This window comes from Oryctolagus cuniculus, chromosome 4, assembly GCF_051225735.1.
Source record: "Oryctolagus cuniculus isolate XC-2025 breed Fujian yellow rabbit chromosome 4, ASM5122573v1, whole genome shotgun sequence".
NCBI classification, from domain to species: domain Eukaryota; kingdom Metazoa; phylum Chordata; class Mammalia; order Lagomorpha; family Leporidae; genus Oryctolagus; species Oryctolagus cuniculus.
The window spans coordinates 103311976-103600333 of record NC_142870.1 but is presented as its reverse complement, the minus strand read 5'-3'; the positions used below and the strand labels follow the sequence as shown (position 1 = coordinate 103600333).

The 288358-nt window shown below is 37.3% G+C and overlaps 2 pseudogenes; one reads left to right on the top strand and one right to left on the bottom strand.

The window, feature by feature from the left end:
• The first annotated feature begins 109148 nt into the window (after window positions 1-109148).
• On the top strand, window positions 109149-119393 carry LOC100342723 (autophagy-related protein 16-1 pseudogene; annotated as a pseudogene).
• A 20921-nt stretch (window positions 119394-140314) lies between these two features.
• Window positions 140315-287718, bottom strand: LOC100342976 (phosphatidylinositol N-acetylglucosaminyltransferase subunit C-like; annotated as a pseudogene).
• Between the last annotated feature and the right edge of the window lie 640 nt (window positions 287719-288358).

Genomic DNA, 288358 nt, shown 5'->3' with positions numbered 1-288358 from the left:
AGGTAAGGCTGTGATTATGCCAACAGACATTATTATCTCTCTTCCTTGCTGACAATAGAGATTCACCATGTCTAATTGGGGGTCACCCTGGATTCTTGCCCCAACCGTGAGCACTGACCAGAGCTCCCTGGCAACATCCAGCACATACTTCTGGGTATTCACTAAAAGAGAAGACATTCCACTAAGCCACAGAGACATAGTTCAAAGATAAAATCCCATCAGAGAAAAAAACCAACAAGGATTTCCACAAATGCTTAAAAATAAATGCAGAATTCAAGAAACAAAAATATAGAAGACAACATGATTTCCCCAAAGGAATACAAGAACACTTCAATATTAGAATGTGAAGATGAAGAGATTTATGAAATACCTGAAAAGGATTTTAAAACAATGATCATATGATTACTCAGAAACCATGAGAAACAAATTCATGAGTTAACGAAATCTAGAGCTGACACTGTGGTGTAGTGGGCTAAGCCTCCCCCTGCAGTGCTGGCATCCCATATGGGCACTGGTTTTAGTCCCGGCTATACTTCTGATCCAGCTCTCTGCTATGGCCTGAGAAAGCAGTAGAGGACGGCCCTGGTGCTTGGGCCCCTGCATCACGTGGGAGACCCAGAATAAGCTCCTGACTCCTGGCTTCAGATAGGCCCAGCTCTGTGGCTATCTGGGGAGTGAACCAGTAGATGGAAGACCTTTATTTTTCTCTCTCTATCTGTAACTACCTCTCAAATAGATAAATAAAACATATTGAAAAAAAGAAATGGATTGGGGCCAGTGCAGTGGCACAGTAAGTTAATCCTCTGCCTGCAGTGCCGACATCCCATATAGGTGCTGGTTCTAGTCCTGGCTGCTCCTTGGCAACCCAGCTCTCTGTTGTGGCCTGGGAAAGCAGTGGAGGATGGCCCAAGTCCTTGGGTCCCTGCACCTTCATAGGAGACCGGGAAGAAGCACCTGGCTCCTGGCTTTGGATTGGCACAGCTCCAGCTGTGGCAGCCACCTGGAGAGTGAATGAACCAACGGATGGAAGCACTTTCTCTCCGTCTTTCCCTCTCACTGTCTGTAACTCTAAAATCTTAAAAAAAAAAAAAAAGAAATGGATATATCACTAAACAGAAAAACCAATAAAGACACAGCAGGTAAATTGCATACTCAATCAATTGGACCTAACAGACATCTACAAAACTGCCCATGTAATAGCTTCAGAATAGTCTTTCTTTTCATGAGCACATGGAAAGTTTTCTCGTATTGATCTTTTGGTAGATCATAAAACTAGTCTCACTGAATTTAAATCAAGTTTAAAGGAAAAAAATACACTGAGTATCTTTCCTGGCCACAATACAATAACACAAGAAATCAATAACAAGAAAACTTTTGAAATCACAAAAGTACATGGATCTTAAACAACTTACTCCTTAACAACTAAGAGATTAATAGAAACTCAAAGAAGAAATATTGAATTTCTTGAGACAAATGGAAATGGAAACAGAACATACCAAACCTATGGAATATTAGGAAAAAATTTTATAGCAATCTATGCATGCATAGAAAAAGAAGAAAAAGACAGAAATATTTCAAATAAAGAACTTATATAATAAATAAAAAATAATAGTGAATAAAATCCAAGATTGATGTAAGAAAAAATAATAAAACTTAGAGCAACATTAAATAAAATGAAAACTTAAAAATACAAAAATAGTAATTGGAATAAAGATCTGGTTCTTTTAATAGTTTTAAAAACTTGGCTCGTGCCGTGGCTCAATAGGCTAATCCTCCACCTGCGGCCCCGGCACCCTGGGTTCTAGTCCCGGTCGGGGCACCAGATTCTGTCCCAGTTGCTCCTCTTCCAGTCCAGCTCTCTGCTGTGGCCCGGGAGTGCAGTGGAGGATGGCCTAAGTTCTTGGGCCCTGCACCCGCGTGGGAGACCAGGAGCAAGCACCTGGCTCCTGGCTTCGGATTGGCACAGTGCTATTTTTTGTAGAACAAGTAAAAAACACCACTGACTTTTTTGTGGAACCAAAAATAAAAACCCAACTAGCCAGAGTAGTCTTTAATAAAAAGAACAAAACAGGGTGCATTACATTACTTAACTTTAAAATACATTATAAAGCTAAAGTAAACAAAAGGCATGTATTGACATAAATGCAGATCAATATACCAATAGAGTACAATAAAGACCATAGAAGTTAATATACGCATCTATGACCAACTGATCTTTCACACAGGTGTTAAGAACTTGCAGTGGAAACAGGATAGTCTTTTTAATAAATGGTACTGAGAAAATTGGATATCCACATGCGAAAGAATGAGCTATATCCACATCTCTCACCACATAATAAAAAATCAACTCTACGTGAATTAAAGACCTAAATATGAGAATTGAACCTTTGAAATTAGTAGAAATATAAGAAAAACACAAAAGGGTATTGAAATGTGCGAGGATTTTCCTGGCTAAGATCTCAAAAGCACAGGAGATAAATGCAAAAGTAGACAAATGAGATGTTATAAAGCTAACCAGCTTTTGCATAGCAAAGGAAACAATCAAAGAGTGAATAGACAATCTACAGAAAGGGAGAAAATATTTGCAAGTGATACATCTGACAAAGAGTTAACATCTAGGAAATATAAAAAACTCAAACAAGTCAATAGCAGGAATTAATCCAATCAGAAAATGAGCGATAGATCCAGATATTTCTCAAAAGAAGACACTTAAATGGCCAACAGGTGCATGAAAAAAATGCTATACATTGCTAATCACCAGGGAAACCCAAATCAAAACCACAATGAGCTATTCCTTCATTCCAGTTAAATTGGCTATTATATAAAAGATACGAGATAAAAAATGTTGAAGAAGAAATGGAGAAAAGGGTACACTTGCACACTGTGGTGGAATTATAAATTAGTATAGCTGCTATGGAAGACAGTATTGCAACTTCTCAAAAATTTAGAAGTAGAAATACTAAATAATCTAGCATTTCCACCACTGGGTATATCTCCAAGGGAAAATAAATCCATCTGTAGAAGACATTTGCACTCCCACATTTACTGCAGCACTATTCACAATAGGCAGGAAATAGATACAACTAAGTTTCAATCCACCAATGAAAGGATAAAGAAAATATAGTATATATACACAATGGAGTATTACTTATCCATAAAATAAGATGAAATCTTGTTATTTGTAACAAGATGGGTGGAACTGGAAGTCATTATGTTGACTGAAATGAGCAAAACACATAAAGACAAACATCACATAATCTTGCTTGTACATAGAGAATAAAAACTAAGTGATCTAGGAGTTTAAAATATTATGGCGATTACCAGAGATTGAGGAAGGAGTGATGAGAAAAGATTGATGGGGGACAAGGTTATAGCTAGATAGGTTCTAGTCATAGCAAGATGACTTTAGATAATGTTAGTGCCCTCTACATTTCCCTCTGAAAACAAACCCTGGGAGATATAATTTGAGATATTTTCATCATAAAGAAATGCTAAATGTTTAAAAAGATAAATATATTTATACTAATTGGATATTACACAATGTATACATTTAACAAAACCTGAATGCCTCAGAAATACATATATTTTATGTCTATTATTTTAAGTTAAAAATAATAATGCAATTATATGAAATAAAATAAAGTACTTGCAACTGTAGAGAGGATGCTTGTAGCTCAGGAGTCTACTTCAGTTGCTTCTGTTTTATTGAAGATGTGGAATTGAGGAACATTTAATTTTCTTTATGTTCCATGCTCTCAGTTTCACTAATTAAAAATTCCTTCAATATAGTCTAATACATCATTTAACATTTTATGTAAATATTCTTTGGTATAAGTTGAAAAAATAGAAAAATAATCCTCAAAATATTGAGCAATTAATGATTTCATGGTAAAATGAAACTCCAAGTCAATTCATGAAAATGTAATAAACATAAAAACAGGTGTTTTACTTACATTCTTCCAGGGTATCAATGATATTAAAGTCTACTACTGAGCATTTGGTATTGCCTTATTCCTGAAAGAGAATAGACACAACAGTCATTTGGGACCAATACTGATGATGTCATTTTAGTGGGCAAGGTGCTGGCTTGTCATTCTTGGGACCATAGTGAAAAATGTAAAATGTAAGCCCTTCATTCCATAATCAAAGAGGGAACTGCATTGTGAATATAAGTTAAACCTTCACGTTAAATAAGAGAGAGAGACATACACACATACACACACACACACACACACACACACAGTATCTTGCAATTTAAATAAAGCCAAGAATGGGAAAATAGGAAAAACAAAAACAATCAAGAAATGCCATGAACTATGTCCATGGTTTTCTGCCTATTACCCTGAGCCATCCTAGAGGCAGAAGAGGCATCTGAGTCTTAGTATCTTGTACACTGAAGGCATTGGAGATATTGGAGATGATGTGCACTCACAAATAACATCAAATAAGGTAGGGCATGGGTCAAAATATCATGGCTTGTTATAACTTAGAAGACGAAGCTCTAAAGAAGAAAGACAAATTTGTAAAGCATTTAGCATAAGGGTAATGTATTTACTATAAAATGGAGATTTGGAGACTGCAGTAGTAGGAGAAATGTATGGAAAAGAAGCTAAATATTCTATTCTTGAAACAAGTGCTGCATCCTGCATGGTTATTAATACTGCATACACATCAGGAGTGGAAGAGATTTGTATGCACCCCAGAGGAATTGTCTGAGTTGCTCTATGTTTCTCCAATACAGTTGAGAACCCGGAAGCAGCTCAATGCACTGCATGTTAATGGGTTTTCAGGTATTCTTTGGGAGGGATCAGAAAAGGCCTGGCAATGAGCTGCGATTACTGTAATCTGAGAGTCTCCAGTGAAAACCACAACAATATAAACTAGAAAGTTAATGAATCTCTCAAGATCAACAGAAAGTTGATAGCCCAACATTGGGAAAATAATAACAATATGCTTTGTGATTTACTGTTCTTGTATTATGCTTTTGAGGTCAGATATTTCATAGGGGACTTTTTAAAGCTGAAAAATGAAAATTAGGTAGATATTTTTTAATAAATTCTTATAAAAGATGATCAAAATAGAAATAGTATTAAATAGCTCGCAAATTTTACTAAAACATAATTTAATTATTACTGGACTTCAAAATTAAATGACTCAATATATTGCAAATATTAAGATAGATGTTAGAACCTAATTTAGAAATATAATTTTCATGTAAATTATATTTTAAATCAATTTCAATTGATCTGTGTGTTTTTGCTTTCCAGACTATTTTTAAACAATTGACAGACTGTGGCAGTAAAAATAGTTTGATGTGTTATTTGTCAATATATCATTTGTTCTTATCCAGGGTCTGAAAATTATTCCTTTTGAAGAAATTTCCTATATTATGAGTGTCAGTAGAAAGCAAGCTCCTGATTCTCACCATTTGATCAAGAGTTTCTCTCCCAGTTAGGCTAGGCAAAGACCTTAAACAAACCTCTGTGAAAATTATGCTCCTCCAAGGAATTTACAATATGGCAACAGTGAGGAGGAAACAGCCACATCTCAGAAACAGTGTCAGGAGTCCACGTGTACTGAGAGTGGTAAACACTCACCAATGCTGTCATTGCTCTCAGTTGCCTTTCTACACAAATTGTTTGGTTTCTTCTGTCGGGTATTTGTTGGTTCCTATCACTCTTCCCAGCTGGGATTTTACACCCAGGTCCCACCTAGCTTTTCTTGGATTCACAATATCTTTATCATTTTTAAATTTCTATTAAAAATTACTTTTTTATTATCATGTACTTTATATTTTCCAATATGTAATTCTGCCTTGGCTATCCCCACATATCCCAACACTGGCTCTTCTTGTTCTTTAGTAGATGGTAGTCTCCAGCATGAAAAATAATATATGTATTGTGCTTATATTTTCACTTTTAATAGATTATAGTCATTATGATTTCTCTTGGTCTCACCTAGCATTTGAACTTGTGAAATCTTGCACATCTTCAAGTTCACTCTCCGACTTCATAGAGTGTCTAGTGCTGTGTACAGAGAGAACAGTTAGTGCCAACACTAAGCTGAGATTATGACTGGCAAGTTTGAGGAACAGAAAGGAGTTCAGTGTTCCCAGAGTGCACAGAGGGAAGACAAGCAGAGAAATAGATGAGGCACCTTCTTTTACACAGAACTCTCCTCTGGTCCCATATAATTGGCCAGGGACAAACATCCTGCCTAGAAACAGAATTTTCCTGAATTTTAAAACAGGGCCTTGGAAAGAGCAACAGTCCTTCTATAATATGATGCTGTATGATAAGCCATATAGTAGTTGAAGTCAATCATGTATGTACAATGGGAACCATTGGGAATCTTGTGCAGCTATATGTCATATATTACAATCACATAAAGCGGAAGAAATAGGTGTTTTCCAGAAATGTTCCATCTTTGGTTTAATTCCTAAAAGCCCAGCTACCATCCTGCTTTTCCTAGAGCTTCTTAATGTTAGTAAATTATTTTTCCCTTTAGTTGAAATAGAGTTTCTATTCCTTTTAGCCAAAGAATCCCTCCCCTCCCCACCCCCGTTTACAATAAAGAATCAAAATTAGCAGCTCTGGGTAAAAATGAGTTGCCTGGGGTCCATCCACTTGACCGTAATATTCCCCTGCTCAGGTCTCTGAGCATCTCCAGATATACCCTAGGCTTCCAGTGAGATAAATCAGGCTCTTAAAATAAATTTAAAACACTGCCCCAGGAAGAGTTGAAGGAGTAACCAAAGGTCTTATTAGCAATTCTTTATCAATCCCCATTAGCCTTCCTTCTCCTTTTCCATTTACTCCCTCTCATCTTCCTTTGATCTGTTTTCTTTACCATTTTCTCAACAGTAGCAGCCTCCACCAAATGAATGCAGCAAAGTTCTTATGTCCCTATGTTTTTCATTAATGCCTGACCCCATCAACTGAAAATTCTCCCTCCCTCTCTCCTTTGCCCTCTCCTGGTGCTTATCCATAGCTCCTTCTTTGCACTGATCAATCCTGGTCTGTACTATTTTATTTAATGGCTGTCTGGATTAATACATGAATATTTCAAGAAAAGTAATGCAAAAATAAATTGAACCTAGTCAGCACAGTATGTTACACCTAATATGTATTCTGTAAACATTTGACTGATTGATGAAATATTTATAGAAGATTGTGCAAAGGATATGAAATTAAGTCATTTTAGGTGTAGTTTAGCAGAATTTATCTTTATGTTGAAGCAGACCATATCAGAGAGCTGCATACTTAGATGAGACACACAGAATTTCTTTTGCTATATATCTTGGGGAAATATCAAGTTGTTCAAATAATAGAAAGGCACATTTTGGCACTCTGCCAATTATGCAGCTTGTGAAAGTGATCGCCCCTAAGGTGTAGGAATTGTGGAAGAGGGAAAAAGAGAATGTGGTGGAAGGAAGGAAATGTTCAGTTTCAAGTATTCCTTTTCATTTTAAAGTAACGATTTTTTTTTTAAATTATAAAACAGATTTAGCAAACACACACCGATGGCACTCAGTGCATGTTATTTTAAAACCATCTATTGGTGACATTTCTCTCTGTCACAGATACAGTTTTAACATAAATGGTATTTATCCTGAGGCAGATATTTTTTTTCTTTTAGAAATTGTGAGTTACATAGTTACTACAACATACATGGGCCTGATTTTCTCACAGCATCCACTAACAACTTTGAAAGATTTCTTCCAATTAAAACTCCTCCCACAGTGGGCTGTCTCCCCTCATTTAATTTTCCAAGGGGGCAAAGAATTCTTCCAGAAAACATTAAAATGCAATATGTATGATTCACTTTCCTGATCTCTTTGAGAAATAAATATCTTTTGAAAATGGGATCTTAACTTCAGAACTACTCTTTTTGCATAAATACCTCATCTGGCAGCTTTCTAAGTATTTTCCCGAGTCTCCTGTGGCACCATTATTGAATCTTCTTGGAACACTTGTTGGGGAAACTTTAGTAAGGGTACTTTCTCAATTTTTCTTCTGTTTTTGAAGACATACACATTATGCATAACCCAACTTTGTATTTTGATTGTTGAGAAGAAACAAAATTATCAATTATTAAAAAATTATATTTTCTAAATCTTTCCATCTCTGCAACTGGAATGTTAATTACATACTGTGATAGGACAATAGTTAACCTGAAATTAGGTGATGTACTCTTTTTGGTGTATGGCTCTGAGAGATGCTTCAAAGTCAGAAACCTTCATCATTTTTTTCTTCATTCAAGTGCATATGAGAATAAATTCAAACCCTAAAGTCTCATTCAAGATTCACCTACTGATTTAATCAGTGTTTCCCTTTTGATGTTACTGATAAATTTGCTGCTAAATTTTGACCTTTACTGGGAAGTAGCATTGTCATTGGACATAATCTGACCAGGCTGAACTTCAATGATTTGCTGCATTCCTGACCTGAAGTTTCAGGAAGTTACTCTCATTCGGTACAAAGTCTTTAGGACCTAAAAGTCTGGATTTTACATTGCAAAAGACATCAGACCAATTAGTAACAGTAAGTGAGAAATATAACTATCACATGTACAGGAATACTTTTCATTGCAAAATACATGGAAAGTCAATCAAATTCTGACATTTTAGGGGATCTACAAAAATCAGGAAAACAGGTAATTAGATAAATTGAATTTTAATGGCATAAGATTAACACTGTCAGGTAGATATCTTGCTAACAAGACTGGAACTATTCAGAAGTATGTTTGCTAATGGGTGCCTTTCTCTAGGCAAGTTTTATTCAGGCACTGACAATATTTTCTATATAATTTTCTTTTTGTTCTTTGCATATTTATATTATGAGTCAGTCTCTGAGTGTGCACACATTTTCTTCATTCTCTAATGCATTCATTTAAGATACATTCAAGCCAAAAAGGCCTGGGAGCTGGTGTGGTCTTTAAAGTGAATTCAATTATCTTAGCTCTGGTCTATTATGTCTTGACTTTCTAATTTAATTTTCAGGAGGAAATCTGATTTTTCTAATTTCTAAGTCTTTTATAAGGACTTCAAAGTAGCACTCAATTAATGGCTTAAGCCTACTAAACAAAGAAAGTGACTTCTATATTCCATCAAATATATATATATATAGATATAGATATAGATATCAATATGCTCTTTTTATATTTCCACACAAACAATGACTCGGAGAGTTACAGGATGCTTGAATTTAAAAGAAAACAGATCTTCATTAAGATTGGGAGTCACTGATTAGCCCATGTACTCACACACATATATTGGTCATAGTAGGTTGATAATGAGATGGTAATAGGGAATAATGAAGGCCATCCAGAATGAAAAGAGGTACTGGTGAGGCATGCAGAAGTGTGAAAAGTGAAAAGCCAGGAGCTGTACTGTGCACAGTGCTTATCTCCCATGGGTTTAATAAGTTCTAGCCAGACACCATTGTTTATAGGTGCTGCTGAGGCAAGAGTGGAGGGAAAGCAGTCCTGGTTAAGTTGTTTCTTACTTTTTGTAAAAACCAAATGCAGATTGATTGATAAACCACTGCTTTTTAACATCTAACTTGATTTAGTTCTGGTAAATTGAGGTTTTGTGGCAACAAAATTCTTACATCAGTTTTGAGTGGACATGATCTAACTTAGAAATGCAACAAAATAAGTATTTCACTTCTAAGATTTCTACAACCTCAGACATAGCAACATACATCAATGTCCTTTAATTTCATTATTTCTAAATCTTTATATTCTCAATATCAGAGAGTAAGTGAATAATTCCATTTCATTAAAGTTTTGGAATACCCGAAGATGAATTCTGTCAATGAAATAGTGTTTGATCTTTGATATATTCCCAAATCCCCTTTCTGCCTTTATCTATTTACTCCGGTAATAAAGAAGAAACTGCTCGGCCTCCCATTTTGGAATAGAACATACTAAGCGTTAGAAGAGAATGTGGGAAGCCAGCCCCACTTTCCTTTCTCCCTAGGGGTTAGATATGGCCACAGGATGCTCACATATATATATATATTTGTCACTTCCCAGTCCTCTACTTAAACATGCTTGGTGTAGATTTTCTCTGTCTCTCTGCAAATCATGAGAACTGGGACAACCTAGAGGAGCATGGTGACTCTAGGACAGCCTGTGGTGACTCTGACAGAGCTGCTCCTGCTTTTGTGCCACTTCTCTGACATTCCATGGGAGATCAAGAGTATCTGTCTTACATAAGACACTCTATTAGCTAAGCAACTGCAATGTAGAGACTTCAAATAACTAATCCACTCTCAAATTATCAATACATTAAATGCAAACAAAATCACATTTGGTTTTGTGATTTTATTGATATATTCATTTTATTTATCTCCGAGACCTAATTTCCTAAAACAGCAACAATCCAAAATCTCTATAACGATCTCCCTCGACTCCTTGAAATATATGAGACTTTGTCAGGTCTGCTTAACCAAAAAGAGGCATTTTACTTCCAAATACCAAAGAAAGAGAGATCAACTTTGGTTTAATCTTGCATTTCATCGTTTTGTTGGGCCATATATTGCTAGAGTCCAACTATGTTTGAAGGTCATTAAGGGTAATATATCTGAGGAAAATGAGTCACTTTCACCTATCCAGTGAGAGTATAAATTGGAAAATTTCAAATCTACAAAATTTAAAATATATAGACTTTTTAAACAGAATTTCTGACCTTAAAATTTAGTAAACAAATATAATTGTTGAGCTATGCTAAAAGATATGTTCATTACAGTATTGTTCAGAAAGGGAAAATAACTGAAATCAAAACAAGCTGAAAACAACCCAAATTTCCTTCAGAAAAGTTATTGGTTCTATAAATTATGATACACCTATATAATAATGCCCTATGTAGTTATTTAATAAGTTAAATAGATATCATTGTATTAACCAGAAACTGATAGTTCAAGTTTTAAAGTGTGGAATATAATTATTCTCTATATTGAATAAAAATTTATCAGAACATAATTTTTGAACCACTATACAAATGTCTATTAAGTGTTAGTTCCAAAATATATGAGAACTTTAGGTAAGTGGAAGAAAAGGGAAATAGTCTTGGGAAAAATATATGCAAACTAAGTTGGGGGGAAAAGATTAGCATTTACTTAAACATAATGATCAGTAGTAGATTCATGAGAAAAAAAAAAGAGCCTAAATTTAATTGGATCTTTGTGTCTACCATTTTAAAGGAAATGAGGGGAATAGAGGAGAACATTAACCCCTGAAAAACCGGTCACATCCACAATGCAGCTTTCTATTTTAAGAGTGACAAGGATTGTTAGCAAAGCAATGGTATAAAAATAAACTAAAATGAAAATCAAAGTAATAGGGGACTGCAAAATAAGTGCTTAGCGTCAGAAATAAGGTACACACACTTTGTTTAGTTCCTTACTGAACAGTAAATTGCAATAATATGTTTATAAAATAGTTGAGTACATAAAATGTTCAAAGAAAGAAATGGGGGTGGGGTGGGGAATCCCTTCCGTAGTGATGGTTGGGATTGCACAGAATTTAAAGAAAATGAACTGGTTCCACGGCTCACTAGGCTAATCCTCCGCCTGTGGTGCTGGCACCCTGAGTTCTAGTCCTGGTTGTGGCGCTGGATTCTGTCCCAGTTGCTCCTCTTCCAGTCCAGCTCTCTGCTGTGGCCCGGGAGGGCAGTGGAGGATGGCCCAAGTGCTTGGCCCAGCACCCGTATGGGATACCAGGAGGAAGCACCTGGCTCCTGGCTTTGGATCGGCGCAGTGCGCCGGCTGTAGCGGCCATTTGCGGGTGAACCAATGGAAGGAAGACCTTTCTCTCTGTCTTTCTCTCTCTCTCTCTCTCTCTCACTATCTAACTCTGCCTGTCAAAAAAAAAAAAAAAAAAAAAAAAAGAAAGAAAGAAAGAAAAAAAAAAGAAAAAGAAAAAGAAAGAAAATGAAGGGGCCTGCACTGTGGAATAGAGGATAAGCTTCCACCTGCAATGCTGACATCCTGTATCAGAGTGCTGGCTCCAGCTTCTTCTGCTCTGCTTTGGATCCAGCTCTCTTCTAATAGACCTGGGAAAGCAGGGGAAGATGGTGCAACTACTTGAACCCTGTCTCTCATGTGGGATACTAAGATGTACTGCCTTTCTCCTGGCTTCTGCCTGGCCCAGATCTAGCCATTGGAGCCATTTGGAAAGTGAATTGGTGATTGTAAAATCTCTTTCTCTGTCTTTCTGTCTCTTACTCTACCTTTCAATAAATAAATTTTTTTCTTTAAAAAATTAAAGAATTTTATGAACTAAGAAGTCTTTATTACACCTAGAGCTCCCCAAAAAATTTAGAAAAGAGAATCTATAAAAGGCCTTCTTGCTTGGTTTGAAAGTGAGCAGTATATTAGTCATTAATTCCTCAATTGAAATTGTGGTATTTTAGTTATAGAAGAGAAAATTTTCTTTGTAGAAACACAATATCTGATTCTTTTTATTCTTAAAGTATAATTGGCCTTTGAATAACTCATAGGAATGCAAGTAATGAAAAAACTATGCTGGGGGGGGGGCGGCGGCGCCATGGTTCACTTGGTTAATCCTCCGTCTGTGGTGCCTGCATCCCATATGGGTCTTGGGTTCTAGTCCCAGTTGCTCCTCTTCCAGTCCAGGTCTCTGCTGTGGCCCAGGAAGGCAGTGGAGGATGGCCCAAGTGCTTGGGCTCCTGCACCCACATGGGAGACCCATAAGAAGCTCCTGGCTTCCACTGGGCGCAGCTCTGGCTGTTGCAGCCATCTCATGAGTGGACCAGCGGATGGAAGACCTCTGTCCTACTGCTCTCTGTAACCCTGTCTTTCAAATACGCTAATCCTCCACCTGTGGCACCGGTACGTGGGTTCTAGTCCTGGTTGGGGCACCGGATTCTGTCCTGGTTGCTCCTCTTCCAGTCTAGCTCTCTGCTGTGGCCCGGGAGTGCAGTGGAGGATGTCTCAAGTGCTTGGGCCCTGCACCCGCATGGGAGACTAGGAGGAAGCACCTGGCTCCTGGCTTCAGATGGGTGCAGCACGCCGGCCGTAGCGGCCATTTGGGGGGCAAACCAGCAGAAGGAAGACCTTTCTCTCTGTCTCTCTCTCTCACTGTCTAACTCTGCCTGTTAAAAAAAAAAGTTAAAAAATAAAATAAAATAAATTTATATATTTTTTAAAAATGCTAAGTTTGCATTGGTGCCAAAATTTTGAAATCTATGCAAATTTTTTCTTATTGTGCATTCTGTGTGAACTTCATGAAGACCTCTCATTTATATAATTTCATTTTTTGTACTAAAATAAACCTATTTTAAATTCTGTTTTTCTCAAATTTTTAGAAGTACTATAACTATTTAAGAATTTGAAGGTGTCTAGAATAAAAGAATTTCTTGAAAATTCAAATTTAATGAATGATAATATTTTAATCACTATAAGATTTAGAAGTTGAAGCATTATATGCGCATTTAGTGCTCATATCAGGAATTGTGTCTCTGCCCATCAGGTTATAGCCATGATGTCTTTATTCCCTGTGTTCTTTTTTCAAGTAATGCTAGTCAGTAATGCTAGTGAATCCCTATAGTTTTTGAGAATATCAATGGCATTTATGCCTTTTACAAATTTTAATTAATTTATAATACGCATACAATTTTGATGGGGTAGATGCATGCATACAGCTGAATCAATCAAATTAAGATGTTATCATTTGCCCTTCCATCTTCCCTCCTCCAGTTCTTTGTATCCTGCATGATACGTCACTGTGATGTCACTGCATTGTATTGTTGAATGCTAGAATATATTTTTTGTATCTCATTGTGTGTTGCTACTTGTCACCCAACCTTTTTATCATCCTTACCCTCACCCTTCTCAGTCTGCGGTAATCACTATTCGAAATTTGGATTGGCATTTTCAAAAAGTTCCATGTATGAGAGAAAACATGGGAGTGTTTTTATTTCTGTTTCCTGCTTATTTCATTTGACATAATAACCGTCAATTATATGCATTTTGTTGCAAATGACAGGATTCAATTCATGTTATAGCTGAATAATATTTCATTGTTTATATATACAGCAATTTTTTTTTGACAGGCAGAGTGGACAGTGAGAGAGAGAGAGAGAAAGGTCTTCCTTTTGCCATTGGTTCACCCTCCAATGGCCGCCACAGCTGGCGTGCTGCGGCCGGCACATTGTGCTGATCCGATGGCAGGAGCCAGGTGCTTTTCCTGGTTTCCCATGCGGGTGCAGGGTGCAAGGATTTGGGCCATCCTCCACTGCCCTCCTGGTCCACAGCAGAGAGCTGGCCTGGAAGAGGGGCAACCGGGACAGAATCCGGTGCCCTGACCAGGATTAGAACCCGGTGTGCCGGCGCCACAAGGTGGAGGATTAGCCTGTTGAGCCATGGCGCTGGCCTATATATACAGCATTTTCTTTATCCATTCATTGTTCAATGAACATCCAGGCTGATTCTATATTTTAGCTGTTTTAAATAGTGCTACAGTGAAAATGGGAGTGCAGGTATCAATTCTATATGCTGATGCACAAAAGTCAGGTAGCTGAGTCAAAGAGTTGATCTATCCTTAGCTTTGTAACAAGCCCCCAACAGATTTCCTTAATTATTGTACTAATTTGCATTCCACCAATAGTATATAAGCATTTCTTCACATTCTTATCAGAATAATTATTATGTATCTCTTTGTTAAGAGCTATTCTAATCAGAATGAGGTAATATCTAGCTCTAGTTTTGATTTTCTTTTCCCTGATAGTGATATTGAACATTCTTTAATATGTTTATTGGCCATTTGAATGTCTTCACTTGAGAACTATATATTTAATTCATTTGCCTATTTCTTAAATGAATTACTTATTTTATTGTTGCTGAATTTTCTGAGATCATTCAATATTCTAGATAGTAATTCTTTTTCAGAGGAATGGCTTGCAAATTTTTTTCCACATTCTATCAGTTGGGTTGTCTCTACTATATTGATTGCTTTCTCTTCTGTGCAAAGGCCTCTTAGTTTGATGTAATACCATTTTTTTTAGTTTTATTTTAGCTTCGGGTGCTTTGGGGGATTTATCCAAAATGTCATAGCATGCACCAATGTCTTGAAATGTTTCCCCTGTATGTTTTTTCTAGTAAATTCATTGTTTTGGATCTAACATTTAGGATTTGATATATTTCCATTTTATTTTTTTCCATGTCAAAATACAAGATTATTTTTCTGGCCATATTTTATTTGGTTTCTTAGAGACTTTCAAATCTGCTGACCAAATCCTACTTCTTTTGTTTTTTAATTTTTAAGGATTTTTTTAAAAGGCAGCATAACAGAGAGGGTTAAGGAGAGGGAGAGAGAGAAAGAGGGAGGGGAGAGAGAGTGATCTGATTGTTTAATTCTCAGATGCCCACAGCAACCTGGTCAGATCAGGGCAAGGGCAGAGGCCAGGAATGCTGCAGGGGCCCAACTACTTGATCATCATCTTCTGCCTTTCACGGCAGACATTTGCAGGAATCTGGATGGGAAGAATAGGATGGACTTGACTGCAGAAACTCCAATTTGGGATGTGAGTATCTCATTTGGTGGCTTAACCTGCTGTGCCACGATGCCTGTCCTATTATTTTTTGTGGAAGTATACAAAACAAATAACTCTCTTTCTGTTATTTACTCAAAAAACAGGTCAGTATGCTTGTATAAGATCTTTTTCACATAATGATCATACCATTATCACATTATCATTTCTAAATATTGTCTGTTTGTAATCAAGTTTCTTAGATATCTTGAAATTTCTTTAGGGTTAGCATCTTTGAGACAGAATCCGAGTAAGTAGTAAATACTGCATTTAGTTGTTCCATGCCTGACATTTCTTCTTTCTACAACTATCCCTCACCATTTATTAATGATATTATCTTGTTGGATAAACTGGAAGACTGCTTATTCAGATTTACAAACATATATTTTGACTTATTGCTTCCTAAATGAGTACTTAACTTGTCCCTCTCATTTTTGTACTTTCTGACAACTTTTAATTAAACAAAGGAACTAGGAGAAATTCATAATACTGTTTTTCAGCAAAAATCTTTGGAGGTGTTTTGATGTCTCTCCTATTGCCTCACATTACAAAGTCCATTACATCTACCTAACCCACTGTAAGTTAATATGGATCAACTGGATCAGGAGTGTTCTAACTTTTCTCATTATTCCAAAGTTTCCTGTCAAAGTAGCACTCAATTTTTATTTATCAATATATCTTCAGGTATCTAATGGTAAATGCATAGGCAATTTGGTTAAATTGCTAATTCATCTCTAAAGAGATTATGCCATAAATAATTATGTTAATTTACATTTCCACAACCAAAATGGGATAAGGCATGTTTTCTCACATCTTTCCCATAAAGACTTTATTAGTTAATCAACCAATCTTTGACAAAAGAGCTAAAATAAATCCCTAGAGAAAGAAAATTTTGCAACAAGTGATACTGGAAAATCGGATCTCTGCATACAGAAGTATGAAACAAGACCCCTATCTTACACCTTATACAAAAATCAACCCTAAATTGATAAGGATTCAAATCCATGATCTACTACTATAAAATTACTAGGCAGAACATTGGAGAAACTCTGCAAGACATTGGCAGAGGAAAAGTCTTCTTGGAAAAGACCCCAGAAGCACAGGCAATCAAAGCAAAAATATACAAATGAAATTACATTGAGCTGAGAATCTTCAACATTGCAAAGGAAACATTCAGCAAAGTGAAGAGGCAACCAGCAGAATGGGAGAAAATATTTGCAAACTATTCAACTGATATAGGATGAATATTTATAATCTAAAAACAGCTCAAATATCTCTACAACTACAAAACAAACAATCCAGTTAAGAACTTGGGGAAGGACTTGAACAGGAATTTTTCCAAAGAAATGATTCAAATGGCCAACAGACACATGAAAAAATTGCTCAGGATCACTAGCCATCAGGGAGATGCAAATCAACCACAATGAGATATCACCTCACACCAGTTGGAATGGCTTTCATACAGTAATCAACAAACAATAAATGCTGGTGAGAATGTGGGGAAAAAGGTACCCTAGTCCATTGTTGGTAAGTATATAAACTAGTAAAAGCAGAAGACAGTGTAGCGATACCTTAGAAAACTGAAAACAGATCTATCATACACCCAGCCATCCCACTCCTGGGAATTTACCCAAGGAAAAATGAAATCAACATTTAAAGTTATCTGTACCCCCATGGTTATTGCAGTTCAATTCACAATAGCTTAGGTATGGAATCAACCAAGATACCCATCAACTGAACACTGGATAAAGAAATTATGATATGTATACACTATGGAACACTCACTATTCAGCCACAAAAATAATGAAATTCTGTCTTTTGCAACAAAATGGATGCGACTGGAAATCTCTAAACTAAATCATTAGTGAAATGAGCCAGTCTCAAAAAAACAAACACCATGTGTTTTCCCTGATCTGTGGTAACTAATACAGAACCTAAAATGTAGCATACTGGAGTATAATGGACATTTTGAGATTTGATGATTGTTTACAGCCCTTGTCTGTTGAGGAATAGCGTTTTTATTTTCTTCATACTATCTGTTGAACTCTTCACTTAGGGAAAGGTTAATCTTACTAGTATAAAATAAACTGAAAGTAGATAATTTTAAAAATTAAGAGAGGGAATAAGACAGGATTAAAGAGGAAGGTTGGGAGTATGGGTTAATCATCTGCCTGCAGAGCCAGCATCCCATTTGGGCTCCAGTTCAAGTCGTGGCTACTTCATTTCTGATCCAGCTCCCTGCTGATGGCCTAAGAAAGCAGTAGAATATGGTCCAAGTCTCCCATGTGGGAGATGCACAAGAAGCTCCTGGCTTCATTTGGGCCCAGATCCGGCCATTGTAACCATTTGGGGAATGAACAAGTTTATGGAAGTTCTCTTTGTCTCTCCCTCTTTCTGTCTGTGACTCTGTCTCTCAAGTAAATAAATATCTTTTTTAAAAAATAAATAAATATGGCCTCTTTTTTTTAACATAGTTTCATTGAAGGATTTTTTTGCATCACTGATTAATTTGTTTACTGGTTCCTAATTTGCAATCTACCAAATGAGAACACAAGAAACCTCATTTTCAGTACATCATCACATGTTGTCATTTTACTTACCCCAAAACAATGAACTAGTTAATAATGCACTCATTCTTTACATCAGTCTAGGTATCATAGTATTTAAGAGCTATTTTCTTCTGCATTGTTATTTATGAAATAAAAGTTAAGAAAAAATTAAAATTTCTGTGTGCTCTACTCCATTCCATTGGCGTATGTATTGGTTCTTATGCCACTACCAAGCTGTTTTCAATATTATAGCTTTGTAGTATGCTTTGAAAACATATTGTGATGCCTCTAGTTTGCTTTTTCTTGCTCAGGACTTCTTTGGATATCAGGAGTCCTTTGTGATTCCATATAAAATTTAGCATTGTTTTTTCCTAGCTTTGTAAAGAATGCCACTGGTATTTCTTTTAACTTTAATTTAGCACATATGGATTTCCAAAGTACAGCTTATGGATTACAATGGCTTCCCTCCCTCCCGTAACTTCCCTCCCGCCTGCAACCCTCCCAACTCCCACTCCCTCTCCCATTATTTAGCAAATATAGATTTCCAAGGTACAGTTTATGGATTACAATGGCTTTTCCCCCCATAACTTCCCTCCTGCCTGCAACCCTCCCTACTCCCACTCCCTCTCCCATACCAGCCACTGGTATTTTGATAAGGATTACAATGAATCTGTAGATTGCTTTAGGTTGTGTAGACATTTTAATGGTATTGATTCTTCCAATCCCTGAACAGGGAATAATTCCCTTTGTTTTTGTATCCTTGAAAATTTCTTTCATCCATATTTGCTCATTTTCATTGTAGGGATCTTTTACTTGTTTGGTTAAATTTATTCTTAAATATCTGCATTTTGTTGTGGCTATTGTGAATAAGATTTCTTTCTTGATTTTTATTTCTGTGAGTTCATCATTAGCAAGCAAAAAAACTACTTTTCTTTGTATGTTTATAACCTGCAACTTTACTGAATTGATTTATCAATTCTATTGGCTTTTTGGTGTTATGTTTAGGTATTTTTGGTACAAAATCATGACATATGCAAACATGAATACTTTGAGTTCCTCTGGGCCAGCACTGTGGCTCACTTCGCTAACCCTCCATCTGCGGCACCAGCACCCTGGGTTCTAGTCCCAGTTGGGGTGCCGGGAACTAGTCCTGGTTGCTCCTCTTCCAGTCTAGCTCTCTGCAGTGGCCCGGGAGAGAAGTGGAGGATGGCCCAAGTGCTTGGGTCCCTGCACCCACATGGGAGACTGGGAGGAAGCACCCAGCTCCTGCCTTCAGATCAGTGCACCGCCAGCCGTGGCAGCCAATAGGGGAGTGAATCAACAGAAGAAGACCTTTCTCTCTCTCTCTCTCTCTTACTGTCAGTAACTCTACCTGTCAAACAAAAATTAAAAAAATACTTTGAGTTCCTCTTTTCCAATTTTGATGCCTTTATTTCTTTCTCCTCCCTGATTGCTCTTGTTAAAACTTCCAGTATTATATTGAATAAGAGTGGAGAAAGTGGACATCCTTTTCTTCATCCATATGTGAGTGTAATTGCTTTCAGCATTTTCCCATTCAGTATGGTATTGGCTGTTGCTTTCAGCATTTTCCCATTCAGTATGGTATTGGCTGTTGTTTTGTCACATATAAACTTTGCAATTTTGAGGAATGTTCTTTCTATACCTAAATTGTGGAGGGTTTTTAATCATGAAGAGGTATTGAATCTTAACAGATGCGTTCTCTGGATATATTCAGATGACTAAATGATTTTTGCTTTTCATTCTATTGATGTGATATATGATGTTAATCAATTTGCAAATGTTGAGCCATCCTTGCGTTTCTCAGATAAATCTCACTTGATTTTGTGTATGATCTTTCTGATATGGTTTTGGATTTGATTTGATAGTATTTTTGAGAATCTTTGCATCTGTGTTCATTAAGGATATGGGTCTGAAGATTTCATTTCATGTTGTATCTTGGATTTTGTAGTCAAACGTAATGCTGGCCACAAAAAAAGAGTCTGGCAGAGTTCCATCCTTTTCAAAAATGTGGAGCATTTGAAAAGTATTGGAGTTACTTCCCCTTTGAATGTTTGTAGATTTCATAGTAAAGCCTTCAGATCCTGGATTTTCCTTGATGGAAGGTTAGTGCTTCTATCTCATTGCTTCTTATGGTTCTGCTTAGATTGTCTATATTTTCTTGATTTAATATCCGTAAGTTATACGAATCCAGGAATTTATCAATTTCTTCAAGGTTTTTCAGCTTATTAGCATGTAGTTCTTCATTATAGTTTCTTAGGATCCTTTGTATTTCAGTTGTGTCACTTGTAATGTCTCCCTATTCTTCTCTAATTTTACTTATTTAGATTTTTCTCCTTTTTTCCTTGTTAGTCTCTGGCTAAAGATTTATTTTATCTTCTCAAAAAATAACTTCTTATTTTATTTATTTTTGTATTTTTTTAGTTTAAATTTCATCATTTTTCTTTTATTATTTCTTGATTTAGGGGTTGGTTTGTTTTTATAAGTTTACAAGATGCATCATTAAATCTTTAATTGGAGACATTTATCTTTTTTAATGTAAGCACAATGCTATAAATTTCTCTCAATTCTGCTTTTGCTGTGTCCCACAGGTTTTGATATGTTGTATTTTCATTTTCATTTACTTCAAGAAAGTTTTTTATTTTCTTTTTAATTTCTTCAATGACTCATTGATCAATCAGTAGCATTTTGTTTAATTTTCAAGTATTTATGAGTGTTGTATTGTTCTTGTTGACTTCTAGTTTTATTCCTTTATGGTTTGAGATGATACATGATATAAGTTCAATCTTCTAAAATTGTCTAGATTTGATTTGTAGCCTAATACATGGTCTATCCTAGAAAAAGTTCCATGAGGAGAAGCATATATATTTGATAGCTCTTGGGTAAAATGTCTTGTAAATGTCTGTTAGATTTATTTGTTTGATTGTATGTTTCAACTCCAGTGTATTTTTATTTGTTTCTTTGGTCTGGATTATCTGTCCATTGATGACAATTGGGTGTTGAAGTCACCCAATATTGTATTGGAGTCTATTTCTCCCTTTAGATCTATTAGTATTTTCTGTATATATCTGGGCAATCTTGTGTTTGGTTCATATATATTAATGATTATTATGTCTTCTTGCTGAATTGAATCTTTTATCAAAATATGATATCATTCTTTTATGTGTTTTACTGTTTTATGACTTAAGTTTGTTTCATATGACATCAGGATAGCTATCCCTGATTGATTTTGTTTTCTATTTTCTTGGTATATCTTTATCCAACCCTTCACTTTCATTCTGTGTGTATCTTTGTGAAATGTGTTTCTTGTAGGTAGCATGTAGTGGGGTCCTGCTTTTTTTGTTTTTGTGTTTTGTTTTTATTTTTTTTTATCCTTGAAGCCAATGTAAGTCTTTTGGTTGATGATGTTACCCATTTACATTCAAGGTTATATTGATAGATAAGAACTAAGACCTGTCATTTTGTTGATTGGATATTGCTTCTAACTGCTCTGTTAATGAATTTGGTGGTGTCATGGGTTTTTATGATGCTTCTTTCTAATGCAAGATGGCCTTTAGAATTTCTTGTAAGGCTGCTCTGGTTGTGGAGAATTCTTTCAGTTTTTGCTTATCTGAAAAATATTTGATTTCTCCTTCACTTGCAAAGGATAGTTTTGCTGGATACAATATCTTGGTTGGAAGACTTTTTTTTTTTTTTTTAACCTTGCTCTCTTCTGATCTGCAAGGTTTCAGCTGAGAAATCTTATGTTGATTTAATTGGTTTTATTTTGTAACTATCTTGATTTTTTTTCTGACTGTATTTTGGATTCTCTTATTGGCTTTCACTTTTGACAGTTTGACAATGTGCCTTGGAGAAGACCTTTTTTGGTTGAGTCTCCTTGAGGTTGAGCCTCTTGTATATTGATGCCCAAATCTCTTTCAACACCTGGGAAGTTTTCAACTATTATTTCATTTAGCAGCTCCTCAATTACATTTTTTCTTTCCTTCTCCTTCAAGAATAATTATAATACAAATACTTGGTCATTTAATAGTATCCCATATTTCATGTAGACTTTCATCTTTCTTTTATTTCTTTTCACTTTGTTTTTGACTAATTGGATTATTTCAAAATTCTTGTCCTTGAGGTCAGAAATTCTTTCCTCCACTTGATCTATTCTACTGTTAAAGATTTCAATCATATTTTTGTTTCACTGATTGAAGATTGCACCTCCAAAATGTCTATATGATTCTTAATGTGTTCTATCCCCTCGGTAATATTTTAACTCATGCTACTAATTGATTTCCTCATTTCTTTAATCTGTCTTCCATCTTGTTGTTTCCTTATAATTATTATTTTGAATTCTGTATATGTCATTTCACAGATTTTCTTTACTTCAGGATCTAATTCTGGAGAAGTATTGAATTCTTTTGGAGGCATCATGCTACCTTGCTTCTCCATGTCTTCTGTGTTCCTACCTTGACATCTGCCCATCTGGTGTACTCATCCCTTCTTTATGGAATAGATTTTATTGTAAAATGGTTTATGGTTTAGGTGGTATGCAGGGTATTGCTTGTTATGTTGCTTTGGTTCTAGATGAACACTGGAGTATAGTCTGAGTGATTTGTTTTGACTTAATGTCTGCTGTCTATAAGTGAGACAATGAACTTGTCTGATGCAGTTCATAAGGATAGAAGTATGGTTTTGAGATGAATAAGGGTTTCCTTAGGTTTGTCTCTTTGGTCCACAGAGAGTTCAATGTCAGTCTCCCTGGGAAATGTTATAGCCAGGGTATTGTTCTTGGTGCTGAGGCAGGCGGTGGTTGCTGTCCCCTTGTCCTACTGGAAGGCTGAGTGATGCCAGGGCTTATACCAATACTTGCTGTGGCTCTAGGACTGTGGGATATAGATAGATCATTCTTGACATCCTGCTGGGAGAGTACAATTGGTGCTGTGGTTTATAATACCAACAGCTATAGTCTCAGAACTAGAGGATTTGAACTGGACCAGGTTCTAGTCCTACAGGGTGACTACAAGGTATACAGGAGACTTTACTCTGGAGAGTCTGAGTCCAGAGAGGTAGAATGCAAATGTGTTCTTTCCTATGTCCACTGGGTAAATTCCAGTATTACCAAGAAAGTTAGGATGAATTGTCATAGTCCTGATGCTGCAGGATTTAGTGAGGTCATTTACCTCATCTCCCTGGGTGGGAGTGGATTTTTTTATGGGCTGCTTCTGGTGTTAGTCCCCAGAAGCAAAGGTGAATCCTCCTTGCTCATGTAGAGTGCAAGAGCATAGCTCTGTGGATAATGCCCAAGAAACATCCATAGCTGCAGGTTGCAGGTGATCTGTCCTTTGCCCCACACATTTCCCTGACTCAGACTATGAAGCTGGCGGGAGAACACAGGCATGCTGTGAGACTTCTGGCTGTAGAGTGTGGAGTGCAGTAGGGATGGGGGAGGAGAAGGAAGCAAGGCAGCTTCCCTGCTCCAAGCCCTGCAGTTGCTCAGACCGCACTCAGCTCTCCAGCCTGAATTAAAAGTCAGTGGGTGACTGTGGAATTCCCTCTTAGCTAAAACTGCAAGCAGTGGGATGGGTGGTGATTTCTTTCTACACAGGTGTGGTAAAATGGCAGCTCACAGCCAGCAGCTGGCTATAGCAGTGCTTCTTTCTTCTCTTCTCTTGTCCCACAGAGTCTTCATAACTTTTTTCACTTAAAATTTCCATCAGTCAGACCCCTAGAAATGTAGTCTTTCCTTTATTCTTTTCATATCCCAGAGCAGCTTAAGTTTGTGCCTGGATGCTGAGTATGCAGTTGTTTTTCTTTGACCTTGTGTTGTAGTAATTTCTTTGCACTACTGTCTTCCAATATAAGGTCTAGGTATCCTCTTAAACATTTCTATTCTTTTTCTGGTTTCTACTGGATATGGTTTTTTCTCTTTCTTACATATTTTATGATAAGGTGATATAACCAACAAAACATTTAGTTGGGATCATTCTCAATTCATAAATTATTAAGGAAAATTGACATTTTATGGTATCAATGAAGACTGTTTTATGATTTTTTTCATATTCATTTCTTCATAGATTTTTCCCACAGTTCTTGCTAGGTTTATTGCAGATGTATTTTTATTTTTGCTACTCTATGTGGAGTATTATAGTTCTTTATACCTTTTAACTGGCTTTCAATTAGATGTATGAAAATTATTGATTTTTCTGTGTTAATTTTATGTTAGTTACCTCTGTAAACTTTCTTCATCTTTCAATTTTTATTATATTTTTGTGCTATCCAATTTTATAATATTACTATTTGCAATTATAGTTTTGCCACTCTAATTTCCTTTTTAATTTTTATTTATTTGTTTAAGAGAGAGATGAAGGAGAGGGAGACAGAGAAAGGGATAGAGATAGATAGAGCTTGAGATAGAGCTAGAATGGCACAGTAGATTAAGCCACCACCTGCAACTCCTGCATCCCATATGGGCACCAGTTAGAGTCCTAGCTGCTCCACTTCTGATATAGCTCCTTGTTAATCCACAGGAGAAAGCGGCCCACGATGGCCGAAGAATTAGGCTCATTTGTCAGACATCTGGATGGAATTCCAGCCTCCTGGCTTCAACCTGGACCAGCCCCACCCTTTGGGTTGTTTGAGGAGTGAATCAGTGGAAGGAAAATCCCTGTGTCTCTCCCTCTGTCATTGGCAGGAAGATCTAATTGGAAGCAGAAGTCAGGAATTGAACACAGGAGCTCCAGTAAAGAAGCAGAGCATCTTAACCACTAGACCAAACAGCCATTTCACCATTTTTGTTTTCAAATCTCATCTATTGGGCCGGCGCCGCGGCTCACTAGGCTAATCCTCCGCCTAGCGGCGCCGGCACACCGGGTTCTAGTCCCGGTCAGGGCGCCGGATTCTGTCCCGGTTGCCCCTCTTCCAGGCCAGCCCTCTGCTGTGGCCAGGGAGTGCAGTGGAGGATGGCCCAGGTGCTTGGGCCCTGCACCCCATGGGAGACCAGGAAAAGCACCTGGCTCCTGGCTCCTGCCATCGGATCAGCGCGGTGCGCCGGCCGCAGCGCGCCGACCGCGGCGGCCATTGGAGGGTGAACCAACGGCAAAGGAAGACCTTTCTCTCTGTCTCTCTCTCTCACTGTCCACTCTGCCTGTCCAAAAAAAAAAAAAAAAAAGAAAAAGAAAAAAAAAAATCTCATCTATCTTATTGCTTTTCATGGTCCAATTGCATGGCCCAATATTTGAAAATCAATGTTATAGTATCACTGGCAACAGCAGCTATCCAACTTGTGTTTCTGAGTTTAATAAGAAACCCCTATGTTCTCCTGCTAAAACACTGGCTTAGGACTGATGCATTAATTAATATTAAATCATACTTTTTAAAGATACACTAATTACTTTATTATAGAGCCAGTTTATGTCAAGTGTAAGTGTCCAAAACTGTCAAATGCCACTGTATGTGAAGGTCACCAAATGATTTCCTGATGGTATAAGAAGATTTTCCCATATTGAAACAACCTCAAATTGTCCCAACTTGATTTTGTGCATGATACTCCTTTTTAATATGCAATGTGATTTTATTTGCTAGTATCAGCAGTGAGATAATAATTTTATTTCTATCTGCAACCTTTCTGAGTTTTTGCTTATTTTTGTAGGTATTTCATGAAAATAATTTGGAAGATTTTCTTATTTGAGATGCTCTAAAGAGTTCAAGTAGATTGCAATTTTATGATATATAAATTTTAGATTATTACCTGTGAGATCCTAAGCACTTTCAGTGGCTATAGTGGCTGTTAAGTGGGTGTTTATGAATTTCAGTACATTTAAAATACAGAACTGTCCTTTAAAAACTTCCGTTAGGGCAGGTATTTTGGTGTAGTGCCTAAAAAGTCACTTGCAATGCCCACATTCCTTAGAACACCTAGCTTTGAGTCTTGTCTCCACTCCCAGTTCCAACTTGCTGCTATGTACCCTGCTAACTACAGCAGAAAACTGATGATGGCTCAAGTGCCTGTGTCTCTGTCACCCATTTCAGAGACCCAAATTGAATTTTCGTCTCCCAGTTCTGACCCAGCCTGGCCCAGCCCCAGCTGTTGCAGGCATCTGGGGAGTGAATCAATGAATGGGAAGATCTCGGTCTTCCTCTCGCTCTCCCATTGTTTTTCATCTTTCAAATAAATTAAATACATAAAGAAAATTATAAATGATAAAAATTTATTTTTCTATTTACTCTGATAATGTATATTTTCCTAAAGCATGTTTTCAAGCTTATTTGCATAGAGCTCATCAGAGTAGTTTATGATTTCTTTTAAATATCTGTTTTATTATTGTATTTTACTTACTATTTCAAATTATGTGTATTTATGTTTGCTCCCACAACATAGTCTCATATTAACATATCAAATGCTATCACTCCAAATTGATTGCCTAGCCAGATTAAAACTTTCCATTTGTTCTGTGTGGGATGACTCCCCATTTAACCAGTCTTCCCCTGTATTGACAATTGGCAAATACCCTAAGAGAGAATCTCACGAGAAATATTAATTTATCTCTCTATTTTCCCTTTTCTGGAACATATTGCATGAACTCCTGGTGACTTTCGTTGCTCCTTGATGCTTTAAAATGGTGGTAGTTTTACTTAGAGTTGTTTCTGTTCTTGGGTTTCTTATCAAACTTTTTTTCTTCAACAAAGAAGAGAACAACCCTTGGGTGCCATGCACTCTGGCGTGCAGGTTAAGCAGCCGCATGTGGGGACGGCATCCCATATGGGCGATGGTTTGAGACCCAGTTGCTCCATTTCTGATCAAGCTCCCTTGCTATTTCTGGGAAAGCAGCCAAAGATGGTCCAAGTCCTTGGGTTCCTGCGCCCTTGTGGGAGACCCAGAGTAGCTCCCGGCTCAAGGCTTCAGATGTGCCCAGCTCCAGGCATTGTGGCCATTTGGGGAGTGAACCAGTGGATGGAAGCTCTGTCTCTGATTCTCTCTCTCTTTCTAATCTCCTTTCAAATAAATAAATAAATAAATAAATCTTAAAAAATGTCTTCAGACATGAGAATTTACTTGATATAAAGCTCTGTGCTAGTCCTGTTACTGTTTGCAATCTATTATGTATCTACAAGCAAACAGAGGAATCTCTCCAATAGAAATCAAAGCATATTAGTTTTCTATTTTTAACCCTCTAAGACCTTCCATTTGAACTTGAAATAAAATCCAAGGTTCACCATTTCTGAAAGACTGCTCCAAACTGAGGTTTGGCTAACAATTGGATACCTTGTCATCCCATTTGCTACTCCATCTTATTGACTGCCTACCTGAAACTACTGTGCTTCCTGTTCTTTCTACCTGAAATACATTAGTGCAATATCTTTCAAGATTAACTTTCCCTCATCTTCCAAATCTCAGATCAAAGGCCTACATGGACCACAATAATGTCACGGTCTCCTCAGGTTACTGTTTTGCATGTTTTACTTTCTTCATGGTGATTATAGTTTGCACATTACTTTTTATTTGTTGACCAATTTGTTGTTCATCATTTGAGTGCTTTTTTCTCTAGTGTGTTTTTGTCCTGGTGGACTATTTAGCAATTAAGAAATGCTTAAGAAATAATTGCAAAGTGAATTAATAATAATATTCATAATAGGGATATCTGTAAGACTCTATACTTCTTAAACTATTCTTAGCAAGAAATCAACATTGATTTGTGATGCACCAGGTTAAGACAATGCCTTCAATGACTGCATCTAATCCAAGTCCTAATTGCTCTGCTTCTGATCCAGGTCCCCACTGATGCACTTAAGAAAGCAGTGGAAGATGGCCCAAATGTTTGGCCCCCTGCCACCCACACAGTGGACTCAGTTGGAGTTTCTGGCTTCTGGCTTTCGCCTGGCCCAGCCCTGAGCATTGTGACCATTTAGGGAGTGAACTAGAATTTGGAAGATCTCATTCTCTTTCTCTCCCTCTCTCTCTCTATTACTCTGTCTTCCAAATAAATAAGATAAAATTCATTTAAAAAGAAATAAACAAGGATGGACTCTGTGGCGCAGTAGGTTAATCCTCTGCCGGCGGTGTCGACATCCCATATGGGCACTGGTTCTAGTCCTGGCTGTTCCTCTTCCAATCCAGCTCTCTGCTGTGGCCTGGGAAAGCAGTAGAAGATGGCCCAAGTGCTTGGGTGCCTGTACCCACACGAGAGACTGGGAGGAAGCTCCTGGCTCCTGGCTTCAGATCAGTGTAACTCCACCATTGCGGTCATTTGGGGAATGAATCAACGGAAGGAAGACCATTCTCTCTGTCTCTGTCTCACTGTCTGCAACTCTACCCCTCAAATAAATCAATAAAATCTTTAAAATAAAGATAAAAAGAAATAAACAATGAGTTTAAGGAAATATAACTTTAATCATAACATCTACTGTCTGATCAAGCCTTTACAATTTGTGGGAATTTCAATAAGTGGCTTAATCTTTGGTGAACTCAAAATTTTCTTTTTATGAATTTGTAAATTTTATTTTACATCTTGGAGAGACAGATTGACAGAGTGAGAACTCCCATCTTCTGGTTCATTCCCCAAATGTCTGCAGAAGCTGACTCAGGAGCTCAATTGAGGTTCCCCATATAAATGACAGGGTACTTGCACCATCACCACTGCCTCCTGGGTTTGCATTAACAGGAAGTCAGATGTGAGAAATCAAACCCAGGCAAGTGCCTTAATTCATGGTGTGTTTATTTTTATTTATTTCAAAATTTCAGACTTTTACTTATTTTATTTTCAGTGGAAAGCCAGAGAGAGAGATAGGAGAGAAAAAAATCTCCCTTCAGCTGTTTCCCTCCCCAAATGTCCTCAACAGCCAAGACTGGGCCAGCATAAAACCAGGAGCCAAAAATTCAATCCAGGTCTCCCATGTGTATGGCAGGGACCCAGGTACTTGTGCTTTTATCTGCTGCTGCTCAAAGTGTGCATTTTCAGGAAGCTGGAATCATTAATCAAGCCACAAATCAGACTAAGGCACTCTAATATGGGATGCAGGCATCCCAAATTGCATCTTAACCAAATACCCAACACTTAACTGATGTCTTAATCACTAAGTTAAATGCCTGCCACAAACTCATTAGAGTGAAATATAAAATAATGAAAATTAGAATTTGAAACGTATCTTCCTACATCATAACATACTTTCGAATTTTAACATAAACATTTATAACATAATCTTGTTCATTTAAAAATAATATACATAATCTACATTTGTTCCTTTAGCAATTTATTTTATTTTTTTATTTTTATTTTTTGGACAGGCAGAATTAGAGAGATAGACAGAGAGAAAGGTTTTCCTTTTTCCGTTGGTTCACCCCCCAAATGGCCGCCACGGCCGGCGCTGCACCAATCCAAAGCCAGGATCCAGGTGCTTCCTCCTGGTCTCCCACGTGGGCATAGGGCCCAAGTACTTGGGCCATCCTCTACTGCCTTCCCGGGCCACAGCAGAGAGCTGGACTGGAAGAGGAGCAACCCGGACAGAATCCAGTGCCCCAACCGGGACTAGAACTCGGGGTGCCAGCGCCGCAGGTGGAGGATTAGCCAGGTGAGCTGAGGTACCGGCCCTTCTTTAGCAATTTTATCAACTACATTAATTGTTAGAAGGAAACCACATTATTTTTTCATCTTAGTTGTCTTCAGTATCATTAATATTTTTGTAACATACATTATTATATATATTAAACAGTCTTTTGTACAAAGTTCAAACTCAAATATAATTTTAGTTTCATATCTGCATACTGTACTTGCTATATTTTTATATGAATAATAGAATGTACTAAAATTGATGGCATAATCCTTTTGCTAGAGCAGTTGTAAGATGAAAAAACAACATCTACAAAGAAAAGTTATTAAAAAATACATCTCTAACAACAAAAATTTTGTCTTTCTACTTACATCTATTTCTGGAGTTATGGGTATTAGATAATATTTTTAAATCCATTGAAAGTTTAGTAAGACATCCCATTTTTATAAGCTCTGGCAATGCTGATATAAATGGAAAAAGATTTATGAATTAATTTTCATATTTAAATTGCAAAATTCTCTGATACATCTAAACCTTCAGTTGCACATTTAAAATGATGCTACTTTAGCATTCAAGACACCTACCATGTTTCAGACTAGATTAATGTGATATGTCTTCATTTTTGGAAAGTACATAAAGCCATCTTGACAATAGGACTTCTGGGTATATTATAAAATAATAAACTAATCTTGTTCCTTAACCATTACAAAGTAATAAAATTCAAGCTTGTTTCCAGAAATCTTGTCACTAGTTTATATAATGTAGATTTTTTTCTGGAGTAATATAATTTTAATTAATGGGAAATTTTATATATATAACATAATTAAAATATAAAATTCCATCAAAAGGTAGTATGTTTGTGAAATAATATTAATCAATGTGTAGAAGCCTCATGTTCAAAAATAACAATTAGAAGTTTATGCAAAGATTAAGTGCAAATAATTTATTACTAATTTGTTAGGAAATTACTGCTTTGTCATAATCCTTTCAAACACACTAGGAATGCAAGATAATAGTTTATGTTCAGTAGAACTTATTTTTAATGAAAATAATTTATTGTTTCTTGTGATTATAAAAATTTTCATTAAAAGTCAAGTTAAAAAAATCAGATGTAAATCAGAAAAAGAGTCTTTTATAGTAATTTCCTGAGGCAGGGGGAACCTCTTTTGAATATTTTGATATATTCTTTCAAAACTTGTTCTTAGACTTTGCAGATGTAAGATTCTTCAGCAGAGATGGATGACCATCAGTGGTAACTATATTAAAGCAAAATCACAGAGTGATAAAGAGGAATTTAAGTGCGCAGGATTCTTTTAGGAAGTAGTGGAATAGCAGGTGTCTAGAGCCAGTCTTCATATGTCAGTAAGCAATGGTATTTCTCTGTGGCACCAAACAAAATTCTATGTTGTAAAAGAGAAACAAGGTACGAAGTGAGCCAATAAGTTACAATTTTTCTACAGTAAAATGCATTGTTATAATTTATTATTGAAATCTTAAGAGCATTTCTCTAAATGTCTCAACAAATTGCATAATTTTAAGATATATATGCATATATACACACTTTCAATATTATATATGTAAAATTATATTTTTTGGCCAAAATGAACCAACTGCTCATCTGACTGATTTATTTTCTTTGGATGGAGGTGGGCTTTCGCCAGTAGCCTACTTGTCAGTAAGGAGTTCCACAAGGCTTAAATCTTCTAAAATCAAAATGAAGAGAACAGTACTTCCCAGCTTCCAGAAGGTTATCTGCAGCCATTCCCACACAATTGTGTGTTTTGGAATGTCAGGGCTAGGAGGGAGACATGGCCTGCAGAAATTCAACATCTTTCTTTTTCCTGCCTCATCAAAAATTCAGATGGACTCTCCAATGTTACGTTAATATTTTAGACTAAAGAAAGGAAGTGAACAAATTTAAGAAGCTAATCACGGCATTGGGAGCTAATCACGAACATAGATACAGAACTTTCATTCTTGTTAACGTGCTTACTTACCATCTGGAAAGACTAAATATCTTAGAGAAATTTCCTTCAGTATCTTCTGAATTTCCCTCAATTCTTTCAAAAACCACTGAAGAGATGTTTAACTTCTGTAAATGCACTCTGAAGACATATCCAATGTCTGCTCTCTTGATTCCCCTCTGCATGTATGAAAATGCACATCACATGATATTTAATAATAATGTAACAAAAATAGTAATAAAACTACTTTAATCAAAAAAGTTTTATCCCACCACTAAGAAAAGAAATATATTTGAGCGAGGTGTTGGATCTGCTGCATACCATTCCTCTTCTGTCCAGGTTAACCCCTTCCTGAGTTTGGTGCTTTATTATTCCTAAGTGCTTATTTATGTTTACTTAAGTAATGTACAATATTTTTGCTCTTGAAAATTTATTCATGTTGTAATATATATGTGTATGTATTTATGCACATTTTTGGTTTTGCTGTACATTTTTGTTAATTGCTGTCCAGTTAGTTCATTTTTTTAAAGATTTTTATTTATTTATTTGACAGGTAGTGTTGCAGACAGTGAGAGAGAGAGACAGAGAGAAAGGTCTTCCTTCCGTTGGTTCACTCCCCAAATGGCCGCCACGGCTGGAACTATGCCAATCCGAAGCCAGGAGCCAGGAGCTTCTTTCCTGGTGTCCCCCTTGGGTGCAGGGGCCCAAGCACTTGGGCCATCCTCTGCTGCCTTCCCAGCCACAGCAGAGAGCTGGATTGGAAGAGGAGCAACCAGGACTAGAACCCGGTGCCCATATGGGATGCCAGCACCGCAGGCAGAGGATTAACCTAGTGAGCCACGGCGCCGGCCCCTAGTTAGTTCATTCTTTGGTGCAGTAGTGTATCCCATTACAGTGCAATTACTCCTGCACTTGCAATGGAGTTAAATTCCTAGGAAGCAATTTGAAGTTGAAAATCTTGTAAATTAAATGCATTTAATATACTTTACCTACTGCCCATCATAGTTTAGCAACACAGTACACTGTAGAGTACCATTGTTAACCCTGTGTCCATGTGATTGAAAGAGAACCAAGCTCACTGCCGCTATCAGGCATCAGGAAGGAGGATCCTAGCAAATCACTGTCCTGAAAAATATCAAAATTAAAATTCTAAAGGTGTTTCTATCGAATGCAGGAAGCTTTCGCATTAGAATAAAGTTGAAAATCCTTGTCAAGTCGTGTGGGTGAAGGATGGTATATACCATTGCATAAACGCACTCAGCAAATCATTAATCCTTCTGCTCATGTTAATCTCATTGCCATACCTTTGTATTTATTCAGAAACAATTTTCAAATCAATAAAGGTAATATAAATAATTAAAATTCATTTCTGAACTCTCCTGTCTATTAGTATAGATAAATTTCTTTCTCTGCTCCACATTTGCCTATAAGAGTAGTTTCAAATCAGGGAAGGAATCAAAATTGTCTGGAGATCTTGTTAAAACGAATTTCAGGCAATCAGACCCCTTCTGAGTTGGGGCTTCCCAGGCTGCATATGATCATATGCAGAGATATTTGAAACCCATGTATGGAAAAACAAGGATGTATTTGTTTAACTTCTTAAGTAAAATGTTCATACCAAAAAGGTGCCCATATCATAGGCCTGTCACTGAATGAACAAGGATAAGTTGTTCATGTTGGTATGGTGTGCTTTTAAAAGTCTGCAGAAGGGGCTGGCGCTGTGGCATAGTGGATAAAGCTGCCACCTGTGGCACCAGCATCCCATATGTCCCAGCTGTTCCTTTACAGATCCAGCTTCCTACTAATTCACCTGGAAAACAGCAGAGGATGGCCCAAGTGCTTGGGCTCCTGAACCCAAGTGGGGGAATTGGAGAAAGATCCTGGATCCTGGCTTCAGATCAGCCCAGCTCTGGCTATTGTGGCCACTTGGGCAGTGAAACCATGGATGGGGGATCTCTCTTTCTGTAAACTCTTTCTTTCAAATAAGTAAATCCTTTTAAAAAGTCAACTGAAAACTAGTTTTCCAGCTATTAATTTTAGGTCATAAACAAAGAAAAATATCTTGAGATGTAAGAAAAATAAAATTAAATTGGAAAGTTAGTAAATGATTAGCAATTGTCCAGTTTCTGTGTGACTTATTCACTGCTGCTGAATCCGTGCAAATAAAATCATCCTCCAAGCTTGCATTGTGGTGTGCTGGGTAAAGCCATTGCCTCCAAAGCTGGCATTCCACATTGGGCATAATTTCATGTCCTCGCTGCTCCACTTCTGATCCAGTTTCATGCTAATGGTCTGGGAAAAGCAGCAAAAGATGGCCCAAATTCTTGGGTCCCTGCTATCCATATGAGAGATCTAGAAGAAGCTCCTGGTGCCTGGCTTTGGCCTGGCCCAGCCCTTGCCATTGCAGGTTTCTGGAGAGTGAACCATGAGATGGAAAATCTCTCTCTTGGATCTCTTTCTCTCCCCTTCTCTCTGTAACTCTCCCGAACAAAGAAATCTTTTAAAAAAACTTATCCTTCTAAAAGCATAGCATTATACAATTATTAATTATTCTAGCACAGAAAACAGTAAACAGAACAAAAGAATTGCTAGAACCACAGAAATAGCATTTTAGAACAATAATTTGTCACTTACTGACAAAAATAATAAATGACAACTAAATGAATTATGTAAGAGAAACTAAAGACATTGAATGTTTAAATAGCTCTAGTATGTTAATCATAATTTGTGTCAGCTTCACTCTTTTATCTTCTTACAACTTCCTCCTGCATAATAATAATATGATTATATTAATTTTGTTGACATCATTTGAAAAAGTGAAGACAATGGACTGTATCTGGATTTGAATCTAGATTTTTTTCTCCAATATCATCTTCCTAAAAAAAATTATCTTCAGTGTTCAATGCGCATCAGCTGTCATCATTATCAGAGTAATTATAAAATGTACAAATTTGTTTTAAGTTTGATCATCATATTTTAGATATAGTTTTTATACTCATACATCATCATTTATTGCCTACATTCACTTAATTCTTTTAAACATCTCTTCTACATCTCCTTTTGCTTTATTATCATTTTGGATAATATTTTACCCTTGTTAACATTTTCATCTTTTAAATACAGAAAAAGTTCAAATATATGTAAATACAGTTAAATAAAATATGTATTTTTATGCTCTTACAAATAATGCAGCACTTCACAACTACCTTTTGAGAGAAATAATTTGTCGTCATTATTTAATTTGATAGGGAAAGTGAAGTTGTCTTAGGACATCACAGTAAGATAGTAGTAAGATTCTTTTTTTTTATTTAAAGATTTATTCATTTACTAGAAAGAGTTACACAGAGAGACAAGGAAAGACAGAGAGAGAGAGAGGTTTTCCATTCACTGGTTCACTCCCCAATGGGTCGCAACGGCAAGAGCTGTACCAATCCGAAGCTGGGAGCCAGGAGCTTCCTCCAGGTCTCCCACGCAGGTGCAGGGGCCCAAGCATTTGATCCATCTTCTACTGCTTTCCCAGCCCATAAAGAGAGCTGGATCAGAAGTGGAGCAGCCAGGACTTGAATCGACGCCCATATAGGATGCTGGCACTTCAGGCAGCAGCTTTACCCGCTACACCACAGCATCAACCCCAGATAATAAGAAGATTCTAAATATGTAATATAAGTGAAGTAATTCATAGAAATTAGTCTAAAACTGATACATAAATATGTTTAAATCTTTTAAAAAATAAAAATTAGTTATATGCACTTATCTTCTTTTATACTCTGAACTTAGTTGTCCCAACAAATTTATCTGTCCAAGATCCAGATTTTTGAGTTTTTGTGGAGTTCACCAGTACAAAGTAATATGCAAGGCAACACTGTTTCTTGTGGAGTGTGGCGTTTGGCATGATCTCTCAAAGCGTTCTTTTTACCTAAGCTGCTAAGAGCAAGAAATGTTTTCATCAGGTACTGCCTCATAGAGACATGACTCACAGTACGTGGTCACGAAAAGGTACAATAATAAAAACTAGACACAGATTGGCAATAAACGGGCAAAGATGAAATGTACTCTTTCTAGGTCTCCTTTTATGCTATCCTGGGAATCTGAAATCATTGGCTGGATCAATAAATACTGTACCAATTGTTCCTTGTTTTTTTTTGTTTGTTTTATTTTTTCACTGATTTGAGTCTGTACTCAAGTTATTCTGTCCATCTGTGTAGCTCATTTTGAGAATAGAAAGTGTTATTTTAGTGACAACAACATTCTCTTAAGATTTTCTTCATTAATTTATTATGTAAACTTAAATATAGTAAAGTGAGGGGTAGAATTAAACAATATAAAACTAAAATCGGTCTTTTTCTAAAGCAGATTACTGAAGTAGAGGAGTGTAAATACATACAGAAACAAAGTAAGGACAGTCACTGCCCACACTGGCTTTAGGTAACCAATATATGTCTGAAAATTTATATTGCATATGAAAATTTCACATATCATTTTTATGTCTTCTTCATGCCACATGTCACCAGAAGGGCTCTACTCATTGTAGTCACTCAGGCATCAAGCATAATAGAGTAGTCATTGTTTTGTGATATTGCTGTCTTGTAAGACTTTGGGCTTTGCGGACAAATAATAGAGAACTGGGAATTGGAAATTAAATGCACCACCTGGGAAATGACACATACCAGGCCTGCCTGCATTTCAGGGACCAGAACAAGACATAATCCATCCTTAATCTCCAAGGGGTAAAGAAAAGTCATTCTCCTGGTTCTTGCAAGTAGAAAGGATCAGCTACTACGATTATGGGTGAGTACTAAACTTTTTAATAAAAAGGTTGATTTCAGTAACATTCAGTAAATATTGCACAACTATTACCTTTTGGGTCTTCTATGTTAGTGATGTGTGTATGTGTATACTAACAGGGAGGGCCATGGTGATAAAATATCTTGTGTGTAAGTATACAAGAATGTTTTGACAAATATGTGTTGGAAATAATTGATTATGGGATTTATTGCAACATGATTAGGAATAAATGTCACAACTTAGTAATTTATTTTATAATTCAGTTAAGCAAGTAGTTTTTGTAATTGGAATATCTAGTGCAGGCTTGTATAATATGAAACACCTGATGATAGGTCAGTCAGTATTTGTGATGGTTTACAATGAATGACGTTACCAGAAAGCATATGCAAATTTATCAATCAAGTTACTTCTATGTTTGGGGTGGATTGAAAGTTGCTAAGGAAATTAAATTTTTTCAGACAAAATTTCAGGAGTTCTCAAAAATGTCCATGGTACTTTTTAAATAGTCCCTTCCTATCTCTTCCATCAGCTAAAATTACTTCTACTTACAGAACTGAATTTCAAAAGTTAAAGTAACTATGTTGGTACCACAGATCATGCATGCAAAACTTTCATTTGTCTCATGACTGGGAACGATACTGAAGAAAATGCCAATAAAATGTGATTATTTCATTGTTTGTAAATGTCATTAGAGAATAAATTTGTACCTAGCTTTGTGATGTCGAAAATTCATATGTGGGGCTGGCCCTATCGATTAGTAGGGTAAGCCTCCACCTGCAGAGACAGCATCTCATATGGGCACCAGTTCATGTCCCAGCTGCTCCTCTTCTGACACAGCTCTCTACTACGGTCTGGGAAAGCAGTAGAAGATGACCCAAGTGCTTGGGCCCCTGTACCCACGTGGGAGACCTGGAAGAAGCTTGTGGCTCCTGGCTTCAGATCAGGCCAGTTTTGGCTGCTGTGGCCTTTTGGGAAGTGAACCAGCAGGTGAGAGATCTTTCTCTTTGTCTCTCCCTTTATCTGTAACTCAAATAAATAAATACATAAATAATTTTTAAAAATTCATATACATTGTTTTTCATGTAAAATTGATATTAAAGAGTTTTCTACCAGGGAGCTATGTCTACATGGTGTACACTATACATGATTTAATATTATGAAGCATACATTAATGATAAGTATTATAATATACAGTGCAAGTGGAACATGGAAGGAAAATACATTTATCTAGGACCCTCTAGCATAAATGCATAACTTCTCTGCTTTGAATACTCACTTAACTCTGTTTATGTTATCAGCTTGAACTTATTTTGCATTAATTTTTCCTTCTGAAGGATAAAATTTCTTCTATAGGCTGTTAAATATATTTAATGTTGAGGACCACACTTGAAATACATTTTCACTAATGAAATAGAATTGAATATTAAATTATATTTGCACAAAAGGCATACAAACATCAGTTTTCAGTCTGGTAGTTGAATTGTAGCATTGTCATTGTGGATTTAAACTAGCTAAGAATAGCTTCATAGTCATATCTGCATGACAAGAGAAAGCATTTTATTCTAATCATGACTATTTGGGGAAGATTAATTAAAAATTTTATTTTACACTGAATCCTGAGCTGATTAATAGTACTTATTTATCAGAATCTTGCCACATTTTTTGACTCTGTTTTGTCTTCAGATATTTCTCATTTTTACTTGAAATATTTTTGCCTCAATAACCATTACAACAAACAGCATTCTAGGCCCTATAATAGTTTTATAATTCATGTTCACATGTATTAAAGTGTGGATATTCATACAGAATTGTGTATAAGTATTTAGTAATCATTGAATATGTTTTTCCTATGAATAAGAATCCATAGAATCTTAAAACTGGGAAAAATTCTAGATTCACTAATTGAAATGGTTCATTTGTCAAAAGAGGAAAATAATTTCCCAAAATATTCAGGGTTAGTGGATATAGTGGTAGATATTGAATTTGAAGCAGATGTGTGTGTGATTTTTATTTTATTTTTTTACATTTTTAAAATTTATTTTTTTATTGGAAAGGTAGAGTAACAGAGAATGAGAAAACCACAGAGAGAAAGTAAGAGAGAGAGTCTTCCATCTGTGGGGTCACTCTCCAAATGCCTATAAGAGTTGGGACAGGGCTAGGCTGCATCTAGGGGCCCGGAACTCCATCTGGGTCTTCTAGTGACCCATTACCAGGAAGACAGGAGCAGGGGCAGAGAAGGGATTTAAACTGGCACTCTGATTTGGGATGCTGGCACCCCAGGAAGCAGCTCAAATCCTTGTGCTACAAACCCTGCCAAAGTACCAGGCATTTGGATGGCTGGTTCTGATATCTTCTCATGTAAATTTGTAGCTTCTTGCTTTGTAAGCACAGGCAACAAAAGCAAAACTATATAAACGGGACTCTATCAAACTCAGAAGCTTTTGCATAGCAAAGGAAATGATCAATAGAGTGAAGAGACATCAAAAGAAAGGGAAATAATATTTGCAAACCACATACATGATAAAGGATTAATATCCAGAATATATCAACAACTTAAAAAAACTCAACAACAAAAAAGCAACCAGTTGGTCCGTGCCATGGCTCACTTGGTTAATCCTCCGCTGCTAGCATTCCATATGGGTGCTGGGTTCTAGTCCTGGTTGCTCCTCCTCCAGTCCAGCTCTCCGCTATGGCCTGGGAGGGCAGTGGAGGATGGCCCAGGTGCTTGGGCCCCTGCACCCACATTGGAGACCAGAAGCTCCTGGCTTCGCATTGGCGCAGCACCGTCCATAGTGGCCATTTGGGGAGTGAACCAAAAGAAGGAAGACCTTTCTCTCTGTCTCTCTCTCTCTCACTGTCTATAACTCTACGTGTCAAATAAAAAAAAAAAAAGCAACCAGTCGAGTTGAAAAATGGACAAAGGACACCAATATACACTTCTCCAAAGAAGAAATACAAATGGCCAACAACAAATATAAAGTAACAAATGTTTATGAGGATGTGGAGAAAGGGGAACATGTATCACTCCTGTTGGCAATGTAAATTGGTACAGCCACTGTGAAAAATAGTGGGAATATTTCTTTAAAAACTAGAAAAGACTTGTCATATGATCAAAGAATCCCACTGGTGGGTATATACCCAAAAGACTTGAACATAATTCATCAAAGAGATACGTGTATCGCCATAGTTATAGCAGTATTTTTCACAATAGCCAGAATTTGGAATCAACCAAGGTGTTCATCATCAGATTTATGAATACAGAGAATGTAGTATATTTACACAATGGAATATTATTCAGCTATAAAAGAATGAATGAAATTCTACCAAATGGACATAACTGGATATCATCACATTGAATGAAATGAGCTGGATTCAGAAAGAAAAATATTGCATATCCTCCCTTATCTGTGGAAGCTAAAATTTTAGAAAAAGGAGAAGGAAGTAAAATGAAGGAAGTGTCTGTGTTTGTCAGTATTGCTGCAAATATAGTTTCATAAAACTTTGATTTATACTTTTGTGAAACTGATTGTTGATAATGCTGTACTGCTATAGTTTTAATGATCTGCAATTGCTTTAAAATGTACTGTATATGGGTGAAATGGACATATTTCCATTCAATAATTGTTTATAGCCATTGCCACATTCCCACTGAACCAGGTTCTTTTTTCTTTTTACTTGTTAAACTTCTTACTCAGTAAAGCATAAGTCTTTGTACTGTAATATAAATTTAAAATCTGTTAATTCAAAAACTAAAAACAGACTTAACTTGGGAAGGAAGTAGAGTACAAAGGATAGAGGTAGACAGAGAGAGGGAAGGAGAGAGGGAGTAAAGAAAGATGAGCATATCATTATGTTCTTAGAATTATATCTACAAAGCACATTGAATCTGTTAAAATAAAATTAAAATTAAAAGAATTTAAAAAACAGAAATAAGGCAGTCACAGAAAGACAAATGGTACATGTTTTTATTTTATATGTAGAAGTTTTTTGTGTATACGTATGAGTAATGTATTATGTTTATCCAACCTATCAACTTATCATCCTTTCAACATGTAATCAGTATTAAAATTATTAATGAGAAAAAAAAATGTATACAGAAGTACAAAAGTTTTGATGAAAATGTGGAGAGGAATAAATGTGTTTTTTTAACTTTTATTTAGTAAATATAAATTTCCAAAGTACAGTTTATGGATTAGAATGGCTTCCCCCCCCCATAATTTCCCTCCCACTCGCACCCCTCCCATCTCCCACTCCCTCTCCCATTCCATTCACATCAAGATTCATTTTCAATTATCTTTATATACAGAAGATCAATTTAGTATATATTAAGTAAAGATTTCATCAGTTTGCACCCACACAGAAACACAAAGTGTAAAATACTGTTTCAGTACTAGTTATAGCATTACTTCACATTGGACCACACATTAAGGACAGATCCCACTTGAGAAGTAAGTACACAGTGACTCCTGTTGCTGACTTAACAATTTGACACTCTTGTTTATGGTGTCAGTAATCTCCCTAGGCTCTAGTCATGAGCTGCCAAGGCTATAGAAGCCTTTTGAGTTCGCCGACTTCGATCTTATTCCAACAGGGTCATAGTCAAAGTGGAAGTTCTCTCCTCACTTCACAGAAAGCTACCTCCTTCTTTGATGGCCCCGTTCTTTCCACTGGGATCTCACTCGCAGAGATCTTTCATTTAGGTTTTTTTTTTTTTTTTTTTTTTTTTTTTTTGTCAGAGTGTCTTGGCTTTCCATGCCTAAAATACTCTCATGGGCTCTTCAGCCAGATCCGAATGCCTTAAGGGCTGATTCTGAGGCCAGAGTGCTATTTAGGACATCTGCCATTCTATGAATCTGCTGTGTCTCCTGCTTCCCATGATGGATCGTTCTCTCCCTTTTTTATTCTATCAGTTAGTATTAGCAGACACTAGTCTTGTTTGTGTGATCCCTTTGACTCTTAGACCTATCATTATGATCAATTGTGAACTGAAATTGATCACTTGCACTAGTGAGATGGCATTGGTACATGCCACCTTGATGGGATTGTATTGGAATCCCCTGGCACGTTTCTAACTCCACCATTTTGGGCAAGTCCGATTGAGCATGTCCCAGATTGTATATCTCCTCACTCTCTTATTCCCATTCTTATATTTAACAGGGATCACTTTTCAGTTAAAATTTAAACACCTAAGAATAATTGTGTGTTAATTACAGAGTTCAACCAATAGTACTAGAACAAAAAAAAAATACTAAAAGGGATATAGTATTACATTGTACATCAACAGTCAGGACAAGAGCTGATCAAGTCACTGTTTCTCATAGTGTCCATTTCACTTCAACAGGTTTCCTTTTTGGTGCCCAGTTAGTTGTTGCCGATCAGGGAGAACATAAATCTGGAAAACATTATGCTGAGTAAGTTAAGCCAGTACCAAAGGGACAAATATCAAATGTGTTCTTTTTTAAAAATATTTATTTATTTATTTGAAAGGCACAGAAATTTTTATTTGAAAGTTACAGAGAGGCAGAAGCAGAGAGAGAGAGAGAGAGAGTGAGTTCTTCCATCCACTGGTTCATTCCTCAAATGGCCACAATGGCTGGAACTGGGCTGATTTGAAGCCAGGAGCCGGGAGCTTCTTATGGGTCTCCAACATGGATGTAGGGGCCCAAGGGCTTGGGCCATCTTCTGCTTCTTTCCCAGTCCATAGAGAGAGCTCTCTTCCACCAAGAGAGCTAGATCTGAAGTGGAGCAGCCAGGACCTGAAACTGGCACCCATATGGATGCCAGCACTGCAGGCAGTAGCTTTACCCACTAGACCACAGCACCAGTCCCCCAAATGTGTTCTTATTGATCACTAAATAAAATTTGAAATCCTGCTAAAATAAACAATATGATAAGACCTCAGTATTGGCTGGTATTTTAGACAATACACTGCTGTTATTTAGATGGAGGACAGTTAAAAATGAAAAGTGATATGACATAAAAATCCTTCCTCATTAAAAAAGAAAAATAATTTTTCTAAGATATCATTTTCCTTGTATCCATCATTCATCAAATACCGGGAGACATTTCACTTTAAATTGTAAGTAAAACAATGTGAAAATAATTGTCAATGATGTAATTGTCAGATAAAATCTGTACTACCTGAAGAGTTGAAATTAATTTATACTAAATCATTATATTTTTTATGGTGAGCAGATGTTGGGGTTATGCTATTAGTGAACTTCTGGTTCTTTTCATTCACAGATCAGGATCTGCTTGTTAATAAATGGAGAAGCTAAGGTCTAAACCTTCTGGCAGCAGATTGGCTTTCTAATTATCTTAGTAATAGCTGTAAATTATTATTCAATGTAGGTCTGCATCCCACTGTTATTGGGTCATGGTATCCCTCGGGATCCATACTTTTTTCCTGTTTTAGTAAATGACTTGCCATCTGCAGATAATTCAAGTTCATTGTCTTATTTTTAAAAATAATATTAACAGGAGTATGGAGTGGAAAATACTGATGCATTTCAAAGGGTCTGAAGGTTAACCTGGAAATACATTATCTGCTTTCCTTTTCAGACTCATTTTCTTTACAGAGAAAAACCGACAACATCAGCAATTTCATATCATAGCACATTGTGGTTATTGTTTCTGATTTGCCTTTTCCTCTGATGCACACAATGTTTCTACAAAAAAAATTTTTATTTCATGTAACAATGAAGTTACACCCCAGTAAGAAGGAGCCAAATGATAGGGCATGGTGCATTGAACTGTGCTCAGTGTCAATTGTGAGAGACTAGCTTTTCATTCCCAGCATCACCTGCCCTCCCTAAGCCTCAGTTCAATCATCTTTAAATGGAATTAAAGCTGCTTTATCTTCTTGGGGTGTCAAGTACCTTTAAGATGATATCTGTTTCAACCTGGTTATTCTAATTGTTCAAGACTGCATTGGCGAAACAATCCATGATTTTAACAAAGATGTATAAATACAAGGGAATTTTAAAATGCTTGTGGAAAATGGAATTAAAATCTGCATTTTGGCAATGAAAAATTTTGAAAGCCATGTATAATTTTTTCATAATACATATTTCCTAAGAACTTTTTAAAAGATGTGTCATATATTTTTAAAATATGTATTTATTTACTTGAAAGAGTTCAGAGGAAGGGGAGAGAAAGAGAGTTAAAGAAGGAGAGAGAGAGAGAGAGAGAGAGAGAGAGAGAGAAATCTTCCACCTGGCTGGTTCACTCTTCCAGATGGCAGCAATGACCAGTGCTGGGCCAAGTCAAAGACTGGAGGCAGGAAGTTTATCCAAGTATCCCACATGGGAGGCAGGGTCAAAACACTTGGGCCATCTTCCACTGCATTTCCCAGGCCATCAGCAGGCAGCTGAATCAGAAGTGGAGCAACCAGGCCATGAACAGGCCCCAGAAAGGAGGCTAGCATGGCAGCTGGTGAATTATCAACTATACCACAATGACGGCCCTAAACTTTCACATTTTAATTGGAAAAAACTAAACTAGCTAAAAATAAGAACATTTAAATTTTGATTAATATGAAAACTATTGCATAAATAACACTACTGCAAAATGGAATATAAAGCAAAAAAGCATAATTTAAAAGTATTTAATTGGATGGCATATTCAATAACATAAAAAATAATAGTTTAAAATGTGGAAAATCATTTAGGATCTTAACAGTAATATGATATAGTACTACAGCACATTCACTTTTTTAAAATATATTGCATAATCACACATATGCATATAATTATAACTGAATAGTATTAAAATTCTAAACATACAATATACCTTGGCTGAGAAAATAATACAGTAGCCCACCTTATCTGTTGTTTTGCTTCCCACAGTTTCAGTTATCAGCAGTGCACCACAAAGCAAAAATATTAATAGGAAATATACAGGTTTTAAATTGTGTGTCATTCTGGATAGTGTTATGAAACCTGGCACCATCCCATTCCATACCCTCTGTCCTGCCAGAAAAGGAACATCTCTTTGCCCAAAATATTTGTGCTATATGCGCTATCAACCACCTACTAGCTCTTTGGGTTAGCAAATCAACTATGGCAGCATCATATGCTCAAAGAACACTTATTTTACTAAAGAATGGCCCCAAATTGCAAGAGAAGTGATGCTGAAATTTTAAATATACCAAAGAGAAACCATATGTTTTCCACAAAGTGAAAAGGGGAAAGTTCTTGACCTATCAGGAAAAGGAAAACCGTAGTCTGGTATTCTGAGATTGGTAAAACCTACAGTTGGAACAAATAGTCCATCTGTGAAACTGTGAAGAAGAAAAAGAAATGCGTGCTGGTTTGGTTGAGACACTTCATAACATGTTATAAACGTAGTGTGTCGTAAGCATCATGTGATAACAGAAGAAGCATTAATGTGTATTATTCATGTTGTCGGGTTTCCACTTAGGATCTTGGAAGATATTCACCACAGATTAAAATGGACTATTGAACAATCAAATGTGCTAATAATGGATTTCTACTTCAGACTGTGACAGAAGACCTATGGTAGGTAATACTTCCACCAAGAGTAAGTCCAAAACAGTTAACAATACCAAAATAATTTTTAAAAATTAAATGAAGTCCTTGGGGAAGGCATTTAGCAAATAAGGAACCACTTGGGACATTGATGTCACATATCAGAATACCTGGGCTTGCATTTCAACTGTACTCATGGTTTCAACTTCCTGTTAACATGTCCCCCAGGAGGCAACTTGTACCTGGGTTCCTGTCACCCACAGTGGAGACCTGGATTGAGTTACTAGCTCCTGGCTTCAGCCTGACACAACCCTGGTTGATGCAGGCATTTAAGGAGTTAACTAGCAGAAGTAAGATTTCTGCTTGTCTATCTTTCTCACCATTTCTCTAGGATTTTCAAATGAATTTCTAGAAACTTAAATTAACGAAGTCTTAGAAAAATACAGCTGATTTAAACTGGCAAAAATATTAGTTCTACATTTATCAAAGAAATTAAATCCCTAATCTTAAAACAGCTATAATAAATAAATAAGTAAGTAAATAAATAAATAAATAGCTTTTTAAAAAAAGAATATTTTGCAAGCTTCAAACTATAAGGTCAAATGTTAAGAACATTGCCTTGGATTGAGAACAAGAGAAATGTGCTCCCTACAACAACTTAAGTTCAACATTGTAAATGAAGACATTGGTTAGACAACAAAGTCAGGGAAAAAAAGGTAATGATTAGCAATTAAAAAAACTTTATATGGTTTTCAGATAACATGGTGATATAGGCTGAAACCTAAAACAACCATCAGCAATTATTATATTAATGATAAACATGTAAATGGCACTGGGTATAAGGTCAATAAAAGAAAATCAATTTTATTTATATATTGTAAAAACAAATAGAAAATGAATGTTTAAATAACTTTTTATTTAAAACATAGCAATAATTCTCATAAATCATGTATAAAATCACTATCCTGAAAACATGAAACTGAAGAAGATTACAAAATTAGAGGGATATATCATGTTTTTAGTTTGGAAGTTTCAATATTATAAAGGCATCCAACTTTTCTAAGTTGGTCTATAGGGTAAACATAAATATAACCAAACTCTCAGCAGTTTCATGAGGAAATTAAGAAGCTAATTATTAAATGAAAAAGTCCTGTTAATACTAAAGAAGGAAACTAATTGGAAGACTTTCATTATGAGACAGTATGACTTTATAACAAAGCCAAATAAACAAGGCAATACAGCACTATAACAAAGAGAGTAGCCAATGTTATAGAATAGCAAGTCCAGAAATAGACTCATACCTCAATGATTAGTGAGCTGTGACAAAGGGGATAATGCAATGCATTGGAAACTGCTGTGGGTAAAGCTGCTGCCTGTGATGCTGGCATCAAATATCGAGGCTAGTTTGTGTCCTAGGTGCTCCACATCCTATCCATCTTCCTGCTAATGGCCTGGGAAAATCAGTAGAAGATCACATAAGTGAATGGGCCCCTGTCACCCACTTGGGAAACCTAGTTGAAGCTCCTGGCTGCTGGCTTCAACCTGGCTCAGCCCGGGCTATTGTGGTCCCTGGGGGAGTGAACCAGCAGGTGGAAGACCTCTCTTTCTCTGTTCCTCTCTCTCTCTCTCTCTCTCTCTCTCTCTCTCTCTCCATATATATACATATTTATATATATATATATAAAACTGATTTTCAAATAAATAAATATTTTGTAAAAAGAATTGTTACTTAACAAATCTGGAACTGATATTTGCTAATTAATAACTACAACCCTCTTAAGTAATCAGAAGAATTTATATCATAACCAAAATAAAGCACCATTTAATGAAATGAATAAACTAGAAAGATTGGCAAATGTTGATGTGGATATGCAGCAACTGGGATCTTGTGAGCTGTTGGTATTAGCATATAGTGAATATTCATTCTGGAAACCTATTTTGGCAGTATCTACTAAGTCTGAGTAAGTGTGTGCCCAGGACTGTGTATGTTCCCTGACAGACAGAAGTGATTTTTCAAAACACTAATTATAATCAACATAACTGGAACCATGCATCAAAAATATTTAAAAGTACATTATGTTATGTTTATACAATGGATTACTATATATAACAATTATAGTGAACTATAGCCACCTGCAAGAACATAGATGGATTTTGAGTTGAAAAACTAAGACACAAGAGTGTAAACTTGGTGACTCCACCTATTGAAAATTTAAAATTAAACTCCTCAGAGAGGAGTCATATTTAGGCAAGGAGAATAAAAAAGGACATGATGATGACTCCTGTTGTGTTGTCAGTATTATTTTTCTCAGTCTGAGAGCTACTCACATGAGACTTTTCATGTTGTGAAAATGCATCAAGATTTACATTTCTAATATGCACCTTTGTATATATGTTAAAATCAATAAAATATGTTTCTTTAAAATTCTAATAAAATATGCTTATCTAACACTTTTGTTTGGTAGGCAAATTGAAGTTAAGTATGAGAAAATATTCTGTAGTCTGTAAAGTTGTGACCACATTACTACTGTTGCACAGGAGATGTCATTACCCAACTATGAGTGTGTGGTATTATAAAATGAATTCTGACCCAATAAAATATCACCTTGTATTTCTCTGACCTCTTTTCATTTTTTCTTTCTTGGCTGTGTTTAGGAAACAGCTTGATTCCCACTAAAACTCTGTTCCCAGCTCTCCAAATGCCAAGAAAAGCAATTTAATTTGTGGTCCCCAGATTCACTTTCAGACGAAGTAACTCTGCTTCCCCAATAGAAGGTTTCAGGAGGGAAAATAGGCTAAGTATTCAGTGGTATGTAGGATCACTCTTATCTCCAGTTCCTCTACTCTCAGGGCATATGAAATTCTGAGATAAGTAATAACAGAGGAATAGTCTGAGAATATTAAGAAGAGCTTACAATCGTCAAGAAGGCCCAAAGATCTGCCCTTTGAACTTTTCTTTAGAAAGAAATATAACAGCTTCAAATAGTAGTTAAAAGCTGGACTTTGGAAGTAGAATTCATGAAGCAAAATTCTGGCTTCAGGAGCTACCAGGGGTATACAGTTAAACTACTTTTGTTCTTTAACTTTCTGAGATACCTCTTCAGTAAATTAAAATACCTATTTAACTAATAAGTATATTAGTTGATGATATAATTAATACTTGTGAAATGCTTAGAGAAGTACTTGTAATATAGCAAGTGTTCAGGAATTGTGACTTGGGGCATGGCCTTGTGGGGCTGTGGGTAAAGCTGCTGCCTGTGATGCTGGCATCCAATAGGGGGCCTCGTTCGTGTCCTAGGTGCTCCACTTCCTGTCCATCTTCCTGCTAAAGGCCTGGGAAAATCAGCAGAAGATCATTCAAGTGAATGGGCCCCTGTTACCCACTTGGGAAACCCAGTTAAAGCTCCTGGCTGCTGGCTTCAACCTGGCTCAGCCCGGGCTATTGTGGTCCCTGGGGGAGTGAACCAGCAGATAGAAGACCCCTCTCTCTGTCTGTCCCTCTCTCTCTCTCTATAACTCTTTCAAATAGATAAATAAATAAATAAGTATTTTGTAAAAAGAATTGTTCCTTAACAAATCTGGAACTGAAATCTGCAATTCTGTTTATTGATTTGCAACAGATGTTCCTCATTGCCATGCAGCTTGCCTCCTCAGAGTCAGTGTCTCCTGTTTCTTGAAACTGCCGATTTTAACTCATTGTTTCTAAGACTTTGCTGCTTATCGTTCTTAAATTTGTGAAAAAAAAAAGCATGAAGGATTGCATGTAGGATGCTATGAAGTGGTTTGTAACTCATATTCCATCACTTGAACCCAATCATATCCACTCTCTCCTCTGAAATGGTGGTGGGTAATGTAGTCTAACCAGGTACCCAGGAAGAAAAAAGAAATGGAGCTGGACCCTTAGCTAGTTTCTTCCTTGGTCTCTCTTTTGTTGTTTTGTTCTTTTGTTGCTGTTGTTTATGTTTTTTACTCATCAGTCGTGAAATTGTGTATACCAAAAAATAAACACTGTATGTTAGATGAAGCAAAATTGTGTTCTCGTTACATTGGTAAGATGGGTTAGAATGTCAGAAGGAAAATTGTGCATCAGAATATGTGGAAATTATGACAATAAGAAAGCCAATTCCTTATCTTTCACATTTAGGAGTTGTTAGCAATATCTAAAATTGAAAAACTCAGGAAATATTTATCTAAACGTGTCAGTGTAGTAGTAAAAACTAGGAAGAACAGGTACAAAGTAGAAAGAAACTGTCTCAATGTTGTGAAGAATCTGGAGTAGGAAAGATGAGTCAGCATCCTCCTGTCTTAGAAAGTTATTAATCTTGTTTGATTTTGACTATGCCCATGTTTTATTTTGGCCAAGGTTAAAATAAATAGGATTCAAAGAACCAACAAAATTCAGAAAACATGAAAGTTCATCACATTAACATGTCAAGAAGGAAACTTGGAGACTTATAGGTAATAAAATTTTAATTCTTGTGACTATAAGAAAGAGGTAAAAATCAGTAGAATATGACAGGTGTTCAGAGAGAGAGAGAAATGAAAGACAATAGGGAGAAATTTTATATCTCTAGCGTATGCTCTGGCCATGCAAGATGGGAAGCACTGTGGAAAGAATAATGCCTGCTACTTCTCCCTATAGGATGGTTGTAAAGTGTGATGGTTAATTTTAGGTATCAGCTTGACTGGATTAAAGAAATACCTAGACAGTTGATAAGGCATTATTTTCAGTTCTGCTTGAGAGTATTTCTTGAGGAGTTTGGCTTATGATTGATGGGCGAGTAGAGAGACCCATTCTCAACACAGCAGGGTATCATCTAAATAACAGGGAGCCCTGATAGAATGAACTCACTGGATGTAAACAGAGGCAGTTTTATTCTCTCTTTCTTGGGGGTAGGGTACCCTTCTTCTGCCTCTAGATTGCAGAACTCCAGGGTCTCTGGCTTTGGACTCTATGTCTTACCTATCCAGCAGCCCCCACTCTGACCTTCAGCCTTGGACTGGCTTTCCTGATTCTTGGGCATTAGGACTTGCACAGAAGGCTATTACTGGCATTTCGGGGTGTCCAGCTCAGAGAAGATCTGTCTGTCATGGGCCATAAAGGCATAAGTCAGTTTTCCTGATTAATCTGCCCCCAGTGTAAGTATATATGCATTTGTATGTGTTTATGCATGTACATACGTATTATTTATCATACTATCCATTGGTACATTAAACCTACTGTTTCTGTTTCTCCGGAGTGCACCGACTCATCCACAGAGAATAAATAAAGTTTCAGAATCCAAGTCGTCTCACCTGATCTGTTAATTCATCTGGAATACTAATGTTTACTACTTTTCTGCTTACTTTGGTAATTGGCTCAGGTTGCTGCATCTGTAGCTTCCTTGACTGCATTTCCTAACCTTGGCTGCTTGTAGTACGTTGACTCCAACCAATGGCATAAACAAAGAAAGTCAAAGTTTTGTCAATTTGCTGATTTTATAAATGGGAAAAACGTCTGCTATGTGAGTATTTAGTTGAAAGAGTCTTAGATGTGTACAATGTAACCAGCAATAATATTAAGAAAATATTGAAAAACGAAGATGAAGGAAAGGAAATTTGATATTTGGAAAACAAGCAATTTCTCCAAGGTCATGGTTCTCAGACCAGTTGATCCTAGATCCATTTAATGAAGTTAGACGTTGCAGCACTTAAAAAGGTCAGATAATTACTCACTAGATGCCACAGAGCATACAAATATAAAGTTTTAATAAAGACATGGGAAACAACCCAGTGGGAGAGAAAACTTTAGGCAGGTCTGTGACTTCCAGGCATAGCTTCCAGAGTTCCCGTACCACCATATAGGGTAAGTTTCATCTCTGGATCACAAACCACCAAGGTACGTGCGGTGACTTCAGTCTCAAGGAAACCAAACACATGTTTACTAAGTGATCATTATTACTGCTCCCATACAAACTACTTAGCCAAAGCGAGCTCTGTAACCAGGTAAGCTAGATTTATACCTAAACTTACGCATTTCCAATAAACAATTTAGACAAGCTCGTGCAGGATGCCTCCAGGGGAATTTTGGTCTTAACACATTACAAATCATTAGCTAGCATATTTCAAGCATATGTTGTTTGAGGGTCAACATCATGATTCCAGATATCTTTAGGGATAAATGTAGAGCTATCACAGATTATTTATACCTGCACAAATCTGAAGCTTTAATTAATATACTGAATTGCGGCTGTTTTGCTTTGCTTCATGTGCTCAATGAATTAAAAATATTGCAATAATAAACTAAATGAGGGGAGAATTTTTCAAAACACAGACAGATGGGATATTCTGTGGAAGAGAAAGTCATATTAACATAAAAAGCCTTCCTTTATATTGGCAAATATTCTACATTAGTTTTAAAATGTTTTTCCATGTTCTACATATGTAAAAATATAGTTCAAAGATGAAGCTATGAAATTATTGATAGGAGCAAAAACCACAGTCACTATTTCTAGAGAAATACAACAGAAGTTTTAAGATGTGCCAGTTGGCCAAATAATTTTCAGGCCGTGTTATCTCTGGATGAAAAAAAAGGAACAAGTCTTAGAAATCTGAGGAACTGAATAATTGCCATGACTGTCACCTGTGGAGTTTTAAACAAGGGACATTCAAAAGCCTCATTTTCTCTTAATTTGAAATGAATAATCATTTAATAATTGCAAAGATTAAATACTGAGGGATACTAACAAAAGCTTTCAGCTAGTTTGAAAACTTAAATGAGTGCAACAGCATGAGACATTAGCTGAAATTTGCCAGCTTCAAAGTCGAGTGTTATAGAAGAATAGAGAATACTTGTTTTACTCTATTAATTTTGAGAAAGAACATTTAGAATAATAAACATTATATGTTCATTTGTTATTTTTCTTTCAAATTTTGTTTTAATTATATAATATTTTTCTGTGACAGTTACATTATGGTTGTTTTCTAATGACAAAATTAAATATCATCTAGAAGTTTTAATTTGAGCATACATTTAGACAGATGCACACTGTGCTACCTACATAGAAGCTAATAATTCCTTTTATGTTGAATCCTTTGTTTTGTAATCTGATAAGTAGACAGAACACAACAACCTTTTGAAAGGCAGGCATGTGTATTTCTTTTAATGAAAAATATGTAAATAATAGTTCTTTGATCAGGAATAAGTCAACAATTAAAATGTTTATAGTAACCATGTTAGTTTTTAAATAAGTTTACCAGCCCTGCATTGCTGCTATGACAAACGACCATAGACTCAGCTTGGAACCACATAGATTTATCTTCTTATGCATCAGAGGTCACACATGCAGGGCAGCATCTTTCTCTGGAAAGCTGAGAAAGCAAACATTTCCTTGCTTCTCCCAGTTTCTTGAGGCTCCCTGCAGTGTGACTCATGCCTCTTCTTCCCTCTTCAAAGAAGCAGCAGTAGGTCAAGTGCTCACATCACATCTCTCTGATCTCTTCTGCCTCCCTGTTCCACTTCTGCAGATCAATGTAGTTGCGCTGGGCCTCCTAAAAATCCCAGAGTTTCCCTTGTTTAAGGTCAGTTGATTTAGAATCTTAGCCCCATCAACAACCTTCATTTCCCGTTTTCTACGTCAGTTAGCATATTCATAAATTTCAGAGATATGAACATTCATTGTACATTATTCTCTTCTACCGTAACTAATATCATATCACTGATGTACCTTTAATGTGTAAAAATCTATGGACTTTTAAATGGTTACTTTGTTGTTCTCAATATCATTTATTTATACTCAATCTATTTCAACACAAAGTAATACTAAAGTACATTTGCTAACAAAGGAGTACATTTAATTATTCAACAAATGTTTATTTGTTGCATCCCTGTTGCAAGTACTAACAATATAACCATAAAAAATAAAGTTTCTACCTTGGAATTTACATCCTAATGGAAGAGATGGAAAATAACATATTAATAACTAAAAACATGACAGTAGTAAATTTTTGGAGGTGAATAGGAAGTTGGTGTGTGAACAATAAGGTGTGGGATAAAGGAAGGAGTCCATGGGCCTTTCACATAAAAAAAAACAAAGGCACCCTAAGGGGGTTATCTAGCCTATTGACAGTGGTATTGATCTCACTTTGATGAGAATAACAACACATAAAGTAACACTGCATTGGGCACGTCATCAGTGCTGCAAAGGCAGGTGTAAAGATCAGTCTAAGAGGTGATTCATGTCCTGGCGAAAACCAGCATCACAGCCCTTACATATAATGTTTAAAGGATAAGCCTAGAAATTGCCAGCTGTCATAAGCCTCAGAGATGTGACTCTTAAAATAAGACTTTGTAGCTTCCTAAGGTCCATCTCATGTTCTCTCCTCAAAATATCATCTCTCATACTGGGTTATTTTTCCTACCAGGAAGTGAAAAACTTCCAATAAGCATTCCACTTAGGTTTATTAGTTGTTATTTTCTCTTTAACAATAGATAAGCCAATGGGCAGATGACATTTTAGCTTAAACTTAATCACGAGAGAAAAAAAGGATTCAACCTGATCTCTTACATGGAGTTTGCTGCTTTAGACAACTAAAAGAAAAAGAGATTTCATTTATGGTAGATTTTGAGAAGAACTGATTTAGGTAAAATTTCAGAAGCTTTTGATGGCTTTGAGTTTCTTAGCTGCCGTAGAAAGGAAGAACACATGGTAAAGTATTTTATTTTAGATATCCAAACAAAAATGAAATCTTTTTGTTAAAAGCAGATCACTTTTTTGCTGTTTACTTGAGGATGGATCTTATCTTAAGCAGACACTGGATTCAATAATTTGGGGGAAAAAACAGGCATGCTTCACTACACTCTCTTTGAGGAAAGGTGAGTGTAACATTTGAAAATCTTTTCAAGAAAAAATAAATTCCAGCTAGCTGTATGTGAAATACGTCAGTGTTGGGCCAGCGCCATGGCTCACTTGGTTAATCTTCCGCCTGCGGTGCCGGCATCCCATGTGAGCGCCAGGTTCTAGTTCCAGTTGGCTCCTCTTCCAGGCCAGCTCTCTGCTGTGGCCTGGGAGGGCAGTGGAGGATGGCCCAAGTCCTTGGGCCCCTGCACCCACATGGGAGACCAGGAGAAGCACCTGGCTCCTGGCTTCGGATCGGGGCAGCACCGGCCGTGGCAGCCATTTGGGAAGTGAACCAACCAACAAAGGGAAAACCTTTCTTTCTGTCTCTCTCTCTCACTGTCTATAACTCACCTGTCAAAAAAAAAAAAAAAAAAAAAAAAAAAAAAAAAAAAAAGAGAGAGAGAGAGAAAAGAAAAGAAAAGAAAGAAATATGTCAGTGTTAAACTTGAAAACCTAATTAAGTTTTAAAGATTTATTTCTCAGGCACAAAATAGAATGATTACATTCTGAATGAAACCCATTCACTGCCTTCTGTATGTGGATTTTATCCTATACCAAAACTTAGACATCCCTGTACACATTATTGCTTACACGGCAAGTGCTGTACTGAGGCAGATGAATTTAACTACCAATAAGTCAGCAGTATTTTTCAGCTTGTATTCATTAGGTGAAAGAAAATAGCATTGTATAAGAAATGTTACTTATTTTGGCTCAGTAACAGACCAATTAAAGCTCTGAAGTTGGTATTGCAGTTAATCAAGTATAAAGTGTAGGAAAGCCATATTGAATCTCTAGAGACAGGAAATGGTGTGTCGGTTTATACACCATGCTTAACTAGTGCATCCAAATGAAATATAATACTTGGAAGTAGAGAGGTATTTTCTCTGAAATTTGTTTTTCATATTTGTTCATGTAATGTTTCATTATATCAAAACTATGCAAAAATTCCACTGACAGCATGTTTTACAAATTACTTATTTTGTTCCCTTTAAATCATTCCTTCTCACTGCCATTATTGATTACTAAATAAAATTAATAAAATAGAACTCCCACTATAATCACTGTATTCTAGCAGCAATTTGTCAACTCTTGGTCCTAATAAAAAATTAGCATGTAAATTATACCATCTAAGCTTAACAAAAAAGTAGATGGCAAATGCTTCTTGATTGTTGATATACTAATAAACATCCCCACTATCTACTGTCATATGTAGCTTTTATGTACTATATTATGCATTATATATTATATTATATATTATATATTATGTATTATACATAGCTTTTATGTATTGTTGTGCATAACTTTTATGTATTTAGACACAAAATTTTCTCTTGTAACTAAACTAACAAGCATATCAGTGTGGGAGATCTGTAAATGTGCTGATATTGATGGGTGTGTGTAGTAGACAAATGTAAGGAAGGCTTTCCAAGAAAGTGATGCCATAAGCAGCAATTCTAAGGATTAGGTCATCTTGATTTGTGCCAGCTTTCACACTTGTCTTCCAAATGTACTATTGTTTAATTAAAAGAGGCTTGAGTTAATCCATGAAATCATAGGTACAAACTAAAAAAAAAAATTAAGAAAGTAAAGATAATCACAATATCATGATAGAAAAAGAGGAAAAAAAACTGTTTCTTGTTCTTTAAATAATATGTCCAGATTGATTTGTAAAGATTTCTTTCTTTCTTTTTTTTTTAAGATTTATTTCTTTATTTTAAAGCCATAGTTACAGAGAGGCAAAGGCAGACAGATAGAGACAGGTCTTCCATCTACTGGTTCACTCCCCAAACGGCCACAACGGCTGTAGCTGAGACGTTCTGAAGCCAAAACCTGGAGTTTGTTCCAGGTCTCCCAAGAGGGTGCAGGGGTCCAACTTCTTGGACCATCTTCCACTGTTTTCCCAGGAACGTTACCAAGGAGCTGGATAGGAAGTGAAGAAGCCAGGACTCAAACTGGTGCCCATATGAATGCCAGCACTGAAGGCAGCAGGTTTACCCACTACGCCATAGCATCAACCCTGGAAAGATCAATATCTGTATGTTTCCTGGCACTGGATCTGAATTATTAGTGACATTTTCCCACCTTTGGAGCAGTCCATTTCTCAATCCCTACCTAGAAGAACATTGTACATAGGGCAAGCATGTACAAACTAGAAATAGCAAAATTGAGTTTAGGTTTAGAATGCAGAGCTCTTTAAAAAATTATTTTTTAAAATTTCTTTATTTTCATTTTATTTAAAAGCCGGAGAGAGAGAGAGAGAGAGAAAGAAAGAGAAAGAGAGAGAGAGAGAGAGAAAGAAAGAGAGAGAGAGAGATCTACTGGTTTACTCCCCAAAGGCCCACAGCATCCAGGGTTGGGCCAGGCCCAACCAGGAGCTGGAAGCTCAATCCAGGTTTCCCAGGAGAGTGGCAGGGACCCAAGAACTTGAGCCATCTTTTGCTGCCAGAAGGAAGCTGGATTGGAAGTGGAGTACCCAAGACTTGAAATGATATGGAATGTTGGCATCCCAAGTGGCAACATAAGCACTATGCCAAATACCCTCCCTAATGCTTTATATCTGCAGAAATGTAAACCAATGCTTTTTTCTGTTTGTGTCTGTGCATATGTCTTCCTGTGCAGATGTGGAATTCTGAGGCTGGAGGTAGGATGGGAATTTTTGAGATAACGACCAATGGATCTATTTTCTCAATACTAAGCATGGGTTACTGCTTCTCACACCTGGCTCAACCTTATGTCAGCTTCATATGAATCTCTACAGTGGGAGTGTGATGAAATAGTTTTTTTTTTTTTTAAATCACCCAGGTAAATTGTCTATGAAGACAGCACAGATAATTACTGATTTACAGGGAGTATGAATGTTCTAACATCGCTCAATAGGAAAGATACTACAATGCTACATCAAGTTTTAAAGCCAAAGTACTAGCCAATTACTGATGGTAAATGCCTGGAGCTATGTGGTCAAGGCAAATCAGATGGAATTTTCAGGGAATCAAACACGACATAACAAAAAATATAATAAGTAATGGTCTAAAAGAAAAGTATATAAATGCAAGTTCACTTTTTTTTAGCAAGGAATAGATAGTGAGATGAAATTAATAATATGAAGTTTACTGGGACTTGGAATGTTTATGAATGATAAAATGGAGAGGAAATATGATTGGATAGAGAAGGTCTTCAAATGGTGATATACATCTGAAATCTGTAAAAGGAATAGAAAAATAAAGCAGGATTTGGTAAGGAGAATATTTAACCTTGAACTGGACTTCACAAATTCTTGGTTTATCTAGTAAGGTGCACTAAGGATTGACAATTAGGCCCTGTATTGTGCTAAAAAAGCCTAGCCCCTTGAAAACTATCATGCTCAGTTTTATAACTGAGAACTGAATGGGAAATCGTGAGCCCATCACAAAAGTTGAGGTGAATCTGGAAGGTTGTAAGAATTGGAGGCAGTAGATAATTACATGCTGTCAGGAGGACAAAAAGATCTTTCTTACAGAGATTGAATTACTGTGGCTGTACGTTACTACAAAGTGTGTATTGTTGTCAATATTTTTAACTACTTTTTTCCATAACCATTCTCCACTCATAAGTTGTCAGCAAGAAATGCCTATTTTATGACAAAGACATTCAGCTATACGACTCAGAGGACAGAGCAACACTTACAATTACCATTATAACTCTGAAGCCCAATGTTTTCCTATGTCCCTGGACTTCAGTTAATCACAAAGATTATGATAAAGATTATTTTTGTATAGAAGGCTTTATGCTTTGAGGCAGATTTTATGATTAACAATAACCACCAAAAATAAATATTTATGAATAAATTTAACCAAAGAAATATAAGAACTCTACATGAAAGCTATAAAACACTGATGAAAAAAATTGAAGAGAACACAAAGAAATGGAAAAGTATTTTGTGCTCTTGGGTTGGAAGAATCAATAATATTAAAATGTCCATAGTACCCACAGCAGATTCAATGTAGTGACTATCCAAATGCCAATGATGTTTTTCAGAGAGCAAGGAAAAACTCTACTAAAACATGCATAGAACCACAAATGAGCTTTGGAAAACAAAGCACTCGATCAACTAGAGCAAAGCAGATGGCATTACACCTCTTGACTTTAAAATATGTCACAAAGCTATAGTAATTAAAAATGATAATTAGCAGAAAAATGGATTCATAGCCCAACGGAACAGATACAAGAGCTTAGAAGGAAATCCTTGCACCTATAGCCAATTGTTTTACAACAAATGTGTAAGAACATGTATTGGAGACAGTCTTTTCAATAAAAAGATGATGAGAAAATTGAATATCCATATGCAGAAGAATGAAACTAACCATATCTCTAAGAAGAAAGCAAAGAAGAAAGTCTACAGGAAGTTGGAATGTGTGGATATCTATTTTTTCTTGATATCAGACCCCAAACACACATGAAACAAACAACAATAGACAAATGAGATTTCATCAAACCAACAAGCTGCACAGCAAAAGAAGCAATCAACAGAGTGAAGGGATAGAATGGGAGAAAATGTTTGCCATTTATATATCTATTACAAGGAAGAGGCTAATAATCATATTTCAGGAATTTAGAGAACTCAATAGTAAAATATGGAAACTATCGAAACAGGCTAAAAGAAGACAAAAAATGGCCAACAGATTCAAAAAATGCTCACCATCACTAATCGTCAAGAGAATATGAATGAAAACCAAAGTGAGATGTCTCCTCACACAGAATGGCCATTATCAAATGACAAACAAGAACAAAGGCTCCTAAGAATGTGGAGAAAAAGCAACTCATGTACATTGTAGGAATACAAATCAGTACAGCCATTGTGGAAAACAGTATGGAGTTTCCTCAAAAAAATTAACTATACGATACAGCAATCTCATTATAAGCATATATTCAAAGGAAATGAAATGTTATCTGTACTCCCATGTTTATGGCAGCACTATGACAATAAGAAAGAAATGGCAACAAAAATATGGCACATTTGCACAATGGAATAAGAATCAGACATGGCCGGCGCCGTGGCTCAATAGACTAATCCTCCGCCTTGCGGTGCCGGCACACCGGGTTCTAGTCCCGGTCGGGGCGCCGGATTCTGTCCCGGTTGCCCCTCTTCCAGGCCAGCTCTCTGCTGTGGCCAGGGAGTGCAGTGGAGGATGGCCCAAGTCCTTGGGCCCTGCAACCACATGGGAGACCAGGAAAAGTACCTGGCTTCTGCCATCAGATCAGCGCGATGCTCTGGCCACAGCGTGCAGGCCACAGTGGCCATTGGGGGGTGAACCAACGGCAAACGAAGACCTTTCTCTCTGTCTCTCTCTCTCTCTCACTGTCCACTCTGCTTGTCAAAAAAAAAAAAAAAAAAAAAAAAAGAATCAGACACAAAAAGGGATGACATTAATTTGTAACAACTTGAGTGGAATTTGAGGTTATTAGGTTAAATGAAATAAGACAAGGACAGAAAGACAAGTATGACATGGCCTCAATTGTATGTAGATTCTAAAAAAAGTTGATTACCTAGAATTTTAGGGTAGAATGGTGGCTTGTAAGGGCTGGAGAGAATAAAGAGGAGGAAGAAATTGGGAAAGAGTAACCAGTGAGTACTAAATTATAGTTAGCACAAAGAAATTCTAGTGTTTTATTGCAAAGTAGGGTATCTGTAGATAATGATAATATGCTGCATAAATATTTTCTAAAACTGAAAGAATGGATTTTGAAAGTTTTCTCTAAGATGATATGAAAACTGTTTGAGGAGGTAGATATATTTGCTTTGAACAGTACAATGTATATGAGTATCAAAATATTACATGACACATATATAAGAACAATTTACATATACATGTGTGTGTATATATATATATATGTATATATATATCAGTTCTAAAAATTTATAAAAGTACAACAACCTAGTTAGGCAGAATACTACACAATGCTAGATAGAACTAATCGGAAAACTGTCATTGAAGTGATTGTAAAATTTTCCTATTCTTTGTATCCCTCAATACCCAGTGTGTCTTAGAGAATGCTATTGCATAGATAAGAAAACTCAACATTTGAAATAAATGCAATATCCCATCACACTGTAGAAAGAAATACAGAAGGACATTATATTTTTATTTAAAGTTCAGCATTTTTAAAAAATGTTCCTGAAGGGGGTCAGCGCTCTGGCACTGCAGCTTAAGGCACTACCTGCAATGCTGGCATCCCATATGGGTGCCAGATTGAGTCCCAGCTGCTCCACTTCCAAACAAGCTCCCTGCTAATGTGCCTGGGAAAGCAGCACAAGATGGCCCAAGTATTGGGCTTCCAGTATCCACATGAGAGATCCAGAAGAAGATCCTGGCTTCTGGCTTTGGGCTGGTCAATCCCTGGCTCTTGCTGCCATTTAGAGAGTGAACCAATGGATGAAAGATCCCTCTGTTTCTTCTCTCTCTCTCTAACTCTGATGTTCATATAAACAACAACAACAAAAATTCCTAGATTATTTTACACATTTTTCTTACTAAATAAGATTTTAGAATAAATTGATTTTCTTTCCCTAAGCAATGTGGATTTTGATTTCATTCAATTACTGTACTATGCAATAGTTATAGATAAATCCAAACATTGTGCTTAATGTGTTGGATTAACTTACATCATGCTACATACACATAACACATAGTGAGATGCTTTTTATTATTCCTTTTCAGTGATATATCATATGACAGCCTGACCTTTTCAAATGGATAGCAAATCTTCCAAAGTAATTATTGAATCTTAGGTTAAACATTTACCTCATAAGTTATGTTATTGTCCCAGAAATCGTATCTTTTTAGAAAATATCAGCGCCTTTGCACTTTTAAATGCCATTTAAAAGAGTATCTACCATGAAAACCTTTTTAATAATTCAAATCATATTGAATCATCTCTCTACTTAATTGCATCAACCTCATAAGAAATTATCATCTTTGTGAAAATTGGGGTTTATTTTTTCCAATACAGTCTTAATGCTGCTTTGCCTTGCTCTAGCAATTAAATACAAATTACTACAAACTAAACAGAAGATAGTATAAGGTAGCATTTAGCATGCACTCACTAAATGGGTTAGCTACTCAGTCTGAAAAGATTTATATTCACTTTGCAAGCAAATAAGTTCTCGATAGAATTATTCTTCAGGCAGAGCATTACAGAACACTATTCCAGGAACTTCTTTTCCAAATCAATGAGGCCATATTTTGGAACTTAAATTTTAATTTAAACCAATCACTGTTAAGATGCCAATATTTTATTAGAATAAAAAGTTTAGATTTTTAATATACAAATAAAAAATATACACTTCTTGGTTTCAAAAAATTAATTGTATTTGTATGCCTTTTTTAGTTAGGGAACAATTTTTCTCATATTTTCACAATATATTAGACCAAATCTTAATATAATTGTCACTATTCGGGAAACACTAAAAATAGAAGAAATCGTCAAGGTCAAAATTCATTAATTTGGAATAATGTTTATTATTCCATTTAATAAAATGACTCATTCATGAAAGGCACTATTCTCTGACCAAGATACTACATTGACAAAAGCAAATCTGTTCTCATGCAACTTATGCTTCATATGTTTGTGGGGAAATGAGTAAACAGTAAACAAAAAAAAAACAAATGGAAACCGTGACTATATCTAGTCTGGTATAAGTATTATAGAGTAAAATAAGTCAAATTCAATAAAGTAATTATAATATAAAATGATAGATAAATGTTAACACTGCTTTGCAACTTAATATACTGACTCCAAGCCATACAGAAAAGAAGCTCAATATAGTTTGTTCAGGTCCTAGAAGTTTCCTTTTGTCCCTCTGAGATTGCAGTGAAAGAAAAATTTTCCCATTTTTGTTACTTAGCAATAATAACAATAGGATCAAGAAATATGTGGTTAAGTCATATATATTTTTTATAGAATGTTGGTCTACTCAGGATGAGAGAAATTCTTTTACGATTTAAGCAATTTATATATTTGAATCTTTTAATATGCACTACTTATTATGCTTATTTGAATGCTAATCTATTCTTTGTTTTAAATATTGAATTATTATCAAATAATAAATACATTTTATTATCAAGAATAAAATTAATGGAGTCAGATATAGTGTTTAGCTTAGTGGCTGAGACACCAGTTAAGGGCTGATTCTGAGGCCAGAGTGCTGTTTAGGACATCTGCCATTCTATGAGTCTGCTGTGTATCCCACTTCCCTTGTTGGATCGTTCTCTCCCTTTTTTATTCTACCAGTTAGCGTTAGCAGACACTATTCTTGTTTATGTGATCCCTTTGACTCTTAGACCTATCAGTATGATCAATTGTGAACAGAAATTGATCACTTGGACTAGTGAGATGGCATTGGTACATGCCACCTTGATGGGATTGTATTGGAATCCCCTGGCACATTTCTAACTCAATGTGAATTAATGCTATAACTAGTACTCAAACAGTATTTTACACTTTATGTTCTGTGTGGGTACAAACTGATGAAATCTTTACTTAATATATACTAAATTGATCTTCTGTATATAAAGATAATTGAAAATGAACCTTGATGTGAATGGAATGGGAGAGGGAGCGGGAGATGGGAAGGTTGCGGGTGGGAGGGAAGTAATGTGGGGGAGGCCATTGTAATCCATAAGCTGTACTTTGGAAATTTATATTTAATAAATAAAAGTTGTAAAAAATTCAAATTCTTAAATTTTAATAATCATAATTATGTAAGCTAAGAAATATTTCTTTTTTTAAATTAATTTATTTGACAGGGAGAGTTATAGATTATGAGAAAGAGAGAAAGGCAGAGAGAAAGGGCTAAAAAATATTTCTAAATTTAAAACAAATTCCAATATGTTTAACAAATAAATTAATCTGTTTCTGATATTTAGTTGCCATTTTGCAATTGAATTTATTTCCTTAAATATGTATAAATTGCCTGCTATATTACTTCCATAAAACCTTGGGGAATCACAGCACTCTCCCTTGGAAAGTTTCTTATTATCTCTGTACTGTAAATAATACAAATGAATTCTTTTGGTGATTTTAAGTACTTTGCCATGATCTTGTATTAATTCCCTCCCCCCAGTGGCTATCTCCCACTGCATCTATCCACTCATCTGAATCATTGACCATTCAAATCTAATTATTCTATAGATACCCCATGCACTTTCACCTCTGCAGCTTTATCCCCATATTCCTTCTCAGTGCCAACAACCAATCCTTCTGGCCAGCACAATCTTGCTTTCCTTTCAATGCTTTATTTACATACCCTACTCTGCTGAAGCTCACTCTACTCATAAATTTGCTAATTATTAAAACTCACTCTTTTTACAAAAATGCTAATCTTCCTTTACATTCCAATTACTACTTTCATCACTTTTCAGGACATAGATTTCTCTATCCTCTTTGTTCATACTCAGTGATTCCTGCATCTTTCAAATGTTAGTAAGAAATTCCTTGAAGGGGATCCAGGACTCATTCATCTTTGAGCTTCTCACATATCACATATGAAATTTGTGCCAAAATATTTCTTGAATTAATATTCATTTTTTATTATAGATAATTCACTGGCAGAAGGAAATCTAATATTTTATAGTTAGAATCCATTGCATTACTACATTTTATCTAGTTGAATTTCTAGCCAATAATCAAATTTGAAGTTTATATAATATTTAATTCTTATTACAAAAATATGTTTATTTTTCCTGTAAAAGCTATTTTAATTACCATCTTTTCCAAGATCTTTTCCTGTGGCATCATTGGAAGAGGCAATTTTTTGCACTAATATATAGCTCAACATAGGGATCATGGTGATGAAGTCTACAGTGTAAGATGGAAATTTACTAAGCAAATACTGTAAAAAAAAAAAAAAAAAGGGGGCACAGAACAGAGAGGAGACAGAATTCAAACTCACAGCAAAATCACATTTATTCAAAGAAAATAAATCTGCAGAGGTGGGTGGCAAACTGCCAGCATACACTCAGACTGAATTCCTGGCAGAGGGCACAGACCCCAGGAGGCTGGGCCTTCCTACATCGTAGGTGGGCTAGGGGTAGAGGTGAGGGGCAGTGAGCTTCCCAGTACAAGTTCTTCTCAAGTTTGGCTCCACTTGCTTCCAAACCTGGTGACGAATGCAGGGGTTAGGGTGGAGAGTAGGATATGAGTTTGAACTGGTCTCTTGAAAGAAGGCAGGGGTAACAAGAACCTAAAATGGTGAGGCTTATATTCTTGTTCCATCAGATGCAAGCATTACTCAATTCGCAGAATACTCCATGATTTAAAAATTGTGTGCTGCAAATTTTAAAGTCTTTACATACTGAACATTTATTGCATATTTTGATTATAAATATTGTCCTAAAGGAAAAATGAGAGGCAATTTTTGATTATGAGAAAATTATAGTTTTTCCTATACTGTAAATTTCTAAGACATCATAAGGCAGGCAAAGAGTTGTAAAATGTCTATCTTCAGAAGCTGGACAAAAAAGAAAAATGATCATCATTATGGGCAATAATGTGCACAGAAAACAACACGATCAATAAAAGTTATTAATTGTTCCTAGCCTCACATTTTTTCTTATTTATGCGGGTTATATATTTCAGCTGACTTTCTGTACCTTTAAAGATGAAAATATAAAAAAGCCATTATAAGGGAAAAGGAAGAGTAGTAAAAATGTTTCAGCTGGTGTCTCACAATAGGAAGATTAAAATAATCTCAACATTTTCTGCATGTCTTTTAGAATTAACATGTCAGATTCTTTCAAAATAAATGTTCACTGGGATCAAGTAATCCAAACTGAGGAATGTAAGGAAAATTATCAACTTCTATTTGGGATATCAAATTGAAAATGTAAGAAGAAATAAATATTCCTGCATATTTAAAAAATGATGGTTTCTTATATTAAGTGATAATTCTATATTTCTAAAAAGCCCATGGGGGCCACCCAATTTAATTTACATTTGAATAATGACAAAGTTAAAGTCCATAAAGTGAAATGACTGGCCCAAGATTATAATACCTATTACCACAATAAGGCTTAAAATTGCTTCTATCAGCATATCTGTAGAGCAATTGGATTTATTTTCATCTGATTATATCAATAGTAAATTCCTAATCTATGAAAAGTTTCCAGACTAACAGAAATTAAGAGGACAGGATTTTGATTCTGTTTAAGGATTTCCATGTAGTTTCATTCATTCTTTTTCACATTTGAAGTTTCTCCAGCATGCAAAATTCAATTATCTATGTGTAAACCAAAAGTTTGTTTTTAAAATTTTTCCATTCAGTGTTTCCATTTTGCAAACCAGGCTATTAAATTTCTAAATTTTTCTTATTATTGATATAAAGAGAACCAATTTCATATATTTCAGAGATATAAATCTAAGGACTCAGACACCCTCCCTACTTGGTTTCTCTCTTCTTTATTTTTTCTTTTAATTTCTACAAGAGCACACTTTTAATTTATTTTATATTCATAGGGTTAATGCTCAACTAAATATAGTGTCCAAGAAGTAAAATGTAGTAGACCAGGGGTACACACAATAATCAGATCACAAAGTGTCAATCTCACAGTATTCAGGGTTTTTTTTGTACTAGCTGCCACAAATTACAGAAAAGAAATGACATTTGTCTTTTTGTATCTGACTTCTTTCTCTTTTTTTTTTTTTTTTTATTTGACATGTAGAGTTATAGACAGTGAGAGAGAGACAGAGAGAAAGGTCTTCCTTCCTTTGATTCACTCCCCAAATGATCACCACAGCTGGTGCTGCGCTGATCCAAAGGCAGGAGCCAGGCGCTTCTTCCTGGTCTCCCATGCGGGTGCAGGACCCAAGGACCTGGGCCATCCTCCACTGCCCTCCCGGGCCACAGCAGAGAGCTGGACTGGAAGAGGAGCAACCAGGACTAGAACTTGGCACCTATATGGGATGCCGGCGCCGCAGGCGGAGGATTAACCAAGTGAGCCACGGCGCCGGCCCCTGTATCTGACTTATTTCACTAAGTATAATATTCTCCAGTTGCTTCCATTTTGTTGCAAAAGACAAAGTTTCATTCTTTTTATGGCTTAGTGGTATTCCTTCATGAATATAAGCCACATTTTCTTTATCTAGTCATCAGTTGAGAGACATCTGGGTAAATTCCATATCTTAGCTATTGTGAATTGAGCTGTTATAAACAGGGGGTTTCAGATAATACTTTCATATACCAATTTTATATTCTTTGGGCAACTTTCCAAGAGTAGGATAGGTGTCTTTTCTGATTTCTGAGGAATCTCCATTCAGTCTTTCACAACAGTTGTCCTAATTTTCATTCCCATCAAAGGGTATTAACATACTTTTTCCTCAACATCCTTACCAGTATTTATTATTTTTTGATCTTTGGATGACCATTCTAACTGGAGTGAGGGGATACTTCATTATAATTGTGATAATAGTGGCTTTTATTTGAATTTCCCTGAGGGATATTGGTTCTGGGCATTTTTTCATGGCGTCTATTAACCATTGTATTTCAACCATTGAAAATGCCTGTCTGTGTACTTTGTCCATTTCTTATTTGATTATTTATTTTTGAACTTACATTATTTGGATATTAATACTTATCAGATGCATAGTTTGCAAATATTTTCTCCCATTCTCTTGGTTTCTCTTTGCTTTGTTGAAGGTTTGTTTTGTTGTGCAGAAGACTCTCAGATTGATGCAATTCCATTTGTTTATTTTTCTTTCATTGCCTGTGCTTCTGGGATCTTACCCAAGAAATCGTTGCCTGTGTCAATGTCTTGCATTGTTTCCCCTGTTTCCCTCTAGTAATTTGATTGTGTCAGCTCTCAGTTTTGAATCTTTGGCCCATTGTGAGCTGTTTTTCTATAAGGTGCACAGTAGGGGTCTTGTTTCATACTTCTGCATGTGGACATCTGATTCTCCCATCACCGTTGAACAAACTGTCCTTTTTCCAGGGAGTGATTTTAGTTAGCTTGTCAAGGATTAGTTGTCTGTAGATGTTTTAATTAATTTCTGGGGTTTTTAATCCATTGCATTGGTGCACATTGTGGCCTTGTGTCACTATGAGTCTGTTTTGATTATAACTGCCTTGTAACATGTCTTGAAATCTGGTATTGTGATTCCTCTGCCTTTGCTTTTATTGTTTAGCATTGCTTTTTCTACTCAAGGTGTGTTGTTTTCTACATGCACTTTAAGGTATTTTTTTTTTATCAGATCTACAAAGAATGTCCTTAGTGTTTTGATTGAGATAGCATTGAATCTGATAATTGCTTTTGGTAGTATGGTCATTTAGATGATGTCAATTATTCTAATCCATGAACATGAAAGATTTTTCCATTTTTTGTCTTCTATTTACTTCTTTACTGTTTTGTAATTTTCACTATAGAGATCTTTCAAAGCTTTAGTTAATTTTTTTAAATTTTTAAATTTTATTTAACTCATACAAATTTCAGGTATTTCCTTTAAACAAATACAAGAACACAATGTATCCCACCCTAACCTACCTCCTGCCTACACACCCACCCTTCTTCCTCCTGCTTTTCTTATTCCCATTCTTGATTTTTACAAAGATCTATTTTCAGTTAACTTTATACTCATAAATTTAATCCTATAATATAAGGAAATAATCATTCCTCAGCAGTTAATACAAGGGCTGTAAGCAATCATCAAAGGTCAAAATTTTGATTTCACTCCTACAGATTACCTTTTACATATTGTATTAGTTACCACAGATCAAGGAAAATACATGGTATTTGTCTTTTTGGAACTGGTTTATTTCACTAAGTATTATGGATTCCAGTTGCATACATTTGGTTGCAAATGACAATATTTCATTTTTACTTTTTACTGTTATGTAGTATTCCATGGTGTAGATACACCATAATTTGTTTATCCAGTCTTCAATTGATATACAGTTGAGTTGATTCCCTATATTAGCTGTTGTGAATTGAGATGCAATTAATATGGGAGTACAGGAAACTCTTTCATATGCTGATTTCATTTTCCTTGGGTAAATTCCCAGGAGTGGGGTGGCTGGGTCATATGGTAGGTCTATATTCAGATTTCTGAGGTATCTCCAGACTGTCTTCCACAGCAGTTACTCCAGTTTACATTCCTTCCAACAGTGGATTAGGGTACCTTTAACCCACATGCTCACCAGCATTTGTTTGTTGCTTTTTGTGTGAGAGCCATTCTAATCAGTGTGAGGTGGAACTTCATTGTGATTTTGATTCTCGTTTCCCTAATGGATAGTGATCCTAACATTTTTTCATGTGTTTGCTGGCAATTTGAATTTCCTCTCTTAGAAAAAGCCTGGGGCCAGTGCCATGGCTCACTTGGTTAATCCTCCAGCTGCAGTGCCAGCATCCCATATGGGCACCGGGTTCTAGTCCCAGTTGCTCCTCTTCCAGCCCAGCTCTCTGCTGTGGCCTGGGAGGGCAGTGGAGGATGGCCCAAGTGCTTGAGCCCTGCACCCACATGGGAGACTAGGAGGAAGCACCTGGCTCCTGGCTTCGGATGGGTGTAGCTCCAGCCGTAGTGGCCATTTGGGGAGTGAATCAAAGGAAGGAAGACCTTTCTCTCTTTCTCTCTCGCTGTCTAACTTTATCTGTCAAATCAATTAAAAAATAAGCCTGTTCAACTCCTTTGCCTATTTATTAATTGGATTGTTTGTTTGGTAGTTGCCGAGTTTCTTGAGCTCTTTATAGATTCTGAAAATCAATCCTTTATCAGTTGCATATTTTGCAAATATTTTCTCCCATTTTGTTGGCTGCCTCTTTACTTTGCTGAGTGTTTCTTTTGCTCATTTGTCAATTTTAGCTTGGATTGCCTGTGTTTCTGGTGTCTTTTCCAAGAAGTCTTTGTCAAAGTCAAGTTTCACAGAGTTTCCCAAATTTTCTCTAGCAATTTGATGGTATTGGGTCTAGATTTAGATCCATGATTCATTTTGAGTGGATTTGTGTATAAGGTGTAAGGTTTAGGTCTTGTTTCATACTTCTGCCTGTGTACATCCAGTTTTCCCAGCACTATTTGTTGAAGAAACTGTCTTTGCACCAGGAATTGATTTTAGCTCCTTTGTCAAAGATAAGTTGGTTGTAGATGCACATATTGATTTCTGGAGTTTCTATTCTGTTCCTGTTGATGTACACATTTTTGTTTTTTTGCCATTATCAGGCTGCTTTGATTATAACTGTTCTGTTTTATGTCTTGATATCTAACATTTCTATGCCTCCAGCTTTGTTTTTATTGTTAAAGATTGTTTTAGCAATTCAGGGTCTCTTGTTTTTCCATATGAATTTTATGATAGATTTTTCTAGATCTGAGAAGAATGTTGTTGCCATTTTGATTGAGGTCACATTGGATCTATAAATTGTTTTCTCGAGTGTGGACATTTTAATGGTATTAATTCTTTCAATTCATGAACATGGAAGATTTTCATATTTTTTGTGTCTTTTTCTTTTTTTAATGCTTTGTAATTTTCTTTGTAGAGATCTTTGACTTCCTTGGTTAAATTTATTCTGACATATTCCTTTTTTTGGTAGGTGTTGTGAATGAGATTGTTTTTAGAAGTTCTTTCTCATCCACAGCATTGTCTGTGTATTGAACAGTTATTAGTTTTGTGTGTGAATTTTAGATTCTGCCATAATCATTCCATCTGTAAACAGGCATATTGTGACTTTCTCCTTTCCAGTTTGTAACCCTTTGGTTTCTTTTTCTTGCCTAATGGCTCTGGCTAACACTTTCAGGACTATATTGAATAGCAATATAGGAATCCTTTAAACATTTCCCAAATTCAATAAGATACTGGCTGTAGGTTTGTCTTAAATTGCTTTAATTGTGTTGAGGTCTATCTAGAGAAAGTTCCATTCACTGATGAAATGTATGTATAGTCTGCAGCTGTGTGTTGAAAAGTTCTGTAGATATAAGTTAGGTCCATTTGTTCCATAGTGTTGATCACATCTGTTGTTTGCTGATTTTCTGTCCATTGATGTAAGTGAGATGTTGAAGTGCCCGCATTACTACTGTATTGTAGCCTAAGTCTCTCTTAAATCCATTAACATTTCTTTTAACTAGCTAAGTGCCCTGGGATGTGTGCATTCACATTTATTTTAGAAACATCTTTCTGTTGAATTGACCTCTTAATCATTACATAGTGCACTTCTTTGTCTCTTAAGAGTTTTTGTGTTAAAGTATATTTTGTCTCATATTAGGATTGAAGTAGGCAGGCATACAGGCTAAAATTGATTAGATTTGAGAACTGGCAGACCACGCCTTCACCACACCCCTGTGTGACCTCATCCCCCTACCTGGCCACACGTGAGTACCAACCAGCCAATCAGGTTAATTAACTACTCCTCTTTGGAAGTGGGTTAAAAGCCGGGACATGGTGTGGCCCAGCCTGCTCTCTTCTTCCCTGGACTCTTGCCAGGAGGGGGCTTGCTGTAGCCCCGCGCCTCCAGGGTGCATGGCCTTCGGGCCATGTGCTCTAGGCTTCCTGGCCCAGATACAGGCCTAGATACTCTTCCACGTGGCTGGTTCCTGGTGCTCGGTATGAACCCCTATTCACCTCTCTCTCTTAAATAAAGCTCGCACTCTCCTATGCATCTTTCTCACTAAATAAAAGCCTAAAACATGCCATGCTGCCTCGTTTATCTGTGCCGGTATTTAGAATTCTTCTCTAAATATTAGGCAAGAGCCCTCTTGGGCTTATTAATATTGGGGATTTATTAATAAGCTCATGGTGAAATCATATGGCACCCCAAATTCCAGCAGCATGTGTGGCACCCCAGATAGCACTTCTGGGGAACTTTAAAGGGCCACATTTTAGTGTAAATTTTAGGGGGTCTTGTCTGATTTCAGCATGGCTTTGTGTTTGCATGAAATTTCTTTTTCCATTCTTTAACTTTCAGTCTGTGTGTATTTGTTGGTGAGATGTGTTTCTTGTGGGCAGCAAGTAGTTGGGTCTTGTTTTTTAATCCATTCATCCAGTCTGTATCTTTAAATTGGAGAATTTAGGTATTAACATTCAAGGTTAGCATTGGTAAGGAATGACTTGGCTCTGCCATTTTTCCATAAGTATTTTTTTACATAGGATTTCCTTTGTATTTTTACTGGGAGATTTTCTGCCTTCACATTCTTTCATATTGATTATTACAGGAAAATGGTGGCAGAGAAATCATTATTACCTCCGTTCTTTGTCTCACATGGAAGAAGAACTTCCGAACAGATGGCAAAGAGTTTTAAAAGTATTTGTTAGAGTCAAGGACCTCCAGCCAGAGCGGCATGAAGCGGGGCTTCCAAGATAGGAAAGAACCCAAAAGAACTGGCAGTAGTGGGGTTTTAAAGTACAATTTCAAAGAAAAAAAAAATGAAAATCAGATTGGCATGTAGTTACCAGGCGGGGACAAAAACCCATCAAAAGGCCTGATTCACAATTTTCCATCTTGTCTGGGTGGGATAGGTAACTGTTTTCACAGTAAGCTGGGAGCTCAGGAAGAGCTCCCTCGCTATTCTCATGGTAAATTTGAGATTCTGAAGGAAGGAGGGCAGCCTGTTTGCTTCTCATTTCTTGTGAGTAATCTTATGATTAATCTTTTGAATTCCATTTCGGGCATTTCATCAGTCTCTTCATCATCGCATTCTAGTACTAAAGTGTAGTTTGTTCCTTTGGGGGTGTCATGTTGTCTTCCTTATTCTTGTTTCTTGAGTTTATGTGTTTATTTTTAAACGTTCATGGAGATACTTGTTGGTTTTTTTTTCCTCTGGTGGCTTTTATCTTTGAACTATGCCTCTGGGACTTAGTTGTGTGTCTGCTCTTTCAGTGACTACCAAGAGGTGTATGCTAGGTGTGGCCAGGGACCCCTGATCAGTGCTCCATGGTGGAGCAAGTATCCAGAATGACACCCAGGTTAGGTGTGGTAGATCTCCTCTTGTTAACAGAAAGGTGGGAATGATCAATGCCCTCTTCTTGCAGTTGATCAATGGCCAGGTGTTAGCCCTCAGTGGGTGCAACACACATCTATTCATTCCTCAGTGTGAGCAGCGATCCTGCTGCAGCGACCTACCCCAGGCAATGAGGGAGCTTTCTGACTGTGGAACTGCACAAGTGATTGCACAGAGACCCAGCTACACTCTATGCCCTCTCATGCAGGCACAGAGTTCCCACAGTCAGCACACGGGGCTCCAACAGTCATGGGGTGCAGAGGATCCACTCTGTTCTCCGGCCTGTTTCATCCATGAAGAGGCTGAGCATTTCCTAGAAGAATCCGTCTGTGGAAGGGCCACCTTGGCAATTTTAGCCCCAGAGTCTGTGATATGTTGAGGGGTTGAGGGCACCTTACAGTCATAAGTGGGTGCCCAGCCCCCTGCCTATCCTCCCAGCCAGACTCAAAGTCAGTGGGGAATCTCATTTTTTTTCCTTCTTGTAAAGTCCTTGGCTCACACTTGGCTCATGCACAATAGCTACCTGCACCTGCTTCAGCCCTACAGAATTGCACCTTCTCCCCGCTGTTTGCCAGGCTTACAAGAGTTTCTGCAGCTGGTACTGATGTCAGAATAGCTACTTCTCCCTTGCTCTCCAAAGTGGGCACTGTCTCCAGCTCTGGGTTGCTGGGATTGTGTGTTGTGTCTGTGTTCTTTGCTGCATGCCCGCATCTTCCCTTCCAGGGAATTGCCACTGCAGTTTTCCCTCCAACTCTCCCCTGATAATGCAATTTTTCTACTTTTTTGTAAAACCATTTTCCCCTAATCTAGAGTGGTCTGCCCTTTCCCTATTCCACCAACTTGGATTCCTCCTTGGAAACTACATTTGGTTAAATATATCCCAAAATATTTGAAAGTTTTTGTGCCTATTGTAAATGGCACTTATCTTACAAGTTCTTTCTCAGCCATGACATCTTTTGTATATACAAAGCCTGCTGATTTTTGTGTATTGATTTTATAGCCTGCAACTTTGCTAAATTCTCTTTTGAGTTCCAATAATCTGTTAGTAGAGTCCTTTGGTTCTGCTATATACAGGCTCATGTCACCTGCAAACAGGGATTATTTGACATTCTCTTTTCTAATTTGAATTCCATTGATTTCGTTTTCTTGCCTAATGGCTCTGGCTAAAAATTACAGAACTATATTAAAAAGTAATGGTGAGAGTGGGCATCTTGTCTGGTTCAGGATCTCAGTGGAAATGCTTCCAGGTTTTCCACATTCAATAGGATGCTGGCTGTTTTGTCATATATTGCTTAGATTACATTGAAGTATATTACTTCTATACCACATTTGATTAAGGTTTTTAATCATTAAATGATGTTATATTTTATCAAATGCTTTCTCTGAATCTAGGAGATAGTCATATGGTTTTTATCCAATTTGTTAATGTGATATAGCATGTTTATTGTTTTGTGTATGTTGAACTATGCCTTCATTCCTGAAATAAATCTCAGTTGGTCTGGCTGGATTAATTTTTTGATATGCTGTTGGGTTTGATGAGGTGGTATTTTGTTGAGGATTTTTGTATCTATGTTCATCAGAGGTATTGGTCTATAGTTCTCTTTCTCTGTATTATCTTTTCCTAGTTTTGGAATTAAGGTGATGCTGGCCTCATAGAAGGAGTTTGGAAGGATTCCCTCATTTTCAATTGTTTTGAATAGGTTAAGAAGAATTAGGATTACTTTTTTTTTTTTTTTTTTGACAGGCAGAGTGGACAGTGAGAGAGAGAGACAGAGAGAAAGGTCTTCCTTTGCCGTTGGTTCACCCTCCAATGGCCGCCGCGGCTGGCGCGCTGTGGCCAGCGCACCACGCTGATCCAATGTCAGGAGGCATGTACTTATCCTGGTCTTCCATGGGGTGCAGGGCCCAAGTACTTGGGCCATCCTCCACTGCACTCCCAGGCCACAGCAGAGAGCTGGCCTGGAAGAGGGGCAACCGGGACAGAATCCGGCACCCTGACCGGGACTAGAACCCGGTGTGCCAGCGCCACAAGGCGGAGGATTAGCCTAGTGAGCCGTGGCGCTGGCCCAGGATTACTTCTTTTAGTTTGGTAGAATTCAGCAGTGAAGCTATCCAGTCCTGAATTTCTTTGTTGGGAGGGTCTTTATTATGGATTCTATCTCCATCTTGGTTATGGTTTATTTAGGTTTACTGTGTCTTCACACCTCAGTTTTGGTAAATTGTTTGTGTCCAGAAGTAGAACAGGTTGACTTTGGCTGCTCTGATTTTAAGTATTGCTGATCTTAGTGGCTACATTCTCTCAGTAATTTCTGAAATTTGGCTTACATATTCATTTACTCTTAGTAGTTTTGTTCTCTCCTCTTGTTTTTGCTGCCCATGATATTTCCACAAGTGCCACCTATAGATGTTTATGTTTCAAGCCTTCTCTGGCCTGCATAACTGCCAATGAGCCTTTTCTTTGCTGCATGTCCCAAGATGAGCTTGCATCATACTTCCTTCCTTTTTGAGCTTCATGCCTAACCAGATGATGGAAATGGGCTACTACATTTTTGTCCTTAGAATGGGAAAAAAATTCCTTTCCAAATCACTCATCATTTTTCCCCAGGAACAGCAATTATTGACAGCATTTAGCTCTATGATCACTGACATGCAGGGAAAGTCTGGTTTGCAAAAGATTTCCAACTGTTGCTATCACTAAAAGAGACTCATAATGTTGGAAATCTAATGGATTTTGATCTTGTAATAATCCTTGGAAACGTGTTTCTGGTAAAAAATGCATTAGACAGCAGAATGACTGCAACAGTATGCTTACGACTTACTCCCTTTCTTTAGTTGTGAGGTCCCAGGAATGTCTGCTTACTACGATATTTTGTAGTAGTCTGTCATCAGTTTTCTTCCTGGCCACTGAGAGATTGCAATAGTTACTAATATTGGAATTTTACCCCTGTGGGTATAAGACCAGGGAGAAGTAATGGAAATAAAATGGGATGGAAGCAATTCAGATTCAGCATATTTAAATGCTTATAATAAACTGTGACTATATTAAGGGAGGCACAATTTCTAGATAAATTCAGATAATTATCCCTCCATGCTGTTCATTGGAAAGTCTTTACATATAAACAGTCTAGAAACAGTATTGAGTTGGAGTGAGATTTTTATATCTCACAATTCCACTCCTAGGTTTTTTTGATTTTTACTTTACTTCCAAAGAGAACATTGTCTTCATAATAACTCATGATTTTTAACTAGTACCCTATAATTATCTGAGGTTCACCTATGCTAGATAGATAAATAGGAGGGAAAAAAAGCATGTGTTATGGAGAATTACCAAAAATATTTGCAATAATTAATTTCTCCATATGTTTTAAATCTGCTATTCAAACAGTAAAGAAAAAAAACAGAATTTTGAGTATCTTTTTTTATTTTTTATTTTTGACAGGCAGAGTGGACAGTGAGAGAGAGAGACAGAGAGAAAGGTCTTCTTTTGCCATTGGTTCACCCTCCAATGGCTGCTGCGGCCGGCGCACTGCAGCCGGTGCATCGCGCTGATCCGAAGGCAGGAGCCAGGTGCTTCTCCTGGTCTCCCATGGGGTGCAGGGCCCAAGCACTTGGGCCACCCTCCACTGCACTCCCTGGCCACAGCAGAGAGCTGGCCTGGAAGAGGGGCAACAGGGACAGAATCCAGCGCCCCGACTGGGACTAGAACCTGGTGTGTGGGCGCAGCAAGGCGGAGGATTAGCCTGTTGAGCCACTGCGCCGGCAGGAGTATCAAGAACATGTGGTTTCCTGGAGAACTACCTTCAGTGATATAATCTTTGGTGTCAGTATATTGGCTATATCAAGAGAAATTATAATTAGAAACTGGAAATAAGTCAGTATATTTTTTTTGTGAAAATGTGTATTCCCACATATTTATCTGGACTCCTTTTCTAAGAACCCTTAACAAATTCTTTATGTCTAGGCATATTTAAAAAAATAACTTGGTTTTTAATCTCATTGACTTTATGAACCTAATGGCTGGCATTGTCTCATTGTTGGCTAAGACTATCTAATCAAGCCTGGGATCATCCATGGGTCTTACATAATTTTTATTCATTTGTATATTGTTAATTTCATTTCTTAGCTTTTTTTGTAATCTAAGTTATGAACATTATTTTCGGTTATTCCCTTTTCCCCACATTTAAATTATATGTACACTGTATTTGTATAACTAGAAAACTGGTCTGAAATACTTCATAATTCAAGTTGAGTAATAAATTAATAAATACATACACAACTATGCAACTGAAAATCTGTAAGTGATCTTGAGCACTTTAATTCGTCTTTCAAAGCATGTTTCTTTATATATAAACATAGAATATTAACCACCTCATATTTTTGGGGAAATAAAATTACACATCTTAAGTACCAAATGCAGTGACTGTTGCCTAGCAAATGCTTAATAACCGTGAATAATATATGAATTTACATTTGAGAAATCCACAGATAAATTAGAGTATAACTGAAATAGACTGATGAAACTTTTGTGTGAAAAAATAAAGACACAGCAAGATGTCTTTTGTTGTTGTTCTTGAAAATAAAACAAAATTCCAAAATGTATATCTCTGCATATACATATATGTGTGTGTGCATGCATGTTTGAATATGTTTAAATAAGCAAAGATTTCACTTTGGAAGATTCTAACTTAAGGTGTCAACCAGGGTTCTCCATAAGGTGAGACAGAAAGGCAAAATAAAGAGCTTTGTATTTAATTCATACATAATTTTGATTAGAGAATATTGAGGGACCATAAGAAACTTGCATTTTTGTCTTTTTAATTTTTTCTTTTGTCTATTTATTACTTTAATCAAAGACATAAATATCACATTAAAATAAGTTACTGAAGAAATAATGCAGACAAGAAAGTGCAGAATCTGGAAAACTTTTTATATTAAGAAAAATAACTGAGGCCATGTAGCCTAAAGTTTAGATGAATAAAAAATTATGGCTGTCTTCAAATATTTGAAAGGTTTTCAAGTGCAGAATAATTTACACTAATTCTAAAAAGTTCAAAACGATGGAAAATGGTTTTGATAAAAGAAGTAACAATTGAACAAGAAAAATCTTCAGTGAGCTGCTTTTCAATGTTAGCTTTAAAAAGATATTCATTGTTCATCACTCAGATGTATTATATTCAAGTGAAAGTCGCTAAAGTAGATCTAATTAGTTTTGTTTTTAAGATTTATTTATTTATTTGAAAGTCAAAGTAACACAGAGAGAAGGAGGGGCAAAGAGAAAGAGAATTCTGGTTCACTCCCCAGTTGGCCGCAATGACTGGAGCTGCACCTATCTGAAGCCAGGAACCAGGTGCTCCAGGTCTCCCACATGGGTGCTCTCTCAGGCCATAGCAGAGCACTGAATTGGAAGTGGAGCTGCCTGGAATTGAACCAGCGCCCAAATGGAATGCTGGCACTGAAGGCAGCAGTTTCACCAGCTATACCACAGCGCTGGCCCAGAATTAGATTGTAAAATAACATCTACACTGCTGTTTTCTTTACATGATAAAATGCATCTATCTACTTTTCTACATCAAAATTTGCTAAATGGACCAACAAGCACTCACTGAATTATACAGTATGTTCCAAGTAAGAAATTCACTAAACATTAAGAATAAACAGACAAAATATTTGTATTCAATCCTTCCAAAACTTATGGTCAAGTTATAAAGAAATGAACAAATAGATACTAATATGTTTATAGTTAAGGCCAAAATATATACAAGGCACTGTGGAAGCACAACAAAATTAATAGCAAACTCAGGGATACAAAGGATTTTCCTGTAATATATCAAATTTTTTCAAATGCTATCCTACCACTTTTTAAACAAATATTGTCATTTAAGTAAGTAACATTTGTGACACTTTAACTTTGAACATAGGGCATATTTCTAAACTATTATATAGATAAAAATAGATTATTTTAGCATCCCAAGGGATTCAAATAAGCACGTTAGAAGTTTAGAAATGCTTAAGAATCAAGAAAAAGTAAAGACCTTTGAGTGAGGTGAAAGGCTTACTACAGGGTAATTGAAAGGAGGCAATGGTGCAACTTCAATTTTGAAAGATATAAATTATGCAAGTGACTTCAACAGCAGGGGGCTTATTTGTCCTGATGTGAAGATGTTGCAAAGCTCATGAATTTCAAATCTGTAAATTAAGAACAAAGACCTTACAGCTTAGTTAGAAGCAAATGAAAGACAAGTTGTGCCAATAGAGGTCATTTCTGTGACTCACTCTTACAGTGAAGAATTGCTCAGTTCTACTTTCTTCCCATATTCTATTTCAAAAAAGGGAACATGCAGCTGGATCAAGTCCAAAGCCGTAGGTGATGGAGGTGACAGGATATTTGAAGATGTTATTTCAAAACAGGTTGAAAGCACTTGGAAGTGTTTGCTATGATGTATTTAGATACTGCACATTGGATCCCTTGTGGTCATTCCATTTGCTCTTTTCTCCCACGTGACTCTTGTTGTAATAAGTATCTGCTCTAAGTCCTGCATAGCTAATTTATATCAATTTTTCATTTTAACAGATGGCTATGCAAGGAACCCAAAAAGTTTCTACTATTTATATATTTGCTTAAAATTTTATTTTTTCAAAATACATCAGAAAAAAAAACTAATTTTAGGTCTTTCTTTTTAATAGAAGTAAAAATAGAATATAAAATAACTGCATCTGCTGTTTTGGCCTGATATCTACCAATGAATATACTATCAATTCTACAAGTTGAATTAATTATTTTAGATAGTCATAGCAAGGAAAAAGAGTACTGACTCCAAAGAAGGTCGATCCAGTATTCACAAAGATATTCCTTACATTCAAAAGCATAGGTCCTCCATGTTTGTATTTCCCCTAGTGTTTTATTTCAATAGAATCCTAACATACCACAGCCAAAGTGGGTGGAACAAAAATGGTTCACCAAGGAAATTGCATTAGGTGAGCTGGATTTTAGACATTTAGTCACGGGCAAGTTCAGTAACAAAATCAGATACCTGTAACAGCTGGAATTTGATGATGAATGCCAGATGAATGCCAGATCAATAGGCTTTTAAATCACAGAAAAGTTGGGAAGCAGCAAGTGAAATTGAAGTGGTTCTTTGTTTGAATTAAATTTCTCTGTCCTTGGATATTTTCCTTTATTGAAACCCTTTTGAAAAATCACTGCAGAACTCTCTTTGAAGACAGAAAATGCAATTATATGCTTTTTAGTTGATCATATTCTTATGAAGTTTTTTTATGAAGATTTTTTAAAGTTTGTATTGTTTTATTAGCCTGTTTTAGTAGATATGTTTGAAAAGCTTTTTATCACAAAAGAGTATGTAGTTATGATGTGTATTATTCTCATAATTATTGAATCATGCATTTCAACTAGTGGGTTTTTTTTCAATGTTATTTTTCATGTCCATTCTGTTTGTTTCTTCATCATTACAATATTTTATCAGGCTATTGCAGTAGGGAAACTTATTTAGATTTCCTTGCTTATAAATCAGGCACAATGAAAGAAAATGTTTCATACTTTTAGACACAATTTATCACTATTGGGGAAATTTTTGCTTCTAAATTTCAGTGTAATATTTTATGACCATAAAATTCAAACACTAATATTTATGGCATCACCCAAATAGGGAGTGGAAGGATATGCATAGTCATCTTCTAAAGTCTCATGATCTTAGTTAAAGTATTCACTTAGGTTCTCATGATTTTTTAATTCTGGTGAAATACATGTAACAAAATTTATCACTTTACCCATATTAAGGGTACAGTTCAGTATTTTCAATACACTCATTATTTGTTCAACCATTACCATGATCTATCTATTAAACTCTTTTCATTGTGTAAAACTGAAACCCTAAACCCCTAAAAATAGTAACTCCTCATTCCCCTCTTCTTCCTGATCCTGGTAGAGACCATTCTACTCTGTCTTTATAATTTTTGACTACTCCAAGTATCTCATATAAGTAGAAAAATACAGTATTTCTCTTTTGGAGATTAGCTTATTTCATTACACATTAACTCTTATCTATGTTTCAGCATATGTAATAATATTTTTCATGTTAAAGCTGAATAATGGCCAGCACCAAGGCTCAATAGGCTAATCCTCCACCTGCGGTGCCGGCACCCCAGGTTCTAGTCCCAGTCAGGGCGCCGGATTCTGTCCCGGTTGCCCCTCTTCCAGGCCAGCTCTCTGCTGTGGCCCGGGAGTGCCACCCCATGGGAGATCAAGAGAAGCACCTTGCTCCTGGCTTTGGATCAGCGCTGTACGCTGGCCCAGCATGCCGGCCGCAGCGCTCCGGCCACAGCGGCCATTGAGGGGTGAACCAATGGAAAAGGAAGACCTTTCTCTCTGTCTCTCTCTCTCTCTCACTGTCCACTCTGCCTGTCAAAAAAAAAAAAGCTGAATAATATTCTTCTGCATGTATATATCACAATTGTTTATCTACTCATTCATCCATGGACATTAGAGCTGCCTTCATGTTTTAGCTATTATGAAAAATAATGCTGTGTACATGGGTGTACACATATCTCTTTGAATCTCTGCTTTCAAATCTTTTGAATGTATGTATAAGAGTTGAATTTCTGGATCATATGGTAATTTTATTCTTTCTTTAATATTCCTATCATTCTGACTTAATAATTTGTCTTTCCTCATTTTCTTTCGTGAAAACAAATTCTTTATATGTCTTTGTTATTGTTCCTTATACATGTGACCAAAAAGTGAGCACCTCAAGAAGGGTCTTAATTGAGATAAAATCTGACTTAGTGAAAATAAGTCCCCAATACATAAGTTCATTATGAAATCTTTATTCTTTTATGGGCATTATCTAAATTTTCATCTTTTTTTCTCAGTCAGACTAATGGCACAATGTCAATCATAAAAGCATTAGCTTCATTCATACAAAAATAAAAGAAAGTCTCTACTTGAAATATAAGTGCTTACATGTAATAAACATCTGGCCAAAGTCTATTGATTTACAAAGAAAATTTTGTTAATGCTTTGAAACTTAGGATTTTTTTTTATTAGAAAGCTGGTTTCCATTTTCAGCCCAGCTAACTAATAACAATAACTGAAAACAGAGCAAATAGGATCTCTGAGCTTAGTTTCCACATCTGTACCAACATTCCACAGTTCTTTCAAGGAGCAGTGGATATTACAGTTAAAGGCTTATTTACATGTGCTAACTGTATATTTTTCACATTTATTCAACTCTTGGAGAAGCCAGGCACTAGACCAGGGACTTAGGAGAGGAGAGATGTTGATGCAGATATCTTTGAAATCTGCATCCTGTTCAGGAGAAAAAGTTATTTAAACAATTTAATACGTAGATACTATAATTGAGGAAATGTCTAAATTCTGTTGGGCCTCTAGGTAAAGAAGGACCAACTTTGCCTTTGAATATCAGTGAAAATTTCAAAGAGGAACCATATTCAGGCTGTGTCTTTTTTTAAGAAAAAAAATTTTTTTTGACAGGCAGAATGGACAGTGAGAGAGAGAGACAGAGAGAAAGGTCTTCCTTTGCCATTGGTTCACCCTCCAATGGCCACCGCAGCTGGCGCCCTGCGGCCGGCGCATGGCGCTGATCCGAAGCCAGGAGCCAGGTGCTTCTCCTGGTCTCCCATGTGGTGCAGGGCCCAAACACTTGGGCCATCCTCCACTGCACTCCCGGGCTATAGCAGAGAGCTGGCCTGGAAGGGGGGCAACCGGGACAGATCCAGCACCCCAACCGGGACTAGAACACGGTGTGTTGGCGCCGCAGGTGGAGGATTAGCCTATTGAGCAGTGGTGCCAGCCCAAGAAAATTTTAATAAATATAAATTTCAAAAGTACAATTTTTGAATTATAGCAGTTTTCCCCCCATAACCATCCTCCCACTCCCAAACCATCCCATCTCCTACTCCCTCTCCCACCCCATTCTTCATTAAGATTCATTTTTAATTATCTTTATATACAGAAGATTAACTTAGTATATACTAAGTAAAGATTTCAACAGTTTGCACCCACACAGACACACAAAGTATAAAGTACAGTTTGGATACTAGTTTTACCGTTACTTCTCATAGTACAACACAGCTGTGTCTTCCAAGAAAGGAGTTTGCATGCATAGACAGGAGTCATGGTGGAATAAACATAACATGGTTGTATAGAAGCATGGAGGGATACAGAGAAATCAGTGCTACAGAGGACCAGAGAAATGTGCGTGGATGGAGCCCAGTCTGTGAAGGAATAGCAGCTGATGGCGCTGGAAGATTCAACGGAGAACAGATTGTAAAAGGTCATGAAATATAAAGAATGTTAGATTTGCTGTGAATGATACTAGTAAGCTATTGTCCCTGATAAAAGGCATGCTTTGGGAAAATCAGTCCAGCAGAAGCATAAAGAATGGTTTGCTGTTCTTAAGACTAGAGCCATGGAAACTCAATAACACCTACTCTTGCAATTCAGGTGTGTAGTGGGAATATGAAGGATAAAGCAAAGAGGACATGGATTGGAATTAGGTGATGCATTTGGTAAGGACATTTTTTAATTTCAATGATTATAAGGTACATTGAAGAAACAGCACTTGGGACAATAGCTACTTGATTCATTGGAACTCATTTAACAGTAAAATGTTTCAACATTAATTTTCAACGTTTAATCTACAAGTCTCTCTGTTGCTATTGAAAAGTCAAAGCTGTGTGTTTAAGGCTTTCCACGGCTTTCCTGTAGGTCTGCAGCATCATCTCCAATTGATATGTAAGTTTTAATAATCTGGCAGAATTTTCCCAAGTGCACGGTAATCTTTTCAGCCTTTGTACTTTGACACACTCTGCTTCTGTGCCTAAGTATCAGATCTCTCCTTCCTGAACTCATTATTTAGATTACCTTTATAATGTAAGCTCTAGGTGACTGCTTTCTGTAACTGTATTTCCCTCTGGTCAAGATAGGAGCACAAGAAGATCTTAGTGGATAAATGAATGAATAAATGATAAATAAATCAGGTTTCAAGCATTATAGCATATAAAACTATATAATAATTCAATTGTATAACTATAAGCTTGTATTAAAAATATAAAAATAAGGGGCCTATGTTTTGGCGTAGTGGGCTAGGCTGCTTCTTCTGAAGCTGGTATCCCATATGGAAGGGATGGTTTGAGTCCTGGCTGCTGCACTCTTTATCCAACTCCCAGTTAATGTGTCTGGAAGGCTGTGGAAGATGACCCAAGTGTTGAGCCATTGCCAGAATGAATTCCTGGATCTTGGCAACAGATTGTCCCAGCCCTGGTTGTTGTAGTCATTTTGAAAGTGAATCAGAAGATAGAAGATCTTTCTTTGTCTCTCTGTCTCTGTCTCTGTGCCTTCAAATAAATAAACCTTGAAAAATCTTAAAAATCAAAATGCTTTATTAAAATGCTTCCTAGTTTTTATAGTATCCTTTTAAACATTATGCAACTCACAGTCTTAGCAAAGCATGATATTCTCCATCAAATGCAATTTTTTTAGACTTCAAGCCATGTTTGAGAGTTGAGATATGAAGATTTTTGAGTTAATCTGTTTTTGACATCCCTGCCCTGACTGTCTGCTGTTATGCACAGGAGAACATTGTTTGAGCATGATCAAGAAAATGAGGCCCAGAAATACCAAAGCTAATGCCATTACAGTATATTAGAATTACCTCACCATCAAATGAATTTTTTGTTCTCCTCCTGACCACCTCAATGAACAAAGCAGGATAATGACATTCTCATTATTTTAGGAACACATTTGCATCTGTAATGAAAAGAGTCCCTAAAGGGCACAGACACCATGGAGGCGACTGTCTGAATTAATTAAAATTGTTTGCCTGATTAGATAGAAAATGCAAGCATAAACTGCACACCAGGGAAAGATTCTCTTTTCTTCACAATGCGAGAATGAACTATTTTTTAACAAAAAATCTTATAAGATTAAACTTTAGAAAGAAAAATATGTTTTCGTGTATCTACTTATAAAAATCTCTATTGATGAGTGAAAATATTAATATCCATATATTATATCTTATATTTTCATTTAATTATTCAGTAGTAGTTGATTAATTGAACACAATAGAAAATGAAAGTGCATTGAATATTCCTGATCTAAATTTTTACTAGATAACTCCTCTAAAGTGATAATAAATTTGTTATTTTAAAAATAAATACATGCTTACCAACCTAAAGAATAATTTACTTCTTATGTAAAACATACTCTTCAATGTCATAAAGCAATCAAATTCTTCTTTGTTACATTAAAAGTATGTTTTCATGTGTGCAAATCAATTCAAATGAGCTATTAATGTCACACTTAATAGAGCCATTAAAATGTGAATTATCTCAAAATGATTATATTTCTTTTCCAGTGTTTTCGTAATATATTCTGTCACAAGGACAAAATGTGTTTTGAAAGTAGCAAGTTCATAATCTTGAGAAATACAAACCATAATATGAAAGAAAATAAAACAAAATCATGTGGCATAAGCATGTTTATAAAATACCATTAGAAATCAAGTTCACCTTTATTCTGAGTTATTGTGATTAAGATAAAGTGAGTAAGATGAGTATGTGCAATGGAGTAAAGTAGCACATTAAAAAAACACTTTCCTAGTAGTAGTAGTAGTAAATAAAATCAGAACAATCGTAAAATTGTACAGATGTGTTCCTGAACAATGTTATGGAGCTTTTGATGAAACTCCCCTTCCTTTCCTCTCTCTGATTACCTTGGCTCCAACAGTTATTCCTGATTGTATTTCTTTAACTTGAATTTTGTTGTTTCACTCTTGGGTTCCAATAAAAAATTAACATCAATGAAAGTAGAAGTGTGCGTGGTTTTTATCTAACCCTATTCTGCAGAGTTTTTCTGCAAACTCACGCATGCACACACTTATTTCTAAGAGTCAGAAGTCATGTGTCTGTGTCATAAAATTGACACTCCTTCTTACTTGCTTGCCTCTTATATTATTTAACATTAGGGCTTTGTGCTTTCTATGATGTCTATCTTAATCAGAATGTCAAAATCACATATATCACTGTAACAAAGACGAAAAAATCAAGGGTTAGTGCATTTCAAGGGTTGTTATAGTGGAAACACGATGGTGCTGTATATAATTTTTATGAAGCACTCATTCCAGGTCAGCTCACACAAAACAATACAGAAGTATCAGTAAGGAGAAAAACTTGAATTTATTGGAGTAGCTATGTATTTCAATGACTCAATAAATTTTCACCAGTGTACTGGAAAACAGCATTGTAATATTGGATCCATATTCTTGTTTAAAGTAGCATAGAACTCTCGCATATGTGGTGAGTTTGTTCAAAATCCAGTAAAATGATTTTATGGAAAATGTGAGTGTATTTTTCCTTTAAATAATAGCAGACATTTCATTGGGTGCTGGTCCTGTCCTTCCCAGCCTCTCCTCTGCCTGATGAAGGTGACTTTCCTCACTAATAAAATACTGAAAAAAAAGTGAAGAATCTCATTGTGTGGAGTAGTATACTATGGTAGGGGCACTTGTGCAATAAATGAATGAATAAATAAATAAATAAATAAATCAGAAAGTGCCATTTGAAGTTCGGGAACAATATTAGATGAATTCGTGAAAAGGAAGAGAAGTTTGCCTTCAATAAGTATCCAAGGAGTCTTATTGAGTGGGTGATGTTTGCTGAAAATTATATTGGATGGGAAGTGGTAAAATTCAGGTGACAGATGAAAATTGCAACAATAGCACAGACTTGGCAAGTCTCCAAAGAATGACTATTTCGGTGAGTGTCAGCATCAGGTGCAGAAAAAGAATAAAAAGATAAAGCTAGAATGATAGAGAACCATAGAGAAAGGAAATAAATGCGACTCTAAAATTTGCATATATTCTATATGAAACTAAAAGTAATTAAATAGTATAATGATATCAGGATGATGCTTCAGAGACTATAATGTATAAGCAAATTGTAAGATTAGTTGGGAGGCAGACATTAAGAATGCACCTAAATTTAGCAAGTTATAAACTCTACATGAGCGATTATCAAATATGGATGGGAACAGGAGCAAGAAATAAAATCAGAATCCTATGCTAACCTTGATATTGACAGTCACTAACATTAATTGAGACTTTGTTATGCATCAGGTCCCAGGGCTAAGCACTTTACTAGATTATTTTACTTCATTATTACTAGCCTGTAATCATAAACGGAATGTTATCTACCTCATACAGGTGAATAAAAGGAGGATTTTAAAGGTTAAATAACTTGTGCAAGTTTTCATTTCCAATAAGAAGATGAAAAATATTTAAGATCAAGATTTTTGACTCCAAAATCACATTTTTAGCAACTACAAATAATGCTCTTAGTTGCTCTGGGGCATGGGAGAAGAAAACTCTGAAAAGACTGAATTTGGAGGCTGGATGATTAGATGGAGAGCTGTGTCATTAATAGAGGTTATGATACTGACAGAAGTGTCTCTTGTCAGTAAGCCTTGGCCTGCACAGGCCTCATCTCCATCTCCCTGAATTGACTTTGTACCTCAGGATGCACACATGCTGTGGACCTACTGACCACCTCGATGACAACCCTGAAAGGTGTAGAGATGGTTTATTTTCATACTTGCCAAGAAGAAAGTGGTTCGAATACAATTTACAGATGAAAATAAAAAGGACTCACAGATATTAGACAATTTACTCTTCTTGGCTAAGAAGAGACAAGGACAAAATTCTATTCAGCCTCATCTTGTCAGAATCCAACTCCCTTTCAAAACACTCAGGCTCTGATAATTTTACAAATCTGCATTGTATCTTCAATCACACCTCATTTTCAAAACAATCTTTTTAAAAAAAAATTTACTAATATAAAAAGGACAGATTTCAAGTATTTCATAGGTATAATTCTAAGAAGATAGCCATAGCTCCCTCTCCTTCCTTCAGTCCCTGTTAATTTGTTGAACTTTAGTGGTTGGCATAGATTCCAAGGTCACATAAGACATTGAATGAGATCAAACATTTCTGTGTCTGAAAACTTATCCAGCGTGTGGGTGAGGCAAAAATAATGGGTTTAAGAATTATAATAAAAGAGTTTAAATTTATAAAGATAGGGAAGATGGTAAAAATTAAGTAGGTGGGACAAAGTCACAGTTATATTGTAAACTAGATAATAGGGAGACAACTGTTGACTGATATTCCTAAGATAAGTTCTTTCCAGGCAGAGAGAAAAGAGGGCAAAGATGTTATTAAAAAAATAAGCCTGCTGGCGCCGTGGCTCACTTGGCTAATCCTCCGCCTGAGGCGCCTACACCCTGGGTTCTAGTGCCAGCTGGGGCGCCGGATTCTGTCCCAGTTGCTCCTCTTCCAGTCTAGTTCTCTGCTGTGGCCCGGGAAGGCAGTGGAGGATGACCCAGGTTCTTGGGCCCTGCACCCACATGGGAGACCAAGAGGAAGCATCTGGCTCCTGGCTTCGGATGGGCACAGCACGCCGACTGTAGCGGCCATTTCGAGAGTGAACCAATGGAAAGGAAGACCTTTCTCTCTCTCTCTCTCTCTCTCACTGTCTACTCTGCCTGTAAAAAAAAAAAAAAAAAAAAAAAAAAAGCCTGATATTGTGACAGTCCTTAGTAATATAGAGAAAGTGTAAATGTGACTCGTATTTAATAGATCAGGGCGAGAATGGTATAATAAGAATTATATAAATAAATTAATGATGCAACAGGAGAGAAAAACTCCAGTTAGGTAAGATCAGTTATTTGAAGCATTACAGCTCATGATCAAGAGTATTATATTTACTTAAAATTCTGTAAAAGTCATTGGAGAATTTTAAACACAGGAGAAAAATAGTCTGATTTCCATTTTTAAAAGATTACTTTTTTGGTCATATGGAAAACAGATTGCTGGGTTCAAAGGTAGAAGTCAGGTAACCAGTAAAGTGCCTGCTTGAATGATCTAGATAAGGAGTCAAACAACTTTTCTTATAGAAGGCCAGAAGACAAATATTTTATTCTCTGTGCCCATATAAAGCTTGGTCAATATTGCTCAGTTTCACCATTGCAGCAGAAAAACATCTACAGCTAACATACAAATGAATGTTTGGCTGTGATCTAATAAAAGTTTACTTATGGAAATGATAATTTGAATTTCATTTCATTCTTACATGTTATGAATAGTATTCTTTTGTTTTACAACCATTTAAAATATAAAAGCAATTTTTTACTGGAAAATTATGCAAAAACTAGCAGTGTGCTACATAATTTGCTGAGCCTTGGTCTGGACAACTCTCCCAGGTTAAAAGAGATAGAACAGCCATACACTCGTCTGAAGAAGACTTGAGGGGAGTATGGTGGAGTGGAAAAGACAGTGAAGCATTGCATTCGGGATACACCATACTTTAATATATCACAAGTTGAAAATATAGAGGTGCCACCGAAATTTGTGCTGTTCTCCTTTGAATTTCTGTGTCCAGAGGCAAATGCTTTTATAAAACAAACAATTTCCTTCATGAATACTGATACTTGGCTTTATTAGGAAGCATGGATTTATATGTATTGGAAATCTATCTCCTTGAAACCTGTGCATTTTGATTTTTACTCATTCTGCTAAGAACACACAGACTACTAGCTCTTCCATACTATGTATAATGTCTTTAGACATCTATTTTCTTTCTCTGTTTCTCTAAGTTTTTTGGACTAAGCCTATCCAGTCTTCAAGTCTTCATTATAAGACATGATTCCTAGAGAACTTAGTAATCAGTCAGGCCATTCTAATTGTTTTGTTGCTGTTGCTGTTTAATGTACTGCTTACAATTGAACAAGAAATTCTGATAGTCTATATGAGATTATGTAAGTTCTCACTTAACTTTGATAACAGTGGAAATTAGAGCTTTCAAATAACAAAACTAATTATGAGTTAGTCAAATGACAAGACAATGAAATTTAGTGTAATCTGAACCAGGGACCAGTAGCACAAATTATTGAGGGGTTAATTATCAGTAAGACAGACGGAAGTCTTTCCTCACTTTCCTAAGTCACCTACATAGCAGCCTTATAGTCCACCTAGAATTACTTACAACAAAGGTCAACCTACTATAACCACAGCCTTCAAGTCAAAATACTACCAATGACATTCATTGAGTTGGTTTAATCCATAAATCTCATCTCCGCCTAGGAAGAGCCAAAGATTATTTCTCCCCTTGGATAAAGCATTACTTCATCCAAATGAATCAAACACAAGAGGCATAAAACTCCTTTTATCTCCTTCATGCTTTTCTTTTTTTATTGCATACTTTATGGTCAGAGCTCTGCCTTCTATTTTTTTTTTTTGCTTTAGACATAAAATATGCTCTGAGGATGATCACAAAATATAGATGAGCTCCTCTGTATATGCTTTATCCTAGAAATAGTATTTGAAAATGAAAACACAGAAATAAACAGGTAGATATGACTTTTTGAATGGGTAGTATAGAGAAAAAATCCTAATGACTGTTTTATAATAACCTTGCCCTGGAGAAAGCACTTAGGAAACTACTATACTTGTGTTTTCTTTGAACTTGTTGCTACCTTAACATTCATGAACACCAGTAATTATGACCTGACATTTCCTAAGAGTAGCTTCTTTTATATTCAATCTCTAAACCAGTCTTCTCCAAGAATCCAACTCCATGGCAGATGTGATGATTATGTAGGCACTCTCAGAGACACATTCTTAAATACCAACATACATATCGTATATATATTAGTCTTCTAGGGCTAGCATTAAAGAAATCATAGACTAGGTGACTCAAACAGAAGATTTGTATTTTTTCAAGTTCTGGAGGCTGGAAGTCTAAGATCAAGGTGTTAGCAGGTTTGACTTCTCATTAGACCTCTCCCCCTTTGCTTATGGGTGGCTGTCCTCTCACATGGTTTCTCCATGAGCCACTCTAGCCATCCACATCCCTTGTGTCTGCCTCTATCTCTGCGAATAAGGACATAAGTCAAATTGGACTAATATCTCCACCCTTGTAATTTCATGCAAACTTTATTACTTCCTAAACACCTTATCTCTCAATATGATCAAATTAGGTTTTAATATTTCAACATATGAATTTTGAGGAAAAACGATCAGTCCATAATAGCAGAGAATAAATACAAGGTACATAACAACATAAAGAAAACAGTGGCGGATTTTTGGCATGATGGTTAAGATACTGCTTCAAATTCTTGCATCCCATATCAGAGTGCCTGTATTAAAATCCTGGCTGCACTCTCTACTCCAGCTTCTTGATAATGCTCATCCTGGGAGGCGGGAGATGATGGCTTAAGTTGTTGGATCCCTGCCATCCACATGGGAGACCTGGATTTGGTTCCCAGTTCCTCAGTTAAAGCACTCGGGAAGTGAACAAGTAATTGGAAAGTTCTATATTCTCTCTCTCTCTCTCTCTCAAAAAAAAAAAAAAAAAAAAAACCAAAAAATAAATAAATAAACTTAAATTTTCAAATGAGAAAACACAATCCCTTTAGGTAAGTCCCTTAGATATTTCAAATACCTAAGTCCCTTTAGGTATTACAAACAAACAGAAGTAATACATAGATCAGCACCATTAGTGATAGAAGATCTGAGAAATTGAACAATCCTGCAGGAGATATTTTGGGTTGCATTGCTGAAGGGGCTACAGGCAAACCCATTCAGTGTAACTTTATCCTTGTTCAAGTAATGTGATTATAACCTGGATTACCTTCTTCCATTCTCAACTTCTCATTCCTGATTTTGGTGAAATTCTTAAGCTAACTCTACTCTTGGCTCACAACTTGCTGTCAGAAAGCCCTACATGCTCTCTTCTTATCCAATGGAAAAAGAAAGAGCTTTTTTTTTCCTTTTAATAATTAAAATATAATAGCAATAAGATATAATTCATCTCAACACAGTTTGAGAAAGGGGAGCAATCCTGAGCCCATCACTGTAGGAAAAATGTTGAGATTATAACCAGTGGCTTGGTTCAAAGGCCTGAGATGTGTCAATTCCACCCTAAATGCATGCCTGCCATTCAACAGAAGATGAGTGAAATGAACCTGGAGAAGAATTAAATGATGCCTACCTCATAACTTCTTTGTGAATTCAACCCTAAAACTCTAGGCAAAATTAACTTTCCCTCATAATATGTCATTTATTGCATAATGAGAATGAATAGATGAAAGTGTTATTGGGACAATAAATGATTGAACTAATAATTCAATTAATCATTAAATCAATATGAGTACATTTAATGGTGTATAAAATAGATTTGGGAAAGCACTGGTGATTAATAGAGCTTTCATAAGGTAATAACCTACAAAGTACTATTGCAAAGTGGCCTTTGCTATTCTAACACTTTAATAATTACTATAGGGCCAGCCCTGTGGCATACCAGGTAAAGCTGCCGCCTGTAGTACCAGCATCCCATATGACCACCAGTTCCAGTCCAGGCTGCCCCACTTCCGATCCAATTCTCTGCTGTGGCCTGGGAAAGCAGTGGAAGATGGCCCAAGTCCTTGGGCCCCTGCACCCGAGTAGGAGACCTGGCAGAAACTCCTGACTCCTGGCTCCTGGCTTCAGATTGGTGCAACTTTGGTTGTTGGGGCAAACTGGGGAGTGAACCAGCAGATGGAAGATCTCTCTCTCTCTCTCTCTCTCTCTGCCTCTCCTCTCTCTGTGTAACTCTAACCCTCAAATAAAAAAATATTAAAAAAAAGAAGTACAGGCTATGCCCCATGTCTAAGAAATCCATCCTATAATTTCTGACAAAACTAAACATACATGTGTCTTATAAAAGAATCACTGTAGTAACATTCACCATTGCTTATTGCTAGTTTTTAGCTGCTTACTGAGTGTTACTGTGGGTATATTTTCTGTATCTACTTTTATGTGTGTATATTGTCTGTATTTTACCTCTCCATTACATTTATTATCTACCAGCACAAAGAGGCTCAATAAGAAGCCCATAAATACTCAGCCAGAAGGTGAAACAGCTGTAAATGAAGGCCAGACATTCTAATGCCACAGGGATATTCTCTACATTCAAGGAAATTAGAGGAAATACCTGGATAAATTTTTGATTTATACTTTACTCTTGATTAAAAAAACTATCTGGGCTGACACGATATGTATCTTCTCTTATGGCTAAACTGTCACTACTCAACTCGCATCAAATATTTGAAATTACTTTTACCTATGATTGAGAATCTTCTCCATACTTAAAATACTGTTGAGTTTCTTAACTCCGTGTTTCAAATTAGAATCCAGTGTCTCTCTTTTATCCAAGAATAAAGTGTAAATTCAATACTTTGGCACTTAAAATACCATAATCTGCTTCTGTCTACCTGTTCTTCTTTAGTTCTCATCAGTTTTGATCACACACACCATATTTCAACAGCATTTTCCAACAAATAGACACATTTTCATGATGTTTGATATCTCTTTCAGCCAAATTCCAATCCACGGAACTTTTCTAAATCTGTATTTTTTTTTTTTTTAGAAGCTCTGAAAATCTTCGCTCATGATGCTCTTATGTCATATTTACAAGGCACTATTTTTTATCATTGAATTCATGGTGTTCCCTAATGAAATGGTGGTTTCTGGCTTGCCAAGACCATACTTTAATCAATAGTATAATCCCTTCTATACCAACCCAGAGTTCATAAGTGTAACAAAGTGTTGTGATGATGGAACAAAGAAAATAAGAAATGAAAATCTTAAGTGTTTTTATCCAATTGTTTTAAGTTTCTGTATTTTAAAAAAAGATATACAAAAGCCTATGAGGAATTATGTTATCATAAATTTTGCTTTTAAAAATGTAATTGAAATACTATAGATAAGAAATAACCCAGAGTATATGATATATTAATCAAGAGTTCTGTGATTTTATAAGTCCAATAATGAATTACCATTATTAACATTTTTAAACATTTGATTCTTATTTTAATTTTTTTTTTAAATTGAAAGAGTTATAGAGAGGGAGGGAGACAGAGGGAGAGGGATCTTCCATCCTCGAGTTCACTCCCCAGAAGGTCACAATGGCCAGCGCTGAGCCAGGCCAAAGCCAGAAGCCAAGAGCTTCATGCAGGTTTCTCAAATAGGGTGGTAGGACCCAAACACCTGGGCTATATTCCATGGCCTTTCCCAGGCCATTAGCAAGGAGCTATATTAGTAGTGCAGCAGCCAGGATGTAAACTAGTATCCATATATGATGCCTGGGTCACAGGCTGCAGCTTTACCCACTATACCACAATGAAGGCTCCTGATTCTTTTTATTGTTTTTTATTTCCCTGGACTCAATGACATAATGTGTTTAAGAAATTCTGTTTTCTACTAATTTCAGGTTTATATGTCAGAATAAATGATACATTCTGATTTTTCTTTTATCATTTTTGGAAATATGATTCATGACTTACTTAGATTTTTGTCATTTTTTGCATATAAACAAAAGCTTAAAAAAACATGTATTACCTGACATTTTTATATCACTTATAGTTAGTTTTTTACAATAAAACTTAGTGAAAAATCACTATTTGATTTTCATATATCAGAGTAGTGATAAAACTCTTCAGAAATTTTAACTTTAGATTGTATAATTTAATAATTAAAAAGCACAGATTTTAATCAGATCTCATGTAAAGCAGAGAAACGGGGAATTAAGTCATATACTGAGGTTTGATGAATTTTTGTTGGAGATAAAAGAGTAGAAACTGTTCTACATCAATGCCTTTCAATAGGACTTTTTGTGATAATGACAGTGTCCAATTTCTGTATCATAAATATGGAAACCAATTGAAGCACATTGTCAAACAAACTTTGGCTAAAGTAAATGAGGGAATTTATTTTGAATTTTAAATGTTAATTAAGTTACACTTAAATTGTCACATGTATCAAGTTCCTAGAAGTGAGATAGGCAATTGGTATTGGGTGGTGCTCTACAGCCACATGGGAGCTGATACCATTGAGTATCTTGACTTAAAATTGGTGAGCAGCTGCTTAACCAGAGAATAGAAGAATGTTAACACTTTCACTACTTTGTAATTTTGTAATTTCTCAGGTTTCCTTTCTCAACTTAAGAGTTTATTTTAATGTATAGGAAAACAGTGGAACTGTTGTCATTTTTTTCTCATTTTTCCAAATATTCATCCTACATTTGGCAAATATTCTTGCAGTAATACTTAAAATTAAGAAATTCAACAACTGATTATAAATATCTAAACAAATATACCACTTGAAAAACACTGTCAACATAAATTAGAGTGAAGGAATTTCACAGTCCACATTTCAACCTGGTGTAGCAATGAGAAGACACAAAACTGGTGCAAATGTAGAGAACAATTGAGACTTTTTTTAAAAGAGTTTTTATATTTTAGCATGTAGCCATACCCATGCCAGTATATATTACTCTGGTGAACAGCATTAATGTTTTTAGATATATTTCTTTGGTAGTTATAAAAATAGGTATTATCTTAATAACTTGTGTATATATATATATATATATATAGCTAGTTATCATTTGACAAAGTAATTTCAACATCAGGGATAAATGTTACTCTCATGTATTCTATGCCTCGGTCCTATTAAGAGCCAATGTCTTAGGACAAGGTAAATGTTAATTACTTGTTACTCCAGTATTCCCACTAGGTCAATGATATGATAAGAAAGCCACCAATTATCATGTTGCTGATGCTCATCATAATGAGAGACTGTTAAGTTAACGATGAGACAGGTGTTCATCATTTAAGGGACTCCAGAGAAGACTGTTCACTTAGCCATTAATAACATTTCTGAGATGGATTCCATAAAGACTTGGCTTCACCAGCATCTGGATCATTAATGAGAGAAATAAACAAAAAGATTAATTAAATTAATTCTGGGATTTTGTAAAGCAAATTAAAAAAACTGATGAAGTCAGTGTAGTTAGCTTCGTTGTGGCTTTTCTGATTAGAAAATCATAGGAACAGAACCAGAATAAAACTCAACTTTAGATTTACCAATCACTGTAGAAAATATTTAGCACTCATCAACGGGTTAAAAAGTATGGAACAATGGTTGGGACACATAGATGTAAAGTTTTTAGTTTGCTAGAGCTGCTGGAAGTCCAAGATCAAAGTGTCCACAGGGTGAATTTCTTCTGAGTCTTCTCCCCTTTGCTTACATATGGCAATCATCTCATACCTTCCCTCTGTGTGTTCCTCTTTCCTAATTTCCTCTCTTTAAATGGACATCAGATTTCTTGAACTGAGGCCCAACCAAATGATCTTTAACAGTCAAATTCAAGATCCTAGCATGGCTTTTTCCCTGCTAAATGCCATTTGGATATGTATAACATCAACTGCAGGCCATACAAAATGATCAAATTAGCCTGCTATGGATGTTTTCTAATTTTGAGTCCCACCTGCAGTTGCCTTGACAGGACCAGACCAAATGATTTTCTGGGCCTTATGAGCCGCTTGAGTCCACCACTCCCCACTCCTTAGGGGATAAGATTTTAATGTGGGAATTTTGGGGAACACAGTGTTGCTTATAGCAGAAGAGATGCACACTTATTAAGCATATAAACTTGAAATCTACATAGATTAAGAGTTTTCAAAAGATTTCAAGATATTGTAAAATATAGCCATACTTAATTACTATAATGCTAGAGATACTACTTGTGAGCTAGAATGATAATTTCAGGCTCATCTTTTGAGGGAGAATACTCATGACTTCAATGAAGAAATGAAAATTCACTTGAATTTTGAATGATTTGGTTAGAACAGAGTTAGGAAATAAACCAGGAGGGTGAGGTTATATTAATAATGGGAGAATGTATAATTATAAGAAAAAGAATAAGAAGTTAGAGTGAAGTATAATGGGAAATCAGAATAGAGAGACTAGTTGGGGCATATAATGTAGAAGAGCTGAAAAGACCCAGATTTATCAAATGAACAGAGTCCAAAAAAAGAATCTTCTAAATATGTAAATGAGTATATTAAAATAGCGGGGTAAATTGAGCTAGACACATAGCTGTTAATCTTTAAGTTATTTTACAGGGCTTTGCAAAGTAAACTCATAGCAAAAAGAGGATGACTACTCTTTCCACAACACTCATCTGCCAAAGAGGGGGAAAAAAAAGAATGAAATACAGTGCTAAAAATATATACTGACAATGCACATCTATGTAGTTAAAAAAAAAAAAGCAAGCGTCAAAACAGAGCCCTAGAAATTTCTTGGGAATGAAGCAACAGATGTGGATATGCTGCCGTTGGGAAGTGCTGCCAAAAGCTCCAATTACCTGCTTTTCACCCACTAACAAGGTTGCTCTTCCATCTGCCATTGCAAAGAGAAGAACATCTGACTGGAGAGCTCAGTGGACAATGACTTGTCACCGAAACACAGACTCACTGAGTCTGGGTGTGTCATTTTGAAGTGGGTTGTTTCCTAAAGGAATTAAATGATTTCCATGGCAATATCTTTTTTTAGCAATATATTGATCAGCATAGCCCTGACTGTTAATGAACAACTTAATACATTATCCCTCTTAGTAGTTTTTTTGTCTGTTCTACTTAATATGACTGGTTAAATTCTGTAATTAATACACAGTTATTCTTAAGTGTTGAAAATTAACTGAAATGTGATCCCTGTTAAACATAAGAGTAGGAATAAGAGAGGGAAGAGATGTACAATTTGGGACATGTTCAAGCTGACTTGCCCCAAATGGTAGAGTTAGAAACATACCAGGGGACTCCAATTCAATCCCATCAAGCTGGTATGTACCAATGCCATCTCACTAGTCCAAGTGATCAATTTCAGTTCACAATTAATCATAATGAAAGGACTAAGAGTCAAAGGAAGCACATAAACAAGTCTAGTACCTGCTAATACTAACCGATAGAATAAATAAAGGGGAGAGTGATCCAACATGGGAAGCGAGATACTCAGCAGACTCATAGAATGGCAGATGCCCTAAACAGCACTCTGGCCTCAGAATCAGCCCTAAAGCCATTCGGATCTGGCTGAAAAGCCCATGAGAGTATTTCAGGCATGGAAAGCCAAGACACTCTGGAAAAAAAAAAAACCCACCTAAATGAAAGATCTCTGTGAGTGAGATCCCAGTGGAAAGAACAGGTCTTCAAAGAAGGAGGTACCTTTCTCTGAAGGGAGGAGAGAACTTCCACTTTGACTATGACCTTGTCTAAACAAGATAAGAGTCGAAGAATTCAAGGGGCTTCCATAGCCTTGGAAACTCATGACTGGTGCATAGGGAGATTACTGATGCCATAGACAGGAGTGTCAATTGGTAAAGTCAACAACAGGAGTCACTGTGCACTTACTCCTCATGTAGGATCTCTGTCCTTAATGTGCTGTACATTGAGGCTTAATGCTATAACGAGTACTCAAACAATATATTTCACTTTGTGTTTCTATGGGGGTGCAAACTGTTGAAATCTTTACTTAATGTATACTAAACTGATCTTCTGTAAAAAAAAAAAAAGAAGAATATATCAATTCCCAACTTGACTCTCACTGGGATTAAACATGACAATAGGTCTGATCTGATTTCATCATCATTTAAAAAAAATCATCTATTATTTTTCACTTTATGTTTCTGTGTGGGAGCAAACTGTTGAAATCTTTACTTAATGTATGCTAAACTGATCTTCTGTATATAAAGAGAATCGAAAATGAATCTTGATGTGAATGGAAGGGGAGAGGGAGTGGGAAAGGGGAGGGTTGTGGGTGGGAGGGACGTTATGGGGGGGAAGCCATTGTAATCCATAAGCCGTACTTTGGAAATTTATATTCATTAAATAAAAGTTTAAAAAAAATCCCTCAGCAAAAAAATAAATAAATAAATAATATATATATATATTTAAGTTAAGTGTAATCGATTTAAAAGAAAGAGTGTGAGAGAGAGATCTTCTATCAGCACTGGTTTACTCCCCAAACCCCAGACTACACTAATCAGTCCAGGCTGAAGTAAGAAGCAAAAAACTCCATCCAAATCTCTCATGTAGGGGCAGGAGCCCAGGTACTTGAGACATCATCCATTGCCTTCCAAGATGCACAGTAGCAGGATACTGGATCAGAAGCAGAGGTGGGACTTAATCCCAAGCACTTTGATATGGGATGTGAGCAACCCAAAGCAGCAGCTTTGTTTGCTGTGCCGTAGCATAGGCCTTGGAAGCATGTTTCTGAATGTAGATTCAGTCAACAGAATAAGCCATGCCCAGAGTGGAAAGGCCCCATCTATGTACGGGCTTAAAGCTCACCCCTGATCTCTAATCCCTATACAAATATCTCTTTCCTTTGAAGAGTAATTGTGAATTGGAGTGAGGAAAAATATTGAAGCCCATGACAAGGACGTTAAATTTGTGTGATCCTAAAGATATTGAGATTTGATTTGTACTGTACTGGGAATTGTGAATGTTCAGAAAAAGAATAAAAAAGAAGAGATCACAAAAAGAAATATGGAAGTATAGGTCAGATAATATGGTGGTGATGGTGTTAGGAAGTAAATTGCAGTTTTCCTTCAAGAAACTAGGCTGAAAACCTCACCCTGTATGCAGCAGGAAGGAGTGAAGCAGTTATATGAACACACATCCAATTTCTAGGCTCAGCTCTCTAGCTTCAGTATAACTCTAACTCCTTTTGTAATCACTCCCTATGCATATCAGGCCTATGCATGTTGGATAATTCCTCATGAGTAGACAAACGAAATAACATCCAGAAGATGAAGAAAATGAATGTCTTCATTTAAAAAAATATCTCCTTTTCAGGAGAGGGATGAGAGAGATGAAAAGAGAGAGACTGTCAGAGCATGCCCTCCTGTTGGTTCACTCCCAATTGCTTATGATGGCTAGAACTGGGCTGTGACTGGCAAGAATCCAATTACTTAAGCCATAACCACCACCTCCCATGGTCTGCATTGGCAGGACGCTAGAGTCAACAGACAGAACTGGGAATCAAAGCCAAGTACTCTGGTGAGGGACACGGCCACCTGAACTAATAGACTGAATGTATGCTCCCATGAAGAGCTGCCATCTTGAAGAGCAACAGCGGTTGCAGCCTACTGGGAAGCAGGAACAATGTGCTACTCAAAAATGACAAGCCAGCTCGGGGAATAGCAGCAGTGGCGCTACTTGCCCACTATCTATGGGTTGAAGCAGCACCCTGCATGATAGACAAAAACACCAGCCAAAGAAATTTATCACATCAGCTCTATAGCAACATACTATTAAAGTACACACACACACAGATGCTGTTCCTCTGTATCCACGAGTTCTGCATCTGTTGATTTAACCAGATGAGGACTGAAAATATCAGAAAAAAAAAATTAAGCCTGATCTGAACACATGCAGACTTCTATTCTTGTCATCATTCCTAAACAATGGGGTATAGCAACTAATTACCGAGCAGTTGCATTTTATCACATTTACATTGCATTAGGTCTTCATGAGTAATCTGGAGGTAATTGTGGTATCTGTGAGTTATCCTGGACAAATCCCCTGTGGATACTGGAGGTAACCGTATACAAAATTTGAGGATAGAAATGCCTTTCTAGGGGCCGATGCCGTGGCACAATAGGTTAATCCTCTGCCTGTAGTGCCGGCATCCCGTATGGCGCCAATTCTAGTCCCAGCTGCTCCTCTTCCAATCTCTCTGCTATGGCCTGGAAAGCAGTGGAGGGTGGCCCAAGTACGTGGGCCTCTGCACCCACATGGGAGACCAGGAAGAAGCACCTGATTCCTGGCTTCAGATCAGTGCAGCTCTGGCTGTTGCAGCCATTTGGAGAGTGAACCAACAGAAGGAAGACCTTTCTATCTGTCTCTCCCTCTCACTGTCTGAAACTCTACCTCTCAAATAAATTTTAAAAATCTTAAAAAAAAAAAAAAGAAATGCCTTTCTAAGGATGACACCACAAGAAGACAATGTCTAGTGGAGCTGATAATTTCAACTCTTAAGATGTTTGTAAGTAACATGTATTCAAGTAAAATGAAAAGAGATATTAAAACATATAAAGGTCACATTAAATCTATAATAAAACAAGTCTTATTGGCAGAATAGGAAAAGTCTTGTAAAGGCAATTAAGGGCAAAATATAAACATCCAAGAAAGACAGCTTCAAAAACACAAATAGAGTTAAATAAATTCACATTACATATCATATGTTTTCTCTGATATGTGGCAGTTAATATAGAATACCAAAATGCACAGGGCTGAAATGGAAATCTTGTGATATGATTGCTGTTTTTAGTCATTGTTTGTACTCCTGCGGTCTTCCTACCTTTTGCTTATTGAATCTTATGACTGGGGGGGGTGCTGTGGCATAGTGGGTTAAGCTGCCGTCTGTAGTGTTGGCATCCCATATGGATGCCGTTTGAGTCCCCCAGCTGCTCCACTTCTAATCCAACTCCAATTCTAATGTGCCTGGGAAAGAAGTGGAAGCTAACCCAAGTCATTGGGTTTCCGCACCCACGTGGACACACGGATGAAGCTCCCGGCTCCTGGTTTTGGCGTAACCCACCTATGGCCATTGTGGCCATTTGGGGAGTGAACTAGCAGATGGAAGATCTCTCTCTCTCTCCCCCCAACCTCTCTCTCTTTCTCTTTCTCTCTCTCTGTAGTTCTGACTTTCAAATAAAATGAATAAATCTTAAAAGAAGAGAATATTATAGTTAGTAGTAAATTAAGCATGTGAATGTAGAGTGGATTAAATTATGTCTTTGCAAAATTTAATAAAAAAGAAGGGAAGGAAGGAAGGTTTTGGGGCCTGGAGAGGGGGAGAGAGATGGAAGTATGGTTGTTTTTTTTTAAGATTTATTTATTTACTTGAAACAGTTACACAGAGAGAGAAGGAGAGGCAGAGAGAGGGGCAGAGAGAGAGAGAAAGAGAGGGAGAGAGAGAGAAGTCTTCCATCTGCTAGTTCACTCCCCAGTTGCTGCACCGATCTGAAACCAGGAGCCAGGAGCTTCTTCCAGGTCTCCCACATGGGTGCAGGGGCCCAAGGACTTGGGCCATCTTCAACTACTTTCCCAGGCCATAGCAGAGAGCTGGATCGGAAGTGGAGCAACCGGGACTGGAACCGACGCCCATATAGTATGCTAGCACTGCTACACCACAGTGCCGGCCCCTGGTTATCTTCTTAGAACTGTACCTATAAAATACATGAAACCTGTTCTCTTTATGTTAATAAAAATTTTTAAAAAGCAGTAGCATTATAAGATTATTTGGCCTTTAAATTAGGTAAAATCACTAGCAAACAGTAAAATGAATTAAAGCTAGGCAAAGCTAATTTTTCTGAATATGTTTTATATTGACATATTACTAGGAGATATACAATGCTTTTCTTATGTAGTTCACACCAGAACACTCTGGGTAAGTTAACACAGCATCCTCATTTTGTGGATTAGGAAACTGATTTGAGACCTTATAAGTTGTTCAATATCTTGTATTTATTAAGGGCTAGAGCTCAAATCATAAAAAACCATCAGATTGCCCAATATGTTTCTTTCAACAGTGCCACATTTTATTCCTCTAGTACAAAAGATGGACTATTAGAGGGATCTTATTTAGAAAATAATATAAAGCAATCAGAAAATAAGGAAAAATTAATTGCACAGTAATTAGTAAAGTTCTTAGAATAAAAATTTCAGAAAGATAATCAATATTAAAAAAATTCACACATTTTTTGCACTGATTCGCACATTTGTAATCTCTCCAAAACCTGGAGTATAAAGGTTATACTTACTGCGATGGTGTCAATATTTTTTCCTTGTGTCTGCATGCCTGAATTATTCAATTGCTAGCCTATCCTACAGAAACCACTACCTCCTTCCATTACACAGTGCATCATGCAAACAAAAAAAATTTTTTTAGTGACAGTATCTGAGAAATTAGTTTGAGCCAAATACAGTGTACATTTAAATTGCCAACCTCAGAGGAGCAAGACTCTCACTTCCCACAGTGCCCTAGGCAAGGAGTGTGGTTGCTCATCAAAGGCCAAGACTGAGGGGAAACTTCGGAAAGCAGGGAACTACTAGAAGTCAAATAAATGATTCCCTTGAATAGAGGAAGTTGGTATAAGCAAACTGATTTTTCCTTATAATAGCTTAAGCCTTGGAGATATCTGGCTCCACTTTCTAAAGGCACAACTGGTTTTCATTGTTTTTGCATTTTCCTTTCAGTTACAAATGTAATTCCAGATTGCATTAACAAAATAGTTACTGAATAGTCTTGGAAATACACAATTCTAAGGTACTGCTTCCATGCCCCCACATCATTTAGCTATGTGTGAAATTGTACATGTTTCGTGTAGACTGAAAATTATATTTTACTCTTTCAAGATTCAAAAAGATGATATTGGAATGTTCAATGCTGAGTAACATTAAGAACAAATCAATATGCTGTCCAGGCATGCTGTATAGGGAATTTTTTAGAAATACTTACTTTTCAGATCATTAATCTTAATCATTATACTACACATCCTCAAAATGAGTAACATGGCAATCCTTACAATGCTGAAAATTGGCCAGAACACATATTCGAGAGTGATTCAACAGGCAATTCTCTGGACACAAACGTAACTCCAGTTTAGCCCGGTAGATTCTTGATAATAAACAAAAATGGAAGTGTAAGCAAAATATGGGAATGTTTACACCTAGAATTATTTGGACTATGTTTTTTATGTTTTTATTATATTGTATTTCAAACACTGAATTACTGTCTATCAGTTTACCTTGCAAATAAAAACTACTAATTTAATTTAATTTGTAATATTTTCATACATTTAGAGACTTCTATCAAAATATGTCCCTCTAATACTAGATAAGCTGAGCATCTTGATATAGCAAATTTGAATTTTCATGGATATAAGTAACTCACAATGGTCATTCCTTTTCTTTCAATTTATTATTGGTAAATATGTGGGCAGGTACTCATATTTAAATAATGTATTCATTAGCATTTTTGATCTTACTATAATATAAGGTGTGCCAAGCATATAAAGGTGCATCTATATACCCTACTGGTTAGATAAGCCTTATTACTCATTTTTTTATATATGCAGTAGCACATTTCAAAGTTTAGAATTCTTCTTTGCTATTATTGTATATATTTCACAAATATTTCTTGAAATTTCTAAAATAGAGGTAAATGTTTTAATGCTGCCCAATAATTGTATTGTCAGAATAAATTTCAATCCATCATTGTAAATCTAATTAATATACAGACTACCATAGTAAATTTGTCTAAAATACAAAGCACTACTCTGGGTGTGTCTTTAATAGCCTTCTTGATTTCATAGTGAAAGAAATTTCTGTCATGTTTTGTCTCCATACAACATTAATTCTCGAGTTAAAAGCATTCTAAGAATTCACTGAAAATCTACGGAATCTTCAAAAGTCAATTCCCCAATGAATGTGAACAATTTGATTTTCTTCTTGGGTGCTCCATTTTCTGAGTTGTCCAAAGTTGACAAAAGGAAGAAGTTTGGTTGAGAGATGCAAGTGCCAATTATTTTCAGTTTATGATACTTAGCACCAAGGCTGTGTGCAATCCATTTCTTTGAAAAATATTATTAGGTACTTCTCCATATGGAGAAATACAAGTTTATGTCAGGTGGTAAATACAATGTTAAAAAATGTAAGTCCATTTTCTGCCTGGAGAATTTGAAATTTACTGAAAGTAAATAAATTTTATTCAACATGATCATATTGAAATTCCAGAAGGATGATATGCAAAGTGCATATGTTGCATCAGGTTTAGATGAAGCCAACACACCATTCAGGAAGCTATAACCACAGAAAGATCAAATCTGCCTTATCAATGGAGATCGTTCCCCTAAGAATGGCAAGAAAGCAGAGTATAATATAAACGATGTTCCCTTGACTAATGTTTCCTTAGGGATTGAAGGAGGAAATATGATTGCCTTGTGCCTTTTTATGCAAGGTGGGATTGCTTTTCTAATTATATAGGAACTTGGGTGCAAACATCAGAATAAATTTTTCTTGAACTCAGTCTTAGAAGAATGATGGTAAATCCAAACAATTGTTTCTACTTCAAGATCACTAACTGCATAATAAAGTAGAAAAGTCTGTCCAAGTCCAACCATCTTAACTGAATCAGCATGTCTATACACTGAGGGATGCTGTACCATGTTAAGGCATTAGGGAATTTTTTCTTAAATCATCACTCATAGTTTAAGTAATTATTTTTATAGAAAGAGAGAATGAGAGACAAGCACAGACATAGAGACCAAGAGAGATATCTTCCGACATCTGGTTCACTCCCTAAATGCCTACAACAGCCAGGGTTTGATTCCATCAAAGCCAGGAGCCTGAAACTCAACCCACATTTCTCACATGGATGGCAGGGACCCAACTACAATTGCTATCACCTGCTGCCTCCCAGGGTTCTCATGATTGGAAGTGAATTCAGAGGTAAAGCCGGGACTCAAACCCAGACTCTCTGATAAGGGATGCCTGTGTCTTACCATGTTGCCATATAGCTGCAACGGGTCACATTTATAACCCAAAGAAAGAGTCCTAGTTATTAACACTACAAACCTACAGAGAGGGTCAGGTGATTACATGGTAACATTCATGGCCTAACGGAGTAGAAAGAAGTCAGAATCAATTCTCACTGGAAATTAATACAGTTTTAAAAATTAAAAAATTGGGTGCTTAGAAAATATTTATAACATTTAAAGAAATAAAATTAGCTTAACATCTTTATTATATTTGGGTTAGAAGAATATTCTTCAACTCCACGTATCTGGTCTAGTAACATCTATATTTTATCTAAGCTGTTTTGATTTAATATTCACAAGACATTTTATAACAGTAATATATATGTGTGTATTTCAACTATAAACTACTGTAATCACTGGCACTGCATACTACATCTAAATCCCCTAATGGTTTCAAATGTTCTCATAAACTCATCTTATTCTTTCAACAGAAGTGTCCCCCAGGGTATCTCTCTGCAGCAATGGACTGTAGACCAGAAAATCTAATTCCCTAGACAAACAAATAAAGAACATTCATTATAATATAGTATTATTTTGTCCACCATACCAAAATTTTCTAACTCTGTAAAGAAATTCATTTTATATCCACTTTCTGAGGAAAATAAAATATGTCTCTCTCTGTAAATTTTACAATGAATCCACTGATCACTAACATTTAGTTACATAAGATTGTACACGAGTTTATGCTAATGCATTGACCCCTGTTGCTGTCATTTTCATTCATTAGGAATAGTTTGTAAGAAAGCAAATAAGAATGAAAGGAACAAATTGGGTACAAATAAAGTCATACCAGCCTTTATTGTCAACAGTTTTTTTAGAATTCTTTTTTTATTTTAACCTTTTTACTTTACCTCTAACATGCCAGCTAATTCAAATACACAAAAGAACCTTCTTCTGGAAACTATTAACAATTTGGGCAACATCAACAGTTTTGGCTTTCACAAAAACAGTGCAAGGGTTACTTGAACAGTGAATAGCCAACATGAAACTTTGTGGATTTCATAACTGAAAAATTAACAAAGGTAAATCAGACATAAGCAAAAGCCACATATACACCCACCAATGACGTGCACATCAATGCAATCAATCTATTTTTTCTGGCAAACTTCTCCATTAATTGTATATCTTTCTCTTGGGGTTACTTAGGTCAACAGACTTGTGCATAATGACAATTGAAATGAGCAGACCACCTTTTCGAAAATATAGCCATTCTGATCATATAAATAGTAGAGTGGTCATATGGGGATTTTCTTTACACAGTTATTTTCCAAATATTCAATGCAAAATAAGAAAAATCAATATGTCTTCTTAATATCCAATCCTAGAGTTTCAAGAGGCTTTTCCTAGAAGGAAGCTAACCTATGAAGAACTATGCCCATTCAGTGAGATCCCAGGAGAGTTGTGACAATTAAAAATATTCAAATAATTAAATATTCTGATTTGCTTTTAATTTTATTTCCATTGTCCTCAAAGTAGACTTGACCTCATCATAGGCTTTTTTTATGCTAAGTTTTTATTGATGTTTTGACTGATATTCCTGATAATCTTCAGACAAGTAGTAGGAATTAAACAAGTTCTTTTTTAAAAAATATTTATTTATTTGAAAGTCAGAGTTCAAGAGAGAGAGAGGGAGAGACACAAGCACACACACACACAGACACACACAGAGAATCTTCCATCTAGTAGTTTACTCCTCATATGGCTGCAGCAATCAGGGCTGAGCCAGACTGAAGCCAGGAGCCAGGTCTTCCAGGCCTCTTATATGGGTGACAGGTGCCCAAGTACTTGGGCCATCTTCTGCTGCTTTTCCTAGGCCATTATTAGACAGCTGGATGGGAAGTGGAACAGCCAAAAATCTAACCTGTGGCCATCTGGGATGCTGGCACAACAGGTGGCAGTTTTACCCACCACACCTCAATGCAGGCTTAACTGCTTCTTTAACCAGTATATTAAAATGTATTGTCATACTAAGGACAAACAACCACGAGTTCCAATTAGAAATAAATAAATATGTCCCTAAAGCCTTACTTTAGACTTAGAATAGTCACATTTTAGAATAATTATCTCTGTCAACTGCAATCATGTACACACTAGTATTTTTCAACAGGAAACCAAAACAAATCACTTGTCATCATTCCTTGCTACTCCTGGACTATGTGGATCTTTATAATACCATTGAAAGAAAGGAAGAGAGAAAGAGGAGGGAAGGGAGGAAGGGAGGAAGGGAGGAAGGGAGGAAGGAAGGAAGGGAGGGAGGGAAGGAGGGAGGAAGGGAGGGAGGGAGAGAGAGAGAGAGAGAGAGAGAGAGAGAGAGAAAGAAAGAAAGAAAGAAAGAAAGAAAGAAAGAAAGAAAGAAAGAAAGAAAGAAAAGGAGGAAAAGAAAAGGAGAAAAAGAAAAGAAAAGAAAGCTGCCTGTCCCAGAGTTTGAAAGCTGTGGCTAAAAGCAGACCAGTTCCAGCCTGAGTTGCTGATAACCCCACACTTCAACTACTTCCCTCACTGGGCTTTGACACTGTTGAACTCTATGCACTAGTCCTAGTCATCCTAGAGCCAGGTATCAAACAAGTAGGGACAGCTCCCAGCCCCATACTTCACTAAATTATTCAAAATATGAAATCAACAGTGAGCCTAGGACATAGGCTAAACTCATGCCATGTGTCATCTGAAAACTGAGCCAGCTTGCCACGACACTGTCTGCAGTACAACTGCCCATGTTGCCCTGCCTGACAGTCTTCTCTTGTTTGGAGCAGTAAGAGAGCTCTGCCTTTCATCTTTCTAAGTATTGGAGTGTTGTATCCCACTAACAGAAAATAAACATTTTATCTTACAAAATAGTCCTTGGGCACTAGAGTCCTCAATGACAATTGTCATTAGTAGAAAAAAAAAATGGAAAATCAGTGTATTCCATTTTCATTCTCATGCATAAATGCATACCCTATGTGTGAAAAGAATGCATAGTTTTTATTAAAAATTTGGCAAAAAATAGTTTTTGCATAAATATTCAGTTACAAAACACTATTTTGATAAGTTTTGACATCCTCAGTTTGTTCAAGTTCAATCAGCTAATAGACTATCAGCAAGACTTCACTTCTTGATGAGATTGAATCTGAAATCATGTCTTTCTTTTCCTATAGGAAAAATGTATTCATGGCAAGAGGAAGGCTATAGACAAATAAGTGCCAGAGAAAGCATTAAACCCAAATTCTGTTCATGTAAATAACTGTTAATCATTGTGAAGAATCACATTTGTTAATAAAACGAGTCTGCAACAAACAGATTTGAAATGCTTAGTGAGAGGGAAAGCACATTCTATGTAGGGGGGAAATGTATAGAATTATCTGACAATAGTTACCATATTCAATAATCGGTAGTGGAAGCTTTTTTTTTTTTTATAGACAGTGAGAAAGAGACAGAGAGAAAGGTCTTCCCTCCGTTGGTTCACTCCCCAAATGGCTGCAACAGCCAGAGCTGCACTGATCCGAAGCCAGGAGCCAGGTGGTTCTTCCTGGTCTCCCATGTAGGTGCAGAGGCCCACACACTTGGGTCATCTTCTACTGATTTCCAGGCCATAGCGCTGATCCGAAGCCAGTAGCCAGGGTCCTCCTCCTGGTCTCCCATGAGGGTGCAGGGGCCCAAGCACTTGGGCCATCCTCCACTACCCTCCCGGGCCACAGCAGAGAGCTGGACTGGAAGAGGAGCAGCTGGGGCTAGAACCGGGCACCTATATGGGATGTTGGCGCTGCAGGCAGAGGATTAATCAAGTGAACCACGGCACCGGTAGTGGAAGTTTATACTATTAGCCTGTATTAGTCTCAGCAATTTGGGGGGTGAATTTATTTTTGTTTGTTTTTCTATATTTATTTCTTGAACATTAAGTTAGATAGCAGTTCAAATAATTGAAATGTCCCAAGTGGTCATATGTACACTAAATATTTCAGTGAAAATAATGACTAAACCTATATCTTTCAGTATAATCTTTTTAACCTTGTTCTACAGTAGGTCATTGGAGTCACATGAATATTCAAGAGTGTTATTTTCAAAACACTTTCCAAGACCTCCAATTCCAAGAAGATCAAGTAGTGGATGCATTTTTTATTCCTCCTACAATGTGCAATGGAAATCTCTAGACATATTTACAACAAGCATAAGAGGATCCTGAAAGGTAGGGAGAGGAAGGTAGACCAGTTGGTGACCTTAGGACCTAACAAACAACACAATCATATTCCTTGGATTTTATATTTTGCCTCATGTCTCCCAGACTTACAGATTTTTAAAAAATCTGCTCTAAGGGGTTACCAGAGGTCGGGAAGGAAGCACAGTTGCTTCCTGAGGAAAGTCAGGTCTCAGGCCCCTTCCAGATTCTGATTCTCCTGGAGAAAGCTGTTCCTCTCCCCTGTCAAAAAACAAGCCCAATTTGTTTCCTTGTTTGTTTAGTTTTATATTCATTCTTGGTTTTTTGTTTTGTTTTGTTTTGTTTTTGTTTTTTTTTTTTTGTTTTTTGTTTTTGTTTTTTTTGACAGGCAGAGTGGTCAGTGAGAGAGAGAGAAAGGTCTTCCTTTGCCGTTGGTTCACCCTCCAATGGCCACCGCGGCCGGCGCACTGCGGCCAGCGCACCGCGCTGATCCGATGGCAGGAGCCAGGTGCTTCTCCTGGTCTCCCATGTGGGTGCAGGGCCCAAGCACTTGGGCCATCCTCCACTGCACTCCCTGGCCACAGCAGAGAGCTGGCCTGGGAAAGGGGCAACCGGGACAGAATCCGGCACCCCAACCAGGACTAGAACCTGGTGTGCCAGCGCCGCAAGGCAGAGGATTAGCCTAGTGAGCCGCGGCGCTGGCCTAGTTTTATATTCATATAGAACAACTTTCCAAAGTTCCAGAAAAGTGAACACATTTCCTGACAGGCCAGGGAGAGAGAGGAGAACTATGACAAGAGGTCCATACACAGCCCGGCTCCTGCAGCATCCACCGAGGGACGCTTGTCCCTCAGCCCTGTGGCCTGTGGGAGCCAGACCATTCCGGGAAACAGCCCCTCTGTGTCATACACATTCATCCACCAAGCTGCCCTCGACCCTGCACACCACTGCAGCTGCCCACTTTTTAAGTATGTGACAAGGACCAAGTGCTGATGTTAGAACCTCAGTTGAAGTTCTTCCCTCCAACTGTAACTTTTAACTCTATAATCATGCACAGAGAAAGTTAGTTTTAAGACTGTGTGGCTATGCAATTCCTGTACATTTGCAATTAGAAATATGAAAAATTTATTTCACTGTCTAAAGCAAAACCAAAATCCTGCTCAGTCTAACCAAAGGAGCATGAAAGGTAACCTTACACAGTAATTGTTCTCTCCAGGCAAACACACAGAAAAAAACAAACAAACAAACAAACAAACAAAAAACCTGTGGTCCCAACCCACTGCGAATAGCCAAGGATCAGAGGGGAACCTACACTTCCATTTTCACCAGGCTTGATGAAGTAACTTAAAGCCCTCCTCCCTAAAGATGGTGGCAGGATGGCTGAGCATGGAGCTGGGTCTTTAAACCCTTTACTGCAGTAATGAAGAGTCTCTACCACTCCCGACTGGAGTTGTATCAGAGGAGATCCAAAAGAATCAAAATTTCCTCAACACTCATAAACTGCAATCACTGTTCTTCTCTACCAGCTTCATATGTCACTGGAGGCTATGAAACAAGCAACAATAAGAAGCACTCTCACACAGGGACTTCAGGAGTAATGGAGACCAACTGGGAATCTGCTTTTATAAGTAGCCCACCATCCAGCCATAATGAGGCAAGGTGCCCCCTCTTCATCTACCAGTTCAGTGTCCAAAAAAGTTTTGAAAGAGAACGTTTAAATGAGATTCAGAGTCCCATAGTGTAATATCTCAAATATTCAGCTCTTAATCATAAATCACTTGCCATATTAAGAACCAGGAAAATCCCCAATTGGAGTCATACTGAGATGACAGAGAAGTTACCAGACTTTGTTAAACTTTTTAAACGTTGTTAAAGTTGTTAAGGCAACCAGAAAAGAAATATTTCAATGAATATAATGAAAAATCATGAAATAAGCGAATATACAATACTTCTGCCAAAAAATAGAATACTTTAAAAATGGGATTCATTTGGCCAAATAGGACAATTTTAAAAATCCAGTAAGTGAATTCAAAACACATTAGAAGGGACAGAGAACTCAATATATAGCAATAGAAATTGTACTTACTGGACCATGTTGAAGGGTCCAAGAATATAAAGTAAAAATAAACAGAGCCTTAAACAGTAGTGGATATATAAAAAATATCTAAAACTGATGTCATCGGAATCCCAGAAGAAGAGAAAGAGAGTGTGGGGTTGAAAGGGTAGTCAAATACTTTATTGCTGAAAATCCCACCAACTTGAGAGCAAAAAGTCCACAAATTTGAAAGTTGAACAAAATCCAAACAGCACAAACACAATTTGATGTGGTTCTAGATGAGACATTCATTTTCTAGATGGTGGAGAGTAAAACAACATAATTAGAGGTAAATGTTTCTATACATTGCTGGATCTGTAAAAGCACATCAAGAATAGGCTTTGATGAGTGATAAGAGAATACATCCAGAAGATAATAGAAAATAGAACTAAAACATGTTGTTTTTGCTGCAAAAATCGTTTAACCCATGCACAAAAGGAGTCTTTATAAAGTTCATGGGAGTGTGAATTATGAAAAACAAAGCTATGCATTTCAAAACTTTTGGGAGCCAAAATAAACTATAATTCCATTTTCCATTAATCTTTTGGAATATCCTTAGATGGCTTTTACTTATGTAGGAGCAACAGAGGAACCTCTGTGGTGAAGGAAACATTCTGTTTCTTGACTCTATTAATGCCAGTAGTTCGCTTGTGACATTCACTACAGTTTAATAATAAGTTACCATTTTGGCAAGCTGGGTAAAATACACAGGATCGCTCTGTACTATTTTTACCACTGTGTATGAAGATATATTTATTTTAAAATTAAAGTTTAATTGAAAAATTAAGCAACATTTATGGAATACTTGTTTGGATCAGTTTAAAATATGAAAATAAATGAGTGTTCATGAGTTCAAAAGCTAATGTGAAGTTTGGTCTTACACAGGTGACATTCTTAAATAAAAAATTGCAAAGCATTGAGGTAGCCAATGACACTGATTTTTTTTTCATCATTCTAAATTCAGTCTAGAGATTTCCATTTCACTTTTTTCAATAAGACTGCTTAAATTTATTTATCAGAATTAAATAATTTACTGAATACCTAATACATATCAAGAACTATGTTAGGCAGTGAACAATTGATAAGCAAAAATGGCATGACCAACATGACTGTAATATATAATATTCCAACTAGTATAAACAGATTAAAGTTTTCTAAATCCAAAACCTTCACATACACCATTATTATATTTTAATTACTGATTTTCAGATGAAATTTATTCACCATCTGGTTTGTTGATATCCTTCTATACATGCATGTAATTTTTTATTGTTGTTTTAATATAATAACTCACCAGGAATTCATAACTCCCTCTGTGTTGAAAGATGCATTAACACCAAAACAATAACAACAAAAAAAGCAGTTCAACCTAATGACTGTCAAGTTGAAAGGACATCTAAAGCTAGCTTACAAACAATACACTAATATACTTGAGCTACATTATATTTTAAAATCAATTTTGTGGATTTCTGTATTTTAAGCAAAGGAAATTCAATAAATACTAAAATGGGGTCTGTGTGCTATTTTCATTTAGCAAAGTATAGCATCTACAATCAATAGGAAAAGCACACTGTCAATATTAGTACTTCTAAATGAAATTCCCAACTTATTTAATTCATTCATTCCTCAGCAGGTTTTGAAATGAAAGGATAAACATTTGCTTAAATAAATAAAACATTGCATACAGCTCCATAAGCAGGAACAGCCCATAAAAAGAAAAGGCAAACAGGTAACACAATAGCTTTTTGATGTATAGCTGAGATTTATGCAACTCTGGTCTCATTTTTTTCTCGTGTTCTGTTCCTTGTTACACAATAATTTGTACCTGAATTGCAGAATATCATATTTATATAGGATTTGTTTGGTGACTGGAATTTTAACGTCCTGGTAAGCACAGTTGTTTTACTTTCTATTTCGTGGCACAAAATATGTCCTTACTTTGTCTAGCTCTTTAAGGACTCCCTAATTTTTTTTAGATAATTCCTATGGCTGTTAATGCTAGTATCTATTTTCCTGTGGATATCACTTTCTGTGTGATAATATACACAACATAATTTATTATGATATAATTATTCATTAATAAAAATATTTATTAGTAATCCTTTAAGCCTCACTATGGATTTTTTCCCTGGTCTAAATAGCAGAAATAATTTAAAATAATTAATATGTAACATGAGTAATAGAGATTTAGACATCTGTTCCTTTATTACTAAACTCTTTCTGAAAGCAAGCCAATGTACGATTTGGATCAAAGATGTCAAGGACAGATCACATTTAAGGAACAGAAGAAATGTCATTTTTAAAAAGGTCATTTTAAAAAGAATATCGACACTTCTGCCATTTATGCTACCTGGCCAGAGACAGATCTTCATGAGACATGTATTTCTGAATGTGCTGTTATTTTGCCCATTTGTTCACACAGTGCATAGAAAATTGAAGGAAATGAAATAGATTTAGAGAGCTTCTTTCTCCATTTTACACCATGGGACACATAATAGCAAGTTAAATGAGCCATGATAGAATAGTACTTGCTGGATTAAAAATTAATTTCAAATCTACTCCATCTAATCTCTCATAATAAGCATTCTTGATTGCTACAATTACTGTCCCATGCTTCTGAAGGGGAAAATGAGGATCCGAAGACTTATAAATGACTTGTGTCACACAACTGTGGGAATTCTTGTTTGACCTGAGTCAGACAGTGTGGCTTATAAATGTGAAAACATTTGCTGTTTTTCCTTCATTTATATCCTATAGTTAGTACTGATAAGAGCTCACTTTTTTGAATAAGAATCCTCAATATCAACACTTTCATTTATTCATTTCCAATACTATTTAACGTAGTATCGATTAGGTACTAGTATTCAAGGAGGCACTGATAGAAGAAAAACTATAAAATATAAAATATATACCCTTATCTTTGAGGAATTTATGACTATAATAGCTAATAAAAACAATGAAACTTATGCAATTCACTGAACACCATTTATATATCAGACAAATGTGTATGTACATATATTAAATCGAATCATTACTATGAGAAAGGCACTATTACTATACTTACTTTACAGATGAGAAAATTGAAGCAAACAGAACTTAAGGAACACAAAAGGACATACAGCCATTTCATAATAATTTGAAAAGTATAGCCAGTCTGAAGTTGCAGATAGTGTTTTTGTTTTTGTTTTTGTTTTCGCATTCCTCCTGAAACCAATATCTAAGTCCTGATGTATTCTTATAGCTCTCTAGGACAATCTACTGCAAAAGAATTGCTTGGGAATTCAAACAATAACCTTAACTCCTGAGCATTTTTCTTTTTCCATTCCTGTGTTGTTTTTTTTTTTTCATTCTGTTCTTCCTCCCTTAGTATAGTGCTTGCTAAGTAGAAGCCTTATCTAAACAAACAATAAAGTCACCCTCAGGTTTGTTTTGTTTATTTATTTATTTATTTATTTATTAATTTATTTTTGACAGGCAGAGTAGACAGTGAGAGAGAGAGAGAGAGACAGCCAGAGAAAGGTCTTCCTTTGCCGTTGGTTCACCATCCAATGGCCGCCGTGGCTGGCACGCTGCAGCCAGCGAACCGCACTGATCTAAAGGTAGAAGTCAGGTGCTTCTCCTGGTCTCCCATGGGGTACAGGGCCCAAGCACTTGGGCCATCCTCCACTGCACTCCCTGGCCACAGCAGAGAGCTGGCCTGGAAGAGGGGCAACGGGAAAGAATCCGGCGCCCAAACCAGGACTAGAACCCAGTGTGCCGGCGCCACAAGGCAGAGTATTAGCCTATTGAGCCACGGCACCAGCCCACCCTCAGGTTCTTGATTCTCAGACAGGGTCCACATGCCAAATCCTTTGATTCAGTTTGCTTAGATAAGGGATGAATATCATTAATATTAGACAAACTGTTCTAGAGAAGAGAAGAGAAAGGGAAAGAATCCTAAACATATTGAGAAACCTGAGAATGATGTTATAGAAAATGATAATGATAACCCAATAACTCATAAACTTGGATGCAAAAATTTTTCCAATATAATAGCAAACTGAATGAAGTGACAAAACACAAGGATAGTATGTCTTAAACAAATAGGGTTTATTAGAGGTATAAAATGTTGTTTTAATGTTATTAAATCAATTAAGATATTTTACACATTGATGCATATATATGAGAATTGCAGAATTACCCTATCAGATAAAATTTGACAAAATCCAATCCCTTCATGATTTTACAAAATCAATTTATGAAGCTAATTATGGAAGAAAATTTTGTCTAACAAAGAGTAACTACTGCAAAACTTCAGTAGCAAATATGATAATCAACTGTAAAATGTTGAATTCTTTCTCTGCAGCTAAAAACCAAGAAAAGGATACCTCCTATCACCACATCTGTATAAAACTGCATTATAGGTATTTATCAGTTTAATGAGGCAAGGGAAATGGCTTTGAGATTATTTACAGAAAATGCAATTTTCAAAAATTCAAAATAATTTCCAGAAAAACTATTGAAAACCATGTGAGTTTAACCGTCTTTAAATATGAATATATAGTAATCAATTTTATCTCCCAGCAATATATAAAAATAATAAATTTTAAGCCGGCGCCGTGGCTCAATAGGCTAATCCTCCACCTTGCGGCGCCGGCACACCGGGTTCTAGTCCCGGTTGGGGCGCCGGATTCTGTCCCGGTTGCCCCTCTTCCAGGCCAGCTCTCTGCTATGGCCAGGGAGTGCAGTGGAGGATGGCCCAGGTGCTTGGGCCCTGCACCCCATGGGAGACCAGGAAAAGCACCTGGCTCCTGGCTCCTGCCATCGGATCAGCGCGGTGCGCCGGCTGCAGCGGCGGCCATTGGAGGGTGAACCAACGGCAAAGGAAGACCTTTCTCTCTGTCTCTCTCTCTCACTGTCCACTCTGCCTGTCAAAAATAAAAAAATAAAAATAAAATAAAAATAAAAATAAAAAAAAATAATAATAATAATAAATTTTAAAAATATCATTTAAATAAAATTACAAAATCATATCCAGCAATAAAACTTCCAAAAATACACAACACAAATCAAGATTAAGAGATTAAAAGATAGGCCAAGTTCATGTTTTGTGAAATTCAAAAATTTTTTAAAGATGTCAATATCATCAAGTTAATCCATAAATTCAATTCAAGCTCAGTTTTTAAAAATTCCATCAGGATTTTTTGCAGAAATCTGCTAGAAAAAAATCTATACAGATACACAAAGGTCAAGAATAGCTGAAATATCTTTAAAAAGAAAAAGTCAGAGGGTTTAAATTATCTGACATGAAATCTACTATAAAGTAACATTAATCAACACTGAGATTTGTGTATCAATAAAGACACATCAAAGAACAGAACACAGAGTCTAGAAACACATTGGGAAAGTAAAGTGCACAGGGCCAAAATTTGGTCTTTTAAACCAAGTATACTAATCCAATTGTAACCTTCCAAGAAACAATGTGTCTTCTTCCTCACATTATATCATGTAGGAAACTAAGGAATGGTTCATAGAAAGGAGGAGGGACAGAGGAAGGGGATATCATTATATCATTTATTTTTATTTATTTATTTATTTATTTGGACAGGCAGAGTGGACAGTGAGAGAGAGAGAGAGAGATAAAGGTCTTCCTTTTGCTGTTGGTTCACTCTCCACTGGCCGCCACGGCTGGCGCGCTGCGGCTGGCACACCGCGCTGATCCAATGGCAGGAGCCAGGTGCTTCTGGTCTCCCATGGGGTGCAGGGCCCAAGCACTTGGGCCATCCTCCACTGCACTCCCTGGCCACAGCAGAGAGCTGGCCTGGAAGAGGGGCAACGGGAAAGAATCCGGCACCCCGACCGGGACTAGAACCCAGTGTGCCGGCGCTGCAAGGCGGAGGATTAGCCTAGTGAGCCGCGGCGCCAGCCCCATTATATCATTTTTTTAACATTTTTATTTATTTGAGAGGCAGAGTTACAGGCAGAGAGAAGAAGCGACAGAGAGAAAGGTCCTCCTTCCACTGGTTCATTCTCCAAATGTCTGCAATGGCTGGAGCTGAGGAAATACAAAGCCAGGAGCCAGGAGTGTCTTCCGGGATTCCCACACATGTGCAAGGGCCAAGAACTTGGGCCATCTTGCATTGCTTTCCCAGGCCATAAACAGAGAGCTGGATTGGAAGAGGAGCTGCCAGGACATGAAATGGTGCCCATATGGGATGCCAGAGCCACAGGTGGAAGCTTAGCCTACTATGCAATAGCAATATCCTTTTAATTGTATCTACAAACTATCTTGAATTGTTAAAACTAATTACTTTTTTAAATTTCTTAAACAGAACGCAGAATATACCATCAAAGAAAATAAATTATAAACTAAAATATACTAAAATTATGAAGATTTTTCAAACTGAAGGCCGTAAGGGTAGAAAGACTAGCCATACAACAGTAAGATATATTTTTCCACATAAAAAGATGAGAAATAAGCAATACTCATACAAACACTTCACTAAAGAAGATATTCAAAGTGTCACTAAATGTGAAAAGGTGTTTGACTTCACTAGTCATAAGGAAAATACAAATTTCAGCTTCAGCAGTCACCACATACATGCCAAAATGCCTGGCATAGAAAGACACAAAGTTCCCAAATTCTGTTGAAAATATGTGGAGTAACTATGGTTCTCACATAGTGTTCATAAAGAGTATACATTGGTGAAATATCCTCACAGAAATATCTGTTGGTATCTACCAAGACTGAACAAATGAATAAGTTACAACACAGCAATTCCACTGGTAGATATATAACTGAAAGAAATGCAAGCAGGTATTTTCCAGAAAATAGGGTCTTGAATGTTCACAGTAGCACAAATTCAAATGGCTCAGTGCTTGAAATTACTCAAATATCCATCAATAGAACAAAAAACAAAAAATATATATACTCAATCTGAAGTCCTGAGAAGCAATGAGTGTGAAGTACTGAGAAGCAATGAGTGAATGATCAATGATTATATACAATAAAAAGAAAGAAGGTCATCACAATAATATCAAAATAAATAGGTCAGGCACAAAAGAGTATATACTAATTATTTTGTTTACATAAAATAAAATCACAAGTAATCTTCATCTATGTTGTTGGAAGGGTAGAAAAAGGATTCTGGGTGACAGTAATCTAATTTTTAAAAAATATAGTATGTTCTTACAAGAGTGTGTTGGCTTTTAACAATTGTGCCCGCTGGGGCCGGTGCCGGCTGCAGAAGGAGCTCGCGGAAGCAGCAAAGGAGCCCCTACCAGTGGAACAGGACCATGACATTGAAGTCCTCGTCGATGAAGCCTCTGACCACACTGAGGAGACCTCTCCCGTGCGAGCCATCAGCAAGGCAGCCACGAGACGCCCAGTCTCTTCCTCCCCAGTCCCCCAGGAACATGTGGATGCTCACCCGGGTCTGGTAAAGAAGTGAGGGTGCCACCCACTGCCTTATGTGTCTTTGATGCCCATGATGGGGAAGTCAACGCTGTGCAGTTCAGTCCAGGTTCCCGCTTACTGGCCACAGGAGGCATGGACCGGAAAGTAAAGCTCTGGGAAGCGTTTGGAGACAAACGTGAGTTTAAGGGTTCCCTGTCTGGCAGTAATGCTGGAATTACCAGCATTGAATTTGATAGTGCTGGTTCTTACCTCTTAGCAGCTTCCAATGATTTTGCCAGCCGAATCTGGACTGTGGATGATTATCGATTATGGCACACACTCACGGGACACAGTGGGAAAGTGCTCTCTGCCAAGCACCTGCTGGACAAAGCACGGATTGTGTCGGGAAGTCATGACCGGACCCTCAAACTCTGGGACCTGCGCAGCAAAGTGTGCATAAAGACAGTGTTTGCAGGATCCAGTTGTAATGATATTGTCTGAACAGAGCAGTGTGTAATGAGTGGGCATTTTGACAAGAAAATTCGTTTCTGGGACATCCGATCAGAGACGATCGTCAGAGAGATGGAACTGTTGGGAAAGATTACTGCCCTGGACTTGAACCCAGAAAGGACTGAGCTCCTGAGCTGCTCCCGTGACGACCTGCTCAAAGTTATTGATCTCCGAGCGAATGCTGTGAAGCAGACATTCAGTGCACCTGGATTCAAGTGCGGCTCTGACTGGACCAGAGTTGTCTTCAGCCCCGATGGCAGTTACGTGACAGCAGGCTCAGCTGACGGCTCGCTCTACGTGTGGAGTGTGCTCACGGGGAAAGTGGAGCAGGTGCTAACAAAGCAGCACAGCTCATGCATCAGTGCGGTGGCATGGTCCCCCTCCGGCCTCCACGTGGTCAGTGTGGACAAAGGCAGCAAAGCCGTGCTGTGGGCACAGCCTTGATGGACCTCCCGGGAGAAGCACAGGACTCTGCAGCTCTGGCCTGGTGAATGTGTGTCTGCCCGGAGAAGGGCTCAGGCCAAGGCTCAGTGGCCTTTTGAACGGGATTTCTTAGAATCTTGACTGAGGTCTGTAATGGCCTGGAAGAATCACACTGGAACAGTCTGACCCTGTGGTCGCTCAGCAGAGGTTCAGGTTCCTGCCTTGCTTCCAGTGGGAAACACTACTAGCTCTGATCTTCCATACCTCATTGGGCAGGGGAGCACAGGCCCCTGCTAGGTCTCCTCACTGGACAGCAGTGCCAAAAACACCCGACCTGTCCAGGCGTCGGTTCGCTCTGTGCTTTCTCCTGGCCTTCCAGTCTGTTCTCACCCAATGCATGCTCCCCGCCTTGGGCTCGTTTGCTCCATGAAATCGCTTTAAACATAAGATTAATGGGACCCCAGCCCAGGGCCCATCCTAATGCTGAGACACTGGGGATGGGCCAGGGCTTCTGTGCAGATCACGTCTGACCCCTCGGAAGCTCCTGATGTCCCTGCAACTGTTCTTCAGAGCTTCTGACTCACTGTCCCCAGCACATCTGCATATCTATTTCCTGATCAAGAAATAAACACCCATTTGGCTTCTAAGTAGAGGAGGAAGCCTGGAAACCTCCTGCCGGGGTGGATTCACTGCGGTGTGAGGAACGTGCTCCTGTGTCTCTCGGCACGTGCTCAGAAGGCGGCTGCATACCACGTCTGCTGTGGCAAGGGGCGTGACGCCTCAGCCACACTACCCTGCATCAGCCTGACCATGCTCCCGGGCTGCAGAGCAGGAAGCCGCGTCCAGGAAGCCATCTTCCCGGTGCAGGAGTTGCCGTGAAAGCCAGGGAAAGATGCCCTTCTTTACCTGTGTGTTAGATTGCAGTTCTGGGTGTCTGAAGCACCAGTGTTTGTATCACTTTTTAATTTGCACTTTATTTTCCCCTCCCTCACTTTGTTCTCTGCACAGTTGGGGATTGAGTGATGGCCTGGGGGTGAGGAATGAGGCCTGGGGTGGCCTCTCTAGCCTTCCCCTCTCCTGCCCACATAGCCCCTCTGCGGTTTGCCCTTAGAGGACTTGTGTTCACGTTCAGGGGAGCTGAAATTCAAAGGCCAGGGCACATCATTTATTTCTTTAATTATGTTGCCCACAAAACTTGATTGTAAATAAAGAAAAATCTTATATACTTTTCAAAAAAAAAAAAAAATCCCTGACCTGAAGCGCTGGCATCCCATGTGTGTGCCGGTTCTAGTCCCAGCTGTTCCTCTTCCAGTCCAGCTCTCTGCTATGGCCTGGGAAAGCAGTGGAAGATGTCCCAAGTCCTTGCATGCAGACCCGAAAGAAGCTCCTGGCTCCTGACTTCTGGCTCCTGGCTCCTGGCTTGGGATCGGCGCAGCTTTGGCAGTTGCAGCTATCTGGGGCGTGAACCACCGGATGGAAGACCTCTCTCTGTGTCTCCACCTCTGTCTCTAACTCTGTCTTTCAAATAAATAAAATATTAAAAAAAATTGTGCACTCTCTGAAGAGTTTGATATGATATGTTTATTCATACATATATGTACTATACTTCAACACAGAGATTCTACACACAATTTAGGAAGAAAACCTGCCTGTGCATGGTGCCCCAAAATCTGTAGCTTCTAAAACAATTGAAAATCACAAATTTGAATTCACAAATATTAACAGAAAACAATTTAGAAATTTGAATTGAAGGTATAGCTTTTTCTTAGGATTTCTTTATTTAAAAGGTAGAGTGGCAGAGAATGAAGGAGAGGCCAAAAGAGAGAATGATTTTCCATCTGCTGGATCACACCTCAAATAGCTACAATAGCGAGGACTGGGCCAGGCTGAAGCCAGAAGCCTGCAACTCAGTGTCAGTCCTCCATTTGGGTGGCAGGGCCCAAGTACTTGAGCCTACTGTGCCACAACACTGCACAGATTTTATTTTCTAAATCTTATTATGGTAAGTAGTTTCATTAACAATCATTTTAAATTAAATGAGAACATTTGTGCAATCCTTTGCTGAATTTGTAAACAGGTTGTAAAAAGTGTTTGCCACCTGGCATTAATTTTGTAGGAGCAGGGAAGTATGTTGCAAAATCAACCAACAATTATAAGCGATTTTTTTGCTAAAAACATGAGATATTTCTATTCTAGTTATTTTGTCACTTTATGGGAAATTTAAACCTGAATGCCTCAATTGAAACTGCAGTGCTGTTTCTGATCACTATGATAATCTCCTTCTCTCCCTATCTTACACAACAACTTTGAATTCATTTGTGCCATTCTCCCAACTCTATTCTCACTGCTGCGTCCAAACACAATATTGAAATAAACATATCATTTTCTTTTGAAAACATTTAGTGGAATCCAGAATCAATCCAAAGACTATCAGATAGTCAAGTGAACTTTCAATGTCTCCAATCCTATTCGCACCATGCATTTTGTACCTCCAACATATTCTCACACACACACACACACACGCACACGCACACACACATTCCACAGGCCTGCGTCTGTGGAGAATTCACTCGGGAAGTCTTCCAATAGCTGAGATATATGTATAACTCCTCCATTCCTTACTGTCAATAAAAGGTGCCACTTTTTTATTTTGCTCTCTCAGAGCTTTCCAAAAGCACAGCTAAAACTAATCTGATCTATAATCATATGTATAAATGAGTGATTGTTCTTGTTTCTCTTCCCAGAGAAATGCATCTCCTAAAATATCCTCTTGAGATTAGCGTTTGCTGGAAACTATGATGCTAAAAGTGTAATGATCTCATTAGACTCCACAGAACATTCACAGGAGATGTCATAAACAGAAGGGATCCCCAGTGCCCATCCCGTCTTTTACTGCAAGTCTCTGGTCTGTGATGGATCTTAGGCAACCTACTCTGAGATCACGATACTCTAGTATCCTCTTTCAAAAGATGATCAAAATAGTTCCACAAACTATTCAAAGATAAAATACTTATTGAAAGTAAATAGGGAAATTTAAATAACATCTAGAATCAAATAGATGGTGAAATGTTGGCCACTTTGATTTAATTTCCCACAGCACAAAAATTTACTCATTTCCTTTTAAGCTTATATAACCTATCTTTCATAAAACTGATTATTTAAAACTGTAGCTACTGAATACTATTTTTTAAGTTTAATTTTTCTAGTGTGGTCTAGAAATGTCAAGCCTATTGGAATGTTGTGACCTTTGAAACAAATAGCTTAGTTTTAAATAATGTATCAGAAGGGTTTACTATGTAAAAGAATGTCTGATATACATTTTACTCAGAGTATTGGGATTGGGAAATAGTTTTTAACATTTCTTACTCAAAAACATGATCAAAACTTTAAAAACAGAGGTGTATGTTAAGATCTATAGAAAGTCAAAACTGTCAATTTAAGCTATGAAATCTTTCTATTCTTGTTATGACATTTTCTCAGTACCCAGGGAACATTATACATATGAAAACAGGTTCCTTTGAAAATCTCATCTATTTTATAAAGTTCTTTAAGAAGATGCCATGGGAACTTTAGATATAATCCAAAAGAAGAAAATAGCATAGACATTATGACTCAGCGGTTGTTTAGGGCATGAATGTTCTAAAGGTCTTGACATTTATTTCCTTAGAAGGGTATTTATTTTCTTATTGTTTGTTTATATGCCAAAGAAGAAGATACACATGAAAAACACTTTTATATTATTTTTAAAAAGCATGGGACCTCTAGGCATAATGTAGATAGGAAGTGTATCAATATCACTGGGACTAAGGTTGTAGACCTGGGGAGGTCTGATGTTAGGAGCTGTATTATATGAAGCATATAATAGTGTAACTATTACTTAGAGACCTCAAGATAAATTTTTTTTTGAGGGAGAAGGCAACTTTACATTTAGAGCTTTACTATTATTATTAATTTTTTTGACAGGCAGAGTGGACAGTGAGAGGGAGAGAAAAAGAGAGAGAAAGGTCTTCCTTTACCATTGGTTCACCCTCCAATGGCCACTGCAGCCAGCGTGCTGCAGCCGGCACACCGTGCTGATCCGAAGCCAGGAGCCAGTGCTTCTCCTGGTCTCCCATGCGGGTGCAGGGCCCAAGCACTTGGGCCATCCTCCACTGCACTCCTGGGCCACAGCAGAGAGCTGGACTGGAAGAAAGGCAACCCAGACAGAATCCGGCACCCCGACTGGGACTAGAATCCGGTGTGCCGGCGCCGCAGGTGGAGGATTAGCCTAGTGAGCCGCAGCACCGGCCACTATTATTATTATTGTTCTTCTTATTATTCAGTTTTATAGAGAGAAGTATTTATGTATTCATTTTATAACAAATATTTTTAAATATCCATGAAATAAAAATCATTAATTAAACCATCAAGTCAGAAATGAAAAATCCCATGCCCTCCAGAGTTTGGAGCCCATTTCTAGGGTAGAATGCAGAGTATACAGAAGAGATCTAGCCTCCAGACCCCAGTGTACTTCTCCTATTACATTATACTCCTTGCCCCCTCACTCATTCAGCAAATATTAATTTATCTACAATGTACCAGAGATCACAGAGCTGCTGTATTTTATGGTTTCTGACATTTAGGGAAGACAGGCAATTAGAGTACATCATGATATGAGCATCTTGGCAGTCTGAACTCTGGAGTGCTACACATAATAATCCAACTTTATTTTTTCCCTTTTAGGTAAAGAAATCGCCTTAAAAAGAAACCCCTGAAGAAAAGACTGAGTAAAGTGCAGGAGGATTTCTAGAACAAGGTGGTTTTATTTGGATGGTCCAATGTTGACCTAAAATCAGATCACTTTGTTGAATAGAATGCAGGATTGAAAATCATTGAACTATTTTGGGGTTCTATGAAATTGAAATTGATTAAGACAGAAGCTGATTTGTGTTCACCAAACATAGTTTCCTTCAAATGGAATCTCTGGAAGATTCAGGAACATAATCATATACTCCCATAGTTTATGAGTCCATAAAAATTTTCACCAACTTTCAGTGCTTGATGGCTTTCACAGGATCATCAAAACCAATGAGCAATTGCAATGCCCCAAAAGAAGAGAAACTTCTGTGGTTTTCATGGTTACTCTGCAGACATTATAGATTTAAGAATATAGGAAGTAGTATATGAGATTGGTGTCTGTAGTTTTAGAGAATATTTACAAAATTTAGCATTTTTAAGTTGTGTCTATTTCTTAATTTCCCCTGAGGTTAGAGTTTAATCTTACCAAAGGGAAGAAAATATTTGGAAATTAATTCGAAATAGCAGTTCAAGTGAAGAATTAGTGTGCAGTGGATTTGATGTTGTGCCTACAAAATTGTAATGTATAAAACTTGGCTTATGTTTCTACTTCCAGTTTGATATTTTGTTAGAACCTGCCAAGATTTGAAATAGTTTTTCTCTCTTGGCCTTCCATAACTTGATTACTTTAATTGGAACCAGATGATCACATTGTTTTCTTGGGACCAGATGATAATTTTAAGTAAACACGAGATAAGCTCAGTTAAATAGTTTTCCCATCAGATTTTCCCAATCAAATGTAATGTCAAATATTATGTGAACTGTTTATTCTGTCTCTCTGAAAGTAAGACTCTTCCCTCTTTCCGAGTGATTATGAGATAGAAACAAATCTGGAGTTAGATATGGAAAAACATTATCAAAAAGATTATTGCACTAGGAAGAATGCCTCCATCTCATAAATATGAAAATATGTCACAATGAACATAAAAAGCCATGTAAAATGATATGCAGTTTTCCTGCACGGTAACATCTTCCAAACCATAGTAGAATTTCAAAACTTGAATATTGCCATTGATGCATCAAGATAGAAGAAACTGTCATATCCACAAGTACCCTTCATGTTGCTTTTCCATAACCATGCTTCCTTCTCTTTGGCTCCCACCACCTTCTTACTTTGGCAACCACTGTTGAAATTTCCAACACTATATATTTGTCATCTCAAGGATATTATACCAGGAAATTATAGAATTGCATACTCTTTCAATGTAAGCTTTTTTTTTTCACTCGATGTAATTCTGAAAATTCATTCAGGATCTTTCATAGACTGATAGCTTAATCCTTTTTATGGTTGAGTATATTCTCTGGTATTGATTTGCTACTGTTCTCTGTCCATCAATTGAAGGACAAATGGTGGCTCCAGATTTTTTTATTATTATGAATAAAGTTCCTATAAACCTTTCTGTATAGGCTTTTGTGTGAATGTAATTCATTTCTCTGGGAGAAATGTCCATAAGTGCATTGCTGAATTGTATAGTTTTTATAGGCTTAGTTTTAAGAAACTGAAAATAGTTTACCATACTGTTTATACAATTTTACTTTCTGAATAGTTGTGTTTAAGTTATCAAGTCTCTCAGATCATGTCACATTTGGAAATGCCAATATTTTTTTCTCTTACCCTTTCTGGTAGATGTGCAGTAATATTGCATTGACATTTTGATAAGCATTTCCCTAATAGTAAATGATGTTAAATTTCCTTTCATGTCATTAAGTGCAAAAGACCTAGTGGAGAAATGTCTGCTATATATATATTGTGCATGCTTGATTTGGATACTTTCTCTTTGTTTTGCTATTGAGTTTTGAGAGTTATTGGTTTTCTATGTCTACCATAAGAAAATGATGTGGGATTCAGATGAATGGCAGTTAGTTAAGTCTGAGGAGCCAGAAGTCCCCACTCCTTACCTGTCAATCAAAATGTCAAATTTCCCAAAATGCACCTCACATCTGGAACCTGCACCCAAAGGCTATAAAAGGAGTGGAAGATGGTAAGCAGTCTCTTCACATTGGACCTCCCATCAAGCCACTATACCTGTTTCTTTGATGCTCATTCGATTTTTTTTTCTTTCAGCGCACACGCTTCAACACATGGACTTCACCATGAGAATGGAGTGTCTTCACCTTCCTATTCCTGCGCAGTCCTCTCCTTCTACAGATACTGTTCTGTTTTCCCTTTCCTCTCTACTCTGTGGGCCATTCTTTACCCTTCCCAGTGAGATTTCTTTGTATTGGCCTGCCCACTCCTGAGCATAAACATTTGTTCCCTCACTAACAAAGAAGCTGTTCTGGTTTGCACACAATCACTATTTCCACTTAGTATTTCTACCTTAGTAGGAGACAAGTTCCTGGAAGAAAAATTAATCAATGCATTGCCCAAATCAAAGTATCACACAGAGTATGGCTTAAAAAACAGGAATTTACGTTCTCACAATTCTGATAGCTAAAAGTACTAGGTCAAGATTTCTTGTGTGATTTCTTCTGAAGCCCCCTTGCTTGCCTTGTACATGACTGTTTTCCCTCTGTGTGTGTTGTGATCCTAATTTTATTTTTCTTATAAGAACACCAGTGGTATTGGATTAAAACACATTCTTATGACTTCATTTTAACTTAATTTCTACTTGAAAGACATCATTTCTAAATACAGTCACATTCTAAGGTACTGGAGTTCAGGGAGTCAACACAATTCAGCCTATAACAAGATTCCCTTATACATTCTGCATATAAGCCACTATGATTTCAGTGTATCCTCTCCAAAATCAAGTGGGCCAGTGTGATAGCATTAACAGGTGGCACTTTAAAATATGATAGACCATGAGGGCTTCTTCCCTTGAATATGATTAATATCCTTACAAAACAGGCTTCTTGCGGTGTTTGGCTAGCTTGCTCCTCCACCCCTCTTCCATGTAAGCACAGCAAGAAGGTTCTCACCAGATGCTTACAATTTGATTGTGGATTGTGCAGCCTCCACATCTGTGAGAAAATAATTTTCTGTTCTTTTCAAATTGCCTAGACTCAGGTGTTTTGTGTGGCAGCAAAAACTGACTAACAGGGTCGGCGCCGCGGCTCACTAGGCTAATCCTCCACCTAGCGGCGCCGGCACACCGGGTTCTAGTCCCGGTCCGGGTGCTGGATTCTGTCCCGGTTGCCCCTCTTCCAGGCCAGCTCTCTGCTATGGCCCGGGAGTGCAGTGGAGGATGGCCCAAGTGCTTGGGCCCTGCACCCCATGGGAGACCAGGAGAAGCACCTGGCTTCTGGCTTCGAATCAACGCAGTGTGCTGTCAACAGCGTGCGGCCACGGTGGCCATTGGAGGGTGAACCAACAGCAAAGGAAGACCTTTCTCTCTGTCTCTCTCTCTCTCACTGTCCACTCTGCCTGTCAAAAAAAAAAAAAAAAAAAAAACGACTAAAAAGAGTAGCTGTTTGTCAGATATATTTAGCCTCATCTGTAGCTTTCCTTTTTATCATTTGATTAACATTCTTCGCATAAAATACTTTGAATTTTGATAAATTATTACATTCTTATTATCTAGTCTGTCCAACTGTGGATCAAGCATTTATTTTCAAGTCTAAGAACTCTTTACTTAGTCCTATATTTCAAAGTGTATCTAGATCTAAATCTAGTCATGTCTAGAGTTGTGAAATTTATGTAAAGTTTTTGCTGTTGCTGTTTTAATCTATTGATGTCCAATTGTTCCAGCACCCTTTCTCAGAAAGGCAGTCTTTCTGGAAAATCAGTTGTATCTATTAATGTTGATTTATTTTTCTATCTTTAATCCCCTAATTGACTTACATGTCTATCACTATACCAATAACACAAAAGCTTGATTGTTGTAGCTATACATTGTTCCAAAATCAAGTGAAATGTTCCTTTCCATGTATTGTTCCATTTTGAAATTGCTTTTACCTATTTTGCTTTCTTACTCTTTCTGTACAAATTTTAGAACCAGATTTTCTATTTCTACAAATTTATTTTTGCTGGATTTTTGGTAGGAAGTACATTAAACCAATATATCAACTTTGGGGGAATTGGCATCTTCACTATGTTATATTTTCCAGTGTCTGAACATAGCATAACTCTTGGTATATTTACATGTTTCTTTATTTCTTTAATTAGCTTTATATAGTTTTCATCCAAAAAATCCCTTATATATTTATTAAACATGTACCTAACCATTTCTGAGTAAATGTAAATGATATTGCATTTTTAATTTTGGTGTGCATGTGTTTATTGCTAATACATAGAAATACAATTGATTTTATGTGATTATTTTGCATCTTGCAATGATGCCTGTTGAATCTTGTCTTGCCCTCAATCTTAAAGATAAAAAAGTTGTTATTTCACCACAAAGCATAACATTAGCAGTAAGATCTTCATTGCAGTTTTTTGTGCAGATGTGGAAGTCCACATCTATACTGATAGCTTTTATCATGAATAAGCACTGACCTTTAAAATACATTTCTTCACAGATGATTATGATTATACAGCTTTTCTTCTTTTAACAAAGTAAGTGAAACTAGCTGATGTTTGAGTATTGAACCAGTTTTACATTTTTGAAATAAGCCATACCTGGTGTAAAATTCATTTTTACATTGTTGAATTCCATTTGCTAGTATTTTTGTTAAGAAAATGTGAATCTTTTCATGAGGAATATTGAAAGTTAGTATTCCTTTTTTTTACTGCCTTAGTCTGCTTTTTCTGTCAGTATGATACTGGTTTCCCAAAATGGATTGAGAAGAACTCCCTCCTCTGTTTTCTAAAAGAGGATATACAAAACTGATGCTAACTATTTTAGAGGCTGGTAGAGTTCTCAACTGAAGCCATCTAGATTAGAAAAAGGTTCTTTTGAGGTTTTAATTTAAATTAATTAAATTAATTAAAATTTCTAATTTTAGAAATAGTTATAGGTATATTGAATTACCTACTGCATACCAAGTGAATTGTGGTAGCTTCTGACTTTTGAGGTAGTGGTCCATTACCACCAACTGTCAGATATATTGGTACAAAATGTTTCATATTATTCCCTTATTAACATTTTGATGTCTGCAGAGTTTTCATGATATCCTTTGTTTTATTCAGATTTTTTTTTTTAATTTGGGAGACAGAATTCCCATCTACTGGTTTACTCAGCAACTGCCTTTCATGATTAGGACTAGGCAAGGCTTAAATCAGGATTGAGGAACTCTGTCTAGGTCTCCCACATGCGTGGCAAGAACCCAACCACTTGAGGGTCTGCACTGGCAGGAAGCTGGAACCAGTAACAAGGGCAGGGCATCATACCCAGGCACTCAGATATGGGACCCAGATGTCTTAATTAACATCTTAACATTAATCTGAGCACTCACCCTGATTATTTTTTCATAGTACCAACTCTCATCTTTCATTGATATTCTGTATTTTTCTATATGTCTGTTTTTGGTCACTTACTATTTAAACCACCCCTATTGAGTTTCTCATGGAAAGTATGGAGTGGGTTCAACTCTACCATGCTATTTTTGAAGTGTCTCATTTTCTCATTGTACTTTTGTTTCTCTATGAAAAATGTTTTTGAAACTGTTATGCATGGACTTCAAAGTCTTTTGCATCAAAACACCTATCTTTTAGTTCCATTCTCCTGCAAAATTTTTGAAGGACCTTTTTCATATCCTACCATGGTTTATTTGATTGCTGTTTTAGAACTCCACTTTAATGTATTTTAATGTATCTCTTTATATAACATTTTTACTTGTAACTCTATTCAACTCTATAAGCATATCTACTACAGTCTACAGTTATCATTTTACTAGTTAGACCTGATGAAGAAACATTATTTTCCTTGCTGTCATTTCAATCTCTCTTATGTGATATATAATTGTCCTAAATAGTTCATCTGGAGACATTTAGGACCACCTTTCTTCAGTTTTCCAAAACAATTGAGAAATCTCAATAATTGCAAAGAATCATCTATAGCTCTTACACATGTTTTTTTCTTGTCATATTATCTCTTCGGTTCTCGTGTTCCAAGGTTTTTTCATTTTATAACTTCCATTCATTACCTTTCTAATTATAAAACTTTATTTAGTACAGCATTAATGTAGGTATACTGGCAACAAATTTTATTCCTTTTCCTTCATTTGAAACAGTGTTTTGAGTTCCTTTTTATTTTCTCTGACTATAAGATTCTGAGTTTTCAGTTCTTTCAGTTGAGGGCTTGAAACACATCGGACCAGATATTGCCACTCATATCTGGTGGCAATAAGGCAGATTTCTTTCTATTCAGGATAATGATTTCAAAGGAGGCTGAAAGAAGAATCAGAACTTTCACCAGCATTCACCAGTAATGAGGCCACCCACATTTCAGCATCACAAAATATCACAAAGGGAACCAGCACTTCCACCCACTCCGGCAATATCAAAGAACCCTCTCCCTCACTTTAGGTGTCCCCTGAGTTCCAGTCAGGTGTCTGGACTTCTGCTTCCACCTGGTGCAATGAAGAGGCATCGCTTCTCATGTCTCAGCAGTGTCAGGGAAAGCCAGCTAACCCAGAAGGTTTAAATAAGATTTATTATCCTGTAATGTAACATGGAAAAGTCTAGGCATTAATTTTAAAATCGTACAGTCTACTAAGAATATGAAGATCTCAAATTGAGACAGAAAAGAAAAATTAACATTTGTAAAAATCCAGTTGACAGAGATGTTAGAATTATTTAATAAGGATATTAAGCAGTCATGATAAAATTGCATTATAAAACAATTATAAAATGTGAGAAACAAATATAAAAATACTAAGCCTAAACAAAGAATTAAAGAAATAAACTAATCAAAAGGAGAATTCAGAACTGAAAAATATCCTAACCAAAATAAAAAGCTTAGTAAATGATCTTAATAGTATAATGAAAATGTTACAAAAATGGAAATTTCACAATCTGAAATTCAGGGGGAAATTAGAAAAAAATGAAGAGAAAATGAATCTGATGGAATATAACAAAATAACTAACAATTATGTCATGAAAGTCCTAGAAAAGAAGGATAAAGAAGGAAGGGATAAAAAGGCAATCAAAAATAAAGTATAAGCCAGCGCCGTGGCTCACTAAGCTAATCCTCCGCCTGAGGCACCGGCACACCAGGTTCTAGACCCAGTTGGGGCACCAGATTCTGTCCAGCTCTCTACTGTGGCCCGGGAGTGCAGTGGAGGATGACCCAAGTGCTTGGGCCCTGCACCTGCATGGGAGACAAGGAGAAGCACCTGGCTCCTGGCTGCGGATCAGCACAGCACCGGCTGTAGCGGCCATTTGGGGGGTGAACCAACAAAAGGAAGACTTTTCTATCTGTCTCTCTCTCTCACTGTCTAACTCTGCCTGTCCAAAAAAAAAAAAAAAATCTGCCTTGTTAGACTTCTCATTTCTGATTTTGATTCTTTATTAGATTAGGGCAACTTTTTTTCTGGAAAACTGTTTTTGGCCATGCTTGTTGGAGTTTCCAGGTATCATCTTCGTCATCGACAAGTATGCATAAAACAAAAGAAAAGCCAGGAAACTCAGGTGTGGCATCATTATTTAGGTCCTAAGTTCCTTATACAATCTACATTCACCTCTTCTCTTTTCGGAGATATCTGAGGCTTGTTCTATTTATAAAGTACAGGGTTCTACCAGTTTGCATTCCCACCAACAGTGGGTTAGTGTCCCTTCCCCCCCCCCCCACATCCTCGCCAGCATCTGTTATTGGTAGATTTCTGCATGTAAGACATTCTAACTGGGGTGAGGTGAAACCTCATTGTGGTTTTGATTTGCATTTCCCTGATTGCTAGTGATCCTGAACATTTTTTCATGTGTCTGTTGGCCATTTGGACTTCCTCTTTGGAAAAATGTCTATTTAGCTCCTTGGCCCATCTCTTGAGTGGGTTGTTTGTTTTGTTGTTGTGGAGTTTCTTGATTTCTTTGTAGATTCTGGTTATTAACCTTTTATCTGTTGCATAGTTTGCAAATATTTTTTCCCATTATGTCGGTTGCCTCTTCACTTTCCTGACTGTTTCTTTTGCAGTACAGAAACATCTCAATTTGAAGCAATCCCAAATGTTAATTTTGGCTTTGACTGCCTGCGCTTCCGGGGTTTTTTTCAAGAAGTCTTTGTCGGTACCTATATTTTGAAGGGTTTCTCCAATGTTCTCTAATAATTTGATGGTGTCAGGTCATAGATTTAGATATTTAATGCATGTTGAGTGGATTTTTGTGTAAGGTGAAAGGTAGGGGTCTTGCTTCATGCTTCTGCATGTGGAAATCCAGTTTTCCCAGCACTATTTGTTGAATAGACTGTCCTTGCTCCAGGAATTGGATTTAGATCCTTCATCAAATATAAGTTGGCTGTAGATGTTTGGATTGATTTCTGGTGCTTCTATTCTGTTCCATTGGTCTATCCATCTGTTTCTATACCAGTATCATGCTGTTTTTTTTTTTTTCTCTTCTTTTCTTTTCTTATCATGCTGTTTTGATTACAACTGCCCTGTAGTATGTCCTGAAATCTGGTATTGTGATGCCTCTGGCTTTGTTTCTGTTGTACAAGATTGCTTTAGCTATTCGAGGTCTCCTGTGTCTCCATATGAATTTCAGCATCATTTTTCCAGATCTGAGAAGAAGGTCTTTGGTATCTTTATTGGTATCGCATTTTCGCAATAAATTGGTTTTGAGAGAATGAACATTTTGATGATATTGATTCTTCCAATACATGAACATGGAAGATTTTTCCATTTTTTGGTATCCTCTTCTATTTCTTTCTTAAAGATTTTGTAATTTTCATCATAGAGATCTTTAACATCCTTAGTTAAGTTTATTCCAAGGTATTTGATTGTTTTTGTGCCTATCATGAATGGGATTAATCTTACAAGTTCTTTCTCAGCTGTGGCATTGCCTGTGTATACAAAGGCTGTTGATTTTTGTGCATTGATTTTATATCCTGCTACTTTGCCAAACATAGAACTTCTATGAGTTCCAATAGTCTCTTAGTAGAGTTCTTTGGATCCCCTAAATAAAGAATCATATCATCTGCAAAGAGGGATAGTTTGAGTTCTTCCTTCCCAATTTGTATCCCTTTAATTTCTTTTTCTTGCCTAATAGCTCTGGCTAGAACTTCCAGAACCATATTGAATAGCAGTGGTGAGAGTGGTTATCCCTGTCTGGTACCAGATCTCAGTGAAAATGCTACCAAACTTTTCCCCATTCAATAGGATGCTGGCAGTGGGTTTTTCATAAATTGCTTTGATTGTATTGAAGGATGTTCCTTCTATACCCAGTTTGCTTAGAGTTTTCATCATGAAAAGGTGTTGTATTTCATAGAACGCTTTCTCGGCATCTATTGAGATAATCATATGGTTTTTCTTTGTTAATGTGGTGTATCACATTGATTGTTTTGTGCACATTGAACCATCCCTGCATACCAGGGATAAATCCCACTTGGTCTGGGTGGATCATCTTTCTGATGTGTTTTTGCATTCTATTGGCCAGAATTTATTGAGGATTTTTGCTTCTATGGTCATCAGGGATAGTGGTCTGTAACTTCTTTCAGTGTTGCATCTTTTTCCATCTTAGGGATTAAGGTGATGTTCGCTTCATAAAAAGAATTTGGGAGGATTCCCTCCTTTTCTATTGATCTGAATAGTTTCAGAAGAAATGGGATTAGTTCTTCTTTAAATGTCTGGTAGAATTCAGCAGTGAATCCATCTGGTCCTGGGCTTTTCTTTGTTGGGAGGACCTTTATTAACATTTCAATTTATGTCTCAGTTATGGGTTTGTTTAGATTTTCTATGTCTTCATGGTTCAATGGAAGTCAGTCTGGAAATTCCTCAGAAACCTGAATATAACCCTTTCGTACAACCCAGCCATAAACTCCTTAGAATTTACCCAAAGGAAATTAAATGGGCAAACAGAAAAGCTGTCTGCACCTTAATGTTTATTGCAGCTCAATTCACAATAGCTAAGACCTGGAATGAACCAAATGCCCATCAACAGTAGATTGGATAAAGAAATTATGGGACATGTACTCTATAAAATACTATACAGCAGTCAAAAACAATGAAATCCTGTCATTTGCAACAAAATGAGGAATCTGGAACACATCATGCTGAGTGAAGTAAGCCAGTCCCAGAGGGACAAATATCATATGTTCTTCCTGATCGGTGACAACTAACTGAGCACCAAAAAGGAACCCTGTTGAAGTGAAATGGACACTATCAGAAACAGTGACTTGATCAGCCCTTGTCCTGACTTTTGATGTACAAGTTAATACTTTATCACTTTTAGTATTTTTTTGTTCTACTTAATACTATTGGTTGAACTCTGTAATTAACACACAATCATTCTTAGGTGTTTAAATTTAACTGAAAAGTGATATCTGTTAAATATAAGAGTGGGAATAAGAGAAGGAGGAGATGTACAATTTGGGACATGCTCAAGCTGACTTGCCCCAAATGGTGGAGTTAGAAATGTGCCAGGGGATTCCAATTCAATCCCTTCAAGGTGGCATGTACCAATGCCATCTCACTAGTCCCAGTGATCAATTTCTGTTCACAATTGATGATACTGACAGGTCTAAGAGTCAAAGGCATCACATAAATAAGACTAGTGTCTGCTAATACTAACTGATAGAATAAAAAAGGGAGAGAATAATCCAACATGGGAAGTGGGATACACAGCAGACTCATATTTAAAATTAAGAAAAAACAATAAAATCACTTTCCCAGTTTTATTTTCTCGCTGGAATTTCAAGACTATTCTATTGAATAGTATGTCAATGTATATTAAATATTCAAGAATTTTTAAACATAGTATACCTACATTTTTCTAAATATAACAAAAGATTATTACTAAGGTAGGATTGATATACTGTAATATCTTTTTATTTTTAAAGATTTTTTAGTTATTTGAAAGGCAGAGTTACAGAGTCAGAGAGAGAGAGAGAGAGAGAGAGATCTTCTATCGGCTGGTTCACTCCCAAAATGTCCGCAGCTGCTGGAGCTACGCCCTCCTGAAGCCAGGAGCAAGGACTTCTTCCAGATCTGTCACCTGGGTGAAGAGGCCAAATGACTTGGGCCATCTTCAGCTGCTTTCTTCAGCACATTAGCAGGGAGCTGGATCAGAAGTGGAGCAGCCAGGACTTGACTGGTACCCATATGGGATGCTGGTGTGTCATAAACCAAAGCTTTACCCGCCACACCACAGCACCCGCCCCATATACTGTATTATCTTTAACTGTAAGTCTGAATCTTTCAAGGATAAAAAGTAGGATTAAAAGCGGACTTGCTAAGCAATTTATTATCCCACACATGTTAGAAATACAATGCCAACAGCTAACGTTATACAGTGACTGGATATTTGGATAACAAGATAAAACTCAAAGCTACAGTCATCAAGAGTGGTTTTTCTCACTATAAAAACTGACACGTAGAATCTGTTAATAATTTAATATATGACATTATTTAATTTTTCTAAAAAAATTTGAATCTAAAAATTGAATCAGTTAGCAAACTGTAGCTAACTTCCTTCACTGATGAATTTCACCTTTCAATTTCCCATAGTTTTATTATTTTTTGCATTTCAATTCCCTCTCAACTGGTGCTAAAGGAAACATTTTATCATGTAATTAGATACTGTAAACGCATACCTATTTTTTTACTTCTTTTAACTTTATTATTTAACTATAGTTGATAGATTTCCTGTAAATTTTATGTTTTTCTATTTTCTATTTTTTCATCATTATAAACATATGCATAATATGTGAAGGGTCTGTATAATTTGTTGAATCATACCTCCAACTACTATTTGTACCTCTATTCCTAACAGATTATTCAGCAAGAACTATGGATTCACTCCTTGTTTAATTGAGTTTTCCTCTCTTCCAGGGGGAAATATTTCACTTACATGTTAATCATTGCCTCTAATGAGGGCTTCCAATAATGACAGCTTGAATTACACCATACTCTAGAAACAAAGCACCTATTCCAATACCAGGCAAACATAGTTGCTTCACTCCAATCCTGTGCAACAAAAATCACATTAAACAATATATGAACATGTGATAGATGTCTTGCTAATCAATCTATTCTGTGAACTTTCTCGAAATTTCGCTGGTAGTCATCTTTTCTCCTCTGGTAATGAAATTTCCAGGAACTGAGGTTAGAATTTCTATTGGCCCTTCTGCTATTATAGAATGAAAAACACTCAGTAATGGGAAGACAGCTTTTCCTGGTACATAAGCTGGTAGGTCACTCAGTTTGTCTCAGAGGTCAGATCGAGTTTTTGTCACAAGTGATAGGAACAAATCCAGCCACACTAGAGACACTGTTCACTTCCTTTCTTTTCTGACAAAGAGATCAGCTCTTCACTAATATTCCTTTCTACTTACCTTCATATGCATGTTAATTACAAATATATGAAACTTATCTATTACATCCAGTTTTTAAATATTTTCAATCAAAAATAGTTCCAACACTCAAATAAATACACTTGCATAGTTTGATATACTATCTGTAAATTGAAAACAGTTGGACTGTTTGTAGAATTATTATGCTAGAAGATTGTAGTTATTTCCTTGGTTTGTTGGGTTCAGAGTAGCATTATAATGATGTAAATTAATATGATTGTATTTCCCTAAAGGGTATCATCTATGCTACTCATTCATTCTAAACTGAAAAATGTCAGAGAAAAAGTGCAGTTTGTCATTGTGACTTTCTAGAATTCGCTTAGCATTCCAATTTCTTACATTAGCTTTTTCTCTTCAGTTCCATTTATAGTAGTCCAAAACTGCTGAGAAATTATCCCCTCAAAGAAAATAAGTTCATATTCTTAATAGCTATGCTCAGATAAGGATACTAATCTGTGCCTTACAGAATTATTCTAAAGATAAAATGAGCTGTCTTGTCTCTCCAATTACCTTGAAATGCTCCTTAAGAATAAGAATCCTGTCTTCTGCTTCTTTTTTCTTTACACTCTGCCAGCAGAACATTTTCTTCCCAAAAAAATCCCACAAAATTGTTGTCAACTAATTAAAAGTACATGTCTTCTATTTCTGAGTATTTCATCGCTGGAGCTTTTAGGTGGATATAGAAAGTAGATCCACAGTGGGTGTAAAGAAGTGTTCCCTCAATAGTCCAGGGCAAGGTATCAGAACTAATAAGAGCAAGGTCAAGTCACTGCAGAAGACAGAGAGCATGGCTGGAGGATTCAGAGTTTAAACCATGTAGCAGAAAGTGCCAGGGTCCTAGCTGAGTGAGAAGGGATCCCACGCCATTGTGATGGAGAGTTTAGGAAGGAGAATCAGAGCCCAGTAAAGAGAGGCTAGCACCCATGCAGGGAAAGAACTAGAGGCAGCGATGGGTGATTGGCAACACACAAGGGGATGGATCAAGGAAGAAAACCAGAGTTCCTTGGAGGTATGGCTGATTTAAGGTCTCAGTCATGAAAGTACAAGATGAACCTGGGAAATATTTTTTGTTTTAGAAAATAATAAAATATTCTGGGGCATGTGTTGTGGCACAATCAGATAGGTCACCTCTTGGGACACCCACATCCAACTAAGAAGTGCTGATTCAAGTCCCTACTGCTACACACTCCCGATCCAGCTTCCTGTTAATGTGCCTGATGAGCTCTAGTATCATCTATGCTACTCATTCATTCTAAACTGAAAAATGTCAGGCATTTGGAGAGTGAACCAGCAGATGAAAGACCTTCTGTCTCTCTTTGCCTTACCCTCTCTATCACTCTGCCTTTCAAATTAAATAAATAAATATTTTTAAAAAGGAAGTAAGGAAATACTCAAGGAATAGTAGGAACATGTCAAAAGCACAGAAAAAAATGTTAATGAGAACAAACTATTCAAATTCAGAGATCATCTAAGCACCAAAATAAATGGGAATTCCCATAGATTACAACCCATTGAACAAAAAAGGAAAATCATGGGTACATGCTATGAAAAAAATGAATAAAATGAAAGTTCAGAAAGAAAGTATTATTTTCATAGATTCAGAGTAATACTCAATGTATCAATAATTTCAAAGGAGAAAGGAATAACTTTGAAATTGATATACCTAATGGATATCACTTTAATAAATTACTCAGGTGAACAACATAAATATTGGGTCAAATTGAAACTGGACACCACCTGAAAGGATATTCAACAAACAATGTTGTGTAATATGACGTTACAAGATGTGTAATAGAAATTTAATCATGAAAAGACATCAGACAACCCCAAATAGAAAGACATTCCACAAAACAACTAGCCTGGAGCCTCAAAAATGTCAAGGTCAATAAATCAAGGGAATTTTGAGGAAAGCATGCAAATTAGTTAGGAATAAAAGCCAAATACAGGAAGCTTGTGCTGTGGCATAGCGAGTAAAGCCGCCACCTGCAGTGCCAGCATCCCATATAGGCGACAGTTCTATTCTCCACTGCTCCACTTCCAATCCAGCTCTCTGCTATGGCCTGGGAAAGCAGTAGAAGATGACCTAAGTTCTTGGGCCCCTGTACTCACATGAAGCTCCTGGCTCCTGTCTTCAAATCGGCGCAGCTCTGGTCATTGTGGCCAATTGGGGAGTGAACCAGCGGATGGAAGACTTCCCTCTCTCTCTCTCTCTCTCTCTCTCTGCCTCTCCTTCTCTCCTTGTGTAACTCTTTCAAATAAATATATAAATCTAAAAAAAAAATAAACTAAATGCAGTGAGTGCTCTGGATTGAATCTTTTTGTCATACATAAATTATAACATTAGGGAAATTGGCAAAATGGAATTAAGATCTGAGGATTTGACCATAGTATGTGTCAACTGAACTTTCTGGTTTTGATGGTTTATTAAGATTTTTTAGGAGAATAATTTTCTTTGTAGGACTACCACTAAATATTAATAGGCACTGTGAGATACTATGCCCTTATTTGTAGAACTAAAGCTTTGAGGTGTGATACAGCATCTGTTAGTAACTGAATCTCAAATGAATGAGAAAAAATTTCTTTCTCCTGTATATTCAACTTTTATACAATTTTATAATTTTTATAAAATGAATAGGAAATGACACTATTTATTAACATCGCAAAATATTTCAATTCCCTAAAATACACCATTTTATACATATACAATTAAAAACTTTCATACATACACACAATGGAAATTATAATACAAATACTATCTATTTTGTGTGCATTATCTACCCAGTTAAACATATGTCTCAAACATTTAGGTATGATAGTCAAACATTATCTATTTGGATTAAAAAGCAAATAAGCCACTATAAAATAAAAGTAGGAAGTATCACTATGCTCCTAACTCTGTATCTATGAAATATATAAAATTTGTTCACCTTATGTTAGTAAAAATATGTTTAAAAATACAGAAACAACATACTTGTGTGGGGAATAGTGTTATGTCATTTGGTTCAACTTGTCCCTTGTTTTCTTTTGTTTTGTATTTGAAGGAAAAAAAAGAGCTATTCAGTTTCCTTAACTATGAGTTTCCTTGTCTGCCCACCACAAGGTGATTATCGCTAGAGCACAATCCACGTCTTATTCAGCTCTGCATAGTCCATGTTTATAACATCTTCCAAACAACCATTTATTAAACAGTTGAGGAATGAAAGACTTTTTCCAAGAACCTTTGAGCAGCCCGTTGAGCAGGGGAATGGTTATTACCACTTGAAATGACTGAGCTGTTCTACAGAAAACGTCCACAAGACACAGCAGCAGATTTGAAGCAGGTGTGTAGGCAAAAGTAAATGAAAGAACCTATTAAAACCAGGTCAAAACAGAAAATGTAAAGAATATAGCAAACAATTTTAATCTATAGGTTATATATACTTTCTTTCTTTTCCTTTACCTCTTGTAAGAAAACTGCCTTTCTCTTAGAGATAGGATCCTGAGGTCCTATTAAATCCTTTCCGCTAGGAACTGACAACTAGAACAAACGAAGCTTAGACAGTTGACTAGTGAATGTAAGTGTGTAATCTAAGAAACTGCCATGGGAAAATAAGAAAAAAGGTGAGAGCAGAAATGTCTATGGGTTGCATAAAGATACTGTAAATACGCCATCCAAATATTCCAACGCTGGTTCTAGTCCAATTTCACTTCCTGTCTGTGGGATTTATGTGATATTCTTGTATCCTTCCAATAGAATAGTCCTGTTTTGTGCCAAAGATACTCTAAATGAATTTTGTTCCTTATAATCAAAATATTACTGATGAAGAAATGAGTGTTGTACATACAGCTAACATCTACCAAAATCAAAGTAATGGCAAAACTAGAATATTTAGACAAAGCAATAATAATATAAGTAATAATAATAATAATAAAGGAAAAACAGAAACCAATTCACTTGAATTAACCAAGTATTTTTTTCAACTAAAGCTAAAGTTTTGCTGTAGTTTCTGGATAAGATCAATATGAACAACTTGGTGGCAGATCTTTGATCAATCCTCTTTGATCAATCCTCATTTTTTTGGATGTGTTGTTATTTTTTTAATAAAACATCACTTCATTTGTTACCGTGAATAGTAAATGAGAGGCAATAATTCAAGAGGGCTGTAGGAAGCTTTTTTATCCACGAAATAACACAGAGGACAAGTACTCTCACCACCACGCTTTTGCTTCTGTTTTTCTTTTGACCTCTGTTCTCTTACATCAGCCTGCTGCTTCCAGGATGGCATTTTTCCTTCAAATTTTGTATTTGTTAGAAGGCTAGTCTGTTAGCTTGCTTTAACAATATGGTCCCCGAGTTAGCTGAGGAACCTGGACAAGTCTTCTTTGATTTCAACTTCATCCCAAGGCCCATGAATATTTTTCTTAAAAAGCTGCAGGCGAATGAGGTAGAAAGGGCAGAGACATGAGATGGAAATCAGCAGAAGGGCAAAGAGTACGGCTCCCACAACACTAATGGACAGCAGGCCTCCCAAGGCTGAAAATGCAAAAAGCAGTGTGACCCCCACATTAACTGCGGGGAATACATGCCTTCAGTTTCTTCTGCAACATGGGCCCCAGGGCAAAAATCTGGATGGCAAATGTTACCATGATGAAGGCATGCAGGGACCGGGGAAGGCGTGAGGCTAGGCAGACAGAAGCGAAGATGGCCATGTTCAAGGACAGTGTGCTGGACACAATGGCAGCATCGGCACCATAATCAAAGAACATTAGGTGGCCTAAGAGCATGAAAACGGACATGGCATAGATGGTGTCAGCGCTGACAGATTCTGTAAGGGTCTTTAGCACTGGTGAAAAATCGTAAGTGGAAGTAATGAAAACCAGAGCACTCTTCAGGTCAGCCCACCGGGTCCGCCCACTCTTCTTCCGCCCTTCACCTCCATCAATGAGATCGAACAAAACGTACCCAATCAATGAAGAAGCCAGGCCAGTCCCAAAAAGCCAGCGAGGTGCTAGAACACCCTCATCCATATACCACCAAATAACCACAAAAACACAGACACTGCAGAGCTGCTGTTCAACAACACTGGTCTCAAATACCACAGCCCAGTATTGGTATTTCCGGGCATAGATATTTTTCCGGAGCTCTTCCAGGAACCTCCGGTCCACGTAGTTATCAGGGAAAGGCTGTCGCTCATATAAGACCTTCTGCCAAAGGTCTGCCAAAGACCTTCCTTTTCTCTTCTAACTAGTTTTTTGTATCCTACTTAAGATATTCTTTGGAGCTTTTAAGGTTCTCCTACATTTTCGTTTGGAAGCTTTATATACATTCCATCTGTGATTGATTTTGCATATGAGTTTACTGGTAGTCAGGGTTCATCTATTTATTTTTTCAATGGACTTTTTATTCTCAAATAGTCAAAAAAAGAAAAAAAAAACATTCCCAACAAGAACTATGACAAATATTAAAATAGTCTTTAGTGTATAGAAGTACTTTAAAGACAACGTGGTTGTCAGTATTCTGACATCACAAATGCATTAATAATTACTTCTTAGCTTTAGAATGATAAAAATGATTTTGAGCTGGATAGAGATTCCAAAGCCAGCCACCAGGACATATACTTTTCTGGAGCTATTCAAATAGAATATAGGAGAGCATCAAAGTGGAGAAAGCCCAGAGACAGTACACTAACACGTTTTAAGCTCTTGGCCTTGGACACAGGTATTTTCATGCTGTTGTATTTTGCCTTTGTCTTCTTTATTTTTCCCTTTCCAACAAGTGACCTTGACTTCTATCCACTCTGGCCCTCTGCTGTGGACCTCAAGCTCTTAGCAGGGGCTAGACGGGCGGTGTCCTCCACTCCTGCCTCCTCTCCCAGGCCCCCGGGGTGGTGGCAGACTGTGTCTGTGTTGGCACATTGTCAAGGAGCCTGTCTTTGGCTCCCTCCCTCTGGGTACTGTGCTGGACATCTATGGCCTGCCCTGACGTCCTTGTCTGGCAGCCTCCTCCGCAGCCCCTTTCACTCGAAGCAGCTCCGTTTAATTCTATATGCATATCCAATTGAGCCAGCATTATTTATTGAAAAAAATATTCTTTTCCAAATAAACAGCAGTGGAATTTCCTGTCCATCCCATGAATATGTAGAGGGGGTTTCTGTTCCGTTTCATTATTTTCTCATCTTTATGCCAATATTAATTTCACTCTTCTGAGGGAAAAATTTACAAATTACTCATTCTTAAGATTGTTTTGTGTACTCTATATGCCTTACATTTTCACATAATTCTTATAGTTTACGTATAAATTTTTAACATACACATCTAACACAAACTCTCTCAAGAACGAACATCTGTTTGAATTTATACTGAGACTTCGATAAATCAACAAATGAATTTGGTAACCCATTGATGTCTGTATAACTTTGGGTCATTCAATCCATAGAAACCTCTACATGGTTTACAGAATCATTTTTTTCATTTTGTATCTTGTTTCTTACTTCTGGAAATATTATCAACTTTATGCATAGATTTTGTCTCCTTTAATATTGGCCTGTGTATGAGTATGCTAAGTTAGACTCTTATACTAACCATGCTTATTTACTTAATCATTCCAATAGTTTATTTGTAGAGTATTTTGGACTTTTTGTTTATATCATGCCATCTGCAAACAATGACAGCTTTAATTCTTCATTTTAAAAACTTATCTGTCATGTGTTTTCTTGTCTTATCCTGCCTAGGACTCACAAGGGTTTTAAGTTGAGAAATCTTAAGATAAAATATTCTCATAACTATGAAGCAAAGAGGTCACATGGATCAAAAATGGAGAAAGGAACCCTGTCAATTTCCTGGTCTAACAGTCAAGGCCACTGAAGATGGTAGCTTGGATCAGGGAGGTTACTACATATATGGGGAGAAGTAATTACATTCTAAGTATACTTTAGGTGTATCCTCAACAAGAGTTTCTTTTTAAAAGATTTATTTACTTATATGCTATTTTGAAATGGAGAAATAAAGAGTATGAGAGAGAGAGGGAGAGTTACCATCCTTACATCATTGATTCACTCCCAAAATCGCATAAGGCAGGGCTGGGCCAGTCTGAAGCCAGAGCCAAGAACTCCATATTTGTCTCCCACATGGGTGGCAGGGGCCCAAGTACTTGAGTTATCATCTGCTCTTTTTCAGGTGCATTAGCAGGGAGGTGGATCAGAGGCAGAGTAGCCAGGGCTGGAAGCAGCATGCCAATATGGGATGCTGGTGTTGCAGGAAGGAGATTATCTTTTTATTCTACAATTCTGACACCTCAACAGGAGCTTCTGATATGAGATGTCATCATAAGAGGAATGCTGAAGGACTCCAGGTTTTTATAATTATTTGACAAAGCATTTGAGCAAGAGAAGTTACATATTGCTAAGGTGCAAAAAATAATATTGGGAAATTAGTGTGTAGGGATAGGGAAAGAGATTGTACATTCATAGTTTGTTTTTTTTTCTAATTAACTATTTTTTTTTTAGTTGAGAGAAAGCAGACAGAGAGAGGTGGAGAGGGAGAGAAGAGGAGAAAGAGATCTTCTGTCTGCTGGTTCACTCCTTAAAGGGCCAAAACAGCCAAACCTGGGTAGGGCCAAAACCAGGAGTCAGGAACTCCATCCTGGTCTTTCACAGGTGTATTGCCAGGTGTATTGCCAAGAAGATGGATTGGAAATAGAGCAGCAGAGATTTGAATCCATGCTCCAATATGGGATGCTGGTAACACAAGGGCTGGCTTAACCCACTGCACCACAAAGACAGCCCCTGCATATACAGTTTTGACCATATGAATAGGATGTAGCTACTATAGTTCTTAATAGTTAGGTTGTATTAGTAGTTTGATATGATAATCTGAAATTAGGGAAAGAGGTTTTTGAATTCTATACATATATATTTGAAAGTCATCAGCATATTAATGATATTTAAGAATGCAGGACATTTGAAATAAATGTAGCTAATAAGAGGAAAAGTATAAAAACTTAGCTGTACAACCCTCTGCCATTTTTGGTTGTTCATTTTCATATAGTAAAGTGTAATGAAAAGGAGCAGCCACTAAGGTAGAGGAAAACCAGGAGAGTACGATTTTCCCTTTAGCTAATAGAGAAAAATGTTTAAAAAGCAAAAAGAATGATCAACTGTGTCATCTATTGCAGATAGTTCTAGTAAAGCGAGGGCTGAAAATGGACCATTAGGTTTAACTACTTGGAGCTCATTAAATAAATGGAATTGAAATTCTGATTGGCAAATCTCCTTCCCACTAAAAAGTGGTTCTACTTAATGACAGAGACCTCCTATCACAAGTACACAATTTAGTAGCAGTGAGTGTGGTGTTTTTATCTATAAACAACAATCATTTTGTTAAGTTTGGGGAAAAAATTAGTGCTTATGTCAGTAAATTTCAAAATGGTAGTCATGTTTTATTTTTCACCAATGTCTTCAAAAAAGGGCAAAGTTTGTTTTGGCTCTGTAATGCTTTCTGCATTTTTTTTGCTGCCTTTATAATTGTCCTCTATTTCACCCAAAGCAATGGATCATCCATAATGACAAAAGGAAATCACCATATGCCTCATTCATATTAATAAGAGATCTTTGTATCCAGCCTTCCAACAGTATTTGCATTTTAAAGACAATCACTGATTGAAAGCTACTTTAATACACAGAAGTCAATCACTAATCAGGAAATGTAAATCATTTCTCTGGTAGATTTTGTGGACCTATCATATCAGTAGGCAACTACAGGGGGAAATGAAGAAATACATTCATGAAGCATTAAGACACAAAATTTCAATATTCTAATATGATCTTATGAAGAAATACATTCATGAAGCATTAAGACACAAAATTTCAATATTATAATATGATCTTTTAGAGTTAATAAGAATTATTATGCAAAAAAGTGACCAGCTATTCTTAAAATGGATCTAACTCCAAGAGTGAAGAAAAGTTGGTCTTGTGAGCTATTGTAGGATTCTGTAAGTCTGTTCTAATTCCTGATTCCTTTCATCCATTCAGTAAATAATTTCATTGACAAGAATACATACATATATATTTTTTTCAGAATTATTATGTTAGTTTCTCATTAGAGTTATTACCTCAGATTTTAAAAAGGTTGTTTTTCAATGGCCATGTGTTTCACTTTTGAGAAGAGGACCCCCAAATAGTCATCAAAATTTTGTCATTTATTTAGATAACATTTGAATATTATCCTCTAAAGTTCTCTTTCACATATTTGCTGAAAGAGTAAAGATCAGTGCGGTTCAGGATTTATGCCTTTGTCATTGGCTCAGTCTTCCCTTTTAGACTATTGCCAAAGAATGGCACAACGCAAACAACCCAAATCATCTAATTCAATCAAAATAACTTAAAGTTTAATCATCAAAAATTGAGTTTTTATTACAAGATAAGGGAGAATTTGATCTCAAATATTTTTAGATCAAATTTACCTGGTCAGAATAACAAAAATTACTAATAAATAAATAATCTCTTTCCTCCCTCTCATAAAGAGTTAATGATTAACATACAAGAACCAGATCTGTTGTAAAGAAAACAAACATGATTTTGTTTTCTGCTGTACCCCTGTGGCTCCTGGCCAGCCTGTAAAGGAAAAATATGTATAAGAACCTAGGAGAGGGGCTGCCGCTGTGGTGCAGTGGCTTAACGCCCTAGCCTGAAGCGCCATATGAGTGCTGGTTTGAGACCCAGCTGCTCCACTTCCCATCCAGCTCTCTGCTATGGTTTGGGAAAGCAATGGAGGATGGCCCTGATCCTTGGGCCCCTGCACCTGTGTGGGAGACCTGGAAGAATTTTCTGGCTCCTGGCTTCAGATTGGCACAGCTCCAGCCATTGCGGCCAACTGGGGAGTGAACCATTGGATGGAAGACCTCCCTCTCTCTCTCTCTGCCCCTCCTCTCTCTATGTAACTCTGACTTTCAAATAAATAAATAAATAAATATTTTAGAAACTAAGAACCTATGAGAAATCTAGTTTTCTTATATATTCTGTAAATGCTCAATAGTAGGTTACTTATTAATTAAGGCCATTGAGTATTTATGTTTATTTTTAGGAATTATAGAAGCTCGATGAGAAATCAAGAAAAACACCACAGTTCAACTAGAGCTGACTTTTCCCAAGTTAGATCATGAAAAATATTCTATGCTTAACTCAGATTGCTCTATAACTGTCTTTCCATTAACCAAAATGAAAGTTGCATTAAGAGGAAAGATGCTTAGAAAATGTATACAGTTCAGAGAAGTTCAAATAAAAACCACAACGAGGTTTACGTCACCCCAGTTACAATGGCTATCATCCAAAAATTAAAAATAAATAAATGTGGGTGGGGCTGTGTGGAAAAACGTACCCTAATCCACTGTTGGTGGTTATTAAACTAATACAACCATTAGAGAAGACAGTATGGAGTTTCCTCAGAAATCTGAAAACAGGTCTACCATATGATCCAGCCATCCCACTCTTGGGAATTTGCTCAAAATAAATCAAATCAGCATATGAAAGAGTTATTTGAACCCCCATATTTATTGCAACTCAATTCACAATACCTAAGATATGAAATCAACCCAAACTTCCATTAACTGTTGACTGGATAAAGAAATACTACTCAGCCATAAAAATGAATGAAATCTTATCTTTTGCAACAAAATGAATGTAACTGGAAACCATTATACTGAGTGGAATAAGCCAGTCTCAAAAAGAAAATATCATATGCTTTCTCTGATATGTGGCAGTTAATATGGAAACAAAAATGTATAGAAATGAAATGGTCACTTGGGATATTATTACCATTTTTAGCTCATAGTTATGCTCTTGTGAACTGTAGTCTTCTTACTTTTTACTTGTTGAATGTTGTGAGTGATAAATTAATCCTGTATATAGAGTGGATTAAAATTATGTTCTTGCAAAAACTGATGAAGAGAGGGGAGGGAGGAGGGAGATTGGGGAGGAAGCAGGTGAATGAGGGATGTCTGATTGTCTTCGTGGAACTGTGTCTGTGGAATGCATAAAATCTGCTCCATTTATATTAATAAAAATTTTGAAAAAGAAAAACTATATCTAGTCTTTCTTGCTATAAATATAGGAGCCTTTGAACCTCTTTTTCCTAAGAAATTATTTAGAGCAAAGCAAAAAAAAAAAATCCATCAAAGTGAGAGAAGATATTCAATTAGTCATCTAAAATAAGATGTGTTTAAACTTCCAGATTCAAGGTTTATTTACCCGCTTGAAATACTATTTGAAATATGTTCCAGAGATATTTACAAATAGACTTAGATAAGGATATCCAGTCTCTAAACTTTCAGAAAAATTTCATGTACTTTCCTCAGAAAGGAAGCAGGTAATCCTTAGAATTAAAGTCAATTTTAACTTAATTTCCTTTGAGATTGCAGCCTCTAGGACATTGCTTTTAAAGACCAAATGAAGTTTGCCTCCCAAAATTATTACTAAATGTTTTTAAATGTAGAAAGAGTAGAAGTGCAGGATTTTTACTCTGCTTTTACAATTCTACCAAACCAATATAAAATATTTTGTGATGGTATTGTAAATCATATTGAATACATCAAGTATTTTTCAAAGAATTGTAATTGATTATTTAACTGAAAGAGGTTAACAGTAGAATTGCAATACTGCTCCTGGAAGTGAAAGCTGAAAAATAGTAAGTCCTATAGAGGGAGAGAAAGAGATCACTTAAAAGTTTAATGCAAGAATCTTCACTCTTGCCTCAGGGGGCAAAACGAAAACATATTTCTTGGTGCAATATGACATGGTAGTGACAGTTACCCATTTTGACCTTAGCTGTGTACAGAAAGGAAACAAACTGTCTTTTCTCATGAATTCTGAACTGCGAACTAACCCTCATTGAGAGTTAGGCTTTCATTCCAACTGCACAAGCTCATGACACTTTAAGATAAACATGAAAATCAAAGTAGTCCGTGCCTTGGATTAGGTGGAAAACAAAATTAGAATCTCTTTGGAGAAACAGTTTTTAACAAGTCTCAGAAGTGTCCACAGAATTAAGTTCTAAGACCTATGAATTCACAATCACAAAATACCCAAGGAAATGAGTTATCAGGGGAAAATCCAAAGAAACAACTAATCAGACATACCAAATAAGACTTGAAAAAGTCAGGAGTTTCATTTATGAACTACCAAGTATAAAGTTAACAGTTGTAACCATATACATATGTGTTATATATATATATGGTTATGGAGCAAGAAACTATAAAACTGAGTAGGCATATTTGGAAAATATTCCAATAGAAATTTTTGGAATGAATATATATTAATTGAACTTGAAATTTAGCAAATATTTTAAACAGAAAGTCCAAAGAACCAATGATATAATTTGTGAGGTGGATGATAGCAATATAATACAGTGTTTATCAGGGACCTGGCATTATGGCACAGTGAGTAAAACCACCAAATGGGACAATAGTGTCCCATACAGAACCTGTTCGTGTCCTGGTAGCTCCAATTCCCATCCATCTCCCTGCTAATGTGTCTGGGAAAGTAGTGCAAGATGGCACAAGTACTTGTGCCCCTGCACACATGTGGGAGACCTGGATGGAGTTCCAGACTCCTGACTTCAGCTTGGCTGCTCCTTAGCCATTGCACTCACAGGTGAATCAACACATGGAGAATCTGCCTCCTCTTCTTCCCTCTCTGTGACTCTGACTTTCAAATAAATAAATAAATCTTCAAAAAGTTTATGCATAAAGAAACACACTAACTTGAAGAAAAATGAAAACAGGAACTAGATCTCAAAACCTGAAACAAAAAGAGAGCAGTTAAAACATTCTTCTAAATTAAGAAAGAAAATATAGATAGTAAGTTCAGGCAAAGTTAGAAATTCCATAATTGCTAAAATTGTTAATGATTAGATGTTGGAATCCAAAAGAATTTAAAGGAAGTCAAGGTAAAGACATATAATACCAAAAAGTCTGAACACAAACACAAGAAGATATTTACAGAGTTGGGGAGAAAAGAACGATAGTGTAGAGTACATTATTTAACACACATTCTTATCCAAATCCATGAGAGTGGTATGCCTCCCCGCTATGCTGATGCTGGGATTCTCTGTGTATCTTCCTTTAGTCTCATTATGGGTAGAATATAATTTGTAGATCTTTATTTTCAACTCAACATTATGACTTATGCTAGAATATGGATGTTTACATAATTGACATCAAACAGAGATCAGATATATAACGTTAGATGTGAGTTCTCACATTTTGGTCTTTTTCCATGAAATGACCTCTGAATATAAAAAAGAATGAGACTAAAATCTTGTACCTAGCATACCTTGGGCAAAACGCAGCCTAACCCAGACTTGAACCACAGTGCCCCCAGACAATTCCATAGTTTTTTAACCACTTGTCTTTGTAGAGGTTTGTTATACAATACTCATGTTAGTGAGGCAAAAGCTAATCAATATATTATCTACAAGTAGGACACTTCTGTAACAATAACCTAAAATATGTGGCAGGTGTTTTGGAAGCAGGTAATAATCAAAAAGGAGGCCATTATCAAAGACTGGAAAGCAATGACAATTTTGGTGAAAAGATGGATAAGTGACAACCTGTGCTATACAGTTAAAAGAGAATTGCTAAAAACATTGTGAGGGATTATGTAAAAGATAGACTACATATAAAGTGACTTCAAAAAGTTTATGAAGAAATAGTATTTGGAAATAAGCTTGTTTGGGTGCCAAAATCATTAGTCCTGCTTTGCTGTTTTATAATATGTGTTTTCCGTGAATGTTTTTAAGACTCCTTGTATATAATAAACTTGTATAGTAGAGAGAGAGAATCTCAGACAAGATGTAGAAAGCATGAACTGGTGAGATTTTGTCTGTTTAGTTATGTTACATGTTTTTACCAACTGCATTTGATAACAAATTACAAAAATGAGATGAGGAAACAAGCTGTTTTTGAGCAAAATTTAGTGGGTCTCTATAAAGTCAATCAATCTCAGAGTTAAAATATAAAGTTACTTTCCATAAAATCAAATGAGTAACCATTACACTATGATCCCATAAAAAGTACCACATTCAGAGTTTTGCCTAATAAAATAATGCTTTTAGGTATAAATCAGACATGATGGTGCTGGTGTTGTGGCACAGCATGTTAAGCCACTGCCTATGTGCTGGCATTCCATAGGGACACTGGTTTGGGACCCAACTGCTTCCTGGCTGATCTAGCTCCATGCTACTGTGCCCGAGAAAGTGGTGGAAAATGGCTCAAGTGCTTGGGCACCAGCCACCCACATGGGAGAGTTAGATGTAGTTCTAGGCCTTTGGCTTTAGTTTCACCCAACCCTAGCCATTACAGCCATCTGGAAAGTCAATCATCAGATAGAAAGAAGATCTCTTTCTCTTCCTATCTTTACTTCTCTCTATAACTCTGCCTTCAAAATAAATAAATGTATCTTTACCTAAGTCAGTATTGAGGCTGTAATACTCTTTGCTTCTCACAATCTTTATCTTAGTGAAGTGGCTCAGAACTTTACGAATCTCCTGTATTATGGAGGTTTTGTCTTTATTGCGCTACTATAGTTATTCATTAATTTTCTTTCTTTATAATTTTTCTATTTATTTTAATTTTGTTTGGAAGGCACAGAATCAAACACACAGATCTTCCATCAAGTGGTTCACTACCCAACTGCCCACAACAATCAAATGACCATGCAAAAGCCAAGAGTCCAGAATTTAGTCCAGGTCTTCATGTGGGTGATAGGGACCCAAGCACTTGAGCCATCTCCTGTAGCCTCCCAGAGTGTGCACTAGCAGGAAGCTAAATCAGAAGTTGACGAGCAGGTACTGGAACCAAGTACTTCAATATGAGATGCAGGTACTCCGGCCATGGCAAATGCCTGCCTCCTTGCCATTAATATTCACAAAAGACACAGCAGTTGTATTAGATTCCTAGAGTTGACATAACAATTACCACAGGCTGTGGGCTCAAAAGCTACAAAAATTTATTCTCACAGACCCAAATACTAGAAATGTAAAATCAAAGTGTTGGGAGAGCCCTGTTCACACTCAAAGCTCTAGGATAGACTCCTCCCTACCTCTTCCTAGCTTATAGTGGCTTCTGGCAATGCTTCAGCATTCCATGGCCTAGAGCAGCAATTTTATAAGGCACTGAAATGAGGACAATACATATATATGCAAATAAGTTGGCATTTTTAAATTATAAAGCATATAAGAAGAAGCAATGAGAGTTGATACTAGAGAGTTAGGTAGTAGGCAGATGAAAGAGGACCCTGAATGACAAATAAGCAGCATAGACTTTCTCTTTTAAACAATGGAGAGTCATAGAACAATTTGGAGTGGAAAAATGTACTGCAATTGATATTATTTAATAAATAAAATACTCCTACAGTCATGGTTTCAACCTCCACACATTCCCAGCTTTCCTTAATTTTCTGCATCTCTAGATGAAAAAAAAAATGTGCCTCACAGAGTTGAACAAATGGAAACTTTTTAAATTCTGACCAAGAGTTTAAATATGTTTATGCTACCCTGAATATTCAGAAAAATATACACAATATAAATAAGATTTAATTTTATATATAAAATTTGCTCCTGTCTCAGTCATGCTCTGTATCCATCAGTTATTTTTTTCTTACAAAAAACGTACACTAATTGCTTTGTACTTGTTATTTCATTAGTTTTCCAAGCATTCAAGGTTAAACTTGCACTTCAATGAATTTTTATTACCAATCTAGACAAAAGTCTTTTGATTATGCCTTTAAAATTCAAAGAACAAATTCACTGAGTTAGTGAAGAGTCAAATCACTTTTTATTTTGCAACAAAATTTACATTACAAATACAAGTAAAATAATCATAAATATATCGCTGCATATTACAATGTGACAATGTCACTTTATTCCTTCTGAGAAAAAAATGAGTCAAACACTAAAATAGAATTGCTAAAATATTCCTTTTCTGATTCTCCATCAGGCTCCATGCAGGTGCAAGTGGTCTCTTGTGTTCCCAGAAAGGAAAAAAAAAAAGAAAAGCAAGTGGCCAATTAAACTGGGAATGAGCCCATTGATGGTCAATTCTTGGCAGGCATTGAGCTGCAGATGTAAAAAATTGGCTGTAACCTACTCAGAAATCCACGATATGCACAAAAAAATAAGCAGGAGTGGACACCTTGATATTGATTTTGGTTTCTGATAAGTACCAAGAGAAGAAATAAAACCATTTGACTTCTTACTCACAGACATCTTTGTATAAAATGCTGTTTTTCCAAACAGATTATGTTCAATAATAATACTGATAAGTGTGACTACTCTTCTAGCTATGTATATATGCTACAAATTAAGTCACACAAGCAGTGAGAAAAAATATGAAGTAATATTTGGTTTCCTCAACAGCAAAGAATCCATTTTGACAGAATGGCTTTAGTTTTGGTGTGTTGGGTGATAACTCAATATGCCTTTTTAGAGAACATGGCTTTATCCCTCCTTTACTCACTGATAATAATATTCAATCATCTTTATTACTGTCAGAATAATTGAATATCTTTTTTGGATGGAAGTTGTGTGCATATATGTATGTATATATTTATGTGTGCATGCATGCACTTGTGTATATCCAGGCTGTGTGTGCCTGTGTACTTGGGATTCATGTGGGTGAGATACTTGGAGAGCCATATTGAGATTCACTGTATTACTAGACAAAAAAGTACTACTTCTTGGTATATTTTAAGTACCACATTACAAAAAAAAAAAAAAAAAAACCTGAAACCAGAAAAGCTATAAAAGCTTACATATGTTTAGTCTGAGGTCCTGTAAAACTTGAGACTTCCAATTAAGGACCAACAAAAGATGAAAGATGAAGAAGAGGCAAAGATCCAAGTACTAGCCACATCATTTAGAAAAAAAGAATACTGGGATCAAATCTGTTAAGCTCATAGATGAGCAAGCTTATACACACACACACACACACACACACACACACACACAAGACACCTTTAGTGGAATTTAGCATTTGTTGTCACCGAAGGCATGCCAGCAGAGAGCACACATCATTTCAACTCTTGCAATGAAGAGATCTGACTTACTTCATAAATCTAGCTTTTCAATTCCAGCCCTGACACAAATACTATGAATATGTGCCAGTGACATCACTTCTCAAGTCCATTTCCTCATTGGTAAAATTAAAGGGTCGGATTAAATGCTTTCAAAGTTTCATCCATTTGTTTCATTCAATAATTCCACACTTCACATATAAGAGCAGTCTTCTAGATCACCAAACTACTGATTGGTTATTTATTTTTGGCAATGAGTGAAATATATCCAAGAAACTCATAGGATAGCTTTTACTAAAAAAAAATTAAAAATAAAAAAACTACCCAAATTGTGATCAAATTTGCCAAGAAAATATTGACTAAACCAACATTTAAATACATCAAAAGCACCACTCATTTTAACTTCTCATTTGTTAATGGATGCCATTTTTATAACCTCCGCCAGTGAATGAATACAAATATCTTTTATGTGCATCCATTATATGCATCTCTAATCTTTTGGGGGCTTCACATGATGAAATTAATTCCTCTTCACTATGAAAACTCCTAAAATATTTAAACAAATCAATCACACCCTCTGTAATCAATCTCCTATTTTCTATTCTAATAAGAGAGTTAAAATGTTATTCTTCTTATCCTGTGGATTTATTTATATTATAACATGTGGTCCAAGCACAAAAAATAAGTAGTGATTTTAATAAGTTGTTAAAAAAGCAGTTGTTTCTGCCTAAATTGTTTGCAAAAGATTTAAAGTAATTACACCACATTATTTACTCAAATCAAGTTTGCAATAAACAAAGTTAAAATCTTCTTCAATGTTTACTGGTTAAGTAAAATTTCTTCCTTTCTGTATATGTATACCAGCATTGACAGGGAAGAGAAAAAAAAAAAACAAAAAACACATTATCTGGAAGTAAACAGTGTGGGGGAGGCTGAATCCAGAAAGGCCTACAGGAACTTCCTGAGACTGCCTCCAGTTTGAAGACCTGTCTTTAAGTTTCTAATCCCTGGCGGTAAACAACCCAGCCCCGGCACGCTTTTGCCTAAGGATCACTGAGGTGATGTAATAGGATTGGCTAAAACCCTTTTGCATCACATCACCCCACCCCTTGCCCGCATCTGCTCTGTTCCACAGCTTTATAAACACCTCCCTTTTACAATAAAGTGAGACTCCCCACCGCATCTGATTGTCCCCCAGGGTTCCGGGAGGCTGAATGGTGGGTGGCACACTTCCCCTCCTCAGCCAAGGCAAGCTGTGGGCAGCCTGCCTGATTCCCTGGAGGTGAAAAGAAAGAGTCACCGCAAAAGAGGTTTCCAACCAAAGAACTCTGGTTGCTCTCTGGTTCAAACTAAATGATATACATAATATTTACAAATGAAAATGTTTTAATTTCATCTTGGATGTGTGATATTCTGATGGGAGGTTTTCTTAACTTTGTTAAACTGAAGAACTCAGAATTCTTTAGTGTGGGCTTCTAACAGATGGTACTTTCTCTTCCAACTCTGTACACATGTATTGTAAAAGAGTAAGCAGACTAGAAATAAATGTCCGGTTTTAGCTAGGTGTCACACAGGCCCACAGCTTTCATGGGAGATAATGGTGCATTATACAATAACACATACAAAAGGTTTTGGCACTTCAGTCACTGGAAACAAAACACAAAAGCATTGCCTCTTTGAAATGCATAAAAACATGATGGTCTTAGTTAATGAAACATGAATATCTGTTCTCATACAGAAACACACTCAGAAAGCTAGAGTGCTGATTATGGAAACTTTAATCCCTGGGCTTTTGATGTGGTAGAATGGCTATACTGCCATGACAGGCAAGAAAGTGTGCATTACCGTGTCAACAGTTTACCTAAAAATAAAAAGCAGTTTACAAATAACACCAACTGAAGGATGGTCCTCAAATTCTCTTATATGATCACGAACTTTAAAAAATCAATTTTTAAATATATTTCTTTACAAGTCTTAAATAATGTTTATCTTAAAAGGATGTAAAATAACTGTTGGACTTGATACTTAGGATAGGCAAGCAAACTATTTTTAAGTTAAGTGAGAGAAATTTAGTATATGACAAGCATGATAATCACAAAAAAGCAGCCAAAATGAAGTTTGCTTCATATAATTTGCATACTGAGTATTGTGACAGCAAGGAAAGCAGGGTGGTTGGTTTTTTGCTACTTTGCGCTTTGTTTAACTCAAACAAGTCACTTTAATTAGAACAATGATCTTGGACATAATTTGTCTCAAACTCACATTTCTCATGTCCCTTTGCTCTTGGCACCCTAAACTTCTTTCACGGATAAAAAGAATTGCCTATATAATGTTTGTCAAGAAAACAGAGTATTAGTCTTTGTCCTCTCTGTAAATTGTGGAAGCATCTCCTTTTTCTGCCTCTACCTCTAACAAGGGGAAGGAGGGTTTGGCACAAGGACAAACACCTTGCATTACTGCAGGAAATCCTGACCACCTCTGGATGTCGAACCTTTCACGTCATCCTTTCTAGCAGGGCTGTAGAAGGCCCCGCCAAGGCAACACTGGGTGGGACTCAAAATTCAATAAAAGCATTGCAAGCTAGTTTTTACACTGATAATTTTGTATGGCCCGTGAATGATGTTATAAATATCCAAAATGCCCTTGGAAAAAAAAAAAAAGTTCCCCCATCACTGAGCAGTAAATATTAGAACTGATCAGCCCCAGAGACCAAAGTTAGCCTCTCGTGACATCATGCGTTCCCCTTACTTTAATCTCTTCTTTTCTCACCAGTTTGCTGGAGGAAGAAAAATCTGTAACATTGAATCGTATCATCTGTACTCCCTTACTAGCTGTATCAATTTGGGCAAGTTATTTAAACTTGCTATGCCACAATTTTATCATCTGTACAATGAGAATAAGACTCATAAAAGGGTTACTCAAGCAAAGTGTAGGCTATCCCTTGTTATAGTGCTATCTAACATATGCATGATGAAACCAGAAGAAGGGAAAAATGGCTAGAAAGGAATATTGTAGCAAAATTTCAAATTGAATGAAGTGTTCACTAGTTAGCTGCAACAGAGCAATGAAGCTGTATTATTTTAGAGGTTGATTCTTCAAGCTGTCAAATTATAAATTTTTCTCATTTCTGTTAGTTACTCCCTACTATCCAGGGGTTGTAACCCATCTGCACGTCTTATCACTTGTTGATTATTAGCTGCAGTTACATCTCAGTACGCATCAGATGGGCTTATTGGAAAATGATCTAGCATGAAATTTTAAAGATCAAGAAATAGTCATTTTACCTTATGTCCAGTTTTGGATAAACAATTCTAGTAGCTTCCCAATGGGTTTTATGTAAGTCTGTATCTATTTTTAAAGCACTTAAAAAATAAAACACCAAGTTTTAAATAAGGCACCTGGGACATGGGCAGTAATCAAAGAGATGATCCATGGAATCTGAGATATTCTGAAAGGGCTTATATTTACTTGCAGTGTTTCTTAGGGATACCACAAAGATGGATCCCAATCCAAAAGAAATTGTTTGATTCAGACGTGACATCTTGTATGTTCTAAGAAATTTGTTTATAAATCAGTCTAGGGGTATGCTTGCACTTACACTCTCATTAAAACAATGTATATAGTCATTTAATACTTAAAAGCTACTAAAACAAAATTTCCTAGAATTGAAGTCTATCTTAATAAAGTTTCCCAGATGAAAAAAATCAAACATTAGGAGAATATAGGAGAAAGCATTCATATCAACTTGAGTATCTTAATATGACAACATTTATATTTGGGAACAAAATGTTAAGTATATTACTTTCTTTTTTTTTTTCTTTTCTTTTTCTTTTTGACAGGCAGAGTGGACAGTGAGAGAGAGAGAGACAGAGAGAAAGGCCCTCCTTGTCCGTTGGTTAACCCCCCAATGGCCGCTGTGGCCGGCACACTGCACTGATCCGAAGCCAAGAGCCAGGTGCTTCTCCTGGTCTCCCATGCGGGCACAGGGCCCAAGAACTTGGGCCATCCTCCACTGCATTCCCGAGCCACAGCAGAGAGCTGGACAGGAAGAGGAGCAACCAGGACAGAATCTGGTGCCCCAACCGGGACTAGAACCTGGTGTGCCTGTGCCGCAGGCAGAGGATTAGCCTAGTGAGCCACGGCGCCAGCCACATTACTTTCTTACTCCTAAAATATCTGAGTATCATTGTAAATACATGATTTTCCTTTTTTAAGATTTATTCATTTATTTGAAAGGGAGAGTTAGAGAGAGACAGAGACAGAGACAGAGACAGAGAGAGAGAGAGAGAGACTTTCATCAGCAGGTTCACTCCCCAAATGGCCACAATGGCCAGAGCTGAGCTCAACCGAAAAACCGAAATCAGGATCCAGAAGCTGCTTCTGGGTCTCCCGCGTGGGTGCAGGGACTCAAGGACTTGGGCCATCATCTACTGCTTTCCCAGACCATTACCAGGGAGCTGGATAGGAAGTGGAACAGCCAGGTCTCAAACTGATTGCCCATATGGGATGCCTGCATTGCAGGCATAGGCTTAACCTATGTCACCACAGTGTTGGCCCTGAAAGATATTTTTAAAACATTTTCTACTTACTATGTAAATTTAGAAGGAATATAGATATTTACAAAGCCATACCGTATTCAGAACTCATTAAAATAACATGTATTTTGTTAGGCAGACTTATGCTACTACCGCAATTCCAAAACCCACTTTACTTCAAACAATGTTAAAGATGGTCTTTGTTTAATATTGGAAAAGGATTATGCCACAACCACTTAATCAAAGTCTTGTTTAGTGTCAGTGTCTATTCAATTTTGCATGTCCCCAGCTTGATGGAAACTAACTATCTCACAGCACTCCATAAATATTTATATTGTAATCCATTATTGATACCGTACAAACATTTTACTATAGCTTGCTAATGGTAGCAACATGACAGTTCTGGGTGGAGCTGAACCATTATTTTAATTTTGTTTCCATAAGACATGTTCTGCATAGTTTACAAAACAAAAATGATAGTGCTGGTGTTTAACAGGGGCAGTCACTACCAACACAATACAAAAATCAAGGTGTCTAAATCAAGTCCTGAAAATGAGAGAAAAAAAATGTTTACAAGAATATTTTAACATGGAAATTCAATATCCCTATTATGTTAAAATCTCTCATACATGTTGATACAGTTTTCTCTTGTACTCAGATGAGCTCATTTGAATTTCAGTTTCACTGTATTACAGGAATTTTTTTTTTTTAAATCCACACCTTAGAGGTGAAGGGAAAATTCAAAAATATCAAATTACTTAAGGAAAGGCACACATCTAGCTGGGATTTCTACTCTGATGCCTCTTGACACAAATATGTCCACTTGTATTGATAGCCCTTGCCTCACAAATGTGCTATAAACCTCACCTCCACCACATATGAGAATACTTCACAAAATTCAGAGGGACCAACTTTGTAGAGTAGCAGGTTAAGCCAACCACCTGCTATGTCAGCACTTCATATGAGTGCCAGTTTAAGTCCTGCCTTCTCCACTTCCTATGCAGCTCCCTGCTAATACACATAGGAAAGCAGCAGAAGATGGCCCAAGTGAGTGTGTCCCTGCCACCCTCATGGGAGAGATGGATGAAGCTCCTGACTCCTGGCTTTGGCCCCATCCAGCCCCAGCCACAGCAGTCATTTGGGAAATGAACCAATCTGTCTGTCTCTGTTTCTCCATCTTTCTCTGTAACTCTGCATTTCAAATAAACAAATAAATAAAGTTCATGGGAAAATGAAATTTAAAGATGTTTGTTTTGTTGCAATTTTTTTTCAATCCATAAAGGACTTCCATGATACTCATTTTCAATGTATTCTTGAACACTCTTTGCATATATGACTTTCAAATATTTTTGTACTAGAATTAATATCTTTTGATTATGTTTTTCTCTAAAATGTGTGAAACTCCCTGAGACATCATTTTAGCCCATCTACCACTGAAGATGAAAGCATTTTAATGTGTTTAGTGTCCGAGTTTGTTTCAGTCTTTACTGTATCTGTTTTACATTTCAGACTGTCAGTTCCATGAACTAGGGTTAATATCTTTGAAAAGCAGGGTAAGTAGTTTTTGGTGTTAAGACTAATGGATAAAGATGACAAGCCAGGAAGCAGCAAGCCACAGGATGCGAATGCAACAACATAGAAATCAGAACTATACAGATATTTCCATTCCAAACCTGCCATTTATTACTTGTGCTATCATCTACAAATCTGCCTCTCTAAGCATCAGTATCAAATAACATAATGTAGCAAATGTTAGTACAAGCATAGCATACGAACTTTTCAGGAAATTAAATGATGATCAATTTTTTTTAAAGATTTATTTATTTATTTGAAAGTCAAAGTTACACAAAGAGAAGAGAGGCAGAGAGAGGTCTTTCATCTGATGGTTCACCACAGAATTGACCTCAACGGCTGGAGCTGTGCCGATCTGAAGCCAGGAGCCAGGACTCAGGAGCCTCCTCTGGGTCTCCCACACAGGTGCAGGGGCCCAAGCACTTGGGCCATCCTCCATTGCTTGCCCAGGCCACAGCAGAGAGCTGAATCGGAAGTGGAGCAGCCAGGTCTCGAACCAGTGCCCATATGTGATGCCAGAGCTTCCGGCCAGGGCATTAACCCTCTGCACCACAGTGCTGGCCCCAATGATCAATTTTTGTACCAATAAATTTTTCTCTACTACAAATAGCATCTTAGCCACCAGGTCAAACACCATGCCACATGTCCAATTTTGGGAAGATGATACAGGTAAAATTGGACATAAATGGAATAGCAAAAAATAATTAAAATTTCCATGCAGTCTATTTTCAGGTTTCCTTAATCCCATCATGCTAACTGGTTTCAATAGAGTTCACTTCAAATGGAATTCCGTAATGGTTGAAATAAATAGGAGTGGTTTCAGCAACACATCTTCTGCTAGCCTGTGACAAAGCAGTGTAATGTAGCAACTAAGCATGTTAATCTGTTCCTCTGTCAGCCTCAGCACCACATTTCAATCATTCTTCTAAGACTCCCACAATGGAGTTGCAGACATCTGTTGGAAGAATATGATTGTCAGTCTACAATAGCATAATTAAGAGGCAGTAGTACTGAAAAGAAATTAGAACTATTCCCTTTAGTCAGTTGTCAAGATGCAATGTAGAAATATGATTATGCAGAACCATAAACATGTTCTACTCCATTCATCCTCCCTTACTTGATAACTATTCAGTCAGACTGCCTTGCACCATTTAAAGCTCTAATGGAGTGTGTACTCATATGTGGCATCTTTACGGAGTCTTAATCTGCAGCAATCATTTGCTAACATCTCTAAATCCTCACAAGTCTACTTTTTGTATTCCCTCAGTGTACAGCCAGTGTCACATACTTTAAAAAGGCCATAAAACCAACTACAGGCTTTGTTTCTTTTACAGAAATGTGACGCTTGAGATTCTGTGCTGCTTCCGTTGTCTCTATCTTGCATTTATGACACTTTGGAAATTTGATCTCTTAAATTTACAGATGAAGAAACTGAGGCCTAGAGAAACAAACTGAAAGTAAATGAGGCACAACTGTTTTGTGGCAGTCGGAACTTTTGTCTTGGTCTACTGATTTCAAGAGCAAGAATGCTCTCTTCAAATTGAGAACTTAGAAACTTTCACAAGTGGTTATAATGAATGGCCTATTAGTATTTGAAAAGTTTTGGACTTGGGCATATTTGAGGTGTGTTGCTTAATTATTCCTTTTTGATAAGCTCTTTCCTTTTATTTTCCTTATCTAAGTCAACTAGAGATGGTGAGCTAGAAAACAGGTTACAACCAAAGAGGCAACAAAAACAAGAATAAAAGAAAACATATGGGACCAGTGCTGTGGCGCAGCGGGTTAATGTCCTGGCCTGAAGTGCCGGCATCCCATATGGGCGCCAGTTCGAGACCTAGCTGCTCCACTTCTGATCCAGATCTCTGCTATGGCCTGGGAAAGCAGTGGAAGATGGTGCAAGTCCTTGGGCCACTGCACCCATGTGGGTGACCAAGAAGAAACTTCTGGCTCCTGGCTTCAGATTGGTGCAGCTCCGGCCATTGCGGCCATTTGGGGAATGAACCAGTGATTGGAAGACCTCTCTCTCCCTCTCTGCCTCTCCTCTCTCTGTGTAACTCTGACTTTCAAATAAATAAATAAATCTTTTTTTAAAAAAAAAGAGAAAAGAAAACATATGTGTACTTAAGTCTTTCCCGATAGCTGAATGTGTTAGCAGAACAAAGCAAATAAAAAAAAATGAAAATTATGAAGACAACACAACCATTTTTTAAAATCCATATTTTGCTGATAACATGGAAATGTCAGAAGCAGTAATTGAGACAGCATGGGCAAGAATGTTTTAACTCTGTATGGGCTGTTTGGGTGAATTTATAATTTCAAATCATTGCCTACTGTTAATATAACTTATGCTAAGTAAAATCAAATTTATTCCTTCAGAAATAAATTTGAAATCCTCTTGGGCAAGGATGGACTCCTGTATAAGGGAATTTTTTGATGGTTTTGTTAATTTGCTGAAAATTACAATTAATTACAAGAAAAACATAGTTCTATATACTATTTTGAAGGAAAAAAAAACTTTTAGAAAATAAGCAACATTATCCAATAGTTACTAGTGGGTCAAAAACAGAAGGTGTTCAATTTTTCAAATGAAAAATCTAATAGCCAGAAAAGTAAAAAAAAAAAAAAAAAAAGACAAGCAAGAAAAGGAAATCCACAATGCTGATGAAATGCTCACCATTTTGAAATATGGAGAGTTTTGACCTATGATGATATAGATAATGGCTTATTACGTTTACCTAGCAGGTAATGAAAAATAAAGGTAAACAATTATTTTGAAGTTTTTGGTAGATGCTTTAAAATCACTTCTATGTAATCACAAAAGGAAAATTGTCTTGAAAAAGGAAAATCAAGGGGGGCTGGTTTTCAACCTTTGCTATAGTTTGAACATGATTTGGCTCCCCAAATAATGCAGATACTTAAACTCCAAAGTCTTAAGTTAATCATGCTGAGAGGGTATAAACTTTATCCAATTATGGTGTCTGGAAGTGGAGCCTTTAGAAAGTGATTGTCTGGATTAAATTGTTAGGGTGGAGAGTCCATGATCAAATCAGGGTGGCCGAATAAACATGCTCCTTGGCTCTGCATATGATTCTTTCTGCATTTGCTCTGCCTCCGTCACCCTCAAATGACACCAGACCAATGTGCAATCCAGTCTTGGACTGTGAACTTCCAAAACTGTGAGCAGCAGTAAAACTTCCTCCTTCATAAGTAGTACCTCTCACATTTTTCAGTCATAGTAATACCACCTCTAAGAAGTGTCTATACTTGGGAAGAATGGCTCGATAAAGGTTAGAATCAAAAGGTACTTTTTGATTGTCAATGAGGATTACTAAAGATAAAGGCCATATTATCATTCACCATTTCTAGAATGTCACATGCCTCACATTTTCTGTCCCATATCTAATGTGGAATCTCTGCCATTTTCTATCTAAATGTCATCCTTCCTGGAACTTCTACACAAGTCCACCTCTCTTATCACACACATACATACTACAACCCCCCTTCACACACACACACACACACACACACACACACACCACTCACATGCATCTTTCTTCTGAACTATTTTTGCCTGTTTTGTTCTTATGTACATTAAATATTTCCTTGCACTGTTAATTAAACTTGTAAATATGTAAACTTGAACTATAACATTCTGGAGATCCTTTACTAGATTTGCTCAGTGTCTTCTACATTTTTATTTCTCTAGTTCATTGTACAAAGCAGGTCTTTAGATTACAGGAGAAGAAAATATAGATGGTAGAGTCCTGGAATGTAAACAAAAATTTGAATATTTGAACTTGAGAGAGACATTTAAACTCTCTTGATCTCACAGACATTGAATTTTGGCTTCCCAGTCTACTTATCTCAAGAGATTGTTGTGTGGATAAATATGATATTATCTATATACTGAATGTCAAACTGTAAAAATGCATGCTTTTTAAGTAGAGAATCCTAATGCTGTAGAGAAGGGGTGGGGAACACACTGCTCATGGACCCTATAAGGCCTGTGAACTAATCTGTTCTGGCCATGCCAAAGCAACAGTCAGGACTTGAAATTCAATAAACTAAAGTAAGATAAATTTTAAGTTGATAATCATGTATGGCCCATGAGTGATGTTACAAATATCTAAATGGCCCTTGGCAGAAAAAGAGTCTCTATACACACGCTGTATAGAAAAGAATTCAGGCACCAGAGATAAATAGTAATGCTTCGCATTTCTGTCTCTTGCCATGTAGTAACTGGATCCATCCACAAATCCATCATCATCTATAAAATTATGTTAATAATACAGATCCAGTAAAATACTGTGAGGACTAGCATCTCACAGAGCCTAGCAAACCACTAATAACTGCCAAAATTATCATTATCATTCAAGTAAAATGCATTAACATAATAATAATAGATACAGATATTTCAAAAAGAGATGAGATGCAGGAAACTATTAATACAATTTAAAGCAGCATGAAAGTATGTTAATAATGAGCCTGGAAGTCCCATTTGTTCTCTTTTGATAATGAAATATAAACATACAGAGTAAGTTTAATTAACACTATATATTATCCAATAATTGCTAAGAAGAAGTTAACTCTGATATAATGTAACCTTTGGTCTATATAAATGTACCCAAAGCTTCTATACATCAGAAATACTTAGAATTGTGTAAAATATGGAATCCTAAGCCAGGTAACAGATATATCATACCCACTTTCCACTTACAATCATTTCACCTGGTAGAAACCCAGAAAGTTCTTGCCACTTGTAAGGCAAACAACATCCGAGTAGGCGATCTTTAAAGGCCTGATGATTATAAAGTGAACTCAAGTGGGTACTGCAAGTTCCGCATTTTATAATGAAAATCCTATAAGAAAGTACGTAGCGGGAGCCGGCGCTGATGTGTAGCAGGTAAAGGTGCTGCTCACAGGGACAGCATCCCTTATGGGTGCCTGTTCAAGTCCTAGCTGCTCCAATTCCAATCCAGATCTATGGCCTGGGAAAGCAGTAGAAAATGGTCTAAGGCCTTGGGCTCCTGTACCCATGTGGAAGCCCCAGAAGAAGCTCCTGGCTCCTGCCTTCACATCGCTGCCACTCCAGCTGTTGCAGTTATTTGGGGAGTGAACCAGCAGATGGAAGGCTTCTCTCTCTGTGTTTCTGCCTCTCTGTAACTCTCCTTCAAATAAATTTTTTTAAAAATCTTAAAAAAAAAAAAAAAACGGAAAGCACGTAGCATTAAGGTACATGTAAAGCATGTAAGCTTAAATAAAACTCAAATTAGAATAATGAACTGTTAAAATCTCTACCCCATTTTCATTATTTTGAGCATTATTAATAGTATTTTTCTGCTGTCATCATTATATTGTACATTAGGGCTCCTTTCAAAGCATCAATAATCAATTCTTTCTTCTCATTCATAAATATACTTAATAACTTCTTAATTTCATCCTGTTAGTTGCATGACCATTCTAAAACTAAGAGTTTGAAACCCAAAGCAATTAACCATGTATGAGAATTATAAAAAAATTTACCAAAGTTATTTAATCTCAGTGAAAGAGAAAGTGTGCCACCTAATATATGTAAAATGACCATGGAACCATCTGTGATGTTGATGTGAATCCATCACTCTTGAGACATTAAAGAAGATATATATGTAAAATGAGTTCAAAGGTTGATGAAATCATGGCAGTCGCCGGCAGCTTTAAATTCACTTCAAAATCTTGAGGTGATTAAGAAATTCATTTTTTATTTGGTTTAGTAATAAATTCTACACAAATGTAAATGGATGACATGAAATATATAGAATATTCAAGATACTCATAATTTGTACCTTCTTTATTGAAGAAAAATATTTATAAAATCAAGAGAAAAAGGAAATTATTGCATATATTAAGAAAATGCTCACTCACTATATTTCATAGTACAAACTTCAATCAAGTATTGGAATTTTAGTTAGTTAATTTAAAAATGGACAGCTACCGTAAGGATTTGATTAATTTTGATTTAAATCAATGAAGGTAAAACTGTTTTCCACTTTCCTCTTGAGTGGTCTCATCCATAAAGCCAATATAATTTGTTCATATTTTCATAGCTCTATTCCCCAAAATATATAGATTTTTCATATAAGAAATTGATTTAAAAAGTGTTATGCATAGCTGAAGTTTCGTTTGCTTTTTTTTATGTTCACAGTATTATTTGCTGAATATCTGCAATTTTAGTAGCTTGTTGTCTTCAGTTTCACTTGGAATCCTACTGTAGCTACTGCAAGGAGAGATGCTATTTCCATGTGAATGCTTGGAAGCCACATCAAGCAACTCATTCACAATATGACTGTGAAAAAAATCACATAATATGAAATTTGCCACCCACTTGTGTCAAAGGAGTATTTTCAAACATAACTAATAAATTACTTTATAAAGAATTTTCCACACTATGTGTTGATCATATGCTCAAAAATGAATCAGTGCGGTGCGCCGGCCGCAGCGCGCCAGCTGCGGCAGCCATTGGAGGGTGAACCAACGGCAAAAGGAAAACCTTTCTCTCTGTCTCTCTCTCTCTCACTGTCCACTCTGCCTGTCAAAAAAAAAATATTATATCTAATCCACAATGCATACACTCAAACATTTATGTTTAATAAAGATAATGGAAACATAAAAAATATTTTAAAAAAATGTAGGAAGTCAATGTTTTGCAACGTTTTCCACTATTTTAGTATAGATAAATAAAACAGTGAGAATTCAGCATTTTAACCTCAAAGACCAGGAGAGTAAGGAGGAAAAAAAATACTGCTTTTACCACTAGTGTATAATCTTTCCCACTTTTGTGTTCTAAAATGGTGATTATGTCCAGCCTAAAGGTTCTTAATGGATGGACATCTCCTATCTTTCCAAAACACAAAGGTCAGAGCAGCTTCTTATCTCCATATGTTAAGTAAGGAAGAATTTGGGCTTCCAAACTCCATGATATCTCTGGATCCAGCACTTTCAGAGATTTCTAAATTTTACCTCTGCTAAACCCAACTACCATAAGCCAGCCTCTGTGTTTGAGTTAGTAGTAGAAATAGTTGTGAAATGTGTCTATGCTTTAGCTCTATAAGGAATGGAAGAATGCCCTGGAAGAAAAGCTGCTGGCTCATCTTCTTGTCGCTCATTTTTCTAATCATTTTTGGCCAGGATTAACATGAAATTCTTCTAAAAAATTGAAATTACCCTGTCTCTATTTTCTCCCTTCTTCAAGCAGCCTTGTACATGAGTATCCCAGGCATTTTCAGTCCGGCGCCCTGGACAGTACACAGTGGAGAAGAACAGTGTGGAAATTCGGCCAAAATTCTCTCCACAACAAGTGGATAATTTAAGAGGTTACACTTTCAAATGGGAATGAAGAAAAATCAAAAGATAACAAATGGGCATTTACAGGGACACTCTAAAAGGTTTCTTTAAATATTTTGCATAGTAAACCATATTATTTCCCAACTGTTTATCAAAAACATGCTATATTTTCAGAACAAGATAAATGGTACAGGTTAATTTATAGCAAGACAAAGAAAATAAAAACCAGCCACTTCTTCTCTTATAATGTAACTGATGACATATTTATACTTTTAGCCCACAGCCATTTTCAGTCCCTAACTTACATATCCATCTGACAAACTGATACCTATACTTGTACATGCTACAAGCAACCCAAATTTAACATGAACAAATATGAGCTTCTGTAATCCCCCTTAAAAACTTCTCCAAATATTCACTTGTCTACCGTTTAGTACATGACCTCTCTCCGACACTTGAATCATCCTTGGAAACTTCACAGACTGTATGTCACACAGGTGAATTATCTTGAATTTACACGAAATAACTAGATTTAGACCACCTTTCTGCATCACTACTGCCACCTTCCCAGGACAAGACACCACCTTTCCTAAACTAAATTCTTTGAACAACCTCATTAACACATCTCTGCTTCCCTCTGTGTCCCTCTAATCCATTATCCATAGTAGAGCAGAGCAAAGTTTTAAAAGAATGAATTGGATCATACCTCTCTCTTGTTCAAACTCTTTCTCTTTGGCCTGAGAATAAAATAAAAGATCTTTAAAATAATTCCAATCTATGCTTCACTGGGCTGCCTGTTTCTTCTTCAGTCTCATGTTATGCCTGGGATTTCACATAAACAGAATAATCCAGATTTAGTACTGAAAATCAAATTGTTTGAAATTCAAATTTAATAGGCTGCCTATATATTACCGAGTAGTCCTAGTCATGACACTTTCTGTTTGCTCCTGACAGGCGAGCCATAGTTACTAGCCACTTTAAAATTGCCTTCTGAGCTCTGTACTTTCCTGCTATAATGAGTGCTATTCCTATTAGCAGGAATGCTCCTCTGCACAGGTTTTACCTGATAAATAACAACTCTTGTTTCCAGATTTACCTTAAATGTCCATATGAGAGAGTCATCTAGTTTGCCTACTTAAGTTAGAATATAGCATTAAATCCTCATAATACCATATTGTTCTTCTGTTTAATTATCATAGTTTTATATATTTATTTATATTGGCCTATGAACTTTGAATACCATTATATTCTCAATGTTAGCAAAAAGACATGGGCAAAGGTGAATGTCAATACATATCAGGAAAGGCAGAAGAAAGGAAGAAAAGATGGGAAGGAGGGAAGAAGGAAAGAAGTATATTTAAAACAATTCCTTTATCCTAAGTGTATGCTTCCTATGCAACAATCTGTTTCATAGTTCGATTTCCCTCTTTGGACCAATGCCCCTGACTTTAAAACTTAACATGATTCTGTTCAGTCATTTTTGCAGATCTTCTCACTATTGTAAATGAAGACAATGGCACATAGAATTGTGAATTTATGTTTTATGATGAAATTCCATTAATTATTTTATTATAGGGCCTATCCTTTATACCCATAACTTAGAATATACTATCTAATTCCTTCCCCTGAGATTTCCTTCCCCTGTGTAAAATTACTGATCCAAAATTCTAAATCCAAGTCCCTAAGCAATGTGGGTATTAATGAACTCACAACCCATTAGATGCCACTCTTCTTGTCCTCTTTATCAAAGGACATAAATTCAAATAATTGCAGAAGCCAGACAGGAAATGCAAGAAATTAATCTGAAAAATTGTAAAGCAAAACAAATGTCATGTGAATTTTAGTGGTCTGGGTAATAAATCCTTGTACATGAGGACAAGCTCTTTTTCAGCCCAGGTGACTATGTTCAAACATATGCATACATTAGCCCAGTGTTTTGAAATCATCTGATATTTTAACAGAGGCCAGAATTCAGAATTTGTGTATGAAAACTCATTTTTTAAAAAGTAGGTGCTTATTAAGATAATTTTAGAACTTGATGAAAGCTTAGCAATCAAGTTAGCCAACTTGGTGTAACTTTTCTGCATATGCATGGCAATGATATAAATGATAACTACAATATAAAAAAAGAACAAATTTATCCAACTGGGATAAAGAAAAAGTGAACATTAGCTGTCTCAGAAAAACATAAGTGGAACACAAAAATAAACTGATAAAATTAATTTTTCAGATATAAAATCTAACCTCCATGCACAAATTGTTCTGTAGATTCTAACGTGAAACATACATGTAGATAAGCAGCTAAGTCATATTCTGATCTCAGTCAGTGCCCTTGTGTTCTATTGTCCCAAAAACTTTGTCTGTCATTCCCAAGAGGCTAAATCAGCCATCTATTTTCACTTGAAAGTAGAGGACAGACACAGGACTATTGTCCCCTCCGTTTTGGTAGGCTAAGGGTGATGCTTGTGATGTTAATAGAATCAACAACAACAATCCCACATTCCAAAGCATGGTGAAAAAATAAGATTCTAGAGTAACTCCGTTTTTATCACTCCTTTGCATTCTTGTTCATTTTTTGTACAGAATCAGAAACAGATAGACCCTCTAAATTTCAGGGCTTTCTTTCATAAAAGAAATATTAAAGTTGTTAGAAAATAAATCTTGTGCTGACTCCACTACCACTAGTAAAGTTTGTTGCAGCCAAAGAAAAACCTGCCCAAATTTATGGCCTTTGGCTAATTCCCTTGGAATGGCTTTGTAGTAGATGTGTCCCTGGAGCATTTCCAGGGTCATTTTTCCTCTGCCTTATGTTTGTAGATGTTAAGCAAATGAAACAACCAGTGGTTTGGAATAAGAAGGTTGAGAAAAAACATAACAAGAAAAAAATAGCTACAATAAATTGTTCATGGGGAAAGTGGTGAAAAGTAAGAAGTTTCAATTGGCTATGAGTGTTATCTTTCAAACATTAAGTCAGAGAGTCTTCAATATCCCAAGGAACTTTAAGTCAATAAATTTAACAAACTGTCAACAGAGTTCAAATATCAGCAGAGTATGTAAACGAAATCTCAATTAGCCAACTACTTCTCAACCCAAGGACAGTTAATAAATGAGAAATGATGAAACTGGTAGGTAACCTTTTGGCAGAATAAGCCCTATTTTGTTTTTTGTTTATTTCATACTCAAGAAAATAAATAAAGGATCTTAGATTTTATAGGTGTATCAAGCTGGCAACATTAAAAGGGGGGGAGCTAAAAAATATGAAAATAAGTTTAAGCATTCCACATTGCAGACAGAGCACTTTAGAAAAAGTGTAAGTACAGACCAAAAATACTAGGAAACACTAGCTATAAGGAAGTTTATAATATAGACCAGTCATTTTTTGATAATCAGGTTCATGATGTGAACTAAGATCTCTCAACATAGCACCACAAATATCTGTTGATCAATTAATACTGTTTGTTAGGCTTATTTCAGAAAGACAGACTATAACCTTGGCAGTCTTGTAGTGGATTGCTTGTTTTGTTGTTGAGTTTTGTGAGCTCTTAATAGATACTGGATATTAACACTTCATCAGTTGCATAGATAGCAATTATTTTCTCCCATTCTGTCACTTGCCTCTTCACTTTACTGAGTGCTTTCTCTTCAGTGCAGAAGATTCTTAGCATGATTGGGTCCCATTTGCATATTTTTGCTTTTATTGCCTGTGCTTTAGGGGTGTTTTCCAAGAAGTCTTTGCCTGTTCCAATGTCTTGCAGATATTCCCTGATGTTTTCTCTATGGATTTCTTGGTATCAGGTATCAAACCACAGATTTAGATGTTTGATCAATTTTGAGTTGATTTCTTTGTCAGGTGTAAGGTAGGGGTCTTGTTTCAAACGTCTGCATGCATAGGTCCAATTTTCCCAGCACCATTGTTTGTGGAGACTTCCCTTTCTTCAAGGATTGATTTTAGCTCCTTTGTTAAAGATTTGTGGTTGGAATTGCCTGGATAATATCTGGGCTCATATTGTGTTCTACTGGTCTACATATATATTATTTTGCCAAAATGAGGCTGTTTTTATTGTAACTGTTCTGTTATATGTCTTGAAGTGTTGTCTTAAGATGCTTTTGCTTTTTTTTTTTTTTTTTTAAGATTGCTTTAGCTATTCAGGGTATCTCTTGTTCCAACGTGAATTTTAGATAATATTTTCTAGACCTGAAAAGAAAGTCTTTGGTATGTTGATTAGGAACACAATGAATCTATAAAATATATGGGTAGTATGGACATTTTAATATTTATTCTTCCAATTCATGAGAATAGATTATTTTTCCATTTTTTTGTGTATCTTCTTTCATTTCTTTAAGATTTTGTAATTTTAATTGCAGATGTCTTTCCACTCCATTGAATTTTTCCCAAAGTATTTATAACTTTTGTAAGCAATCTGAATGGGACTGATCTTTTTTTAACTTTTATTTAATAAATATAAATTTCCAAAGTACAACTTTTGGATTATAGCAGCTTTTTCCCACCTTAACCACCCTCCAAACCACAACCATCCCATCTCCCACTCCCTCTCCCATCCCATTCACATCAAGATTCATTTTCAATTATCTTTATATACAGTAGATCAGTTTAGTATATACTAAGTAAAGATTTCACCAGTTTTCACCCACACAGAAACACAAAGTATAAAGTATTGATTAAGTACTAGTTATACCGTTAATTCACATAGTACAACACATTAAGGACAGAGATCCTACATGGGGAGTAAGTGCACAGTGACTCCTGTTGTTGATTTACCAATTGACACTCTTACTTATGTCATCAGATATCACCTGAGGCTCTTTTCATGAGCTGCCAAGGCTATGGAAGCCTTTTGAGGTCACCAAGTCCAATCTTATTTAGACAAGGTCATAGTCAAAGTGGAAGTTCTCTCCTCCCTTCAGAGAAAGGTACCTCCTCCTTTGATGGCCCATTCTTTCCACTGGGATATCACTCACAGAGATCTTTCATTTAGGTCATTCATTTTTATTTTTGCCAGAGTGTTTTCGCTTTCCATACCTGAGATACTCTCATGGGCTTTTTAGCTGGACCCAAATGCCTTAAGGGCTGATTCTGAGGCCAGAGTGCTGTTTAGAACATCTGCCATTCTATGAGTCTGCTATGTATCCTGCTTCCCATGTTGGATCATTCTCTCGTTTTTAATTCTATCAGTTAGTATTAGCAGATATTATTCTTGTTCCTTTGACCCTTGATCCCAATATTATGATCAACTATGAACTGAAACTGATCACTTTGGCTAATGAGATGACATTGGTACCTGCCACCTTGAAGGGATTGAATTGGAATCCCTTGGCATGTATCTAACTCTACCATTAGGGGCAAGTCCGATTAAGCATGTGCCAAATTGTACATCTCCTCCTTCTCTTATTCTCACTCTTATATTTAACAGGATCACTTTTCAGTTAAGTTTCAACACTTAAGAGTAAATGTGTGTTGATTACAGAGTTCAACCAATAGTATTAAGTAGCACAAAAAATACTAAAAGGGATAAAGTAGTAAGCTGTTCTTCGACAGTTAGGACAAAGGCTGATCAAGTCATTCTTTATCACAGTGTCCATTTCACTTTGACAGGTCTCCATTTTGGTGCTCAGTTAGTTGTCACTGATCAGGGAGAACATATGGTATTTGTCCCTTTGGGACTGGCTTATTTCACTCAGCATGATGTGTTCCAGATTCCTCCATTTTGTTGCAAATGACCAGATTTCATTTTTTTTTACTGCTGTATAGTATTCTATACAGAACATGTCCCATAATTTCTTTATCCAGTCTACTGTTGATGGGCATTTAGGTAGATTCCAGGTCTTCTGAATTGAGCTGCAATAAACATTAAGGTGTAGACAGCTCTTTTATTTGCCAATTTAATTTCCTTTGTGTAAATTCCAAGGAGTGGGATGGCTGGGTTGTAAGGTAGGGTTATATTCAGGTTTTTGAGGGCTCTCCAAACTGACTTCCAAAGTGGATTTACCAGTTTGCATTCCCACCAACAGTGGGTTAGTGTCCCTTTTTCCCCACATCCTCTCCAGCATCTATTATTGGTAGATTTCTGAATGTGAGCCATTCTAACTGGGGTGAGGTGAAACCTCATTGTGGTTTTTATTTGCTTTTCCCTGATTGCTAGTTATCCTGAACATGTTTTCATGTGTCTTTTGACCATTTGGATTTCTTCTTTTTAAAAATGTCTATTGAAGTCCTTGGCCCATCTCTTAAGTGGGTTGTTTGTTTTATTGTGGAATTTCTTGATCCCTTTGTAGTTTCTGGTTATTAATCCTTTCTCTGTTGCATAATTTGCAATTTTTTCCCATTCTGTTGGTTGCCTCTTCACTTTCCTGACTGTTTCTTTTGCAGTACAGAAACTTCTCAATTTGATGCAATCCCTATATATCGTTTTTGGCTTTGACTGCCTGTGCCACTATCTTTGCCAGTGCCAATATCTTGCAGGGTCTCTTCAATGTTCTCTAATACTTTCATGGTGTCAGGTCATATATTTAGATCTTTAATCCATGTGGAGTTGATTTTTGTGTAAGGTTTAGGGTAGGGGTCTTGCTTCATGCTTCTGCACTTGGAAATCCAGTTTTCCCAGCACCATTTGTTGAATAGACTGTCCTTGCTCCAGGAATTGGTTTTAGATCCTTGATCAAATATAAGTTGGCTGTAGATGTTTGCATTGATTTCTGGTGTTTCAATTCTGTTCCATTGGTCTATCCATCTGTTTCTGTACCAGTACCATGCTGTTTTGATTACAACTCCCCTGTAGTATGTTCTGAAATCTGGTATTGTGATGCCTCTGGCTTTGTTTTTGTTGTACAAGATTGCTTTAGGTATTCGAAGTTTCCTGTGCCTCCATATGAATGTCAGCATCATTTTTTGCAGATCTGAGAAGAATGTCTTCGGTATCTTGATTGGTATTGCATTGAATGTATAAATTGCTTTTGGGAGAATGGACATTTTGATGATGTTGATTCTTCCAATCCATGAGCATGGAAGATTTTTCCATTTTTTTGGTATCCTCTTCTATTTCTTTCTTTTTATTATTTTTATTTATTTTTTTAAATTTTTTGACAGGCGGAGTGGACAGTGAGAGAGAGAGAGACAGAGAGAAAGGTCTTCCTTTTGCCGTTGGTTCACCCTCCAATGGCCGCCACGGCCAGAGTGCTGCGGCTGGCGCACCGTGCTGATCCGAGGACAGATGCCAGGTGCTTATCCTGGTCTCCCATGGGATGCAGGGCCTAAGCACTTGGGCCATCCTCCACTGCACTCCTGGGCCATAGCAGAGAGCTGGCCTGGAAGAGGGGCAACTGGGACAGAATCCGGTGCCCTGACCAGGACTAGAACCTGGTGTGCTGGCACTGCTAGGCAGAGGATTAGCCTGTTGATCGCAGTGCCGGCCTATTTCTTTCTTTAAGATTTTGTAATTCTCATCATAGAGATATTTGACGTGGCATTGCCTGTGTATACAAAGGCTGTTGATTTTTGTGCATTGATTTTATATTCTGCTAGTTTGCCAATCTCTTCTGAGTTCCACTAGTCTCTTAGTAGAGTTCTTTGGATCACCTAAATAAAGAATCATGTCATCTGCAAAGAGGGATAGTTTGAGTTCTTCCTTCCCAATTTGTACCCCTTTAATTTTTTTTTCTTGCCTAATGGCTCTGGCTAAAACTTCCAGAACTATATTGAATAGCAATGGTGAGAGTGGGCATCCCTGCTGGTACCAGATTTCAGTGGAAATGCTTCCAAACTTTTCCCCATTCAATAGGATGCTGGCCGTGAGTTTTTCATAAATTGCTTTGCTTGTATTGATTAATGTTCCTTCTATACCCAGTTTGCTTAAAGTTTTCATCATGAAAGGGTGTTATATTTTATAGAACACTTTCTCTGCATCTATTGAGATTATCATATGGTTTTTCTTCTATAGTTTGTTAATGTGTTGTATCACATTGGTTGATTTGCGAACGTTGAACCATCCCTGCATACCAGGGATAAATCCTATTTGGTCTGGATGGATGATCATTCTGATATGTTGTTGCATTCTATTGGCCAGAATTTTATTGAGGATTTTTGCTTCTATGTTCATCAGGGATAGTGGTCTGTATTTCTCTTTTCAATGCTGCATCTTTCTCTGGCTTAGGAATTAAGGTGATGCTGGCTTCATAGAAAGAATTTGGGAGGATTCCCTCTTTTTTTGATTGTTCTGAATAATTTGAGAAGAATTTGAGTTAGTTCTTCTTTAAATGTCTGGTAGAATTCAGCAGTGAATCCATGCGGTCCTGGGCTTTTCTTTGTTGGAATGGACTTTATTACCGATTCAGTATCTGTCTCCATTATGGGTCTGTTTAGGTTTTCTGTGTCTTCATAGTTCAATTTAGGTAGGTTGTATGTGTCCAGGCATCTATCCATTTCTGACAGATTTCTCTGTTTGCTTGCACACAACTCTTTGTAGTAATTTCTGATGACTCTTTTTATTTCTGTGGTGTCTTGTTACATTTCCTTTTTCATTTCTGATTTTATTGTTTTGGGCTTTTTGTCTTCTTTTTTTGGTTAGTTGAGCCAAAGGAATGTCAATTTTGTTTATTTTTTCTTTCTTTTTTTTTTTTTTTGACAGGCAGAGTGGACAGTGAGAGAGAGAGATAGAGAGAAAGGTCTTCCTTTGCCATTGGTTCACCCTCCAATGGCTGCCGCGGTCGGCGCGCTGCAGCCGGCGCACCGTGTTGATCCGATGGCAGGAGCCAGGAGCCAGGTGCTTTTCCTGGTCTCCCATGGGGTGCAGGGCCCAAGCACTTGGGCCATCCTCCACTGCACTCCCTGGCCACAGCAGAGAGCTGGCCTGGAAGAGGGGCAACCGGGACAGAATCCGGCGCCCCAACAGGGACTAGAACCCGGTGTGCCGGTGCCGCAAGGCGGAGGATTAGCCTAGTGAGCCGCGGCGCCGGCCTAATTTTGTTTATTTTTTCAAAAAGCCAGCTCTTCATTTGGCTGATCTTTTGTAATTTTTTTTTTTGCATTCAATTCTTTGATTTCTTCTCCAATTTTAATTATTTCTCTTCTCCTATTAGTTTTGGGTCTGGTTTGCTGCAGATTTTCTAGGTCCTTGAGATGCATTGAAAGCTCATTTATTTGGTGCCTTTCCAATTTCTTGATGTATGCACCTATTGCTATAAATTTTCCTTTTGACACTGCTTTTACTGAATCCCATAAATTTTGATATGTTGTGCTGTTGTCCTCATTTACTTCCAGAAAGTTTTCAATTTCTCCTGTGACTCAGTGTTCATTCAAGAGCATGTTCTTCAGTCTCCATGTGTTTGCATATGCTCTAGGGATTCTGGAGTTGCTAATTTCCAGCTTCATTCCACTGTGGTCTGAGAAGATGCATGGTATGATTTCAATTCTTTTGAATTTGCTGAGACTTGCTTTATGGCCTAGTATGTGGTCAATCCTAGAGTAGATTCCATGTACTGCTCAGAAGAATGTAAATGCTTTATGTGTTGGATGAAAAGTTCTGTAGATATCTGTTAGATTCATTTGGGCTATAGTGTCATTTAAATCTTCTGTTTCCTTGTTGATCTTCTGCCTGGTTGATCTATTTCTGAAAGTGGAGTATTGAAGTCCCCCAGTACTATTGTATTGGAGTCTAAGTCTCCCTTTAAGTCCCTTAAAATATCTTTTAAATAAACTCCGGTGCCCTTTAATTAGGTTCATATATGTTTATAATAGCTACATCTTCCTGTTGAATTGATCCCTTAATCATTATATACTGCCCCTCTTTGTCTCTCTTAACAGTTTTTTTGTTAAAGTTTATGTTGTCTGATATTAAAATGGCTCACCAGCACTTTTTTGGTTTCTATTGGCATGGAATATCTTTTTTCAACCTTTCAGTCTGCATTCGTCTTTGTTGGAAAGATGTGTTTCTTATAAGCAGCAAATAGATTGGTTTTGTTTTTTAATCCATTCATCCAGTCAATGTCTTTTAATTGGAGAGTAGAGGCCATTTACATTCAATGTGACTATTATAAGTAGTGACTTTGCCCTGCAGTTTTTCCAAAGATATTTCTAATATATGCTTTGGACTTCCTGTGATCATTTACTGGGATCACAGTACTGATGGTGTTGTATCTGTGTTTCTGTGTGTATCACATCTTTTGCAGGGCTTTACGAGTGGTGACAAATTTTTTCAATTTCTGTTTTCTTTGAAAGGTCTTTATTTCAACTTCATTCACAAATGAGAGCTTTGGGCTGGCAGTTTTTTCTCTTAGTACCTGGTCTATGTCTCGCCATTCCCTCCTAGCCTGTAGGGTTTCTGATGAGAAGTCTGTTGTTAGTCTGATTGGAGCTCCTCTGAGAATAATCTGATGTTTCTCTCTTGCACATTTTAGAATTTTTATGTTTCACTGTGGTGAGTTTGATTACAATTTGTTGCAGGAGGATCTCTTTTGGTCATGTTTATTGGGGGTTCTATGTGCTTTGTACTTGGATGTCTCTTTGCTTCTCCAAACCCAGGAAGTTTTCTGCTAGTATCTCACTAAAAAGGCCTTCTAATTCTTTCTCTCTCTCCATGCCTTCCAGAACTCCTAGAACTCAAATGCTGGGTTTTTAATAGTATCCTGTAGATTCGCAACAATATTTTTAGATTTCTAATTTCTTCTTTTTTTCTTTGGTTTGACTGTGTACTTTCCTGTGCTCTGTCTTCTAAGTCCAATATTCTCTCTTCTACCTCACTGATTCTGTTTTTAAGGCTCTCAAATGTGTTTTTCATTTGTTCTATTGAATTCTTCATTTCATTTTGATTGGAAGACCTCTCTCTCTGTCATTGCCTCTCCTTTCTCTGTGTAACTCTGACTTTCAAATAAATAAATAGATTTTTAAAGTATCTTGAAAATATCTTTTAAAAAACTTTGAAAAAGATGATGCTGGCTTTATAGAAGGCGTTTGAGAGGATTACCCCCTTTCAAATGTTTGGAACCCTTTGAGAACAATTGGGATTAACTCTTTAAAAGTTTAGGAGAATTCAGCAGTGAAGCCATCCTCTTAGGCTTTTCTTCATTGGGAAGATTATTACTAATTAAATCTCCATCTTGGTTATTGATCTACTTATGCTTTCTATGCCTTCATGACTCTATTTTGATCAGTTCTATATGTCTATAAGTGTATGAATTTCTTGTAGATTTTTCCAATTTGTTAATAAGTAGCAGTTTGTATTTTTTCCTGATGATTCTTTTTATTTCAGTGTTATCAATAGAAACATCTATTTTTTCATCTCTGATTTCAATCATTTGTACCCTCTCCCTCATTTAATTGGTTTGTTAGCCCAAAGTTGTATCAATATTTGTTTTTGTTTTTTTTTTTCCAAACAAAAACTGCTCTTCATTTCAGTGATCTTTTATAGTACAATTTTTGGTTCAATTTTATTTATTTCTTCCCTAATTTTAATTATTTCTTTCCTACTACTAATTTGGGGTTTGGTTTGTTCTTTTTCTAGGTCATTGAAATGTATTTTTAGTTCATTTATTTGTTGCCTTTACAATTTTTTCATGCAGGCACTAGTAGCTATAAACTTCCTGCTTAACACTGCTTTTGCTATATCACAAAAGTTTTGATATGTTATGTTGTCATCTTCATTAATTTCTAGGAATTTTTTTATTTCCCTTTTGATTTCTTCTATGGCACATTTTTCATTCAGCAGCATGTTGTTCAGTCTCCATGCATTTGCATATTTTCTAGAGATTCTTAAGTTGTTAATTTCAGCCTCATCTCATTGTGGTCAGAAAAGACAAATGGCATGATTTCAATTTATTTGAATTTTCTTAGATTGCATTATGGCCTTGTACATGGTCTATCCTACAGAAAGCTCTATACATTATTTTTTATGTTGAAAATAATGTGTATTCTGCAGCTGTGGGATGAAATGTTCTATAGTTATCAACTAGGTCCATTTGGTTCATACCATAGATTAGCTCTGTTGTTTCTTTGTAGATTATTTTGTCAAGATATTCTGTCTGTTGATGAAAGTGAGGTGTTGCAATCCAACACTATTATTGTACTGGAGTCTATCTCTCCTTCAGATCCATTAACATTTGTTTTAAGCAGCCATGTGCCCTGGCATTTGGTGTATACACATTTACTATAGTCACACCTTCTTGTTATATTGATCTCTTAATCATTACATAATGTCCTCTTTGTCTCATTTTTTTTGACAGGCTTTGTCTCTTTTAACAGTTTTTGTGTTAGAGTCTGACATTAGGATGCCTAGTCCTGCATGTTCTTGCTTTCTGTTATCATGGAATACCTTTTTGCATACTTTCACTTTTCATCTGTGTGTATCTTTTTGGTGAGATGTGCTTCTTGTGGCTAGTAAACATATGGGTCTTGTTTTTTTCATCCATTCAGTCTGCATTTTATAAAGAGGGAATTTATTGGGGTTTTTTTTCATCCATTTAGTCTGTATTTTATAAAGAAAGAATTTAGGACATTTACATTCAAGGTTTTTAATGATAAGTGCTGACTTGGGACTGCCATCATAAATATTCCTATTGCTTGCTTTGAATTTCCTTTGTACTTTTATTAGGAGATTTTCTGACTTCACATTCTTTATAGTGATGACCATGTTTCTGTGTTTCTGTGTGTAGCACATCCTTAAGCACCTTTTTTAAGGCTGGATGAGTGGTGATAAATTATTTAAATTTCTGTTTGTTATATAAGGCCTTTATTTCACCTTCATTCATAAGTGAGGGCTTTCCAGGGTACAGTATTCTCTGTTGACAATTTTTTTTTCTATGAAGGCTTGGACTAATCTCAACATTCTTTCCCAGCATGTAGGGTTTCTGATGAGAAGTCAGCTATGATTTTAACTGGAGATCCTTTGATTTTAGGATCTTTATGTTGTGCTTTTGAAAATTTGACTACAGTGTGTGGTGGTAAAGATCTTTTTTGGATTGTGTCTATTAGAAGTTCTATGTGTTTTCTGTACTTGGATATCCCTATCTTTCTCCAAGTCCCCAAAATTTTCTGCCATTATTTCACAGAATAGGTCTTATAATCCATTCTTTCTTTCCACACTTTCAGAAACGCCTAAGACTCATGTGTTAGGCCATTTGATATTATCCCTTAAATCTAAAACACTATTTTTTCTACCTCTCTCTCTTTTTTTTTTTTTTTTTGTCTGCCAAATATTTCCAAAGATTTGTCTTCTGACTTGGATATTGTTTCTTCTGCCTCTGTAAACCTGTTATTAAGGTTTTCCAATGTAGATTTTCTTGGACATACTGAATTCATTTCTTCTTTTAAAAGATTTATTTATTTATTTGAAAGAGTTTCACAGAGAAAGAAGAGGCAGAGAGAGAGAGAGAGAGAGAGAGAGAGAGAGAAGTCTTCCATCCACTGGTTCACTCCCAAACTGGCCACAACAATTGGAACTGCACTCATCTGAAGCCAGGAACCAGGAGCTTCTTCTGGGTCTCCCACATGGGTGCAGGCACCCAAGGTCTTGGGCCATCTTGTGCTGCTTTCCCAGGTCATAGCAGAGAGCTGGATCAGAAGAGGAGCAGCCGGGACTCAAACCAATGCCAATATAGGATGTCAGCACTGCAGGTGGAGGCTTTACACCACAGCACCAGCTCCAGATTGTTCATTTCTAATATTTCAATTTGATTTCTCTTAAATATCTCTATCTCTTTGCAAAATTTTTCATCCATGTCATTTAGAGATTCCTTTAACTCAGGTATTTGCTTCTCTGGGTTTTTGAGTGACCTTATGGTCGTTTTTTAAATTCCATTTCATCAATATCTTCATTTTTACTTCCTAATGCTGCAGTGTTGTGCTCCTTTTGGAGAATCATATTGTCTTCCTTGTTTATGTTTCATGTATTCCTACTTTTCTTTTAGGTACATGTGGAAACACTTGTACATCTTTTGTTTATACCTTTGAAATATGCTTCTGTGGTTTAATGAAGTGTCTGCTCCTTCAGATGATATCCAGAGGCATGTGATGGGTAGGGCCAGGGCTCTCCATTCAGTGCTCACGTGTGATGCAAGAGTCTAGGGTTACACCCAAGCTGGGTGCAGTAAATCTCCTCTGTTGACAGCAGAGTGGAAGGTATGATCATGTCAAATGGCATGATCACAGTCTCACCTTCTCTGACAAGGTAATCAAAGCCTGGGGTGAGCCCACAGTGGCTACACACCCCAATCATGTAGGTTCATGAACCACACAAAGGATCCACACAGTCCTCTGAGCATGGAACTCTTTGCAATGAACTGCCCCCAGGCACTCGGAACTCTGAGCTGCTGAAGCCAGAAACAGTGACTGCCAAAAAAAATCCAGCCACACCCAATACCCTATCCCACAGCCACAGAACTTCCACAGTCTCAGAGCTCAGGTACCACACAGTTACAGGGAGCAGTTGATCCACTCTCAGTCTGCAAGCCTGCCCCATCCACAGAAATAGCAAATGTGTTTTCCGAGTCTGGTGCCTGTCAGTGCTCCATATTGGCAGCTCAATTCCAGGTGCCTGTGATAGAGCGTGGAGAGGGGAGCACTTCACAGGCCTACGTTTCACCACCCCTCCTACCAACCCTCCAGACCAGACTCTGTCAGCGGGGACCACAGATTTACACTTCTAATAACACCCCCTAGTCCTATGCACATGATAGATAGTCACAACTGCCTCTATGTGCCTTGTTAAGATAATGTTTCCCCTGCTAGTCACCTGGTGAACTTCTAGGAGGTATGGCAGATAATGAGGTGCTGTTCTTTCATGGCGTTAGGTGGGCACCCTGTTATATATTAATGTTAGGCTGTCACGAAACACACCGAACACCGGAATAAGGGAAAGGGGTTATTGGGGAACATCCAACAGACCGGAGTGAAGGGGCGGTGAAGGAAAAAGAGGGAGAAAGAGAGTATAAGAAAGAAACAGAGAGGAGAGGAGCTAGCAAGGAGTGAAGAGAGATGAGAGGAGCCGAGAGAGCCAAGAGACCAAAGGAGGAGGCTAGAGAGAGCAACCAAGAGAGCACAAGAGAGAAGGGCCAAGAGAGCACGTGTTCAGGAACAGGCCCTTTTAAAACTTTGCCCGAGGGCGGGCAGGGAAGCAGGAGCGGTAAATCCCATTAGGATGGGGTTGGAGCCTGGCTCAGGTAGCTGGGCCATGTGGCCACCTGGCTAAAACTGTGCCAGTTTCCTAACAGACCCTTTCATCCAGCAGCACTCCAAGCCATACTCAAAGCAGTGTAGTCTGCAATGTTTTCCCCCAGGCAGTGTTACCAGTGACATGGTCTGCTGCAGATTCCTCTCACCTTGCTCTAAGAGGACCTGAATTCAATTTTCATTCTCCAAAATATATAGGTATCATTTCTACAAAATATAGCTAATATAAATCTGAGCTGTTTTTTATCTCAAATACCCCTGTCTCCTCTAATACCTTAATGAAATATCTTCAGTACCTCTCCAAGCAGCTCGTCTCCTCCGATGTTTTTCTCACTATAGCACAAGAATATTAAAGGTGATTTGGTCTTTAAATCTTAAGCCATAGAAAATGAAACACAGCCTTTAATTTTAGCATATCGTTTCTTTATATATCATCCAAATGACTGTATATCTGGTCTACCAAATAAAGTACCAGAAAAGAAAACTGGTTTATCGAAATAGAAAAATTTTCTATTTTAAACCATATAAAGGCCTTGGTGTAGAGTTTAACAGAAAGGAATCAAAGCACTTAATTTTTCAAATTTTTCAAATCCCTTAATTTTAAAAAGTGAACATTAATAAATGCAAGGAAACACTGTCATTTTCTCAAAGTCCTACAGCTACTCAGCTTGCTTGCTTGCTTGAATGTTTATTTTGAAAGGCAGAGTGACAGAGAAAGAAGGAGACAAGGAGAGACAAAAATAGGGGGGCCTTCCATATGCTAATTAATTCCTCAAAATGCTCACAGAAGCAAGGGCTGAGCTAAGTCAAAGCCCAGAGCTAGGAATTCCGTCTGGGTCTTCCACCTGGGTGGCAGGAACTTAAGTACTTGGCCCATCATCTAACACCTCCCTGGTGTATTAGCAGGAAGCTGGATGGGAAGCGCAGCATAGCCAGTGCTCCAGTGTAGGAGTGAGTAGCTTGCTGTGCCACAAACCAGCCCCCAGCTTCTCATTGATGCCATATTTTGGAGGAAATTTAATATCCAGAAGCCCAATTTCCCTTTCACACACTCCCACTCTCCTCTTCCCTTAGACCCTGAACTCTGAGGAAATAGTGTCTGCTTGCTGGCATTGCATTCCTTCAGTTGCTATTGCCAGTGACTCCTGGCAACACCTTACTTCATAGCTTTTCCCTCCATGTCCCACCTCTGAAATTTCATGAATGAACCTCTTTCCAGGCAACCCTCCCAGCACCCTCTGACTTTAAAAGGATACTTAAATCCCTGTTTAAGCCATGGATTATTCCTGGGATTTCATGTAAATTGTAGCATGGTTGAGGACAGGTGGAGCACACCATCAAGTGTCCATCTGCTTGCCAGGCTCAAGATAATTTTGGAAAAAAAGCAACAGTTCTTTAAAGGAAAATAAGGCAGCAAGTATGGCCAGGTAATAAGCCTGCAGTCATCAAAGAAAAGAGGAAATTATGATCATACTTAAATTTACCCCAGCCATGATCACCACAGAATTTAAAACCTACACAGACTGAAAGCTAAAATAACGGCTTTGAACCAATAAATAGAATACTTGGGCACCATGAGAGTAACACAAACACAAAAGCAAGAAGACTGAAGACCTTGCACATCAGTACTGCAACCTGCCATGGCACTAACAATGAGAAGACACACTGCTGATGGCTCAGGGAGAGGACCCGGAGCATACCGCTGGCGTTGGCGCTCATGTTGGACATCAACCACAAAGGCAATAGACAGCCTGACCAGCAGGCCCCACCAACAGGATCTATAAGAGCAGATTATACTGCTTAATAACCGAGAGCACTTGGCTCACAGACAAACATAAAAAGCTTACTGGGTTAGATGTCAGGAGTCCTGGAGATTCCGTAAGAGCAAGCCGGACTAACACCTAGAACACCACTATAGATTATTTTCCCTGGGGCTCTGGGCCTGAGGAAATATGTTACAGTCCGATTTCTGGCTTATTGTTCTGAGCAATCTAAATTAGTATTTTTAAATGCTTACAATTCTTGCATTCAGGCAATTCTTTGTCCCTCCTGTTTTCTACTTTCATCCCATTTATTTCTGATCAATCATAAAATTAACATTTATAGAGTTAATAATTTTAATGTATATAAAGTACCTCTTGACTGATGGAAAGAATTAAAGAGGACATGGAACTACAATACGTGTTCATTATGGAAGACTGTCATACATTAAACACTCTATCAGTCATTAATACTTTGCGTCTTCTGAAATCCCTGCTGAATTTCAGACAGATTGAGTGCATGACTCAGTTCTATTCTCAAACTCCATTGTGGACATATTAGCAGAAAAAAGGAATTTTTCAGCTATTAAATAAATACCTTCCTTCTTTGTTTCAAGAAATTCCTGGAAACCAGTCATCTGAAAAAAAGTTTACACATCCAGGCAACATCTCTCCTAGTGGGAAAGTGTATTGTTCACCTAGGCAAACAACTTATTAATGTCACAAAAGCTTATTAAGGCTGGACTCAGGACCTTCAACTCAGTCTGCCTACCAATCCTGAATTATTATTTCACAAATTTTCTGTCCAATCCTAATCAGTTCTCTTCTTCATCAATCCCATCACAAATTCTTAGAATAGACCCAAAGGTGTTTAAACACTAGTTTCTGATGTGTCACTTTTGAGAAATTAGTGAGAATCTGTCAATATAGTGCCCTTTCTTTCTGCATTGCATCCAATAAAATTAGCCTGATATGTGATATTGACATGTTTTTGTTTTCACTTTAGGAGTCAGCAGTTGACAGTCTTGGAAATGTCACTGAGATATGGTTGAAACCCTACTGGCTTTACCATTATTGTCATTACAGCTAAAGACCTTTGGCTCTTCTCTTAAGACTGTAAAATTCCCACTCAAGCCTTGAGTTGGACCTGAGCTGTTATTTATTTTCTTTGAGCTCCTACATTTAGACTTTATTTTTTCTCTGAAATGAAGAACCACCTTTAGAAATTTTTTGATTAACTTCTTAAGTTTTAAAATATTTGTTTTTGGTAGACATCTGTTTAGTTGTTCATAACAACATTGGTTGTCTCTGCCTATTGTCATTACCTTTTGTGGTCAATCTATGTGAGGAGGTTCAAAGCAAAGAGAATAGATGGTAAGCAGTGAATCCATCTGTCAAGCAAACCTCAGTAGTTCATAAAGTGAGAGCAGATTATCCACAATGGTGACTTCATAGGACAAACATATCAATATCTTGTAGGAACTTTCTTCAGTCTTGTCTTGTTATAGATAATATTGTTTGAAAGAGATCTCTTCTCAAAGTGTGCCATCTACAAAGAAAGACAGATTCCTTAGTCTCCAGTTAGTCCCTCCAATATAGCAATTAAGTTGAGGGGTCCAACTTACAATGCAACAGCATGTATCCCCACATCTAACTGGTAGAGACTTAAGAGTTTATATCAAGGTAAATTGACAACCCCTCTGAGCCAGATTCCAGTATCTTGCATGGTTTTGCCCTATAAATCAAATCTCAGTGCTTATCTCTCCAAATGGAATAAATGAACCAAAGATAATCAAGAATTACAATGGAGAGACATGGAATTAATCTAGTGGCTAGATGCCCACAATCCCTTATCAGAGTATTTGAGTCCAGTTCAGGCTTGCACTAGATCTGCGCTGCTGTTGGTTCTTTAGTGCTTCTCTTTACCATCACATTTTCTGGATCTGGGGACTTGTCAGCCTCCATAACCATCTAAGCCAATCCTTAAGAAAAGATATTTTGTCTCTGTAATATGTTCATCTGATTGGTCTATTTTTCTGAAGAGCCCTAACTAATACAACTCTATCTAAATAGTTATTTTTCTGAACTTCTCCAAATTACAAATGGATTTTGTTCTCTTGATTTGATATACTCGGAGCTTCTGGATTAGAAATAGACTACAAACTCTGGTTATACACATCCTCTTAGTATTTACACATACTCCTCAATAGTGATTGCTAGAGGCTTAAATGTCATTGCACTGCTCCTGATTCTTCAAATAACTCTAAAAAATAATCACCCAAGGGGAACAATGGGAAACTATGCATATTTTTAAGATTGCAATCACCATCACCAAACAGTTGTTACATAATCACTGCACCTTAATCAGTGGTCCAAGAATATTTTGATCACTTCCTCAACACAGGCTAAAAAAACAAAACAAAACAACAACAAAAAATCCTGGGAGGGTTTGGGTATGAAATAGGAATCAAGACTATATTCATTCAGAGTTTTAGGACAAAGTCTGAGGCCACCTATGACAACTAGGACTTAACTATATTTTCTGGGAAAGTCTTTCCTAGGAATAGAAGCCTGTTGATTAATAATAATGAAATTGCTTCAGAAAACTCCTGCACCCAATTAGCCTAGGAAAAATAGTTTGCTCATCTGGATAAACAGTTCTCCTTCTGAAAAATAATGTTTCTGTCAACAGCTTGCATATGAAACAACAATTTACGTATCAAAAGTCAGTCAATACTCTCATCTCGCTGTTATCCACCCCTAATATGTTATGACACAAAATTGGCTGAATCTTAATCAATTTTCTGCCTAGAAATATTTAACTACTTGAATAAGAGCTGTAACTTTGTAACTGTCTTTTCTTTGCACTATTCTTTCAGCTATCATTGAGACTCTTTTAGGAATATATCATTCCTACTAAAATAGAACTAAAAAATTTAACTTTGTTTAGCCAGTTGAATTTTTTGGTGATATTTAAAGGAGTTGGTAATTAACATTATGTTCATATCTACAAGCATGGTTAAATTTGCCAATATAGCAAGATAAGTAAATCAGAGAGAAAAGAGCAGCAATCAACTACTGTTGCTGTAAACTTCTCTATAAAAGGACAGAGTAATGCAATTTCTCTGCCATCTTCAATTTACTGTTGTATGAAGATGAATAATACCATTTAGTCACACTACCCCAAAATTTTATTTCTCCTCAAATATTTTAATACGCAATATATTCAGTGGTTTAGAATGGTAAAACAATAGAAAATATCCAAATATTCATCTGAGATAGCCACATAATTGGAATTAAAATTATCTACTGGATTTTTAAATTACTACTACTTATCTGCATAATTCATAAGTCACTGATTATATTTCTTTGTTTAATTCTTCACTTCCAAAATAAGTCAAAAATATCTCTTAGATTTTTATAATTTTGATTTCTGCTTTATATCAGACATTGTTCCAGGGAATGGAAGCATTCCAGTGGGCATACGAAATCATTGATGCACACAAAATCACTGAATCAATTAATGTATACAATATAATTTTGTCAAATTAATAAAATGACACAAATATGTAATGTTCTGTTGTTTTATTATCATTAATATTACCTTGATTCTGCTTTATAGAGTCAAAAGTGATTTTTAAATTAAATTATTAGCATATGTCAAAGCTAGAACTTCTTTGAAGCTGCAGTTCATCATTATGAATTTTTGTCAACATAAATTTAACAGGTTTATTTTTATTTAAACTGCATAAAATGCTGTGCTTTGAGATCATGAAAAATAAAGATAAAAGCTTATCACTGACCTCTTCTAAGACCCCTGCTAAAAATGTAAGCAGCCTGAGTTGTTTTAAAATCCAGAATTTTAGATGAATTGCACTTTTTAAATTGTAGTAAACTGTACTTAATATAAAATTTACATTTTTACCATTTTAAGTGTATGCCTCCGTAGAATTTGGTATATTCACATTGCCATGCAATGACTAGCACCACCCATCTCCAGAACATTTCCTCTCCCCCAGTTGAAAGCATGTAGCCATAGAACACTAATTCCCCATTCTCTTCTCCCCTGATTACCTGGAAATCATTCGTTTTGTTTCTGATTTTATGAATTTGACTACTGTGTATACCTCTTATAGGGGGATCATATACTATTCGTCCTTTTGGGACTCAGTTCATCCAGCACATCTTCAAAGTTGATCCATGTTTTAACATAAGTCAGAAGTTACTTCCTTTTTGAGGCTGAATAACATTCCATGATATGTAAATATTGCATCTTATTTATCTGTTTATCTGTTGATGGGCTCTCGAGTTGCTTCCACTTTTGGTTGTTTTCAATAATGCTGCTACAAGCAATGTAAACAAATATCTGTTCGCATCCCTACTTTCAATTCTTTTGGATATATACCGGAAGAGAAAAGGGCAGTTTGTTTCATTTTTTAAGGAATCACCGTTCCAATTTCCACAGGGGCTACACCATTTTACATCCCTACCGACACTGCACAATGATTCTAAATCTTCCACATCCTCAAAACCATCTGTTATTTCTATTTTTTTTTTAAAAAAAAAGCTTTCCTGAAGTATGTGAAGCAGTAATGCATGGTTTTCATTTGCACTTTGTCTAATTACTATGATGTTGAACATCTTTTCATTTGTGTGTTAAGAACTTGGAGCATTTTTGGTCATTTGATTTTTTGTTGCTGGTTTATGAGGGTTCTTTACACATTCTAGATGTTAATCCCTTATTAGATACATGCCTTGCAAATGTTTTCTCCCATTCTGCCAGCTGTCATTTCCCAATGTTGGCAGTGTCCTTTGATGAATATTTTTTTTCTAAATTTTTATGACATTTGACTTACCTATTTGTGGAGGAAATTACTTTCCTTATCTCTTCCTTATGAAATGCACAAGAGAGCCACTAATTTTCCTAGAATTTACTGTTTAAATTGCATAGGAGCTACACATTTTTTGAAAACCAATATTTAATGAACAAACTAAGGAGGAAAATGCGGATTTGGAGAACTCTGTTCAGATAAGTACACGGAAGAATGATCCACTGCACATTTCATTTGAAGATAAAGGGAAAAATACTGAGGTATTTCATTTTTAGTGGGAAACAGAGCTAAAAATAAAAAGCAGATAACTCTTTCCAAGTTGGAAGTGTGACATATTCACAGGCGGAAACCCAGAAGTACCACAGAGCCAGGTCTTGTTTTGGACACAATCATAATGGGCCTCCTGCCGTACTCTGCCAAGAGCCATTATTTTCTATGTGAACAAACAACATTTCCATAGTAAGATAAGTAGCCTGTTATTGCAGTGAGTGGAGGGAAGATCAGTAACAATATTTAGGGTAGACTCTATGGTACACTATCTGACAACTAGAAACAGCAAAGTAGATCCAGATCCAACAGCAGGGAAAGCCACTAAAAATATTGTGAAGTGAAAATAACAAACAGGATGAGGCATTTTTTTAACAACACCATTTAAATAATTTAAAAGAAAATACACATGAAAACTGCATACTTTGAAAGATAATAATTCAATGATATCAAATCCAGTATAGTCATTGCTTTTGAAAAGAAAAATAAGAGTAAGGAATAGGGATAAAATCAAATATCTAATTAAATGGGGAGAGGAAGCTTTGTGGAGGCCAAGGTTTATGATGTTCTTCGATGTCAGGATTAGAATTAAGCACAGTCTATCCACCAAGAAGGTCCCACTTAAACAAAGTAATCTTTATAATGGAAATGTAAGGAAGATTATCACTGAACAAAATGGCCAATAGGTCAGTTCAGTATGATTTGATAATGTCCTCATAGTTAGTTTGAAATTTGTCTTTAGGAAAAAAATGGCCATATCATGTGCAGTCTTTAAGAAAACATAAATTTTAAAAGCAAGGAGAGAAGGGCAGAAAGTAAATCTGAAATAAATGCAGCAAAACAGATCCTGAATTTTGCACAAAAAGAGAATAAAATCAACTAGAATTTAGGGAGGCATAATAATGAAAATACTAAAAATTCGCAGGAGGAGAAAATGTATGGGAAAATTTGCAAAAGCAAAAATAACTTATAGAACAAAGAAGGTTAGAGAAAGTTGAAATAGTTTCAAGAAAAATCCATATGTGGTGGACAGATTATAATGCCCATATAGTCATAAAGGCACTGAATTGTTTTGTAGGATTTTTCAGTGTTGTCTTGATTTGGTCTTCTTTAAATTTATTTCTTTCCCTCCCAAAGAAAACTTTTATTTAAGGAATACAGACATTATGCATTTCATAAGTACAACTTTAGGAATATAATGATGATTCTCACCATACCCACTCTCTCAACCACACTCCCACTTCTCCTCCCTCTCCCATTCCTGGTCCCATTCTCCACTAAGATCCATTTTTGATTAACAGTATACACAGAAGACCAACTCTATACTAATTAAAGAGTTCAACAATTTGCACAGAAAAACAACCATAACACAAAAAGCAAAACAAAACAAAACAAAAACTGTTCCTCAACAGTAGGGACAAGGGCAGTTCAAAGTCAGTGTATCTTGAAGTTAATTTCACTTCTCTCTTTTTTTAGAAACTTAATTAACTTTAAAGAAGCACCCCAAAATGATACATCTTTTGCAAGCACTTAGACATAGTTATAAAACAACCCCTGAGGACAGATGTCCTGCATGGGAAGTTGGTGCACAGTGACTCTTGTTGCTAATTTAAAAATTAAAACTCTTATGCATGACATAAGTGATCACCTGAGGCTCTTGACATGAGCTGCCTAGGCTATGGAAGCCTTTTGAATCCACAACTCTGTCAGTATTTAGATAAGGCCAGAGACAAGGCCTTCAGAGAAAAGTACCTTCTTCTTTAATGACCACTTTCTGCTGGGGTCTCACCCACAGAGCTCCTTAATGTAGGACATTTTTTGCCACAGTGTATTGGCTTTCCATGCCTGAAATGCTCTCATGGGCTTTCCAGCCATACCAGAATGCCTTAAAGGCTGATTCTGGGATCTTGGTGCTATTTAAAGAGATTCCAATCTATGAGTCTGCTGTGTGGACTGCTTCCCATGTTGGAGCATTCACTCCTTTTTAATTCTATCTATTGTTATTAGCAGACCCTTAATCCTATCCATCTGATCACTTTAATACTTAAGATGGTATTTTACCACCCAGCTTAAGGGGATTTGGGGTCCATGGCAAGTTTTTAAACTGTACCCTTAGAAGAAATTCTGTAGGAATATATGAGGAACTATATAGCTTTACAGATACAAACTTCATATACTTCATAATTACAACTTTAGGAACATGGTGATTCTTCCAACAATGCCCGCCCTCCCACTCATGTGCCCAACTCCTCTTCCTTCTCCCTCTTATTTTCATTCTTATTTTTACCTAAGATCTATTTTTAATCGACTTTATACACACGTGTTTAACTCTATGTTAAGAAAAGAGTTCAATGAAGTATTAAAAAAAAAAAAAAAACCTGTTCCTCAAATGTCATGACAAGGGCTGTTCAAGTCATTGCTTTTGAAAGTGTCAACTTTACTTCTACAGACTGCCTTTTAGGTGCTGTATTAATTACCACAGGTCAGGCAGAACATGTGGTATTTGTGGACTGGCTTACTTCACTAAGTATGTTTACCAGGTATAATGTAGAATCTAGGGGTACATATTCCTACATAATTGGTATTATTCCTAGGCTTTTTCTGTGGTAATACCCGTAACATATTGTCTAAGAATTCAGTGTCTGCATTTGAAAAATAAGTTTTCAACTATTTGTTGGAGTGTTCTGTCAGTGTTGGTTAACCAACATTTAAGTCTTCTGCATCCTTGCAGATTTTCTGCTAGTATATGTCCCAGCTTTTAAGAGTACAGAAGTTCCAACTAGTGCTGTTCAATTCTATATACCTCTTTTCACTATGTTAATTTTTGTTTTACATATTTGTGGTTCTTTGGTTAGGTATGCACGTGTATGTATAGCTGTCATTATCTTCCAAAAAAGTGTTCCTATTAATATGCTATGAAAGTCTTTGTTTCTAGTAATATTTCTTATCTTAAACTACATTAATGTGATTATTCTCAATCCATTATGGCTACTGTGTAAATGGTGTGCTTTTTCCTATCCTTTTATTTTCAAGTTAGTTGATATTTGAATCTTTTGTATGTCTCTTTTAGGTAGAGATTAGTTGGATAGTACTCTTATTGCAGTGTGACAATGACCACATTTGATTTAGGTGTTTAGCCTATTCAAGTTTCATGTATTCATTTGGATGTTTGGGTTTACTTCTATCATTTTGCTATTTATTTTATAAAAATGAATATAGGTACAATTAGGAGTACCTTGGATTCTTATTGAACTCTCCTTAGTGAAGAGTTAGTAGTTTTCACTAATAAGTGTTTCTCAGTTTATAACAAATCATTGGCCAATCTCCAGCGATCTAAAATGGTTGGGTTTTTTCAATATAAAGATTGGTTGATTTATTTGAAAGTCAGAGTTACACAGAGAGAGGAGAGGCAGAAAGAGAGGGGGGGGGTCCTCCATATGATGGTTCACTCCACAATTAGCCACAACAGCCAGAGCTGTGCTAATTGGAAGCCAGGAGCCAGGAGCTTCTCTGGGTCTCCCGCATGGGTGCAGAGGCCCAAGGACTTGGGCCATCTTCTACTGTTTTCCCAAGCCATAGCAAAGAGCTGGATTGGAAGTAGAGCAGCCAGGTCTCAAACTGGTGGCCATGTGGGATACCAGCGCTTCAGGCCAGGGTCTAAACCTGCTGCGCCACAGCGCCGGCCCTGGGTTGGGTTTTTAAAAATAGTTTTCAGAGTGTTTTTGAATTTTTAAATATATATAAGGTGGACAAATGGCATGTATTTCATATATAGAGATTTAAGAGCATAAAGATATTTCCCTCCCTATCCTCCCCCCTGCCCACACTCCCACCATCCCTTCTCCTTCCATTCTTATTTGTCTTTTAATTTTTACATGACACACTTTCAGTTTATTTTATAATCACTAAATTAACCCTCCACTAAATAAACAATTCAACAAGTACTAAGTAGAGAAACCAGTGTTCCTCACAAGGGCTGTGAACAACAGTCAAATCTTAAAATGCCACAAAAAATGTAATGTATATGAGCAAAATTGACATTATGAGATTAGTTTCTACAGTTTTATGATTGCCCATTGAAGATAGAAGCTGGTGTCTTCTTCACTCTGCAAAGTCAGAAATAACCAATATTTGACTTTTGCAATAAACCAGAAATAAAACAAAGACAATCTGACCTAGGGATGAATAACAAACAGGACATAAAAGTAGGCTTAATAAATATTTAATATATAAAATAGACGAAATGAATTACATTAGAGAACAATGAAAAAGGAGACATCAGGATGAATTTTGGGTCAATACAACACAGTTATTAAAACTTATGCTTAAATGCTATCACTTAGAAAGGCTGACTGTCTTTTCCAAGACTCAGCTAACTCCTCTGAAAACCAGAGATAAAGATTCAGGTGCTAGGATATAGCAGAGCACTGCGTATAAGACTGTTTTCACAGTGCTTTGTACCTTGGAAGTTCTTCAAGATTGTGGCTATGACTTTTACCATAATTAGGTTATCTTCTGTTTCTATCAGTTTTGTTAAAGTCAGCTGTTCCATTGTTTATTACAGCCACCTAGGGCATGCTCCAGGAGAGCTCTATAAGAAATTTAGATATTTCTAATTCTTGCTAAGCACTGATAGGTAATATATAAGTAATATTCTTAAAATAATCAAAACATATTATTTTTATACTAAAAGATCTAAATGTGTTATGGCATAATTGCCATCAATAATAAAGAATGTGAGTTTTTAGGAGATGCTGTCAATAACCTTTAAAATAGCTGTCAATTTTTCCTTGCTATGTAATGTATTCTAAAAAGGTTTAAAAATAACATTTATTTCCTCTCCAATTTCCCTCATTTCTTCAGCAAACACTGATTATTTTCCCTAGTGTCATGAAGACAGATCGAAATCAATGTGGATTCGGGGTTTATTATTTGATTAGTGCACCTGAATCATTAATGATATGAGCTCAATTCCTAAAATAGTTTGAATAAAGAAATGCTGTCACCAATCATGCAAAGGGAGACCAACAATGCAAATCTTCTTTTCCACATGTTAATATTAACTTCTAACTCATGCCTGAGACCCTACTTCAGTACAGTAGAAAAAGCAAATTAATTTTTCAGTACAAAATAAAATGAATTCTAAAATATTGAGTCATGTTCCTTTCAAAAATAATCAAAATTCATTTTAAGACATAAGAAAAATAAAAAATAAAAACCAGAAAATAGATAGCAATAAAGGATGGAGACCATTCCACCCAGAATCTGGGGTCAAAAGGTATGACCTTTAGTTCCAAATTTCCCAATAGCCAAAAGGAAAAACAGTATAACATATTCCATATCCATACTATCCAATCAAAGCAAATGTAATAGTTCAACAGATCACGGAAATTTTTGTTATGGTAAATTCTTGGAAGAATTTAATTTCACAGAACTTGATACAAAACTTAATGTTTAGGCCGGCGCTGCAGCTCACTAGGCCAATCCTCCACCTTGCGGCATCAGCATACCGGGTTCTAGTCCCCGTCGGGGCGCCAGATTCTGTCCCGGTTGCCCCTCTTCCAGGCCAGCTCTCTGCTATGGCCAGGGAGTGCAGTGGAGGATGGCCCAAGTGCTTGGACCCTGCACCTCATGGGAGACCAGGATAAGTACCTAGCTCTTGCCATCGGATCAGCGTGGTGCGCTGGCTGCAGCGCGCCGGCCACGGCGGCCATTGGAGGGTGAAGCAACAGCAAAAGGAAGACCTTTCTCTCTTTCTCTCTCTCTCACTGTCCACTCTGCCTGTCAAAAACAAAACAAAACAAAACAAAAAAAACCTTAATGTGTAACACATAAAACAAATCTTCCTCAAAAATCTTCAACAGATGAAATTATTCTTCAGTCATTTTTGCATAATTACTTAACAAAAATATAATATATTATTTCTGATATTTATTCTGAGCAATTTAGTTTTCTGCCAGTAACATACAGATCAGTATGACTATTCCAAGACACTTTCTTTAGGTCTAATCGCTCACATCAACACTTCATGCTTGATAGATTCCTAAAACTCATCAGATTTCTAATAAAAACTGCTTTCTTTTTTATTCTCTACCTTGGAAATCCACACCATTACTAAATTTTTATCAAAGCAAAATCATCATCCTCTGTGACTGTCTTGTTATCACTATCACTACCACTACCTTATCCTTACCTATTTTGGATTCAAGTGCATTCTGTGAAGAATAAACCTGTTTTACCTTGAACCACAACATCATTAAAAAAAAAAAAAGAGTTCATGTACTGCTACTGGTTAAGTAAATGCGTATTTAATGAGTGTTTGAAGAAATTATAATGCAAGAAAGGAAAGTACTGAGTTTCTCTTTTATGTTTTATTTCATTGCATTTGAAACTCTCAAATATAAAACACACCATTACTTTATGTCATTAAACAAAGAAGGGAGGGGCAAGATGGCGGAATAGGAAGGGAGCACACTGATAGTCCAAGGAGAGACAGTTTAATAAAAGTGGAGATACTGCAGGTTCAAGGAAGAGTAGGGGAAGAAACAGCAGAAGAAACTGTTCCAGAAAGAGTAATTCACAGTGGACCTGCGTGGAGAGCGTGGGAGCCCACAGTTCGGGACACCAGCGGCAGACTCAACACACCAGCACTGGAACGCGAGGTGAGCCGAACCTCAATAGCCCGAGACACCGGCAGGCAAGCGGAAAGAGGAGACTAGAGGGAATGACCCAGGGGGGAAAAGTTCACCAGGCTAACTAGAAGAGAGAGAGAGAGAGAGAGAGAGAGAGAAGTCACTGATACGGACACAGGTTTCTCTCTCTCCGCTCACCTCACAAAGGCGAGCAAGACAAAGAGCAGGCGCCATCTTGGACATACGTCGTCATAAGCAGAGCAACCTCAGGTCTGCACCAGCCCTGAGCCTAGCAGAAAAACCTGACTCTGGGCAGGGTGAATTAACAGGAGATTAGGACCTAGTAAATTTGTGGTGCTACTGAACTGAGATTGTGAAAAAAGAGACGGTGGGGGACAGAACTCATGGAATTCACGTGAGTACTTTCCAGAGACACTACAATTCCATAACTTTCGCAACCCAGTGGGAGACTGAAGGAGAATTTGAGCCCACTCTGAGGGCAGAACAGATTCCCTGTGTGGTCCTTGGGAAAGAGCTTCCAATCTCTGGCTCCTGTGGGTATATCATTTGCCTGATAACTACCTCCAACTTCGTTCAGCTGTGCAGAATTACTTCCCTTTTGAATCAAAAAAAGAAAGAAAGAGAGAGAGAGAGATCTACCACGCCTGACCTGGGAGTGTCACCTTTGGCACACCAAACAGAGCTCTCAGGCCACACCCATCTCAAGCCTCTAAGGCTCCATCCAAAACAGACAGTCCACTTAATCTAGAGTCACAGTATAAAAAGAAAAATCACCACAGTGAAGAAACCAAATATCTCCAATATGCCAAATAACAAATGCAAAAACCGAAGCAATAAAAACAAGGAAGTCACTATGACGCCCCCAAATGAAAAAGACACCCCAATTCAAGATTATGAAGATGATGAGATAGAAGAAATGCAAGAAGCAGATCTCAAAAAATTGATAAGAACATTAAGAAGTTCTCAAAAACAAATTCTTGAACTACAGAAATCCTTACTGGACAGGATAGAAAATCTCTCTCATGAAAATGAAATATTAAGGAGGAATCAAAATGAAATGAAACAACTAGTACAACAGGAAACTGTGATAGTGATGAGAAATCATAATGAAGTGAAGAATTCAATAGATCAAATGAAAAACACGTTAGAGAGCCTTACAAACAGAATGGGTGAAGCAGAAGAGAGAATAGAAGACTTAGAAGACAGAGAACAGGAAAGGATACAGTCAGACCAAAGAAAAGAAGAGGAAATTAGAAATCTAAAAAATATTGTCAGGAATCTTCAGGATACTATTAAAAAAACCAACATTTGGGTCCTAGGAGTTCCTGAAGGCATGGAGAGGGAGAAAGGATTAGAAGGCCTTTTTAGTGAGATATTATCAGAAAATTTCCCAGGTTTGGAGAAGGACAGAGAAATCCTAGTACAGGAAGCTCACAGAACCCCTAATAAACATGACCAAAAGAGATCCTCACCAGGACATGTTGTAATTAAACGCTCCACAGTGAAACATAAAGAAAAGATCCTAAAATGTGCAAGATAGAAAAGTAAGATTACTCTCAGAGGATCTCCAATCAGACTCACAGCTGACTTCTCATCAGAAACCCTACAAGCTAGGAGGGAATGGCGAGATATAGCCCAGGTACTAAGAGAGAAAAACTGCCACTTTACTAGGAGACTATTGGAACTCATAGAAGATTTTGGCAAAGTAGCAGGGTATAAAATCAATGCACAAAAATCAACAGCCTTTGTATACACAGGCAATGCCACGGCTGAGGAAGAACTTCTAAGATCAATCCCATTCACAATAGCTACAAAAACAATCAAATACCTTGGAATATACTTAACCAAGGACGTTAAAGATCTCTACGATGAAAAATTACAAAACCTTAAAGAAAGAAATAGAAGAGGATACCAAGAAAGGGAAAAATCTTCCATGCTCATGGATTGGAAGAATCAATATCATCAAAATGTCCATTCTCCCAAAAGCAATTTATAGATTCAATGCAATACCAATCAAGATACCGAAGACCTTCTTCTCAGATCTGGAAAAAATGATGCTGAAATTCATATGGAGACACAGGAGACCTCGAATAGCTAAAGCAATCTTGTACAACAAAAACAAAGCTGGAGGCATGACAATACCAGATTTCAGGACATACTACAGGGCAGTTGTAATCAAAACAGCATGGTACAGGTACAGAAACAGATGGATAGACCAATGGAACAGAATTGAAACACCAGAAATCAACCCAAACATCTACAGCCAACTTATATTTGATCAAGGATCCAAAACCAATCCCTGGAGTAAGGACCATCTGTCCAATAAATGGTGCTGGGAAAACTGGATTTCCACATGCAGAATCATGAAGCAAGACCCCTACCTTTCACCTTACACAAAAATTCACTCAACATGGATTAAAGACTTAAATCTACGACCTGACACCATCAAATGATTAGAGAGCATTGGAAAAACCCTGCAAGATATAGGTACCGGCAATGACTTCTTGGAAAACACCCCAGAAGCACAGGCAGTCAAAGCCAAAATTAACATTTGGGATTGCATCAAATTGAGAAGTTTCTGTACTTCAAAAGAAACAGTCAGGAAAGTGAAGAGACAACCGACAGAATGGGAAAATATATTTGCAAACTATGCAACTGATAAAGGGTTGATAACCACAATCTACAAAGAAATCAAGAAACTCCACAACATCAAAACAAACAACCCACTTAAGAGATGGGCCAAGGACCTCAATAGACATTTTTCAAAAGAGGAAATCCAAATGGCCAACAGACACATGAAAAAATGTTCAAGATCACTAGCAATCAGGGAAATGCAAATCAAAACCACAAGGAGGTTTCACCTCACCCCAGTTAGAATGGCTCACATTCAGAAATCTACCAACAATAGATGCTGGAGAGGATGTGGGGAAAAAGGGACACTAACCCACTGTTAGTGGGAATGCAAATTGGTTAAGGCACTATGGAAGTCATTTTGGAGATTTCTCTGAAACCTGAATATAACCCTACCATTCAACCCAGCCATCCCACTCCTTGGAATTTACCCAAAGGAAAATAAATTGGCAAACAAACAAGCTGTCTGCACCTTAATATTTATTGCAGCTCAATTCACAATAGCTAAGACCTGGAACCAACCCAAATGCCCATCAACAGTAGACTGGATAAAGAAATTATGGGACATGTACTCTATAGAATACTACACAGCAGTCAAAAACAACGAAACCCGGTCATTTGTAACAAGATGGAGGAATTTGGAAAACATCATGCTGAGTGAATTGAGCCAGTCCTAAAGGGACAAATATCATATGTTCTCCCTGATCGGCGACTACTAACTGAGCAGCAAGGGTGAAACTTGTTGAAATGAAATGGACACTATGAGAAACAGTGACTTGATCAGCTCTTGTCCTGACGGTTGATGTACAATGTAATACTTTATCCATTTTAGTATTTTTTTTGTTCTAGTACCATTGGTTGAACTCTGTAATTAACACACAATTATTCTTAGGTGTTTAAATTTTAACTGAAAAGCGATCCCTGTTAGGAATTTGGAAAACATTATGCTAAGTGAAATAAGCCAATCCCAAAGGGACAAATACCACTTGTTCTCCTTGATAGGTCTCAACTAAATGAGCACCAAAAAGGAAACCTGTTAAAGTGAAATGAACACTATGATAAACGGTGACTTGATCAGCCCTCACCCTGACTGTTGATGAGCAACTTGATATGTTATCCCTCGTAGTATTTTTTTTGTTTGTTCTACTTAATACCTTTTTTGAATACTGTAATCAATACACAATTCTTCTTAAGTGCTGAAACTTAACTGAAAAGTGATCACTGTTAAATATAAGAGTGGGAATAAGAGAGGGAAGAGATGTGCAATTCGGGACATGCTCAAGCTGACTTACCTCAAACGGTAGAGTTAGAAACATACCAGGGGATTCCAATTCAATCCCATGGAGGCGGCATGTACCAATGCCATCTCACTAGTCCCAGTGATCAATTTCTGTTCACAATTGATCATAATGATAGGACTAAGAACCAAAGGGATCACATAAACAAGAATAGTGTCTGCAAATACTAGCTGATAGAATAAAAAAGGGAGAGAACGATCCAACATGGGAAGTGAGATACACAGCAGACCCATAGAATGGCAGATGTCCTAAACAGTACTCTGGCCTCAGAATCAGCCCTTAAGGCATGGGGATCTGGCTGAAAAGCCCATGAGAGTATTTCAGGCATGGAAAGCCAAGACACTCTGGGAAAAAAAAAAAAAAAAAGAAAAAAAAAAAAACTAAATGAAAGATCTCTGCAAGTGAGATTCCAGTGGAAAGAACGGGTCATCAAAAAAGGAAGTACCTTTCTCTGAAGGGAGGAGAGAACTTCCACTTTGACCATGGCCTTGTCTAAAAATTATCAGAGTCAGTGAACTCAGGGGGCTTCCATAGCCTTGGCAGCTCATGACAAGAGCCTAGGGTGATTACTGATGCCATAAACAAGAGTGTCAATTTGTTAAGTCAACAACAGGAGTCACTGTGCACTTACTCCTCATGTAGGATCTCTGTCCTTAATGTGCTGTACATTGAGATTTAATGCTATAACGAGTACTCAAACAGTATTTTTCACTTTATGTTTCTGTGTGGGAGCAAACTGTTAAAATCTTTACTTAATGTATGCTAAACTGATCTTCTGTATATAAAGAGAAACGAAAATGAATCTTGAAGTGAATGAAAGGGGAGAGGGAGTGGGAAAGGGGAGGGTTGCGGGTGGGAGGGACGTTATGGGGGGGAAGCCATTGTAACCCATGAGTCGTACTTTGGAAATTTATATTCATTAAATAAAAGTTTAAAAAAAAACAAAGAAAAATAGTATTGATTATTAAGATACACTGATTATGAGATACAATCTGATTTCAGAGATGCAAAAATATGTTTAACAATTGATAAAATACAACAATATCATCTAAATTAAATTATGCAACTTTGGATAAGCAAAATCAAAGGAAATGAATGAACCTTAAAGCCTCAAAATAACTAATGTAGTAAAAATTCCTGAGAAGCTGGTTGCTTGTTCCAAGTTTATTTAGCTAAGTTTAAGTTACATTAGTGTGAAACACTTTATGTTATTAATTGAAGGAAAATCCACCTATGTCAAGTGATATTTCTTCTTTTACCTTGTCTGGTTCTTTCATGACATGATCACACCTAAAGCGAGCCCAAGTTGCTCAAATATCTTGCTTCAGTCTCTGCACTGCCTGGGACCCAGTCCCTTTTTAAAAGTTTTAACAAAGGAATTAGAGGAAAGGATCTCCTCCTTTTGATTCAGAGAAGAAAATCAGGAATGTTTGCTCTTGCCTCTTTCAGGTATTAGGTTTTGAAGTCACAAACAGGATCATAATTTCTTAAATGCGGAGATATTTGGTAGAAAACTTAGCTATTGTCAGACTCTCCCAGAGAGGTGGATGAATGAAAGGTGTTTCTAGGGACACACATGGTAAAACAATTCTATTTGGATGAATGTTGGAAAGTTATTACTCATTCATTCATTCATTTTACATTTATATCTGCTATTTGTGAGTCCTTGTTCATAGCTTCCATTCAGGTGCCAAAGTAGAATGAAGTGATCACGTATCTAAGAATCATTGTTTTAAATATCAGTAATTCCCTCTGAACATCTGAGATGCCTTTGAAATTTAAGTTCATTTCATAATTATTCTGAGAACTTCAAACTGATTGTCATTATTGTGATATGGGGAAACAACAAGATGGGAAGGCTTTTCTGGTAGTTCCTGCTAAAAATTCCAGAAGCAAAAATTCTCACCCTATTTTAGTGAATCCTCCCTACCACACCTACATGACACCAGGGTAAAATGGAAAAAAGAACATTTCTGACTCACATTTGCCTCCTCTCTCCAACACACACCCAGAGCTATCCATTTGTGATAGTTCCACTTTGAAGTCATAGCTCCATATTTTTTTCCTCTGACTTTATCCACAGAGCAATGCTGAGCCATATAGAAGGATGAGGAATAGTATGATCCCAGACTTACTCCAGCTCTGACTAGCCCTGCACTATGCTCCTTTGTAAAAAGAAAGTCATTGTCTTCGCTGGGTAAATGTGGACTCTTTTATATATCTGCTTTCTACTCACGTGCGCCTCAGCTCCTTAATTCACCCAAAGCCATTGGTACAGTTGATGATGGGGAGATGAGGACAACAGCAGAAGACTTTATATCAAATATTGATGGTTACAGACTATGAGCAAAGAACCTTAATTACAATAATCTCAACAAGTAGAACTGTTGTTTAGTTATTTTGAGAATAAAAACATGGAAGTTTAAGAGGTAAGTCATTTGCTTAGGGTAATCTAACTGGGAAATGGTAACGCTAGATTGTGAAGCAAGATCTGTTCAGGGCACAGCCCACGCCTAAAACCAGCAAACGATGATAAGTTTAGACAGCTTTGGAATTTATGAGAACAAACTGCAGTTGCACTTGGCTTTAACAGTTCCTACCTGAAGGATCTCAGGAAACCTGCAGCTTTTCTAAGACTGTAATTTCATTTGTGGAAAGTAAAATGTAATGATGAATCTTTCCTCTAGATGTTTTCATTCAAGAATTTTAATACAATGAAAGAACATGGCTTTAAGGTTGTCAATGTGAGTTTCTTTCCTTTGAAAAATTACCAGTGCTACTTAAAGGAAATTGTTACTCTAATATTTGAAATTCAGATTTTTAAATTAAATAATTCTTTATTTTATATAATAGTTATTTAAGTGTACAGAGAAATTGAGCAGATAGTATGGAACCTCAGATATCCTCCTTCTTCATACACAATTTCCCACTGCTAATATCATGCATTGGTATGGCTGATTTGTTTTATTTAATGAATCAATGTTTATGCATTATTGTCAGTGAAAGTTTACAGTTTACATTAAGCTTCATCTTGCATTTAATGGTTTTGACAGTTTAATGGTTTTGACAACTGCATAGTATTACACATCCACCACTATAGTATCCAGGAGAGTTTTACCATGTGAAATCTCCCTGTACTCCCCTTAATCATCCCTGCCACCCACCCATGTAAGCCTTTGCCACCACAGATATTCTTACTGTTCTTCAGTTTTGCCTTTTACAGAATGTCATAGAGTTGGAATCATATATTATGTTGACTTGTAAATGGATTCCTTCACTTAGAAATGTGTATTTCATTTTCCTTCTTGTTCTTTACTGGCTGGTAACTCATTTGTGTTTAAAAATGAATAATTCTCCATTTTGTGGAGGTTTCACAGTTTGCTTCTCCATTCATTTATCGAAGGACATTTTGGTTGCTTCCAATCTGGGCAATTATGAGTAGAGCCACTATAAACAGTTGTGTGCAAGTTTTTATGTGCACATAAGTTTTCAAATCAAGCAATGAATACCTAGGAATACAACTGCTATGTTCAGTTTTGTAAGAGACTGGAAAACTGTCTCCCAATGTGGTTACAACCCTTTTATATTCTCAACAACCATGATTGAGAGTTCCCAAACCTACAATCCTAACCAACATTTGGTATTATGAATTGTATGGGTGTTAGCTATACTAATAGATATCTTCTGGTATGCTATTGTTTTACTTTATAACAATTCTCTCAAAACATATGATATTCAACATTTCTATGCTGGGTTTCTCTTCACATATATTTCTGATTATTTGAGTCTTTAGAATTTTTATCCAATTTTTAATTAATTTGTTTTCTTAGTATTGATTTTTAAGAGTTCTTTGTATATTTTGATATAAATCCTTTTTTTAGGTGTAAGTTTTGAAAATATTTTCTTCTGTTGTGTAGCTTTTCATTCTTTTCACAGTATGTTTTGCAGAGCAAAAGTTATTATAATAGTATATACTTTATCAATGTTGTTGTTAAATATAACTAAGAGCTCATCACCGAATCCAAGGTCACCTGGAATATTTTTTTCTGTCTTCCAGAAGTTTTACTTTTTCATGTTTTACATTTAGGTCCATAATCAATATTGAGTTCATTTTTGTGAAGGGCCTAAGGTTTATGTCTAGATTTATGTGTTTTTACATGCAGATGTCCAACTGTTCCTACATTATTTGCTGAAAACACTCCATTTATCTGTCTTTTGAACATCTTTTTTTGTTATTGTTTTAATTCATGCTGCTTAGGTTCATTTTGATTGCGGTTTTTGTAACAGATTTGCACATCATTTTACTACTGTGGGGTAGAATATTCTAACTACGACACAGAATGGATTATATCTTGTACAGAAGCCATTGGTGATCTTTTCTTATTCTGTGACTTTTCCTGCCTACTTTAAAATGCTTCTACTTTTCAACTTCTGTCTACTTCAAGATGAATAGAAAATTGAAAAGCGTCTTCAGGAAAAATCCATACCTCCAGATCTTTTAAGCCAATTGTATAATTGCTTGTTAACCACTTGCTGGATATGTATTCTTTCCAGCTCAAGAAAAGAATGGCATATCTTAATGCCATTTTCTACTTTGCCTATTGGTACATCTCTTGAAAATATTCTGACAGATAGGAAAATTCAGTCATACTCAGTGCATGTTTTAGGGCATTTTTGCCCTTTCCCTTCAAGCTTTTACCTCAACTATCTTCTGTCTCCCATTAAACATAATTCACAAAGTGAGCCAAAAACTTTTAATCTTGTTTTATTAAATCTGCCAGTGTGATAAGTTACTAAAGAATTGTACCTACTGAAAACACAAATACTTGTGTTTTTCAGATTACTGGTACTTTCTTCCCCAAAGAGTATGCAGTTGCCTGGAGAATGTCAGAGTACCTTGGAAAAATGAACATAGAAAAAAATTGCCATCACTATCTCCTCCTGAATCTGCTACATTTGAGACTACTTTTGGAAAGGTGATATAACTTCCACAAGTCAAAATTCTTCCACCTACATAGAATAAAAAGCATGAAACAGTGTTTTTAATTTAATTTTGCCAATAACAAAAGGCCTGGGTGTGACAACTGAGAGCTGGTGCAGATGTTCAACCAACCAATTTTCTTCAATCTTTCTGTTTTATCATCCTTTTTTTTTTTTTTTTTAAAGTATTTATTAGTTGGCGCCATGGCTCACTTGGCTAATCCTCCACCTGCGGCACTGGTACCTCCAGTTCTAGTTCCGGTTGGGGCACCAAATTCTGTCCCAGTTGCCCCTCTTCCAGGCCAGCTCTCTGCTGTGGCCCGGGAAGGCAGTGGAGGATGGCCCAAGTGCTTGGGCCCTGCACCCGCATGGGAGACCAGGAGAAGCACCTGGCTCCTGGCTTCGGATGGGTGCAGCGCCCCAGCTGTGGCGACCATTTGAGGGGTGAACCAATGGAAGGAAGACCTCTCTCTCTGTCTCTCTCATTGTCTAACTCTGCCTGTCAAAAAAAAAGTATTTACTTATGTATTTATTTGCAAATCAGAGAGAGAGTAAGATAGAGAGAGAGAGAGAAAGTGAGAGAGAGAGAGAATCTTCCAGTCACCGGTTCACTCCCCAAATGACGGCAATGAATGGGATTGGACCAGGCATAAACCTGAAGTCTGGAACTCTATCCTGGTCTCCCATGTGGGTGCAGGAGCTCAAGTACTTGGGTCATATTCTACTGCCTTCCCAGGTACATCAGCAGGGAGCTGGATCAGAAGTAGAGCAGCTGGGTCTCAAACCACTGCCCAAAGTGTTACCAGGATTGTAGGCAGCAACTTAACTCACTGCACCACAATGCTGGGCCCATATTTTGCCACTCTTGATGTGTCATCAAAAAATGGGTATTGCATTTCTAGACATTGTGGCTGGATTGCAAGCAAGAAAATAAAGGTGATAGACTTGAAAAGGTACTAAAACTCTCCCAGAAAAATCCAGTAAACATATATCTCCTTTGACACAATTGTGTCATATACTTACCTGTATCTACAGGAACTATATGGGAATGAAAGATTTTATTTTATTTTCAGCTCTGGGGATTCCTTCCCCATTAGAATAAGTGAAGATACAGAGTTGGCTACTTACAGTGTCTGTGATGTGAGCTAAACTACTCTTGAATCTCAACAGCACAGAAATCAATCTACCATACTCCAAAACAATAATAAGATTATACTAGCAATTTGCATGTAATAAGATATGTAGATCCATAATTATTTTAAAAGAATTACCAAAATTGATCCCTCACAACCCAATGTTTATAATCAATATAATAAATTGCTTACTAAATATCTTTTAAAAGTTGTTCCTTCTCTCCATTTTTTTCATCACATTCTAAAGTAGGCCAAGATCATGTCTAGTTCCAAATCACAGGATTTTTACTGGGATGAAATTAAGTGCTTATCCCAATGCCTAGTACTCATTCCCACAATGAATCATATTTCTCTAACTGCTTATCATTTGATGTTCTTTTGACTAGATTTCCTTTTGTATTCTATTCCCTTCATCATGATAACTACTTTGAACATTATTAATCTGTGAGCAAATAAAGAAAAATGACCGGCTGGCTCCGCAGCTCAATAGGCTAATCCTCCACCTTGCGGCGCCAGCACACCGGGTTCTAGCCCCGGTCGGGGCGCCAGATTCTGTCCTGGTCACCCCTCTTCCAGACCAGCTCTCTGCTATGGCCCGGGAGTGCAGTGGAGGATGGCCCAAGGGCTTGGGCCCTGCACCCGCATGGGAACCAGGTGCTTCGGATCAGCGCGGTGTGCCGGCCGCAGCGGCCACTGGAGGGTGAACCAACGGCAAAGGAAGACCTTTCTCACTCTCTCTCACTGTCCACTCTGCCTGTCAAAGAAACAAAGAAAGAAAAAAAGAAAGAAAGAAAAAGGACCACTTCCTCAAAACTGCCTTTCTTCGCTTTCCTCTTTGTTTTCAAACGTTTTATGCAAAATCCTTCATAGAATTCAGCTCCTCTTGACAAAAGTATCTTGTGGCTATGTGTGTGGTGGGCTAGCCTCATGCTTGTGTCTCTTTGAACAAGTGTGTTCATTGTCAGACTGATAGAGTGGCCGTCACATAATAGGTGCATCAAAATGCTGGACTAAAAATAATTCTGTTAAATGTATGTGTTCTTTAATTGCAAAAAACAATTTCATTTCAGTGTTGTTAAAACCATTTCCCCTATTAATCTTTAAATTCACATAGAAATTAACTTCACCAGTAAAGCCTTTTTTATCTAACACACTGAAGAAATTGCAAAGCAAGAAAAACCAATCATTTAAGTGCCTTAGAAAAAATTTAAATATAGTTGTGGGAGAAATGACATGAAAGAAAATAAACAAACTCCAGATTGGGATCAAATGTGGTTTTTTTCTGTTTTGTGTTGGCCCTTATGATTACATATTACAGTCAGTGTCTGTAGACAGTTCTAATTTTGGGGCTGGCAGGAACTGATGAATCTTTCCAAACTTGTATCTCTAGGTTTTATTACACTCCTATATAATCTTTATTATGCTTTTACAAAATCTGTTCTACTGTATTATATGAATTTTAGCAGGAGTGGGCTAAATATGATACAATTCTCTTCAAATATTAAAATTAGGAATGACTCTAAGGCTTCCTTTAGCAAATAAGGAAATTGATCTCCTGTCTAAGGTACTTGCTGAGGGTCACCCAATACTGATGGAGAACTGAAGACTATGTACTATGTAGAGTTTTTCAAGTGGGGAAACAGGACACCCATTCTAAGAGCATCCATTCTAAGGGTGTGCCCCTGGATAGCTATGCACTCCTACTTCTATTTAGAGGGTACCAGCAAGTCTATAAACCAGCAGGCATGTAGGCAATGTTATATATCAACTTAAGGATTTGGGAAAAGGAATTTAGTCTGGTGGTCTAAGATAGGGATTAGAGCTGTGTTGTAAATCTTCAAAGACAGAGCATTTAGATGCTCATGCAAATTTACAAATTCCCAAAAATATTCCAGGTACCAATTAATATGCATTAACCCCCTCCTGCTCCTGCTGCCACATTCCTTTGGAGCAGGTATGCCCATCCCTGGCCTGTTTTGGCATAAGCAGAAACTGCAGCCAAGCCTCTTATTTCAGGAGGTGTGCCCCCTCTGAGAGGCATTTAGGCAGCATCTCTACAGGACTAGAACTTTCAGCTGCCAGAGGCAACACAGATTTTTCAGTAGGAATGTAGGAAGATGTCGCCCAATCCCACTGTTATGGTTCTTTTCTGTTTCAGTTTATCTAAGCTGGAACTGCATTGCCACCATCCATCCCTTCCCTGTGTATTTTTGGTCAGAGTTGGCCAAAAGAGATTTGGAAGTCAGAAGTAATGCAGCCACCACCCACTGTGTAAGTCATCCCAACAAACCACATGGCAGAGAGGTGCACACGGCCAGCAGATTCCACCCTCCCTCATTCTGTAGTCAGTTCCCCTTCCTCACCATGTACTGATCTGCAGGAGCCCAAACTTAGAGAACCAGCCTCTTCCTCAGCCCTACCTTACGGTCCTGTGCCAGCAACTAGGTGTTTGTGGCTTTACTGATCCTATTAGCAACTTTTCTTGATGCTCTAATTCATCTTTGCAGATCCTCTCCAGTGTGGCCTGCAATTGCAGAAACTGTTATTGCTACAACCAATCCCCCATTCCTCTGTGCTTCTGCTGGCTCTTCTTCCCAGACTGTACTCTCACTAATAGACTCAATTAGCACATTAATTGTCACTTCTTACACATCATTTTTGGGTGGGTAGGGGAAAAAAGTTTTCCAAGCTGACATTTAGAAGATGTTAATTACAATAAAAGAAACTGTTATAGCATAAATTATCATAAAACTTTACAGGTACAGATGTAACCGTCATCTCATACTGTAAGTTAGTATGATAAAACTCTAATATAAGATGATTTTGTTTCCAAAGAGTAAAACATGCAAAGATTAAACTCACAATGGCATAAACACTTAGATAATATTTAAAGATTTAACTTTATTATTTATTTATTATTATTATAACTTTAATATAAAGATTTAACTCTATTCATAAATACTAACTGTTTTCTTATTTTTCTTCTTTTTTATCACATGTGAAGGTGGGATGTATCTAATAATACCCACTGTTGAACAGTTTAGGTTAAATAACATTTTTTTTAATATTGGAATTTTTAAACACAATTTAAGGAGGGTACTAGTTCAGTCCCTCAGCATGAACACCAGAATTCCATTAGATTTTGATTGGAAATGTACCTAGCATTAGAAAGACCATGAAGGTGTTACCCAATACATACCCACATTAATATGGTTTTTGACTAACTCAGTGATTAATGACCTCTTGGTTGGCTAAATCAATGAACGCATGAACAAAGAGCACCTCTATCTTGCATATTAATGCAGAGAGTGATTATTGCTATTGAAAATGAGCCTGGCTCTCCTACTTCTTCTATTTTGTGCTGCCAATCTACACTTAGCCCAGCTGTTTCTGAGAAATGTTGGTGTGAATACACTCCTCAATATTTCTTCCACACTGACTGTAAATATAATCTAGGCATAAATCATCAAAAGTAAATACCAGTGAGCACTTTAATCCTTTATAATAAATCAGGGAAATGGGAGCCTATGCCTGATGATGAAGTTTTAGTGTAGGTCAAACCAGCAGTTTGCTGAGGAGGGAGCACATTAGAAAACAGGGAGCATTTTGTAAAAGCCTCAGAGTTCTACTGTGGGTAGAAATTATTTTTCATGTCTTTCTATCTTCTCTAGCTGTGGAGTGTAGCTTTTGTTTTATTTCAGAAACTCAAAGTAAGAACAACAATGCAGCCGGCGCTGCGGCTCACTAGGCTAATCCTCCACCTGCGGCGCCGGCACACCGGGTTCTACTCCCGATCGGGGCGCCGGATTCTGTCCAGGTTGCCCCTCTTCCAGGCCAGCTCTCTGCTGTGGCCAGGGAGTGCAGTGGAGGATGGCCCAGGTGCTTGGGCCCTGCACCCCATGGGAGACCAGGAGAAGCACCTGGCTCCTGCCATCGGATCAGCGCGGTGACCTGGCCGCAGCGCTCCAGCTACGGCGGCCATTGGAGGGTGAACCAACGGCAAAGGAAGACCTTTCTCTCTCTCTCTCTCTCTCACTGTCCACTCTGCCTGTCAAAAAAAAAAAAAAAATGCCTACTAACCCAAAGAACTGAGCTAAATACTGAATCAATAGATTCATAAAAGCCTTCTGCCCTCCAATAATTTCTATCTAATAGATTTGCTGAGATATATACATAAATAATTTTAATACAAGGTTGAATGTTTTCAGTGTCATGGGCCTCAGTTCAAATGAGAGGGAAATTACTTCCAGACAGAGAAAAACCAGGGAATTCTTGTTGTAGGTGGCATTTGAGCCAACTCTTGGATACAAAAATCAGTGTATGAGTTTAAGCAAACCAAATGGTGGAGTCCTAGAAGCAAGGCTGCAAAATGAAATCCTAGATATATTTGAATTTCAAGTAAGCAAAAACATTTTTATAAGAATACAGCAGGGGCCTGTGCTGGGGTGCAGTGGGTTAAAGACCCAGCCTGCAGCACTGGCATCCCATATGGGTGCCAGTTTGAGTTCCAGCTGCTCTACTTCCTATCCACCTCCTTGATAATCTGCCTGGGAAAACAGCAGAGGATGATTCAAGTCCTTGGGCCCTTGCACCTACGTGGGAGACCAAGTGAAGCTCCTGGCTCCTGCCTTCAGATCAGCTCAGCTCCAGCCATTGGAGCTATTTGGGGAATGAATAAGCAGATGGAAGACCTCTCTCTCTGTCTTTACCCCTCTCAGTAATTGTTTATCAATTACATAAAATAATCTTTAAAAAAAATAATACATCAAGGGTTCCTTAGGATACAACTATGCTAAACTTTTTATTCTTTATCTGGAATTCAAATGTAACTGAGGTTTCTGTATTTGTTAAATTTGGCACTTCTATCTGAAGGGAAAAGTCATATGGGATACATTGGAAGAGAGAGTAGTTTTGTTGATGTTATGGTTTGAATTGTTTCCCCACAAAACACCTACAGGTTTTGGAGAAAGCAAGGCCCTGCCTATTATTTGATTTTACACATCTAACTCCATAACTGTGACATAATAAGTTTATGTTGTTGTAAGGCACCCGGTGTGTGGTACTTCATCATGGGAGCCCTAGGAAATTAATACAGTAGACCATAGCCAAAGTTAAAAGGGAGGGATTTCATGATCTGAAGCAAAACTACAGGAGGCCTGAAATCCTCAGGAAGAGTCTAGACTCACACTGTTGCCTGCACATCCTAAAATGGAAAAATCACACTTTATTCTGGCTTCTACGGCCATAGCTATGACTACAGTGAAGCATGGCTGCTCCACCATAACTTATTTTCCTAGAGTATTTTATTTTAGCCTGAAAACAGAACAACACAACAGGATATGTTATGAAATAAATGCTAAAGAGTTCACCAATTTTTAGGACACAGTAAGACCACAAAATTGTCAAATAAGTTCCTCAAAGCTGTATTCTCTGCTTTAGTTTAGGTCCCCAAATCCTCAGAAATGATCTTCCATATTCTATTTTGAACAGAATTACCTTAGTTAAAATGTTAAAAAGCAACTGTTATCTAATGAAGATCCACAGAAATTTACTCTGAAAAATTTTTAGGTACAAGGCATGTGGATACAAAAAAAATAAACATGTACTCAAGGGTATTGTAATCAAATTGTAAACAAGATACAAAAAGGAACTGTGGAGTTAAGCAATTATTAACCAAGCCAATGTTTTCTTCTTGGTTGGTATTCAGAAATGCTGTGATGATCAGAACAAGCATCACAATGATATGTAGTCTCTAGCTGGGACTACAAGGATGAAATAATTTGGAAAGCGTTGTAAAATAATTTCAATAATTTCATTATCATTTTGGTTAAAGCATACAAAATTTTACTCAGCATTTTTTAAATCTTCCAGTCTCAAGGCATGCTAAAAGACAAGAAAGTGTGTTTAATAATGTGCATGCCATTTTGATAATTCTGCGATTGCTCTTCCATCTAAGATGATGTAAAAGCAGTGGAGCTAGGCCTTCCATCTTGTATTTGAAATACTCTTCATTTTGGGGGAAAGGACTCTTAAGAAAACAGTTTCAGAGAATATCTCTAACAGGTTGCTAAGTTAGTGGCTTTACTTAAAGAACGATTGTACTCTGGCATTTGTCATTGTCAACCAGTTTGCAAGGGACTGGGAAGATGGCACCTGAATAAATCCTCTAACTCCCATCCCAGAAACCGAAAACATAAGTAAAATCCAAATGGTTAAGATCTACCATTCGTCAGTAGTGTGTAATCACAGAGAACTAATTCTCCAGAGAATTTACATTCTACCTTATACCCACAGGGATCTAGGTAATTAAGCTAGATATAGTTGCAAAGGACGAGAAAAGTAATAGAATAAAAGATAAAAATGTGATCAAAATTTTGGATCTAGGAATGACCAACCATATGTCCTAAAGTCATATGTACTCTTTATAGAGATGTCTGCAATTGTTTTCTCTATGAAACAAAACATGATTCACTCTGGGTGTGCTTCTCAAACTGTAGTGTGCATGAGAATCCCTTAGGATCTTAGGGAAATTTTTACTTCTGAGATCTGGGGTGGTCCTCAGAGTCTATATTTCTAGCAAACTTACAGAAGATACCAGTGCTGATGTTCCATGAAGAATGCTTTAAGAAGAGTTACTTTTAAGCATATTTAACACCTTTGGGCTAATACTTATTCCATTCAATTGTTTGCTCTCTCTGTTAGGATATAAGTAAGTTATGTCCTTTAGGTCAAGAATATTTTATTACTTGTGCAATAAGATGTGGCTGAATAAACAATCAAAGCTTTGCCTTTTTCACTATTTTCTTTGACTTAAGAATGGTCTTTCTCTAGCAGAGGGTTACCAGTTTTCCTGGTGAAAATCCTAGGGGAGAAATGAGAAAAAGTTCTAACCAAAAGGCATGCTGACCCATCAAGGACAGACAAAGCATGATGCAGAGAGAACTATACACTGAGTCAAATATGTTGGAAAGGTTGAGAGCGATGAAAGAAAAGAATGTGGAAGTTAAGGAGATTAATATTTTTTATTCACACCTATCACCTGAATAAAAAGGGAAAAATTCATTTATACTTTCTGTACTTGGCCCTATCATCAGTGATATTAAGTTCTTCAATCATGTGAATTAAAATGTCAAGGATGAGCACAAGAAAGAAATAATTATGGTATAAAGCTCCCCTCTCACTCCATGGAAAGAAAACACACAAACATATAGACAAATACACACAAAATCAACAAAATATGAGAAAAGAATGATATACCACCAATAAGAAATCACAGTAGAATGAGAGCTAAAAATAAGTCCCTGGGGGGCCAGCGCTGTAGCATAGTGGGTAAGGCTGCTGCCTGCAGTGCCAACATCCCATATAGGTACCATTTTGAGTTCTGGCTGCTCCACTTCTGATCCAGCTCTCTGCTATATACTTTAAAAGCAGTGGAAGATGGCCTAAATCCTTTCTAACAGATTATGGGTATATGTCAATATATTTATAGTGAAGGCAATATTTTGTCAAAAGCTGGTCTGCTCTATAAAAGATCATGGGAAAATGGGTTATTCATTTACAAAAGAAAAGTAAATCCACATTCTGTGGCAGAGAACGCCACCCAGTTCACTAAATCTATTTCCTCTGCTGGAAAATGTGCTGTCACCCAGTGACTGAATTTAGGTGTACCATGTGAGAAGTAACTTGTACCCCTTCACACACAGCTCAGAATAATGCACATACAAATGTTCCATCGATCACCCCTCACACTAACATCATAAAAATAATTCTCAGGCCTTGCAAACCACACTGGACCTTCCAGTCACTCAGCAAATCTAAACTACCCACCTCCCACCTCTAGATTTGAATTACCTGTTGTTGTTCCTTGAGTGAAGCACTTCCATTAAGTTTGACTCCTGTTTCTTGTATTTGTTTGTTTTCTCTCATTTCCTCAACAATTATGTTATCTAATGACTACATTCTGTTTCACATAATGAATACAAATTAATCTCCTGGCTAATTGAAAAGATGAGTCACAAAAAGCCCATAAAATAAGACAGGAAAATGTTAATCATTTCACATTAAAACTTAAAACTTTCTTTCAGAAAGAAATAACTAACAGAGTTCAAAGACAAGTGACTACTTGGGTGTGAAAATATTAGTACCCTAATTTAAAAGGTGAATTTCTATGAAAAAGAATTCCTATGCATCAGTTTTAAGGAGCAAACTCCCCAATAGAAAAACGAGCAAAAAATGCATAGTACGTTTATAGAAGAAATGAAAAGGCATTCAAAATATCAAACAATCAGAAATGAAAATTAAAACATGAAATTTCCCCCGATATTATTTAGAAAAATAAATTTAAAAAACTGAAGAATAAATGTGGAGGGCGATTCAGAACAATTGGCCTTTTCATACATTGTTGGTAGGAATACAGTCTATGGGGTCTGACTGACAACAGTCTGGCAGTTTCTATTGGATCCAAAAATCCACATGTACTTTAAGGACAATTATGTTGTTAGTATCTGTTGATAAAAAGATGTAATTACAGGATATTCTCCAGAACATTGTTTGTAATACCAAACCCCTTCTCAAATGTATTGTTTAATGAAGGAAAAGTTGAACAATTTGTGGTATATTCAAATGATAGCATACTAAAAATTCATATACAGTACTTTGCAATGACAAAGACTTCTGAAACTTATGTATACAAGATTCATAAGAAGCAATGTAGATAATTATGGTTCTATCCTGAATTCTATATCAATTGTATTTCTAGTCTACATTACATTCTTAGACATATATCTGCTCATATATGGATTTATATGTGTATATGAATAATATATAGACTGTATACATATGCATGTGTATCCAGATATATATTTACATGTAAATGCTCAAAGAGTCTCTGAGGAACCCACATCATTTACAGTCCAAAGAGGCTACCTGGGAAAAAGGAACAAGAGTGGATCTGGTGGCAGGGGAGGACTTTTTATTTCGTCTTGTGCATGTCTATATTGTTTACATCTTATACAAAAATCATGCATTCAGGTGCTATTTATAAAAATGCTGTTAAATTAAAAATATTATGATTTGGCCGGCGCCGCAGCTCACTAGGCTAATCCTCCGCCTTGCGGCGCCGGCACACCGGGTTCTAGTCCCAGTAGGGGCGCCGGATTCTGTCCTGGTTGCCCCTCTTCCAGGCCAGCTCTCTGCTGTGGCATGGGAGTGCAGTGGAGGATGTCCCAAGTACTTGGGCCCTGCACCCCATGGGAGTGGCCACGGCGGCCATTTGGAGGGTGAACCAATGGCAAAAGAAGACCTTTCTCTCTGTCTCTCTCTCTCACTGTCCACTCTGCCTGTCAAAAAAAATAAATAAATAAATAAAAATTATGATTTATCCTGATCAGTATTTCTCCCAGTGTGCTCCATGAAATATTGGTCCTTTGAGTTGCCTCATGAAAAATGAGTTCTGAGATCAAATATATTTTTTGCATTTATATTTTCAAGTTTTTTTTAAAAGAGATGCATCTCCCAATCAATGTCAAAAGAAGTTTTTCAGGTGCCAGATGGAGGAGGGGCTGTGAAGTGGCAGCTGCTGACTTTGGACAAAGATAAGGCATCTCTGAATGTATCAGAAGCAGTTCAAAGCTGGGACGAATTGGTGTGACTGATCTGAAAGGTATCTGTAAGGTTAGAAAGCAAAAGTTCCCAGCTGCCTTTGAAGAGAAGCTATTTAACTTGCAGCAATATATAATTAAATTAAGCAGGAAAATGAAACTAAAAGTGTACCTAAATAAAAAATGCAGAACGAAATCCTAGAATTCTTCAATGTGAATCCAAATTACATTGCCAGTTGTACAGAGGGCAGAGACACAAGCAAAAATAATGAGAAACAGCATGTCACCATGATGTGATACATTATAACCAGGGGCCATTAGCAACTTAGAAGAACTTTAGATGCTGTGTGTGAAAAAACTTAGCCTCAAACCAGCAAGAAATGTGGTACTGAGAGATAAATGTATGCTATCGCGCCAGTTAGTTTAAAAACATATGTGTACACTGACTACACCAGAGCTTTACTGCTTTGTTCTGCTTTTAAATCTTTGTTTTCAAAGCTGTTTTGAAATTGATGCTGTCTCTTACAATGCACCAGCCTCATGAAGAACCGCTTTCTTACTGTTGCCCAAAATCCCATGCATGCTTCTGCCTCAAGGATTTGGCATTTGCTACCTTCTCCTTGAGGAATCCGGACCCACATGAATTGCTGCTTCTGCTCACTGGGACCTTTGTTCACCACACTGTTTAAAAACAACACACTTTACCTTAAAACCAGCACCCGCTGCGCTCCTTCTCAGTTTTATTATTTTCCACGGTACCTATCATCTGACTTACCATATAATTTACGTATCTGTTTGTTGTCTTTCTCTCCCCACTACAAATTAAGTTGAGATGTTTAGCTTTGTTTCTCTCTTCTTGTATCCCAAATCCTTATAACAGTGACTAAAAAACTAGGTGATCAATAAATATTAGTTAAGTGAGCAAATAAATGCATGAATCTTGAAATCAAATATCTATATGAACTGAAGGAATAAAATAGATTAGTCTCTTGGAGATGTGGGAGGTTCATCAACAAATTCAATTCTCCAACATGCAGTGCTATTTTTAAAAAGCTACTTGGTTCAGTTGAACTCTTTATTCTCCAAAGTTAATTTACTGTGGCACATTTTTTTCCTGCATAAACTTAAAATACAGTAGATTTAATATCTTGTAAAATGTTAACATTTTAGGAAAGATGAGATACTCCAAAACCCTAGGAGATTCTGCAATTGATTATTTTTGAATGTTGTGCCTGTGAATCCTCTATAGTCTGTTTTCCTCCTCTCTGTTGCTATGTTCTTCCTTACTCAGTTCTGGCATAACAGTTTCCTCTAAGACAGCACAGCCATGGCATATGGCACTTAGAACACAGCACGTAAAATGAAAACACATTTGAACTGTTTCAAAAATATGCAAAATAATAAACTGACAAAACAGTCACACAGAATTGTTCCATGCTAAGTGTATTTGGTTCTAAATCCTATGCTATAGTCATGATCTACCTGGAAAATAGAAATCATTTTAGGATTTTAAAACAGAGAATATGTAATGCAAGCAATTGGTTACACAGGTAATGGATAGGCTGAGAAACCCAAAAAGGACCAGTCAGGCAACCTGGAAGTGAGCAGCAACAAGAAGTCTCAGAGACCCCTGAAGGGTGGAGGGTCTTTGAAGAGGTTAACCCTTGGAGCCTTGCAGCCAGGGACATCTGTCAGAGCAGAAATCTTTGCAGGAGAGATTTAGCCATGGCCACAGAAATTGCCCAAAGAAGAGATGAGAGAATTATCATTCTGGCTTCCTCACACCTTTTGAACCCCCACAAGTGCCTCTCTGACCAATAGAAATGAGAGGCTGCAGATTTCTTTGTGATACATAAGAAAAAATTTGGAAGAGTGAGGACAGGCAAATAGTTGCAAGACTGGCTCAGCTACATACTTTCTTTAATGTAAGCAGCACATGGGTGTGAGCTTCCTTAGGTTAATCGGAGATTAAAAATCAAAATAAAAGCATGGGAAATGCAACTCACACCCAGAAGTCACATTATTCATTTTAATACTTAATTGTAAATTAGTCAGCATACTCTTGCAATCAAATAGATATAGATTGTAAACTGTATTAGGTTTATGTGGAAACAATTGTTGATAAAAATCATTTAATCACAGATGACAACACAGCTAACAATCTATTGTAGAATTTAATTTACCTATTTTTCATTTGTTTTTTTTTTTTGAAAAGCCAGGTTCTGGTACTGCCTTAATATATATAAATTTATGAAATTCTACTTTCTTCCTATAACATAATGCAGTGTTATTTTTAAACATTATAGCAGCATAATTAATTAAATAATGTTTCTCTTATTTCAGACTGGCTAAAAATGCTTTGCATGGAATCCTCCAGAACCATATGGAATCCATCTGCAGTAGATCATGCAATAGACCAAGAGCTTGTAATAGCTAGAGCAACATGACTCAAATATAGCAACCAGGAAAAAAATGTTATGGGCAACAAACTGAAGATGCTTACTAAAACACTCTGAATGTGGATATTTTATTTTAATAATACCCTAGATAAGAAATAGTAGCCAGAGACATCCTACACATACTTGTAAGAGATTAAGGTGACTTTTATGTTGTGTGTGTGTGTGGTTTTTTTTTTTTTTTTTTTTTTTTTTTTTTTTTTTTTTTTAGGAAAATCAACAGGATATGGATAAAGCCACAAACTATCACTAACAAAGAATGGGTTTAATTATTGTACAAAGTGAGTATACTGCTTAATTGTCTCCAAAGACTTAAATTAGATATATTTCCAAAAGAGATTCAGTATGGATTACAATGGAAATACAATTTAATAGAATTGATCAACCAACCCAGAGTTAAAGATATGCTAATAATAAAAGGATAAAAAGTAGAAGTGGATCGTACAAGCTTACCAAAAACAATCATACCTGGTCTCCCCAAAAGATCAAAGAAAAAGGAAAAATACTGAGTTTTACAGATCCCAGGGTCAAACCACAGGACATGTATATAGCATTAATGGAAAACCCTATAGAGTTTCAGTTCCATATTTAACTTAACTCAGGATGAACAATGACAGTATCACCCTGAACTCTGGTAGGAATGGTTGGCCTGATCTGAAGCGCTGAAGTCTTATCCAGTAAACCCAAGAGATTTTGATCCAATTCCTTAAAAACTGAGTGGTCCTTGTCTAAGTAGTAATCTGTGTAATTTTATAAACTTCTGATTGTAACTCACTGGCTATGGCTTTTGTAAAATTTCTGATTTTATGTGTAGATTTTTTTCAAAATTGTGTTATTGCTTCCAGAAGAGCAAAATGATTATGTTTGGGTCTCAAGAAAGCTGTCATGACAATGCTTTTGGTAAAATCAGATGGTGAATGATTAGAAACAACTTAATAATTCAAGGATTTAAAATGGATAATTTTACATTGTAAAACAGGATTGGAAACCCCAATCACTTTGGCACTTTGTTTATTTTTGGTGGAATGAACACCTATATAAGGTTCAATAGGGAAATAGATCACTATTGCCATCTCCTGGCAGGTAAGCCATATGACCACAACTTAAGTCTTTGAAGAGCCATATATTGTGGAAATGAAGATTACCTTGTAAGTAGGCAATAAGGTATTAGGTATTTATTGTAAGACCATCGATGACTTTTTATTCTTTATTCCTATAATACCTTTGCAAAAAATCCATTAGACTTGATAAATAGTAGCATTTGTTTTATCAGCTCTCTATGCTGGACAGAAAATCTGCTTGTTATGACTTTTTGAAGGAAAAGCATATGATGGATATACCCGTGATTCAAACCAATATTAGAACTGCCTCAAAACAAAAACATAGACAATGTTTGCCATGCATTGGAGAAAAGGAGCCAGGATTGTACCACTGCAGGCAGCCAAGAAAGTGACAGGTAGCTTTCTACCATATAATAAAGCTGATGGAATGGATAACAGCTCTGACAGCACTAATCCATCTTTCTGCCATGGGGGCATTCACAGGAGATGAATGATTCTCCCCCTTCCAACTTGCCTTGTCATCTTGCTGGGCTTCTCTTTCATTTCTCTCCATTGCTATTGTTCTCCTTTATGATCTACTCTGGCTAATGCTTTGAGCCTCCTTCCTCCCTTCCTCACATCTGGACATCAAATCATCAGCTGCGTCTGAGCCTGGTTCATGTATTCCCTGCCTGAGATGCCAGCTGAGCCACTTATGAACTAGATGTCATTCAAGTTTTCAAGCTGTACTCCAGGGCACAATGCTATTCTAGAGACTCCAAATTTTGCTTCAGCTGAGTGAAAAAGAGAATGAGAGGTGACTTCCAGTCATCTTCCTCCAGCTCAGAATGCTACATTGCAATTAATTTGTGAAACTTGACATAGCACCTTCTCAAACCAAGCATTTCATAAAGAAGGAGAATGATAACCAGGTTCTCCATGATAGGTTAAAAACACTAAGAAAACATATTTTAAAAACATCTATTCTGAAGACATTCATTAGAGAAAGTAGGGAAATGCATTGTGGTTGGTGGTGTTGATGTTTTATCACATTTTTTCATAAATTGAACCTAATATAATTGTTGTTCCCTACCTTTCAATATATTTTTATCTGTATCTTCAAAATTCAAATGCTCTTTCTCTGTTGTTTGCTTCTCTGAACTGTTTAACTACAGTAAATAGAATATTCTTTAGTTCCCGCATTTTATAGATGGATTAACAAAAGCTTCCTAAGGTCAGGGAGATCCTAAGCAGTAGACGTAGAATGTAGGTCTAATGCCCAAGTTATCTTTATACTTCACAGCCCTCCATGATGTGAGGCCATGAAAATGCACTTCTCAGATTCCCTGATACGGGAACATAGCTGAGAGTGCTAACTCTCCTCAATATCATATTTATGACAAAGTGATACATTTCCTGGAATGCTCTTAGCCAGTAACTGGCTACAGTGGAGTGTTTAAAATGTAGGATCGGGGTAGGGACAGGTTGCCCAACATGGTGGTATAGCAACAGGATGATCTGAGTCATGCAGGGCAAAATAAATAGTTAAAAAGGAGAGAGGATACAAGCCAGAGATAGACCTGTGGGAAATTCTGGGCAGGTCCACGCTGAAAAAGCAATAAGAAAGGGACGCTGCAGAGGCATGGTGGAGGTGCAGCAGAGACACAGAATGGGGAGGCTGGCACCACCCCCTAGTGGAGCAGGTTAGATGGGAAATCATGAGTCCCTGGCCCTACAGATAGCAGCAGGAGGGGGAATATGGAGAACTGCATTTGAAGTTCCATGATGGAAGAAAGAGAAGGTATAGGGAAAAAACAGAGAGGTCTGGCAAGTTCCTGCCCAACTATGTCACCCCTCCCCCCAAGCCAGACCTTCAGCAGACTGGGAGAAGCCATATTGATTGTTTACATTTTCGAATGTAAGCAGGGGGCTACCACATTTGCCTAACATGCACACGCCCGTCAATTGCAGGGGCCACCTCACAACACCCCTCTCCCAGGGATGAGAACCACAACATTTCAGAGTAGTATTCTCCCCACCACACAAGCTGTACAACAAGGAGAAATTCTGAATATCAAAAACTTGAGCTCATTTCATTCACCAGTGAGTAGCAAGCTGAGGCCCAGTAGGTGGGGCTTCGTGCACCAGAGCTGGTACCCACCCCCATCACGATTGAGAAGTGAGCAGGACTCCAGGAGCTGGGGGGGTGGGGTGGGGTGTGTGTGCTTCCATTTGCTATGAACAGGCACATAGCAGCTCATAGCAGAGGGAAACCTCACCACAAGCACAAAGACACAGGTTAAGGAGAAAAGCAAGTAGAAAAAAAAAAAGAAAGAAAAAATGCACAGTGCTGAGAAACATAGGAAAAACCTTAAATAAGAATAAGGAAGACACTATGAGCCCCCCAAAGGAACACTACATTTCTTCAATAATAGAAGGTGAAGAAGAGATTGAGCATTTGCCAGAAACAGAATTCAGAAAATTGTCAGATTACTTAGAAGCAATAAGAAGCAAATTCATAATCTAAATGAAAATCACTCCCAAGAAATTGAGACATTAAAGAGAAGTCAGAATGAAATACTAGAAATGAAGAATTCAATAGATCAAATAAAAAATACAGTGGAAAGCCTTAACAACAGAATAGGTGAGACAGAAGAAAGAATATCAGAACTAGAAGACAAATTTCTGGAAATATTACAGTTAGGCCAAATAAAAGAAGAAATTAGAGAATTAAAAAGCACAGATCTACAAAATTCTATAAAATGACCCAACATACAGATCTTAGGAGTTCCAGAAGGCATGGGAAGAGAGAAAGGATTAGAAGGCCTTCTTAATGAAATAATAACAGAAAAAAATCCCCTATCTAGAGAAAGAAAGAGACATCCAAGTACAAGAAGTACACATAACTCCCAATAGACACGATCAGAAAAGATCTTCACCACGACACATTGTAGTAAAACTCTCCACAGTAAAACATAAAGAAAAGATCTTAAAACATGCACAAGAGAAACGCCAAATCATATTCAGAGGAAATCCAATTATATTCACTGCAGACTTCTCATCAGAAACTCCACAGGAAGGGAGAGAATGGCGAGATATATTCTAAGTTCTAAAAGAAAAAAGCTGTCAACCCAGAATACTGTACCCTGCAAAACTCTCGTGTTATAAATGAAGGAGAAATAAGCATCGTCCATAACAAACAGAAATTAAAAGGATTTGTAACTACTTACCCAGCCCCACAAAAGATGCTCAAGGATGTGCTACACACAGAAATACGGAAACAGGAACATCACTACAAAAGATGAACACAGAAAATGACCCAACAAAAGTACAAAGGAAATCCAAAATACAAAAACAGGACCATTTAAGGAAACATGGCCGGGCAAAGTCAGTACTTAAAAATAGTCACCCAGAATGTAAATGGTCTCAAACATTTAACCAAGGAATTCAAAGATCTCTATGATGAGAATGACAAAATAATAAAGAAAGAAATAGAAAAAGATACAAAGAAATGGAAAAAAAGTTCATGTTCATGGATTGGAAGAATCAATATCATCAAAATGCTTTCCAAAAGCAATTTGTGAATTCAATGCAATACCAATCAAAATAGTAAAGGCATTCTTCTCAGATCTAGAAAAGAATAATTTTGAAATTCATTTGGAAACACAGGAGACCTTGAATAACAAAAGCAATCTTATGCAACAAAAATAATGCTGGAGGCATCACAATACCAGATTTCAATACATACTACAAGGCAGTTATAATCAAAACAGCCTGGTTCTGGTACAAAAACAGATGGGCAGGCCAATGGAACAGAATAGAAATGCCAGAAATCAATCCAAGCATCTACAACCAACTTATATTTGACCAAGGAGCTAAAAGTAATCCCTGGAGCAAGGACAGTCTCTTCAACAAAGCCAGGAGCCAGGAGCTTTTGCAGGGTCTCCTATGTGGGTTAAGGAGCCCAAGGACTTGAGCCATCTTCTAATGCTTTCCCAGGCTATAGAAGAGAGCTGGATCGGAAGTGGAGCAGCAGAGTTTCAAACCAGCGCCCATATGGAATGCCGGCACTGCAGGCAGCGGCTTCATGCACTATGCTAAAGTGCTGGCCCCCAGACATTTTGCAAAACAGGAAATCCAAATGGCCAACAGACACATGAAAAAAATACTCAGGATCACTAGCTGTCAGAGAAATGTAAATCAGAACCACACTGAGGTTTCACCTCACCTTATTTAGAATCACTTTCAAACAAAAATCAACAAACAACAAATGCTGGTGAGGATGTGAGGAAAAAGGTACCCTAATCCACTATTGATGAGAATATAAATTGGACAGTTTGGAGATACCTCAGAAATCTGAATATAGACCTACCATTCAACCCACCCATCCCACTCCTTGGGATTTACCCAAGGGAAATGACATCAGCAAATAAGAGTTATGTGCACCCCCGTGTTTATTGCAGCTCAATTCATAATAGTTAAGATATGAATCAAACTAAATGCCCATCAACTGAGTACTGGATAAAGAAATCATGAGATATGTATTCTATGAAATACTATACAGTGTTAAAAATTAAAAAAAAGGAAATCTGGTCATTTGCAACAAAATGGATGAATCTGAAAAACATCACACTTAGTAAAATGAGCCAATCCTAAAGGGACAAATACCATATGTTCTCTCTGATGTGTGAAAACTAACATAGCACCCAAAAGGAAACCTGTAAAAGTGAAATTGACACTATGAGAAGCAATGACTTGAATAGTCCTTGTTTTGATTGTCAAGAAACAGTTCTTTTTATTTTTTTCCTTTTGAATACCATTGGTTGAACTCTTTGCTTAACAGAGAATTAATCATATGTGCATAAATTGAAAATAGATCTCAGTAAAAAACAAGAGTGGGAATAAGGGAGGGAGGAGTTGTATAGTTCTGCATGCATTTTTATGGACTTATGTCAAAGAATAAAGCTAAAAATTTGCCATGGGACTCCAAATCCCATTAAGCTGGGTGGTAATAATGCCATTTTAAGTGTTAAAGTGATAATTTTAAGTGTATAATTGATCATATACATAGGATTAAGTGTTAAAAGGATCATACAAATGTGATCAAATGTCTGGTAATAATAATAGCTAGAATTAAAAAGGTGAGAATGTTCCATCATGGGAAGCAGTCCCCCCAGCAGACTCATAGAATAACAACTGCTTTAAATAACACTCTAACCACAGAATCAGCCCTTAAGGCATTCTAGTCTGGCTGAAAAGCCCATTAGCATATTTCAGGCATGGAAAGCCAAGACACCGTGGCAAAAAAAAAATAAAAATAATAAAAAAAAAGTCCTACATGAAGGGTCTCTGTGAGTGGGACACCAGGGAAAAAAGGGGCCATCAAAGAAGAATGTACTCTTCTCTGAGGGGAGAAGAGAACTTCCACTTTGCTTATGGCTTTGTTTAAATACTGAGATTTTGTATTCAAAAGGCTTCCATAGTCTTGGCAGCTCATGTCAAGAGCCTTGGGTGATCACTGACTTCATATATAAGAGTGTTAATTGTTAAATTAACAACAGGAGTCACTGTGCATTTACCCCCCATCCAGGACTTCTGTCCTTAATGAGTTGTACTATGAGAATTAACTGTAAAACTTTTTCTCAAACAGTTCTTTATATTTTGTGTATGTATAGGTACAATTTGTTGAAATTTTTACTTAGTATAGAGATGTTCTTCTTTATATAAAGTTATTTAAATTCAAATCTTAATGAAGAATGGAATGGATGAGGGAGGAGGAGGTGGGATGAGAGTAGGGGTGGTGGGGCGGGTATGTGGAGGAATAATCACTATATTCCTAAAGTTGTGCTTATAAAGTTTGTACCGATTAAATAAAAAGTTTCGAAAAGAATATAGGATCATTCCTGTGAAAAAAAGAGTACTATCCTACTGGGAGAATTTAGCTCAAGGTCTCATCATGATGCTACTTGCAATTTTCTTGGAAGACTCTTTCCACTCTTTCTACCCCAACTTTCTTCCTTACCCCTCTGCATTCAGCAGTGTCAGGGCTGAATCACAGTCTGAGCTGCTCGCTTCTGATTGTTACTCTACCAAACCTTCTTTATCTCTTTTAAACTTCAAAGAACACATTTCTTTTTAAAGATGCACAACGTAACTTTTTTCAAAATAAATTTTATCACATACATAAAACAACTTTGATGGATGTATACATAGTGCAAAAGCTACATTGAACTAATTAGCATGTACATTATCTCTCAAACAGCATTTTTGTGATGAAAACATCTAAAAATCTCTTACCAATTTTCAAGAACACATTGTTAACAACTATATTCACCATGTTGTATAATAGATCTCTTGAATTTATTCCTCCCATCTACTTTATCTTTTGTTAAGCCTTTTCACCCTAATAAATATCTTGTACATCTAATCCTATCTTGCACTCTGCTTCCCAGAAAAATCAGATTAACATACAAGCCAGCATAATGTTTTTAGAAACTCTCTTCACTAAATGCAAAAAGACAGAGGTCTATGATTTTAGACATGTTCTTGTATTTAACTATTTAGTTATTTTAGATATGTTGAGTTAAAAAAAATCACTCTCTAAGATGAAATTATGGAAAGGAAAAAACACAGTTACACAGGAACTGAAATAATTATGCCCTGACTTATTCAGATCTCTAGATGTAAAGCATGCATGATAGAGTTTCCCATGCACAAAAATTTATCAGAACTTATATTAGGCCAACTTCCTGGCTCAATAGGCTAATCCTCCACCTGCAGTGCCAGCATCCCAGGTTCTAGTCCCAGTCGGGGTGCCGGATTCTGTCCCAGTTGCCCTCTTCCAGGCCAGCTCTCTGCTGTGGCCCAGGAGTGCAGTGGAGGATGGCTCAATTCCTTGGGCCCTGCACCTTCATGGGAGACCTGGAGAAGCACCTGGCTCCTGGCTTCGGATCAGCATGGTGCGCCGGCTGCAGCCTGCTGGCCGTATTGGCCATTGGAGGGTGAACCAACAGTAAAAGGAAGACCCTTCTCTCTGTCTCTCTCTCTCTCTCTCTCTCTCTCTCTCTCACTGTCCACTTCAGTCTGTCAAAGAAAAAAAGAACTGATATTAAATATGTTTCCAAGCAATAACAACCAGATTGTCTCAAATAGTATATTTAGGAGTGTCCAGGAAGACTGCATATTCCTAACAACCTGTAAGTGAAGAAACCTCAGAAAACAAAAAAATTCTTTTTCAGAGAGAACAGTTAGAATTCTCTGGCTTTATACGTCTGGTTAGATAAAACTAGTTAGATAAAACTAGTAACATATTTGCTAATGAAATTATCTATGATGGTCACGAGATATTTAGTTTTTCTTACTTACATATATCAAAATTTGTTCTATTTTTTATGCTTTGTTTTTTTATTTTCCAAATACCTTATTTTGAATTTTTTTCATCACCAGTTTCTGTGAAACTAGTAGCAAGTTTATCTCCCCATGCATATCCCATAAGGGAAATGCCAACACTAGAAATGTATCATGTGAAGTCCTAATATTAGACTGATGAGTCACAATGAAAATCATGACATGTAAGAGGCTCTTGGGAGCCTTCAATATTACTGATCATAGTCATTGAATACTCAAAACATTCATTATGCTTGCTGCATCAATATAAACAACCACACTTACAGGATTCAACTTTTGAATTCAACTATCAGAGATAATTTACATTATTATAGCATGGGACAGATAAACACTAGTTAGGAACTGGGCCTCCATGACAATTGGTAGAATGCTGTACCACATCTAGACTCAGTTTGAATAATTTAGGCAACAATAAATTGTTGATTAAGTAGTTGCAATTCAAAAAACATTTTAATGAAGAAATAGATAAACAAGGATATAAACAAAATCTTATTTTGTTAAAATCTATGACCTTAGAGCGGCAAGATGGCAGAACAGGAAGGGAGCACACTGATAGTCCGGGAAGAGACAGTTTAATAAAAGTGGAGATACTGCAGGTTCAACGAAAAGTAGGGGAAGAAACAGCAGAGGAAACTCTTCTGGAACCAGTGATTCACAGTGGACCTGCGTGGAGAGTGTGAGAGCCCACATTTCAGGACACCAGTGGCAGACTCAACACACCAGCGCTGGAATGTGAGCTGTGTGGAATTACTTCCCTTTTGAATCAAAAGAAAAGAAAAGAAAAGAAAAGAAAAGAAAAGAAAAGAAAAGAAAAGAAAAGAAAAGAAAAGAAAAGAAAGGAAGGAAGGAAGGAAGGAAGGAAGGAAGAAAAAAACAAACAGAGATTTACCATGCCTAACCTGGGACTGTCACCTTTGGCACACCCTTAATGCTGAGGAACCAAACAGAGCTCTCAGGCCACACCCATCTCAAGCCTCTAAGGCTCCATCAAAAACAGACAGTCCACTTAAGCTAGAGTCATAGTATAATGAGAAAAAAAAACACCACAGCAAAGAAACCAAAGAATATCTCCACAATGCCAAACAAACGCAGAAAACGAGGTAACAAGAACAAGGTAGACACTACGATGCCCCGAAATGATAAAGACACCCCAATTCAAGATTATGAAGATGACGAGATAGAAGGAATGCAAGAAGTGGACCTCAAAAAATTGATAAGAACATTAAGAAGTTCTCAAAAACAAATTCTTGAACTACAGAAATCCTTACTGGACAGGACAGAAAATCTCTCGTGAAAATGAAATATTAAGGAGGAATCAAAATGAAATGAAGCAACTAGTAGAACATGAAACTGTGATAGTGATGAGATATCATAATGAAATGAAGAATTCAATAGATCAAATGACAAACACATTAGAGAGCCTTAAAAACAGAATGAGTGAAGCAGAAGAGAGAATATCGAACTTAGAAGACAGAGAACAGGAAAGTATACAGTCAAACCAAGAAAAGAAGAGGAAATTAGAAATCTAAAAAATATTGTCAGAAATACACAGGATACTATTAAAAAACTCAACATTCGGATTCTAGGAGTTCCTGAAGGCATGGAGAGGGAGAAAGGATTAGAATGCCTTTTTAGTGAGATATTAGCAGAAAATTTCCCAGGTTTGGAGAAGGACAGAGACATTCTAGTACAGGAAGCTCATAGAACCCCTAGTAAACATGACCAAAAGAGATCCTCACCACAACACGTTGTAATTAAACTCTCCACAGTGAAACAGAAAAAAAAGATCCTAAAATGTGCAAGAGAGAAACATCAGATTACTCTCAGAGGATCTCCAATTAGACTCACAGCAGATTTCTCATCAGAAACCCTACAAGCTAGAAGGGAATGGCGAGACATAGCCCAGGTACTAAGAGAGAAAAACTGTCAGCCCAGAATATTATATCCTGCAAAGCTTTCATTTGTGAATGAGGGTGAAATAAAGACCTATCATAGCAAACAGAAATTGAAAGAATTTGCTGCCACTCATCCAGCCCTGCAAAAGATGCTTAAAGATGTGTTGCACACAGAAACATAGAAACACAGTCATCAATATGAAAGAAGGTAAAGGAAGGAAACCTCACAGCAAAAGATCACAGGGAATTCAAAGCATATATTAGAAAATATCTTTGGCAAATGGCAGGGCAAAGTTACTACTTATCAATAGTCACATTGAACGTTAATGGCTTGAACTGTCCAGTTAAAAGACACCGATTGTCTGATTGGCTTAAGGAACAAAACCCATCTATTTGCTGCTTACAAGAAACACATCTTTCCAACAAAGATGCATACAGACTGGAAGTGAAAGGCTGGAAAAAGATATTCCATGCCAACAGAAATTAAAAAAAATCGGGCATAGCCATCTTAATATCGGACAACATAAACTTTAACACAAAAACTGTTAAGAGAGACAAAGAGGGGCACTATATGATGATTAAGGGATCAATTCAACAGGAAGATATAACAATTATCAATGTATATGCACCTAATTAAAGGGCACTGGTTTATTTAAAAGATTTGTTAAGGGACTTAAAGGGAGACTTAGACTCCAATACAATAGTACTGGGTGACTTCAATACACCACTCTCAGAAATAGACAGATCAACAGGACAGAAGCTCAACAAGGAGACAGTAGATTTAAATGACACTATAGCCCAAATGGATCTAAAAGGTATCTACAGAACTTTTCATCCTACACATAAAGCATTTACATTCTTCTCAGCAGTACATGGAATCTTCTCTAGAATTGACCACATACTAGGCCATAAAGCAAGTCTCAGCAAATTAAAAAAATTAGAATCATACAATGAAGCTGCTCAGACCATAAAGGAATGAAGTTGGACACATGCAACCTACCTAAATTGAACCAGGAAGACATAGAAAACCTAAACAGACCCATAACTGAGACAGAAATTGAAATGGCAATAAAGGCACTCCCAACAAAGAAAAGCCCAGGACCAGATGGATTCACTGCTGAATTCTACCAGACATTTAAAGAAGAACTATCTCCAATTATTATCAAACTGTTCAGAACAATCAAAAGAAGAGGGAATCCTCCCAAATTCTTTCTATGAAGCCAGCATCACCTTCATTCCTAGTGCGGAAAAAGGTGCAGCATTGAAAGAGAATTACAGACCAATATCCCTGATGAACATAGACATAAAAATCCTCAATAAAATTCTCGCCAATAGAATGCAACACCATATCAGAAAGATTAACCACCCAGACCAAGTGGGATTTATCTCTGGTATGCAGGGATGGTTCAATGTTTGCAAAACTATCAGTGTGATACACCACATTAACAGACTGCAGAAGAAAAACCATATGATTATCTCAATAGATGCTGAGAAAGCATTCTATAAAATACAACACCCTTTCATGATGAAAACTTTAAGCAAACTGGGTATAGAAGGAACATTCCTCAATACAATCAAAGCAATTTATGAAAAACCCGAGGCCAACATCCTATTGAATGGGGAAAAGTTGGAAGCATTTCCACTGAGATCTGGCACCAGGCAGGGATGCCCACTCTCACCACTGCTATTCAATATAGTTCTGGAAGTTTTAGCTAGAGCCATTAGGCAAGAAAAAGAAATTAAAGGGATACAAATTGGGAAGGAAGAACTCAAACTATCCCTCTTTGCAGACGAATGATTCTTTATTTAGGGGACCCAAAGAACTCTACTAAGAGACTATGGAACTCATAGAAGAGTTTGGCAAAGTGGCAGGATATAAAATCAATGCACAAAAATCAACAGCCTTTGTGTACACAGGAAATGCCATGGCTGAGGAAGAACTTCTAAGATCAATCCCATTCACAATAGCTACAAAAACAATCAAATACCTTGGAATAAACTTAACCAAGGACGTTAAAAATCTTTACGATGAAATTTACAAAACCTTAAAGAAAGAAATAGAAGAGGATACCAAGAAATGGAAAAATCTTCCATGCTCATGTATTGGAAGAATCAACATCATCAAAATGTCCATTCTCCCGAAAGCAATTTATAGATTCAATGCAATACCAACCAAGATACCGAAGACCTTCTTCTCAGATCTGGAAAAAATGATGCTGAAATTCATATGGAGACACAGGAGACCTCGAATAGCTAAAGCAATCTTGTACAACAAAAACAAAGCTGGAGGCATGACAATACCAGATTTCAGGACATACTACAGGGCAGTTGTAATCAAAACAGCATGGTACAGGTACAGAAACAGATGGATAGACCAATGGAACAGAATTGAAACACCAGAAATCAACCCAAACATCTACAGCCAACTTATATTTGATCAAGGATCCAAAACCAATCCCTGGAGTAAGGACCATCTGTCCAATAAATGGTGCTGGGAAAATTGGATTTCCACATGCAGAATCATGAAGCAAGACCCCTACCTTTCACCTTACACAAAAATTCACTCAACATGGATTAAAGTCTTAAATCTATAAACTGACCCCATCAAATTATTAGAGAGCATTGGAGAAACCTTTCAAGATATAGGTACTGGCAAAGACTTCCTAGAAAAGACCCTGGAGATGCAGGCCATCAAAGCTAAAATTAACTATTGGGATTGCATCAAATTGAGAAGTTTCTGTACTGCAAAAGAAACAGTCAGGAGAGTGAAGAGGCAACCAACAGGATGGGAAAAAATATTTGCAAATTATGCAACAGATAAAGGGTTAATAACCAGAATCTACAAAGAAACCAAGAAACTCCACAACATCAAAACAAACACCCCACTTAAGAGATGGGCCTAGGACTTCAATAGACATTTTTCAAAAGAAGAAATCCAAATGGCCAACAGACACATGAAAAAATGTTCAAGATCACTAGCAATCAGGGAAATGCAAATCAAAACCACAATAAGTTTTACCTCACCCCAGTTAAAAAGGCTCACATTCAGAAATCTACCAACAATAGATGCTGGAGAGGATGAGGGGAAAAAGGGACACTAACCCACTGTTGGTGGGAATGCAAACTGGTCAAGCCACTATGGAAGTCAGTCTGGAGATTCCTCAGAAACCTGAAGATAAACCTACCGTACAACCCAGCCATACCACTCCTTGGAATTTACCCAAAGGAAATGAAATTGGCAAATAAAAGAGCTTTCTGCACCTTAATGTTTATTGCAGCTCAATTCACAATAGCTAATACCTGGAACCAACCCAAATGCCCATCAACAGTAGACTGGATAAAGAAATTATGGGACATGTTCTCTATCGAATACTATACAGCAGTCAAAAACAATGAAACCCGGTCATTTGCAACAAGATGGAGGAATCTGGAAAACATTATGCTGAGTGAATTGAGCCAGTCCCAAAGGGACAAATATCATATGTTCTCCCTGATTGGCAACAACTAATTGAGCACCAAAGGGGAAACCTGTTGAAGTGAAATGGACACTATGAGAAACAGTGACTTGATCAGCTCTTGTGCTGACTGTTGTTGTACAATGTAATACTTTATCCATTTTAGTATTTTTTCTGTGTTTTGTTCTAGTACTATTGGTTGAACTCTGTAGTTAACACACAATTATTCTTAGGTGTTTAAATTTTAACTGAAAGTGATCCCTGTTAAATATATGAGTGGGAATAAGAGAGGGAGGAGATGTACAATTTGGGACATGCTCAAATGGACTTGCTCCAAATGGTGGAGTTAGAATCGTGCCAGGGGATTCCAATACAATCCCATCAAGGTGGCATGTACTAATGCCATCTCACTTGTCCAAGTGATCAATTTCAGTTCACAATTGATCACACTGATAGGTCTAAGAGTCAAAGGGATCACACAAACAAGTCTAGTGTCTGCTAATACTAATTGATAGAATCAAAAATGGAGAGAATGATCCATCATGGGAAGCAGGAGACACAGCAGACTCATAGAATGGCAGATGTCCTAAATAGCACTCTGGCCTCAGAATCAGCCCTTAAGTCACTCAGATCTGGCTGAAGAGCCCATGAGAGTATTTTAGGCATGGAAAGCCTAGACACTCTGGAAAAAAAAAGACCTACATGAACGATCTCTGCAACTGAGATCCCAGTGGAAAGAACAGGGCCATCAAAGAAGGAGCTACCTTTCTATGAAGGGAGGACAGAACTTCCACTTTGACTATGACCCTGTCGGAATAAGATCGAAGTCGGCGAACCCAAAGGGCTTCCATAGCCTTGGCAACTCATGAATAGAGCCTAGAGAGATTACTGACGACATAAACAAGAGTGTCAAATTGTTAAATCAACAACAGGAGTCACTGTGTACTTACTTCTCAATATAAATTAGTAAATTTATATTTACTAATTAAAAAAAAGAAAAAGCTAAAAAAAAATCTATGACCTTGTCCAGTTCAGACTACTAAAGAATCTACTAAGGAATGATAACACCAATGATGGCAGTATCTTATAGAATGATAGGGTGTGATTATAGTTTGGAATGACATAACATAGTAACTCACTGAGGTAAGGTGCAGCACAGTACAGAGAAATATTTCTAGGTAGTTATCTATCACACCTATACACACACACACACACACACACACATATATATACATATATCACTCCTATAAACATATATGTGTGTATATATATATATATATATATATATAAAAGAAGGAAATGCTATCCTTTGAGATGACATGAATGAATCTGAAGGACATTATACTAAGTAAAATAAGCCAGGCACAGAAAGACAATTGCCACATAATGTCCCTTAATGGAATGGTAGTTAGTTACCAGGGTGCAGGAAGTGATTGGAGATTGAGGAGATATTGATCAAAATACAGTTTTCCACTTCAAAGGAATGAATTTGGTAATGCATTGTACAACTTGTTGCTTACAGTTAATAACAATGTATTGCATAATTAAAAATCGTCAAGAGAGCAGATTTTAAATATTCTCACCACGGGGCCTATGCTGTGGCATAGTAGATTAAGTTGCTGCCTACAGTGCCTGTATTCCATATGGGCACTGGTTTGTGTCGTGGCTGCTCCACTTAGAACCAGTTCCCTGCTAACATGCCTGGGAAAGCAGTGGAAGCTGGTCCAAGTGCTTTGGCCCCTGCACCCACATGGGAGACCCAGAAAAAGCTCCTAGCTCCTGGCACCTGCCTTTAACCTGGTCCAAACCCTGCTGTTGCAGCCATCTGTGGAGTGAACCAGTGGATGGAAGATGTCTCTCTCTGTCTTTCTTCTCTTTCTCTGTGTAACTCTATCTTTCAAATAAATAAAATAAATCTTTAAAAAAATTCTCACTACACATTTTAAAATGATAAGTATATGAGGCAATGTATATATTCACTAGGTTGATTCGTATTCTACTAGCTTTATACATATGTATCAAAACATCATGTTGCATGCCATAGACCTGTACAATTTTGTCAATCAAAAAAAAAAAAAACCTACAATGTAGACAAGAACATTTGCTTACTGGTTCAATGAATAAGTTCAAAAGTTTTTTTTTTTGTTTTGTTTTTTGTCGTCTTTTTTTTTTTTTTTTTTTTGACAGGCAGAGAGGATAGTGAGAGAGAGAGAGAGAGAGAAAGGTCTTCCTTTTGCCATTGGTTCACCCTCCAATGGCTGCTGCGGCTGGTGCGCTGCAGCCGGCGCATCGCGCTGATCCAATGCCAGGAGCCAGGTGCTTCTCCTGGTCTCCCATGGGGTGCAGGGCCCAATCACTTGGGCCATCCTCCACTGCACTCCCTGGCCACAGCACTCCCCGCCCCTGGAAGAGGTGCAACCGGGACAGAATCTGGCACCCCGACTGGGACTAGAACCCGGTGTGCCGGTGCTGCTAGGTGGAGGATTAGCCTATTGAGCCGTGGTGCCGGCCAAAAGTTTTGTTTATTGCAAATTTTTTTTAAATGTGGGGCTCCCTAATTTATATACCCGTATGTATGCATGTGTTAGAATGGTCAATTGGGGGCAGCCATTTTGGTCTACTAGTTTAGCCAACACTTGGGACACCTGCATCCCCTTTCACTGTGCCTGAGTTTTAGTCCCGGCTCTACTTCTCATCCTTAAAAAGGGGAGAAAGAGGAACTCTAGTTATTTTTTTCTTTAAGACTTGTTTTATTTGAAAAACAGAATTACAGGAATGGAGGAAGAGAGATAGACAAAGGGATAGAGATAAGGAGAGACAGAGAGAGAGAAAGAGAGAGAGAGAGATCAATTCCATCTGCTGTTCACTTTCCAAATGGCAGCAATGGCTATGGCTGGTACAAATTGAACCTAGCACCCTGTTTACAGCAGGTGAAACACTTGGGCCATCTTCTACTACTTTCCCAAGCATGTTAACAGGGAGCTGGATTGCAAGTAGAGCAACCAGGACTCCAAGTAGCTCTCATATGGCATGCTGGTGTCACAAGCTAATGCATTGTGCCATGTCTACCCAAAAGGAAAACTTAATAATTGTTGGTGGGAATGTAAGTTAATACGGCCACGTGTGGAAGATGTATGAAGATTTCTTTAAAATCTAGAAATGATACTGCCATCATACTATCTTTTTTCTGTTGACTCCTAAATGTTGCCATCTTAAAGTTATCCTCTTTAAGAATACCATTCACATTATTTCTTGTTTACAGAAAGCAAAGAACACCTGCCTTTTTGATGTTTCTTCCCCATAGTTCTAACACCTTCTTAACAGATGGGCAGAAGTGATGTCATTCACCAGAAGGAGCTTAAAGAGGGAAGAGTTCCTATGGAGAAAACCTCAGGGAATTCCATTTCAAGAATTAATGGCTACATTTAAAACATGTTACACCTCAAGTGTTTGTAATATGGCTCCCTGGACCAGTGGCTATGAGATTGTGTTATAAAGATCCATGAATGAAAAACTGTTTTTTTCCCAAAAGACCATATTTCATTGTTATTTTTTGCACTTTTCCTATTTTATTTACAAAAAGGGAACAAATTTCATGCATTTCATAAATACAGTTTTGATAACATAGTGATACTTCCTACCCTATCCTCCCACCTTCCCTCTCTCTCTTCCCCCTCCCTCTGGCTTTTATAATTTTTCTTTTAATTTTTACAATAATATATTTTCAATTTTCTTTATAATCACAAACTTAAACCTGGGCTAAATAAAGAATTCAATAAGTAGCAAATAGAAAAACTCTTTTCCTCAAGAGAATAGATAAGGGCTATAAATAATAAGAATTTAGAGTGTGTGATGTATAGATGTAGTATGCCTCCCATCAAACCAGTATCTAATCATCCTTTGCAAATGTGCAACAATCTTTTCAGGTTGCACATCATAGGCTGAAAATTTATGGATTATCTTTTCTGACTCCTTTCAGGGTAGGATCTCCAGCAGAGTGGTTGTGTCCTTTTTATCTATCCATTCCCAAGACAGTTTGTTTTCAAATGTCCTTTCCAGGCTCAAGACTAATGCTTGCTGCACTTTGGGGGAATGAAGTTCAGGCTTATAATACATTTCAAAACTTTTAATGGTTCCCTGTTGACCAATGTGAAATCTGAACTCCTTACTGTGACATGGAAAGCCTCTGAGGCTCTTGATGGTTTTTAGTTCTCACTCACTTCCCAGTTACACCGGGACTGCAGAACTGCATGCCGCCGGTCCAGATACTCAAGACTGCTTACTGAGCTCTTTTCACTTGCATCTTCTGTTTGTGCCTGAAATGCCCATTTGGTGGCTTTTGCTGCTGGATGAATAACTAACCTACTTTTTTTCCTCAACTTATGTTATAAATTACCTCCTCTAATACCTCCACAAAATAGTGTTCACTATCTATTTTAAATAGTATGTATTTTGAAGGGATCTTCATTATCACATTTAGCTTTTATGACAGTTTATTATAATCGTGTGTATATTTCTAGCTCTTTCAGTGCAAATGCTTTCTTGCAAACACATATCTGGTTGAAAACTCCACCAAGGAAAATGTTGTATGTTGATCTGCGGTTTGTTTTCTTTGCTCAAAGACTGGAAAATAGTCAAAACAGGAATCTGAATACATTACAGAGCAATTATTTTCGAGTTAGAATTTACTATGTCTCATGGAGAAGTCGCTTAACCTCTCTGAACATCATTTTCATCTCCTGGATAAATGATAAAACATGGTGTATCTCGTATGCTTTCTGTAAATATTCAACTAAATATTTTATATGAAACACGTTGGAGAATTCTTTAAAATTAATGCAAAATAGTCATATTATTAGTATATAGATAGAAGTACTTTTAAAAAGATGCTGTATGTTTTAGTTTCCTCAAACTTCTAGATTGAGTCAGTGTTAAGGAGTCAGCTTGATCTTTTTTTTTTTTTTTTTTTTTTTTGACAGGCAGAGTGGACAGTGAGAGAGAGAGAGAGACAGAGAGAAAGGTCTTCCTTTTGCCGTTGGTTCACCCTCCAATGGCCGCTGCGGCCGGCGAACCACGCTGATCCGAAGGCAGGAGCCAAGTACTTCTCCTGGTCTCCTATGGGGTGCAGGGCCCAAGCACTTGGGCCATCCTCCACTGTACTCCCGGGCCACAGCAGAGAGCTGGTCTGGAAGAGGGACAACCGGGACAGAATCCGGTGCCCCGACCGGAACTAGAACCTGGTGTGCTGGTGCCGCAAGGCAGAGGATTAGCCTATTGAGCCATGGTGCCAGCCAGCTTGATCTTAATGGTTAAGTTATATAGGAAAACTAAGTTTACTCCCAACAGATGGTTTATTTAAGAAGCAAAAAATGAAACACTTTTAATTATATTTCAGAAGTAGAATTATTTCATGAACAATTGCAAATTTCCCCAAATATTGTAGACATTTTAGTAATTCTTTATCAGGATTTGTTTACAGTCATCAGGTTTAAAATCTAACTACACTAATCTCATTTGCATATTATTGTTGCTTGGTTCCCTTAATGTTATTCAAATACTCCCTCTGAAATGAATCTCCTGAGACACATTTTTCCATTGAAAATATTCTTAATTTAATATTTGTGTAGGGGCTCAAACATGGACACAAAAGGCAATGAGTATGAGCACTATAATATAGCAGGAAAAAGAGAGTGAAATTCTGCCTTGTATAGATGTCTCCACTCCAAATCCAAGCGTCTGTAACTTCAAGGAGGCTTTCATCAGGCCCTCCTTATATTCTTCATCACGTGAACTAATCGGGGAAAGATACCCCAGGCGGGAAACCACTTATTTGGGTCTACTTACTGTTCTATGTACAAATTACATCTAAGGAGACTAGGAGCTTTGATTCAGAATTATGCCTTGGCTTGTTGAATGCTGTGTATGGAGTTATTTCATTCAGGGCTCACCTGGGATGGAGCAGAACTTGGTAACTTGCATGGTTTCCCAAACGCGCTGTGACAGAGACTGACTAGCCAGATGCCTCTTAGTTTGCTCATGTTTGTATACCCAGTCACCCGCAAAGCAAACATGCCCTGGGGCAAAAAAGTCTTGACTCCACCCCATTTTATATACACAATCAAAGAAAATTAGCCGTTCAACGATTTTCCAGGGTAGATAATGTTCCAAAGGTGTTTAAGCTCCAAAAAGGAGCATCTGAGTATTTTGTTTGACAGTGGTAATTTGTAGTTCATCGGGAAAGCAGAAAGCATCTCCGAAGACTTGGTTTCACTTTCTGAAGAGATCCCCACAAGAAGATGAAAGTCTATGGTTCGCACAGGTATCGATTGGTGAGGATGCCCCGGGGACCGCACAGTCATTTTAACATTGATTTTGCTTCCTCACACTCTGTACCACGCACTCACCAACTCAGCATTAAGCACCGCGTAAACAAATGGCTGTCTTCTGAAATCAGAGTAACTAGACGGTTTATTGAATTCGCAGCCCAACTTCTGATATCTATGTCTAAATATACAAAACTAGTGTGTAAAACTCTTGAAGTGCTTTACTGTCTTCACCCAAGGTTGGATAATACTAGCTCCTTCCTATTTCTATTGGGAAAAACATTGATTTGTTCTCTCTGTGGTTTTAATGTTGTACAAGTCAACATGGTTTGATTTACGCTCTTATGGTTTTAGCCCAATTGTCGTCAAATATGTCAACTGCATTTGGGAATATATTCAGAGCAGCAAGCAAGAAGTAGTGTAAGTCCTACCAGACATGAACCCACTCTCATTCCTCAATTACACTCTCCTCAGCAAAATCACAGAAAGTAGTTAACTCGATGGGATCTGGACCAATGCTTGCCTTATTTAGGATTTTCCTATTTAGCCCCGTTTGTGTCTCCTGATCCCCAGCCTCCACTAGCTTTTAATCAGAGTGACCAAACATTAACCAGCCTCACGGCTTGGGCTGTGAGGCACGCAGGTTGATAAAAATAAGATTTGTTGCTAAGCTCTTTTTTTTTTTTTTCCAGTGGCCAAGAACTATGATTGATTAAGGTTAAATGACTTCTCAATGCAGTATTTCAAACTGTTGAATAGGCTAGGTATTGCACAGTGTTTCCAAAGGCAGCTATTCAAAACGCCTACTTAAAAAGTATTTTAAAAGAAATAATATTTATGCAACAAAGCCACATGAGATTGCTTTTGAGAAGAAATTTAAAATAATGAAAGAAAACTACAGATAAAGCTTGTATAGCTGAGTGGTAAATATATATAGTTCCAATAAGTATATTTATCATCACTAGCATTTTCAATAAAAGTGTCGGGCAGTGATAATGCTTGAAGTGATTTCATGATGAGGGCATTGTTATTTACAGTGTAGTTTCCTCTGAGTCCTAGAGATAATGGGACTGTGAACCAAACAAGCCCTTGCCAACACGTTGGTATTCAGAATTATAGTCAAACGTTTGATGAATGATGCTTCTTTGGGAAGAAATGTGGATAATTTTTATTTCAAGTTATACCGAGATGGAAATTGGAACGATCTTCACTTAGGGAATGTGAGTGTTTAGTGTTAGTATAATCAGCCATGCCCACATTTCTCCTGCTGTTAATGCTCCATTGAAATTTCCATTACACACTGATACATCTTTGGAATTAAAATTCCTACTCAAATGCTGTTGTGGATTGAATCTTAGCAAGCAGGTTGCCTTTGCTAAAAAAATGAAAAACATCAATAATTCAAAAGGAGAAACTTGATTAAAAGAAAAAATAAATTTAAAGTCAATTAGGGAAAACAAAAGTTACTCTGAAGTTTTCAAAGTATCTGTACTTAAAACTCCTCATAGAAATCCTTCACTCTGAAGTACAGAAAGTTGGATTAAAATAAAATTTAAAATACACATCAATAATCATTTAAAGAAACATCATAGAACTGTAAAGCAATCTAATTTAAACCAAATGCTTACTTTTTAATACAATATTCTTTCAATGCAGTTATGCTTTTCAATTAACTTAGACTAGAAAATTCACTTCTCAGTTAATCTTACTTCTTGTAGTTTGCTCTATTTTCTGGTTCGTATATGTATCTAAGTTTCCAACATTAAATTTGGCTAGAGGAAACTTCACAACACATTGAAATTTTACAAAGCATCTTGTTAGGCTGTCCATATTTAAAAAAACAAATTTAAAATATAAGATGAAAAAATAAATGTGAATTCTTTGCAAAGTGGTTTGTATTTTACAGTTTTCAAATTTGACGTCTTTTTTAATTGTTTCTTACAAGAGCAAAGTAAAAGATTATCTACCCAAAATGGAAAACAAGGTGCAACTACTTCAAAGAAATCCCTCAAACCTGTGATATTTCTGTCTGCTCGAGTGACTTGCAGAATAGTGCATCAATATTAGCCAAGTATGCTTTAATGAATAGAACCAAACTGGCATTTTTATTCTTACACTGTATGCCTTAAACGATATGTCAAATATAAATAATAATTTTTTTCTTTCAAATGTGAGTCTATAATAATAATTGGGCCATCATCATCATCATCATCATAATAATAGGTAACAATTATTCACCAATATGTTTCTGGTATTGTTAAAAAGTGTGTTTTGTAGATCAGCTCATTTTGTCTTCAGAACGCTCCCTTGGTGTAGGAATGATTGTCTCTAATTTCCGGATGAGAAAACTGAGACACAGAAAATTGAAACAATTTGACAAAGTCATGCTATGACAGAGACAGATATGGACCATGTAGGTCTAGCACCATATCATTCTTAATCAGTGTTTTGGCAAAATTCACCCTTTTATTGCTTTGTAATTCATCATCTTTTATGTTAGGATTTAAGATACTGAGATAGATGATCAATATATAGTAATACGGTACAAGAGTGACAAGGTGAGCTATTTAGGAGGGAGAGCAGGGAAGGCCAGTTTGCAGTTATGATACTTAAGGATATAAATAAAAGTGGAAATAAGCCAGTTAAGAATTCTTTTTTTTTTTTTTTTTGACAGGAAGAGTTAGACAGTGAGAGAGAGAGAGACAGAGAGAAAGGTCATCCTTTTTCCATTGGTTCACCCCACAAGTGGCCGCTACGGCCGGCACATTGTGGCCGGCACACTGCACTGATCCGAAGCCAGGAACCAGGTGCTTCCTCCTGGTCTCCCATGCGGGTGCAGGGTCCAAGCACTGGGGCCATCCTCTACTGCCTTCCCGGGCCACTGCGGAGAGCTGGACTGGAAGAGGAGCAACCTGGACAGAATCCGGCGCCCCAACCGGGACTAGAACCGGGGGTGCTGACGCAGCAGGCGGAGGAGTAGCCAAGTGAGCCACGGCGCCAGCCAGTTAAGAATTCTACACTTGATCTTAGACAAAAGGCCGAGAAGCAATAAGAATTCTAAATTAAAGATTTCCAGGCAGATTGGGGCCGTTTTTGTGGCATAATAGGCTAAGCCTCCATCTGGGCACCACTTCATATCCTGGCTGCTCCTCTTCCAGTCCAACTCCCTGCTAATGTGCCTGGGAAAGTAGTAGAAAATGGCCCAAGTGCATGGGACCCTGCACCCACTTGGGAGATCCGGAAGAAGCTCATGACTTCTGGCTTCAGATCAGCTCAGCTCTGGCCATTGTGGCCATTTTGGGGAGTGAACCAGCAGATAGAAGACTTTTCTCTCTGTCTCTCCCTCTCTCTGTCTGTAGCTCACTCAAATAAGTAAACAAAACATCTTTAAAGAAAAAAAAAAGATTTCTAGGCACAAAGAAAAGAGAGAACAAAAATACAGAAGTAAAATCAAAGAAATGTCCAGGATCAGACAATGTAGGACTCTGTCGGGCACCAAAGTCTTTCCATTTAATTTAAGGGGGAAAGGAAGCTAGTAGAGTGGTTAGAGGAGGAGATTGACACAAGTGACTGTTACAGGCTCCCTGTGGCTTTTTGAGGAAGAGCAGAGTAGGTGCAAGAGTAGAACAGGAAGAACAAATGGGAGGTCTCTGGGCATACCCTGGGAGGAAACATGGCAGCCCTTGGCTAGTGTGCTAGTCATGGAAATAGTGGAGAAACTGAAATATTAAAAAACTGAACCTAAGGTCAACAGGATGTGCTGAGAAACAAAGAAGATAGGATGAGAGAGAAAAATAAAAGAAAAAAACCGATAAAAAAAATCCAGAGTTAGTACAACATCAGTGCTCAAGCCATGAAGAAGGCAAGGGAAACCAGACTGCGGGCATTCTTTGCCACAGCCGGGCCTTTGGGAGAAATGGTGCATAACCTAGTACACCTGTGGACTTCAGCAGTCGCCATGAGGCTAAGGAGTGGCAGGTCACCCGACCTCTTTCATCACAGAATGGTATTGCCTCATACTGACCTAGACGTAAATATGTAGACATGTATAATTATGTCCGTAAGTATATATTTATATTTTAATATATCTACATATATATTTTTACAATTATATAATAATTCATAATGATTCACCTTGAGTCTTGCTCTAAAAACATATTACTTGGCACTGTCAGAGAGATAAAAAAACAAGAGTAACACAAATATATCACATATACAATTCCACATGTACATTCACTCATTTATTCCACAAATATATCCCAGAAGCCTAATAATCATCAAGTCTTACGTAAAATGCTGGGGGATAGCAGTGAATAATCAGACCTAGGCTGTGATTCTGCATTTGATCTCAGTGTCTGGAACGGAAAGTGACCTTGAGTAGGTAATTACAAGTGATGAGTGGTATGTTCAGGGAAAGGCAAGGTTCCACCTAGCACCTTCCCCGAAATGAACTCGATGTTATGTGACAAATGCATTTGAAACAGAGATTGTTTCTTTGGTTAGTTGATTGCTTACTCTTGAGAGGAAGTCTTCTGCGTGATTCTAAAATCTCTCCATGGACATTAAACATTAACTACTTCATTATGTCTTCAGAAAACAGTAAATAACTTGAGATAGGTTGTGATTGTTGTTATTTTTGGGCTTCTCCAGATTGTCTTTGGTTCTTTTAATCCCTGGTGCAGACCTTAGAACAAGCTGGTATGCAAAAATAATTACTGAAGAGAAAATGAGTGAAAGGGTTTAGAAAAAATGAAAACTGGGTTAGAATTTTGAGAATTGAAAAAAAATTGAAACTTTCAAAAATAAGAAAACTCACCAGCAACTATTTCGCTTTCCATCTCTTAGACAGACACATTATTTCTTTGGTCTCCATGAATGATCAAGTAGTAGTTTCTGTGACACAATGAAGTATTACAAACCAGAGATTGTCTCCTCTTGCTTTTCAACTTTTACTGAGTATGTACAGATGACAACCTGGGTTTCCAGAAATGTATTTGAATACTACATTTCTTTAAAAAAATATTTGTTTGTTTACACTGAAAGAGTTTCAGAGAGAGAGGAAGTGACAGCCAGATCTTCCATCCACTGATACACTCCCCAAACAGCCACAACAACCAGTGCTGGGCCAGGCTGAAGCCAGGACTCAGGAGCTCCATCTGGGGCTCCAATGTGGGTAGTAGAGACCCAAACACTTGGACCACCTTTTGCTGCTTTTCCCAGCCCATTAGCTGGGAGCTGGATCAGAAGTGGAGCAGGTGCCGGCACTGTGGCATAGCAGGTAAAGCCTCCGCCTGCAGTGCCGGCATCCCATATGGGCACTGGTTCAAGTCCTGGCTGCTCTACTTCTGATACAGCTCTCTGCAGTGGCTTGGGAAAGCAGTGGAGGATGGCCCAAGTCCTTATGCCCCTGCACCTGCATGGGAGACTAGGAAGAAGCTCCTGGCTCCTAATTCGGATTGGTGCAGCTCCAGCCAACTGGGGAGTGAACCAGCAGGTGGAAGACCTCTCTCTCTGCCTTTCCTTCTCTCTGTGTAACTCTGACTTTCAGGTAAATAAATACATCTTAAAAAAAATGGAGCAACTAGGACATGAACTAGCGCCCAGATGGGATGCTGGTGTGGCAGGTTGTATAGCATTACCCACTATCCTAGAATACTGGCACCTAAATGCTATATTTCTTTACCTTTGAAATAGATTCCTTTGTGCTCAGTAAGCACTGAAATTAGAGTCATAAAAATAGGACTTTTTAAAAAAATCAACAACCAAGAGTAAACTAATTTTTCTTGTAAAGACATAAAGTTTACCATACTTCACCCATGATGCTAAACCTCCACATTTTCAAACAGATACATTAGGTCCATGGAGCTTTTCAGTGCGGCATAATGGTCCCCATGGATTTTTTTTTTTTAAGTTTAGTGAACAGTGTGCTTGTAAAGACATACACTGTTAAGGTCTTTGACAGAGTAAATTATCCATTACTGAAGTTTAAAAGGCAGGGTTTTTTTTTTAATGTTTTTCCTCTCTGTCTGATAAACACAGAGGATTACAAGATACACTATCATTCAGCTAGTAAACACTTTCATTTTTCCTTGTTTACTTCAAAAATCTTATTTATTGAATAAGTAAAATATGAAAATTGAAATGTCTGGGTTTTTTTCTCCTTTTCCTATGACTTTCTCAACCTCAACCGTACTCCCCTCATCATTTCCCAAATGCAAGAATTTGGTGCATTCCATTTTGTTCCATATTTGTGGACATTTAAAACATATCTGGACCCACAAATAAAAGTCTTACAAATTAGATGGTTGGCTTCTTATTGTATCAGTCCAGAATCTGCTTGTTAACCCAACATGTTACATTGTGAGAATTATTCAGGTTGCCTCCCACAGGCTCTCCCTGGTTTATACCACCAATCAATCATATAGCAATAGCTCTCAAGTCCGTACTTCAGCAACAAGTCTCAATGAATGTTTGGGGCCTTTGTGTCCTGAAGTTACCACAAATACAGGCTCTGTGTTGGTGGGCCCTGAGGCCTAGGTACCCCAATTGCCTCAGTTTCTCTTCTCTCCCTTTCTCTAGGCAGCAACTCAATACCAGCTGTCAGTAGACATAGCCCTCAAAACCTTGTTAACTGCTGACCACGACTAGATCTTGACTCTGTTTTGGGGGGAGCAGACCGGACTAGACTGAGTTACTGGAATTAAGACTTATTCTATGCATCTGCTCTCCCACAATATGGCGCTGGGAGAGAAGAAAACAGCTTCTACACAGGTGCCTCCAGTTCAGCCAATAAACTGTAGGACTTGCTCCTGATTGGAGGAGAGCAGCGTGCTCGGCGTGTGGGCAGCCGAGTTGGGATTGGTGGAGGAGGACTATAAAGGAGGAGAGAGACGGCATGCACCGGGAACATCTATGGGGAACATCTAAGGGAACCCGTGCAGCCCCCAAGAAAGCCTGCCGGCGGTGTGCCGCTCCCCTGCGGAAGTGGGGAATGTGGCCAGGGGGAACTGCCCTTCCACGGAGGTGGAAGGGATAGTAGCCAACCCGGGAAGAACCAGCAGCAAACCCGGGGAGGGCCGAGCAGACGAAAGAACAGTGCAGGGTCCTGTGTTGCTCCTCCACGAAGAGGGGGAGCGACATAATGGTGCCGTGACTCGGATATGAAGCCTAGGCAGGGTTTAGTGTCGTTCCCCCATGAAGACGGGGAGCGACATAATGGTGCCGTGACTCGGATAGGAAACCTAGGACGGATAGGAAACTTAGGACGGATAGGAAACTTAGGAGAGAAGAAACGGGAAGAACTGGGAAAATATCGGAGAGAGAGACTAGCAAACAGCCAAGGGAAAATACCGGAGAGAGAGACTAGCGAAGAGCCTAGCGGAAAGCCGGACGAGAAAGGTGCCGGAAGAAGCTATTGAAAGCCTAGGCATAGACTTGGATATGGACTGTGGGAAAGAAGTCAGGATTTGAAAGCGAAAGTGAAAGCTTTCATAGACTCGGATGCGGACTATGGCGGGGAAGCTAGGAGATTGAAAGCGAAAGTGAAACCTGGAGGAGGCTTGGACTCGGATACGGACTGTGGGGAGAAGCCAGGAGAAATGAGAGGAATATTGTTGGAAGAAAACTTAAGGAAACATACCGGGTAGAGAAAAATGTTAGGGAGGATGAAGCCGCGAGTGCAGGCCGAGGCGGAGATATAAGCCACCTTGGAATTCTTCAAGTCACCCCGGGGAGCAAGAGGCGAAGATCTGGAACCAGAGGCAGAGACGTGGGCCGCCAGGTTGAAATTCGCCAGGTTAGTCCGGGGAACTTGGACTGAATGCCGGTGGTGGCGGAAACATTCGCGGAAGCCGCTGCGTGCAGAGAGAGCACGGGGCGTGAATAGATGAGAGAAGCGCGGGCTGAAGCGGCGCAAAGCCGGGAAGCCGCCGCGGGGCGGGCGCCGGCGGGGCGAGGCGCCGGGAAGCCGCGCAGAGCTGTGAAGCCGCCGCGGGGCGGGCGCTGGCGGGGCGAGGCGCCGGGAAGCCGCGCAGAGCCGTGAAGCTGCCGCGGGGCGAGGTGCCGAGAAGCAGCCTCGGGCGGGCGCCGGGAAACCGCGGGGATAAGAGAAACAGAAGTTTAGAAGTAAAATGAGAGAAATAGGAATGCTGGAAGATAGAAGTAAAATGGGAGAAATAGGAATGCCCGGAGATAGAGAAATAGAGAAATAGAAAGGCCTCCCTACAACACTGCAATGTGAGAGCTTGGATTCGGTCTGCCTGATTAAGTGAGGCGATGAGCACGATGAGCACCTGCGGCAGCTAGCAGCTTATGCGCCGCAGGTCACCGAAGACAGGCACGAATTAACATCAGTAAGGCCTCCCCACAAAAAGGCAATGAGAAGGCTTGGATTCGGTTTGCCTGATAGGGCTTGTAAGCCCCTGCAGGCTCGACCAGAGCATGCGCTGCAGGGCACCGAACACAGGCACGCATCAGCGCCTAAAAACCTCCTCACAACATGGCGAAGAGAGGACCCAGATTCGGTTTGCCTGATTGTAAGAGCCTGTGGCAACTCTAGCAAGTAGAGCAGAGTGTGTGCCGCAGGACACCGAAGACAGGCGCGTATCAACGCCAAAAATAAAAAGAAAGGGGGATCTGTGGGGAGCAGACCGGACTAGACTGAGTTACTGGAATTAAGACTTATTCTATGCATCTGCTCTCCCACAATATGGCGCTGGGAGAGAAGAAAACAGCTTCTACACAGGTGCCTCCAGTTCAGCCAATAAACTGTAGGACTTGCTCCTGATTGGAGGAGAGCAGCGTGCTCGGCGTGTGGGCAGCCGAGTTGGGATTGGTGGAGGAGGACTATAAAGGAGGAGAGAGACGGCATGCACCGGGAACATCTATGGGGAACATCTAAGGGAACCCGTGCAGCCCCCAAGAAAGCCTGCCGGTGGTGTGCCGCTCCCCTGCGGAAGTGGGGAATGTGGCCAGGGGGAACTGCCCTTCCACGGAGGTGGAAGGGATAGTAGCCAACCCGGGAAGAACCAGCAGCAAACCCGGGGAGGGCCGAGCAGACGAAAGAACAGCGCAGGGTCCTGTGTTGCTCCTCCACGAAGAGGGGGAGCGACATAATGGTGCCGTGACTCGGATATGAAGCCTAGGCAGGGTTTAGTGTCGTTCCCCCATGAAGACGGGGAGCGACATGTTTAATCTATGTAATGCTATTAATCAGACTCAGTGTCTGGTGTGAACTTGTCTGGACCTTGTTACCACACAACACTGAACTCCAAACACCTCTGCTTGCTTCCTGGTCCCAGAGCCCAGTAACCTCTAAATACTGAGCTGTGTTTCTGTTCTTCTTGTGAATCACAAAATTATCTTGGGCAAACATTTGTTTTGATTTTTTTAACTTTTTCTATACCTTACTGAATCTTCTCTCTTCCTTGGGAAAGGCTGATTCAAACCAATGAAACATTCCCACATTTTGTCTTATTTGCAGTGGCCAGAGTATAGAAAGATTTTGTCTTACAATATTTTACTCTATAAAAGTGATTGTTAATTAATACTGTCCATTTGGGAGCTAGCATATAGTGCAGCAGGTCAAGCCACCACCCAAGACACCAGCATCCTACATGAGTGCTGGTTTGAGTCCTGAGTCCTGAGTCCTGAGTCCTGAGTCCTGGCTCTCCACGTTCAATCCAGCTTCCTGCCAATGAGTCTGGGAAAGCAACAGAAGATGGCCCAAGTACTTGAGCCTCAGCCACCCATGTGAGAGACCTAAATAGATTTTTGGCTTCTGCTGATCACAGCCCTGACAGTTGCAGACATGTGAGGAGTGAATCAGCAGATAGAAGGATCTCTCTCTCTCACCCTCTCTCTCTAACTCTCTCTTTCAAGTAAATGAATTTTTTTAAAAAAATAAATTGTCCAATTGTACAAAAAATTAAATTCCTTGAGCTGGGAACCTTTTGCAGTAGATGTTTACAATGCTATGTTGCCTCTGTACCCGTTTGGGGTACAGGTTTAACTTCCTCATACAAGAATCAGTCACCTTTGACACCAGGTCTGATTCTACACAGCATACCATGGCTCAAGCCAGTAACCAGAGATCACAACTTACACACATCTCTCCCTCCTTGCATACTGGGCCCCTTGATTTCCTGCCAATGCGTTTCAATGGGCCATCCAGGCATTTGCCTGCCAACCTGACATGCCCACATGGGTCTCTCTCACTGCTACAGTTAGACACCATATGTTTTTGATCTTCCTGACTGACACATTGCTCAGGACAGAGAATTGCCCTTCTAACTCATTGTGCCTTCTTTACCCGCCGAGGGCTGTGAGTAAAGCTCTGAGTTTGTTTCCTCCTGAGGTGGTGTATTAAGTTTGTGCTTTCCATGTCAAGAACCAGGATCTAAGCCAGGCTGGGTTTCCCCAGAGAGGACACAGAGTCAGGCTCCTTGGTGGTGAGGCAGGCACGTATGCACCAGCACATTTGCTGCTAAGAACGCATTTGCTGGTGAGGGAACTGCTGGCCGTGGGTTGTGTAATGAGGCATTATTCCATCCACCAGTTAAAAGAAGTTCCCGTGGAAGGGACACTTGTGAACGCCACGTGCAGCACCCCCTTCCTGTCCTGTCAGAGCAGGGCTGCTGGACGCCCAAGCCCTCAAAACAGATCCCCACTGGAAAGGCAGTGCTTCTGCTCCACGGGTAGAACACAGTGCTCCACAGTGCTCTTGAGCTTCGCATGAGAGCAAACACACTTGTTAGGGCGATTGTATTGTTTAAATATATATCATGTACGCTGGAACTGTAAGTTCCAAAAGTCATTCGTTTTTGTGAAAATTTAGCTAACTGTTTTCAAAAAGCTTGGTTATCATTATTTGCTTTTAAAAATTCTATTGAATTTTGACATGTAACACAACGTGGAAGATTTCTTTGTAAGTGGTTTTAAAATCCTTTTCTAGTCTAGAGTACTAAACTGGGAAAGCATCGATTACTTTCTATGATTGTGTTCTGCAACAAAGAATAAACAGAAATCCAGTCCATAGATCTATGCTTTTAGAATAATCTTAACTCTATTGAAAGTGTTATGAATAAACATGGACTTATATGTTGAGAGCCAAAATAAAATATTTCAGGTGAGTTTGTGTTATTTTTCAAGATTTTCTGTCTTAACCAGATTTTTGATTATCTACCATGTTACCAGTTCCAACAGCTTTTTATGTATTTCTGCCACCATCAGACATGTGGCCTAGCAGTAAAGATTTGTGCATCCTACAGTGTGCAGTGGGACACCTAGCTCAGCTCACAGTTCCAGCTTGCTACTTATGTGCACCCTGGGAGGCATTAGGTTATGGAACAAAGTAGTTGTGTCCTTGCCATACATGTGTGGGACATGAATTGAGTTTCCAGCTCCCAGCCTTTGGCTTGGCCCAATCCTAGCTGTTGTAGGTACCTGGGGAGGTATCAGTAGATAGGAGCTCTCTATTTTTGTATTTATTTATATTTCTCTGTCTCTGTTACCATCTCTCCCTTTCTCCCTCTCTCTCTCTCTCTCATCTCTGAGTATATGCGTATATGTTAGTGTGCTCACTTCTTGAATCAATTTATTTTTTAAAAAAGAAATATGTTGAAAGAAAAATAAATCAGAGAAATTTGCCTCTTTTGAAGACAAAAATGAGATAAAAATCCGAATTTGGTAATGAAAGCTTTTTTGTTTACTTTGAATAAAATCGTTGTGCCATTTCTCTGCTCAGACACGTTTTGAGAGACAGCAGGCTGACAATAATATGGCACTTGTGTTTCTAATGTATTTGGTATTATACTTGTTTTTTTTTCTTTTTTTTTTAACTTTTCTTTAATGAATATAAATTTCCAAAGTACGACTTATGGATTACAATGGCTTCCCCCCCAAACCGTCCCTCCCACCCAAAACCTCCCCTTTCCCACTCCCTCTCCCCTTCCATTCACATCAAGATTCATTTTCGATTATCTTAATATACAGAAGATCAGCTTAGTATACATTAAGTAAGGATTTCAACAGTTTGCTCCCACACAGAAACCTAAAGTGAAAAATAATAGATGATTTTTTTTAAATGATGATGAAATCAGATCAGACCTATTGTCATGTTTAATCCCAGTGAGAGTCAAGTTGGGAGTTGATAGTTTCTTTTTTTCTTTTTTTTTTTTTTTTACAGAAGATCAGTGTAGTATGCATTAAGTAAAGATTTCAACAGTTTGCACCCCCATAGAAACACAAAGTGAAATATATATTGTTTGAGTACTCGTTATAGCATTAAATCTCAATGTACAACACATTAAGGACAGAGATCCTACATGAGGAGTAAGTGCACAGTGACTCCTGTTGTTGACTTTACAAATTGACACTCCTGTCTATGGCATGCAAATGACTGGATTTTGTTGTTTCTTACTGCGGTATAGTATTCTAAAGAATACATATCCCATAATTTCTTTATCCAGTCTACCGTTGATGGGCATTTAGGTTGGTTCCAGGTCTTGGCTATTGTGAATTGTGCTGCGATAAACATTAGGGTGCAGACCGCTTTTTTGTTTGCCAATTTAAACTCCTTTGGGTAAATTCCAAGGAGTGGGATGGCTGGGTCGAACGGTAGGGTTATCTTCAGGTTTCTGAACAATCTCCAGACTGACTTCCATAGTGGCTTGACCAGTTTGCATTCCCACCAACAGTGGGTTAGTGTCCCTTTTTCCCCACATCCTCGCCAGCATCTGTTGTTGGTAGATTTCTGTATGTGAGCCATTCTAACCGGGGTGAGGTGAAACCTCATTGTGGTTTTGATTTGCATTTCCCTGATTGCTAGTGATCTTGAACATTTTTTCATGTGCCTGTTGGCCATTTGGATTTCCTCTTTTGAAAAATGTCTATTGAGGTCCTTGGCCCATCTCTTAAGTGGGTTGTTGGTTTTGTTTTTGTGGAGTTTCTTGATCTCTTTGTAGATTCTGGTTATTAACCCTTTATCTGTTGCATAGTTTGCAAATATTTTTTCCCATTCTGTCGGTTGTCTCTTCACTCTCCTGACTGTTTCTTTTGCAGTACAGAAACTTCTCAATTTGATGCAATCCCAAGAGTTGATTTTGGCTTTGACTGCCTGTGCCTCCCGGGTCTTTTCCAGAAATTCTTTGTCTGTGCCAATATCTTGAAGGGTTTCTCCAATGTTCTCTAATAACGTGATGGTGTCAGGACGTAGATTTAGGTCTATAATCCATGTTGAGTGGATTTTTGTGTAAGGTGTAAGGTAGGGGTCTTGCTTCATGATTCTGCACGTGGAAATCCAGTTTTCCCAGCACCATTTATTGAATAGACTGTCCTTGCTCCAGGAGTTGGTTTTAGATCCTGGGTCAAATATAAGTTGGCTGTGGATGTTTGGGTTGATTTCTGGTGTTTCAATTCTGTTCCATTGGTCTATCCATGCATTTCTGTACCAGTACCATGCTGTTTTGATTACAACTGTCCTGTAGTATGTCCTGAAATCTGGTATTGTGATGCCTCCAGTTTTGTTTTTGTTGTACAAGATTGCTTTAGCTATTCGAGGTCTCTTGTGCCTGCATATGAATTTCAGCATCATTTTTTCTAGATCTGAGAAGAATGTTTGGTATCTTGATTGGGATTGCATTGAATCTATAAATTGCTTTTGGGAGAATGGACATTTTGATGATGTTGATTCTTCCAATCCATGAGCATGGAAGATTTTTCCATTTTTTGGTATCCTCTTCTGTTTCTTTCTTTAAGATTTTGTAATTCTCATCGTAGAGATCTTTAACGTCCTTGGTTAAGTTTATTCCAAGGTATTTGATTGTTTTTGTAGCTATTGTGAATGGGACTGATCTTAGCAGTTCTTTCTCAGTCATGGCATTGCTTGTGTATACAAAGGCTGTTGATTTTTGTGCATTGATTTTATATCCTGCCACTTTGCCAAACTCCTCTATGAGTTCCAATAGTCTCTTAGTAGAGTTCTTTGGATCCTCTAAGTACAGAATCATATCATCTGGAAAGAGGGATAGTTTGACTTCTTCCTTCTGAAGTTGTATTCCTTTGATTTCTTTTTCTTGTCTGATGGCTCTGGCTAAAACTTCCAGAACTATGTTAAATAGCAGTGGTGAGAGTGGGCATCCCTGCCTGGTGCCAGATCTCAGTGGAAATGCTTCCAACTTTTCCCCATTCAATAGGATGCTGGCTGTGGGTTTTTTATAAATTGCTTTGATTATATTGAGGAATGTTCCTTCTATACCCAGTTTGCTTAGAGTTTCCATCATGAAAGGGTGTTGAATTTTATCGAATGCTTTCTCTGCATCAATTGAGATAATCATATGGTTTTTCTTTTGCATTTCCTGAGATGCTAATTTCCAGCTTCATTCTGCTGTGGTCTGAGAAGCTGCATGGTATGATTCTAATTCTTTAAAATTTGCTGAGACTTGCTTTATGGCCTAGTATGTGATCAATCCTAGAGAAGGTTCCATGCACTGCTGAGAAGATGTGAAGTCTGTAGATATAGGGTTGAGAGTTCTGTAGATATCTGTTAGATCCATTTGGGCAATAGTGTCAATTAAATCTGCTGTTTCCTTGTTGATCTTCTGTCCGGATGAGCTGTCTATTTCTGAGAGTGGAGTATTGAAGTCCCCCAGTACTATTGTATTGGAATCTAAGTCTCCCTTTAAGTCCCTTAACATATCTTTTAAATAGACCGGTGCCCTGTAATTAGGTGCATATACCTTGATAATAGTTACATCTTCCTGTTGAATTGAACCCTTAATCATTATATAGTGTCCCTCTTTGTCTCTCTTAACAGTTTTTGTATTAAAGTTTATTTTGTCTGATATTAATATGGCTACACCTGCTATTTTTTGGTTTCTGTTGGCATGGAATATCCTTTTCCAACCTTTCACTTTCAGTCTGCATGCCTCTTTGTTTGAGAGATGTGTTTCTTGTAGGCAACAAATAGTTGGGTTGTGTTCTTTGAGCCAATCAGCCAAACGGTGTATTTTAACTGAAAATTCAGACCATTAATGTTTAATGTGACTATTGATACATAGTGACTTTGCCCTGCCATTTTCCCGGAGATATTTTCTAGTATATGCTTTGAGCTTCCCATGCTCTTTTACTGGTAGGTGTTCTTCCTTTCCCTTCTTTCATATTGATGGCCGTGTTTCTGTGTTTCTGAGTGTAGCACATCTTTAAGTATCTTTTGCAGGGCTGGAGGAGTGGCCACAAAGCCTTTCAATTTCTCTTTGCTATGAAAGGTCTTTATTTCACCTTCATTCACAAATGAGAACTTGGCAGGATATAATATTCTGGGCTGGCAATATTTCCCTCTTAGCACCTGTGCTATGTCTTACCATTCCCTCCTAGCCTGTAGTGTTTCTGATGAGAAGTCTGCTTTGAGTATGATTGGAGATCCTCTGAGAGTAATCTGACATTTCTCTCTTGCACATTTTAGGATCTTTTCTTTATGTTTCACTGTGGTGAGTTTAATTACAACGTGTCGTGGTGAGGATCTCTTTTGGTCATGTTTATTGGGGGTTCAATGAGCTTCCTGTACTAGGATGTCTCTGTCCTTCTCCAAACCTGGATAGTCTCTGCTAGTATCTCACTAAAAAGGCCTTCTAATCCTTTCTCTCTCTCCATGCCTTCAGGAACTCCTAGAACTCGAATGTTGGTTTTTTTAATAGTATCCTGTAGATTCCCAACAATATTTTTTAGATTTCTAATTTCCTCTTCTTTTCTTTGGTTTGACTGTATGTTTTCCTGTGCTCTATCTTCTAAGTCTGATATTCTCTCTTCTGCTTCACCCATTCTGTTTTTAAGGCTCTCTAATGTGTTTGTCATTTGATCTATTGAGCTCTTCATTTCATTTTGATTTCTCTTCACTATCACACTTTCCTGCTCTACTAGTTTCTGCGTTTCATTTTGATTCTTCCTTAAAATTTCATTTTCACGAGAGAGATTTTCAATCCTGTGCAATAAGGATTTCTGTAGTTCAAGGATTTGCTTTTGAAAACTTCTAAATGTTCTTATCATAAATTTTTTGAAATCCGTATCTTGCATTTCTTCTATCTCATCATCTTCATAATCTTGGTTTGGGGTGTTTTGTTTATTTGGAGGCATCATAGTGTCATCGTTGATCTTGTTCCCTCGATTTTTGTGTTTGTTGCTTGGCATAGTTAATTCTTCTTTCGTCACTGTGCGTTTTTTTTATTTTTTTATTTTTTTATTTTTTTATTTTATTTTATACTATGTCCGTGTTAAGTGGACTGCCTGCTGTTGGAGGAGCCTTGGAGGCTTGAGATGGGTGTGGCCTGAGAGCTCTGCTTGGTTCTTCCTGGTTAAGGGTGTGCAAAGGTGACACCCTCAGGTTATTAGTGGTAAATCTCTCTCTTTTTATTTATTTATTTATTTATTTTATTTATTCAGGGGGGTAAGTAATATCGCACGGCACGGCTGTGCAGAATTGATGGTATTTAGCTTCCAGTCTCTGGTTTCTACCCAAAGAGTCTGTGTAGGCTCCTCTGGACTCCCACTGGGCTGCCTAGGCTACTGAATTGTAGTGACTCAGTTCCTTAGCTCTCCCCTGTTGATATGTAAATCCAGAGAGGGGGCCTGCTCTTTGTCTCTTGGGAATTCTTCAAGCCTTGCAGCCTTGCAACCTTTGCAAGGTTAGGGGAAAGAGAAACCCCTAAGCTTTTTTTTTTTCCTTCTTTCCGGTAGTGAGTTTGCTGCACTTTCCGGCCCCCCTCTAGATTCTGACCCCCGTTTCCCCGCCAATGTCTCGGGTTATTGAGCTCACCTCCCCTTCCAGCACCGATGTGTGGACTCGGAGCCCTGGATGTCCCAACTCTCCCCGCTGTTGTCTGTGTGACATGCACTCCCCTTCGAGCACTGGCGCGCAGACCCTGTGGCTTCCGTGGCACCCGCGGCTCCCGCGGCTCGACTTCTGCACGGTGGGCGACCTTGTTCTCCCAGTAGGTCTTCCGATTCACAGCCACTCGATCCAGAAGAGTTTCCTCTGCAATATTTTCCTGGTTCTTTTTTCTGAGGCTACCGTAACTCCCCTTTTATTAAACTAAATTTTCCCGGACTATCGGTGCGCGCCCTCACTATTCCGCCATCTTGGCTCTGCCCCTATACTTGGTTTTGAATTATATGGCATGAGTCCAGATGACATGAACTCACAAGGAAGAACAAATCGCTCAACCTGCTTGGACAATGAGTCCATGAGACCAAGTGTATCAGAGCTCAGGGGAGGATTTTGGCTTAGTGAGAGGTAAGGTGAGAAACCAAGGAGCTGTCTTCACTAACCAAGCACCACCTTGCAGACCCTGGTTCAGTGTCCCCAGTAGGCTTGTCAGGGCGGGACTCCTAGGGACTGTCCATACGATGATTTCTCACTTTAAAAATAATCTACATAGGATTTGGTAATAGATGTAGTCCCTTGGAAATCTAACAATCACAAAAATAAGGAAGATGTTAATGTGTATTTTTTCTTGGGTTTTTAGATAGGACTAACATCTACACAAACACATTTTTGTCAACTTTCGTTAACTGTGTTGTTATTTTGGTTTGATAAACATTCTTTGGGAATGTGAGACAAACAAAGTAATTTATAAGATTTCTGGAGATATATTTTATTGAATTTCATGACCTCTCAAACTAATATATATTAATAAGTAAGCTATGCAATATCAAGTATAGGCATGAATACAAGGAAACTGAAATTCTAATTTACTGATGGTGGGAATATAAATCAGTTACGGTACCAGTAAAAAGTAAAACTGAAAGTATGTTTGCTCTTAGTTCCAGTCATCTTACTCACAAGCACATGTCATGCCCTGGAGTAGCTTTTAGATGGCTTCTCAGGAAATCACTCACAAGAATTTTTCTTGCAGCATTAGAAAAAAAAATTCAATGGCTTAAATATCTAGTTTCAAACAAATGGATATATAAGTTGATCTATACACATTAGGGAACTCTATATGAACAAGTAAAATAACTGAGCTAGAAGTTGAAAAAAATGCACATTAGGACTCATTTTTATCAAGTTTGAAAATATACAACATACATATATAATATACATATATATTGTTTAGACACATTTCAGGGGACTTCAAAACATTCATTGAAAAATAGAAAAAAATAAGTTTATTTCTCTGTAAGAAATCTTGAAATCCATACATAGTTTCTTTCTTTGTATGAACTTTTTGCAGATTCTCCACAAAATACAGAAATACATATGCATATTTAAAGAAAAATTCATATGTGTATATAAATACCATTGTCATGATGTATAAACTCAAATAGAAATAAAAGACACTACATCAAAAACATTCCAGATTAAAAGGGATAAGAATTCAGGAATGAAAAATCCAAGTATTTAAACTCTATCTGTACTATATTACAGGTTTTTTTTTTAAGATTTTTTTTTTTATTTAAAAGGTAGAGATACAGAGAGGCAGAGACAGAGAGAGAGATGCCTTCTACCCACTGGTTCACTCCCCAGATGACCACAATGGTTGGAGCTCTGCTGATCTGAAGCCAGGGGTCAGGGGCTTCTTCCAGGTCTCCTACGTGGGTGCAGGGGTACAAGGACTTGGACCATCTTCTGCTGCTTTCCCAGGCCATAGCAGAGAGCCATATCAGTGTTGGAGCAGCCGGGACTCAAACCAGCACCCATATGGGATGCCGGCACTGCAGGCGGCAGCTTTATCCACTATGGCACAGCACCGGCCCCTATCATAGAGTTGTAAAATTTAAAGGAAATATAAACACAAAGATAAACTGGCAAATTGAAATGACTTACTCTAGGTTTGTAATTGATTCTGGTGTTTGCACTAAATTATTTCTTTGTTTTTCTGTGAAGATGAAATACTTTGTAATTATAAAATAGAAAGCTTTGAATATTTTACCGAGTTGAAGATTCAGAAAGCTTTTTAAGATACCTAAAATTAAAAGGAAAAAATATAACCCAATAAACAGCCAAAAGTCACGTTGTTAGGTGCCAGTTTTTTCCAGTTTCTGTGGCTTCTACTCTGGGATGTAAGGTTCACACTATAATCCTTTCTCTATTTATTTTGTCAAGTTAATCGATATCAGGTGGTTACTTCTAAGATTGACTGTTTGGTGTATCTTTTGATGAATGGATGATATTCCAGGGTCTGTGAAGACAAATTTAGTTTCTTTTTGGTATGCAGACAAAAAATAAATGGGGGTCTTCCATTCATAGCTCCATCTATCACCACGTAGAGAGCTCCAAGAAAACCGGAAAATAAAGTTTCCCTTTTAGAGGCTAGAAAAGGTGAAGAGAGTTAAATTGTGCTGTAACTCTAGCTCTATCGCTTCTTTTAGAAGCACAGAGAGAAGCCACCCACGCAATTGACCACATTATTTCAAAGTCTGCTGTGAATATCTCAGGCTGTTTGGGTCATTTAGATTTATGACTAGAAGAAAATTAAACTCCACTTAGAGAGACATTAATCTGCTATAGAAGATCGTGAAGAGTAAATGGTATGTCCCAGGCAAGAGCTGTTTGCCTCATCATTTTCTCTAATACTATTGCTTTTTTATTTAGAAAAATTTTAATATCAACATTTCAATTACACTTTAATACTCCGCATTAAAGTAAATTGAGAAGATCCTGACTATGCTACTGAACACTTCATCTCCTTACTTGATATAGAAAAGGCTTATTTACATTTTTTCCATTCATGCTTCAAATTTAGCTATAATCCAGAAAAGGAGAGATATAAATGCCTCCGTAATATTTTATTTCTCATGTACATGATTTTAACTCTTTTCAAGTGCTATATTTACATAATTCCTAAGATTATTTTCTCAAGAACAATAGTGTTTTTAAAGCCACGAAGATTCTGCTGTAACAGCTCAGACAGAAGCATGTTGTCAAAATATAAATGTGGAGAAGTTAATGATAAATTATGGAGAAAGGGAAAAATCTCACTCCACAGATAAGATGAATATAATAAGACTTCACCTTGCAGACACAATACCTGTCCACTGCATGGGCTCACCAGCAGGAACCTGGTCTGTTTATGTGACAGCCTTGACCTGTACCCAAGTCTCTGGGACTCTCCAGCCAGTCTTACCGATTCTGAGATTGTAATGTCTCCATGCAGGATCAAAAGAAGCTGAACTCAGCTATGCAGGGACAGCTCTTATGAGTATTTCTCCTTCTTCACATTAAGGAGGTTGATTCAAGGAGAGAAGAATAATACTGTGCACAGGCCCAAGTTAGCTTTTGAACTTTAGTTCTTTCTGAATGAACTTTAGTTTCATTCTCAAAGAATTTATCTAAATTCTTTGCTAATGGTGAGCGAGAAAGGGGACTTCCTTTCTGCTGGGTTGTCCTTCAGTTTTGTACCTGATTCCCTGGAGTTCATGAGTAAAATGAAGCAATACTGAAAATTTCACACAAGTACCAACTTCCCGTCATTTGTGGACTATTGCTAAAACTATACAACTGGAGCTTTGTGCAAATAACCTATCATTGTTCTTCTTCCTGCTCATATTTGAAAAAAATAAATTCTGACCTTGCTATTTCAGTTAAAACATGTGTTACCAAGCTAAATGGAGAGTTAAAGAAATTAACTGTATTTTTGAGTACATAACATATGTTATGTCAGTTCAGCTTCATGCAAGCATTGCAAAATGTTATCATCCTTTTTGTACAAAGTTATGTTAAATAACTTGGCTAAGTTGCACAGTTTGCACTATAAAACATGGATTAAGAATTCAACTATTTCCAACTGTAAAACATTAATCTTTTCTATTCTGTTATCCTGCTTGCACTACTGGGGTTTTTAGTAATTGAGAAGAAAAGCAAAAGAATGCTATTCCTATGTATATATTGATAAAATACACCAATGTACTGGATTTCTGGAGATTTTTTAAGACAGCATTCCATCTGCCAAGAAGGTGACAATCCAGTGGAAATAAATAAGGCACAGAGACTGTAATACAAAAGTGGTATCAGGCTTACCATTTGATTGAAAACAACTGTAAGAGTTGGTTTGATTAAAAACAAACAAACAAACAAAAGCCTGTGGCTTGAAAAAAATTACTATAAGCACCCAGGATTTGGAGAACTGAGGTCCAAAGTTCCTGAAAAACAGACGGCATCAGAAAATGAGCCCAGCATTCCTCATACAGTTTCCCCTCAAGATGTTTTCAGTTCCTGGCTGTGCATGTGCAGTAAGAAATGCCAAGACCAAGCAGAAAGCAGCTGCTAAGAGGCTATAAAAATAAGCCGGGATTTCTGTAATTTCACACTTCTTAGAAGTCAAATACTGTGGTTCAAATTCACCAAGGAAAGGGGGAATGGGTGACAATGCCTGTTGTCAAGGCCCCTGAAAGGCTGTGTCATAGCAGTAAGGAAAAGTTAAAAATATGCAGCTTCACAAAAACTGCCAAGATTTAAAGGGAAAATCGAAAATCCACAATCCTTGTTGAATGCTGAGTGTTTCAACCTTCTGCAAATGAAAGAAATCAGAAAAGTTTTGCACACATGTGTATCTGTGTGTGATATGTGTATTTATTTGTGTGTATGAGTACAGTTTGATAGAGGACATATGAATCATTAAAGTAGACAAATTTACATAATTAAAATAGACAAAGTATGACATGTGAACATGGTAGGATGCTCATTATTTTCAAGAGCACATGGATAATTTATCTAAACTGACCATATGCTGGGACCTAAAGCAATACTAAGTAAATGTGAAAGGAGTGAAATAGCACAAAGTATATTTTCTGACCACATGTAAGTAATAAAGCAAAAATTACCAAAATGAGAACTGACACATTAGTATGAATAAAAGCATTGAGTTGAAAAAAAATTTAATTCGTAAATTTGAAAAATTTTGAAATGTCATGTTTCAACTCCGAGAATGCCATGCTTAGAAATAAATTAAAGCCTTAAGAATGTAACTTTTTAACGATTTATTCATTTTTTGAAATGCAGACATTTATAGAGAGAAAAGAGAGACAGATCTTCCATCTGGTAGTTCACACCCCTAATAGCTGCAATGGCCGGAATTGGGCCACGTTGAAACCAGGAGCCTGGAACTCCATCTGGGTCTCCCATGTAGGTGGCAGGAGTCCAGGTGCATGGGCTGTCTTGCACCACTTTTCCAGGCATATTAGCGGGTAAATGGATCCGAAGTGGAGCAGCCAGATGTGAGACTTGAACCTGTACTCATAGGGAATGCTGGCCTTGCAAGCAGCAGCTTAGCCCATTGCACTACAACGCTGCCCCTAAAACACAAATTTTAAGACTGAATAGCAATTATCTGTGCCTCTATCTGAGGAAGCAAGAAAAATTCTTTTTGAAGGAAAAAAATTAGGGGCCAGTGCCGTGGCGTAGTAGGTAAAGCCACTGCCTGCAGTGCCGGCATCCCATATGAGCGCCGGTTCTAGTCCTGGCTGCTCCACTTCTGATCCAGCTCTCTGCTATGGCCTGGGAAAGCAGTAGAAGATGGCCCAAGTGCTTGGGCCTCTACACCCGCGTGGGAGTCCCAGAGGAAGCTCCTGGCTCCTGGCTTCGGATCGTCGTAGCTCCGGCCATTGAGGCCATCTGGGAGTAAACCAGATGATGGAAGACCTCCCTCTCTCTCTCTCTCTCTCTCTCTCTGCCTTTGTCTCTCTGTAACTCTGCCATTTAAATAAATAAATCTTTTTTACAAAAAAAGAAAAAAATCAATGAAATAGGAAAGACATCCAATTTGTAATGTATTTACTAAAAATACATTATTTTGTTATTTTGTACTTATATAATAATAAATAAACTTTAACAAACAGATTAATAAAAATTCAAAACAACCATATCAATAATCCAGGAAGATTCAGACATTAAGAAACTGATAAGACTGTATTCTGAGAGTGAGTGCTTTGTCTAGACGTTACAAAACCCTTGCCCCATGTTAGAGCACCTGTCTTTGAGCCCCAGTTCTGGCTCCTGACTTCAGCTTCCCACCAATGTGTATGCTGGAATGCAGCAATGAATAAGCAGATGATTAAACAATAAATAAACAATGAATACAGAAAAAAAATGAAAAATATCAGGGTACTTCAAAAAGTTTGTGTGAAATTGAATTATGCCAAGTATTTTACTGCAAAAGTATTGGGAAATCCATGCATTTTTTTCATAATACATATCTTCATAAACTTTTTGAGGTACCTTTATATTAATAACATCCAAATTAAATATAATGCTAGTAGAATAAAGGAACTTGTTTTCTATCAAAGTTGTACAGAAAAAAATCTATGGTAAATATTAAGCATAATGTGAAATATTGGAAAACATCTTCCTGTGTTCTAAAACTAGACATAGAAGTCTGCTGTCACTGCTTCAGCATTATGTTTGAAGTCCTAACCAACACATTAAGGAGAAAGAAAATGAAGATACGGAGATTAAAACAGAAGCAATAATGTTGCATTATACAAACGTAATAAGATTATATAAATAGAAAATCCAATAGAATATATAGATAAAATACTAGAATTCATAAGTAAATTTAGCAAGATCATTAGACACAAGGTTGACATGTAAAAAATAATTTTATTTCCATATATTAGTATCAAACTGTCACTATTTTAAAATCAATAATGCTTATTATTTTCCAAAATGCCAAATAATTAGGAATAAATTATTTATTAGTGAGAAACAGCTCAGAGAGCAACTAAACAAAATAAAAATATACAGAAGGCTATATCATGTCATGAATTAGAAGGCATAATGTTGTTAAAATTTCAATTCCCTTCAAGTGATCTGATAACATAGGAGAATAACTTAATGATATTAATACAAATAGATAATTCTTAAATAAATTTCAAAGGCATATAAGAAAAATTGTATAAACTAGATCCCATTAAAATTAAGAACGTTTATTCATCAAAATATACCATTAAGATCAATAATTCCATAATACTTCTCTCTGATAAAGACATTTAGAAATATAGCAATTTCTACCTGATAAAAAGTCATATATATAATATATAGAGAAAAAATAAAATCAATAAGAAAAATGACAAGTGACTTGAACAAACATTTCATACACAAAAAATATTGAAAGCACCAATAATCATGTTGTTATGCTTAGTGTTATTAGTCATCAGGAAAACACAAATAAAAAGACACCAAGATTGAAAATGAAACTTGATGTGAATGGAATGGGAAAGGGAGCTGGAGATGGGAGGGTTGCGGGTGGGAGGGAAGTTATAGGGGGGAAAAGCCACTGTAATCCATAAACTGTACTTTGGAAATTTATACTTACTAAATAAAAGTTTAAAAAAACGGACACCAAGAGATGGCACTACACATCCAACAGAGAACTTTTTTTTAAATATATGAAAATTCCAAAGGGCAAGAAAATTTACACAGGCTATAAATTAGAAGATAAAACTTGAAACTATTTTGGAAAATGCTAAGACATTGTAATATAAAACTAAGCATTTCCATAACTCATAGCCCATGACTTATTCCTTAGAAATATAGACAACATGAATAAAAAACAAATATACACACTCACACTCACATAAAAGATATTCTAAATGTTCACAGAAAAAGCATGTTTCGAAAAAAACTGCATAATTTCAAAATTTCTTTGTATCAAAATTAACTTGTCTTTCAATTCCTTTTTACAAAGTGAAGATACTTGCAAAATAAATTCCTCTTTTAATTCCATTTTTCATGAACTCCTTTGAAGTACTCTCAAGTATATATCTCCATAAATAAATATTATAGAAAGAGTTATTTGTGAGACCCAACTGGAAACAACAATGTACTTTTAAAAGTTCATAGAGAATGGAATTAAAAGCCTTTTTTAATACAAAGAAATTTTGAAACCCATGCATAGATTTTTTTTTCTTAATATGCATTTTCCATGAACTTTCTGAAGATTCCTAACTTGTATTTGTCCATCAATTATATTAAATGGGTGTATTTAATTCCTAGGGCTGCCATAACGCAGAACCTCAAGTTGAGTGACTTAAAGTAAAAACAAAAACAAAAACAAAAAGGTATTGGCTTACAGTTCTGGAGGTTGTAAGTCTGAAATCACGGTTTCAGCAGAGCAATGCTCCCTCTGCAATCTGAAGAGGAGACTTTGCCTCTTCTCGCTTCCTGTATTTACCAGGTATTCTCTTTTTTTTTTTTCTATTTATTTATTTGACAGGTAGAGTTATAGACAGTGAGAAAAAGACACAGAGAGAAAAGTCTTCCTTCCATTGGTTCACCCCCCTCCTCAAATGGCCGCTAAGGCCGGTGCTGCACCTATCCAAAGCCAGGAGCCAGGTGCTTCTTCCTGGTCTCCCATGCGGGTGCAGGGGCCCAAGCACTTGGGCCATCCTCCACTGCACTCCCGGGCCACAGCAGAGAGCTGGACTGGAAGAGGAGCAACCAGGACTAGAACCCGGCGCCGATATGGGATGCTGACCCAGCAGGCAGAGGAGTAACCAAGTGAGCCACGGCGCCGGCCCCTACCAGCTATTCTTATTGCTCCCTGGCTTGTAAAATTGCACCTCTTCAAGCTCCGCCTTACCATCTTAGGGATGCCTTCTCCGTGTGTGAGTCTCTACTTTCTCCTTTATTGTCTCCTTTCTCTTGTGACAATGTCAGGCTATTGATTCAGGGTCCTCTTTAATGCCCTCATCTTAATTATATCTTCAATAATCCTATTTCCATCTAAGGTAACATTCTGAGGCACTGAAAATTAGGAATTCACCATACCTTTTTGAGGGACACAATTCAGTTTGTAACAATGGATAAAAAGATTTTCAATTATACTATTGTGGATCATTAGCAAACAACTTCCACCATATGGTTGAATTTCTTCAGCATAATGTAGAGTAGAAGGAAACTAGATACAAAATGAATCTAGGAGCCCTTCTATGTGATCACATTTATATAAAATTCAGAAAATATGGTTAATCTATTCAACAGTAGTCATAATAGTGGTTATCTGAGAAGCAACAAGAGACAAGCATGAGCAGATTGGTATGTTGGTACTATCCTGCATCTTTATGTGGATGCTGATTATACAAGTAAGTTCACTTTGTACAAGTTCATTGAACTGTATAATTAAGAATCATGCACTTCTAATATATTTCATTAAATTAACACTAACAAAAACATTATCTAATATGCCTAATTATAAAGCTTATTTTAAAACAGTTCCTTATTAAGATCTTTCAGATTGGATGTTGGTGATATCTAAATGGTACTGCATTTTTATTACACATTGTACTCCATCTATTAACTTGCCTTCATATTTTTGAGGCCCTGGATGTAACTATGTGTTTTAAAAGCTGTCTATCCTTACTGTACAAAAAGACATTTAAATATTTACACATACAGGTTTTAACAGAACTGGAAATAAATACACTAAGTGACTAGTATTCACTGAACATGAACTAGATGTTAGATTTTTTTAGACATCTTTATTTGGATATAGAGATTGTTCCAACTCATGAAGATTCTAATTACAAACTTTGTGCGTTATGATGCTACAACAAAAGTGATATGCATTTAGTAAAAATACTGGTCTGCTGAATTTTGATCTTTCCCTGGGTTGCAAATATTTGCACAATATGTGATGCTGCAGCAGCTCCTAGCCAGCCATGCAATCACAAAGATAAACAACTGATGTTCTACAGTGTTCTGTGTTGCTAAGTTACGATGTTCCATAGCTTTGATCTATTGAATGCATTATTGACTTAGGCTTTTTCTATCTATAATGCATTTATTGAGACACACACCCCTTATAAATCAAAGAACAATTGTAATTGACACACAAAATAAATAGATTAAAAGAATACAATTTGATCAATTTTGACATGAATATACACTTAAAACCCATTACCTTGACCAAAATAATAAACATATATCACACTCAAAAGTCTCCTCTCATTGCTCTGCATTTTCTTCTCATTTCTCTCCATATTCCTAAGAAACTCTGACTGCCTTTCTTCTACCTGAGAATTTACCTTTCTAGAAATTTATATAAATGGAATCATGAAATGTATACACTTTATCAGCAATCTGGAACCAGCAATATTATTTCAGGAATCATGCATGTAGCTCCATATGCCAACAGTGTATTCCTTTTTATCACTGTGCATTATTCCAATTTATATATACACCACAGTACGCTTATGTTCACATGTTAATGTACATTAGGTAATTTCCACTTGTAGGTTGCTACAAACATTCATGTACAAGGCTTTGAAAGCACATGCACTTATATTTATTTTGTGTAACTATCTAGGAATAAAAGGACCGAGTTGTATGTCTGAATGTTTAAGACATTGCCAACATTTTTTTCCATAGTTTTTGTAACATATCATATGCTCACAAGCATTATATCAGAGTTCTGCAAGTACATGGCACAATCATACTCTTTGAAACACAAATAAATAAACATTCCAATGAGTAGATAGTTGTGTTTCATTCTATAATTTCCTAAATGACTGATCATATATGTTCACATACTTATCTACCTTCTGTGCACCTTTCTTGGTGTACTGTTAGGACTATAGAAAAGGTGTACTCATTTTTTTTTGGATGTTTCCCCCTTTATTTTTGTGTTTTGAGAGCTTTTCATACTTTCTGGATGCAAGTCGTTTATCACTATGTGATCTGCAATTATTTTCTCTCAGGCTATAGTTTTGTTTTCTGGTCACTAAACAGTATCTCTTGAAGTAAAAAAGCTCTGAATTGAAGTCCAACATAAAATGTTGCTTTTATGGATCATGCTTTTGATGTTACAGCTAAGAAATTTTTGCCTAATAAAAGGTCACAGATATTTTATTCTAGTTTTTTCTGTAAGTTTAATAATTCTAAATTGTAAAATTAAGTCTGTCTATATGGTGCAAAGAATATATCAAGGTTGGGGCTGGGGGGGCGGAGCCAAGATGGCGGAATAGTGAGGGCGCACACCGATAGTCCGGGAAAATTTAGTTTAATAAAAGGGGAGTTACGGTAGCCTCAGAAAAAGAACCAGGAAAATATTGCAGAGGAAACTCTTCTGGATCGAGTGGCTGTGAATCGGAGGACCTACTGGGAGAACAAGGTCGCCCACCGCGCGGAAGCCGAGCCGCGGAAGCCACAGGGTCAGCGCGCCAGTGCAGGAAGGGGAGTGCATGTCACACAGACACCAGTGGGGAGAGTTGGGATGTCCAGGGCTCCGAGTCCACACATTGGTGCTGGAAGGGGAGGTGAGCTCAATAACCCGAGACATTGGCGGGGAAACGGGGGTCAGAATCTAGAGGGGGGCCGGAAAGTGCAGCAAACTCACTACCGGAAAGAAGGAAAAAAAAAAAAGCTTGGGGGTTTCTCTCTCCCCCAACCTTGCAAAGGTTGCAAGGCTGCAAGGCTTGAAGAATTCCCAAGAGACAAAGAGCAGGCCCCCTCTCTGGATTTACATATCAACAGGGGAGAGCTAAGGAACTGAGTCACTACAATTCAGTAGCCTAGGCAGCCCAGTGGGAGTCCAGAGGAGCCTACACAGACTCTTTGGGTAGAAGCCAGAGACTGGAAGCTAAATACCATCAATTCTGCACAGCAGTGCCGTGCGGTATTACTTACCCCCTGAATAAATAAAATAAATAAATAAAAAGAGAGAGATTTACCACTAATAACCTGAGGGTGTCACCTTTGCACACCCTTAACCAGGAAGAACCAAGCAGAGCTCTCAGGCCACACCCATCTCAAGCCTCCAAGGCTCCTCCAACAGCAGGCAGTCCACTTAACACAGACATAGTATAAAATAAAAAAAAAATTAAAAAAAAAACGCACAGTGACGAAAGAAGAATTAACTATGCCAAGCAACAAACACAAAAATCGAGGGAACAAGATCAACGATGACACTATGATGCCTCCAAATAAACAAAACTCCCCAAACCAAGATTATGAAGATGATGAGATAGAAGAAATGCAAGATACGGATTTCAAAAAATTTATGATAAGAACATTTAGAAGTTTTCAAAAGCAAATCCTTGAACTACAGAAATCCTTATTGCACAGGATTGAAAATCTCTCTCGTGAAAATGAAATTTTAAGGAAGAATCAAAATGAAACTCAGAAACTAGTAGAACAGGAAAGTGTGATAGTGAAGAGAAATCAAAATGAAATGAAGAGCTCAATAGATCAAATGACAAACACATTAGAAAGCCTTAAAAAGAGAATGGGTGAAGCAGAAGAGAGAATATTGGACTTAGAAGATAGAGCACAGGAAAACATACAGTCAAACCAAAGAAAAGAAGAGGAAATTAGAAATCTAAAAAATATTGTTGGGAATCTACAGGATACTATTAAAAAAACCAACATTCGAGTTCTAGGAGTTCCTGAAGGCATGGAGAGAGAGAAAGGATTAGAAGGCCTTTTTAGTGAGATACTAGCAGAGAACTTTCCAGGTTTGGAGAAGGACAGAGACATCCTAGTACAGGAAGCTCATAGAACCCCCAATAAACATGACCAAAAGAGATCCTCACCACGACATGTGGTAATTAAACTTACCATAGTGAAACATAAAGAAAAGATCCTAAAATGTGCAAGAGAGAAACATCAGATTACTCTCAGGGGATCTCCAATCAGACTCACAGCAGACTTCTCAAAGCATATACTAGAGAGCCGGCGCTGCGGCTCACTAGGCTAATCCTCCGCCTAGCGGCGCCGGCACACCGGGTTCTAGTCCCGGTTGGGGCACCGGATTCTGTCCCGGTTGCCCCTCTTCCAGGCCAGCTCTCTGCTGTGGCCAGGGAGTGCAGTGGAGGATGGCCCAGGTGCTTGGGCCCTGCACCCCATGGGAGACCAGGAAAAAGCACCTGGCTCCTGGCTCCTGCCATCAGATCAGCGCGGTGCGCCGGCCGCAGCGCGCCGGCCACGGCGGCCATTGGAGGGTGAACCAACGGCAAAGGAAGACCTTTCTCCCTGTCTCTCTCTCTCACTGTCCACTCTGCCTGTCAAAAAAAAAAAAAAGCATATACTAGAAAATATCTTCGGGAAAATGGCAGGGCAAAGTCACTACATATCAATAGTCACATTGAACATTAATGGTCTGAATTCTTCAGTTAAAAGACACCGTTTGGCTGCCTGGCTCACAGAACACAACTCAACTATTTGTTGCCTACAAGAAACACATCTCTCTAACAAAGAGGCATGCAGACTGAAAGTGAAAGGTTGGAAAAGGATATTCCATGCCAACAGAAACCAAAAAAAAGCAGGTGTAGCCATATTAATATCAGACAAAATAAACTTTAATACAAAAACTGTTAAGAGAGACAAAGAGGGACACTATATAATGATTAAGGGTTCAATTCAACAGGAAGATGTAACTATTATCAAGGTATATGCACCTAATTACAGGGCACCGGTCTATTTAAAAGATATGTTAAGGGACTTAAAGGGAGACTTAGATTCCAATACAATAGTACTGGGGGACTTCAATACTCCACTCTCAGAAATAGACAGCTCATCCGGACAGAAGATCAACAAGGAAACAGCAGATTTAATTGACACTATTGCCCAAATGGATCTAACAGATATCTACAGAACTTTCAACCCTACATCTAAAGACTTCACATTCTTCTCAGCAGTGCATGGAACCTTCTCTAGGATTGATCACATACTAGGCCATAAAGCAAGTCTCAGCAAATTTAAAAGAATTAGAATCATACCATGCAGCTTCTCAGACCACAGCGGAATGAAGCTGGAAATTAGCAACTCAGGAAACCCCAGAAAGTATGCAAACACATGGAGATTGAACAACATGCTCCTGAATGAACACTGGGTCATTCAAGAAATCAAAAGAGAAATCAAAAACTTTCTGGAAGTAAATGAAGACAACAACACAACATATCAAAACTTATGGGATACAGCAAAAGCAGTATTGATAGGCAAATTTATAGCAATAGGTGCCTATATCAAGAAATTGGAAAGGTACCAAATAAATGAGCTTTCAGCGCATCTCAAGGACCTAGAAAAACTGCAGCAAACCAAACCCAAATCTAGTAGGAGAAGAGAAATAATTAAAACCAGAGAAGAAATTAACAGGATTGAATCCAAAAAAACACTACAAAAAATCAGCCAAGCGAGAAGCTGGTTTTTTGAAAAAATAAAAAAAATTGACACCCCATTGGCCCAACTAACTAAAAAAAGAAGAGAAAAGACCCAAATCAATAAAATCAGAGATGAAAAAGGAAACGTAACAACAGACACCACAGAAATAAAAAGAATCATCAGAAATTACTACAAGGACCTGTATGCCAGCAAACAGGAAAATCTATCAGAAATGGATAGATTCCTGGACACATGCAATCTGTCTAAATTGAACCATGAAGACATAGAAAACCTAAATTGACCCATAACTGAAACAGAAATTGAAACAGTAATAAAGGCCCTCCCAACAAAGAAAAGCCCAGGACCAGATGGATTCACTGCTGAATTCTACCAGACATTTAAAGAAGAACTAATCCCATTTCTTCTCAAACTATTCAGAACAATCGAAAAAGAGGGAATCCTCCCAAATTCTTTCTATGAAGAAAGCATCACCTTAATTCCTAAGCCAGAAAAAGACCAGTAACCCTGATGAACATAGACGCAAAAATCCTCAATAAAATTCTGGCCAATAGAGTATAACAACACATCAGGAAAATCATCCACCCAGACCAAGTGGGATTCATCCCTGGTATGCAGGGATGGTTCAACATTCGCAAATCAATCAATGTGATTCACCACATTAACAGACTGCAGAAGAAAAACCATATGATTATCTCAATTGATGCAGAGAAAGCATTTGATAAAATTCAACACCCTTTCATGATGGAAACTCTAAGCAAACTGGGTATAGAAGGAACATTCCTCAATATAATCAAAGCAATTTATAAAAAACCCACAGCCAGCATCCTATTGAATGGGGAAAAGTTGGAAGCATTTCCACTGAGATCTGGCACCAGGCAGGGATGCCCACTCTCACCATTGCTATTTAACATAGTTCTGGAAGTTTTAGCCAGAGCCATCAGACAAGAAAAAGAAATCAAAGGAATACAACTTCAGAAGGAAGAAGTCAAACTATCCCTCTTTGCAGACGATATGATTCTGTACTTAGAGGATCCAAAGAACTCTACTAAGAGACTATTGGAACTCATAGAGGAGTTTGGCAAAGTGGCAGCATATAAAATCAATGCACAAAAATCAATAGCCTTTGTATACACAGACAATGCCATGACTGAGAAAGAACTGCTAAGATCAGTCCCATTCACAATAGCTACAAAAACAATCAAATACCTTGGAATAAACTTAACCAAGGACGTTAAAGATCTCTACGATGAGAATTACAAAATCTTCAAGAAAGAAATAGAAGAGGATACCAAAAAATGGAAAAATCTTCCATGCTCATGGATTGGAAGAATCAATACCATCAAAATGTCCATTCTCCCAAAAGCAATTTATAGATTCAATGCAATCCCAATCAAGATACCAAAGACATTCTTCTCAGATCTAGAAAAAATGATGCTGAAATTCATATGGAGACACAGGAGACCTCGAATAGCTAAAGCAATCTTGTACAACAAAAACAAAGCCAGAGGCATCACAATACCAGATTTCAGGACATACTACAGAGCAGTTGTAATCAAAACAGCATGGTACTGGTACAGAAACAGATGGATAGACCAATGGAACAGAATTGAAACACCAGAAATCAACCCAAACATCTACAGCCAACTTATATTTGACCCAGGATCTAAAACCAATTCCTGGAGCAAGGACAGTCTATTCAATAAATGGTGCTGGGAAAACTGGATTTCCACGCGCAGAATCATGAAGCAAGACCCCTACCTTACACCTTACACAAAAATCCACTCAACGTGGATTAAAGACTTAAATCTATGACCTGACACCATCAAGTTATTAGAGAACATTGGAGAAACCCTTCAAGATATTGGCACAGGCAAAGAATTTCTGGAAAAGACCCGGGAGGCACAGGCAGTCAAAGCCAAAATCAACTATTGGGACTGCATCAAATTGAGAAGTTTCTGTACTGCAAAAGAAACAGTCAGGAGAGTGAAGAGACAACCGACAGAATGGGAAAAAATATTTGCAAATTATGCAACAGATAAAGGGTTAATAACCAGAATCTACAAAGAGATCAAGAAACTCCACAAAAACAAAACCAACAACCCACTTAAGAGATGGGCCAAGGACCTCAATAGACATTTTTCAAAAGAGGAAATCCAAATGGCCAACAGGCACATGAAAAAATGTTCAAGATCACTAGCAATCAGGGAAATGCAAATCAAAACCACAATGAGGTTTCACCTCACCCCGGTTAGAATGGCTCACATACAGAAATCTACCAACAACAGATGCTGGCGAGGATGTGGGGAAAAAGGGACACTAACCCACTGTTGGTAGGAATGCAAACTGGTCAAGCCACTATGGAAGTCAGTCTGGAGATTCCTCAGAATCCTGAAGATAACCCTACCGTTCGACCCACCCATCCCACTCCTTGGAATTTACCCAAAGGAATTTAAATTGGCAAACAAAAAAGCGGTCTGCACCCTAATGTTTATCGCAGCACAATTCACAATAGCCAAGACCTGGAACCAACCTAAATGCCCATCAACGGCAGACTGGATAAAGAAATTATGGGATATGTATTCTTTAGAATACTATACCACAGTAAGAAACAACGAAATCCAGTCATTTGCAACAAAATGGAGGAATCTGGAACACATCATGCTGAGTGAAGTAAGCCAGTCCCAAAGGGACAAATACCATATGTTCTCCCTGATCGGTGACAACTGACTGAACACCAAAAATGAAACCTCCTGAAGTGAAATGGACACTATGAGAAACGGTGACTTGATCAGCATAGCCCTGACTGTTAATGAACAACCTAATACATTATCATTCTTAGTATTTTTTTTTGTCTGTTCTACTTAATATGACTTGTTTAATTCTGTAATTATCACACAGTTATTCTTAAGTGTTGAAAATTAACTGAAATGTGATCCCTGTTAAACATAAGAGTGGGAATAAGAGAGGGAAGAGATGTATAATTTGGGACATGCTCAAGCTGACTTGTCCCAAATGGTAGAGTTAGAAACATACAAGGGGATTCCAATTCAATCCCATCAAGGTGGCATGTACCAATGCCATCTCACTATTCCAAGTGATCAATTTCAGTTCACAGTTGATCATAATGAAAGGACTAAGAGTCAAAGGGAGCACATAAACAAGTCTAGTACCTGCTAGCACTAACCGATAGAATAAATAAAGGGGAGAGTGATCCAACATGGGAAGCGAGATACTCAGCAGACTCATAGAATGGCAGATGTCCTAAACAGCACTCTGGCCTCAGAATCAGCCCTAAAGGCATTCGGATCTGGCTGAAAAGCCCATGAGAGTATTCCAGGCATGGAAAGCCAAGACACTCTGGCAAAAGATCTCTGTGAGTGAGATCCCAGTGGAAAGAACAGGTCATCAAAGAAGGAGGTACCTTTCTCTGAAGGGAGGAGAGAACCTCCACTTTGACTATGACCTTGTCTAAACAAGATAAGAGTCGGAGAACTCAGAGGGCTTCCATAGCCTTGGAAACTCATGACTGGAGCATAGGGAGATTACTGATGCCATAGACAGGAGTGTCAATTGGTAAAGTCAACAACAGGAGTCACTGTGCACTTACTCCTCATGTAGGATCTCTGTCCTTAATGTGCTGTACATCGAGATTTAATGCTATAACGAGTACTCAAACAGTATATTTCACTTTGTGTTTCTATGGGCGTGCAAACTGTTGAAAGCTTTACTTAATGCATACTAAACTGATCCTCTGTAAAAAAAAAAAAAAGAAATTATCAATTCCCAATTGACTCTCACTGGGATTAAACATGACAATAGGTCTGATCTGATTTCATTATCATTTAAAAAATCATCTATTATTTTTCACTTTATGTTTCTGTGTGGGAGCAAACTGTTGAAATCCTTACTTAATGTATTCTAAGCTGATCTTCTGTATATTAAGATAATCGAAAATGAATCTTGATGTGAATGGAAGGGGAGAGGGAGTGGGAAAGGGGAGGGTTGTGGGTGGGAGGGACGGTATGGGGGGGAAGCCATTGTAATCCATAAGTCGTGCTTTGGAAATTTATATTCATTAAATAAAAGTTAAAAAAAAAGAAAGGTTGGGGCTGGCACTGTGGCTCAGCGGGTTAATGCCCTGGCCTGAAGTGCCAGCATCCTATATGGGCACCGGTTCGAGTCCTGGCTACTCCTCTTCTGATCCAGCTCTCTGCTATGGCCTGGGAAAGCAGGAGAAGATGGCCCAAGTTCTTGGGCCCCTGCACCCACATGGGAGACCTGGAAGAACCTCCTGACTCCTGGCTTCGGTTCGGTGCAGCTCCACCCATTGCAGCCAGTTGGGGAATGAACCATTGGATGAAGACCTCTCTCTCTCTCTCTCTCTTTCTCTCCCCCTCTCTCTCTCTCTGTGTAACTCTTTCAAGTAAATAAATAAATCTTAAAAAAAGAAGAAAAACTTTAAAAAAAGAATATATCAAGGTTAATTTTTTTGCATATGGATTGCCAAATGTTCCATCAGCATTTGCTGAAAAGCTCATTTTCCTTTATTGAATTCAGTTTTCACCCCTGTACGCTAAGTTAACATATACTATGGATTCGTTTCTAGGCTCTTTTCTAATTTGTTAATCTATTATCTAGCTTGACACCAAGTATGATCTTGAATACATAGTTTTATAATTTATCTTAAAGTCAGGCAGTATATGTCTTCTTATGGGTTTTTCTTTTCCAGATTCATGTTTTTTTTTATTTGTTAGGCCATTTTTTCTTTTGAATTTACCTATGAACTGTTTCCAGCTTAACATTTTATTTATTGTTATTTATATAAAATATTTTCCAGTTATATTACAGTAAAAGCTTAGATAAAATATTTTTCGATTATATTACAGTAAAATCCTAACATTACACTAAATAGTTATTGAATTCAGTACATAAAAAGTTAAAAGGCCATAGCTCAGCAGTAACATAGGCAAGAGCTACACACAAAAATCAAATGAAAAGATAATTAATTTATATAAATTCTTAAATTTATGTCATATAAATTCTTAAATTTATGTCATATAAATTCTTAAATTACCATAAAATTATTAAAATTTCAGTAGTATATAATCCTTGCATTTTTTTGTCAGACAAATAAAATTTTGATAAAACACTGTTTTTGCAGAAAAATTGATACATGGAGAAATTTCTTGCTTTTCTTTTTTGTTAGTTTTTAATATTTTAGCTCCTACTTTCAAGGGAGAACATGCACTGTTTTTTTTTCTATGGCTGACTCATTTCACACAAGATTCTTTCCTCCAGTTGCAATCATTTTGGTGCAAATGATACCATTTCATTCTTTTTATAGCTGAATAATATTCCATTATATTGTGTGTATGTGTGTGTGTGCACCACATTTTCTTTATCTGTTCATTTGATGATAGATCCCATCACTGTCTCCATATTTTGGCTATTGTGAACATTAGAATGAGCTGTCTCTTATCTTCAATAAATGGAATTTTGACTGGGATTCCATTTAAAATGTATATAAGCGTGGAGGAAATGGACATTTTGATAACAGTGAGTATCCTAAGTCATGAACAAACAACCTCTCTCCATTTATTTAGGTATTCTTTCATTTCTCAGAAATATTTAATTATACTTTTTAGTATTCTGCTTATGAATACCTTTTATTAGATATGTCTGTAAGTACTTCATACTTTTATAGAAGTCTAGGGAAATTTATATTCATTAAATAAACGTTTAAAAAAAAGGAAGTCTAGATGTTGATTTTGTGATTTCAGTTTCTAAATATTCATTGCAAGTACTGAGAAATTTATTTTACTTCTGTACAGTGATCTTATATTTTATGATTTTATTTAAATCACTTATTAGTTTTAGTAGTTTTTGTAATTTTAAGAGCATTTTCTGTGTAAATATTATTGGCGATTGTGAATTGAAGGCATTTTATTCCTTCTTTTGAATTTAAGATTCCTTTATTTCCTTGTCTTGTATGATTGCACTGGCTCGATCTCCAAAAAAAAAGCAGTTGAAAGAAGTAATAAGGTCAGACATTGTGGCCTTGTTCTTGATCTTATCTACTCTGCCATTAGCCACAGGTTCTTCCTAGATGCCTTTTATAACTTGAGGAGTTTCCTTCTATGACTAGTTGATTGAGAAATTGTTATCAGCAAGGTATAGCAGATGCCAAATGTTCTTTCTGCATCTGTTTAAATGATATGACTTTTCTTTTAGTCTATTAAAATGGGCAGTTACATTTATTGATGTCTTTGATCAAATTTTGATGAACATCTTTTCATCTCTGTGTTTGGGGACAATTCTCTTAGGTTTTTCTATATATATCCAAAGGGTTTCTCGGCAGCTCTCTCTGCTCCCTAACTTCATGTCTTTTCTTCCCCAGATTCTTAGCTCTCCCTCTCCAATTTAGAATTCTGGATTATCTCTCCTTATGTAGAAACCTGAAAAATCTCTGAACAGTTAGTTGGGGAAAGTGGAGAGCTCACCTAATTTATTTGTCTCTTGGGTATCAGTCTCTCATTGCCTGATTGCCATTGTTTCGAAAACTATTGTTTCCATTGTTTCAAGTGGAATTAAAAACACAATTCCTATTATCCTATATTGGACCAAAGTAGATTTAGACTTTGTATAAAATATTTAATGTCCAAAAAACTTTTTTGTTTCCTATCTCAGGAAAAGGCATCAACATGTGTACAGTTGCTCATAATGCAAACTTGGTGCTATCCTTGATTCTTCCCATTTCCTTATTGCACAATCTGTTTTGTCAAGTCTTACCAAGTCTTCTTTTCAAAACATATTGTCTGGAGCCAATGCTGTGGTGTAGCAGGTAAAGCTGCTGCTGCAGTGCTGGCATCTAATAAGGGCACAGGTTCGAGTCCTGGCTGCTCCACTTCCAATCCAGCTCTCTGCTATGGTCTGAGAAAACAGCAGAAGATGGCCCAAGTGGAGACCTGGAGAAAAAGCTCCTGGCTCCTGGTTTCAGATTGGCCCAGCTCCAGCCATTGTGGCTATCTAGGGAGTGAACCAGCAGATGGAAGACCTCTTTCTCTCTCTGCCTCTGCCTCTCTGTAACTCTGCTTTTCAAATAAATAAATCTTTAAATATATATAGTCAAATTAATCTACTTTTTACCACAAATATTGTCACTACACTACTCAATCCATTTTAAAATATGAAAGTTTACATAATATGCTCTCTGAAAGGCATCAGTTTTCCAGACCCGTGAAGAAACTGTACAAGATAGTTTCAAGAAAATTTTCAAAATACAAGACAAACAGAGGAGTTTCCATGTTTGTAGTGGCCTATATGGCAGGGGAAAACAAAGGAATTCAAATTTTTATTGAAAGGACCCAACAAGAAAGTTATTCAAACTTTTTTTCCATGTGTTTGGAAGTATAATATTCTATTTACCAAGAACACTTGCTCAAAAATGTCTACTTTCATTTCCTTCTCAATTCCAGTCAATAAGGGAGAAATCATTTTAGTAAATAGGGGTAAGGATGTTCTGTAATATTCTTCTTAGATATGGACAAACTTTTCTGCTGTTCATGTAATCACTGTTTAAAACTCTAAGACTATAGATAATTGCAGATTATCAATATACTATTCATACTTCCTTTCATTGACTCATTTCTTTATGCATTCAGAAAACATTTTTTAGAACCTAAGATGTTTTTGTTTCAGGATCTCTAGCTCTGGGATTATAATTATTAATAAGCACAATCAGTGTTCTCAAATGGTACGTTTTTGAATAATGAAGGTAGACTTAAGAACATAAAAGCTATCACAATCCTAAGAAAATTAATGGTTTAAGTGATGATGCTTCCTTTTGAATTTATATACAATCTCAAATTTCAAGATTGAAGGTTCAAGAAATGAGAAAGTATTTCCACAAGATCATCATCTACCACAAAATCTCAATCTAAGAGCAGGGTATTGTCTATTATGCAATCAAAATGATTAAAGTAATACACCTAATTTTGATGAAAAGAGAAATCAGAAGAATACCTAAAATCATCTACTTAAAACTTTTGGAGAAAATAGCATTACTGAAAGATAAAAAGGAATCAATTATGGGCACTAGTACACTTTCTAAATTTCAAACCTAGTGTATGTATGTGTGTATATATATATATATACATATACACTCATATATATATGCACATAAACATAGTGATAGACCCAGAATGTCTGTATAAATTTATATGAGAGAACATCATATTCGACAGCTAGGAAAAGACATTTAACATACTAGAAGAGACATTTATTTGCATAGTGATTCCAATTAAATAAAAATTAAATGCTTAAAAGCAGTTACTAAAGATTTTATAGTCTCCACAAAGAAAGCTATATAGATTTTATTGAAATATATAGATGCTTTAGTTTGACTAATATAATCAGATAATAAATTAGACCTAAGTACTGCAGGGAAGACAGTCTCACCTGACCCTTCAATTTCAGCTATATATCTACCTCATGGAATGATTCTATTAAAATGTATATTAAAGCACTTATTTTTATTAAATTAATAGAATATATTATAAAATCATCTTTCTGTGTTAATATTGTAAGTAATATTCCAAATGTATCCACTTTCTTATATTACACAATCAAATAAAAACTGAATTTTATATATTATATACACTATAGATATCCCCATGTAACTTAATTCGGGAACCACATTGAACTAATGAATACTACTTGTGGTACCAGACTGACCTAGGAACTCACACTGGTTACGTCATTTTGCATAATCACAGTTTTTCTATTAGATATAACAAGGGTATTTAAGCAATTCAGCTATTGTAACCATTGAATGAGATAAATCCTATAAAGTGCTGGGCATGGACTCTTATCTGTGAGCCTGGGTTTGACAATTTGCTTCTCCTCACAAGCATGTCCAGGTCACATTGCTTTGCAGTGTTAATGAAAAGGCCTTGCCAATCCTCAGACCTGTGTTACTTCACATACTGACAGGGCAGGGCCTGGTGCCCAATCCTGGAGGACTGAGCTGGCAGCAGGCACCCAGCTAGCTACAGGATTGGCAAATAAACATGACAGCTATTTCCTTCCAAGATTCTCAGAGCAGTAAAACGTTTATGTAGCTCCTGGGCAGAAGCCGGGACAAGACAGATTCAAGTCCAAGGTGAAGGAAGAGTGTGGATTAGTGAGAAGGGGAGCCACCAGTAGTATCAAGTCCTTCTTCTTTACAGTGACTCCAGCTTGAAACATTTGTTCTAAATTTTCTGCTTTGGTTCATATCTTAATAGGCAATTCATATTTGCATAGGAATAACTGAATTCTAGCCAGCTAGTCTGAAAGAATTCATTCCTTTGATGTTAAGGTACCTGGTTTGTGGACAAATGCATGAAGCTCAATGCTTTCATAATTGCCTGTGATTTTAGTATCCTTAAGATCAGTTATACACACACATACTCACATTGACACATACAAAGAGATATATGTATGTATACATAATAATTTATAACAAGTATGAATAATTCTTGTAAAGGCTAATAAAGATGTTTATAAAGTATGATTCACATGTGTGGTTAAAAAAAAAAAGATAGTTATTATTATAAAAGTCAGCAAGCTGCAGCGGAGAAAAGTCTCCTGGGAAGGTCACTTTAAGTGAATGAAACCTCCAGCAAAGTAGTAGCAGAAATACCAGAGATACTGAAAAAGTGCAGGTCATTGTGTATTATTAGAGTTCATGGCTAGAGTAGAGAAAGGAGGAAGCCAGTAGGGGTTAGGTTTGGTACGTCAGGGTCAAGTGCTAAACCATAAACTTCTTTGAATGGCATAAAACAAGATCATCACTCCAAATATCAGGGATTCAATGAATGAAAGAATAACTCTATCTGAATATATATATATATATAGAGAGAGAGAGAGAGAGAGAGAGTATGGGATAAAAAATAGCCTTTGTTTTTCCTTTTGCTAGTGCATTTTTCATTTTTTTCACTAACATTCCTTTCTGATGTGATAAAATATTCTAAAACTTTATGATTAATTCATTGCCCAGCTCTGTAAATTTAATTTAAAAACACTGAACTGTACATCTTAAAAGAATGAATTTTTACATAGAATTTCTCCATTTGTAATTTATTTCTCCTATTGATAAAGTTTAAATATATTTTTTTAACTTTTATTTAATGAATATAAATTTCCAAAGTACAGAATATTGATTACAATGACGTCCCCCCCATAACGTCCCTCCCACCCACAACCCTCCCCTTTCCCACTCCCTCTCCCCTTCCATTCACATCAAGATTCATTTTAATATATTTTATTTTTATCACATTGTTTATTTATTAATACATAAATCAGATTTCATGAATTTCACAGACATGATTCCAAAAATATAATCACACTTTCTTCTCTCCCCTCTTTTCTCTCCCTTCTTCTTTTTTTTCTTTTTTTCCTTTAATCTTTTGCAACGATATTCTTTGAATTCATTTTATAATCACAGGCTCAATGCTCCTCTAAACAAAGAACTCCACAAGTGAGAAGTAGATAGGCGACTGTTGCACAGGGATGGAGTCCAGGGTTAGAGACAACAGTCAGTCACAAGATGTGAACTTCGGATGTGTTAAAACACGGAATGAAGAAAATAACTTCATAGCAACTGAGTTTTCAAAAAGTAATATAGATTAGAGAGAAACTAGAACCTGAGAAACCAGAACAGACATTCTTGCCAGCTAGGTACGTCTGAGTGACAATTAAGGAGCTGAGATATTTGACAACAGCAACTTATGTGACCAATCTGGGATCATGTTCCTCATGGCTCCAGTGAGGGTAATACCCACCTTCAGGTGTCGGTGTTAGGATTTGAAAATAAATACATGTAACTTCCAGCTTACTATCATGATTGCCATTCAAGAAATATAGCTACCAATTTATTGTTATTATTATTGGTAAAACTGAAGTGTTCTTGTATATTAAGGATAATATAAGGCAGCATGATGAATAAAAACCCTGGAGTAACTCAGATTTTACTCAGGTAAGAGCTGGCAGCTTGGCCCTGGGACCATTCTCTACGTTCTCCCCACCAGCCCCTGTCCCTGCTATCCAGGCCTGCATACAGATGCAGTTAAGATGCCCATTCTGCAACATTGCAGCCAGAGAACATGACACCGGACAAAATCTTGTTGATTTTCACTTCTGTCTACTGAAAACTTGATATTTCTCAAAAGAAATATACCTGACAACTGTCTTTCCAGGTCAGCAGAGACGTCCATACTCATACAGACTCACTGCCTTGTATTATTTATTGAAGGCAGGTGAGGCAAAAGAAAAGAAGCAAAATCCAAAAGCTGAAATCTTCCACGAAGAACAAAAGCTAGCTTCTAAATTCAGAGGGGTTCATGCTACAGAAAACAAAACCATTGCAGATGAAACATGAAGCAGCTTTCCCCAGTCTGTGGAAATGGAGCCTGCGATCTTGGCCAATCACTAGATCTCATTTTATTCTGTACATTCATCTTTTTATAATAAACACCCAAATAATTATTATGAAACACAATTATTTAACATTTATTCTTAACCAATTCTAAAAGCATATATCAATAATTTAGTATGGCTCTAGAGACATTTTGAAAGACATTCAACTCAAAATATTGAATATTACTTGCATATGTGTCATTTTCATGGATGCTGTCTGCTGATTCTCACTTAACTACTCAATGAAGGAGTTACCAGGAACACTGCAGCTGTGCAAGTTTTGTTAAAGAGGAATCACACCCAAAAAGGCAAAGTGATTTACCCACATCTCCTATTTGGTGCTAGTTTCTCAGTGTAATTGCTAGAAAACTTACTGTGATTTTATGTAACTATAATCTTGTATTTCAATATTTAGGCGTGCAAAATATAATTTTGAAGGAAAATATGGTAAAATGGTTGAATAATCTCCCTTTCTCATAACTAACAAAATAACAAACAAAAATCAGAATATTTTTATAAGTAAAACAACTACCCGGCAGCAACCAGAGAAAGAAATGTTATCTCTAGCCTGCAACTTCACAAATGGGAATCAAAGTAAGAGAGATAAGATTTCGAATAGAGCAGCTGGCATTCTAATGCAGCTAGTTGAGTCCACTCTGCCTGTCAAAAAAAAAAAAAAAAAAAAAAAGAAAACGGAGGTGATGGACCAAGTGCTTGGGCCCCTATCACACACATGGGAGAGGCCGATGAAGTTCTAGGCTATAGGCTTCTGTCCCAGTCCTAAACATTGAAGCCACTTTGAGAGTGGAACAAGTGAATGGAAGATCTCTCACTCTTTCCAAGCCTGTAACTCTGCTGTTCAAATAAATATTTTTAAAAGATGTGTGTAGTCCTTGAAAAAAAGATTTTGAACAAAGAAAAGCCACATCATAAAACACAATAGGACAAAGTTAAGCTCTTTCACTATATTCTTACATTTAAAGAAAGCCAATTTGAGTCTTTAAGTGTGACTGAGGACTAATGGAAATAATGGTTGGGAAAAAATAGATAAGTAAGGCAAGTAACAAAAGGCTGCATGTGAGAAGTGAAAGCCTCTAGGACTACATAGTGACTATCTGGCGAAAATCTGAGAGCGTCCCCCCGTGGGAATGTGAATTACACCATTCCATAGCAATACGTTTTATAGACTTTCAGAAGAGCATAGCCCAAGTAAATACTGTACACCTCTACAGCTGAATTCTCCTCCTCCCCCTGACGATTCTGCAGGCTATAGAAAAAGAAAGAGCACATGAAAGGCTCAGTCTTCAAACTATTTTTGAAGAAGAAAGGAAACTGTTCCAAAATACAGTGAGACATTATATCTGATGGAATAAAAGCCTGGGTCAGAGCCACCCAAGACAGAATTCACATGTCAACTAGGCAACAGTTGTGCACTATAAAGGAGAATGTTTTGCATTATAAAAATATATGCTAGAAAAACATAACTGCTCAGCTCCCTATGCCACAAAAAAGGAGGATGAATGTCACTATGCAGGAGAACACTGTGCATATAAATTGAACCAATGGTATCTCAAAGGCTAGATGATAAAATGGAACTTTTTAAAGATTTATTTTATTTTTTTGAAAGGCAGAGTTACAGAGAAAGAGACAGATAGGGAGAGAGAGAGAAAGACAGAGAGAGATTTCCAACTACTGGCTCACTCCCCCAGTGGTCACAACAGCCAAAGCTTGGCCAGCCTGAAGCCAGGAGCCAGCAGCTTCCTCTGGGACCCCCATGTGGGTGGCAGGGGCCCAGTCACTAGGGCCACCATTCACCGTTTTCCCAGGCGCATTCACAAGAAACTGGAGTGGAAGTGGAGCAGCCAGGACTCAAATCAGGACCCATATGGGGTGCCAGGGCTTCAGGTATCAACTTTACCTGTTATGCCACAATGTCAGCCCCCAAAGCAGAACTTCTTTAATTTCTTTTTACTTATTTATTTGGGAGGCAGAGACAGGGAAAGACACACAAAGTTCTCCCATTTGCTGCCTCACTCCCAATTGCCTGTGAACTGTTGACTCGATCCAGTTATCCTAAGTAAGTAGCAGGAACCCAATTATTTGAGCCATCACCATTGCCTCCCATGGTCCACATTAACAGAAAGCTGAACTCAGGAGAAGAGCCAGGTGGGAGGAAAAAAAAAAAACCTGAGCACTGAGCACTCTGATACAGGGTGTCTTAACCAAAAGGCCAAATGTCCACCCTCAAAATATTATTTTTAAAGAAATGAGAAGTATGGTCCCTGAATGATAGATACATGATAGCAACCATTTCTTTAAAATATACTAGGTAGAAAATTATGAGATGAAATTTCCATGGCTGAAAACCAGTTAATGTCACAGAGAAAGGGCTTGACAAAATTTCTGTGAAAGTACATTAAAGGAGCCGGCGCTGTGGCACAGTGGGTTAATGCCCTGACCTGAAGCGCTGGCATCCCATATGGGTGCTGGTTCGAGACCCGGCTGCCCCACTTCCTGTCCAGCTCCCTGCTATGGCCTGGGAAAACAGTGGAGGATGGCCCAAATCCTTGGGCCCCTGCATCCACGTGGGAGACTGAGAAGAAGCTCCTGTCTTCAGATTGGCACAGCTCTGACCGTCGCAGCCATCTGGGGAGTGAGCCATCAGATGGAAGACCTCTCTCTCTCTCTCTCTCTGCCTCTCCTCTCTCTGTGTAATGCTGACTTTCAAATAAATTTAAGAAAAAAAAAAAAGAAAGTAAGTACATTAAAGCATAAAGACATTAAATTAGGGGGTGGCTCTGTGGTGTAGCAGGTAAGCCACTGCCTGCAGTGCCGGCATCCCATATAAGTATCGGACCTGCACCCACATGGGAGACCCAGAAGTAGCTCCAGGGTCCTAATTTCAGACTCGCCCAGCCTCAGCCATTGGGGCCATTTGGGGAGTGAACCAGTGGATAAAAGATCTCTCTTGCTCTGTCTCTCCTCCTCTGTCTGTAACTCTGCCTTTCAAATAAATGAAAAATAAATCTTTAAAATAAAAAAGGAGTTATTTGTAGCCCCATGTGTGTTGTACCTCAATTTACAATAGCTAAGATATTGAATCAACCCAGATGTCCATCAACTGATGACTGCATAAAGGAAATGTGGTGTACGTACACTATGGAATGCTACTCATCCATAAAAAAGAATAAAATCCTGTCTTTTGCAGCAAAATTGGTAAAACTGGATACCATTATGCTTAGTGAAATAAGCCAGTACCCAAGGGACAAAAATCATATGTTTTCTATGATATGAGGTAATCAGCTTAAAACACAAAAAATACATAGGAAAGAAACAGATATCATGTGATTTGATTGTTGTTTTCGGCCTTTGTTTACACTTCTGTGGAATTGTCGTCTTTCTACTTTTCATTTACTGAATATTACGGTTAGTGGTGCCTTAAGCCTGTGATTATAGAGTGGGCTGAAATCATGTTGGTGAAAAAATTGAAGGAAAAAAAGGAATGAATGAGTGAGAGGGAAGGAAGTGTGGTTATCTTCTTAGAACTGTACCAGTGAAATATGTAAAATCTATTCTCTTTACATGAATAATTTTTTTAAGATTTATTTATTTATTTGAAAGTCAGAGTTACACACAGAGAGAAGGAGAGGCAAAGAAAGAGTTCTTCCATCCGTTGGTTCACTCCCTAATTGGCTGCAATAGCTGGAGCCATGCCAATCTGAAGCCAGGAGCCAGGAGCTTCTTCTGGATCTCCCATGTGGGTGCATGGGCCCAAGGACTTGGGCCATCTTCTACTGTTATCCCAAGCCATAGCAGAGAGCTGGATCAGAAGTGGAGCAGCCAGGACTCAAACCAACACCCATATGGGATGGTGGCACTGCAGATGGAGGCTTTACCCACTATCCGACAGCACCGGCCCCTATTAATATTTTTTAAATGTTACAGACAAATAGGAATCCCCTATGTAACACCAGAAGGCAGAGGGTTATGGGCAGGGGAGGATGGTATAGGGATGAAGCAAATCACATTCAAGGTGAGAAAATAACACCTTGGCCTCACACTTGTCTATTATAACTTACTATAACAAGTTCTGTCTACAAGAAAATTAGCAAAAGAAACTGCTAACCAAAATAAAGCAAATAGGAAAAAACACAGTGAATGAATTATCCATGATTCATTCTCTGAAAAATTACTTGAAAATGAAATTCAACAAAAATAAAGAATAAGAAATGCTGCTAAGAACCAAATACAATAAAATATAAAACTAATAGGAACCTACTTTGGAGATTATGGTAAGAAGTCACGATGTTACTTTTGTGTACCTGAACCATGTTAAAATAATAAACAGAATTAGAGATGTATATATGAAAATAGAAAAACTTGCAAACAATATATGTTTGTATTTATATTCCATATTGTGGATATATATATATGTATATCTCCACAAATTTATATGAATAAATTGATACAAGCCATTCATATTTCGTTGTAACTCCCAGGACACACAGTATGATATTTTCATCCTCTGGGCCTTCCTTCTCAGCTTTGATGCAGGTGGTCAAAGAAGGGCAACTACTGGGTCCAGTTCTGAGTATTTATGGCTTCTTCTTACAAGGGAAGTAATTGGGTGCCGTCAAAATCATTGACTAATTTCTAATTCCTAAGTAGAGGTGGAGGGTTATAATTATGTTTGTTAATTTGCCTATCTTAAATATAAAAATAAAAATTACTGGTACAATGAAGCATTACTAAGCTTCATCAAGTTATTTTCGATTTATTGTCAGCTTTAAAATCATGGAGATATTATACTAAACATAGTCAAAATAAATTCCTTATTTCATTTCTCTTAGTCTCTTTCATGTCATCACAAACAATGCTATAACTAGTACTCAAACAGTATTTTTCACTTTATGTTTCTGTGTGGGAGCAAACTGTTGAAATCTTTACTTAATGCATGCTAAACTGATCTTCTGTATATAAAGAATCGAAAATGAATCTTGATGTGAATGGAAGGGGAGAGGGAGTGGGAAAGGGGAGGGTTGCGGGTGGGAGGGATGTTATGGGGGGGGAAGCCATTGTAATCTATAATCTGTACTTTGGAAATTTATATTCATTAAATAAAAAAAAACTGAAAAAAACGGAGATCCAACTAGTGAAAATAAATGATCTGTTTTGTTTTGTTTTGTTTTGTTTTGTTTTTTTTTGACAGGCAGAGTGGACAGTGAGAGAAAGAGACAGAGAGAAAGGTCTTCCTTTGCCGTTGGTTCACCCTCCAATGGCTGCCGTGGCCGGCATGCTGCGGCCGGCACGCTGCAGCCGGCGCACCGCGCCTATCCGAAGGCAGGAGCCAGGTGCTTCTCCTGGTCTCCCATGGGGTGCAGGGCCCAAGCACTTGGGCCATCCTCCGCTGCACTCCCTGGCCACAGCAGAGAGCTGGCCTGGAAGAGGGGCAACCAGGACAGAATCCGGTGCCGCGACCGGGACTAGAACCTGGTGTTCCGGCGCCGCAAGGCGGAGGATTAGCCTATTGAGCCACGGCACCGGCCTATGATCTGTTTTTAAATAAGTGAACTTTGTGAGAAAATGCATTTGAATTAAGTTATTTGAGTCATTTGAGATCGGCTGTATTAAGATAAATTAAAAAGAAGAAATGCAGCCAGGTTTACTGAAAAGCAGTAGTATAAAATAAGCAGTAGTAACACAAAAATATTGATATGTGAAAATATCACATTCATTCCATTAACAGCCAAAAAGAGAAAAGTACTTTCTGACTAAATCTATACAGCCAAATCCTGCATATTGTGCCCACATGAAAACATTTCAAGACTAGCATAATTTCAGAGTTTTTTTTTAATGTCTGGTAGTTTGTTTTAAATTTTTTCTAATATAAACAAATTCATGATTAAGAAAATAAAACATATCAGCTAATAAACCAGAGGAGTAGCTCACATTTTGGAATCAATCTCTACAATCATTCAGGAATTCTCTCATTCCCCCGAAGGGACAAGGGCCAGCAGCCTTCCAATGAAGTCTACTAATAAATTCTTAGAAAGCCTACAACCACCGGCATTTGGTTGAACCTGTAGATGGTTAGGTGCTTTTATACCCAAAGTAGGAAGGAAAAAAATAAGTTTTGTGAACTCTGAGAAAATTCACCCTGGCATTCAAAGAACTTTATGAACCAGAGGAGTTTCAACCCAAGGCAGATGAGCTCTTGCGAGTCCACATGTGCTAGACCTTTCTGAAAACAAAATTTTTGCCAGAACAAATTTTTTAAAAATTGTAGAATGCAGAACTTGACATTCTTGTTCATGAAAGTTTGGACTTTATGTAGAAACATGAAATTTGTGTAAACTATGCTATTGCAAATTGTATGCTTTCCCTAAAATTTAGAATTTTCTTACAGGGATTTTGCTGGCAAAATCTGTTGAACTAGATGTTGTTGCACATTTTGCCATCACATAATATTATTATAAAATAGAGAAATTGAAAAATACTCATTCAAGAGAGGTTGATGCAGCTTGCCCTCCTGTAGATTGGTATCATTTATCGCCTAAAGGAATTTCTAGTAAATTCCACCAATCCAATCATGACACTATACTGATTATGTTCCAGTCACAGCACACCCACATCTGAAGCACTTATCTCACACACATAACCAGTTTTTTAATAGATCAGCAAGAAACACAGTAAGCAATCTTGAGTTTTTAATAATAGATATGACACTTTATAAGTAATATAAATCAGCTGGAAAATTGAATTACCATAGTTAATGATGAATATAAAAACTATTATAACCATATCTGAAATTCCTTCTAATAGAATAAGGTAGGGACAGAAAAGCTGAAACATGATACACCTAAAGACTAAAGTAAGCCATGCTAAAAGATACCCAGTTGCTTCATGGGAGACTTTCTCTTAGGGCTTTTCTCTCTTAAAGAGTGCTGCTGTTCTCTATATAGTGAGGGATTATTGGGATATGGTGGTGAAGACAGAGAAGGAAAAATTTCGAAAGTGTTTCTGAGCACAATATTCTGTTACAGTTATGATACTATCTGTGGCCTGAGCTAAATGCACAGGGAAAATATCCAGAATTGGTCAGGACCATGTGTCTTCCAAGGTGCTTTTCTGTGATGGGTTTTTGAAAAGATTTATTTATATATTCGAAAGGCAGAGTTACAGAGAGAGAGGAGGGACAGAGAGAGAAAGATCTTCCATCCGCTGCCCAAACGCCCTCAATGCCCAGGACTAGACCAGACTGAAGCCAGGAGCCAAGAGCTTGCTTTGGGTCTCCCACATGGGTGCAAGGGCTCAAGGACTTGGGCCATCCTCTGCTGCTTTCCTAGATATGATAGCAGGGAGCTGGATCCGAAAGTGAAGCAGACAGGACTTGAACCAGCACCATGTGGAATGCTGGCACTTCAGGCGTTGGCTTTACCTACTGCATCACAACACAGACCCTTGGACGTTTTTAGGTGTCAACCTGGCTGGTTTATAGGGTGTCCGGATGTTTGGTCAGACATTTTTCTGGATGTGTCTGTGAGGGATTTTTGGCTAAGATTAGTATCTAAATCTGTAGACCGAGTAAAGCAGGCTGTCCTCCTAATATGGAAAGGGCTCATCCAATCAGACGAGACCTCAACAGAACAAAAATGCTGATCTGTCCGTCTAGTAATGGAAATACCCAGCTAACTGCAAGCACTGAGATATCTGTGTCTTCTTTCCTTCAGAGCTCGGAAATGCAACCTTACCTCTGCTGAGGTCTCGAGCCTGCTGCCTTTGGTCTGGAGCTCCCACCATCGGGTCTCTTGATTCTCTGCCTTCAGTTTCAGACCAGATTCTCACTGCACTAGCTCTCCTTAGTCTCTGGGTTGCACACTGCTGCAACTCCTAAGACTTTCTAGGCTACAAACTTATCTGAATTAATTCTTTATAAATCTCTTTCTTTCTATTTACATTCTGTTGGTTCTATTTCCCTGGAGAACAATGACTAATAGAGTTGATAATTGCTTTCTAATCAGCCAATGTTTCTAGAGGCTGTGTTATTTAACAAATAATGTAGTAAGACCCTTGCATGACTATTTATGCACCAGTGTTTTTCCCTTTTAATATATCTATGTTTATTCATAGCAAACACAGTTGTTTACATTTATGGAGTACAGTGTGATATTTCAACGCATGTATATAATATGTAATGATCAGATTAATTAGCATACCCATCGCCCCATTCATCATTTGTGTTAGGAATATTCCAAATCCTCTCTACTAGCTATTTTGAAACACACAATTAGTTGCATTCAATCAGATGCCTCACCATGCTACACCACATTGGAAGTTACCTTTCCTATCCAACTGTAGCTTTGTGCCCAACAACCATCCTTCCTGGTTGGCACTCCCAGAACATGTTGATAAGAGCAGTGAAAAGGATCCGTTGTCTGGT